Source organism: Cydia splendana, chromosome 7, assembly GCF_910591565.1.
Source record: "Cydia splendana chromosome 7, ilCydSple1.2, whole genome shotgun sequence".
Lineage (NCBI taxonomy): Eukaryota > Metazoa > Arthropoda > Insecta > Lepidoptera > Tortricidae > Cydia > Cydia splendana.
The window spans coordinates 4648357-4936714 of record NC_085966.1 but is presented as its reverse complement, the minus strand read 5'-3'; the positions used below and the strand labels follow the sequence as shown (position 1 = coordinate 4936714).

Below are 288358 nucleotides of genomic sequence, written 5' to 3'. Positions count from 1 at the left end.
CCAAGGCCTTCGATAAGGTTTGTCATGAACGCTTACTGTTGAAGCTTTGGCATATCGGTATACACGGCGACCTTCTCCGATGGATAAAATCTTACATAGAGAATCGTTCGCAGGCTGTGGCAGTGGGTGGATATACTTCTCAGTACAGGCCTATTACGTCTGGTGTTCCACAAGGGTCTCATTTGGGGCCTTTGTTGTTTGTCATATACATCAATGATATTTCTGCATGCATAAAAAATTCAAACTTACTGTTATATGCTGACGATGCAAAGATATTTAGAGTCATACGTAATGTGGACGACTGCAAAGCCTTACAAAAAGACTTGGATCTTTTTGAGACTTATTGTATTGATAATAAGTTGTCTATAAATCCAGACAAATGTTCCGTTATAAGTTTTAGCAGGAAAAGGAATAGTATTAATTTTGATTATAAACTTTGCGATAAAAAATTAGGTCGTGTTCACTAGATTCGAGATCTCGGTGTCATAATGGACTCTAAACTCACTTTTATACCTCACATTGATGACTTGTTAGGTAAAGCATTTAAGAAGTTAGGATTTATACTACGCGTAGGTAAACCATTTAAGAAACTTTTAACTTATAAGGTATTATTTAACAGTTATGTTCGTAGTCGTTTGGAATTTGCAAGTGCTGTGTGGAGCCCACTGTATAAAATACATAGTGATAGGATAGAGAGAGTTCAAAAAAAGTTTGCTAAGACAATAGAATACAGAATTAGAAATAAATACTCGGATTACGCCACCGCAATGAGAGTACATAATATAACATCCCTTAGTTATCGCCGAGAACGTACCGATATCTTAACCCTTTATAAAATTATTAATAATATTATTGATGCTCCGTTTTTATTACATTCACTTTCCTTCAGAGTCCCTCGACGTTGTGAACGTGCTTGCAGGAAAAAACCCCTCTTTTACATCCCCCGTAGTCGGACTGCTTACGCAAAAAATAGTTTAGTTAGAAGGGCGTGCAGGTTGTACAACGAAAAATTTCTGAGCCTTGATATTTTCTGTGAGAAACTTAATAGATTTAAAACACTATCTATGCAGTGTAATAACTAATAACCCAAATGTTTAAATTGGCGCTATAACGAAATAATCTCAGTATTAGATGTTACTGCTTTTTATAATTTCTTTATTAATAGTTAACAAATCCTGAGAATTCAGTTTGTAAACAATTAGTAACAATACCATAAGGTTGTTATAATACTCTTATATTTTTATTCTCATATTTTTATTTTTTCTTTTTTTTTGTGTTTTGTTTTTGCACGCACAAATAGCTCTGTTTTACTATGTAGAAACTACTTAATAAGCATGATGTTAAAATATTTTCATTAAGGAAACTGTAAGTCTAGTTTTAAGAAAAGTTCCAGTGTTATATATAACTATAAAAGACTGTTTGTTTCTTAAATAAATAAATAAATAAAAAAAAAAATATACCTTGACCACCCAAAGCACCGGAGCCCATTTAGATTTGCTTATCACGCTGTAATTATGCTCCATGATTACACCGGCGCGAGCTTGAGCAGCACTCGTATCTTGAGTTTAGCTGAAAAAGTATTAAGATTGTTTTCATCTATCCATTATCTATACCTACTAAATAAGTTTTTGGCAAAAATCTCTTTTTTGGTACTAGCTTTTATCGCTGACTGTACTTTTCTTACGACAGACAACTAATACTCATCGAGACAATTCTAAAAACCCCTAACACAATTAGGTTACGTTGTTTCATCACAGAGTTCCTATGGCCACCTCCTGTCTCCATGATCAGATCAGCTCGATGGTACCATAATATTGCATTGTCATCCGATTTATACATGCATGCAAAATTTCAGCTCAATCGGAAACCGGGAAGTGGATCAAATTTAACTTGCAAGATTTTATTACACACAGACAGACAGACGGACAGACAGACAGACAGACAACGGTCAGGTGAAACTAAATAAAAGCTTGTAATAGTTATTCTGTGGTACAGTGTTGAGTAAGGTACGGCTAAACCGGAAATAACTGAATCGAATTTGATGAAATCTGCTCGTACTCTGAGGCTATGGCTGTGGATAATGTCTCTGCCCGCATAGAGCTGGGTGCGCCTCATGCTGCCCTCCAGTCGCGATTATGTGTTCCTTTGTTTGGGATGAGGACTTTGACTTGGCGGCAGAGGTAGCAAGTTATTTAAAATCAATTCTGCTTACGCTCCCAATTCCAACTCCTACGATTACAATTAATATTAATTTCATTATTTCGTCGGAACTCATATTAAAGTAAAAAAATCAACAACGCACCATAAATCCAATAAAACAGAAATACAGAATGAATGAAAACTTTCCAACTTTACCTCCATAACAATAAAAAAAAATAACTACGCGTGTTTGAGTAGACCTTTTTACCGCTAACGTTTAGATGAAATATTTTATATGTTTTTATTTGTGTAGTTAAATTTATAATTTAAAATTATAGAATTTGGTTAATAATGTATTATTTATTATGTTCATGTTGATTTTACACAAATAAAACTGCAAATTATAGCAAACATTGTTTTTTTTTTATAGGCGTAGTGGCAGAGTGTCACTGTGTCATTACGAACCATAAAGTGGTAACAAACTATCGCACCGCACCAAGGTCATTGTGCGACGCACCCATAAGTAAGAGCGAGAAAGCGATATCTCTTTCTCGCTCTTACTTATCGGTGCGTCGCACAATGACCTTGGTGCGGTGCGATAGTGTGTTACGGCCAATAAAGCAAATACTGCCTCTATAGTTTTTTTTTATGGATGAATGCCACGATGCTGAGCGGCTACCGCGAAAACCGAAATTGTCAAATTACGGGGAACTTTCTCTTTTACTCCAATGAAGGCGTAATTAGAGTGACAGAGAAAAATCTCCGCAATTTGCGAACTTCAATTTTTGCAGTTATAGCCCTGTATCACAAATATTTGTGAAATGGAAATTAAAAAAAGCGGCCAAGTGCGAGTCGGACTCGCCCATGAAGGGTTCCGTAACAGCAAGTAACATAATAAAATTGCGGTTTACAATTTATCACGTAGTAATAAAAAACTACTTACTAGACCACATACATTTTACCACTTTGGAAGTGTCTCTCGCGCTAACTATTCAGTTTAGAACAAAATGATATTAGAAACCTCAATATCATTTTGAAGACCTATCCATAGATACCCCACACGTATGGGTTTGATGAGAAAACAATTTTTGAGTTTCAGTTCTAAGTATGGGGAACCCCCAAAATTTATTGTTTTTTTTCTATTTGTGTGTGAAAATCTTAATGCGGTTCACAGAATACATCTACTTACCAAGTTTCAACAGTATAGTTCTTATAGTTTCGGAAAAAGTGGCTGTGACATACGGACGGACAGACAGACAGACAGACATGACGAATCCATAACGGTTCCGTTTTTTGCCATTTGGCTACGGAACCCTAAAAAGAGGACTTTGCCGGCCTTATCCTAGCTGCACCTGAAGGCCTACCGCGAACCACGTTCGATGAGTTGCCTCTCTGTCGCATTTGTGAATTCGTACGTAAGTGTGACAGGGAGGCAACACGTCAAACGTGGTTCGCGGTAGGCCTCCTGAAACGCCATACTTCGCAGCCTCGCATAAGGAACATAACATCAATATTTCATTGCATGTTTGAGAAAAGAACTATTACGTGTGTACAAGGTATTTTTTGGCAATTTTCTTAAATAACTTCTATTATAAAATAAATACATTTAATATATGTACTTAAAATGCGCTCTTTCATTTGGTGTATATAAATATAGTTTGAAAAACTTTATTTTTTAACTTTCTCATTTACCGCCCAAAAGTGGCCCCCCAATGCCCCCATGTTTAAAATTCATTTCTTTACGTTACACGTCCGTCCGTCTTTGGGTCACTAATTTACATATGTGTACCAAATTTAAACTTAATTGGTCCAGTAATTTCCGAGAAAATAGTCTGTGACAGACGGACAGACAGACAGACGCACGAGTGGTCCTCTAAGTGTTTCGTTTTTTCCTTTTGAGGTACGGAACCCTAAAAACATCGTTATAAAGAGTTAGACTGGTTTTTCCTACATACGTATAACTAATTCTGAAAGATAATCTTATAGATTCATACCAGGTAAATGCAGTGAAGTGAGTGAAGGCATTGCTAATCTATTTAACGGGTGGTTACGGTTTTTGTCTGCATTCTTGAAATGTTTATCACAAATGATCCTCTTCTTATGGTACTCATAATCCGAAGACTATTCCAACTTGCCACCAACAAGTGTGACCCAAGATTTGAATTGTTCTGGATACTTGTCAGGATTTGGAAAGCGATGGGTTATTGTTCCTGAAAAAATAAATTCACTCTCCTTGTATTATGTTTGCCTGATACATGTAAGATAATGTTAAAATAAGTAGGTATGACACATATTTTTATACCATGGTTGGAGTATCTAGATATGGGATTTTAAACTATACATATGCATAGATATGAGAAGATTCTTATAGTTTTTTTTATAGTTAATTAATAATATTTAAATGATAAGTTTTAAGATGTAGATAGATAGATAAGATAAGATAATATTTATTCATTAAAACTTCTAATAAGTAATTCTTCATTTTTATTTGTATTAGGTATAGGTTAGATTCAGTAATTGCTATGCCCTTGTAGGGCTCATGTTTGAAACAACTAATTTGTTATTTAATACCTATATGTACAACATGAATGCAAATAAAGAACTTGAACTTGAATGTATTAGGTACCATAATTCGTGAAAATGAACTTACCAGTGTTTTTACAGCAGCACATAGTCTAAGCATTGTAGCAGATTTATCGATAGTGGCCTGCCTTATCAAAAGTTACTAGTACTTAGGTACTAGTACTTAGGTACGTACCTACCACAAAATAAATTTACTGTAAAATAGCGTCCATATCGGACAAAATAACACAGCACACAGCGAATGCTCAACGACAAGGCGGACCAACACAGAGGTACAACTCAACGCACTTTCGAGGTTTTCATAACAAGGCATGTGTTTTAATTCGGGCTATAATCTAATTTCTTTCAGAACCGTAATGAAGGAAATGGCTGAACCATCACTAAAATATTTCAAATTTACCCTCTTCCAGTGACAGCAAAAAAATTGCATGTCTTGGCGGATAATACTTTGAACGTGCACCCGTGTGGCGTTAAAAATAGAAATCAGATTTTTTGCTTGTTAATAGTATTGCTTAGAAAAAAATCCTATATGCATGACGTTTGTACCTAAAATTTAGTATTTAAGAGATTTTTGCAATGCCCTGACAGGGTATCATGTACCACCTACTTTACAAATAACACCTAAGTATTGTAATGTACCTGATTATGCAAATAAATGAAATGAAATGAAATGATATGCAAGTGTTGCCAGCATAAAAAAACAGCATAATTAAATCAATTTATAACAAAATTCTTATTTTTTTGCAAAATTTATAGAAAATTATAATAATTACAAATATGAATTCGTACTTATTTTAATTTAAATATTAATGCCACTAAAATTATATACATTTTATAGTGACATCTGGTGAAGTAGTTTGTGTAATCGGAAGTCAACTAATTTTGTCAGAAGCAAGATATAGAAGTCGCCTGCATCTTTCTGACGTTAACTACATTTGAAGTGTCCCCCCAAAGAGTAAAGTAAGTAATATAGGTAAAGAGAGCCCTCTTGAAGCATTTTATGGAAACTCATTTGAAAGCGCCATCTCTGATTCTCCTCCGAAACTAAGTATGTATGTGTGCGTGTACAACTACATATGCATCCATATGTGTACTTTCGTCCCACATAATATTAGGTCTACTTGGTCGGTTTACAAGTCCATTTTTTTTATTGGTTTCTTGTAACAAATAACTGTAATTGTTTACAAGAAGTCAAACAAAAAATGTACTTGTAAACCGCCCAAGTAGACCTAACATTGTATCCCTATGGGTCGAAGCGTATCCGCAAGGGCCCCCGAAAACAATAAGATAAGATAAGACGTAACATTATGTGGAAAACGTTAATGTTATCAATAATGGAATAGAAAAAAAACAGAATATTAAAGTAAATATGTTTATTACTTTCATTTTGTTGATAGCGTAAGTAATACAATAAGTGTAGGGAAAATAGTAACAGAGACAATAGAATAAGTGTACTCGTAAAGAAGCAAACTTGTTGTTTACCTCTCGTGCTTATATCGAGGTCAAAACATGCGAAATATTCCAAAATTACTAGTGTATAGAGAGATTTAAAAAGTGGAATCTTGAGCGTTGCAGAGTCACGAGAAGCCAGCAAACTTTGCTGCCTAGAGTAATACATGTTTTACACCACATTATCGCTAGGAAAGTACAATTTTTGGTAAATAATAGAAAAGAAAGCGTGTGGTGGAAAAGCATTCACACACAAGAAAATACATGTTAATAAGACAATTTACTACGAATACCTAATAGAGCCTAAAAATATGCGTTATACCAGTGCCAACTCAATTTATTTATTTATTTTTGTAATGTTTATGTTTGTTGTAATATGATTGTGCTGCACGTTTAGTTTCGTCTTCGTCATCATTATAATTTATTTTACCACATAATATGCGATTAACTGATCTGCACCAACTGTACAGTTGTATTTATTGTAGTGTTTGTGAAATACTGGGTCAGTTTATCTTTATGTATAAAACATTTAAAAGGATAATCAGTTCGCATTTTTGGAATGGAGCGAGTTATAATTGTTTAATAAAAGCGCTTTAAAGGCGGCTTCAAACGCCGTAGTATTAGGTGCGTTGTTTCTTACCCCATAGCTGCGAATGTTCCCGAAAAAGATTTCTAAGGGATCCTGATTTAAGTGTCGGGTTAATAAAATGTCAAAACCGAACTTTTCCGACAAAACTGTCCATATTCTTTCTACACCTTCTATAGTTTTAATAAAATTAATAACAGATGGGACGGTCTGTTCGAATTTTCGCATTTTATTCCCACTCATTTCTTGTTTTTTTTATAAATGTTACTGTCTTTAAAATTGTTTTACAGCCTTGCCATAGTTTATGATGTGGCGAATTCCGCTTCACGCATCCTATGTATTTTTTTCCGTTAGGAATGCTTATGGTATTTCCATTCAAGCTGTCGAATAGGTCGTCGAGCATCAAAGTAATCTCAATTAACTGACGACAATCCTGAGGCAGATCGCCACTGGCCGATAGGTGTTCAGCGGCTACATGCAGCTACGCTGTGGCTAAATAATTGGGTCGCTAATATGACTCGCATTTTTTGATTTTTTTTTGTCGATTAACATGCTCTTCGGTCAACTTGTCCACTAGCCGTAGTTCTCTATATGTTAGGTCGGAGGCATATAACATTTCATAATATTGCCACATCACTATTTTCTCTTGCCCGTTTGTGACGTAGCGCATGTCCTTGGAAAGTAAATTATTCCTGAGTCCCTTCATTAAATGGGGAGTGTCATAAATATGGATAATGTTTTTGCCATTTATTTTAAAGTGTTCATATGGTGACTCCTTCTGTACCTAGCTGTTTATTTTCTTTTTTTGTGTCATTTACTAGTTCCCTGATGGCTCCAACATTTACTTGGCTCTGATCACAAACAGTGTTCACGATTATGAGACCGGATTTTTGTGCGTGTTTGATAACATCCACAATATTTTTTTTTAAATTCCTTTTTCTGCAAACCTGTCGTAAAATAGTAGGCAATCGGTTGCTTAAAATTATGTTTCATTACTTTTACCATAAATACTAAGGCGTGGTCCGCAAACGCCTTGTCACGGTTGCAAGCAAAGACTTCCATTCTATCCTTTTGCGCATTATAAGAAACCTGCGGTTTTAAAGACATCTCGTCGAACATGAGGCTGCATAATCTGTCAGATAGGTTTTGCTTCGCAACAGTTTCCTTATTTTTTTTGAAAATTATAGGGTTTATCCCCGGTCTAAGTTTTATCTGGCCCAGATAAGCGCTTCATAGCTTTTGTAGATGGCAACGTAAAATATTTATGAAGTAATGCATAGCATTTCGGACTCTTTTTGTATACGGTTAATGATAGCACCTTTTCTTCAACAGTGAAGCGTCGTCCTTTTGGTGTTTTTTTCGCTTGCTGCTGCATCTGCATAAATAGTCGCGCTGGTTTTGTCATGTTATTTACAATATCCTGGAATGCAGGATTGGTTGTGAGGTCTTCGGCATTTGCCAGCCTCGCTGCAAATGACTTAGATTTTTTCTGTAACCTTAATATCTCCGTACGTAGCCGCTTGATTTTTGTACGCAGTGAGATTGATTCTTCTAAGCTGGTGCTAGATGATTTTGTTTTCAGCCCATCTGAAAAACAAAACTGAATGTGTGAATTTGGAAGCATGGTTAAAATAACAAACCGCACTGTTACAATAGAGACTATTACTGCCATGTTCTGCCGCCAAAGAGCAGCATTAATTTGTTTAGTAAACCATAGAGCAGTGGTTCCTAACCTTTTCAGTTCGGTCACCCCTATGACTAACTAGGGAACCTGATATTAGGTCAGCTTATTACCCCCGCAAAATAACAGGTTTACCCCCACGGGGGTAAATACCCCCAGGTTAGGAACCACTGCCATAGAGTAACTTATACATACTAGGCCTTAAACAGTTTTTTGACAAGTTTTCACTCTGACATTGATGCACCAAGATGGTTTGCTTACAGGTGGCCTACCGCGAAACGTGAAAATCGGGATTTCTTTATCTGCCTCTCCATCGATCGAATTAGCAAGAGTGATGAAGAGGCAAAAACCGAACTTTCGATTGTCGTGTTTCGCGGTAGGCCATGTGATTGACGTAGTTTGTTTACTGTATGTGCTAGTGGTGCCACCTACGCAGAGCTTTGCCTAATATTCCCTATTGTACTATTTATATGTTTATTGTATGTTTATTGTGTTTATTAAAAATCAGTTTAAGATTGAAGAGGTAATGAGGGTATGGTCTTGGGTCGTCCCATTCGTTTTTCATCAAGTTATTAAATTAGTCCAATTCTGCTTTCGTCACCCAATCTACATTCGTCACAATCGTCGGTGGCTTTCAATGTAGAATGAGTGACCAAAGCAGAATAGGGCTAATTTAAGAACTTGACGAAAAACGAATGGGACGACCCAAGACGATACCCTCATTACCTCTTCTATCTTAAACTGATTTTTATGAAATTTGGTACCAATAAAGATAGTTTTCTGAGTAGGTACCGAGACTACCGAGGAAGGACAAAGGATAGCTTTTATTTCAGATAAAAAAGGAAGCTCCGTGGAAGTATGTGTGGGTAATCTATGTATAATAAGCAGAACAAAAAAAGGGGAGATTAAATAGTTATTTTTTATTTCCCCAATATCGCAATAAGTATCTGGGGGCACGGCAGTGCCCCCGCCGAGTCGAGCAAAACAAAGACGCACGGCCGTACCATCCTTTTCCCGAAGCGATTTTGTGCTGGCTAAAGCTAGAACTCTGAATTTTCAGTGACATATAGGACTTAACATGCTTTACATATATTCTCAAAAACATTCAATTTGAACTTGTAGTTTAAGAATTATTGTACGTCAATGTTCTACTAATATCTACTATTGTCCCTCTTTTTTTGTATATTACTTTGGATATTTTTTGTGTGCATTACACGCTTCCAATACATTTTTCTAGGCATCATGACGAATGAGATATCACACGTATTTTTAGGAGTAGTATCTCTATTTTTCACTGTTTTCAAGATCTCGAACAGACTAAAAAGGTGAACAAAAAGTAAACTACTCATTTATCATGATAATGTTATGTATAAATGTAAATATACCTTGACCGCCCAAAGCACCGGAGCCCATTTAGATTTGCTTATCACGCTGTAATTATGCTCCATGATTACACCGGCGCGAGCTTGAGCAGCACTCGTATCTTGAGTTTAGCTGAAAAAGTATTAAGATTGTTTTCATCTATCCATTATCTATACCTACTAAATAAGTTTTTGGCAAAAATCTCTTTTTTGTTACAAGCTTTTATCGCTGACTGTACTTTTCTTACGACAGACAACTAATACTCATCGAGACAATTCTAAAAACCCCTAACACAGTTCCTACAGTTCCACAATTAGGTTACGTTGTTTCATCACAGAGTTCCTATGGCCACCTCCTGTCTCCATCATTAGATCAGCTCGATGGTACCATATATATTGCATTGTCATCCGATTTATACATGCATGCAAAATTTCAGCTCAATCGGAAACCGGGAAGTGGATCAAATTTAACTTGCAAGATTTTATTACACACAGACAGACAGACAGACAGACAGACAACGGTCAGGTGAAACTAAATAAAAGCTTGTAATAGTTATTCTGTGGTACAGTGTTGAGTAAGGTACGGCTAAACCGGAAATAACTGAATCGAATTTGATGAAATCTGCTCGTACTCTGAGGCTATGGCTGTGGATAATGTCTCTGCCCGCATAGAGCTGGGTGCGCCTCATGCTGCCCTCCAGTCGCTATTATGTGTTTGGGATGAGGTAGTCTGTCACTCATGAAACCATGACATTAAGTAAAATTTCTATGAGAATGAAATAGAAGGCAACTGCTAGAATACTCTCCTTCACATTCCATATTTTAATTGCTTAATTTTACAAAAAAAACATGTACCTTTACAAGCAATTAAACAAATTTTAGGTAAGTACGTATTATCATAGACAAATATAGTAAGACAAGAGTGCTCACTCCATACATCAGTTTTGGTACCAAAAATATTAGTATTTTCATAGTCGACATCTAGCATCGAGTAGCGGAATTATCAGTACTGCTACTTGACGATAGATGTAGCGGCGACCGTAAAGTCTAATGCTCAACAATTTTCAGCTAATATTATAAACTGATTAACCGGAACTCTATTTTCAACCCCTTCCGCTTCTAATATTAGTTGTAAATTGTTGTTCAATAAAAATTTCGTTGGTCGGCACTTGAGAGACATTTAGTATCGAGTAGCGGTACTGATAATTCCGCTACTCGATGCTAGATGCCGACTATGAAAATACTAATATTTTTGGTACCGAAACTGATGTATGGAGTGACCACTCTTTGTCTTACTATATTTCTCTATGGTATTATTTAAGCAAAAACCTACCTGCGGAATTGCTTTCTGTTGGTGTACTGACACTCTGAAACTGCAGAAAGAAGGCGGCTTGAGGCATTTCAAAAACATCTGAAAAAATCATTTTTTTATATAAATAACGTTAGAAAAAGAGAAACTGTGGCGATTAACAAAAAGACGGTGGTAGCCTGTTCGGTAAGGGAAATTATCGCTTACAAACAACAAATACAAACAAACAAACTTTCAACCCCTTTTTTCATCACCTTAGGGGATGAATTTCCCATAATGCCGAAATTAATTTTCTTGTATTTTAATAATATATCTTTTTACGAAGTTTGAAATTGCTAGCATAAAATAAAACTTGAACCCCATACAAACTTTCATCCCTTTTTAACCCCCTTAGGGGTTGAATTTCCAAAATCGCTTCTTATCTCTTGTACAGTTTATAAATCTAACCTGGTGTGCAAATTTCAAAAGTGGCTGTGACATACGGACGGACGGACGGACGGACGGACAGACGGACAGACGGACAGACGGACAGACGGACAGACGGACAGACGGACAGACGGACAGACGGACAGACGGACAGACGGACAGACGGACAGACGGACAGACGGACAGACGGACAGACAGACAGACAGGACGAACCTATAAGGGTTCCGTTTTTTGCCATTTGGATACGGAACCCTAAAAATATAATATAAAATATATAGATTACCCGTATTGGTTGGTAATGCAGCCTGCTGTGGTGCTTCATTAGAAACTTGTTGTAAGTTTGAGGTAGAGGCTTGTTCATTAATGTTTGGCTGAGTAGCATGCGAAATTTCCAAGTTGTCAACATGCCTTTGTTCTGTAAAAAGGTAGAGAGGTTGGCTGGTGCGTTAATGGACGGAATAGTTCATATGACAGAATTAGCTACGTTGACCTTATTTCTGTCAGCAGTACATTGCAAGTAATGGCTTCTTTTCTCTAAATATCCCTATAAAAATTATGCATACTATTAGTACTATGCCTTATGGGACGGTCGAAGAGATAGTTCAGATCCGGAAACCGCTATAGAAGACGGATAGGCCTGAGGCCGACAATCCCTTTTCACGCCGAGGTATGTATACTTAGTGCTTTTCTCAAACATGCAATGAAATAAATAAAATAAAAAATCCACGAAACCCAAGTTTTATTTATAGAAAAAACGAAAAGTAAACTACACCTAAAATATAACTAACACGTACCTATATCTTTATCACTGGTATGTTTTACACGAGTCGTGTATTTTAACTACCCGTATATTTTCATGTATCTTTGATTTGTTCGCCTTGTATCCGTCTGACTGTCGTTTTTGTCACATAAGTTTACATAGTCTTTCATGTTCATATCATGTTTCACATACATAGTTGCTTTATGCATGGAGTAAATAAGTATAATTTCGAGTGTTGACGATTTTGTAGTTACTTTCATTTCTTTAAAATATGCCACAAAACTTTCTAAGAAACTGTAAGCCACTTTCCTTAGTTTCTCAAATAATAAAATTGCCATAAGCAACCATATACATACTTCGTCTTTGACTTGGCGGCAGAGGTAGCAAGTTATGCTTACGCTCCCAATTCCAACTCCTACGATTACAATTAATATTAATTTCATTATTTCGTCGGAACTCATATTAAAGTAAAAAAATCAACAACGCACCATAAATCCAATAAAACAGAAATACAGAATGAATGAAAACTTTCCAACTTTGCCTCCATAACAATAAAAAAAAATAACTACGCGTGTTTGAGTAGACCTTCTTACCGCTAACGTTTAGATGAAATATTTTATATGTTTTTATTTGTGTAGTTAAATTTATAATTTAAAATTATAGAATTTGGTTAATAATGTATTATTTATTATGTTCATGTTGATTTTACACAAATAAAACTGCAAATTATAGCAAACATTGTTTTTTTTTTATAGGCGTAGTGGCAGAGTGTCACTGTGTCATTACGAACCATAAAGTGGTAACAGACTATCGCACCACACCAAGGTCATTGTGCGACGCACCGATAAGTAAGAGCGAGAAAGAGATATCGCTTTCTGTGTGTTACGGCCAATAAAGCAAATACTGCCTCTAGTTTTTTTTTTTATGGAAGAATGCCACGATGCTGAGCGGCTACCGCGAAAACCGAAATTGTCAAATTGCGGGGAACTTTCTCTTTTACTCCAATGAAGGCGTAATTAGAGTGACAGAGAAAAATCTCCGCAATTTGCGAACTTCAATTTTTGCGGTTATAGCTAGCCCTGTATGACAAATATTTGTGAAATAGAAATTAAAAAAAGCGGCCAAGTGCGAGTAGGACTCGCCCATGAAGGGTTCCGTAACAGCAAGTAACATAATAAAATTGCGGTTTACAATTTATCACGTAGTAATAAAAAACTACTTACTAGATCTCGTTCAAACCACATACATTTTACCACTTTGGAAGTGTCTCTCGCGCTAACTATTTAGTTTAGAACAAAATGATATTAGAAACCTCAATATCATTTTTGAAGACCTATCCATAGATACCCCACACGTATGGGTTTGATGAGAAAACAATTTTTGAGTTTCAGTTCTAAGTATGGGGAACCCCCAAAACTTAAATAATAATAATAACAATTGTTTTTTTTTCTATTTGTGTGTGAAAATCTTAATGCAGTTCACAGAATACATCTACTTACCAAGTTTCAACAGTATAGTTCTTATAGTTTCGGAAAAAAGTGACTGTGACATACGGACGGACAGACAGACAGACATGACGAATCCATAACGGTTCCGTTTTTTGCCATTTGGCTACGGAACCCTAAAAAAGAGGACTTTGCCGGCCTTAGCCTAGCTGCACCTGAAGGCCTACCGCGAACCACGTTCGATGAGTTGCCTCTCTGTCGCATTTGTGAATTCGTACGTAAGTGTGGCAACACGTCAAACGTGGTTCGCGGTAGGCCTCCTGAAACGTTATACTTCGTAGCCTCGCTTAGGGAACATAACATCAATATTTCATTGCATGTTTGAGAAAAGAACTATTACGTGTGTACAAGGTATTTTTTGGCAATTTTCTTAAATAACTTCTATTATAAAATAAATACATTCAATATATGTACTTAAAATGCTTAAAATTCATTTCTTTACGTTACACGTCCGTCCGTCTTTGGGTCACTAATTTACATATGTGTACCAAATTTCAACTTAATTGGTCCAGTAGTTTCCGAGAAAATAGTCTGTGACAGACGGACAGACAGACAGACGCACGAGTGATCCTATAAGTGTTTCGTTTTTTCCTTTTGAGGTACGGAACCCTAAAAACATCGTTATAAAGAGTTAGACTGGTTTTTCCTACATACGTATAACTAATTCTGAAAGATAATCTTATAGATTCATACCAGGTAAATGCAGTGAAGTGAGTGAAGGCATTGCTAATCTATTTAACGGGTGGTTACGGTTTTTGTCTGCATTCTTGAAATGTTTATCACAAATGATCCTCTTCTTATGGTACTCATAATCCGAAGACTATTCCAACTTGCCACCAACAAGTGTGACCCAAGATTTGAATTCTTCTGGATACTTGTCAGGATTTGGAAAGCGATGGGTTATTGTTCCTGAAAAAATAAATTCACTCTCTTTGTATTATGTTTGCCTGATACATGTAAGATAATGTTAAAATAAGTAGGTATGACACATATTTTTATACCATGTCTGGAGTATCTAGATATGGGATTTTAAACTATACATATGCATAGATATGAGGAGATTCTTATAGTTTATTTTATAGTTAATTAATAATATTTAAATGATAAGTTTTAAGATGTATTTATTCTAATAAGTAATTGTTCATTTTTATTTGTATTAGGTATACTTAGGTTAGATTCAGTAATTGCTATGCCCTTGTAGGGCTCATGTTTGAAACAACTCATTTGTTATTTAATACCTATGTACAACATGAATGCAAATAAAGAACTTGAACTTGTATGTATTAGGTACCATAATTCGTGAAAATGAACTTACCAGTGTTTTTACAGCAGCACATAGTCTAAGCATTGTAGCAGATTTATCGATAGTGGCCTGCCTTATCAAAAGTTACTAGTACTTAGGTACCTACCACAAAATAAATTTACTGTAAAATAGCGTCCATATCGCACAAAATAACACAGCACACAGCGAATGCGAACACAGAGGTACAACTCAACGCACTTTCGAGGTTTTCATAACAGGGCATGTGTTTTAATTCGGGCTATAATCTAATTTCTTTCAGAACCGTAATGAAGGAAATGGCTGAACCATCACTAAAATATTTCAAATTTACCCTCTTCCAGTGACAGCAAAAAAATTGCATGTCTTGGCGGATATGCAAGTGTTGCCAGCATAAAAAAACAGCATAATTAAATCAATTTATAACAAAATTCTTATTTTTTTTTTCAAAATTTATAGAAAATTATAATAATTACAAATATGAATTCGTACTTATTTTAATTTAAATATTAATGCCACTAAAATTATATACATTTTATAGTGACATCTGGTGAAGTAGTTTGTGTAATCGGAAGTCAACTAATTTTGTCAGAAGCAAGATATAGAAGTCGCCTGCATCTTTACTGACGTTAACTACATTTGAACTGTCCCCCCCCTGTGTCCCCCTCTGGTCATCACGGTCTGGGCTATAACCGCGAAAATCGAAGTTCGCAAATTGCGGGCATTTTTCTCTGTCACTCTAATTACTCCTTCATTGGAGTAAAAGAGAAAGATCCCCGCAATTTTCGAATTTCGGTTTTTGCGGTAGCCCCTCTGGTTACTTTTGAAAACTCGTATCTCACTCAAGTTTTACAGTTTATTTACTTCGTAATCAAAATGCTGTCATTACGGTTAAAGAGGTTTTATGTTTATTAATTAGGTCTTGTAGGGTGGCCAGGATTGTAGAGAATTAAATTTGCCCTCACCAAAAAGTTAAAAAATAGGAAAAAGTGTGGTGTGTGTTAGAGACTTGGGGCGGCGTCTACGTGACAGAGGGTGCGATCCCCGGTCAGGCTCCTACCTAGTCTAGGGTTGCCATAAGTGTGGGGACGCAGACCGGGACATTTAAAGAAAACCGGCCAAGTGCGAGTCAGACTCGCGTTCCAAGGATTCCGTACATTACACAATTTTTAACAATGTATTTTTTAAGTGATACGTGAGTGAAATATCTTTATAAAACCCGTAGGCGTCGGATAAAAACTTAGTAATTAAGTCCGACTCACACTTGACTGCACAATTCTAAGAGGTTTTCCTGTCATCTGTAGGTAAAGAATTATTTTGTGAATATATTTCAAAATTTTAGTCTAAAATAGGCAAAAAAATATCCATTCCCCCGGTAATTCTTTGCCTATTTTGTTGAAAAACTTCTAAACTGTTTATTCTAAAATTAAAAAAAAATACATTTGAAATTCTCACAATGAGCTCTTTCATTTAATATGTATACTTAGTTTGAAAAACTAAATTTTTTAATTTTCTCATTTATCCCCCAAAAGTGGCACCCATGTTTAAAATTCATTTGTTTACGTTACATGTCCGTCTTTGAGTCACAAACTTATATGGGTGTACCAAATTTCAACTTAATTGGTCCAGTAGTTTCGGAGAAAATAGGCTGTGACAGACGGACAGACAGACAGACAGACGCACGAGTATAAGGGTTCCGTTTTTTCCTTTTGAGGTATGGAACCCTAAAAAGCCAGTCGGGTTCTCTGTTAGTAGGCGCTTTTCGCTACAAAGCGGAAAATGCTACGTTACCGGCTACGAGCTTGGCGCGTAGCATGCGCTGGCGCTGAATGTGTTAAATCTGATAAGTATACAAAATATTGATAAAAATAGTATTTTTACGAAATCTCCATTAACTAAAGTATTAAAGCTTATTTACATTCGCGGCTCGTGGCTCGGCTCGCGGCTCGTTTCGTGTTCGCCTCGAGCTCGTAACCTCGTCGAGCTAGTGATCACACTCTCGCCTCGTGGCTCGTATCGTGTCTCAGCCACAGCTTGTAAGCTCGTCGAGCTAATCGAATTTAAACACAAACGGCACGGTATAAGGTTTGTAATAGAATTACAGCCGAACACGAATTTAAACAGCAAGCGCGCGTCCCGCGCGAGCCCATCGCGAGCCCTTTTGACTCGTGCCCAAAAAACCGCTCCTCCACGCGAGCCAAGCGAGCACGAGCCGAGCCGCGAGACGAGCCACGAGCCCACCGCTTACACTCGCGTCTCGTGTCTCGTGGCTCGGCTCGCGGCTCGGCTCGTAGCTCGCACGCGAATGTAAACCGCGGGTGTCTGTGCTCTGTCAACGCCGACACTCCGAGATCTGGAAATGTGTTGACACTGTTGACGTAAAAAGTGAACGAACAAGTGTCAGCGGTTACGTCGTTCTACTCGTATCCACGTACGATTAGCCTAGCTAGTTAGTCGTGTTTATTGTAGGTATATTATTATTTACCAAGTCCAGCTCCCTACTAAATAACTATGATTTTTAAACCGGGACAATTTGCTTATCGGCCGGGACACCGGGACACCATGCTTAAAACCGGGACATGTCCCGGCGTACCGGGACGTATGGCAACCCTAACCTAGTCCAACAGATATCGCTTGCCATCCAGCGCGGTAATGCCGCTAGCATCTTTGGCACTTTTGGGCTGGGTGGGGGTCGGGATGGGGCTGATCATTGATATAGAATAAGAACTGGATACCCAATCAGCCGCAAAAAATGGCCCCGCAAAAGTAACGTTAAAACAGATCACGCGTTACTTTTTCGTTTAGTCTTGTATGGACCGCTCAAATGTGAAGTTGTCAACAATGTCGTAAAATGGTCGTAAAAATATGCAAAAACAACAATGATAAAACGAGGAAAAAGCATGGAATGTATTTCTTTCAGTTAGTTCTTTGGATAGCATTACATAATTTATGTAATCTGGTGGTAATTTCATGATTTTGAATAAATTATTTTGTTAGTACCAAAGAAGGGATGTGAAGGAACAAAAATCTAATGAGTCGATGTGAGGCCAATACTTTTTTATTTTTATATGGAATTCGTAAGATATAATATTATGTTTAAATTCAAGATTTCCAAGAAAACCTATGCGACGTGCAGAGTGGACTGCTATTATAGCAAGAGATAGGGGTGATGCAGTTTTAAACAAGGCAAAACGGCACTTGTGTGTTCGGCGCATTTCCCTGTTACCGACATATACACGACCAATAAGGGCTTACATCGACTAACTGTAAATGTTAAACCTGTCTGAACACAGTGACAACCACAGGATTTTTTTGATAAAGACCATAACCAATCAGTACCAGTAGCGACCTGAATGTCCCCGTGCACTATATTGCAAAGAACGAAAGTGCGAAGAGTATTATGTAGATCTAAAATACACAGTTATTTAATAAGTTGAATTTATTTCAAGGAAAATATAATAAATTTATAAATTTATTTTATGATAACTTACACGGGTTGTTACCATGAATTAATTTTATTTGAACTCCCGATCAAATTAAATTTGTTTCATTTATTACTTCGGTTTTTCTGTACAGTAATACCTATTAAAATGTACCAAAGGGACTCCATTCGTTCATTATTCTCGTTTGACGTTGTTTGACGTAAATACAAAGGTGAAGTTACGTTTAGTGCCATCGGACTTAAAGTTTTAACAGTGTTGGTAATAATGTTTACAAATTTGACACTTAATGCTTACGACAGTAAGTTCTTTTCCGTACAAAACATTTATCTTGACTCAAAATTTACGTAAGCGTTTTTATCATCAATGCAAATTTGCAGCTAATGTCATTCTGATCCACATTTTGTTGACATTTTTGTTCCGCTCTGTGTGTCTATTTCTAATATTAAGTCAGTGGGGCTGATAGATTTTAGTAATGTGTTTAGATTTTAAGTTAGGTCATTTATTTTAGGATACTTATATATAGATTATTAAGTAGATTTTAAGATTGACTTATAGATTAAAATAATGAACTTTAATGACGTATAAAATGTAAATTTTATTGCAATCAATGTTATTCACAGACATACAGATTGCATACAGACAAACAACGGGACAGATGAAACAAAATAAAAGCTTGTAGAGTCAAACCAAGAAAAGTCTGTTTGATAGGTAGTTAAACGTCAACCTTCTATGAAATTATGACATAAATAAGTCAGACCAAGAATAGTCTGCAGCGGATTTGATAGCCCACGCAGTGAAAGTGTTATTTTAAACGTCAAACTTCTATGAAATTATGACGTATAAATGACACTTGCAATGCGTGGCCTATCAAATACGCTGCAGACTTTTTTTGGTCCGACTTTACCTTATACTGCGTGGGCTATCCTTAGAGGATATATTGTTAATTACTCCGAGGGGCTATCAAATCCGCTGCAGCTTTTCTTGGTTCGACTTTAAAAATAAAACAAACCAAAAAGCAATATATATAAAAATATTTGTAGATGACATTCTCCTTGCCGGATATCTTCATGCTGTCTAATAATATTCCTCTCCTTTCTCTATGAGTATATGAAAAAGAAACATGTCAATGATTGTCAACCATATTTGTCAACATACTTAAATCTCAGAGTAAAATGCTAAATTCATACAGTCATTACAAAATGTTTTTTATAACTTAATCTTATATAGGGCAAAAAAATGGTAAAAGCTCATACCTAAGTACAAAAAAAATTGTGCACTTTTGTAAGTGCATAGAATATTTTAATACCAGAAAACATCAGGAACACCAAAAATCACCATGCCTTACGAACCTGGTGGAGACTGCAATATTGGACCTGTAAAAGAAAAGACATGTGAGGGATGTTTCCCAAGTAAATCCAAAAGTCCAATCGTTGTTAAGATATGTAGACCATTAAATCAGAATGTTAACAGAATGGGCTTCGGCAATCGCTCTCCAGCAAGCCGAGGAGACTGCTGCAAATGGTGTGCGCACAAAGGGTATGCTAACCAAATGGTATTTAATCAAAATAAAATAGCTAACTTCGATTTAATTAATCGCATAAATGACGCAAGTGGAATGAGTCCAATGCTAACATATACGGCAACACCTCCTGGAGGACCGCCAGGTAAAAGGAAGTGTGATAATTGTATAAACATACTACGTGACAAAGAGCTCCAATTATTAAAGAAAGAACAAGAAATATTAAAAATTAAGACACATTTCACAAATCTTCCTAAGAGTGGCGGTCAAGAAGGACTAGGAACAAACTGTGAGCATTGCTTCAAAGCCCTTCGTGAGAAGGAATTCGAGTTATTTAAAAAAGAGCAAGAAATAGCAAATATGAAGATGGCTGTTGTTGCGAAGAGTCCTTTAAATACTCAGGCAAAAGTAGACAAGGCAAGATGTGCCAACTGTTTCAAGGCCCTGCGTCAGAAAGAATTAGAACTAATTAAAAAAGAACATGCATTAATGAAGAATATGACTCGCCCGAATATTAATGTGAAAAACTTGAACTTCTGCAGTTGCTGTAGAGATAAGAATAAATCATCAGTCAATAAAATGAAGAAACAAGAAGAATTAAGGAGAAAGAACCGTGACAATTGCTTTAAACAACTACGCATTAAAGAAATCCGTCTTTTAGCGAAAGAGAGAGAAATTGATAAGAAGATCCAGAAGTTTAGAGAGGAAAGTATTGCAAAAGCCAAGATGGATCTGGAAAAAACTCCGGATCCAAGACTTATAAAACCGACGACACAAGAGGTTTTAAGATGCTCGTGTAGCTGTACAGGTTTACCAGCACCCATTAAAGAAAAAGAGAAAAAACTGCCAGGTATTTGTAAATACTTATATCAAAAATTCCCTACTACCCCCAAAGGTGGGCGTGGTCAGACGATGCCGATCGCAACGGTGAAATCACAAGACACAAAACTTTCCGCAAAAGCACTCAAAAAACGCATGTGTTCACGTCCTTGTTGTTTTATAAAATTGGCATCCAATATGGCCACATGTTTCTTGGCCCCACCGAAAGCCAAGATGCCAAAAGAACTTCCAGAGAAATGCAGGTTTATGAAAATGCTACCTTGGTGTAGCCCAGGTCTACCTAAGACGGATATAAAATGTTGTATTGTGCCAACTAAGCTCGAACAACCGCCGCCAATCAAAGAACAAATAAGAATTGAAGAAAGGATTCAAAAGCAAAAGGCTATAGCGATCAAAGCTGCGAAGGCTGAAGCCAAGTCTGCTTCGCCGTACAGAGTTCATACGATCGGTCAGATAAGGCCAGGAAAGATTAGGCCTTCGCCCAAGGACAAGCTGAACGTTTTGGAGGCTGAAGTTCTCAGATCATATGGGCCTAAGGGCCTTCAAGCGTACAAGACTAAGATGGCTGAACTTAAGATTGACACTGAAGTAGCCCATGCTAAACTTCCTAAAAAACTTAAGAGTGACACTGAAGTAGCCCATGCTAAACTTCCTAAAAAACTTAATATTGACACTGAAGTAACCCATGCTAAACTTCCTAAAAAACTTAAGATTGACACTGAAGTAGCCCATGCTAAACTTTCTAAAAGAATACAGGGAAGGAGAGCCGAGCCAGGAGAATATATTGAGGAAGGCCGTGGTTTTAAACCAAAAGTTGCTTACAGCGAAACCGAAGGCCCAATAACATCCAAGACCATCGTTGATGAACGCCGTGAAGACCGAATGGGAGTAGCAAAACAATCAAAGGCAATCTTTGGTGATGACGGGTTTGTAAGGCCTCAAAAATATAAAACCATATTTGGAGATGTTAAGACCGCAGTATCAAGAAAATTAAAGACCAGGGTGGAAGACCAAACATATGAAGATGAAGTACCTAGAAAATACAAAAAATACGGTAAGGATAAGGTTGAATTGCTTAGAAAATACAGAAAATACGGTAAGGATAAGGTTGAATTGCTTAGAAAATACAGAAAAGGCAGGGATGATTACGAAAGTGCAATACCCAAACGATACAGAACAAAAGTGGACGATGAAGGGTACGAAGTGCCCAGAGGATACGGGAGTAGACACGGATCGGGAGATTACTACGATGAATTACCGAGAGAATATGGTTCCAGGGAGAAAATAAGAGGTCCTTGGTACCCTTCTGCCCCAGATTCATTTCCAAAGTATTTTAAGTGGTTTGGTCGCACATTAGTGTACTGTGCAGGGTGTTTCATTGGTATTCCGTGTATTTTGTTTTTATGCCTATGTTTCCTTTTGTCTTCTTGCAATGATTAGACTTGTTAAATTAAAGCACAATTACCATTAAATCCTCTTATCAATTTAAATCCATGTGAGGCACTAAAATGTTATATATAGTTGGTGAAACCAATTTGTCAGTCAGTAAGAACCAGGAAAACTATACTCATCCTTTCCTTTTAAGACAAACATAGTATGATTTTCTCTAGGATTGAAATGAGACAGTCCTTTTATTGACAAACTATAGTATGACGAGTACGATTGAAAATAATATTCCATTAACATTTCTTCTTCTCCGTCGAATTAGGGTGCGTATCATAATGAATACGAACTTTTGGTATAATTTCAGTTTACAAACGTTCAAAATGTATACTAATCTTATGTATAATGCACTAAACCTATATTTTCAATAAGTATAACATAAAAATAATATAACATACAATATACATATCGCTGTTTGGTATAACATACAAATAAACTAATTAATTACATTTAATATAACATTCATTAAGCATATAAATTAAAATAATGAATAACATCTCATATAAGTATCTGAACAAAACGCCAGTAAAATTATTTGGATAGCTCAGTATTTCATAGGTCATCGAAACTAATTACTGCCAGAAAAGTAGGTTAGGTTAGAACTGTGACTCCCCAGAAAAAAAAACTACTACCAGAAAAGTAGGTTAGGTTAGGTTAGAACTGTGACTCCCCAGAAAAAGAAACTGCTACCAGAAAAGTAGGTTAGGTTAGGTTAGAACTGTGACCCCTCAGAGAAATAAACTGCTACCAGAAAAATAGGTTTCTTTAGGTTAGAACTGTGACTCCCCAGAAAAAGAAACTGCTACCAGAAAAGTAGGTTAGGTTAGGTTAGAACTGTGACTCCCCAGAAAAAGAAACAGTTACCAGAAAAGTAGGTTAAATAAAAGGTTAAAACCCCCAGAAAAATAAAAGGTTAGGTTTATTACGTTGTATTTGTTTTGTAAATGATATTATTTCAACGTTATACCTTTTTATACTTATCATAAACGATATTATATGTGAAGTTCGTTATACATTATAAAATTATAGAATTCATTGTTATACTAGTAGGAGATCCCACATATAGTCGACCTTCACCAATCTGTCTGACGGATGAAATTATGAAAATATGAAAGAAAATATGTTCCAGAACATACAGTTAGTAGCATAACTGAGTCAATATCAGTACTTCAGTAAAATGTAAATAATATGATGACAAACAAATTTGCCTGAAAAAGCTATATGCAGAATATCTACTTCTTAAGTGCCGCTACAAAACTTTATTACAAATGATTTTCTTCCGTCTAATACATTTTTCTTAATTTCATACTGAAAACTCTAAAATTTGACCTAACTTATTTTTCGCATTACTTAATTTTTTTCTTAGGCGTACTCAATTCGGTATCTGATTTAAAGGCCATTATAATATGGCCATTTTTATGCCCATTGTAATAGTTATTAATCATTTCAATCAGGCTTATTTTTGTATTTTGTTACTGGCGATGTATAGTCTGGTGCAAAACTGAGTCAAGGCAAATAGCCTAACAAATTTGTAATTAGTTCAATTTTGGAGTGAACTTCATTCTGGGATAACTATAAAAATACGTTAGATATAATATTAATTATATACCACATTATAAAGAGCATGTAATGTACTATTTTAACTAATTACCTTACATGGACGTGTCAAAGAAAAATATAAATTTTAGGCAGATTTAAAAAAAGGAAGTTTAACAGTTTTTCCGTCAAAATATAGGATGAACGAAAAAATCAAGATTGTGAATGCAATTAATAGGAATCAGTTTCACATATGGATAGATTGCTGACACCGAGACAAACACATATCACCTAAAAGTTTTATATTTTTCTGTAGATTTATCAGACTAATCTTCATTTAACGACATTGGTGCAAGACTGATTCAGTACTAAATAGTATCTAATGGATAAAATTATTATTTTTATCTGCAATAACATAATGGTTCAGTCAGTTTATCAGTGTTGTAAACCATTAATAATAAAATAGTAACTGAATAACTAGCCTTTTCTGAAATAATGAAAGAAGCATGTCAAAGTGATGCACATTGACTCAGTTATGCTACTAACTGTAAATAAATAGGGTTCTTCAAAAAAACATTTTTTGATAAAGTGAATATTTTAGGAAATAATCGCCTCGAAAGAAACAAAATGTACGTGAGGATTTTTTTTTCGTGTCAACTCTATGATGTGGGATGTTGTTGGAAAGGTCTTTCAAAATAAATAGGAGTTTTAGAAGAACATTTTTTGATAAAGTAAATATTTTCGGAAATAATCGCTTTGTAAGAAACCAAATGTGTGTGACAATTTTTTTATCGTTTCAACCTTATAGTGTGGGGTGTCGTAGGATAAACCTTTCAAAATAAATAGGGGTCTTTAAACAACATTTCTTGATAAAGTGAATCATTTCGGAAATAATAGTTTAGAAAAAAAAAAAGGTTTTTCCTTCTAACTTTTGAACCAAAAAATGTCCAAAAAATATGGAAAAAATCATGAAAATTGTGCTTAAAAAATTAAATAAGTAGTATGTTTATGCCGGTTTTGGGCCAAAACTTTTCCGCCAGAGGGCGACAGTAGCGCCTGGCGATTTAGTTCGGGCAAAGATCCGCTAGATGGCGTTGCTTGTTAGTTCACACTACTCCCCGCTAGATGGCACCACTGTGTATGCGCAACGCTAGTTCGGGCAAAGATCCGCTAGATGGCGCTGCTTGTTAGTTCACACTAGATATGAGCGCCGCGCCGGCGCGCCGCCGCTGCCGAGAAAATTTTCGCGCCGCCGCCGCCGACTCTGCGCTATCGGCGTGGCATCGGCGTGACCTTGTTAGATACTACTACTTTCAGAATCAGATAATATATATTTTATCTAGTTTAGATCTTTAACGGCACCAGTCTGAATAGCTTATAGACATTCAAAGGGTATTTTAAGTCCATATAATTCAAAAACATTGATGGCAAATTCAAACATTTCTGTTTAGTAATCGTTCCGTGCTACTAGTGTTAGGGCAACGAAATTTACGCAATGAATAACGACAACGAACGGGCACCGAACTAATTTTGCCAGATGGCTAGCTCATCCGTCATTCACCGCGAATTTAATCATTGCAAGCATGGTTTAAAAGGTGTAAAAAGGGGTTAATTTCAGATATTAAGTGTTTTCACGCCCAAAGGTCCGGCCGTTGGCTTCGCACGGAAGGGCATCGGAAATGACTCATTTAAGCTTGGCCATTGTTCAAATTTCAAGCTTTGCTCTCTTGCAGCCCAATCTTTGGCCTCGCATCGCTCGCATAGAAGACGCGTCTATCGGAACCTCGTAAGTTTTCGGCCCTGTTTGGAATTTAACTTTCGCCCTCGCTTTTAAAATGCCTGGTCATTGGTTCTTCTCTGATTTTAGCTCCACTGCAGCACGGCCTTTGGCCTCGCACGAATGCACTTGCAGGAAAGCTCCAGGTCTTTAATACTATGGCCTCGGTCTTTATCGGCCTTCGGACTTGCATACACTGGACCAATAGTTCAATTCCAAGCTCTGCTCTCTTGCAGCTTGGCCTTCGGCCTCGCATAGAAGCGCGCTGTAATCGGCGCTCCGGGCATTCGGTCGTCAGCCAAGCTCATACTTGGCGTTCGATTCTAAGCTATATGCTTACCTGCAGCTCAGGTTCTGGCCTCGCATGGGAAGACGTCGGAATCTGGTCTTCGGTGTTAGGTGGAGCTCGGCCTTAGGCCTCACTTTTTGACATAAATCGGTTTGTTGGGTCGATATTGGCATTAGCCGAAGTGAGGAGAATTCAAGCTCCGTCATTAGACTTGAATTTTCCTCACTTCGGCTCTTTGGAATGTCAACTATACGTTTCCCTGATACAGTCAATCCGCTACTTTTTACTTAGCACAAAAGATAAGGGCTTCGTAAAGATCTTCCGGCCAGGGCCTCGCCAAGATTAAGACCGCCTCCGATGCTGCGAGATACCGTTTATGCTATATAATACTTTTTTCGTACCTTTATTCGATCAATTTTGCTTGTTAATGAAAAATGCACTTATTTTATAACTTTCTTACAGCAAATACATGTTTTTTCGGTAAAATTTTGGTTTGAATTCTTTTTTCATTAATCAAAAGTGTTTCAAGGCCACGCCGCCGATTCGCCGCCGCCGCCGACCGATTTTGACCGGCGCGCCGCCGCCGGCTAAATGTCTATCGGCGCTCATATCTAGTTCACACTACTCCCCGTTAGATGGCGCAACTGTGTATACGCAACGTTAGTTCCAAAAATCCCCGCTAGATGGCGCTGCTTGTTAGTTCACACTACTCCCCGCTAGATGGCGCCACTGTGAATGCGCAACGTTAGTTCCAAAAATCCCCGCTAGATGGCGCTGCTTGTTAGTTCACACTACTCCCCGCTAGATGGCGATAGTATGTATGCCCAACGTTGATTCCAAAAATCCCCGCCTGCCCCGCCAGAGGGCGACAGTATGTATGCGCAACGTTAGTTCACACTACTCCCCGCTAGATGGAGACAGTATGTATGCCCAACGTTAATTCCAAAAATCCCCACCTGCCCCGCCAGAGGGCGACAGTAGCGCCTGGTGATTTAGTTCGGGCAATGATCCGAGAGATGGCGTAACTTGTTAGTACCAAAAACGTCCGGAGAGGGCGCCACTTGTTAGTTTCGGGAAGATCCATTAGATGGCGCTACTTGTTAGTTCCCCAGTGATCCTGCTAGATGGCGCCACTTTGTATGTGAGTTAGTTGTTGATTCGCTTAAAGGTATAGATGTCGCTAGTGTGTCGCCTCGTCAGTGGCACCGCTAGTTAGTTCCTAATGATCCCCGCCAGAGGGCGACAGTATGTATGCGCAAGCGCCTGGCTATTTACTTCAAGCAAAGATCCGCCAGAGGGTGACAGTATGTATGCGCAAGGTAGTGACAATTTAGTTCCAAAAATCCCCGCTAGATGGCGCTGCTTGTTAGTTCACACTACTCCCCGCTAGATGGCGCTGCTTGTTGCAAAAAATAAAAAAATAAATGAGAACTTACAGCTCGCTATCGATAATACACCAATAAAAAAATCTACAGAAGAGAAATACCTAGGACTTGTTTTAGATAGTGGTCTAACATGGACACCCCATATAAGTAAGATAAAATCAAAACTTTCATCACTGCGCGGTTGCCTATATAATATAATGAAATGCCTTCCTAAACAAATTCGCCCTAACATATATAATTCGCTGGTTAAATCTCATTTGAACTACCTTATAGAAATATGGGGAAGTGCAAGTAAATCTGCTCTCAAACAATTGCAAATAACACAAAATAAACGAATAAAAACACTCTTTAACTATGATCGTCTGACTTCTAGTTCCAAAATCTATTCGGAAACTAAGATAATGAATATAAATCAGCTATACTATAATAATACATGCATACTAATAAGGAAAATAATAGATAAAAATATTCACTCTGAAATAACATTTAAAACTAAATCTGAACAAGGGAACAGGCCGTTACGTAATGCTAACGACCTCTGTATTAAATCAGCACGAACTAAAAGCGGTAAGAAAAATATAAATTTCGAAGGGGCACAATTCTATAACAAACTACCAAAATGTATAAAAGAATGCAAATGTTTTAATTTATACAAACGTAAATTGCATCAATACGTAATTTCTAATATCTAAGTCCGGCCCTGGGAGTTTGGGACTTGACAACGAACAATGTGCGATAAGCTCATGCATTCAACTGCATTTTTTAGAATTGTAAATTTAAACGCTTCGTTTATAAGGTTGAAATTAGAACACCATAGAATTTGCATAAGTGATTAGCAACAGTGGACTGGTAATTTAAGTATTTTATGTTAACTCAATCTTACGTTTTGCAGAATACCCACTTAAACTTGAGTTGTGTTTAAACTTGTGTATATTGTAATGATTGCTTAGTTAATAGCTATAGGTATGTATTTAATATTAGTTTTTTTTATAGATAAAATAGTGAGTACCTACCTACTCATGTAAACTGCTCTTTTGATGCTCTTGTAATTCAAGATAAATATACTTGTATTTTATGTAATTTTTCTCATTAAGCGAAATGTAAATTTCTTTGAGAAAAATAAAGTTCTTTAAACCTAAAAAGGTAAGTTTTTTCTTTTTTTTTTTCAATACCACGTCGGTGGCAAACAAGCAGACGACCCGCCTGATGGTAAGCAGTCACCGTAGCCTATGGACGCCTGCAATTTCGAGATGTTACATGCGCGTTGCCGATCGTTGAAACGTAGACCGTGACGTTCGAAAACAAAAAGTCGTATGTGACTGTAAACTTCCTATTATGACATGACTATTTGCCATTGACCGTAGAATTTGACAGATAGAGAGAGTTTGATGTATTAAACGTTACCGTATTTAGAGTTAATAAGGTCTACTGTCCTTAAAATTGTGTATGAAATTACAAGCAAATATCAGCCGTCATGAATTAAGTATTGTGACTTTAGTCCGATTATGAAGCTTATTTTAAAGACTGTGAACTCTAAGTATTAGAAATAAAGTAGATTTTACTAATGCTGTAATTCTGTAATGCAACATGGTAATGAAACCCGTGCGATGTTGGGGGTATACTCTTCAATATTTTCAAACAGAATGGTGAGAGCATAGACCTAGTATTTAATATAGACGTGCCGTTGCCGTGAGGGGACAAAACATACGCAAAGTGATGAAATTAAATACACGTTTTAAGATTCCTGACAACATACCAAGCATAACCTACCTAATTTGGTAGGGTTATTTGTTACCTACCATAAACCATACTAAATTCACAGTGGGGAATAAAAAAAATGTGAGAATGTGACAAGGACAAACAATAACGCTTTCTCTGCTGAAAGATACATAAGACTATCTCGTTTGGTAATTTCCCCTTCCCCCCCACCAGTTCCAATTATACTATCTTCTTCTTCCTCGCGTTATCCCGGCATTTCGCCACGGCTCATGAGAGCCTGGGGTCCGCTTGACAACTAATCCCATGATTTGACGTAGGCACTAGTTTTTACGAAAGCGACTGCCATCTGACCTTCCAACCCAGAGGGGAAACTAGGCCTTATTGGGATTAGTCCGGTTTCCTCACGATGTTTTCCTTCACCGAAAAGCGACTGGTAAATATCAAATGATATTTCGTACATAAGTTCCGAAAAACTCATTGGTACGAGCCGGGGTTCGAACCCGCGACCTCCGGATTGCAAGTCGCACGCTCTTACCGCTAGGCCACCAGCGCTTCCAATTATACTTACGTATCATAACCACAATACTGGCAACCTGCAACTGGCGCATACGCATTCTAAAATTAATTAAAAAATTTGAAAATAACAATGGAGTACGTCATTGAACTCCTTGTGAGGCTGTGGTTTAGTAACAAGGGGTTGCGGTACAATTATAGTTACACTCGGGATACCATGCGGAAGGGCTTCTGCTAGAGGTGCTTAAAAAACACAACATTAGATCATTGCATGCTCTCCGTGCCTCTTAAACTGAAAACTTTAATCTAGAAAGACGCGGGGATGTGGTTCGTGGAGGTGATTAACCCGAAAATCATAAAAAGAACGTATGTGTTTTTAGACTGTGAATAAGTATATGTCTGTTTATGTCTGAAATAAATAAAGTTTAACAGTGATTGACTATTTATTTATTTACCAATCATTTAGGTATTTTATAATGTCCCAATGCGAGTACATAAAGAAAACAATTGTTTTTTCAAAATTCGTTGTTAAGGGGCTCCCAGGTGCCAATGACCTTCAATCTGAATCCCTTAGTTTTCTAATGTATTTTGCAGCTTATCATAGAAATAGCAACGGCTTTAAGCAATATAGTATGCCATATTTACTTCAAAGTTATTCAGTCTTCGAGATTCATCAATTTTAGGCCAAAAAGCTGGTTTTCTGGTCATAATTTTTGTGTAAACTATTTTAAAATTAAAATCTCTGACCAGTTTTAAGAGACGTCAAAGACGAACCTAAATAAGTAGATTTTATACATGTACGAGTAAGGGATCATCCATTAATTACGTCACACGAATTTCTAGGTTTTTTTACCCCTCCCCCCCTCCTTGTCACACTTGGTCACATTTGGCAAACCCCTCCCCCCTGGTGTGACGTCACATTTCTTCAACGAAATCGGCAAATATTTATTTAATATTTCATTAAAATATTTTTGACAAAAGAAATATTAGTAATTTTATAACCCAAACTGATTAAGAAATAAAATTAAACGAATAAAAACGATTATCGTTTCAAAACCTTGTTATTTAAATGATAATTAGCGTATAAAATAATTTAAATACATTTTCGGTTACTGATGAAGTTAAAGTGACGTCACAAAGTTTCTGACTCCCCCCTCCCCCTTGTCACAACATGTCACATTTTCTTGACCCCCTCCCTCCCCCTAAACGTGTGATGTAATTAATGGATGACCCCTAAGATCCTTCACAGCAATCCAGTTACGAAAAAAGTGTTATTTTAGACAATGTTTAAAAAAATCATAAAAAAATAAGTATTCATTAGTTCCAAAATCCGGTAGACAAGAATGGAGATTAAAGATTGAAGAACCGATAGCCATTTGTCTTATAATTCTATCTGTAGTGTAAATGTAGGAGTAACGGCTCAAAACGTGTCAAATATCGATGAAAACCGCGGGGAGCCCCTTAAGATGAGGTTGTGTACTGGTAAAAGCTGATTACTGTGGACAATAGTATGTACTGTATGTAGAGGTAAGAGAGGGTCCGCTCTCGCTCATGCGCAGTGTGCGGTGCTAATATATAGTTCCTGCAAATACTGTTATAGCAATGTGGCGGCGTTACTATGCGTGTTTCGTCATCGTCGTAAAAAATATATCAAGTCTCGATTTCAAACAAAAACAAAACCTGACCTGTAATAGAAATATAACGTACGTGTGAAGCGTGTGATAACGTTAGGATTAGCTGCACTCACAGTACGGCAATGTGAAAACAAATCCGTTTAAAATTACAAGAAGGGATTTTATATCATCGCTAAGTATTATTTAATTAATCCATACTAATATTATAAAGCCGAAAGTGTGTCTGTCTGTATGTCAGTCTGTTACCTCTACACGCTTAAGCCGCTGAACCGATTTAGTTGAAATTCGGTATAGAGATAGTTTGAGTCCCGGGGGAAGGACATAGGACATAGGATAGTTTTATGTCGGAAATCATCCCTGAAGAGAGTCCAAAGGCGGGTGGAATTGAAAGAGTTAATGAATTACCTAATAATTGAAGTAAGTAATGCGCAAACTGAATGATTGCTATTAGCATTATCCAGGTGCTATACCTACTTCAGCTGCTGTCACTAATTCCACGCAGACGAAGTCGCGGGCAAAAGCTAGTATTTCAATATTTTCGCTAGGATTTTTTGATCGTTTAGTACAAAAATCAACTTTATTTAAATGTAATAAGGTTGACATCTATGTTGCGAAGTAGCAGAACTTCTGTGATTGTAGCTCAACTATGGGACGCTAGATGGGCTATCTTCAAAAATAAAAATCGTAGATGCAATTTCGACATAATTTCCTTTACTGTAAAGTTCAAATTATTGTAATGGGCGGCTTTCGAAATAAGAAAATATGACCAATCATCCTTTAGATAGCGTTGCGTTTGTAGTAGTGTGCATGTTGGCGACATAGGTTTCCAGGCCACAGAGAAGCATTATATATTTGTTGATGGCGAAGACTTCTGCCTGGAAGATTGTGGTCTGTATGCTCATGCTGATGCTACCTCTGAGCTTATTGCATTGCCTGGAACTCTTCAACGTACTTTCGGTCGTTGGTCCATTTGTCTTAGAGTTTGGTAAAATGACATTCGGTGTAGTACGTGTTCAGTGGGCATGTGGGTTATATTTGAGAAAACCCAGGTCTTGAGTTTGGTTAATGCTTGAGAGCGCCATGTGCATTTAGCCTGTTTTGTGTGCATATTATGTAGACGCACTGATGCTTGCTATCATTTGAATATTGTCTTTAGAGCTCTTTGCATTAGGTTGGATATCGTGTGGAGGTAGGGGCCTTTGATAAAGGCAAAAGGAAAAGAAGAAGTTTTGAGTAGAAACGATGTTAGACTAATAATGGACTGACGGAATTAGGCAGTTAATATTAGTATAGTCCTTTTTCCCTGCTTTTGCTATGAAGTTTACCTTGTCCCGAGTCCATTTATCTTGTACGATTCCCCACGTGAAACTTGCTCGGAATATAAGGGCCAGATACTATGTCCAGACCTAAAACCTGATTGTTTTGACGGCAAAATGCAGTTAGCCTCAAGGAACTCTGTTACTTGTAGGCAAACAGCTTTCTCTAGAACTTTTGACAAAAATGGCAAAATGCTAATAGGTCGGAGATCTTTAAATTCACATGGGTTACTTTTTTTGGGGATAGGTTTTATTAGAGCTACTTTCCAGGCATCAGGAAATACTCCGGAAAGGATAGACTGATTTATTAAAGCAGTAATTAGCCCTAATGTGCGTGGAAGTGTCAGAAGAATCATGTCACGCGAGATTTCATCTGTACCGAGAGCGTTCGATGAGATATTGGTGATGATTTTAGAGACCGTATTCTCATCAACTGTTTTAAAACTAAAAGTTGCAGAACCAAAACGATTATATTCAAAGTATGTAAGATCAGATAAAGTAACATTTGTCTTAGGAATATTTAGAAATTGATTGTTTATTAAATTAGGATCATCAAAAAAACAAGGTAGAGCATTCTTTACTATTGAAATCGGCAATACTGTGTTTTATATTTTTCCATAGTTTACGAGAGTTGTTCGAGATTTTGTCGATTTTTTCATTAAAATAAGCCTGCTTTTCTGTGAACATGGCTTGATTAACATTTTAAAGTTTTGTAGTACAATGTATGAGAGTCTAACCCTGTCTTGCGGCATTTAGCATGCGCTTCATCTCTAAGCTTCATCATTTCTTTGACAGTTGGTGTTATCCAAGGAAGAGTTTGATTTTTTAAAAGAGTTGATTTTACGGGAGCAAAGATATCAAAGATATAGATGATATAAGTGTTAAATAATGCCAGTGACTCATTAATATTATTACTTTGTAATCTTTCCCATACAATTTTTTCGACGTACGCATTAAATTCTTTAAGGCAAATATTTTTCAGGGGTCTATAACAAATCCACGAACGACATGGCTTACCCAACTAGCAAATCTATGTGCTATAAAAGTTGAGAGCACGTTTTTATTTTCGCTTTTTGGTGCTATAAAAGGTGTAAAAACAGTCGAATAAAAGTCCTGTAAGCGTTTACTCAACGCGAAAAGGCGCACTTATACAGACTAAAAGTGTTATAAAAATCGAGTAAGCGCTGTATAAGAAGAAAATCGATGCTGGAAGAGTTGAGTAAAAGTGGATAAAAGCGCTTCTAGTGTTTTAATAGCAACGATAGTGCTTTTATTCGACTATTTGTTCTATAAACATTAGCAATTTACTATTACTCAGTGAAAGTGTTCTATAAAAGCAGCCGCACTGCTTTTTCTCAGCAAAAATGTGTCGTAAAAGTAGCCGAATTGCTTTTACTCGGCATTTTAAATGTGTAAGAGTGCAGTGAATGCTTTTATTCAACTAATATGTGCTAAAAACGATCTCAGGTAAGCGATTATATTACAATTATTTTATTATGTTTGAGGCCTAATCGTCTTCACGTGTCTAATAAAACAAAATGGTACTTAAGTATTTTTTTACTGCTGTCTTCCATGACATTTATTTTTACCGTGATTGTGTACATAAGTTTTTACTGTCTGTAAGTACACGTAATACAGTAAAACCTAGCGCGAAAAATACTTTATTGATAAAACCAAAGGCACTGGTTCATATATATTCATGGGCCGTCTATTTTCTTAAATTTCAATAAAAAAATATTAATTAAAATAAGTAAAAATTTGCTTACACGATCTAGTTTCTCTTATATCTCATTAATTCGACTATAAGTCGAGTAACTGCGTTTACTGCTACACTTATAGCACATGATGTCGCCATGTTTATGGATTTATAGTCCGGTGGCCGACTGCATGAAACCCTACCTGATAAAAAAATAGAAAAATCCTACTCTGTAGGGGTAGCTGACTTTTAGCAGCTTCAACTGCTCTTGGACGGCCGTGGCTTAACTTGGCAAATTTTGCGCAAGTGGCAAAAAAGTGGTACAAATATTCATTAAAAAACAAAAGTGGTCAGCTACATCCTGTGTTGGCTGGTTCCTGTGTCCGACCGAATTTGTGGTACCAAGTGAGCTACAATTTACCTCATCGAAAAATAGAATGTCACTTGTATGGTAGGATAGCTGCCATTGACATTTTTTTTAATGCGGACGGACTGCAAAAGCTGCCAGGCTAAGGTGAGACCGACCAAGACATACGTCAACAAATTTAATGTAGGTATTACAATCAGTTTTTTTCATTCTATTTTTCGATGAGGTAAATTGTAGCTGTCACGTTGTACCACAAATTCGGTAGGACACAGGAACCTGCCAACACAGGATGTAGCTGACCACTTTTGTTTTGCTGTCCTCAATTCTATTATACGATGGGGTTTTTTTTTTGATGAATTTTTGTGCCACTATTTTGCCATTTGCGCAAAATTTGCCAAATTAAGCCGCGGCCGACTAAGAGCAGTTGATGCTACTAAAAGTCAGCTACCCCTACAGAGTAGGATTTTTCTATTTTTTTATCAGGTAGGGTTTCATGCAGTTGGCCACCGGACTATATTGAAACGACAACATGGCTGACTTGTGCTGTTAATGTAGTTCAAAACTCTTTAAAAGTACTCTAAGCTGAATACATTTTGAATAAAACCTGTAAATACACTTCAGCTCCTATAACAGCGGTTTGAACCCCATTACCCGAATTATGATATAAGCGCGCTGTTACAGCAGCATTGTTGCCAAATGGTTATTGGATTGCTTTTAATAAGCTTTTATAGCAACAGAGAAGAGAATTGAGTAACAGTTGTATTAAAGCGCCTTATTCAGACAATTAGCTATTCTATAGCTGTTATATGATTTTAATAGAACAATTATGCTGAATAAAAGTGATTTAGTAGCGCTAACTCAGCATTTATTAAAAGGTGGAATAAAAGTGCTAAAAGATAGTGCTATAAACGTTTATACGACATGATTATAGCACTAATTAGCGAAAATTGCTAAATAGTCGAGTTAACCGCTATTATACGATATATTGGTGTTTCAACAACCGTAACTCGGCTGTTATACGATTACAGGCTGAGTAAATCAATTCTTATACGACTATTTTGCTAGTTGGGTAGGTTTTTTGACATGCACATTGCATGAGATAAACGCGTGGTTACCGAGGTCAGGGATGTAGTCTACACAAACTTGAGAAAGTTTACTATTGCTGCAGATAAGGTCTATAAGCGTTTCTGAATGGTCAGTGAAATGGGTGGGTTGTGTTATACCGGGTGTGGCCTGTAACATGAGCAAATAATTAAAACATAGATTGTACTCCTCAAACGGTGACACTTTTGTTCAACAACTTTTAAAAATTATGAAGTATTTAGACTACCTATTTTTCATACAAAATAAATATTATCTTCAATGGACGTCATCGCCACGCCATATCATTGTGATTGACGTTGCTTGTCACGCCTTAAACATAACAAAATTCGCAATACATTGCGTCTTAGAATAAACTTTAAAATGTATTAAAAATCAAACCCCAAGTTATTTTTAAAAGTCGCTGAACAAATGTTGGTCAGTATGAGGAGTACAGCATACTGTTTAATTTTTTGCTCATATTACAGGCCACACCCGGTATATTGCTCTAAATTCATGCAATGTAGAAAATCTAGAAGCTTTTTAGTATTAGCAGGGGCGTATTTACCCTAGGGCCATCCGGGCCATGGCCCGGGGCGCCAACCTCCTGGGGCGGCATACGCCAACCCCCCCGTATGCCGCCCCTGGCGGATTGCATTTTGTTTTTCTTCCTTTACTTCTGGGGCGGCGAAACGTATTGGCCCGGGGCGCCAAATTTCAAAATACGCCCGTGAGTATTATAGGTTCATTTGAGGAGAGTATATTAATATTAAAATCGCCCATAAGGATTACATGATCGAAAGCAGAAAGCGAACCGATAGATTCAGTCAAGGCATCTAAAAAGGTTGAGCCAGGGCGGACGATATGCGGTACCAACGGCGTATTTAAGTCCATTAAGAGTTACTCTAAGCCACATTTGCTCAACTAGAGGTGCCTGCATTGCCCGTAAGGCCAGTCCTGAGATTTTATACGTCAATGGATTTGAGTAATTCTTTTTTTGTTTGGAAAAACTTACCTTCAAGGTGTTTCCGTATTATTTTTGGTTTTGGTCTGATGATGGAATCCATGAGGAATTGAGGGAACTCCTCAATTTTTAAAGGCACGTGTAAAGTGATTTCTGTGTTTTCTAAAGTAACTCGAGCATTTGCTTCCGAAAACCACCAATTTCATGTACTGCAACTGTAGCCTTACCATGAGTTTGATACTACCCCCGATCAGTAGCCTTACCACGAGTTTGACATTGACATATTCGCTAACGTCTTTCCCAAGTAGCATTGCAAGCTGTATATAAGCTGTATTAAAGTTTATTTGTATACTATAAGCTGTACAGTTAGGCTGTACAAAGGCTGTATAAGCGCTTATACAGCCCTTATAAGTAAAAAAAGGGCCCAAATTATACAGCCTTTGGCGTTATTAGAGCTGTAGAGGAGCTGTATAAGCAATACATAAGCTGCATAATAGCTGCATTACAGCTATATTTCGGTGTAACAGGAAACCTTAACACTACAGATAATCTCTTATAAGTACGATATAAGAATATAAGTTTTAAATGAGTTATAAGAAAGAATTACAAGAGAATAATAATCATTTAAGAAACTAAAGTGTCTTAATCTTGTTCATTCGTAATATAGTAATGGCGACAATAAAGTGTTATAGTGGATGGTAAAAGTAAAAGTAAATATTATACAGGACTTGAATGGAATTTTACATTATTGGTAAGTGCGGATTATTATTTATTGTGAACCTGTGTATCTTTTCTGGCAAAATATTTACGCGCCTGCAAAATAACAAAGAGAAACCATAAGGAAAATATCAAAAATCGGTAAAGTTACGGTTTGTTTTTAAGGTTAGAGTATCAAAAATATTTATAAATATTAATTCTAAGGCTAAACAATTTATTTTAGCTGGTAATCATAACACGGCGTTAGTCTGCTAAATATTTGCAAGTATTTCTTTAATTATATTTACAAATACGTTTTTTTTTATTGTAAAATGGCGACAATTTTTAAACAGCCTACAGGATAGTTGGAGAGCATTATAATCTTAGTAGCTGTGCTGTGTAATAAATGGAGTGTCTTTTACAGCTTTTGTAATTAAAACAGCTTTATAATAGAATATTTGTATTCGTTTGGCTGTATTTCGGTTCTCCGTACATAAGTTATAATTCTCTTTAGAGATCCGTATAACAAATAAAAAATCTGTACTGTAACTGTCATTCATTAAAAACATTCGTAAAAACTAAAAAACTAAAACTAGTGCCTACGTCAAATCATGGGATTAGTTGTCAAGCGGACCTCAGGCTCTCATGAGCCGTGGCGAAATGCCGGGATAACGCGAGGAAGAAGAAGACTGTAACTGTCATATATTCCTTTAGTTTTATAATACACTTATTTTCAGAAATCATTACACTACTATACTTATACGAGTGTAAAATTACGCCAAAAGATTGTTATAAGCGACTCGATCAGTAATACAGAAAAAAGCTGTACTATAGCTGCCATTTATTCATTTGGTTTTATAATACCCTTACACACAGAAGTTATACAACTACTATTCTTATAGGAGAGTAAGATTACGCCATAAGAAATAGCTTTAAAACGGGGTTGACAGATACATTTGTACAGCTACAAGTGCCAAGTGATACTACAATACAGCCTGTATACAGCTTTTACGATAAAATTAGCTTGTAGTGTTTCAGAACACTTAATGTTTTAAAACGGAGTTGACAGATACTTTTGTACAGCTAAAAGTGCCAAGTGTTACTACAATACAGCCTGTATACAGCTTTTACGATAAAATTAGCTTGTAGTCTCTCACAACACTTTTAGTTTTATAGTAGATTTTTTATATTCTGATAAAGCACCTCATGCTTCCGCAGAATCCTTTATAATGATTTTATACAGCTTGAGCTGTATAATGTCTGTAAAGTACCTTAAATACAGCTTAAATCTTTTCTGACACTCTTATACGTCCCTTAAATCACTCTAAGTTCTTAATTGGCTGCTATATTGATGTTGCCGACACTTCCATGCTACTTGGGTTGTAACTTACTTTTTATGCATCTCGCTCACACTAATGTTAGTACGAGCGAGATGCATAGAAAGTAAGTTACACACACGCTAGCGAATAGGTATATCAATGTCAAACTCGTGGTAAGCTGATGGTAAGGCTACTGATCGGGGGTTAGGGTTAGGAGTTAAGGGGTCAGGGATTAAGGGGTCGGGGAATGGCGGTTGAAGGGTTGCTGGTTCAGGGTCGAGGGGTTCCTGGATCAGGGGTTGATGCGCTGTGAGGTTGAGTAATCGGGGGGCTGAGGGATTGGGTCAGTGGCGGGGTGGAGGATGGATTTAGTTGACAGGAATTATAATTTCCCAGACGGACTCGAGAAAATTCCTGATTACATATTTACTAAAGTAATAGGTACACGAATTTAGTGTTAAACATGATCTTGTTTTTCATTCATGCGTCGTGCTCTTAACAATGCGTTAAAACTAAAAATGGAAAAATAAAAACTTTTTACAAAAAAAATAAAACCGACTACAAAAAGGATGAAATAAAATATTATCCTTTTTTAAGTCTATGCGTTACCAACTGATATGTTTCAAGTCGGTGCCAAGCCAAGTAGTAACAATACTAGTAAAAAATAATCAGCTTTTTGGCTTTAAATCCCATTAGAACTGTACTAATAACTATTATAAATGTGCAAGTAATTCTGTCTGTCTCTTAGTCGCCTTTTCATGGCTAAACAACTGAATCGCTTTAGGTGAATTTTGGCAAAAAGGTAAATTCCTTGAATTGTTTTATATTTTGAAATGTAGTCCTCTGGATAAGGACGGGAAATAACTCAGTCCCAATCCCACACTTGCGTGCTATAGACTGTTCGAGGATTAGTAATAAATGCTCTTTAAAAAATACAACGGCAAAAAATGCATTGGATTTACACTAATGTGCCGACAAACATGGTACGGACTGCGCCAAGAAGGTTTGATCGTGTGTTCTGAGGTGTGTTCTTAGTAGTCCAGTCGACGTCAATGATATGTTTACACTTTTGCACCTTACTCCTTTGTAATAAGGCGAAAAGTGTAAACATATTTTTAACGTTGACTGTACCTACAGAAAGTACGTTCATTGTCGTCGTGTAAGGCAATCCAACGTAGGTACATCCTTATCGAATCGCACCAAAATCATGGAATGCTTCAAAATTTAGCATGGCACCGACTTCAAACATATCAGTTGGTAACGCATAGACTTAAAAAAGGATAATATTTTATTTCATCCTTTTTTAAGTCAGTTTTTTTTTTTGTAAAATGTTTTTATTATCATCACCATACATTTTTGCATTTTCCATAAAATTATAAGATACTTAGGTTATAAGTAGGTAATTCTCTTTCTTACTGCTGTCACTACCGTCAGAAATGACAGAAGTGTCACAACATCATGAAACTTGATATTGTTTACGTTATTTTTATAATAAGGAACATTTTATTTAATACGTCATGTATATAGTTTTAAATGAAATAAACGGCATTCGCAATTGCATAACGCTTTATAATCATTTTGGTACATGAGACGTCTATATGAAGAAAAATCAACCTACGAAACATAACAGCGAACGGCATCGCGTCATAACCTTTGATAATGGCCATACGGAGTACAGAAGTCCATCTTTAATAGGATACCTTAGCTCCGTAAAGAAGTGGTTTAAAGGCTCTTCAGATCAGTCTTTGTTGAGGAAAGATGTAGCGACCACAGTCACGTTTTCGAAGGGAGTACAAAAGAGTAGATCTGGCAGCGCAATAGCACTGAAATCTTTCAGCAGTACGTATTGTTCATATTATCATTCTGTCATGGCACTCATGGCAATTAGTAGTTAGGTAGCGGAGGAGACGAGCGGAAATCATCCAAATCCAATCAGTTCTACTCTAATTCGTCCACATTGTAACACTAGCTGTGTTTGCGGGTTCGCTCACACGGGACTCCTTCATTTTGAGTCGTACCACCTTCCTTCTTCCACAGAGTGGTCAGTGGTTAAACCAATAGCCGTGGTCATACATACGAGTAGCTGTCAAATATCATTAATTTCCATTGTTGGTTTAGACCTATGTATGACTTTTAGACACCAAAATAAGAATAATTATGCATATATTATATTTTTAGGTAATATTTTAAGAAGATACACACGCAGCAAAACACTTAGTCTGGAGGATATAAAACGAATGTTCGGAAAAAATAATAGCTCTTTTGAAAGAGGTCTGTCTAGTAAAAAAAGAAGTTCTAGAACGAAAGTTAAGAACGAAGAACATTATAACAACTATGATAAAGACTTACAAGTCTTATACAGTTGTGATAGTCATAAGTTATCTCAAAAAGTACCTCAGCACATGGGTACATATGCTAACAAAAGCACCACCTCAAGCTTAGAATTTTCAGATAATAGGGGCCATGGAGTAAAAGAAGTAGATACATGGAATTGTGGTAGAAATGTCTGTAAACCACCCAATCGTGTACAGTTTCGTTGTGATTATCGCTCTAAGTATTGTAAAAGCAAAACAACCTGTCCGTATAATTTTGAGAGATCTCCACGTGAGAACAAATCCACTCAACATCGCGATGTGAAGATGTATGCTGATCGAGCTTGTTCGGTCGTATCTTCTTGCATATGCTGCCATTCTGCCCCTTGTGAAGGGAAACTGGCTCGTAAACCAGATCATTACACCCACACGCCCACAGAGAGCTGTCGATGTTATCCTCCTAGGCAACAGGCGGCAGGCAGGGAGGCAGGTCCGAAAACTTACTATCCCAATGCTCAGACGTATAACAAGAATAACTTATTTACACAGAAAATAAAAGCCAGTCAAACAACTGATTATATCAATGTTCAGTCATCTAATAAAGTTCATAGTTGTAGTTGCTCCAAGCAAAAGGAACGTAGCCCTGAAACTGATCACGACAATGCATACAACATAGATGTCGGTTTAACAACAGATTTCACCAATGATAATTCATCTAATAAAAAACGTTATTGTGCAGCTTGTCGCGCACATACAGAAAAACAAGCTGGTCTAAAACTTGAGTACGTTCCCACCCACAAATCTACTAGTCTAACAACTGATTATATCAATGCTCAGTCATCTAATAAAGTTTGTAGTTGTAGTTGCTCCAAGCAAAAGGAACGTAGCCCTAAAACTGATCACGACAATGCATACAACATAGATGTCGGTTTAACAACAGATTTTACCAATGATAATTCATCTAATAAAAAACGTTATTGTGCAGCTTGTCGCGCACATACAGAAAAACAAGCTGGTCTAAAACTTGAGTACGTTCCCACCCACAAGTCTACTAGTCTACTTACCTTAAATAGACCACACAAGCTACAACAAGCGGATCTAAACACTTACGCAATGGCTCAGACATTTAGTAACATATTTAGTCAACGTGATCCTCCCGGACAGAAAACAGATCTCATAGATTGCGCTAGCACTCAAACGTCCAATACAAACTATTTGTGTGGTGAGCCTTTCCGAAAGGATGTTGTCGATAAACAAACGTCATACAATAATATGTTTACATGTTGTTTCCCGATCCGGAATCAAGACGGTCCAAGTATTGAGTCCAACAACTCATACAACTTCATTCATAGATTGTGTACTACATGTCATTGTCTTCAACAAACGGATGATAGTCCAAGATGTCATAACGGCAAAACTCAGCGGAATATGAAGTGTGTGTGTAAAAAGAAAAAGAAATTAAAATGTTACTGTATATGTACAAAAAAGTGTGTATTCTACAAACTTTATTCTCTATTGTAATTTACTGTTTTATATTAACATTCATGGTTAATATGTTGCAGGTCAAGATCTCGAAAGAAGAACAAAAAATCACAAACCTATTTTTGTCAGTTACAACGAAGAAATTTCACCGTGCAAACTAGGATTTGTCGGCAGCCAACGGTACGGGTTCGAATCCTGCGGAGACCAGTTAAGAGACGTCGCCGTTGTTGCCGGACACAGACTCTTCCAGAGTATACAGAATGCTCTTGTCAGGTCAACCCTGGGTCACAAGCTCTGAGAGACACCGTAATGTGTACTTCGCCCATTATGAATCATTGTCAACCTCTGTTACAAGGAACCAGTAAAGTAAATGAAAATTCAAAACTAATGTCCCTAAGAGAATGTACTTGTCTACAAAAAATTATAAATAGACAGGACATTGTGCCCGACCAAAAAAAGCCATATCTACTTTACCATGACTGTGCACGGGGATGGCTGGTAAAACCCCTGCGCAAGCGAGAGTGCCCTGACGATGACGCAACAAAACAGAGTCTCACTGAAGAAGTCGAACTACTCCAAATAGACTTGACGGGGGTAAATAATGATAATAAACCAAGCTATTGTTCTCAATGTTCTAGAAATTTCCACAAATGTACTTGTTCCAAAGGGTTTTTAGGAAACGGTCAAAACACTTTACTCACAAATGAATTAGATATAAATTATTGTAGAAATCATGATGAATCATGCATAGATAGTCATGGGAATAATGTATCCAGACATGTGTCTGAAAAGTGCCTTGAAAGACACGTGCCTTCCTCCAGCTGTGATCATAAAAATAAATGTTGTAAAGGTAAATTGAAAAGAAATTTTCTGGCTTATTTTTGCTCTTCTAAACGTGAACGAAAGAGGAAAATGTGTTCACCTGGTGATAGAGGGTGCTCACGACAAGGAACATCGTGTTTACACTGTGAAACAAATTGCTCTCGCGTTGAGGAAGCCTGTTCGACTCAAAGTACCAAGTGTACACGTAGAGGCCCACAGTGTTCACGCAGAGGACCAGAGTGTCCAAGCAAAGAACCAGAATGTATACGCAGAGAGCCTGAATGTTTACGCAGGGAGCCTGAATGTTCACGTAGAGGACCACAGTGTCCAAGCAGAAAACCAGAATGTTTACGCAGAGAGCCTGAATGTTTACGCAGGGAGCCTGAATGTTCACGTAGAGGACCAGAGTGTCCAAGCAGAAAACCAAAATGTTCATGCAGAAGATCAAAGTGTACACGTAATGGATCAGAGTGTTTACGCAAAGAGCCTGAGTGTTTATGTAGAGGACCAGAGTGTCCAAGCAGAGAACCTGAGTGTTCACGCAGAGGACCAACATGTCCACGCAGAGTATCAGAGTGTTTACGAAAAGAGCCTAAGTGTTCACGTAGAGGACCAGAGTGTCCAAGCAGAAAACCTGAGTGTTCACGCAGAGGACCTACATGTCCTAAAGGATGTTCACCGCCCAAAAGATGTGGAATGTATGATTGCTATAGCTGCCAATATGGATGGTGTGATGCTGGAATAACTCAGTTTTCTTCTTGTAGTCGTAAAAGGTGTAAATCAAGGTGTCGGCGTCGTAGCCGAGGAACTACCTGTTGCCTATCACCTTTAAATTTCACAGATAATTGTGATTTGTCGTGCTTCGTGCCTAGTGCCTCGAGCACTCCGGATAATCACTGTAAAAATTTCTGCCGCGCTTGTGGACACTGTTGCAAGTGCTTTATGCTCTGCATAACCGCTGTTATTTGGGTCCCCGTCGTGATGTTAGTGTATTTATTGCAGGATGTAATCTACAATTTGTGTTTTTACGGTCCATAAACGTTTTTAATGTATAAAGAACATTAAGCACCTGGGCCTTTGCATATTCGTACTCGATTAAACTATAGTTATAAACATAATAAGGTATATTGCGTAAACCTCCTCTTCTTCTTTTCCCTGCCCTTATCCCACGTTATGTGGGGTCGGCACATGTTTTCCTCTTCCATTCTCCTCTGTCTTTCGTCACCTCAGCACTCACTCCTTTCTTTCTCATATCCTCTCTCACACAATCCATCTATCGTTTTTTGGGCCTACCATCCGCTCTCCGTCCATCAACATTCATCCGTAACATTCTTTTGCCTATTACTATTATAGTAGTGTACCCTATAAAGGACGTGGAACCGGTAATGGGACAAAAAACTACAAATCCTCTAAAATAAGTATCTAAAAGTAGTTTATAAACACTGGCTGTATATTATCATAAATAAGAGCCCTAGAGCTGTTTCAGTTTGAATTTTTATTAAATTTGGTTGTTTTTTAAGAAATTGGCGTCAACCTAAAAGTTGTCGTGGCACTGAAAAAAAAATACCTCTACTAATTCTTAACAAATTCGCTAAAAGAGGTGATTTAATTTATTAAATTTTAATTAATTAATACTTGATGAAAACTAAAATGTGTTTTGTTAATTGCATTTACCATGAGATAAGGTATACAACACACAATGTTGTGACTCCACAGATGTAAAAAAAATGTGGTATTTGGCCCAATCCCATTATAGGAGCTGTAAAACTGCATACCTCCTATGATGGGACAATTTACATAATGATGCTTGCCATGCCATAATTTCATGTTTAAACATGAAATAAAAAAATGTAGTTACGAAATATGTCAACCAGGAGGTATGCTCGGACTTCGGATAAATTAATATCGTTTTTCCAAACTTTCATTTAACTTGCCCTGTTAGTTAGTGTGGGTCAAATATTGGTAGCTGAATTTGAGCCACTTTCCGATTTCCGATAGAGTTGAAATTTTGTATTCGTAATTAACTATGCAAATCGGATGATAATGCAATATTATGATAACATGGACCTAATCTGATGATCTATTTCAATATTTTATACTGATAGAGCAATGTCCATTATAGGGGGGCCCATTAGTGGAGCTTTGGTGTCCATGACTGGAGAGAAAAAGCATAATTTTAATTTGTTAAGTATGTGGAAACTCATTGCCCTATCTTTGATACATAGTCCTGTAGCGCTGGCTATATTTTGAGCCCTAACTTAAAGTAATATTAAAGTCAATTATTTTTTCGCTTACGAATAGTGTTTTAAGATGTTAATCTTACATTTTGTTTTGTGTCACAGATATTATTTGCTTTTTAAGTAATTTAACAATTTGTGGTAATTATTTTAATTTTGAATTATTTTGAAGAAAAGAATATTCTAGAGTTAGTTAGTTAGTTAGTTAGTTTATTTATCTCAATATACAATTTTCATACAGGTAAAATATACATACATTTCAGCTTGTACTACTTGTCGTATGATGATCGTTTTTCAGAATAATAATAAGAATTAGAACCGAACATCAAAACATAAAATAAAATAAAATTAGTACATAACAAATCAAAAAGAATTCAAATCGAAATAAATTAAAAACGTCAAATGTCACAATAGTAAAAAATATAAAAATAAAACAATGTCAATAGAAAAATTAAATCAGTTTCAGTACTAGAAAGTACAAATCATAGAAAATGATGTCAATAAAAAATTAAAATTAATACTAAGTCTAAAAAAATATAACATAATAAAAACAATTATTAAATAGATCTAGTACTGTATAGTACGCATCAATGTCAAGTATCTAATATACATATAACTAACTATGTTCAATATTTATTTAATTATCTGTATATATTCTTTTACGGAGTAAAGTTCCTTTTCCAACAAAAGGCTCTTCAGTCTGCGTCTAAACGTTTCCTCATTAGTCTCCTTTTTCAAGTCGACAGGTAGGTGTTCATAGTATGTCGGCCCTATGACTCGTGCGTTTTTTGCTTGCAGTACTGTGCGACGCGGCACTGTCCGGAGTTTACCCGTACTACGTAGGCACTTACCTATCACTTCCACTCGCTTATACTGTCCTAGGTTTCTTCGTGTGTACATAATTACCTCGAAAAGATACTGAGAGTAGTGTGTCATTATTTGGTGTTCAGAAAACAAGGTTTTGCAGGACTGTCTCTGATTAAGACCGAGCATTGTCCGCAACGCCCGTTTTTGCATACGTAACACTCTCTCAGCATCAGTTGAGTTGCCCCACAGAATAACACCATAAGTCATAAGCGAGTGGAAATGGGAGAAGTATGCTTGCCTCAGCGCATCACGGGAAATCAACGGCTTTAGTTTACGTAGTGCGAACACTGCACTACCAAGCCTGTCGCACAACGAGTCCACATGGTGTTTCCAATTTAAAGTAGGGTCTAGCGTGAAACCTAGGAACCTACACTTGTCACTCATCGGTATTGGACACTGAATGTTCACGCCCGAGACGCACCTGCCAGAGAACAGCATTACGTTTGATTTGTTCATGTTGAGTATCAAACCGTTTGTCGAAAACCACGTTTGCAGCTGACCGCATATTATATTTATTTTTTGGTTTAATTCATCATACGTGCGTGCTTTAACTACTACTGTCGTATCGTCAGCAAACAAAGTGATTTCTCCTTCCTTTATGGTGGATGGTAGGTCGTTTATAAATGCAAGGAAAAGGGTGTTTCCTAATGCTGATCCCTGCGGAATCCCTACTGTCACGCTGCCTCTCCCCGACCGCATTCTTCTTCCACCGGTCATTACCTCTACCGTCTGGGTTCGGTCTTCTAGGAAAGATTTTAAAAGCTCATATCCCCTTCCCTGTAGTCCATAGCATGCCAACTTTTTCATTAAAAGATCGTGGTTGATCACATCGAAAGCTTTCGACAAGTCACAAAATATGCCGGCTACTTTGTACTTGTCGTCGATTGCCGATGATATGTTATCGATCATACGAAAGGCTGCTGTGGTGGTGGACATGCCTTTACGATAGGCGAACTGTCTGTCAGTCAGTAAGTCTGTTTCAAGGTGGTTTATTAAACACTGTGATATAATTGACTCGATAATTTTGGAGATACTGGGTACTATCGATATAGGTCTGTAGTTATCGACCGATGTTTTTTCGCCCTTGTTTTTGTATACGGGGCAAACTCTTGTGCATTTAAGCGTATCGGGATAAACACCGGTCGAAAACATTTCGTTTATCAAAGTTACCAGTATCTTCGAAAGTGTCGGCCAGATGGACATTATTATGTTGACGGATATGTCATATATGTCAAGAGTGTTTCGACATTTCATGAGGGACTTTAGGATACGGTCAAGATCGGCTGGGGTAACTCTAGGTAACTCGACTGTGGGCACATCTCTGGTCCGAAGGCATTCAGTTAGATATTGCATCGCTAGTGGCTCATGTATCCCAATATTTAATTTAGTGCTCACACTCAGGAAATGGGTGTTTAGGTATTCAGGTAGATCATTCTTGCTTACTGGTTTTGTGTTATTATTCAAAACGATATCTCTTCTACCCTGTGATGCCGATATTTCCTCCGAAATAATATTCCATATTTCTTTGGGTGGATTACGGCTTTCTCTCAGTCGTTTTTCCGTATAGTCTTGTCTGGCTAATAAAACTTTTCGTTTTATCAAGTCTGAGTAATATTGAATACTGGTTGATATACTACTGTCTTCAGGGTATTGTTGCCTAAAATGGGAAAGGTCATTAAAGTTTGCCATATAATTCAATATCTCGTCGGTCATCCATGGAACATTTTGCTTTTTCGTTAGTCGGAATTTTCTAATAGGGAAATGAATGTCAATATAATATGTCAAAATATGTATTAATTTACTAAATTTATTGTTACTGTCTAGGTTATTATTATATATAGAATTCCAATTGTAATTTTCAATGTCGCAATGAAATAAATAAATAGACTCATCGTTAATAAATCTCCGTTCAACAAAATGGTTTGAGTCGCGGTGCGAATGTTCTACTGATAACGTAAACAGCTGCGCGTTATGGTCGCTTATAGGTGTGTGCAGCGGTGTGGCGGTGACGTCACTGCCCCGAGGTACTATACCGCAGTCGATTGAAGTTGCACTCTCCGCACACACACGGGTCGGAAACTCGACTATGTTCGCGCAGCTGTAACTACCTAAAATGTCATTTAGTTTCTTTTTCAAATTGTTGTCGGTTATGAAGTCGACATTTAAATCGCCGACTATAATGAACCTTTTGTTTTCTGTAGTCACCTTACTCAGTAATAAGTCTAGTCTATTTAAAAATATATCAAATTCACCTTTACCGGTCCGATATGTTGCAATTATAATCAAATTTAAACTAATAATTTCAATCGATGTCAATTCAAAATGATATTGAACGGAACAACTCTGCAGGTCGTTGCGCTTTTTATAGCGAATACCGTCCCGTATGTACAATGCAACGCCGCCGTGTGCTATTCGCCCTCTACAGTATGCGTTTGCCATCTCATAGTTGCATAACCTAACTTTTTCGATTTCATTTGTTTTACACCATATTTCACTACAAGCGAGTACATCGGGCTTTTCAGAGTCCAATAAGATATTCAATAGGGCGGACTTGCCACAAATGGAGCGTACATTTTGGTGGATAACCTTAAAACAATGTGATTTTGTTATTGTGGCAGCGGGTCGCCGCTGCTCACTTTGAAGTTTTTTGACGGTTCCACGATATTGAATATCCTAACTGATACTCCGTCCGGCCAGTGTTTTCGACTACGCACTACTCCGACTTTGTTTGCCGGCACGTCAATTCTAAACGAAGAGTAATGTCCCTTCATCATTCAGCCTATATAGTCCCACTGCTGGGCACAGGCCTCCTCTCACTCGCAAGAGGGCTTGGGCTATGGTCCCCACGCTGGCCCAATGCGGAATGTCCCTTGGTGACCTTCAATTGTTCACACCTGTCAACTTGGATTCCCACGGTGGACTTTATGAATTTAGAGAAAACATGTAACTGTATCGCAGTTAGGATAGTTTTTTTAATGTGAAAACATAGTTTGTGTCAATTACGTCCATTGCAATCGGATACTATGCCATACTATTCAAAATGACTCAAAAAATAATTAAAGTAAAAAAAAAATGCTGACATCGCATTTAATCGTGTCAAAATGTACATTACATGTTTTTGTGTCTTATTAAGGCATAGCTTCATAAGATTTTTGATAATTTTGTTCTAACAGGCTATTACCATAACAAAAGAATATTAAAGTTACTAGAGTTCACATCTTATTAATTTAAAAGGCGGGATAAATAAGAAATATGAATTTGTGTCAGTTTCATCCATTGCATAAACAAATAATACAAAAATAATGCTTGCGTTCATACGACGCTAGCGGGGGGCTCTAAACGGGCAACGCGGGCCGTGCAGGGGGGCGGGCGCGGCCGGCGCGGCGCGACCTTGGCGTGGCGGCGGGTAAGGGCCTCTCTCTAAAAACCACACGTTGCGTACGCAGCGCATGTTTACTTCGCCTGTGCGCCAAATGAATATTACTTCTTGAACTTAATTTATATTAATGTTATTAATAATTTTATTTCTATATCTAATATCTAATCTAGTCTAACTTCAATATGTCTCAATTATATGGATTAATAAATTTTAATATAAACATGTATATTTTTTTTCCTTTTAAATAGCATAAACCAGTCTTTCCATACTTAACGTAAATTATGCACATTATTTTTTTAATGTATTTTTTTTTTTTGTTCTTAGCATTTTTTTATAATAGGTATTATTAATTTCACGTATTGAGGTTATTTAATGCCTGTTTATTCTGATGTTTTGAATACATTTACCTTAAATAATAATTACCAACACTTTTGATAGTTCAAGCTTCTTGGATAATAATTTACCTTTGGGTTCAATTGGCGTAAAGGACTTTTTGGCAAAAATGAGTTATATCCACTACCGTAGGCTCAAAGGGCTTAACTGACAAAACGCAGTTTTTCAGGAGAGCCAACAAACAGTTTTGTTTTGAGAAACGAAATCAGACCTTTTTTTTGCTTGAATTAACTGATGCCTGTATGCGGCTTATTCCTAACTTTTTGAGGTCTTTAAAACTGATTTCTTGAACTTATAATACAATGCTTATTTACGAAAATAGCATGTTTATCTTATTAGATAAGGGGTCATCCATTAATTACATCACACGTTTAGGGGGAGGGAGGGGGTCAAGAAAATGTGACATATTGTGACATGAGGGAGAGGGGAGACACAAACTTTGTGACGTCACTTTAACTTCATCAGTAACCGAAAATTTATTTAAATTATTTTTTTCGCTGTACATTTAAATAACGAGTTTCTAAAACGATAATCGTTTTTATTAGTTTAATTTTCTTTCCTAAGCAGTTTTGGGTTATAAAATTACTAATATTTATATCGTCAAAAATATTTTGATAAAATATTAATAATACTTAGTATTACTTAGGTACTTCCTTAATTCGATTTGGCGATTTCGTAGAAAAAATGTGACGTCACACTAGGGGGGAGGGGTTTGCCAAATGTGACCAAGTGTGACAAGGAGGGGGGGAGGGGTCAAAAAACCTAGAAATTCGTGTGACGTAATTAATGGATGACCCCTAAAGGGCGTAATGTACTAAAAATTAAACTGTTTTAGTACCATTTGGCGTAAATCCAACAATTTTGTTGCAATATTGACAACTTGCATTTAGGGAACACTATACTTCTAAGTACTATAATTGACACTTTTTTTCCGAAAAATTATAGAGATGTATTCACTGTTAAGTTTTCCCCATTTTTGTTATTTTGGATACTTAAACGTCGAAAAGGTCGTTTTCTTAGACACAAAAACAATGTTTTTTTTTTCATTTGTTTATATTATTTCATGGGCGAGGGGCCTCTCGCGCATGAGAGGAGGCCTGTGCTCAGCAGTGGGACGTATATGGGCCGAAATGATGATGATGATGATGATATTATTTCAACGGAATCACTGCTGTCCCACCATTTATGTATATTGATATACTTACAACAATTTGTAACTATATAGAAAGTATTACGCGTTATTTCTGTTTGTAATGTTAATTGGATTATAAATTTTACTTTTACATACTAAAATATTATTAGGTACAATAGTAGTTTTGAAATTTCGTATGTCTATTCAGTAAAACTTAATGAATATGATCGCATATTTATGACATTACATTAGAGTAGAAAAAGGCATACGGCCAGGCTTACGTACTTCTATGGATTTAAAAGCAAACGTTATACCTAGACAGTAACTTTCATAGGGTTAATCCTGTAAATTAGGGTTTAAACAAAAAAGTATTAATATTATAATCAATATTACCCAATAACCCAGTCACAAACAAAACTAATAGTATCAGCCATAATTATCATTTGAATATAGTCATGTTTAATCATTTTCCTAAAACTGATGAAAAAGTACCCACTAGTTCAGTTTAAATTATCAAAATTTAGTAACCCTATAAATAAAGCAATGAGCACATGAGCAGGTAATGCAAGTACCTACTCAATGAAAAAATTGACAAGGTCATCCCACTTAAACACAAAAAAGGAACAATTATAAACCCGAAATTATACATAGTATGGAGTCGTATCTCTTACATTGAATTATCTAACACTCGTATAAATATCCATTAGTTGTGGGCGTAACGTACATTTAGCACTCAAAAAGCTACTGCAAAGAGGCGTAACGTACAAAAAATTACCACATAATTTAATAAAATTTCCGATGCAAAAGGGCGTATCGCACACAAAGTTGGGAGTTACGCAGTTGAATTCGCAGATCCGGCCAAATGCGTTGGAAATTTGTGTTCAAGCATTGATTTTTCATAGGGCTTAACGGATATTTTTTTCAAGTTATCGAGATTTTAAATATATTATTCGATAGAGAAAAAAATACTGAGTATAACTGCATTTTCGCAATTTTGTCCCTTACGCCCTTTGACCCTACGGTAGTCGTTATATACAGTTTTGTTCAGAATTCCAAGCGCTTTCGTTCTGTATTTAGAAAATTTCGATATCTCTTAAAAAGTTGCCTTTACGACCCAATTTTTTCACTATGAGCTTGCAACAACAGCTTATCACAAGGGGCGTAAATGACCAGGTATAAATTAGAAATTCATAGATATTATCGTAAAGGTTACCGCTAAATATAAATATTGTTGTAAATGACTTACATGTCTTTTGACGTCCGACTACGGCAACGCAAAAGGAGGGTTATGATTTTGACTGGTATGTATGTGGATATGTATGTATGTTCATCTGTTCGCTCATAACTTCTAAAGTACTCATTATAATTTGATAAACTATATGTCATTCGAATCGTCTTAATCGTCCGCTGGTTATAGGGTATATGACGTCACAAAAAATGAACACTGCGCCCTCTAGAGGTCATAAAGTAACGAACCAAAAAAATAAAAATAAGTAATGATGACGTGTTGTATATCGTTTGAAAGAGCTCAATTAGCACATTTCAAATATATAAATATTGTTAGCTTTTGCTTTCAAAGCATTTACGCTAAAAGTTTTTTCGGCAGTTATCTTTGTTCATGGGCGTAAAGGTCTAGAATGCCTAATAAATAAATAGTTTTATGGGTCCTTTATTACTAAAATGTAATGTTTGCTCTTCAAATTAAAAACCTCAGCTCGGTGTTTTTCAACAACTATCATCGTTTTACTCGCAGTGGAATTTCTTATAGTATATTATACATATAATTTCTTATATTCTATAATATCGTTGTTTATCGACTAAGTGCCAGTTGCTCCAACCACATTTGACAGACTGATCAACATCAGCCGGCGCGCCCCGACGCTTTATTATGAAACTTTCCACACATAAAAATTTAGCGAACTCTTTAACGATACGAACAGTTTGGTGCAACCGACCCTAAGCCAATCTGTGTAGCGAATGTCCTATAAAATCATTCATTCATTCAATTGTTTCATAATCGTTCTAACAGAAAATATTTTTAAACGTTTGAAATTATAAATTATTGCAGCTAAAGGTAACGGGGTCTAAATAACACAGAAATTACTACTTAAATAGGAATTTTCAAACCGTATTTTAAAATAAGACCACTTGAAATAGTGAACCAATTATTACCTATTATAACATACTGTATAGAATTATAGACTTTTGTTAATTAAATAAACGTCCAAATGCTTGATAATAATACGCTCATTCTAATCATCGCTAGGCGATCTATTACTTCCCTTGTTATGATTAAAAGCTGTTATGTTATGATTGTTATAAGGCAGTGGGACATTTACTTTACCTTCATTCCCGAATATTAGGTACTTTTTGAGCATGTAATTATTTTGTATTATTTGTGTTTTCTTCTTTATTTAATTTAAGTCTTAAGTTAGGGTTTTACAATGTGAGTATAAAAGTACAATATAAAAACACTTACAAATCATTACAAAAAATATATAAACACATTATCAAAACCTAACCTAGGGTGCCGCTGGCAGCGGGGCAGGGCCCAAGCTGCCGGTAGTCAGGGCCGCAGAGTGAGGAACTGCCGTACTATACGCGCCGTGTCCAAAATTACTGCCTTCTGCATCTGACCCTAGATCCAACTTGACCCTTGACCCTTGGTCGAGACTCTTCGCTATGAGGCCATTCACCAACACGACTATAGGAACAATCATCGTAGAATCAACATCCCACACGGCGGTTATCTCATGAGCTAAGTCGAGGTACTTACTGGACATGTCCTTCTCGGCCTTCACGAGATTCTCATCATGGGGGATGGTGACGTCGACGAGCACGGTCCGGCGCTGCGATCGATCTATCAGCACGATTTCAGGCTTATTGGCTACAATAGTTCTGTCAGTGATGATAGATCGATCCCAATAGAGTGTGGTACAGCCATTTTCGAGAACTGGCGCAGCTGAGAACTTCGCGGTCCTCAAGGCCGTATGGCCAAGGCAAGCTGCTGGTGAATAATTCTGGCTACGAGATTATGTCTGTGCAAGTACTCGCCGTTAGCAAGATGAAAACAACCGGAAATAATATGCCTGTGTTTTCTTTATTATTACTATATTATAAAAAAAAAATGAATTATAGCTCTAATCGGGATATACCTGGCATAATCAACTACCGTTTGATACATTTTTAAGCTTCGTAACAGTAAATTATGCTGAGAAGAGTTAACATGTGTACCGTGACTGGTAACTAATACACCCCGAATGTGGTATAAAATAGTCTGATAACGTAACTTACGACCCCCTAATAAACAAGATTCACTAAATTATCAATAATTTCATGGACGTAAAGAGGCGAAAACAGGTTAAAGAGACTAACATTTTGAGGACTTTTCCAATACACATCAAAAACATTGCTCGATAAACAACAAAAATATATTATAAACATTTAAAAAAAAAAACAGTTTTTCGCGTCTCCTGAAAAGTAGCATTTTGTCCTTTACGCCAATTGAGCCAAAAGGTATTGTATAATCGTAATAATATATATTACTAAAATTAATAAAATCAGTCTTTGTATTGTGTATCAACAAGGTACATATTATAGTTGCACATGTAAGTGCAAATATTTTCATTGCATTCAATTCATGCTATGTTGTGGGGGGCGTGGCTAACGATAATCGCAAGACAACATTTTTTCTCATGATTATACCAACCCGGTGGAGGCCGTATCACCAAAATAATTAAAACAATTATTCTGCTCCTCAAACGAACATATATTTTTTTCAATAACTTTTTTTAATTTATGAAGTCTTGTACCTATTCAATGTACACCATCATCATTGTAATTGACGTTGCTTGCCACGCTTTATACATCACAAAATTAGCAATACATTGCATCTTAAAATAATCTTAAAAAGTGTACTAAATATCGAATATAAGTTATTTTTAAAAGTCGCTGATGTGACATTCTCATTCAAAAGGTAGGGACCACTTTGTCGTTTACCATAAAGACGAAATTTTATTGTATCTTTATACAAATAGCCTGTCAGAGAGTCCTTATGGCAAGGATAAAGTGCTACATTTTGATTGCGAACGTCACGAATGTTGGTCAGTATGAGGATCCTACATTTTATATTTTAATATACTTACAACATACTTACTCCCACACTATGAAAAGATTTAATGTAATTATGCCTCAGAATGAAATAAATACACTGTAATGGCTCCTCTACACGATGGGTCAACGCCGGCCACTCCAAGGGACGCATTTATGCGTTAGAGGGAGCAAGTGATATTGCTATCTCATTCTACCGCATGGTTGCGTCCCTTGGAGTGGCCGGCGTTGGCCCATCGTGTAAAGGGGCCATAATGTTCATCTAACAAGCACCTTACCCGCGTAGGTAGCCCTCCCCGCGTACGCCGTTCATGCAAAGTTTTATTTAGCCAAATAGTAAAAAACCGTTGTTGAAAATGACCCAAATTATGAATGTTGTCTTGATGTGGCATTATAATAATGTAGACGTAAACTTAATAACATGAATTTTTTTTTGTGGCAGATACATGATGTTTATAAGAAAAAAAAATATTAAAAATAAAAGCGGTGGATGAATTTGACACACATTTGATGGAATAACATATTATAATATCCTGTGAAGTACAACACTTCACTTACCGACTATAATTTTATTTTAGGCATTTTAGGGTCACTATTAGGTATTTATTAAATGTCGTCGGAAGTCACTTTGCTTTTACAGGGAAACAAAGAATTTCATCTCGAATATTTTTTTTACCAAATGCTGTTTAAAAAAAGAAATACCTAAATTTCTACCTAAGCAAATACCTAGGATGACACAAATTATTATTATTAGGTTTGGTATGTGGTCTGGAAACTATATGTAAAAAATAAGCAACATTAATAATCTTATAACTTCAAAAGTTATTGCTACCGGACTAACAACACACCTGAAACATGAAAGACGGGTAGGACATTCATCTTTTAACACGCTAAGCGGTAGATCATTTACATGTATTAAGGAAATATCACAAATACTCAAAATTTCCTCTTAAATGTCCCATGACTGGTGCTGTTACTGTATATGGCATTCATCCCTCCTCATTATATACATGCCCATACCACGCTAACTCCTCATCTTCTCCGTTACTGGTGCTACTTTCAAACTTCCTCTTATATTATACTCATTCTTAATCCGATCCTTTCTCGTCACTCCACACATCCATCTCAACATTGTCAACATATTGCGTAAACCATCAATTGTAATTAATTAAATAACGCCGGTCAAACAAATTAGTGAGTAGAAAAAGAGCGCGAAATTCTTATTTTCTATGGCACGGTGCCTTTCTACTGGCGGAAATGGCTTGACAGATGTATGTTTATTTCTATTATAACTTATTTACAAATAAAAATCGTATTCGATATACATATATAATATCATAGTCTGGTCTGGGGAGGGTCTGGGCTATCAAAATCGCTGCAGACTAATCTTGGTCTAATTATATTGTTTTTCCGGTGTTCATTTACTGACAAATTTTAATGCGGTCTGTCAGATACGTTATCCATAAGGATTGCCCATCTTTGTAATATTAATTAGGTACCTTAAAAAACCTATAAAAGAAGGAACAAGCGTAGTGTGACACGGCACTTTGCATGTATGATTCAGTTTAACGTTTTTAGGATTGTCTCGAATATAGTATAGTTTTGTTTTATGGCAAGGAAGTCATTGATGTAGCAACAAAACAAATGACAACCATTTGGCCAATTAGAAACTAATTAAATCTGATGGTGTTGCTACTTCAAATTAAATCCTAAATTGATGGAATAGTATTTATTAAATATTTAAATCAAAACTTAATTTTTAAATACAAAAAAGGTGGAAATATGTTTAGATAATTAAATATGATTTATTTCTACATGTTGGACTTACATACAAAAATTATTCCAAGAATTTCATTAGTTACTGTTATTTTGATTGTGTTATCCCAGGGACAGTTAGGTTGAGATCATTTCCTGGTTGGCTTTTGCCCTGGATGGGCATCTTTTAATTTAGAAAGTGAAGCTAAATACATCATGCTCTGGTAGCATCGATCCGAGTCTTGGTTAGGCAGCAGCCGCTGCATCCATGAGCTAGGAAGCTCATGCAGAAGTTATTTTGCCACAGACAGTAAGTAGAATATGATAATATATAATTGTCTTCAGGTTTGACTCCTTGTTGAATCTTTGTCCCTGCTTATTTGACCATTCGTTTTGTTTCCAGTCTGCTGGCGAAACAATGTGGTGGGATGGGATAGTTACAGCTGTGAGATGAATCCACTCTAGGAATTTCCAGCTGGTAAGAAACTCAGAATATAATAATGTCCCTTGAAAGGTTAAGATACCACATGTTTCTAGTTGTTAATGTTGAAATGTTTCTTTCAGCTGACTGGGTGTTATGTTACGTTATGTTATGTCACGCTACTGTTATTTCGGAGTATGGAAGTCCGTCCATATCCATCAAACTTCAAGTGCGTATGGTGAGCTGTTCGCCATGAGAATTTCGCTTTTTCTGCTGGGTGGAGGAGACGACACCTTCAAGCTGAGGCCTTAGGCTTTCTGTGGTGCTCCGCGGTGCAATATTGTTATGAGGTTGGTGTACGCTTTCCTTCCATCCTAGAAGCATTTTCCAAATTTAAAGTTAGAGAATTTATTAGATCGTATGTGATGGCAAATGATAAATTAGGTACTAACAAATTTAGATAGGTCTGCTTGTAAATCATTGTAGAACCATTTTTGGCACGACCCAGCTCTATCGTCTGACATTATAGAATAAGGTGCTTAATGCTAGCTTAATAAATGATTTACTTGTAGAACAACTTCCTCAGTGTGAGAATAGAAATAAATTATGTGTTACAAAACTAACATTTCATTTTGACATCCTTTAGAAACCCCTGAATAGTTGATGGAAATAAGTGTAAGCACCTGCTTGAGTTTTTGGTTAAGATTTAGATTGGTTAATTTAGTAACCTTAATTGTCCGTGAGTTTCCCCTGGGCAAAGCCCCAGCCGGGCTAGGAAAACCACCGTGACAGTAGGGTAAACACTACACTATAGCACAGATTATATAATAGTTCTTACGAACAGATACTTATCTCTCAAAGAAAACGCAAATACCTACCGTTTTGATACCTACACAAAAATACAATGGAGTGACCTTCAGCGCGCCGCTCCCCGCACCGCGCGCCCCGGCACAACGTTAGGGTTGCTGACGCTTAGAAATGATAAATAAATACCTACTTAAATAGCGGAGTGAATTTAAAGGAAAGCTAAATCTTAATTTATACCTAATATTCCGTTTATGCGTTAGTGTTTGCGAAATACTCATTTTTAAAGGTCTATGTCCCTGCAGTAACCGCAGTGTTTACGCCGTTTTATAAACCGCGCAATGATCCCAGCAAGTATGAGTTTTAAAACTTCGTGTAATTTAAAACCAGACAGAGATTAATGTTACACAATAAAGAAAAATCATAGAGAACCCATGAATACAGGTAATTAATTATAAGTTAACCAGAGCATAAAAGAGTAGGTACTTTCCGATGTAAAGTTAACTTACTGTCGTTAAAATAAACATTTACCAAAATAAAATAAAAATTTGCTACCTATTTCAAATATTCATATACATTTGTCGTAATAAACATTAAAAACATGTTTAATTAAGAGCCAACAGGAGTGGTCATTTCTCCATACAAACGTACTCCTCGTTTTCCTCCGTGGTTTTTGAAGCTAGAGCAATGATTTTTTCAACACAGATTAATATTGTCAATATCTGTGTCGGACCGTTTTGCTTTTTTTTATATTTTTGTTTTTTAAGGCGCTAGAGCCCTTCAAAAAATGGCCAAAATGGCCTAATTGACTATGCCGCAATGAGAAGCGTGGCATTCAAAACTGATATCAATTAGCCAAAAAAGCAAAACGGTCCGACACAGATAATTTCATAGTCATTTAAATTTCCAAATTTGGTTACGATTGGTTAAGTTTTGGAGGAGGAAACAGAGGAGTACGAAACCTCGATTTTTGAGATTTTTACGCAGGATTTTTCGCCTTGTCCTTGTCGCACTACTTTTAGGTGCCGCTTCCGTTAGCGAGACGGGTATATTTACCTAAAATATTTAAAACTCAGCTCCTGTTTCGTCTTAAAGAAATTCAATAGTAACTACGTAGCTTAATTGTAACTATCGTAAAAATTGACAGTGCGCCGCGCGGTGACGTGTGTGTGTGAGCGCGTGTGGCAACCAACTGGCTTGCTTTTCTACCGTGAACGGTAGCAGATTCGTAGGTATAAATCCGAGCTCGCGCGGATAGTTCCATAGGCCTGACTATAGTAATATCACAGATCTAAAGCCCCCTCCACACTCGTGCCAGTGGGGAGACACTCCTGACTTCGGGCAAACTCGGCTCCTTTCGGCTCAGCATTGCTCCGAGCAATTATTAGGGTTGGCACCACTTGACGTCCTTTTGCGTGCACGACCACCGATAAGATAATTACTTGAATTTTGACAACCCTAAATAGCCGAAAGGGACAGTGCCATGAATCTAGGATTAAACTGGATTGGGCATGAGTGGTGGGGATAACTGACAGAACGGGATAGTTTTACGTATGTTTTAGTAGGAGTAGCAGAGAAAGCGTTATTATTGTTTGTCCTTATCACAGTCTCACATATTTTTTGTTCCCCACCTTTTTTTTAGTATGGATAATGGTGGGCAACAAATAAATTCGACCAATTACAGTGTCGCATTTGCGTATGTTTTGTCCCTCACGGAGGCACGCGTATACCACTTCTATACGATCCTACCTTCTATGGACAGTGCCATACATAAGAAAGGGACAGCATGATTCGTCCCTGAATCGCTGTCAAACTTCGGTTTTGTAGGAAGTGTAGTAGTACGGTACGGTACTTAGTTACTTACCCCCTTATTCATGAACGTCTACTTGCGTCTACTAAAGTTGACTAGCCGATAATAATCGTTTGTCCCTTTCCGACGTATTGGCATGATGAAAAGGGACAAACGATTATTATCGGCTTGTCAAGTTGAATGTCAACTTTAGTAGACGTTTATGAATAAGGGTTAGTACTTACTTACCTTTCTGTACGGTAGTGCTAATAGGGGATATTACTGCAATGTTCTGCCGCCAGAGTGCAGCACTACCGACTCTAGTAATAGTCCTGTAGCGCTGGCTATATTTTGAGCCCTAACTTAAAGTAATATTAAAGTCAATTATTTTTTCGCTTACGAATAGTGTTTTAAGATGTTAATCTTACATTTTGTTTTGTGTCACAGATATTATTTGCTTTTTAAGTAATTTAACAATTTGTGGTAATTATTTTAATTTTGAATTATTTTGAAGAAAAGAATATTCTAGAGAAAACATGTAACTGTATCGCATTTAGGATAGTTTTTTTAATGTGAAAACATAGTTTGTGTCAATTACGTCCATTGCAATCGGATACTATGCCATACTATTCAAAATGAATAAAAAAATAATTAAAGTAAAAAAAAATGCTGACATCGCATTTAATCGTGTCAAAATGTACATTACATGTTTTTGTGTCTTATTAAGGCATAGCTTCATAAGATTTTTGATAATTTTGTTCTAATAGGCTATTACCATAACAAAAGAATATTAATGTTACTAGAGTTCACATCTTATTAATTTAAAAGGCGGGATAAATAAGAAATATGAATTTGTGTCAGTTTCATCCATTGCATAAACAAATAATACAAAAATAATGTTTGCGTTCATACGACGCTAGTGGGTGGCTCTAAACGGGCAACGCGGGCCGTGCAGGGGGGGCGGGCGCGGCGGGCGCGGAGCGACCTTGGCGTGGCGGCGGGTAAGGGCCTCTCTTTAAAAACCACACGTTGCGTACGCAGCGCATGTTTACTTCGCCTGTGCGCCAAATGAATATTACTTCTTGAACTTAGTTTATATTAATGTTATTAATATTTTTATTTCTATATCTAATATCTAATCAAGTCTAACTTCAATATGTCTTAATTATATGGACTAATAAATTTTAATATAAACATGTATAAATTTTTTTTTCCTTATAAATAGCATAAACCAGTCTTTCCATACTTAACGTAAATAATGCACATTATTTTTTTAATGTATTTTTTTTGTTCTTAGGATTTTTTTATAATAGGTATTATTAATTTCACGTATTGAAGTTATTTAATGCCTGTTTATTCTGATGTTTTGAATACATTTACTTTAAATAATAATTACCAACACTTTTGATAGTTCAAGCTTCTTGGATAATAATTTACCTTTGGGTTCAATTGGCGTAAAGGACGTTTTGGCGAAAATGAGTTATATCCACTACCGTAGGCTCAAAGGGCTTAACTGACAAAACGCAATTTTTCAGGAGAGCCTACAAACAGTTTGGTTTTGAGAAACTAAATCAGACCTTTTTTGTTTGCTTGAATTAACTGATGCCTGTATGCGGCTTATTCCTAACTTTTTGAGGTCTTTTAAACTGATTTCTTGAACTTGTATTATAATACAATGCTTATTTACGAAAATAGCATGTTTGTTTATCTTATTAGGAAAAGGGCGTAATGTACTAAAAATTAAACTGTTTTAGTACCATTTGGCGTAAATCCAACAATTTTGTTGCAATATTGACAACTTGCATTTAGGCAACACGAACACTATTCTTCTAAGTACTATAATTTACATTTTTTTCCGAAAAATTATAGAGATGTATTCACTGTTAAGTTTTCCCCATTTTTGTTATTTTGGATACTTAAACGTCGAAAAGGTCGTTTTCTTAGCCACAAAAACAATGTTTTTTTTTTCATTTGTTTATATTATTTCATGGGCGAGGGGCCTCTCGCGCATGAGAGGAGGCCTGTGCTCAGCAGTGGGATGTATATAGGCCGAAATGATGATGATGATGATGATATTATTTCAACATAATCACTGCTGTCCCACCATTTATGTATATTGATATACTTACAACAATCTGTAACAAATTAATTTTACTATAGAAAGTATTACGCGTTATTTCTGTTTGTAATGTTAATTGGATTATAAATTTTACTTTTACATACTAACATATTATTAGGTACAATAGTAGTTTTGAAATTTCGTATGTCTATTCAGTAAAACTTAATGAATATAATCGCATATTTATGACATTACATTAGAGTAGAAAAGGGCATACGGCCAGGCTTACGTACTTCTATGGATTTAAAAGCAAATGTTATATCTAGACAGTAACTTTCATAAGGTTAATCCTGTAAATTAGGGTTTAAACAAAAAAGTATTAATATTATAATCAATATTACCAATAACCCAGTCACAAACAAAACTAATAGTATTAGCCATAATTATCATTTGAATATAGTCATGTTTAATCATTTTCCTAAAACTGATGAAAAAGTACTAGTTCAGTTTAAATTATCAAAATTTAGTAACCCTATAAATAAAGCAATGAGCACATGAGCAGGTAATGCAAGTACCTACTTAATGAAAAAATTGACAAGGTCATCCCACTTAAACACAAAAAAAGGAACAATTATAAACCCGAAATTATACATAGTATGGAGCCGTATCTCTTACATTGAATTATCTAACACTCGTATAAATATCCATTAGTTGTGGGCGTAACGTACATTTAGCACTCAAAAAGCTACTGCAAAGAGGCGTAACGTACAAAAAATTACCACATATTTAATAAAATTTCCGATGCAAAAGGGCGTATCGCACACAAAGTTGGGAGTTACGCAGTTGAATTCGCAGATCCGGCCAAATGCGTTGGAAAATTGTGTTCAAGCATTGATTTTTCATAGGGCTTAACGGATATTTTTTTCAAGTTATCGAGATTTTAAATATATTATTCGATAGAGAAAAAAATACTGAGTATAACTGCATTTTCGCAATTTTGTCCCTTACGCCCTTTGAGCCTACGGTAGTCGTTATATACAGTTTTGTTCAGAATTCCAAGCGCTTTCGTTCTGTATTTTGAAAATTTCGATATCTCTTAAAAAGTTGCCTTTACGACCCAATTTTTGCACTATGAGCTTGCAACAACAGCTTATCACAAGGGGCGTAAATGACCAGGTATAAATTAGAAATTCATAGATATTATCGTAAAGGTTACCGCTAAATATAAATATTGTTGTAAATGACTTACATGTCTTTTGTCGTCCGACTACGGCAACGCAAAAGGAGGGTTATGATTTTGACCGGTATGTATGTGGGTATGTATGTATGTTCATCTGTTCGCTCATAACTTCTAAAGTACTCATTATAATTTGATAAACGATATGTCATTCGAATCGTCTTAATCGTCCGCTGGTTATAGGCTATATGACGTCACAAAAAATGAACACTGCGCCCTCTAGAGGTCATAAAGTCACGAACCAAAAAAATAAAAATAAGTAATGATGACGTGTTGTATATCGTTTGAAAGAGCTCAATTAGCACATTTCAAATATATAAATGTTGTTAGCTTTTGCTTTCAAAGCATTTACGCTAAAAGTTTTTTCGGCAGTTATCTTTGTTCATGGGCGTAAAGGTCTAGAATGCCTAATAAATAAATAGTTTTATGGGTCCTTTATTACTAAAATGTAATGTTTGCTCTTCAAATTAAAAACCTCAGCTCGGTGTTTTTCAACAACTATCATCGTTTTACTCGCAGTGGAATTTCTTATAGTATTATACATATAATTTCTTATATTCTATAATATCGTTGTTTATCGACTAAGTGCCAGTTGCACCAACCACATTTGATAGACTGATCAACATCAGCCGGCGCGCCCCGGCGCTTTATTATGAAACTTTCCATACATACAAATTTAGCGAACTCTAACGATACGAACAGTTTGGTGCAACCGACCCTAAGCCAATCTGTGTAGCGAATGTCCTATAAAATCATTCATTCATTCAATTGTTTCATAATCGTTCTAACAGAAAATATTTTTAAACGTTTGAATTTATAAATTATTGCAGCTAAAGGTAACGGGGTCTAAATAACACAGAAATTACTACTTAAATAGGAATTTTCAAACCGTATTTTAAAATAAGACCACTTGAAATAGTGAATCAATTATTACCTATTATAACATACTGTATAGAATTATAGTCTTTTGTTAATTAAGTAAACGTCCAAATGCTTGATAATAATACGCTCATTCTAATCATCGCTAGGCGATCTATTACTTCCCTTGTTATGATTAAAAGCTGTTATGTTATGATTGTTATAAGGCAGTGGGACATTTACTTTACCTTCATCCTTCCCGAACATTAGGTACTTTTTGAGCATGTAATTATTTTGTATTATTTGTGTTTTCTTCTTTATTTAATTTAGGTCTTAAGTTAGGGTTTTACAATGTGAGTATAAAAGTACAATATAAAAACACTTACAAATCATTACAAAAAATATATAAACACATTATCAAAACCTAACCTAGGGTGCCGCCGGCAGCGGGGCAGGGCCCAAGCTGCCGGTAGTCAGGGCCGCAGAGTGAGGAACTGACGTACTATACGCGCCGTGTCCAAAATTACTGCCTTCTGCATCTGACCCTTGATCCAACCACCCAGCGAGAGTCTCTCTAGGTGTTGGTCGAGACTCTTCGCTATGAGGCCATTCACCAACACGACTATAGGAACAATCATCGTAGAATCAACATCCCACACGGCGGTTATCTCATGAGCTAAGTCGAGGTACTTACTGGACATGTCCTTCTCGGCCTTCACGAGATTCTCATCATGGGGGATGGTGACGTCGACGAGCACGGCCCGGCGCTGCGATCGATCTATCAGCACGATTTCAGGCTTATTGGCTACAATAGTTTTGTCAGTGATGATAGATCGATCCCAATAGAGCGTGGTACGGCCATTTTCGAGAACTGGCGCAGCTGAGAACTTCACGGTCCACAAGGCCGTATGGCCAAGGCAAGCTGCTGGTGAATACTTCTGGCTACAAGATTATGTCTGTGCAAGTACTCGCCGTTAGCAAGATGAAAACAACCGGAAATAATATGCCTGTGTTTTCTTTATTATTGACGACCGGTCTGGCCTAGTGGGTAGTGACCCTGCCTATGAAGCCGATGGTCCCGGGTTCGAATCCCGGTAAGGGCATTTATTTGTGTGATGACACAGATATTTGTTCCTGAGTCATGGTTGTTTTTCTATGTATTTAAGTATTTATATATTATATATATCGTTGTCCGAGTACCCACAACACAAGCCTTCTTGAGCTTACCGTGGGGCTTAGTCAAATTGTGTAAAAAATGTCCCATAATATTTATTTATTTATTTACTATATTATCAAAAAAAAATGAATTATGCTCTAATCGGGATATACCTGGCATAATCAACTACCGTTTGATACATTTTTAAGCTTCGTAACAGTAAATTATGCTGAGAAGAGTTAACATGTGTACCGTGACTGGTAACAAATACACCCCGAATGTGGTATAAAATAGTCTGATAACGTAACTTACGACCCCCTAATAAACAAGATTCACAAAATTATCAATAATTTCATGGGCGTAAAGAGGCGAAAACAGGTTAAAGAGACTAACATTTTGAGTACTTTTCCAATACACATCAAAAACATTGCTCGATAAACAACAAAAATATATTATAAACATTTAAAAAAAAATCAGTTTTTCGCGTCTCCTGAAAAGTAGCATTTTGTCCTTTACGCCAATTGAACCAAAAGGTATCGTATAATCGTAATAATATATATTACTAAAATTAATAAAATCAGTCTTTGTATTGTGTATCAACAAGGTACATATTATAGTTGCACATGTAAGTGCAAATATTTTCATTGCATTCAATTCATGCTATGATGTGGGGGGCGTGGCTAACGATAATCGCAAGCCAACATTTTTTCTCATGATTATACCAACCCGGTGGAGGCCGTATCACCAAAATAATTAAAACAATTATTCTGCTCCTCAAACGAACATATATTTTTTTCAATAACTTTTTTTAATTTATGAAGTCTTGTACCTATTCAATGTACACCATCATCATTGTAATTGACGTTGCTTGCCACGCTTTATACATCACAAAATTAGCAATACATTGCATCTTAAAATAATCTTAAAAAGCGTAATAAATATCGAATATAAGTTATTTTTAAAAGTCGCTGATGTAACATTCTCATTCAAAAGGTAGGGACCACTTTGTCGTTTACCATAAAGACGAAGTTTTATTGTATCTTTATACAAATAGCCTGTCAGAGAGTTCTTATGGCAAGGATAAAGTGCTACATTTTGATTGCGAACGTCACGAATGTTGGTCAGTATGAGGAGCCTACATTTTATTTTTAAATATACTTACAACATACTTACTCCCACACTATGAAAAGATTTAATGTAATTATGCCTCCGAATGAAATAAATACACTGTAATGGCTCCTCTACACGATGGGCCAACGCCGGCCACTCCAAGGGACGCATTTATGCGTTAGAGGGAGCAAGTGATATTGCTATCTCATTCTACCGCATGGTTGCGTCCCTTGGAGTGGCCGGCGTTGGCCCATCGTGTAAAGGGGCCATAATGTTCATCTAACAAGCACCTTACCCGCGTAGGTAGCCTTCCCCGCGTACGCCGTTCATGCAAAGTTTTATTTAGCCAAATAGTAAAAAACCGTTGTTGAAAATGACCCAAATTATGAATGTTGTCTTGATGTGGCATTATAATAATGTAGACGTAAACTTAATAACATGATTTTTTTTTGTGGCAGATACATGATGTTTATAAGAAAAAAAATATTAAAAATAAAAGCGGTGTATGAATTTGACACACATTTGATGGAATAACATATTATAATATCCTGTGAAGTACAACACTTCACTTGCCGACTATAATTTTATTTTAGGCATTTTCGGGTCACTATTAGGTATTTATTAAATGTCATTATACCCGTGGATAATAATGACACAAAATGCGTGTGTACGTCGGAAGCCACTTTGCTTTTACAAGGAAACAAAGAATTTCATCTCGAATATTTTTTTTACCAAATGCTGTTTAAAAAAAGAAATACCTAAATTTCTACCTAAGCAAATGCCTAGGATGACACAAATTATTATTATTAGGTTTGGTATGTGGTCTGGAAACTATATGTAAAAAATAAGCAACATTAATAATCTTATAACTTCAAAAGTGATTGCTACCGGACTATAAATTCATAGACTAACTTAAGGTGCCCACTGGCCTGTCAGTTAGAACAAAATTTTGACAGTTCCGAACAACTGACAGGCCGATACCGTCCGGCGGACTGTTAATCAGTGGACCCTTTATACATACTGTGCCTTAAACTGTTAATTTGACAAGTTTTCACAGACAATAAAATATATGACATTGATGCATAAAGGCGGTTTGTTAACAAGGGCCTACCAGGAAACGCGAAAATCGAAATGTAGTTATCTGCCTCTTTATCGCTCGAATATGTGAGAGTGATAGAGAGGCAGAAACCGAACTTTCGATTGTCGTGTTTGGGGTTGTGCACAAATCACGCGAGGTGTTTTCGGCTACTTTTTGACCCCCCCTCCCCCCTGGTGATATTTGGTGAGGTTTTTGGCTACCCCCCTCCCCCCACACAACCTCACGTGTATTTTTTTGAAATATGTATTTTCATTCGGCCTAATTTTAAGAAAAATTTTAATGTATATAGAAAATCTTGTTTATTTTTCTATTTTCGTTAAATAGTCTCGCTATTTTGAAGTGCAGAGTGAAGATTTATGTTTAACAAAACCGAGAAAAAGTATCTATTCATGTGGTAGGTAGGTGTTTTTTTCATAGTTTCGTTCACTGTAGAAAAATACACGTGATGTTCCCTTATTAGGGTTGCCAGATGGTCGGGATTTAGCGGGATTCTCCCGATTTTTAGCACGTGTTCCCGATTCCCGACAAAGTGAAAATTGTCCCGAAAAACAGCTTCAAGTTATGAAACAATAATTTCAAGTTCCGAACTGTCGTCAAGCGAGCGAGCTGACGAAGTGGCAATAAGGTAAAATATCGTGGTTTTTAATACAATTACTTTAATTTGAATGTATTTTTTTTCCCGACCTAAGTCCCAAAATCCCGAAAGATTGATCTTGTTTCCCGATAATAGCGCCTTTCGATCTGGCAACCCTAATTCCTTATACCCCCCCTCCCCCAACGTGATCTATCGTGATTTTTTCGTGACCCCCCCACCCCCTATCGAACCTCGCGTGATTTGTGCACAAGCCCTTTCACGGTAGGCCACGTGATTGACGTTGTGACGCATGATGTGTCATTGATGTTTGTTTACTGTATGTGCTAGTTGTGCCACCTACGCAGAGCTTCGAGCAACACGGAAGGGAGGCGGCATTCGCACTATTTCCCCTCTGCCGAGGTACAAGATTAGCGCGTCAATCTAATCTAGCGCGGGTAATAAAACTAGTTGCACTTGGATTTTTCACTAGACCGAGTCCAGACGCGCGCGTGAACACTGCTGCACAAAAATGCCTGTTTGCTCGGTTTTTTGTTATAAAAAGACGTCGGGGACATCAAATTTACAAAAAGAAAGTGTTACATTTCACATGTAATATTTTTTTTTACATATCATACGTTTAATTACATTCAAACACAATTATTATATTTTAGTCTCATGTAATTGTTGGATTTATCGATTTTGCTCGCTCAGTACAAATTGCGGATCGGTCGAGCGACAAATCCGACTTCTCATCTCTCAGAATACAATAACATACTTCAACGAAAATGTGTTAGTGTGCGTGTTGTGACACTTCTCACTCGTCCGGACACAAAAAGAGATCGAGGTTTGCAAGATTTGCCTTTGACGTGTGTCATTTTCTATGTATTTGTGTCGTCATTACAGATTGGATTCTGTATGTAAGTGTGTGAGAAGTGCGACTGTGTGCACCTTTCCCCCCGCGAAAAATGGCAGAAAGATTTGTACGGTGAGATATCGCTTGGGCCCCTCCCTTCCGATGTGTCGGAAGCCGGTGTTGCTCGAAGACGCAGAGCGTTTAGTCCGGTAGCAATAACTTTTGAAGTTATAAGATTATTAATGTTGCTTATTTTTTACATATAGTTTCCAGACCACATACCAAACCTAATAATAATAATTTGTGTCATCCTAGGTATTTGCTTAGGTAGAAATTTAGGTATTTCTTTTTTTAAACAGCATTTGGTAAAAAAAATATTCGAGATGAAATTCTTTGTTTCCCTGTAAAAGCAAAGTGACTTCCGACGTACACACGCATTTTGTGTCATTATTATCCACGGGTATAATGACATTTAATAAATACCTAATAGTGACCCTAAAATGCCTAAAATAAAATTATAGTCGGTAAGTGAAGTGTTGTACTTCACAGGATATTATAATATGTTATTCCATCAAATGTGTGTCAAATTCATCCACCGCTTTTATTTTTAATATTTTTTTTTCTTATAAACATCATGTATCTGCCACAAAAAAAAATTCATGTTATTAAGTTTACGTCTACATTATTATAATGCCACATCAAGACAACATTCATAATTTGGGTCATTTTCAACAACGGTTTTTTACTATTTGGCTAAATAAAACTTTGCATGAACGGCGTACGCGGGGAGGGCTACCTACGCGGGTAAGGTGCTTGTTAGATGAACATTATGGCCCCTTTACACGATGGGCCAACGCCGGCCACTCCAAGGGACGCAACCATGCGGTAGAATGAGATAGCAATATCACTTGCTCCCTCTAACGCATAAATGCGTCCCTTGGAGTGGCCGGCGTTGACCCATCGTGTAGAGGAGCCATTACAGTGTATTTATTTCATTCTGAGGCATAATTACATCAAATCTTTTCATAGTGTGGGAGTAAGTATGTTGTAAGTATATTAAAATATAAAATGTAGGATCCTCATACTGACCAACATTCGTGACGTTCGCAATCAAAATGTAGCACTTTATCCTTGCCATAAGGACTCTCTGACAGGCTATTTGTATAAAGATACAATAAAATTTCGTCTTTATGGTAAACGACAAAGTGGTCCCTACCTTTTGAATGAGAATGTCACATCAGCGACTTTTAAAAATAACTTATATTCGATATTTAGTACACTTTTTAAGATTATTTTAAGATGCAATGTATTGCTAATTTTGTGATGTATAAAGCGTGGCAAGCAACGTCAATTACAATGATGATGGTGTACATTGAATAGGTACAAGACTTCATAAATTAAAAAAAGTTATTGAAAAAAATATATGTTCGTTTGAGGAGCAGAATAATTGTTTTAATTATTTTGGTGATACGGCCTCCACCGGGTTGGTATAATCATGAGAAAAAATGTTGGCTTGCGATTATCGTTAGCCACGCCCCCCACAACATAGCATGAATTGAATGCAATGAAAATATTTGCACTTACATGTGCAACTATAATATGTACCTTGTTGATACACAATACAAAGACTGATTTTATTAATTTTAGTAATATATATTATTACGATTATACAATACCTTTTGGCTCAATTGGCGTAAAGGACAAAATGCTACTTTTCAGGAGACGCGAAAAACTGTTTTTTTTTTTAAATGTTTATAATATATTTTTGTTGTTTATCGAGCAATGTTTTTGATGTGTATTGGAAAAGTCCTCAAAATGTTAGTCTCTTTAACCTGTTTTCGCCTCTTTACGTCCATGAAATTATTGATAATTTAGTGAATCTTGTTTATTAGGGGGTCGTAAGTTACGTTATCAGACTATTTTATACCACATTCGGGGTGTATTAGTTACCAGTCACGGTACACATGTTAACTCTTCTCAGCATAATTTACTGTTACGAAGCTTAAAAATGTATCAAACGGTAGTTGATTATGCCAGGTATATCCCGATTAGAGCTATAATTCATTTTTTTTTTTATAATATAGTAATAATAAAGAAAACACAGGCATATTATTTCCGGTTGTTTTCATCTTGCTAACGGCGAGTACTTGCACAGACATAATCTCGTAGCCAGAATTATTCACCAGCAGCTTGCCTTGGCCATACGGCCTTGAGGACCGCGAAGTTCTCAGCTGCGCCAGTTCTCGAAAATGGCTGTACCACACTCTATTGGGATCGATCTATCATCACTGACAGAACTATTGTAGCCAATAAGCCTGAAATCGTGCTGATAGATCGATCGCAGCGCCGGACCGTGCTCGTCGACGTCACCATCCCCCATGATGAGAATCTCGTGAAGGCCGAGAAGGACATGTCCAGTAAGTACCTCGACTTAGCTCATGAGATAACCGCCGTGTGGGATGTTGATTCTACGATGATTGTTCCTATAGTCGTGTTGGTGAATGGCCTCATAGCGAAGAGTCTCGACCAAGGGTCAAGGGTCAAGTTGGATCTAGGGTCAGATGCAGAAGGCAGTAATTTTGGACACGGCGCGTATAGTACGGCAGTTCCTCACTCTGCGGCCCTGACTACCGGCAGCTTGGGCCCTGCCCCGCTGCCAGCGGCACCCTAGGTTAGGTTTTGATAATGTGTTTATATATTTTTTGTAATGATTTGTAAGTGTTTTTATATTGTACTTTTATACTCACATTGTAAAACCCTAACTTAAGACTTAAATTAAATAAAGAAGAAAACACAAATAATACAAAATAATTACATGCTCAAAAAGTACCTAATATTCGGGAATGAAGGTAAAGTAAATGTCCCACTGCCTTATAGAGTCTGGCTACTGAAATATTACACAAATGTTTGGCGGGAAATTCAAAAAATCTTGGGCTGGTCACACTTTGTGTAGTAGGAATTATAGTTTTGATACTAGATTATATTTTTGATTTTCTGTGCACACGTAAGGTACCTAAGGATATAAGTTAAATATACGTTGACGTGCACTCAAAGTCAGCTCACATAATTTCTACCACTATGTAAAGTACAGTCAACGATAAACACATATGTTAACACTTTCTCACCATATGCCATTGTAACAAGGCGAAAAATGAAATGTAGTGTAAACAAGACCTAGCTCGATAATACCGTAATATTAATCCATCACCAAAAAAATACATACATAAATACTATGCCAAATATGCTAAATGCTAAGTATCAAAATATTTATAGAGCACCAACCTCCTAATATGTTTACATTTGTTTAGGAGTTGTAAACATTGCAGTTTTTCGTTATACAACGCTACACGTCGACTTCGCACATTGTCGTAATTATTTACGAGCTTAAATAATAGTTTGTGAACTTCACTCAGTTTAGACATTATTAATATTATTTAAAATAAACCCCTTATAAACCGCAAACAATTTGAATGAATGACATAAATTGACAACTGACTTTTAGCTTTTTTAAAAATCATAGACAATTGGTGATGCAACAACGAAATATCTGTCAACAATTTTTGGCTAGCCAGACTCTAACAATCATAACATAACAGCTTTTAATCATAACAAGGGAAGTAATAGATCGCCTAGCGATGATTAGAATGAGCGTATTATTATCAAGCATTTGGACGTTTATTTAATTAACAAAAGTCTATAATTCTATACAGTATGTTATAATAGGTAATAATTGGTTCACTATTTCAAGTGGTCTTATTTTAAAATACGGTTTGAAAATTCCTATTTAAGTAGTAATTTCTGTGTTATTTAGACCCCGTTACCTTTAGCTGCAATAATTTATAATTTCAAACGTTTAAAAATATTTTCTGTTAGAACGATTATGAAACAATTGAATGAATGAATGATTTTATAGGACATTCGCTACACAGATTGGCTTAGGGTCGGTTGCACCAAACTGTTCGTATCGTTAAAGAGTTCGCTAAATTTTTATGTATGGAAAGTTTCATAATAAAGCGTCGGGGCGCGCCGGCTGATGTTGATCAGTCTGTCAAATGTGGTTGGAGCAACTGGCACTTAGTCGATAAACAACGATATTATAGAATATAAGAAATTATATGTATAATATACTATAAGAAATTCCACTGCGAGTAAAACGATGATAGTTGTTGAAAAACACCGAGCTGAGGTTTTTAATTTGAAGAGCAAACATTACATTTTAGTAATAAAGGACCCATAAAACTATTTATTTATTAGGCATTCTAGACCTTTACGCCCATGAACAAAGATAACTGCCGAAAAAACTTTTAGCGTAAATGCTTTGAAAGCAAAAGCTAACAATATTTATATATTTGAAATGTGCTAATTGAGCTCTTTCAAACGATATACAACACGTCATCATTACTTATTTTTATTTTTTTGGTTCGTTACTTTATGACCTCTAGAGGGCGCAGTGTTCATTTTTTGTGACGTCATATACCCTATAACCAGCGGACGATTAAGACGATTCGAATGACATATCGTTTATCAAATTATAATGAGTACTTTAGAAGTTATGAGCGAACAGATGAACATACATACATATCCACATACATACCAGTCAAAATCATAACCCTCCTTTTGCGTTGCCGTAGTCGGACGTCAAAAGACATGTAAGTCATTTACAACAATATTTATATTTAGCGGTAACCTTTACGATAATATCTATGAATTTCTAATTTATACCTGGTCATTTACGCCCCTTGTGATAAGCTGTTGTTGCAAGCTCATAGTGAAAAAATTGGGTCGTAAAGGCAACTTTTTAAGAGATATCGAAATTTTCTAAATACAGAACGAAAGCGCTTGGAATTCTGAACAAAACTGTATATAACGACTACCGTAGGGTCAAAGGGCGTAAGGGACAAAATTGCGAAAATGCAGTTATACTCAGTATTTTTTTCTCTATCGAATAATATATTTAAAAACTCGATAACTTGAAAAAAATATCCGTTAAGCCCTATGAAAAATCAATGCTTGAACACAAATTTCCAACGCATTTGGCCGGATCTGCGAATTCAACTGCGTAACTCCCAACTTTGTGTGCGATACGCCCTTTTGCATCGGAAATTTTATTAAATTATGTGGTAATTTTTTGTACGTTACGCCTCTTTGCAGTAGCTTTTTGAGTGCTAAATGTACGTTACGCCCACAACTAATGGATATTTATACGAGTGTTAGATAATTCAATGTAAGAGATACGACTCCATACTATGTATAATTTCGGGTTTATAATTGTTCCTTTTTTGTGTTTAAGTGGGATGACCTTGTCAATTTTTTCATTAAGTAGGTACTTGCATTACCTGCTCATGTGCTCATTGCTTTATTTATAGGGTTACTAAATTTTGATAATTTAAACTGAACTAGTGGGTACTTTTTCATCAGTTTTAGGAAAATGATTAAACATGACTATATTCAAATGATAATTATGGCTGATACTATTAGTTTTGTTTGTGACTGGGTTATTGGGTAATATTGATTATAATATTAATACTTTTTTGTTTAAACCCTAATTTACAGGATTAACCCTATGAAAGTTACTGTCTAGGTATAACGTTTGCTTTTAAATCCATAGAAGTACGTAAGCCTGGCCGTATGCCTTTTTCTACTCTAATGTAATGTCATAAATATGCGATCATATTCATTAAGTTTTACTGAATAGACATACGAAATTTCAAAACTACTATTGTACCTAATAATATTTTAGTATGTAAAAGTAAAATTTATAATCCAATTAACATTACAAACAGAAATAACGCGTAATACTTTCTATATAGTTACAAATTGTTGTAAGTATATCAATATACATAAATGGTGGGACAGCAGTGATTCCGTTGAAATAATATCATCATCATCATCATCATTTCGGCCCATATACGTCCCACTGCTGAGCACAGGCCTCCTCTCATGCGCGAGAGGCCCCTCGCCCATGAAATAATATAAACAAATGAAAAAAAAAACATTGTTTTTGTGTCTAAGAAAACGACCTTTTCGACGTTTAAGTATCCAAAATAACAAAAATGGGGAAAACTTAACAGTGAATACATCTCTATAATTTTTCGGAAAAAAAGTGTCAATTATAGTACTTAGAAGTATAGTGTTCCCTAAATGCAAGTTGTCAATATTGCAACAAAATTGTTGGATTTACGCCAAATGGTACTAAAACAGTTTAATTTTTAGTACATTACGCCCTTTAGGGGTCATCCATTAATTACGTCACACGAATTTCTAGGTTTTTTGACCCCTCCCCCCCTCCTTGTCACACTTGGTCACATTTGGCAAACCCCTCCCCCCTAGTGTGACGTCACATTTTTTCTACGAAATCGCCAAATCGAATTAAGGAAGTACCTAAGTAATACTAAGTATTATTAATATTTTATCAAAATATTTTTGACGATATAAATATTAGTAATTTTATAACCCAAAACTGCTTAGGAAAGAAAATTAAACTAATAAAAACGATTATCGTTTTAGAAACTCGTTATTTAAATGTACAGCGAAAAAAATAATTTAAATAAATTTTCGGTTACTGATGAAGTTAAAGTGACGTCACAAAGTTTGTGTCTCCCCCCTCCCTCATGTCACAATATGTCACATTTTCTTGACCCCCTCCCTCCCCCTAAACGTGTGATGTAATTAATGGATGACCCCTTATCTAATAAGATAAACATGCTATTTTCGTAAATAAGCATTGTATTATAAGTTCAAGAAATCAGTTTTAAAGACCTCAAAAAGTTAGGAATAAGCCGCATACAGGCATCAGTTAATTCAAGCAAAAAAAAGGTCTGATTTCGTTTCTCAAAACAAAACTGTTTGTTGGCTCTCCTGAAAAACTGCGTTTTGTCAGTTAAGCCCTTTGAGCCTACGGTAGTGGATATAACTCATTTTCGCCAAAAAGTCCTTTACGCCAATTGAACCCAAAGGTAAATTATTATCCAAGAAGCTTGAACTATCAAAAGTGTTGGTAATTATTATTTAAGGTAAATGTATTCAAAACATCAGAATAAACAGGCATTAAATAACCTCAATACGTGAAATTAATAATACCTATTATAAAAAAATGCTAAGAACAAAAAAAAAATACATTAAAAAAATAATGTGCATAATTTACGTTAAGTATGGAAAGACTGGTTTATGCTATTTAAAAGGAAAAAAAATATACATGTTTATATTAAAATTTATTAATCCATATAATTGAGACATATTGAAGTTAGACTAGATTAGATATTAGATATAGAAATAAAATTATTAATAACATTAATATAAATTAAGTTCAAGAAGTAATATTCATTTGGCGCACAGGCGAAGTAAACATGCGCTGCGTACGCAACGTGTGGTTTTTAGAGAGAGGCCCTTACCCGCCGCCACGCCAAGGTCGCGCCGCGCCGGCCGCGCCCGCCCCCCTGCACGGCCCGCGTTGCCCGTTTAGAGCCCCCCGCTAGCGTCGTATGAACGCAAGCATTATTTTTGTATTATTTGTTTATGCAATGGATGAAACTGACACAAATTCATATTTCTTATTTATCCCGCCTTTTAAATTAATAAGATGTGAACTCTAGTAACTTTAATATTCTTTTGTTATGGTAATAGCCTGTTAGAACAAAATTATCAAAAATCTTATGAAGCTATGCCTTAATAAGACACAAAAACATGTAATGTACATTTTGACACGATTAAATGCGATGTCAGCAATTTTTTTTTACTTTAATTATTTTTTGAGTCATTTTTAATAGTATGGCATAGTATCCGATTGCAATGGACGTAATTGACACAAACTATGTTTTCACATTAAAAAAACTATCCTAACTGCGATACAGTTACATGTTTTCTCTAGAATATTCTTTTCTTCAAAATAATTCAAAATTAAAATAATTACCACAAATTGTTAAATTACTTAAAAAGCAAATAATATCTGTGACACAAAACAAAATGTAAGATTAACATCTTAAAACACTATTCGTAAGCGAAAAAATAATTGACTTTAATATTACTTTAAGTTAGGGCTCAAAATATAGCCAGCGCTACAGGACTAGTTGCCTAATATTCCCTATTATTTAATCTTTGATCGTCCGCGATTCGCGCACGTGTATGAAGCGGGCTTGTAATGTGGTTCAGTAAAGACAGCACAGCACGTACTAAAATCCCGCTATATACAATCCCATCAAAACATTACCTGTAAAAAGGTGCAAGTCTCGCAACGCTTTTACTACAAAAAAGTTTTGCGATGTAATGTGAAACCAAGTCGGTTATTTTAATCAGTGCCAGGGGGTGTTAAAACCGTATCAATAAGATATCTTAAATTTGTAATACGTATAATGACTTGGCCATCGCACGGCTGCATAATAACAAAAGGACTGCAAAAGGATCATCGTCACCTATTAAAAATAATTCTAATTGAACACAACGCTAGCGCTAATTGCAGTTTGAGCATTTACACATATTTACGAGTAAAGCATTATGTGCGATTGCCAAGTCATTATATGTATTACAAATTAAACATATCTTATTGATACGGTTTAACCCCCTGGCACTGATTAAATAACCGACTTGGTTTCACATTACATCTCAAAACTTTTTTGTAGTAAAAGCGTTGCGAGACTTGCACCTTTTTACATGTAATGTTTTTGATGGGATCTCATCTCTTTTTGTAGGCAGTCCTTCTTTTCGGGTACTCATACCCATACTATGTATACACATATCATAACTACATTCATACTCACATCGTACATCGTAGTGTACCTTTACTTTATCTACTATCTGTAGGTACTGCAACAGTAACTTTGTAATATCATATATTTATATGGGATTACAAACTTACTTATGCAGTTCTTAGATCTTTAAAACGTGACTGATATTGCAATATTTTTAGGTTTTCCCTTTATCTTCTTCTTCTTCTTCCTCGCGTTATCCCGGCATTTTTGCCACGGCTCATGGGAGCCTGGGGTCCGCTTGACAACTAATCCCATGATTTGACGTAGGCACTAGTTTTTACGAAAGCGACTGCCATCTGACCTTCCAACCCAGAGGGGAAACTAGGCCTTATTGGGAATTAGTCCGGTTTCCTCACGATGTTTTCCTTCACCGAAAAGCGACTGGCAAATATCAAATGATATTTCGTACATAAGTTCCGAAAAACTCATTGGTACGAGCCGGGGTTTGAACCCGCGACCTCCGGATTGAAAGTCGCACGCTCTTACCGCTAGGCCACCAGCGCTTCCCTTTATGTGGCCAGTAAACCCTAACTCTGTACCAAATTTCAGCTCTCTGAGTTTATGGGAAGTACTAGTTCTATTCTGATGATCATGAGCAAGGCCTATTGACTTCCTTGAAACGATGTGACCCTTCAAAATTGTACATGTGTTGTCCGTTCCCAGACGAGATTGCCAGTAATTAACATCAAAATATTTTACTACAGCAACATTGCTAGAACTGGCTTTGTCTATAGATACGATTTCTAGGAACAAATCAAATTATTTTATCAAATATATTTTGATTTGTATTTTATGAAGTAGTCATATGTAAATTATTATTTATTTTTTGATATATGTATATTATTATCTATTATATTTCAGTTTGTCTTTGTCTATGTTCATAAAATCTACGAAGGGTAGACGTGCCTCTACCCTCCTTGATAAAATAAAAAAAAATCTTTGTCAATTGGCCTCTTTGATGACAGCGTTTTACACAAAAATAAAACGCTAATTAAATAACTTACCATATTCGAAACCTAAGAATAATATTGAGAGTGGCAACACCGTTTGTAGGTCGCATTGTCCTTTTCTAGCATATACGTCTCTCTCTCTCACACACTCCCACCACAGCAGTTTTGCTTTTGACAGTTACACAAGGCAAATTTTAAAGTCATTGTCTCAAAATTATACATATTTACACCAGGCAGGATTAAAAGTTTAGGTTTCGAATATGGTAAGTTATTTAATTAGCGTTTTATTTTTGTGTAAAACGCTGTCATTAAACAACTGTACCGATATTCGAAACCTAAGAATAATATTGAGACGTGTTTGTTATCGCCTGGTGGTGGGAAGACGCCAAGCCAATGTGATTACTGATTATACATGTACTTATTATGTATATGTAATATTATTATATTACGAGTGTTTAATTAATTATGTAGTACACCCTTTATTTTAACACCTGTGAGGAGAGAGGTATTTATTATAGTAAAGCATACAATTTGATATACCATTATATTATGATACTAACTTTACATTTCATATACGTACTTAATGTACTTATAAATGTTCAAAGAGAAAAAGTGAGTCACCACAATGGTGCTATACTTAATTATATGTATGTGAAAACTAGGTAAAAGAAGATGAGATAAGTCAGTCTACTCTTCAAGGAGCATACAACATCTGTGATAAGGAGTGATGTAAGTAATTCAAGTATGAAAAGAATAAATTCATAAAGTACTCGAGTAGTTTTTTATTTATAACTCCCAATTATTAACAAATTTGATAATAATTATCTAGTAAAGTAAGCAGTTGCAGGAATATAACAAGGACAAGACCTTTCTTATTTCCAGAATCCCTCGGGATTGAGTAGACGAATATTTAAAATATTCGTTATAATTCACTATCACTACCCACAAAGTTAATATTGGGTACCTACTTACTAAAATGTCATAGGGAATTACTAAATTCCTTTAATGACCGTGAGTCAGTGTGAGCTATATACTTGGTTATAGCTATAAAATGCATTTAATCCTTTGTACGCTTTACTAACGCGAACGCGAGCTAATGTACCTAAACAAACCTTACTTAAAATTGTGAAGGTTACTTTGAGAGCTTAAGCCATAACATAACACTATGTTGGCACGACTAGTAATGATAATGACGCTTTTTGGTGCTCTTGGCATTCAAATGGTTAATATAGAAATGCCACAGAACCTTATCAATGATATTTGTATAGGTGCAGGCTCATTCTGCTTATATTCATGTTTAGCTATCATCAAGTGACCTTAATTGTACTCATTAATTTCTATATATGCAGTAAGAGTAGTTTACCTTATCTGGTGCCTACTAGTAGACATAAGCTTGATTGGTTCTGTTCTGAACGCTTAAGTGGCTTAATTTATGTAAACCATTCATAGACATTGCATAGTTCTGAATATTCAGTTTCCTCTTTCCAGTGTGTAAATTATTAAGAATAAGGTACTTAATTCGAAACCTTAGGTTAGCATGTGTTTTAACCAAAATGCAGATTTGTGTGTTTATTTAGTGATTTTACATTATTTGCAATAACTGTGCGGAACCATGGGGTCCCCGACCTTTTGCCGGGCACCCGTGGGCCCAAAGCCAACAGCGCAGAGGCCCTTTAAGAGGGACCTATTTCATCCAATGCTAGAGTCAACACTTTGTCGAATTTATTTGATATTTATGTATACTTATCCTCCTTATGAACTAAGGATAACTGTAACTTTTTGATATCAAATATATGCAGAATTGTCAATTATTTTATATTCTGAAATTATAATATTACTGGATTTGGGCCAGTGTGCTTTTGTAAACTATATCTCTGGCCTACGATATAGGCTAGTCTATTAACATCCCGCCTCCTGGAAGGCAGTATACAGACTTCTTAGATATATATTCACGGTAGCGCTAAGTGTGTGGACCTAGTTTTCCGACACTTGACTGCATGAGATTATTGTGAACATTTTTTCAGGTCTCGAGCAAGAAGGGTACCTAGATAGGTTGAGGTCCTTAACTTGTGGATTTGGTAGGAGCAAGACACAGACGGGGTGTAAATTAATTAATCCACCATGTTTCAAGAGATTTTTGTTCATTGATGCCTTCAGGTTACACTGTACAGACAGACTAACACTTTGGCAGAGTTTTGCTAACATATAATAAATGAATGCATTTGTTTGGGTGTACATGTTCCACATCAAAGACATATTTATATATTTCAATCTATTTTTGAAAAGTTCGCGTTTCAAAATAGCTTCGCCTTTTCGCAAGGCGTGCTCCTGTTTCCCTATTTTATTGTGCAAAGCGAACAGTATCACAATGTTATAATTATGTATAAATTGAGAACTAGAGGGTCATGCCCTAGACGTGACCGCCCAGAAGTTGTGCTAGAACCGTTCGTGCAATGTTTTTAAAAACCTTTTTGTAGTGGGTACATTCCACGGTCTTAAATTTGTTAAACGTGTAGTATCAAACTATGACAAGTCATGATAAGTGAATTAAGTGATAACAGTATCTAGTCCGTGCATAGAAGCACTTGCCCTTGAGGTTAGGGCATGGGTAGTTTAAAATAAACTTAATCCGTGCATAGGAGCACTTATGATACAGGTGGTTTAAAACTTCCTGGGTCACAATACAGACACAAGGTGTAAAATACATAATTGATAAACGCCCGTCAGGCCAGTTTTGTATATTTTATTTCAAACATGCTTGTGCAGCACCGCCAGCTCATGATAAATTTCCTATACCATGGCAGTCAGGGATATAATAGTTAAATAGGTAGGTAACCTTGGTCATGTCGTGTACATAGGTAGGTACTCGTAAACATGTTAACTGAAAGTCTAGTGCTCTCGAGGCAAATATAATTTATGCAACTGTGAGCTGCTCTTACATTGAGATCATATGTATTTATTTCTAGTCTGCCTTAGCAGGCCTAGACTTCAAAGGTTTTTTAGATATTCATAGGGCCGTTAATCGGACCCTTTGTACACCTTGAGCAGGCTGTTTGTTTCACACCATGAGTAATATAATTTGAATTATATTGTAAACATAGCTTATTTCAGAATGGAACCGTAAGCACTGTCGTGAGCTTACATAGTCTGATTAAATTAGAGTCCACAGATTGTCTGGACCTTGGTGGATTGACCACTCCTGATTCTAATTATCAATATTCTGCCTGGGCTTATAATCGAAATTAGGAGACTAAATCGCTTAGTATTCTCTATGCCGCCCAAGTTATGAGGCTAAGCGTCTCCAGACCACAATTTTATATTAGGGTGCAAAGATTTTTTCATCTTTAAAATAAAAATGAGTCGAGATAGGCCTGGAATCTTAGGTTATTTTATACCTTATAATTTTAGAAATGTAATGTAAAGGGAAAGCAGTTTTCACTTTTACCACAGTTAATTAGCCCAATTTTGGGTTTAGCCAATAGGGTGTTTGGGACCCTTTTAGAATAGTTTGGTAAACAAAAATGAAAACTAATAAAATAACAAAGCCTTGCCTATTTCGACTGATTTTGTTAGAACCCTTTTTACTTTCTCTAAAAGGAGATATTTACAAATTCATTTTTGTAATATTTTTCTGATTGTGGATTACTTGCTCGCATGTGTTATTACCATATCATTTATATTTCTGTGAATATGTCTGACATGCCTTGCGCAGGCTTACATAGGTTATAATATCATCATCAATAACTTGACGTCAGTTTGTGAATGAATCAAATATTCTTTGGCACACCTTACGCAGGTGGAGACATGGCTGCCTTGCGCAGCCTTAGATAGATACATAATATATTGGTTTCATCACAAATAACTTGACGTTAGTTTGTGAACGAATAAAAAATTTTCTTAGGCACACCTTACGCAGGTGGAACCATAACAGACGTAGGTTTAAGAATATCATTCAAATCGAATACCCTGAGTTTATGGGTAATATTCCCTTAGTTGCGGGTTCCTTGCTCGACAAGGTGAAAGGCTTTATGCAGGCTTTCACAGGCACTTTTAGAAAGTGTAATTCACGGTGACGCGCAGATTTGCCAAAACTAAACTTTAACTCTTCAGTTAACTAATATAATTTGACAATATGAACCAAACCATGCGTCTTCGTCAATGAATCAATATAAAGATTCCCGTATCGTTAATGCCAAGTGTACTATTTATGTAAGTAGGTAGGTAGGCTTAAGAATTGACCCTCTTGTATGTAGTTACGTATAGAATTAATAATCAAGTTATTCAAATCCAAAATAACACAAGCACATATAGCAACTACATGCAAGAGTTCTTTTCCTTAACCTTTTAAGCTGTAAGTACCTGCTATGTTATTTATTTAAGTAGGTACCTACATTTTAACCTACCTACATTGTAGCCTTTTTTTTTTTTTTTTCAAAATTAAATATCTAGTTGGAGCGATATAAGTTGGTAGATCAAGAGTGAAATACTTCAAGATTTCGCATGTCATTCTTGCGCAGAGCCATGCTAATCTCTCTCTATGTCTAGTCAGATTTAAGTTTATGTACTGCCGAAGTACTCACTTTCCACAAAAATAAATGCAATGTTTGCGATGTAGGTTTGTTCGTTACCTTGTGTCCCTCAGAGCGGAAATAGAAGCCCCGCGAAGGCGGGGCTTCGTCGACTCCTAAGCGGGTACACTTATTTATCAGCAATTTAATTATCAAAAAATAATTTTGCAATATTATATTAACCCGGAACGGGATAAAAAGACAAATTGCTGATAGATACTTGGGCAGATAAAACCTACACGTCTATAAACTTCTACCTTAATACATAGGTTCTACTTAACACGTATTAACTATCCGATCCTTTCGTAATCGAAAACACAAATCACTTGAAAACTGAAGGGTATGCCTCCACAAATCACCATTTAAGTATTATAATTTCAACCGTTATTTTATTATACACACACAAAGATTTAAACTAACAAGACTCGGAAGAGACTTAATGTAGGTATAAAATTAAATTATAATGGTGACACGTGCACGCTTTACCAGCTCGATGTGTTTTCTAACATATGTGTTTTAGTATTTTCATTGCCATAGCGACGGTGCGCGCAGGCAGCCTTTGAAAACACTTGCACTATTCCGGATCGTTTTTATTTGCTAGATAGTATATCGGACAACTAAATTTAAATATTTATTTCGAACGGCAAAAGCCGTTAGAAACTGTTTTTCAATATAGCCAGCTAAACTGGGGTACAAATTCAAAAACTCACCAGCAGTTTAGCTTCACGACCTTCCAGATGGAAAAACAGCAAGCCAATGACTTTAAAATTTGCCTTGTGTAACTGTCAAAAGCAAAACTGCTGTGGTGGGAGTGTGTGAGAGAGAGAGACGTATATGCTAGAAAAGGACAATGCGACCTACAAACGGTGTTGCCACTCTCAATATTATTCTTAGGTTTCGAATATCGGTACAGTTGTTTAATAGGCCTTGATTTGGGTCTGGCCGGTAAGAACATAGACAAGATAAAAGTCTGTAATGTCAATACTGTCATTTAAGTCATTTAATGCAAAAATATCAATTTTCATATACAACGATTTATTCACTTGAAATATATTTATTTATCTATTAATTTTAAAAATAAAAACTATTCATATGTACGAGCAACATATCTAAATGCGTCTTCGCACAGACTTAGTTAAATTTAAACCGTTGTCTCTCTTCCTTCCTTGCTGTATGTATCCGGCAATGGCGACTTTATCAACAATTCTTATCCGGATTATGGAAAGCCCTAATGTGTGTGTGGAAACCGTTGTAGTAAATCAGAAACAGCGATAATTTCAAGGTAAGATATATATTAATCTTTAAATAAAAATGAGCGTGCTAATTACCAAATTCAAATATAATAATTTAATCTTACTATCCCCGTAAGTCCCGCGGACGCTATATCGCGTCCGAAATTATAATCAAAATTCAACATAGATGTAAAACCCCGCATTGTTTAAGCTGGTAACCCTAGGAATTAGCGACGTTAGTAATTAGGAAGATAGATTATATTGTTTAATTTTTTGACTATTTTGTTTTAGAAAGTGAATCAGCAGATGGCTTGAGCGTGAGATAATAATATAATCCTGGGCCGTCATATGATTTCTTGGAAAAAGCTCAGAAGGGCACGTATCTGCCGCATATCCAAACTAGTTTCCCGGTGACCAAGAACGCTGCGCGGAGCTGTAAAGCAGAAAATGTCCGATAACCGGATAGATGTAATAACAACTTGTAACCATTTGCCATATCAGTGTATGTATTCATATGTATTATGAAAATATTTATATCTTAATAATACGTAACTTTTTGTTACCTTTTATATTTCACGAATTTCTGAATATAATATCATTAATTCAGTAATAATTATCTTTTAACGTATTTTTTTACTTATTTGTGAAATGCTAATTTAAGAGCCCAACAACGTGCACACTAGCGCCACTGCTAAATAATCGTGATTATTTAAATTTAACGACATGTATTTAAAAAAGGGGCCGCTACGGACTGTATTGTGTATTTAGGTACCTTTTGAATACATCAAACTAGATTTTATGTTGCTGGATTCGTCGATCTATGAGCTCAAAACAAAAACGGCCGTTTTAACTTTGGACGGGTAGATTGACGAATCCAATAACATAAAAACTAGTTTAATGTATTCAGCAGTGGCGCTAGTGTGCACGTTGATGGGCTCTTAAAAACCTGATCCCAACAAAAAAGAAAAAAATACAAAAAGAAATTCCCTCTCTGGGATTCGAACCCAGGACCATTAGCTTCCTGAACTGGATTACTGCCAATGCCAATACCCGCTAGGCTAAACGGGTTGTCAATTCTAATTACAATGGTATCCTACCAGAGCGCTAGTAGTATAAACGAACTTTTGAAAGGGACATTTTTTTGTATGGAGTTATCGTTCTTCTCCTAGTGAGTATTATATTCTTTGATCATGAGTGAGTAAGTGTCATAAATGCGAAACTTTGCTTTGCCTACAGACTTGAAATTTTGGATTTTAAGTATGTGATTATAGCTTACTGGATGACCAAAATTTCTGCGTTCTGGTTTCTGTGGGCGCAGCACGGTTCCATTTTTATCGTCTATCACTATGCGCGTCCCTTTCGCACTTACTTACTTGTTAGAACGTGACAGGCATGGTGACAAGGGATAAAAACGCGACCGCGCTAAGCCGCCTGGTCTTATCCAGAGGTTCTCAAATAGGGGCCTGAAAATGCGGCGAAATGGTTCCAGTAAAGGACTCCACGAGTGTGGAGCGGGCTTGTATAATATTATATATTCTTTGCGCGAATATTATTATTATTATTAAAATTATATACTCTTTGGCACCACACTTGCACAGCACATAGAAAATATTCCATATGCAAATTCTTAAATATGTTTTTTTAATTTACAGCACTCGGGGCTGATATCAGAACGCACTGCCATCTGTGACTTCTGACAGTAACATGAATGACTGTGACATAAGTGACATTGACAGTGACAGTACGGAATGAAAACTTTAAGCAATATTACTAGCGCAAATCGGAATTTCCACCGATTATTCTCAGTTTTCCCTTACTCAAATATAATCTGTAATTGATAAGCTTTTCTACTAATAGCTTGGAGTGCTGTCATTAGACACAATGCAGTCACAGGACAAGCGTCCTAGACAGGTGGACTTGGCCTCTTTAGATCCCTCGGCGCGAGTCAAACAACTAGCTAACTATGGAGCCATGGTTGAGGTGGACCCTAACGTGCCTCCGAGGAGGTGAGTTCGAAATTATACTGTCGTGACGAGTAGGTGACCGGTAAAAATAGTCCTTGAGTTGCATCATGTTGTGAGTCATACTCTGTTGATGTTTATAACTAGTTTAATGTGATGTGCCGTATCAATTATCATCCTTCATTCAAACTTACTTCATTTAATCGTAGTTGTGTATCTTAATTTATATAATAATTAAATGACCCATATAAGGTCAATGTGGCTAATTCCGTCATAGGGCCTATTCCGTCCACCGGTTTTCTTGAACAACAAACAACATTGATAATTTCGTCGACAAAGCAGCGATTGCTTTTAGTTTCAGTAATCAAAAGCAAATGGTTCTTTTTCCTATGATTGAAAATCAAAGATATATATGCTCATGGACATAATTTTCAACTAGAATTGCCTTCTCATCTCTTTACCTGAATGTCAATGTCACAGGGACCTAATCGTATTAATCATATATCATTGTATGGAAATCACTACCTTAATTTACATTAGAGAGTAAACTTGAGGTTTGCTATGCTAGCCGATGCGGATTGGGACCTAATACATTTTAAAAATATTCTTCAAATGTATCAGTTGAGCACTTTTAGAAAAAGTGTACCATTTACTTTTTCACAACCAGTAAGAATAACCTTGGACATTTTTTTTTTGTTTTAATCAATAGTCCTAATGATTCTGATTAAAATAACACTCTTTTCTGAAAAAATGTTGGGATGTACATATTATAAATTCAATATACGCAATATAATCCATTTTCATAGTTTTATTTCATGAGTAACTATCGCGGTAACCGATGACAATATTGTTAAAATTCTAGTTACATCTTATTACTGGACTACGGCAAAGCGATATAAAATATGTATTTAATTAGTCAATTATTATTTTTTCATTTTAGATACTACCGATCAGGCTTGGAAATGGTCCGTATGGCAAATGTATACCTAGCAGAAGGCAGCCTCGAGAACGCATACATCTTGTACATGAAGTTCATGACGCTATTCCTTGAAAAGATGAGGAAGCACCCGGAGTATGCATCGGTGCCGGCGCAGGTGAAGAGTGTGAATCAGGCCAAGCTGAAGGAGGTGATGCCTAAAGCTGAGAAATTGAAGCAGAAACTGTTGGAGCAGTTTGCTAAAGAGCATAAACTGTATCAGGAGAATGAGGTTTGTCTTTACATTTAACTTTATCTTTACCAAATACTTTAAAAGAAATTCAAACCATTACACAACTACATATAAATTAACTTTTAATAAGGCATGGATTTTAGTAACCTTGCTTGTTTAGCCAAAACCTACAATATTTTATATTTATTTTGGTTTGTTTATAAGGAAGATCTTTGCATACCAAATATGCTACTATAACGTCTATAACATAAACTTTTCCCAACAAGATTTATTGGAGAAATATAATTTTCAGTGAAACAAATATGTATTCAAAAATATTTAAATTAATGGCACAGTATGATTTTAGACTGATAATTGTTTTAGGTATTAGGTGGTAATACTTAAAACAATTATCAGTCTAAAATCATACATATAAAGATAGAGTTTCTGTTGTGCTCGTGTCATATGAGGGAGTTAAAAGGCTGGCCCAGCAAAAAGAATAGTGGCTTGGAAAATTACTCCACCGACAAGAGCATAGCTCTTAAATATTGATGATGATGATGATGAATTGTTTTAGGTAAAGAGACGTTTAGCAGAGGAACAGAGGAGAAAGCAAGAACAAGATGATGCCAAGTTAGCGGAGAGACTGCAGGCCGATGAGGATGGACGGGATCACCCACATTTGAGGGATGCTGTATGTATCATTTTTAATTTTAGCTATTCTAATTGTGAAATACACAATGTGTGTGTGTGTGTGTATTTAGACGGATTATATGGCGTATAACGATATTTAAATTCAATTGAATTTATACATTTCAGGTATCCATCTGTTGTGATTGGATAATATATGTCAATGGCCACTGTATCCCTGACGGATGATTGTTGCAACGCTGTGTCAAGAGTGGTTGAGATGATACTTATTAAAATATGTCATATATCACTGTTAACTCTCGCGTTTTGTACACATATTTAAGTACACAAACGGGTCTACCGCGATATAATTTCAGTGTTTAAACCTTAAATTCCGACGTTTCAGCTGAGTAGCACCAGCTGTGGTCACGGAAAGACACCACCTTGTAGAGTAGCAGACGGACCTTGTAGAGTGGTAGCCAAGATATAATAAAAGAAAGAGTGGTCCATAAAGTTTAGATGGTCGAATGATTTGTAATTAAATATATGTCATATCATATCTGTTTTCCCAGGACAAATGGGCATTGTCCCCATCCGCGCCGCCTGTGGACGGGGTTCTTTATCCAGATGACTTCGCAGCCACGCCGCCGCGCGCGCCGCCGCACCACTACGAACCCGTGCCACCACTGATCCCGCCTTCGCATCAGTAAGTATTATCCATTTTGATATACTTACAACAGTCAGTATTCTTATCCATATTCTTCTTTCCGTGTCGAGGTTCCTTTTTTATACGATGGATGCCCAGTAGGCAGCGGTAGGCAGCTGGCTGTCGTGTCCCTCAGATCCAGCTCCGAGCAGTGATGCGGGCATGCGGGGCACGCCAGTAGATGTGCCATGGTTTGCGTTGCTGTGTCGCAGGTACACTGAGTCGAGGGGCTACGGAGCAATCCCCGTTTATCCATATTGATATAGACCAGCCAATATTCTTATCCATTTCGATATAAACCTGACAGATCTGAACCTTCCTCCTCCTTCCTTCATCCTCCTCCTTCCTTCACATCCTTCCTTTTCCTCTTCCTTCCTTTCCTTTATCCATATGAATATAGATCAGCAAATACTATTTATCCATATCATATAATCCAGTCGACAATTGGTGTATCTAAGTATGAAAATATTTGTGTTATGGTTATATCGGACACTACTCCCCGTGATTAACATCATAATATTTACCTTTGCAGAGACAGCACCACAACAGGTCTCGTGCCAGGCCTGTGGGGCCTACGCGCCGTGGTGGTGCCCGCGGGCCTGATGGCGCAATTCCTCCGGCTTGCCCAGCCCAACACTCGCAAAGACGTCGAGACCTGTGGCATTTTGGCTGGCAAACTGGTTAGTCTACATTTGCAGAGACAGCACCACAACAGGTGGTGCCAGGTCTGTGGAGCCTGCGCGCCGTGTGGCCAAAGGCCCAAAGCATCTGAAAGAGACGCACTTCCACGCGAGGCCAACGGCCAAGCTGCGAGAGTTAAGTGCTCAAACAGAACAATAGTACAAGTAACTAAATGCGAACGCCGAGCTCTGCGCAGGGCCAAAAGCCGTCCGACAGTTGAGCGGTTCCCGCAATCTTAATTGTTCTATGTTTTAGCCTTCGGCCTCGCGTGGAGGCGCGCCGCGTTTTTTAATATTTTCAACATGCCTAATGCATCATTTCAATGAATACCTACAGGAACGTGATCAGTTGAAGATCACGCACGTGATCATCCCGCAGCAGACCGGCACCGCGGACTCGTGCAGCACCAACAACGAGGAAGACATCTTCCTGTACCAGGACCAGAACAACCTTATCACGCTGGGCTGGATACATGTAAGAACTATGTAGCTACGCTAAGTGCTAAGACACAGCTACTACTGACAGCCTGCTGCCGTAATAGGGTAATTCGCCAATAACAGGCCACCGGCCACAAACTGGCCACCCTGAACAAAAAATGAATTATATTCGCCTATAAACAGAATTCATTTTAGTATAAGTTCAATAACTGGCCAGCCTTCAATAACTAGCCTCCTTATACTAAAATGAATTGTGTTTATAGGTGAATAGAATTCATTTTTAGTTTAGGGTGGCCAGTTACTGGCGAATTACCCTACTTACTTGCATATTTTGCAAATAATGTTTCCACCCTTGCAATATAACAAACCACGACCAATAATACAAAACTAGTATAAAGCAGGGATCGCAACCGGTTTTTTGCAAAAACTTGGAAATATATTTCGAATTATATTATACTCCATTATGTAGGACTTACTTGTGTCTATCAGCAACGACTTCGTATTATTAGATTGCCCAATTAAAAATTAAAAACCGACCAAGTGCGAGTCGGACTCGCAAACGAAGGGTTCCGTACCATTATCTATAAAAACGGTCACCCATCCAAGTACTGATCCCGCCCGACGTTGCTTAACTTCGGTCAAAAATCACGTTTGTTGTATGGGAGCCCCACTTAAATCTTTATTTTATTCTGTTTTTAGTATTTGTTGTTATAGCGGCAACAGAAATACATCATCTGTGAAAATTTCAGCTGTCTAGCTATCACAGATCACGAGATACAGCCTGGTGACAGACGGACGGACAGCGGAGTCTTAGTAATAGGGTCCCGTTTTTACCCTTTGGGTACGGAACCCTAATAACAAAGAACGATAAAATACCGGTTTCGTTCCCATACAAAAAATACCGGTATCTGATCCCTGGTTTAGTGTTTCGCCTCCACGAGGTGATCATGATAGGTTGTTCTTAATTTTGTAATGTTACAGACGCACCCGACGCAGACGGCGTTCCTGTCGTCCGTGGATCTACACACGCAGTGCTCCTACCAGCTCATGATGCCAGAGGCCATCGCCATCGTGTGTGCGCCCAAATACAACGAGTAAGCATTCACACACACTCACTCTCACATCTCTCTTATCTATCACGCTCACATTCACGCAGTTACTTATGTAACAGATTGTTATGATCGGGGGAAAACTCGTAAAGCGGTTGAGGGAGATGTGTGTATAATGACGTGTATGTCAGCTGCCGCTCCGTGGGTGGGTTGAAGAACGATTTAATTATTGCTTCCTTTGGTAGCATGGATTCTACTGAACAACTTTTATAGGGATTATGTAATCATCTAAGCTCTGATTTATCATTTTTGGCCTAAAATCTGAACCATTGCATTATTTGTAGGACTGGATTCTTCGCGCTAACTCCGGACCACGGTATGCAGTACATCACCAACTGCCGCCAGGTCGGCTTTCATCCGCACGCCGAAGACCCGCCGCTCTTTTATGTGAGTTATACTATTCTAATTAGCCTCTGCTTGCGACTTCGTCTTATTTTTTGTGCGTATTGTTATAAAATATGGAAGAGTAATAAATTAATACCGTGCACGGCGGGAAGAAGTTGATAACTCGAGATATTTTATTGAAGAAATTTGAACTTATAATAAAATTACATAAAGTTCAAATCTCTTAAATTTTTTCTCGCCCCTTATCAACTTCTTCCCGCCGTGTACGTTATAATTCTATTAATAATGGGTAGGATAACTGGATACAAGTTCGCTGCAAGTCTCTCTCTTTCTAACAAATTTGGTTAGAGTGGGACCAAGCTAACTCTGCACAAACTTTACACCGACAAAATGAAACTGTAAACACACTTTAACAACGAAACTTCTTTGACAGTTGCTTCCTTTTAAGACATAGCTACAAATGACTTGTTTTTCAGACGGTCGACCACATTCGCATCGACCAGTCGGCGTCCGTCGAAATGGTGGATCTCCGGAGATGAACGCACTGACACTTAGCTTTATGTACCTATAGGTATATGCCTGAACGCGAAACTATCCCGTCATCGATCTAAGGCCGTAGCCAACATGACAAACTTTTGTCAATAAACGCTAATTGAAAAGTAAAAATCTGATGGCTCAGTTTCATGGCTGACCAATGGGTCAGTTCGATTGGTAGGGCCCGCGTGCGGGTACGGGAGAATTCCAAAATGCATGCCATAGGGCCCGCATTCGGGGGACTGTTTTCATTGGTCGATAGGCCCCGCATGCGGGGTGCGGGAGATTTATAAAACGCATGCCATTATGAGTTTCACTAGTCGCTATACCGCCTGCGGGGTGTCACCCGCTTGCTGTATATCGACCGAATTATCGACTTATGGGTTTCACTAGTCGCTAATACCGCCTGCGGGGTGTCCCCGCACGCTTTATATCGGCCGAGTTATCGACCAATGAAACTGAGCTTTGAAAGTATGCCAAGATGACATATGCGACGAAAAGTCCCATCATAATTTCCAAACGTTATTAAAGTTTCGTTTGGCGTTTTCTATAAAAGATTGTCATTTGGCTAGGCTTGTTTTATTTTATCTCAAATTATCGAAAAAGACCGACGGTCGTAAAAATTTCGTTGATAGGCTGTATTTTTATAAGTTTATTTATGGGATGAGGTTTGCAAATGGGAGTAGATAACTAGGTACCTACAGCAATGTTGATAAAGACTATTAGTAATGGGAGCCGTTTTAACCTGTCCTCTCCCACGGGCTCAAATATGGGTCAAAAAGGATAGGCCAATACATACATTATTAAAGCAACTTTCATTTAAGTCAATGCTCGTGGGACAGGACAGGTTAAGCTGGGAGCCCTATGTTTTAAGAGACGACTCAGTTTTTTTAGACAGATCGTCACTACTTTGAAAAATACTCAAAGTTGAAAGGCAGTAACTCTGTATGCATCCTATACATACTCGTAGATACTTACCATTTTTTTCTTATGATTGGCCAAACCAGATACGAGTTTTTTTTTTTCAAAGTAGTGTCGATATTTAAAGCGTCAGTTATTTTAAAGTCTTCTGTTGGTACTAGAGTTCTTTGTATATAAATCTTAAATTTAAAATAAAACAAGATAGGTAGTCCTTCAAAATTAACCACGTTTCAAAAAGACAAAAAAAAAGATTAGTATGACGTATAGCTAAAACCTATTGAGCAAATAGTAACCTTTAACTGAGTCGAATTCTTGAAATTTAGACTCGTTACAAGAGTTTTCATCAACATTGAAGTACAGTCGCCATCAGATATATCGGAGCGGCCGATGTGCTCAAAAATTTCTGAACACGCGCTCTAACGCCTTGACAATAGAGGCGTGTTCAGATATTTGTGAGCGTCTTGGCCTCTCCGATATATCTGACGGCGACTGTACTTATAGTTGTTATAATGAATAAATCTAAAACCTTACGTTTGAAACCACGCGAGCTTCCTTTTGCACATTAGTTAAGGTGCCATATTAGAAGTGTCCATAGGTTTTGACGTATATTTCGTATATTTCTTACTTGCAACGCAGTACTGATTTGATTTATTAACCCTTTTCCAGGCATAGTACGATTTATCGACCACATACGCGCTAATAGAATTTCAACCTTAGTAATTCGATTTAAGGTTCAAATTAGATTGGACTTCTTTCCGAAAATGTGACTTGTCTTCAAATTAATCATCAAAGCTGGATTCATTTAAATATATTTGGATTTTTTGGAAAAATCTTGTAGATTGGTGGGGCCTGGCAAAGGGTTAATTAGGTACAATTAAAAATGTGTTTTTCGTCTTACTAAATAACTTTCGCTATGGGAATAAATAACTCAATTTCGCGAAATAAATGTTGGCTATCATAACAACATCAAAATTAATGAGCCGTATTGTATGAGGTATTGTTCTAATTAATTTGAGCATGAGTTGCTGACACGGCAAAGGGCTTTGTTGTGACTAATTATTATCATCAACTATAATTCGTTTTTTTTTTGCATTAAAAAAAAGTTAACAATCTTGACGTGTCTTTTTATTGAAAAACTCTTTTGAAAAATATGTCACGGTAAATATGTAACAATTATGAATCATATACGATTATTTAAATTTTTTTGCTTTCATAAGTAATAATAAAGATAATTACTGATTATTAAAAAACTTTTTTCAATTAAAAGACACCTCAAGATCGTGAAGTCTTTTTCTAATGCTAAAGAAAAACGAACTATAGAACTTTATATTATGGAAGACCATTATTTTTTTGTGCAATTACAAAACAAAACAGACAAAACTATATGTATTTAATTAAACTTACTATATGTATTTAATTAAACTTAAAATATCTAAGGAATTAGTCAGTATTTTATTTATTAATGTAACCAGAAGTTTAGCCTGAAGACTGAAGCTTAAAGTAGAATTGAGATAGTGAGATGCATTTGTGAGGATTTTCGCTGTATAATACCTATTATAACATAATATCTATAATTATTTATAAATATTCGCAAAACACCATGCTATTTAATGTTGGAGGCTAGTTCTAAAAATGTGTGGGTTTTCAAAAGGGTTGAATTCTTTATGTATTTATGAAAATAGACCTTATTATGATATTGAAAAGGTCAGATTTTGAAGTGAATTAGGTACTAAAAAGTAAGTCGCAGTATCTTTAAAATTATTTGAGAAACCAAGTTTGCGGTTAATTAGATAATAAAGTTGATTTCGGATTATTTTATTAAAAGTTTATCTCAAATAATGAAAATTCTACTCGTTATTCTAATAAGTAATAAATGTTGCATTTTCTGTTATAAATCGCACTGAGTGTTAACTGTTGTTATTTAATTATTAATTTCTCACTATATTGCTTTATGCTACATAGCATTATTATATGTAAATATTTAATTATTGAGGTTATGTAAGAGTGATACATTTAAAGAGTGCAATTGTTAAGGTCCGGTCACATTTACCAAGTAAACGAGGAAAATACACTTAACCTTTTGAACGCCAAGAACACCTAAAGGTGTCGTTACTAGTTGTGCCCACAGCGCCAAGGACAACTAGGTGTTATGGCGGACGCTGTCAAAGTAACCTTCACACTTTCGAGTAGGGTTTACATTAGCTCGCTTGCGTCCGGGACCTTGGCGTTTGTGTGACGTTTGTGTTTATGACATGAAGCGTTCAAAGGGTTAAACCCTACCGTTAGGCCAAGCGCGCACCACGATTTTAATTTTTGCGACACGATTTTAGAATCGCGCTGTAATTTATCGCAGAAAATTCACTGCGCGCACTGCGATGAAAAGTCGACGATTTGTTCATTCTCGACATGGATTTCGTACCAGTCGCTTGTCGTGAAACAATATGCAATCGCTGTATGACTTTGAGTATTTATACCACAAAGGTGATCTCCTTCTATTTCTATAATTAAACGGTCAACATCTAGCGTCTCATCTTGTGATTCCATTGGAGAAGCAGGTTCCGATATGTTGACGCTTGGAGAGCGAAATGCCGACTGAGGTCCGGGGTGCGATTTTATTATCGCAGTGCGCGTGGGGCCATACAACTCCGTATGCTGCAATTCACTTTGCGACAATCGCGTCGCGAGCAGTCGCGGAAAAATGTGACAAAACACAATTTTAAAATCGCTGCGATTTTTTTGTCGCACATGCGCGCACTGCCATATAAACACATACGTTACATTTCTGCGACTAAATTATCGCGCGACAAAAAGTCGTGGTGCGTGCTTGGCCTTAAAGATCTACTGTTTAACCGAGGCTGTTGGTAAGAAGATACTATGGTCAGCTATGGACTGTTAGGGCCTGTCTGCATCAAGCGGATATGTTTTGTGTTAGAAAAAGTGTACCCAGATGTTTATTTCCAATCCGTTACCATTTGTCATAGACTTTGTATGACGGTAACGGAATGGAAAGAACGAAAAAGGTATGGAAATTTTGGGACACTTTTTGTCATATTACGATCGAAAGAGCTCATGAACAATGAGTAGAAATAACATTAAAATCACAAATTTAAGGAAAAGTGTAATCCCATCAAAAACATTAGGTACATGTAAAAAGATGCAAGTCTCGCAACGCAATTGTTCTACTACAAAAAAGTTTTGAGATGTTATGTGAAACCAAGTCGGTTATTTTAGTCAGTGCTGTGGTGTTAAAACCGTATCAATTAGATATCTTTAATATAATACGTATAATGACTTGGCCATCGCACGCCTGCATAATGACATACGGATCATCGTCAACTATTAAAAATAATTCTAATTGAACATAAATCGCTAGCGCTAATCACATGCACATTGAGCATATTACATATTTACGATTACGGTACGAGTAAAGCATTATGTGCGATGGCCAAGTCATTATATGTATTAAAAATTAAAGATATCTTATTGATACGGTTTTAACACCACATCACTGACTAAAATAACCGACTTGGTTTCACATAACATCTCAAAACTTTTTTGTAGTAGAATAATTGCGTTGCGAGACTTGCACCTTTTTACATGTAATGTTTTTGATGGGATCTCATCTCTTTTTGTAGGTAGTCCTTCTTTTCAGGTACTATTTCTTATACGTCAGCTACCACTTTTCTCAAAGCTCATACTCATACCAATCCCACATTATACTCGTAATCATACCTATATATAATACTCATGGCCACACTAAACTATACTTGTACTCATATAATACTCATGCCCAAGTACCCATCCCACAACTCCCACACCCACTGACTTAATATTAGAAATAGACACACAGAGCGGAACAAAAACGTCAACAAAATGTGGGTCAGAATGACATTAGCGGAAAATTTGCATTGATGATAAAAACGCTTACGTAAATTTTGAGTCAAGATAAATATTTTGTACGGAAAAGAACTTACTGTCGTAAGCATTAAGTGTCAAATTTGTAAACATTCGTACCAACACTGTTAAAACTTTTAAGTCCGATGGCACTAAACGTAACGTCACCATTGTATTTACGTCAAACAACGTCAAACGAGAATAATGAACGAATAGAGTCCCTTTGGTACATTTTAATAGGTATTACTGTACAGAAAAATCAAAGTAATAAATGAAACAAATTTAATTTGATCGGGAGTTCAAATAAAATTAATTCATGGTAACAACCCTTGTAAGTTATCATAAAACAAATTTATTTTTAATAAGTAAGCATTCGTCTTTAAATACTATTTTCCTTGAAATAAATTCAACTTATTAAATAACTGTGTATTTTAGATCTACATAATACTCTTTGCGCTTTAGTTCTTTGCAATATAGTGCACGGGGACATTTAGGTCGCTACTGGTACTGATTGGTTATGGTCTTTATCAAAAAATCCTGTGGTTGTCACCGTGTTCAGACAGGTTTAGCATTTACAGTTAGTCGATGACCTTATTGGTCGTGTATATGTCGGAAACAAGGAAATGGGCTGAACACACAAGTGCCGTTTTGCCTTTGTTTAAAACTGCATCACCCCTATCTCTTGCTATAATAGCAGTCCACTCTGCACGTCGCATAGGTTTTCTTGGAAATCTTGAATTTAAACATAATATTATATGTTACAAATTCCATATAAAAATAAAAAAGTATTAACCTCACATCGACTCATTAGATTTTTGTTCCTTCACATCCCTTCTTTGGTACTAACAAAATAATTTATTCAAAACCATGAAATTACCACCAGATTACATAAATTATGTAATGCTATCCAAAGCACTAACCGAAAGAAATACATTCCATGCTTTTTCCTTGTTTTATCATTGTTATTTTTGCATATTTTTACGACATTGTTGACAACTTCACATTTGAGCGGTCCATACAAGACTAAACGAAAAAGTAACGCGTGATCTGTTTTAACGTTACTTTTGCGGGGCCATTTTTTGCGGCTGATTGGGTATCCAGTTCTTATTCTATATCAATGCCCACACCATACCCGCACTCATACCGATGCCATATTCATATCCTTACCATACTCATACTATACACATATAATAACTATACATATCTTAATACTCACGTCGTACATCACAGACCTTTACTTGACCTACTATTTGTAGGAAGTGCAACAGTAACTTTGTAATGGCATATATTTATATGCGACAACAAACTTACTTATGCAGTTCTTAAATCTTTAAAACGTGACTGATATTGCAATATTTTTAGGTTTTCTATGGCTTGATACGCTGAAAACTACCTATGTTTAAAATTTGAAGCTTGTGGGGTTAGAATTATGATGATCGGTGAGTGAGCGAGTGAGTGTGTCAGTGTCGAAATTAAGGAACTTTGACGTACAATAATTCTTCAAGTTCAAATTGAATGTTTTTGAGATTATATGTAAAGCATGTTAAGCCCTATGTGTCACTGAAACTTCAGGGTTCTAGCTTTAGCCAGCACAAAATTACAGGACGTCGAAAATCGCCTGAATCGCTTCGAGAAAAGGATGGTACGGCCGTGCCTCTTTGTTTTGCTCGACTTGGCGGGGGCACTGCCGTGCCCCCAGATTAGTGTCCAACTTTAAATCCAACTAAGGGCGAGGTGTCTAAAGTAATCAACACATCTTTGTTGTTATTTTAATAAGAGTGTGTGTAGATCTTTTTGGACACGTAGCCCTATTAGTTATAAAAATTTAGAGTACCTACTTGGTAAATGTGACCAAATAATTAGTTATATAATAATTGAATGTGATTCACAATTCGTATGGACCAATGTGAATAAAACTGCTATCAAATAAGCTTACTCTTGTTATTATAAACCCTTTAGAGCTAAACCACAGAATACATAATAGTACTACCGTACAGAAAGGACACTTCCTACAAAACCGAAGTTTGACAGCGGTTCAGGGTCGAATCATGCTGTCCCTTTCTACTGTATCAAATGTATGGCACTATCCCTTTCGGCTATTTAGGGTTGTCAAAATTCAAGTGATTATCTTATCTGTAGTCGTGCACGCAAAAGGACGTCAAGTGGTGCCAACCCTAATAATTGCTCGGAGCAATGGTGAACCGAACGGAGCCGAGTTTACCCGAAGTCAGGAGTGTCTCCCCACTAACTAAACCAATTAGAAATTCGTACCAATTCTTATAAAGAGCGTACAAACAGCAGCACACTTAACCGTCCATCCGTGGACCTCATTACAAAAGGCATAAGGGGCTGTCCATAAATTACGTCATCTATTTTTGGCGATTTTTGACCCCCCCCCCCCCCTAAAATCATCCAAAAATCATGCTTCGAATGACCCCATTCCTCCTACGTCATGCTACCATCATCCGATGTCCAGACCCCCCTCCCCCTAATTTGAAATGACGTAATTTATGAATAGCCCCTAAGGTCCACCGATGGACAGTTAACAGTGTGGGCGATGGTACTCCCATCTCAAATGCCGGCAACGCACTTACAATCCTTCTGGTGTTGCGGGTGTCCATTGGCGACGGTAATCGCTTACAATAGAGAGATACGTTTGCTTGCTTGCCTCCTATATCATAAAAAAATCACATGTCAAACTAGCACACCAGCACACCACCGACTACCTACCTACAGATGTGTAAGTTACAGAAACTTTCCAAAAAGTTCTCGGATATTTCAAGAAAATTTCACAGGCAACAAAGAAATTCGTTTCGTATTGGAAATCGGAAATTTCGTTTATCATACAAAAATATGAGAAGTTTCCGAAATTTTCCATGAAGAATCCTTGTGAAACTTTCCGACTGCTCATCAGAGGGCCTATCGCGAACACCGACGTTTCTCTTTTGCTCCATTTAAGGCGTAATTAGAGTGACAGAGAAAGATGCCCACAATTTGCGAACTTCACACACTATAGTTGTTTTTTTTAGCATTAAAAAAAGACTACGCGATGTTGACGTGTCTTTTAATTGAAAAACGCTTTTTAAAAAAACCATTAACGATTACTTATGAAAGCAAAAGAATGTAAATAATCGTATATGATTCATAATTGTCACATATTTGCCGTGACTTATTTTTCAAAAGTGTTTTCAATAAAAAGACACATCAAGATTGTTTACTTTTTTTCTAATGCTAAAAAAACAAACTGTACAACACATAATAGGGCATACTATAGAAAGATATGTTCTATAAATTGCAAACTTAACAGATTATTAAAAAACAAGCAAATTCCAATTGAACATTTATTTTCATAACTATGCATTTATAATACAAGCAATTATTTAGCGCTCAGCGAACAACGATGCATTCAATTAATCTACGCAGCCGCACATAATTATAACATTTTGCGTAAAAGTACCTACAAATAAACGCAAATGACAAGAAAGTTATAAGTACATAGAGGCCAATTTGTAAACGTACATTTAGTTGTCAATGTCTGGGAGACCGAGCTTTGCTCGGAAAACGTATAAAAACTCAAAAATGCGCGTTATCCCAGAGATAAGACCTAGCTAGCCTTTCGCCCCCGAAAACCCACATATTACATACATGCATCCTCCTAAGGCCCCAAGTCCTACCTATAGAACTTATTCAGTTCCATGAAATTTAAATCATATTCAATTTGAAACAGAGTCACACTTGTTTTGTTTCGATCAATTTTCAAACAAAACCAAAATCAACTCTATTCCCTTCACTAAAGGTTCAAATTTCAGTGGCAAATTCTGGATTTTTCATTTGTATGGCTTTTTTCGTAAGATCCAAGCCAACGTTTGCGCTTTTCAATTTGGAACTTTCTTTTATTTCTATAAGAGTTCATAACTAGAATTTAATTTGTACTTTTACAAGTACGCGGGGACTTTCGCGGATGAGTAAAGTAGTGCACAATATGGATGCTGAAAATTCAGAGAGATAGCTGAAATGAAACACATACATATATGCAACGTATCGAACCGTGAAAGCCAATTCGAGCGTACACTGACATCAGAATGATATCGCTTAGTTATCGTGCGTCTCGCTCGTGTCAATACATGCATGGACAAGTGCGAGCGAAATGCACTATAACCGAATTACATTATTTAGATGTCCTTTTAATGTCAATGTATGTTCGAATTGGCCTGTTGGCCTACCGGTTTTCTACAGCGCCAGCTACTTCAGCGGTCATTTGCGCAATGTTTGTCACTACTTTAAGAGTTTTTGTATTTCGTTATGAATGGATACTTAATATTAAACAAGAACATTTCAAATTACAAGATTTAGGTACTTACTTATGGGCTAACCAAAAGTCGACGACAATACTTTGATATACATAATTAATACATAGAGATAATTAATAAATCATAATCTTCCTCGAGTATTCCTCTCTTTTTGCCACGGCTCATGGGAATCTACCGCCTCGGGTCCGCTTGGCAACCTATCCCAAGAGATAATTAATAAAATATTGCTTGAATTCTAAATATTGCCGTATTTGCCAAGTACCATTGATATTTGTATCGATATGTTTTTATATTGCTTTCAAGATATAAAACATGCAGAAACATTATAATATAAGTATTGTATATGCAACTATACATAGGACACGTAAATACATGGACTCATTTAGTTTTAAGTGCAAAAAAAACATTGGAAAAATTATAGGACACAAGGACACTTCGGGGGACAACTTAAAAACAGTGTCCACCACTAATTATATTTCATATCACTAAACCGATTAGGAATAAAAATTACAGTATAACAACGATTATCATTGTAAAAACGTAGTTATTTATCTATCAGTGAATGCACATTTTCGCGACCCCCTCTTCAGCCCCCTCCCCCTAAACCTGTGACTTTTAATGGATGACCTCTAAATAAGTATAGGTTTTAACTATGAGTACCTAATACGCGCAAGCAAGTTGTCAAAGCGTATGAAAAATTTTTTAACACGAGCATTATTTTAACGATACCTATGTTGCTATATTAAATAATATTAATATTAATGCTAACTTATACTAAAAGCGTTTTATACAGACTACATGATCAGTAAGGCACTCGGTGCATAGCTTATTATAACCTATAGGCTTTCATTAGGTAATGTACTATTTTAGCACGACAAATTTTAAGCATATTGACCCAAAAGATCTAGTTTTTCAAACAAAAATAGACCATATTTATAAAATCTAGGATTGTGTCATTAATAAAACAGATTGGGTCTTATAAGATTATATTAAATTTAATTGTATAGGTAATAACGATAGCATTTACGTCACTTAATAGTATGAATATTAAATAAAACATACAAAAATACTGCAATAATAGAGGTAGCATTTAATAATGCTACCTATACATAACAATGAAATTAAATACTTTTTGTTATATTTATTTACAGATACTGCTGAAGGTTTTAGATACAAATCTAATGAACTGTTTTAATAAAAAAAGTATATATAGCATTTTTTAAATTTACTGCTTTTTTCTACTGACGGAAATGGCTTGACTGACTATATGTTGTACGTAAGGCGTCAGTAAAGGCACTGTATATAATTGAGGCAGTAAGTTACGTCCTATCTCTCCTTGTATTGCTTGAATTAAATATTTGTATTATTTACTTTATGTACTAAATCGGCATTTATCTGTATAGGCACTTTGTGTTCAACCAGTGGTCAGCATTTTTTACACTGTCACCATGGTTACGGATCAATTAATCGGAAGTACGTTGAAAAAAAAGGAAATTAACTGAACAATTTGAAAATATTGCTAATATAATTGCTTTTCGAAGAAAATCTTAACCTATCTAATTATATTATTATAAGTTAAAATTATAAGTTTCACAAATATCTTAATTATTTTAAATATTTAAATTTTTAGATATACAGTGCGTAAGTTTTATCTTGGTGATATTAATATTGATTTCTTAAATATGAAATACTTTATACAAAGGGCTTCAAAAATAACACATGGTCACAAACTAACACCATACTAATATCAGTAATATCGGAATCATACAAATATATAATCTAGCTGTATTACTAAAACTCATAAAAAGGAAAACTAAGACACGTAAAATACAGCAAAATACTGTATCAAATGTATCAAATATTTTGCACTACTTTACGCGTACATGTTACAACCTTAATATGGCCACTCATTCGTTTTCCCTCTCCCTTTCCAAAAAAATAATTAATATGAAATATAATTTAATGAAAAATCTATGAAAAAAAGATGGCCACCAATATTTGTACAGTACACTTCGTAATCTTGGGGCACGGTAGTGCTTCCGCCAAGACAAATGCTTATTCGGTTTCCGCCATTACCAATTTTATGGTGAAAGGATCGAGAATCATGTTTGCTAGCAAAACTATTAGAACAAATTTTACTACCATAATTTATTTTATAGTTCATTTTTTATAGCATTAGAAAGAATTTCGCAGAAGTAATCATCAGGGGTTTTGTATAGGTACGGAATATCTAATAAATATTTTTTTAGGATTGTATATACCATTAACTACGTTATTTGCTGAATAAAAATTTATTAATAAATATTCTCGAACAGCATGCTAACTTTACTTCTTGCACTGTAAAATCGGTTTCAAGCCTCATACTTCTGATTTCTAATCTTAAAGACAGATGCTTATAAAATTATACTAACAACACAAACAACCCCCCCTATGACAAGAGAAAGCCCGGGCTTTCTTATCGCAGCGCTGGTTTTACACTTGGTCTGTTTAGAGGGCAGGGGGTAGGGGACGGTCTTGTTCATCATCCAGTAGTAGACGTCGGTGAGGCCCTGCGCCTTCAGCTCGGGACCGACCACGTCGCGGATCCGCTTGTTGTAGTTGTTCAACCAGGTTAGCTGGACAAATGGACACATTGCTTAAAAACCAAAATTTATTAAAAAGAACTTTTAATTTTTGAGGTTCATCTTTAAATGTTAGCTCCATTTAAGAGTAATCTTCATGAATGGAGAAAAGTGCTTAAAGGATGACTCGTCACTAGACCGGGCCGTTCCCGGGCAGAGGCGTCCGACATGTCATTTTCTATGACGGCTGATCGGTGATCGACCCTGGCCCTGTCTAGCGTGAGTCAACCTTAATGTAGAGTTAGTGCTGAGATACTGGACTTTTTTTTCGGTGGTCTCACGGCATTTGCATATCGCACCGTTCAGTAAAATAAATATTCAAAGATAATATTTTTTTCATAGAATCATATGAAACAGCCTTGTACTAACCTCATACTCTGTGAGCATGGACATCTCGATAAGGTTCCGCTCGAACGGCACCAAAGTAGCCTCAGTGAAGTACAAGTATTCGTTGGACTTGGCTCCCACTTCCAGTATGTTCCCCAGACAGATCCCGAACTTGCCCGGCTCGTACCATGCGGGCTCTGGAAACATTCAATACAAGGTTTATTTATTTAAACTATTGCCCAAATTGACAGAAACGGCTCACTTAGGAGGGAAATATACTCGTACTGGAAGTTGGCACGTGATCGTCCATACAAAAGGAGAAAACGTTTTTCCACTTTTAAATATTTTCCATTCTCCATGATTTTTTTAGTAAGTTACACAATGAAAACAGAAAAACTAGGTTTATAGGTTTTCCTTTTTTAAAAATTTGCAGTACATTTTTTTTTTCATAAAAAGCAATACTTATAAACGTGGGATATAATTATGCTGAAGCGATCGACATCAAAATCAAAGTGATATGTTAAGATTTAGTTAGTGGAAAAAGTTTTCTCCCGAAATGGAAATTGTATGAAAAAAGTTACTTTTGTCAGTAGCTACACTTCCCTCTTAAGGCATTCATTTAGGTAAGTATCTAAGAATTAAATAAATAACTGTAGTGGACGTACACAGTTGAAGATTAGTATGTAATCAGCGGGCTCAGCACGGTTCCATTTTTATCGACTATCACTATGCGCGTCCCTTTCGCACTTACATACTTGTTAGAACGTGACAGGCATGGTGACAAGGGATAAAAACGCGACCGTGCTAAGCCGCCAGGTCACGTTGCAGTTTTGACAGCCGCTCTGCATATTTCACGCAAAATAGGCATTGTGCCTTGGCTTAGCTGTCGATTTGCTGAAAATGCCCAGGATAAGTAACTAACTAAGTATATACTAACCGACAGTGATAAAGTATCCTTCCGCCAATGTGTACAGGTTCTTGTCTTGTCTATAGTCGATGACCACGGGGTCTGTAATAAAACAAAATTAACAATATTAAATGTTAAAAATAGTATAATAATATAAGTTCAAAAACTTTAACCCGACTATCGAAATATCGCGCTAAAAAATGTATGAAAGAAAAAATAAAATATTCTCATCTGAAATAAAATTGTCATGCAGATGACTTCTTATAATTAACGCCCCGTTCCGGGGTTCGCTCTACTTTTTTACCCCACTTGGGCGCCTGGCATTGGAGCGCACGCAGCGGGCCTCGTACGTCGGTCTTCGCCCGACATTTTTGTTAAGTGGGCACCCGGAATTAGAGCGCGCGTAACCCGCCCTGTACGTCGGTCATCGCCCGATTTTTCGACATGAGAACGTCCCACTTCATTAAAGCATCAAACTAGCTCAGCCTACCTTCTTTTCGATGATTGGCTGCACCAACGCCGTAGCCCGTGGGCCGCAGGTAGTCCTGCCTTGCGGCCCACAGCGGCGCGCGCGCGACGGGGTCGGCGTGCGCGGCCGGCAGCGCCGACGGCGGCTGCAGGGTTGATAGAGCCGCGAGCGACCGGAGAACTGTTGTATAGGCGCGCCGCTCGCTGAGGTTGGGGTGGCCGTAGTGGAGCGTGCGGGTCACTAAGGTTGTGCCCTCTGGAAATAAAACAAAGTCTTAAGAGTTATAATTTGGGCAGTGGACTATTGTGAACGTTGGACTTGGTGTTGGCGTAGGTACAACATCAAAAGCCGGGACAAAAAAACAATTTTAAAGTACAGTCGCCTGCAACACAACGAAGGCTGCAAAACTATCTGACACGATCTTATTTGTAGAGCCATAAGACCGTGTCAAATATTTTTGCGGCCTTCGAAGAGTAACAATTATTGCAGGTGACTGTACCTATTTTAATATAATAATAGAGACAGTTAATAATAGTGTTGTTACCTATGTACTGTCCGCCGGACTGTATCACAAGCGTAGTATTGCTGAACACCTGTCTGTTCGACTGCAACGTGGCGCGGTAGTCAGGGTCGGCGCCGCTCGCGCCGAACGCCACGCGCGTCCGCATCGCCGGCCCCACGTAGTTGGCCTGCGTGGCACGAGTTACGTCCACTTTCATGGCTACGGAGATCTCGGACTGGCCCTTTACCTTTAAAAATAAAGGATAGTTGAGCATAAATGACCCAAGCCAGTGCAGTAAGAAGTAAGCAAAACGTGACACCCTGGTGTCACCTCTATTGCTCGTGAGGTAGGTAAGTTCAAAGACGCCATGAACTGGGAGTGTAACCAGCACTCGAACGTCTATGATATCTTGAGAAATTGACATTTTGTGAAGTGGAACTGGTAATAAAGATCACATTGGAAAGGACAGAATACTGTTTTGTAAAGCCGCTTCTGTATTTTGTAAAATTTTGAGCATACTTGCATACCATAAAGGCAAGAGAATGATGTCGAATTATGTGAAACCGTACCATTCCCTGCAGATAACTGATCAGCGTGCACATCGCAACAGCATCTCTCAAATGCGCCTTCCTCATACACTTCACTTCGGCGTTCGTCTTCTGTGCCTTCAGGTATATAATTGGCGACAGCACGTAGAAGCCACGCGCCCGCGGCACGCTCTGGGCTATGGCGGCCGAGGCGCCTTTCTGGAACGTTCCTCCGGAGGGAATGAGGACCTTGGCGTCTGTGATGCGGCGGAGGTCCGTGTAGATCATGGAGTAGTCTTTTATGCTGAAAATACATTATGCTTCAGTTCGTTACATAATAGTTAATATCTGGGAAACCGAGTTTTGCTCGGAAAACGTATAAAAACTCAAAAATGCGCGTTTCCCCACAGATAAGACCTAGCTAGATCGATTTTTCGCCCCCGAAAACCCCCATATAGCAAATTTCATCGGAATCGTTAGAGCCGTTTCCGAGATCCCCGAAATATATATCCATATAAATAAATAAATATATAAGAATTGCTCGTTTAAAGGTACAAGGGGGCATGCAAAGTTGTTGTTTAACTTGTCGTGTTAATATTTAATATTGATACCCAAGCAAGCAAAAGCTTCCAAGTGAAAATTTTATTTTTATTTTTCAGTGAAGCACGAGTTTATAAGCTTACAGACAAATAAGAAGTCTTGGCTGTGAAATTGGACTTTACAACAAAATCGCTTAATCACAAATCACAACGCAGAAGTTGCACAAAACTTCGGTTAAAAACATTCACATAATTAACATTCATTTCAGTAAATACTTAGCAGACACGGTGCGGTGCAGTTTTTGGCACATGAAGGACATGAAACATTTAGCGTATAAATATATTGGATTACGACGACGATTATTATTATCATCGACACGTTTTTCGAGCTCAACCATGGAACATACATTGTGCAATGTACATCAGCCGCTCCATTATAATATTGGACGGTATAACATTGAGATAACATATATATTCCATCGAATTTAGCCGGCCACAGATATAAAGCACGTTATAGTGTTACGAACTTCGTATGGCAGCCGTTTCTTACACACTCGTTCACTGTCCAATATGAATCCCAGGCGTACGTCCTGAGTAATGGTAAGAAGAGGTTAATTTAATACTTTTCGGGATCAAATTTTCGCATCACAATTTCAATTGAAATTATTGAGTAAATCGGATCTTATTGGTAGAGACCAGTAATCAAATCCGTTACATTTCAACGTCAACCCAGGAAAGGAAACCGGAGGCATCGCATCAACATTTCAGCTTCTTAAGAGTTTTAAGTTATTAACAGACATCGTAAATTTTATAGCATTTTCGGCGCAGCGGAGCGGAGTGGTGTTAACGGAATTGGTAAAAGCAATTTCAACCCTAATGGTTAATTAGCGTTAAGGTGGTTCGACTAGGTTACTCAAAGCTTATACCTCGCTAGATGGCGCCACTTTCGCAAACGTTAATATTAACCTTAATTTACCATTTCAGTTGGAATTATCTATACCAATTCCGTTAACACCACTCCGCTGCACCAAAAATGCTATAAAATTTACGATGTCTCTCTCAATGATTGCTAAATAAATAATATTGCTGACACCGACTTCTCTGCCTTAAGTTTGACTCACGCTAGTCCGGGCCGGGCCGGAGCTTCCGATGCTTCGTTCTTCTATGGAAAGCACCACGTGATCACCGATCAGCCGTCATAGAAAATGACATGTCGGACGCCTCGGCCCGGTCTAGCATGAGTCATCCTTTAAGAAAAACCAGAATAAATAAACTTACTGTCTTGGGTGAGACTTGAACTCACGGCCTCTGGCCCTGGCTCTGGTATCCAAAGGCCGTGACGTGAGTTTAAGTATCACCCAAGACAGTAATTTTTCCACTTTTAAATTTATTCTAAGCTTAATAGTATCGTTCGCAGACGTGTCTGCTTGTTAAAAATTAAAACCAGAATATACAACAAGAGTCCAACAAATAACAGGTGAAGAGACAAACCTGGTACAGTTGTTGTTATGAACCGGGCAGTTGTAGACCGCCAGCGCCTCGCGCACCGGCATGGACAGTTTGCCCTGCGGCACGTACACCTTCAGGTCCCTGGCGATGGAGAAAAAAAAAAGAATTAAAAAAAAATCTTTATTTTCAGGCAACTATTGCCTTCGAAACCCCTCGTTCAATTATGCCTCGATTAAAAACGTTAAGTACTAGAGTTAGATCAACAAAAGTCTGCAGAGATTTTGATAGCCCACGCAGTGCAAGTGTTATTTTGAACGTCAAACTTCTATGAAATTATATGACGTATAAATAACACTTGCACTGTGTGGGCTATCAAAATCGCTGCAGACTTTTCTTGGTCTAACTTCTAGCAAAGAGAATTTGGTATTATAGCAAGGTAAATTCTCTTTGGTTTAGCAACAAAAATAACCGGGCCCTTGGCATTGGCACAATGTGTCAATGTCGATGGAGTAGGTAGATGTCAATGCCATTTGCAGTGACACAAGCTACTTTTACTAGCCAAGTTGCGCTCTTGAGACTAATTATTTTCAATCCCGATACATCAAACATATCGCGGACGAACATTGTTACTGCCAAGAGTGCCAAAGTCGTTGCAAAGTTAGTAGTGAACGTACCTCGTGCTGACAACGACGAAGGCCTTCAGCAGTGGTGCGTAGGGCAAGTCTCTTCCACGTACGTTCAACAGCCAAGCTACCTCGTCGAGAGCGGTCACCACCATCGCGTCGGCTCCGAGCACGCGGAGCTCGTTGCGCACGAACGATACTTTATCTCGCCAACTGAGGCCTGAAGAAAAAAAAGGTAAGTTAAACAAACAAGCTGGGCTGGCAGGACTAGCCCACCCCCTATCACGCAAAGTAGGCGCAAGACGTGGAGTTGCGGAAAATCGCCCGAACTACAATACAATACAAGTTAACAAACAATTTTATGACATGGTATTAGATTCCGACCACGGTAAACCGCTCACAAAGTTTTACATGAAGTTGGCACTGCCAAAAGTCGATGCAAACTTTTAGCGTGTTCGGAGTCTAGGTAATTGGTATAAACCTTCTGGAAAATTTCACAGGAAAAGAAAGAAGGAAAGTTTTCATTTAGGTAATGGAAAGTTTCGTTTTCCATTCATAAATGTGAGAAGCTTTCGGTTTTTGCCTCCAACCCCCGCCCACCTGGGGGAACATACACCTGCCGCGTGTGTGGACGAGGGATCCTCTCCCGCATAGGGCTATACAGCCACGAACGCAAGTATCGTTACCAGGATGCTGCTTAAAACATCTGACACAGATGAAAAGGCCTATATTATTATTAATATAGTAAACCTGTGCAATCGCTCTGATGCAAGCTAGCCACGATCCTCGAAGGCTCAGGCCTCCGTCGCTCCGGCTCCGTTTCCTCGTTCCACAGCTGGTCTAGCAACGTCGGCACGTGGACCAGAGATATGCCGCTTGGTTGCAAGCCCGTGGCTAAAGCTGACCACTCGGTTATGGAGACGAGGCGCGCGTCGGCGCCGACGCGACCGGTGTGGCCGATGCGGGTCTGTAAAGTAAGATTGGTGTAAATTTCCAGTAGATAGGTTGACCAGAAAAGTGGCCACGAGTGAGATATTGTACAAGAAGGCTGGATTCGTTCTGAGGCCCGTGAGGTTTAATTCTCACCAGTGTGAATTTTAGGTATTTTGTGGTGAGTTCCACTTGAAAAATCAAGCACTTTATCCATACAAATACTTTGGCCGAAGTGTGTCAAGTTCCAGCGGTTCCGCGGCCGGCTCTGACGCGTGAGTCGCGTTACCCATCGCAGACATAATGTGCTCAAATTTCAAGTCATATTTTATAATATACACGGTGTCCTTTTCAAATTTCAAGTCATATTTTATAATATACACGGTGTCCTTTTCAGTATAAAACAAGGTCCAATAGAGGACCTTAAGAGCGACGGATTTAACCCCCAAGTATGTATGTTCAGCCAATATTAATAAATAGTTTCGGAACGTTTGAATGAAACCATTATTACCAGTTTTATTTTATGCTATATAGCACTTAGTTGCCTGATAATATAGTGTGATTTCACAGCCCTTATCAACTGACTATTTAGCACATGACATTAGGGAAAGTAAAACAATAAAGTCTGACATGGGGTGGCCATGGCTCGAGCGCAACCGTGACCCATTTAAATTGGCAATCAAGATTTAGCGCGACCCTTTTCCGGATACTAAACGATGGGGTTAAACGTCACCCATCATAACAATTTAGTGCAGTAGAGATAGTCGCGCTTTTATCGGGTTTAACAAAGTTGTGAGTGTGAGACTGGCGCCTGACATGATAGACAATAAAACGTGCAGGCCCAGTACAATTTAATATATTTTATGATCCATGGTCTTCGGGAAGAGACTCACCGCAATCCACTCAGCGATACTAGGCTGGCCGGAGTCATCAGCATCTATGACCAGCCACGAGCAGGACAGCGAAGCTCTTGCTCTTCCCACATCACCACTTGACACCCAGACTGCCGCCTCGCCTTGTGCAAGGACTACGGCCGTGCCTGCTCCGTCCCATCCGCTGATGTATTGAAGGCGTCGCTCGTCCGCTGGCGGTTCCTCGCTCTGTAGAACATTAGAGAGTAGGGTAATTCGCTAGTAACTGGCCACCCCAAACCAAAAATGTAGTAACTGGCCGCCCTAAACTAAAAATGAATTCTATTCACCTATAAACAGAATTAATTTTAGTATAAGGTTTCAATAACTGGCCAGCTTTCAATAACTGGCCACCTTATACTAAAATGAATTCTATTTATATATGAACAAAGACGGAATCACTTCAGAGCTTCTGAGAGCGGGTGGAACACCGGTACTTAAAGTCCTCCAGAAGCTCTTTAATTCCGTCTTGTCCGAGGGCATAACGCCTGAAACATGGAATAGAGGCGAGGTGGTGCTGTTCTTCAAAAAAGGTGATAACAACCTATTGAAGAACTACAGACCCATCACGCTTCTGAGCCATGTCTATAAGCTGTTTTCAAGGGTCATCACGAACCGTCTCGAACACAGACTTGATGACTTCCAGCCTCCCGAACAAGCCGGTTTCCGAAAAGGCTATAGTACCATAGACCACATCCATACGCTGCGGCAAGTTATACAGAAGACCGAAGAGTATAACTTGCCATTATGCTTAGCGTTTGTGGACTATGAGAAAGCCTTCGATTCGGTGGAAACATGGGCGGTGCTTGAGTCTCTTCAGCGATGCCATATTGACTATCGGTACATCGAAGTGTTGAAGTGTTTGTATAGTAACGCCACCATGTCGGTCCGAGTACAGGAGCAGAGCACGAGGGCGATTCCATTACGAAGAGGCGTAAGGCAGGGAGACGTTATCTCTCCGAAACTGTTTACTGCCGTAATGGAAGACGCCTTCAAGCTCCTGGAATGGGAAGGACTTGGCATCAACATCAACGGCGAATACATCACTCACCTTCGGTTTGCCGACGATATTGTAGTCATGGCAAAGTCGATGGAGGAACTCAGCATGATGCTCGATGACCTCAACCGAGTTTCACAACGGGTGGGCTTGAAAATGAACATGGACAAGACGAAACTTATGTCAAATGCCAATGTTGTGCCCATCCCAGTCTCTGTTGGGAACTCGGTACTCGAAGTTGTTGACTCGTACATCTACCTAGGACAAGTAGTCCAATTAGGTAGGTCCAACTTCGAGAAAGAGGTCAACCGCCGAATCCAACTCGGTTGGGCAGCGTTCGGGAAACTACGTAATGTCTTTTCGTCCGACATACCTCAGTGCCTCAAGACGAAAGTCTTTAATCAATGTGTGTTACCAGTGATGACTTACGGCTCCGAAACGTGGTCTTTCACTATCGGCCTCATCTCAAAACTTAAAGTCGCTCAACGAGCTATGGAGAGGGCTATGCTCGGAGTTTCTCTACGTGATCGAATCAGAAATGAGGAGATCCGTAGACGAACTAAAGTCACCGACATAGCCCACCGGATTAGCAAGCTGAAGTGGCAATGGGCAGGCCACATTGCACGCAGAGAAGATGGCCGATGGGGTCGAAAAGTGCTCGAGTGGAGACCACGGACTAGCAAGCGCAGCGTAGGACGTCCACCCACAAGATGGACAGACGATCTTGTTAAGGTCGCCGGAAGACGCTGGATGCGGGTCGCTTCCAACCGGCACGTATGGAGGTCCAAGGGGGAGGCCTATGTTCAGCAGTGGACGTCTCATGGCTGAGATGATGATGAATAGAATTCATTTTTGGTTTGGGGTGGCCAGTTACTGGCGAATTACCCTATGAAACTGACTTCAAACTTGGGGCTTTTATGCCGCCGTTAGATTAACTTGGAATTGATGGAATAGTGAGCATGGAATCAGAATTAGAGAAAAAAAATAGGCAGAAGAAAAAAATGTTCCCGAGGGTTCCGTACGTTTTGGTATCAGACAGACGGACAGTAGAGTCTTAGTAATAGGGTCCCGTTTTTACCCTTTGGGTACGGAACCCTAAAAATTAAAAACAACACGTACCAAATGCTCATCGCTGTAGAATACCAGGAACGCATCAAAGAAGTTGCTCATTTGAGTATACATTGTATCCCTCATGGCTCTCCTCAACCGCTGCAGCGGGCTCGTGCTGACGTCATCAGGGCACGTGATGGAGGGTTGCTGGCTCTCGGTAGGGGCGGGGGGTAGGGTGGGTAGCGTTGGCGCGAGGGTCGTGGTCGTCACGTTGGGGGTACGGAGCGCGCCGTGACATGCTGGAAAATAAATAAATATCAAAAACCGGCCAAGTGCGAGTCTAACTCGCGCACGAAGGTTTCCTTACCATTACGCAAAAAACGGCAAAAAATCACGTTTGGTGTATTAAATGCCCCAATTAAATATTTATTATATTCTGTTTTTAGTATTTGTTGTTATAGCGGCAACATTAGATAGATTATATTATAGTAAAAATACACAATTATAGCGTAAGACCAAGAAACGTCTGCAGGTGCAAGTGTTATTTATACGTCATAATCGTTGCAGACTTGTTGACATAAATAGCGAATGAGCGTATCAAAAGCTCTCTCAGTTCATGCAGCGTTCGAACGCGGCCTGAGCCTGTGTTTATTATTGCTTTTTCCCGTCGTCCTTTTTTTACTAACCGCCTTCGGCCCTATTTGTAAACACCAAGCGTTTACACAAACAATATGACAATACATGGGGGTCTCGCTTCGAATACGCGACATTGCCGTCCCCCTCATTAATTCTATAAAAGCCCCTCAAGAAGGAGAAAGCGGCTAGCGACAGCGGCGTTCCTGGCGCGGGAATCTACCAGGGCAACATAAAATAAGCGGAGCGCGTCAAGACGAAAGCTCCTCTAAAGCTCGCGCGAGCGACAAGGATAACAACGGGCGCGACTTTCCCTCTCGTTCTCGCGCTGGGTGATCCTTTTTTTTGCTCCCCTTGCGTTAGGGGCGTAGCCGCGTCAATCTGCGGATAATTTCAAAACACATTGGGCTTTCTTCTGAGTTTTAGTCAATGTATACTTGTATAGGTAGCTACAGATGATATCCTTGCCATAACAAAATAAAATAAAATTTTATTACAATCATAAATATTCCTTCACCAATCAAATGCAATGGGATGAAAGTTCATTGCCCGATGAGGTACCCAAGGGATGTGAATTCTATTGGAATGACGTCAACAAGTAGCAGGACTTCAGAGGCTGTAAGGAGTCCTTTCTTCCTTACATCGTAAGTTTAGTAAGGGGCAATCCTCCCACGCGCCTTGAAACCATCGAGGTGACGTCGGCACACACTAAGGCAACATAAAATAAAAGATACCATTTTGGAATTTTAACAAAGGATATTTTCTCACATGCCATTGTCGCATTTATTTGTCAATATCATTATGTAAAGACCCACGTATATGACATAAAAATGCATACATAAATGATAAATAAAGTAACATGTAACTTTATATTAAAAACACCCTATAATAAACAAAAATAAATATTTAAAAAATAAAACAAAAGAAATCTGTGGGGCCCTCAGATCCGACGGTATTCCCAAAGGGACGAAATATCCTGCGAGTTACCAAGGCATCATATTAATATAAGAGGCTGTTAGTCCTGCCTCAAGGATACTCAAGGATACGGCCAACGACCGCCGACCGCCCCTTCGACATTGCAATACACGCACAATACAATAAAAACACAAAGGCCGTATGTGCATTTCAAATTGGTGCGGAGATAGGACGTTACGAAAGTTACAATGCAATGCACGCGCAATACAATAAAAATACAAAAGCCGTATATCGATATGTAACTGGTGAGGAGATAGGACGTTTTGAAAGTGAGTCATGAGAGTGAGACGGAGAATGTAGCAAATACGCGAGAGAGATAAATTATGTGACAGCGACCGCTGATAACACACAAGTGCATAATGCAAGTATATTTGCATTTATACGCTTGCAGCTGCCTTATTCATTACTTATTTTTTATTATATCAATTATGTATCTACATAAAATACATTATACAGGACGGGTTTAATTTTTGCACAACACGCATACATATTGAATATAGTACCTAGTCCTAATGATGCTAAGTAAGATATAAATATTAACAAAACTACAAACCATTTCTTTTATTTATTCTATTTTACACGATCGTGCTCTACCACCGAACTCTACCAAGTATTCTCTACATCGTGTTTTTATTGAATTCCGTTAACTTCGGGGTATAGTTAAGTACGTTTATAAGAACTAAATGGCATAGTTAATTTAAAAAAAAAAAAATTTGTTTTCTTTTTTGTTTAAAAAGTAATTAAATGTAGCATATAGCGTTGTTGTAACACGGGCATTACATTTAACTCAACCAAACAATTGAAATCTGTGACATATCAATGTCATTTCGTACATCAATCGACCGAGATTGTACTTAAGTTTAGTAGCAAATGTATGAACTCATTCTAAACACTAATCAATATGTAAGCCGGCCCTAAGGCAAGTGTACACGCTTGTAGAGGCCTTATAGGAAAAAAATAAATTATGGATTATCTCCGAAATGGACTTAATTAGAACATCGGTGTCTTTGAGAAAGTTACTTGATTTAAGCTCAGGAATGCACCCTTGAAATTAACGGAAATCAAAAAAAACACGGTGTATAGTCTACCTACATATATACTCTATCTATACCTACGAATGATTATGAAGAAGAAATAGATAGGAAGGGTATGTTTCCTATTTAGAACCATTCAAAATAAATAATACCTACCAATTATATATATTATGTATATATATGTAAAAAAATTAGAGTAAAAGAAACTAGATAATGTAAATTATGCACTTAACTCCTCGCTTATGTACCTATGTTCTAGCTCTTCACCGTTGCATCCTTAATTATACGAAAATCTTCCTCATCCTCACACATTCTCACGAGCTTACACGCGCGTTACATTTCTCAAGGGGTCGTCCAGAAATCATGGGATCATATTTTTGCCTCCTACTAGGCCTACTATGGCGGATGATTGAAAATTTGAAACTATACGTAATATCTTCTCTGACCCCCCCTCCCCCATCGTGATCATTCGTGATATTTTTCTTACCCCCTAAACGATCACATGATTTCTGGACGATCCCCTACAACTACATTTAGTTTTTTCGAGCTTACACGCCTACTAAATCGCTAGTCTGAAACCATCCTAAAGAGGCCCACTGATTAACAGTCCGCCCGACGGTATCGGCCTGCCAGTTGCTCGGAACTGTCAAAATTTTGTTCTAACTGACAAGCCGATACCGTCCGGCGCACTGTTAATCAGTGGGCCCCTTTAGGATTAGACGCTCTACATTGTGACATTAGTAAGGTACAGTAAGCTACAAAAGTGCACGGACATTATGAATTTAATTCATTCATAAAGTGGTCATGCACATCACAGGGGTCATGAAATGATCCCTTAACCTCCAAAGGCCCATCAAACAAGATAAGTTAGCAGAGGAATTCATAATTCATAATAATTATATTCTAAGGTGCAGAGGGACAATTTCGACTGCGGGATAATTTCAACTAATCGAAATATCTTCCATGTTTTACATTATTAACTAGAGTGCTATATATGGCCAGATAGCGAAAAAGATGTGTTGTGGTTGTGTGTGTTTGTGTTGTTGTAGCTGGGGAGCCGATGCCGCGATGATGCTAAATGTGTAGTTACTCGAGCGTCGTACAAATTGATTAAAATCGAAATATTAGATGATAAGAAGAAAAAAAAGTCATATAAAGTTTTTTTTCCAGCGTGCAGGAAAGTGAACATTTTTTTTTTTAATTTCGGGAGGTTGGTGGTACAAATAATTATCAGATTTAGTCATAGCACAATTATAGCGTTAATTTGGACTAATATGACCAAATCCATAATCTGCTTAACAATTTGTTGAACCCCCCACTAACCAATGGCTCAACATAGACGGCTAAAAGGGGTAAAGGTAGACTACACGGGGTAGCAAGATATCACACATATTTAATCTGGCGCGCTCGAGTAACTACAAAAATCCCCTCTTGGGCTCCCCTACTATTGTGTGTGACTCTAGTTAATAGGTAATGTAAAACATGGAAGATACTTATTTCGATTAGTTGAAACTATCCCGCAGTCCAAATTGCCCCCTGCACCTTACTATAAATAAATGAATAATTAATATTTATACATTAATCTATAAATATTTACTATTGTAACCAATAGAATAGTGTAAGAAATAATAATGTCAAAATTAGTCAAATACTTTTGTTGAAATCGAACAAAACAAAGCAAATGCAACTTAGTTAATTGCAAAGAGACGCGGAGATTTTAGTCCTTAGGGTAAAGGTTTAGAGGGAAACATTATACATATTTCGACATGGTAAGTTTTTGTAGGTAAGTACCTACTGTAGGCATAAGTAGGTACTTAGATACCTACTTTTCTTCCTAATGAAAGTATTTATAGTACCTAACACTAGTGTTTTGTACAAATAACCACCACTAATAGTACATTACTACAGAGGCCGGGACGAAAGGGGTTGCCGGCCGAAGACATATAGACATATAGGATAGGTCTGAGCGCGGGCAACCCCATTTCCCGCCGAGGTATGTATAGTGCTTTTCTCAAACATGCAATGAAATAAATAAAATAAAAAAATCCACGAAACCAAAGTTTTATTTATAGAAAAAACTAAAAGTAAAGTACATCCAAAATATAACCAACACGTACCTATATCATTATCACGCGTATGTTTTACACGAGTCGTGTATTTTTACTACCCGTATATTTTCATGTATCTTTGATTTTTTCGCCTTGTATCCGTCTGACTGTCGTTTTCGTCACATAAGTTTACATAGTCTTTCATGTTGATATCATGTTTCACATACATCGTTGCTTTATGCACGGAGTAAATAAGTATAATTTCCACAGTGTTGACGAATTTGTAGTTACATCCATTTAAAATATGCCACAAAACTGTTTCTAATAAACTGTAAGCCATTTTTCTTAGTTTCTCAAATAATAAAATTGCCATAAGCAACTATATTACTTCGTCTTTGACTTGGCGGCAGAGGCAGCAAGATATTAAAATCAATTCTGCTTACGCTGCCAATTCCAACGCCTACGATTACAATTAATATTAATTTCATTATTTCGTCGGAACTCATATTAAAGTCAAAAAATCAACAACGCACCATACCTAAATCAAATAAAACAGAATGAATATTTTTCAACTTTACCTCCATAACAATTTAAAAAATATAACTACGCGTGTTTGAGTAGACCTTTTTACCGCTAACGTTTAGATGAAATATTTTAAATGTTTTTATTTGTGTAGTTAAATTTATAATTTAAAATTATAGAATGTATTATTTATTAAGTTCATGTTGATTTTATACAAATAAAACTGCAAATTATAGCAAACATTGGTTTTTGTTTTTTTTTATAGGCGTAGTGGCAGAGTGTCATTACGAACATAAAGCAAATACTGCCTCAATTTTTTTTTAATGGATGAATGCCACGATGCTGTGTCACAAATATCTGTGAAATGAAAATTAAAAAAGAGGACTTTGCCGGCCTAGGCCTGCAAGATGTGTATGAAATTCCATTAACGACCTTTTGTCCTAGCCGCACCTGAAACGTCATACTTCGCAGCCTATTATAAGGAACATAACATCAATATTTCATTGCATGTTTGAGAAAAAACTATAAAAGCTGCGGGCCGGCGAAAGTCGAAGCTTTTCGTCGAGCTTACGATCCAAAATGGCGGCGTTACACGAATAGGTACGATCGTACTTTCGTTTTGTAACTTTCCCGACTTTGCCACCAGGATCACATGACCTACAGGAACCCGCATTACAAGATCCCTTAGCTTTACAAAGGGATGAACAGTAGAACAACAAAGTTAATAAAACCTTTTGTATCTTCGGCCTTAATATATTTTCAATAAAGATTATAATTAGCGTAAGAACATCAATGCGTAAACTAAGCTACACTGTATTCCCTTTATCTAAAATTGAGTTGTAACATATCGACGTCCCTTTCAGTCTCACGCGTTTTAGATTGTTGCAACAAAACATTGGAGTCTCTTTCACGCACTTTTACATCATTAGTAAGATAAACTTAACTTTTTACTACAAAACTGTACCTATGCGATTTTTACACTTAACTTGTAGGTTAAAATTGATTCTTAATTAGTATTTTTTTAACAGATCCTTTAAATATCTTATTATTCGGATTACCTAGGATCCTAGATTTTTACAACCTCAAATGAAATAACACAAAGTCACAAAGACTAAAATCAACCAAAACGATGGGTAAATAAAAAAAAGTGCGTGTGCGTGTGAACAATGGTTTGCCCCCTTTTTCTACCAGGACATTATGAGCCGTGCGGAGGTTTCGGGGACAAACAATGCGGGGGTTACATTGTAGGCGGGACGGGAAGTCACGGGATGCGTCACTAAAAATAAAGACCGGCCAAGTGCGAGTCGGACTCGCGTTCCAAGTCCCAGGGGTTCCGTACATTACTCAATATTTAACAATGTATTTTTTATGTGGAACGTGAATGAAATGTCTTTAAAAAACTCGTAGGGGTCGGATCAAAAACTAAGTAATTAAGTCCGACTCACGCTTGACTGCACATTTTTAATAGGTTTTCCTGTCGTCTATAGGTAAAGAACTATTTTGTGTATTTTTTCCAAAATTTTAGACCTAGTAGTTTCGGAGATAAAGGTGGGGGAATGGTCAGACAGACAGACAGACAGACGCACGAGTGATCTTATGAGGGTTCCGTTTTTCCCTTTTGAGGTATGGAACCCTAAAAATGTAGAAGTATTGTATACCTTTAAAGATATGTAATTTAATTTGGCGGGAGCTTTCACGTTTCTTTACGATGTGTAGAGGTTGACCAAACTAACTCTGCATGGCATTTGCAATGTGTGGCAATGTCATCATTAATATCAAATTTCTATGAAAATATGACATTTATAATGACACTGTCACACTTTGTTTGAAGTAGATGCAAAGTTAGCTTAGATGGACTCTATTTATCAAGGTAATGTGTTTGGGGTTTTACAGGTAGATAAGTATATATAGAAGTATTATAGTTTTATATTTTTTCTTGCTATTTAGAAGGAAACGTAGGTACGGTCAGCCAAGAAAGTGGTCTACCACTTTTCGACTCTATCATCTGATTGATAGAGTCGAAAAGTGGTAGACCACTTTCTTGGCTGACTGTACCCAACTTTCCGGCTTCTATTTGATTTATTTTTATACACGGTACCTATAGCTAAAAAATAAATGCATTCCCGTTGCCAGGGAGGTTTTGGGATTATACTGAGCAACTTTTACTATGGGACCAACCCCGAAATCGCGAAAAAAATTTACCCTCGCATAGAAAATGGACCAGCCAAAACGGGAATACAGTTAATTTTTAGCCACCCTGTATATGTTATAAAGTAGGTAGTCTTAGCTGCCCAAACCCTATTGGGAGAAATTGCCCTCCAAAGTACTGAAAAGTGACCAAATTATGCGCCATGAACAGACGCCTAGCGCCTAACATAAAAAATCGGCAACGCAAAAATCAAAACGGTCAGACACAGATAATTTCTTTCTCATTCCGTTCCCAAAATTACCGGCCGAAACCGTACTCGGCCAAACCATGATATTTGCGATTGCGAAACCGAAACTTCGGTCAGACAAAGTTTTTGGGCCAAAACCAAACCTTGGGCCGAATCAACAATATGAACATAATTTACAGTAGGTACATATGGTCCTATTTTCCCGCACTAGTGCGTAAAATAGCACTTTTCGTGCGTATGTCAAAAGTTTAAAGGGCCATATGTACTGTAAACGTTGTATGATACACGTGCGAATAGGTAATTCGCAACTCGTGTCGATTTAAAACACTCCCTTCGGTCGTGTTTTAATTTATCGCCAATCGTTTCGAATTTCCTCTTTTCCGCACTTGTATCGTAGATAACTATTTTATGCCGAAACCTAAACCCAAACCTATTTATTTACAGATGTAGTGCATAGTTATTTTTCATTTCTCATGCTCTGATAGAGGGTCATTGTTGTTCTAAAAGGTGTGCAGAAAATGATACGTTTCTGCACTAGAGCATTTTACGTTCCAAGTACGACTATATTAATTTTATTACGATAAGCAATTGAAATTTGGGTTTAAATGGATTTGTTATACAATTTCCATTCTGATATTTATCTCCCCATCCCCATTCCATAAATAACGAATACTTTTGCCTAAATTGTTAATTGAAAGTACCCCCAAGATTTACTATAAAAATGTCTACTTTCTCATGTTTAAAAAACACATGCATTTTACTTTCCTCGTATTCGAAATGAAAAGTAGAGTTTTTAACTCGGGTGAAAGGCATCATTTCAGCCAGTGTTGGCCGAAAGTTAATGCAAATTGAAAATGCTGGCCATTAACCATTATAAATTGAATCGTAAACTGTAATCGTCCGTTACGGTTTAAGGTTCAATTTACAATGGTTAATGGCCAACATTTTCAATTCGCATTAACTTTCGGCCAACACTGATTTCAGCCTCGGACTATTGGCGCTCGAACGCACTGTGTATTTTCACGGAAACGTACGAACGTGAACGTATCTTGCTATTTAAGTTAGTCTCAGTTCAAAAAGTACTAATGAAGTACGAGTAGCACGACAAATACGAACGTTTTCGAGAAAATACGAAGGAAAACAATTATGCACTACATCTGTACTTTTATGCAACATAAAAAAAAAGTTTTAGAGTCTGTGCGGAAAGAGTAGAGTCGGGGAATGTATGGGGCCCAAAAAAAGTCCACGACTCTTCTCTTTCTGAACAGACTCTAACACGTTTTGTGCCTTAAACCAAACTTCATGCGATGCTTTAAGCTCCCGCAGAAGGTGTTGCGTCATGTGACGTCAATTGTCACCAGGACTCCATCGCACTGAGGCGTTATTCGCGAGGGTAAAATCTCGTCATAGGTTACGCTACGGCATACATAAAGTGTACCTATGTGCTTTGTGTCCCGAATACTAACGAGTGCTAGTTCATCAACATCATAGTATAGAAGGTAAACCAATCTTGACGTGTCTTTTTACTGAAAAATACTTTTGAAAAATAAGTCACGGCAAATATGTAACTGTTATGAATCATACGATTATTTACATTCTTTTGCTTTCATAAGTAAATAGTTACTGACTTTTAAAAATCGTTTGTAATTAAAAGACACGGTAGGATCGCGTGCTTTTTTTCTAATGCTAAAAAAACGAATTATAATGGAATGTCATATTTATGGTATGAAATAATAAGGTGCAATTTTAGTTGTACTACAACAAAACTATTTGATCCTGTTGTTGTAATATTGGGAAGTTTTTTCACCTAAGCAGCTCGAAAAAGGGTACTTTGCTACTAAAAAACAATGAGCAAAATCGCATTTTGCTCACTGACTGAGACAAAATATCCGCAATTCGGATCGTATCCTACAAAGTTTCTTTTTACAAAAAGAAGTTGATGATTGCAGTATTAATTGATGTTCGTTAACTTCGTTATTTCCATATTATTTTACTGAAATTTAATAAATTTGTTTTTGTGTTTGATTGCGGTACTTAAACTGAATTCTTAGAATATATTAAGAAAACATAAGTGAATAAGTGATGAAGAAGGAATAAATTTTGAGGCAGCCTCTGTCACGTAGACATACACGACCATAATATCCGTGCAGGTTGTCTAATATGTTCTCACTGGTGAGGAGAAAAGATGTGTGTACTACACGAGATTAAAGTTATTTACATCTCGTGCGCTTTTGAGTACGCTCAAGATTCTAAATTAGATTATAGAATCTTTCGCTTCCACGGGACTCAAAATAAGCACTCGAAGAAATGTCAAACTTTGCTCTCTTGTTGTACAAAAAACTATTTACACCCTGTTGATAGGGATTTATCTGTATGAAGCAAACGCTAGTTTTATTTAACTCCTTAATGGGACGCAACAGAAGACTAAAACTGAGCCCATAACCTGTACCTACACGACATTTTTTTCCGTAGATTGATGTTGAAGACAAGCTACATACATATTTTTAATTAATAATCAACTCAAATGGGGGTAATTAGGAAAGTGCAAGTACCTAGTAAGACACGAAAAGCGGTTACACATTTAGGATCCTAAATTAAGTACCTAAGATGTGTAAAGCGCTTAGAAACCACCTAAAACAATATGCACTGCAGACTTTGATAGGGAGTATTACTGCAATGTTCTGCCGCCAGAGTGCAGCACTACGTTGTTTCTCTCTATCGATCGAATAGGCAAGAGTGATAGAGAGGCAGAAACCGAACTTTTGATATTCGTGTAGGTAGGCCCTCTGCTCTGATAGCGCTTGTGACGCCCTCTACGCAGAGTTTTGCGTAATATTCCCTATTTGCACCACAACTACACTTTGCGTCTGTATGGATGTCTTCACATTGGATGCGTATCCTTACACCACTCCGGTGTAGGACATCACTTTATTTATACACATACAGTCATACATGCAACAACCTGTCTCTTTCACACACCTAAGCAGCGTGCACCGTAGCAGTGTGAAGCGTATGAGGTTAATGCGACTATGCTTGTGTTATAATAACAGCAAAATCCTTAACTGACGATAGACCTTATTATCATTGTACTAAGGTATACCAACTCTCTGTTTAACTGTGTGGGTACGTAGAACCCACGTAACCCGTTCAAAGCATCCGGTCTCCACGTACCAGGAGCACCTAACTTGCAGAAGGTGGACGAACGGCGAACTAAGTAATAGGTGGCTAGTCGCCGTGAGAAGATATCTATACGCACACTTGCATCGTTGCAAGTGTGTGTTTACGTTTATACTGATATAGATATAACTAAACTACTAGTAAGAGTAGTTTTACCTGTGTAACTCATGTGTAACTACACAATAGTAAATTACATAAATCAATAAAAATATGACAAATTTACATAACAGCAGAACACAAAGGTTTTGACGAACGTCATGGCGTTAGCCGCGAGAACTGAAGACCGGTCCGGATCGGGTCTCAGACTATTTTAGACGGTCTGGTAATTTTTTCATTGAGTTATTTCAGTTTAAAGCAAAGTTTTTCTCAAGAATTCCCCATTTTGAAAATACATACATAGAAAGAAAAGAGGTACAGTCAAAGAATTTAATTTTCGACACATTTCGTACCTTGTCACAAGTCACAAGTGACAATCAATATGAAATGAAAGTCGCGAGAGTTGTAACTGTGACAAAATTGTACAAAATTGGTCGGAAATTAAATTCTTTGACTGTACGAGTCAATTAAACGTCAAATGTAAAAACAATATCTATACAATACATGATTTGCCTTATTACAATGGAATAAGATACCAAATTGTATGACATCGACCGCATTGTAATTTAGGTCAACTGTAAATTGGTCGAAGGTAACGGTTACAATTTCCCAATCACACCTACCAAAGACCATTTTACCATGATCTACTAAATCATAGAAACTGTACAAACAGCAACACTCCTGACTGTACATCGTTGGACCTTATTACAAAAGGCATAAGGTCCACCGATGTACAGTTAACAGTGTGGCCGATGGTAAAGTTTTTCTGCGACGCTGCACGAAGGGCTCGGAATAGAGAGTTCCTTTTATGTTGTGTGTGTAAATAACTGCATTGCCTCGCGGTGCTGCGGCCCTGGTGCAGCGGGCGGCGTTGACGCATGTCACTGCGTCATGGCCGTGTGCCGCCTGTGTAAATATGTAAACAGATAAACATTAATTTACTACACAACTACACTAGGCTTAGCTGGTGTGTGCAGGCAGACATGTTGTCATTATGTCATTAATTACACTTTATGTGTAGATGTAGTGTAGGTATAATTTTAGATTTAGAAACACATGGATACACATATTACACATACACCTGACACATGCGTCGCGTACACATAAGCCACGTGTCAGAAAAGGGTTGCACATGTGGGCTACGGGTACCAGAGCCGCATGGGGGTCGCGGAGGTCGAATGTCACATATGCTTCGAGTGTGTGATCCCCTTGCGTAGGTCAGGGGTGCGTGCGCGCTGCGCGTGTGCGTGTGTATGTGTGCGTGTGTACGAAATGGTTGAGACGGATTTTTTATGGGTTAAGTCGTAGCGATTTGCTATGATACTCTTTTATGTCTGTTTTCCAACCCTTTAAGGGTTAAATTTTTAAAAGGCGCAAATTTTTAAATTTTTTTGTGTTAAATTGTGGCTATTGTGTTAAATTTTCATGCATATTAGTCAAAGTCAAAAGTCAAAGTCAAAAATACTTTATTCATGTAGGCCTAGTAACAAGCACTTATGAACGTTTTACATAATAATAATTATATTGACTCGACGATCATTGTTCCGATAATCGTATCAGCGAACGCTCTCATAGCGAAGAGTCTCGACCAACACCTAGAGAGACTCTCGCTGGGTGGTTGGATCAAGGGTCAGATGCAGAAGGCGGTAATTTTGGACACGGCGCGTATAGTACGTCGGTTCCTCACTCTGCGGCCCTGACCACCGGCAACTTGGGCCCTGCCCCGCTGCCGGCGGCACCCTAGGTTAGGTTTTTTATAATGTGTTTATATGTGTTTTTTATTGTTTTGTAAGTGTTTTTATATTTTACTTTTATATTCATATTATAAATAACCTAACTTAAGACAAAAAATAAATAAAGATTATATTATCGTAAGCTAATTATCAGAGCAATTTATTGAAGTTAATATTATTCCATAGTAATATTTGTTTATTATACAGATCAAATTGAATACTAAGAATTTCACAAAAAGATCGTCAAACATAAAAAATTGTATAAAAAATACTAGTCTAGAATGTTTCTAGAATAAAATCTAAATGTCAATAACAAATGTCACTAAAACATAACAAAGAAGTACATACATTGAATTATCCATTTCGAGTCACAATTAATCCCACGTTGTTTTATCACTCATGTGATGGTCTTGTGTGGTTGTGGTATAATAAGCTTTAGAAATAAGTTTACGCTTTACGTAATTCTTAAATTTATATATTGATAATTCAGTACCATATTACTGGAAGTTTATTATAAAATCTTACACAATTACCCATGAATGATTTTTTAATTTTATGGAGCCGTGTGAAGGGCACTGCGAGCTTATGTTTATTTCTAGTATTAATATTATGAATGTCACAGTTTTTCCTAAAATTAACAATATTTTTATGTACATACAGAATATTCTCATAAATACATATATTGACAGTGCACTGTCTCGAGTCGAGTCTCTATGGTTCAATTAATATATTGCTCGAATAGCCCGCCTCTGCAGAACAAAAATGGTATTTATCTCTGAAGCACCACCCCACAGTAAAATACCATATGACATAATGCTATGGAAGTAACTAAAATATACTAATCGAGCTGTTTTCACATCAGTTAACTGACGGATTTTGCTCAATGCAAAAGCTGCAGAACTCAGTCTATTCGAAAGAGTAGCAATATCGGGACCCCACTGAAGTTTAGAATCTAAAGTTATACCAAGAAAAACTGTACTATCAACTAATTCAAATTCCTCATCCCTCACAATGGCACTTGTTTGCACATGCCTTACGTTACTACTAGTGACAAACTGAATACATTTAGTATTTTTCTCATTTAACAATAAATTATTAACATTGAACCAATTTACTGCCTTTGAAATAGCATCGTTTACATCATTGTAAGCTTGTTGCTGTCGTTTGACTTTGACAATAAGTGAGGTGTCGTCTGCAAACAATACTATATCATGGTGGGTCTTTACAAGGAATGGCAAGTCATTTATTATGCATATTCACATAAACAAATAAATATTAATATTGTCAAGTCCGCTAACAATAGCATCTCGTGGTTAGAAGATTTTGCTTCAATTTTGGACCAACTGTGATTGATGATCGATCGATACCTATCTAATGAGCTGAATATGAAAATATTATTTTTTCATCGCCCATTCAAAAATGGGCTTTTTTCCCTGCTAGGAGAGATCAAAGTGGCAATTTTCTGTTCTAGACTTCTAGGACACGACGATTTTATTTCTTTTTTGCATACAATTTTTTTAGCTTAAATAATACTTTGGAACATAATCATTTCCTCATAGGTGATGTGAAAAGCAGTTATGTGTCACATGGTTGCAAAATTATTTCCACTTTGGGCGTTAACACTTGAATCCGTCGCTACGGTTGGGATTCAGTTGTAGAAAACCCTTCGCTTCGTTCAGGATTCAATATACGCCCTCGCCGTAAATACACATGTCATTTTGCTCCCTTGTGACACAATCTAATTTCCGTAACTCTATCCAATTACGTAGGTCGTAGAGTATATTAAACGCTTAAAATCCGTATTACATACAAAAGAGAAAACGTCTTTCCACTTCTAAATATTTTCCGTTCTCCATAATTTTTTAGTATGTTGAATGAAAAACTAGGTTTATAGGTTTTCCATTTTTCAAAATTTGCAATACAAAAAAAATTGGCCTCATATCAAGAAAAAAATTTCATACTATCTACTCATCATCATCATCTCAGCCATAAGACGTCCACTGCTGAACATAGGCCTCCCCCTTGGACCTCCATACGTGCCGGTTGGAAGCGACCCGCATCCAGCGTCTTCCGGCGACCTTAACAAGATCGTCTGTCCATCTTGTGGGTGGACGTCCTACGCTGCGCTTGCTAGTCCGTGGTCTCCACTCGAGCACTTTTCGACCCCATCGGCCATCTTCTCTGCGTGCAATGTGGTCTGCCCATTGCCACTTCAGCTTGCTAATCCGGTGGGCTATGTCGGTGACTTTAGTTCGTCTACGGATCTCCTCATTTCTGATTCGATCACGTAGAGAAACTCCGAGCATAGCCCTCTCCATAGCTCGTTGAGCGACTTTGAGTTTTGAGATGAGGCCGATAGTGAAAGACCACGTTTCGGAACCGTAAGTCATCACTGGTAACACACATTGATTAAAGACTTTCGTCTTGAGGCACTGAGGTATGTCGGACGAAAAGACATTACGTAGTTTCCCGAACGCTGCCCAACCGAGTTGGATTCGGCGGTTGACCTCTTTCTCGAAGTTGGACCTACCTAATTGGACTACTTGTCCTAGGTAGATGTACGAGTCAACAACTTCGAGTACCGAGTTCCCAACAGAGACTGGGATGGGCACAACATTGGTATTTGACATAAGTTTCGTCTTGTCCATGTTCATTTTCAAGCCCACCCGTTGTGAAACTCGGTTGAGGTCATCGAGCAGCATGCTGAGTTCCTCCATCGACTTTGCCATGACTACGATATCGTCGGCAAACCGAAGGTGAGTGATGTATTCGCCGTTGATGTTGATGCCAAGTCCTTCCCATTCCAGGAGCTTGAAGGCGTCTTCCATTACGGCAGTAAACAGTTTCGGAGAGATAACGTCTCCCTGCCTTACGCCTCTTCGCAATGGAATCGCCCTCGTGCTCTGCTCCTGTACTCGGACCGACATGGTGGCGTTACTATACAAACACTTGAACACTTCGATGTACCGATAGTCAATATGGCATCGCTGAAGAGACTCAAGCACCGCCCATGTTTCCACCGAATCGAAGGCTTTCTCATAGTCCACAAACGCTAAGCATAATGGCAAGTTATACTCTTCGGTCTTCTGTATAACTTGCCGCAGCGTATGGATGTGGTCTATGGTACTATAGCCTTTTCGGAAACCGGCTTGTTCGGGAGGCTGGAAGTCATCAAGTCTGTGTTCGAGACGGTTCGTGATGACCCTTGAAAACAGCTTATAGACATGGCTCAGAAGCGTGATGGGTCTGTAGTTCTTCAATAGGTTGTTATCACCTTTTTTGAAGAACAGCACCACCTCGCCTCTATTCCATGTTTCAGGCGTTATGCCCTCGGACAAGACGGAATTAAAGAGCTTCTGGAGGACTTTAAGTACCGGTGTTCCACCCGCTCTCAGAAGCTCTGAAGTGATTCCGTCTTTGCCCGGCGCCTTGTTGTTCTTAAGCTGCTTCAGGGCCATCCTAATCTCGTACAGACTGATGTCCGGGATATCTTCGGTATAATGTCGGGACAGCTTGGCTCTTGGATCTCCTACCAAGCTGTCAACGGGCTTTGCGATCGAAGTGTATAACTGTCCATAGAACCTCTCGATCTCACCTAAAACCTCCGCTTTGCTCGACGCTATGCTGCCATCTTCCCGTTTCAGCTTTGTCAGCTGGCTTTGCCCAATAGACTTGTCCTTTGCGAACACTTTGGAGCCTTGGTTTCGCTCAATAGTCTCTTTAATACGGTTAGTATTAAAGAGACGTAGATCATGTCGCAAGGACTTAGATATACGTCTATTGAGCTGTCTATATGACTCCGCGTCATCGGGAGACTGCAACTGTAGCGAGCGTCGTTCAGCCATGAGGTTTAAGGTTTGCTCGGTCAATTTCTGAGGTCTATCTTTACGGCGGGGTCTAAAAAACTTAGACCCTACTGTGTGGACAGTTTCCACTAGCCCGTCGTTGATTTCGTCCACTGAAGCCAAGTTCTCTAGGCAAGCAAAGCGGTTAGAGAGCTCGAGTTGAAAGCTTTCGGGGTTTTGAACATGGGCTCGAGTAGGTCGGAGCGTAGACTTCATCAGGCTGGACCTTTCAAGTTTAATATTGATATTTAGTGTGCCTCTTACGATTCGGTGATCACTACCGGTCTTTACCCTGTTCATCACAGAGACATCACTGAATATCCGTTTCTTGTCGGTCATGATGAAGTCTATCTCGTTTCTCGTGGAACCGTCAGGACTCATCCAGGTCCATTTCCTGTGAGGCGGCTTCTGGAAGAAAGAGTTCATCATGAAGAGTTCCTCTCTCTCCAGAAAGTCGGCCAGCCTCTGACCCCTAGGGTTCCGTTGCCCATACCCAAATTGCCCCACTCTCAACTCATCCCCGCTTCTCTTGCCCAACTTTGCGTTGAAGTCCCCCATAACAACAGTAAAGTAGGTTTTAGAAGTATGTATGGCCCTACTTACGTCCTCATACATAGCTTCTACTTCATCATCGGAGTGTGACGAGGTCGGTGCGTATACCTGAATGACCTTCAGCGAATATCTTTTGGATATTCTGAGTATTAGGTATACCACCCTGCTCGACACACTGTCGATGGTTATTATGTTGTTTACGAGGGACTTGTGAACGAGAAACCCGACACCACCTTGGGACTGTTGGTCGCCTTCCCGGTGGTAGAGCAAGTTACCAGACTTCAGGGTTGTCGTGTCCTCCCCCTCTCTACGGACTTCGCATAACCCTACAATGTCCCAGTGTAACCTGCTCAGTTCCTCTTCCAGCTCGCAGATCTTTTCGTCAGTCCTCATAGTGCGTATGTTGTGCGGGTAGCCGGATCTTTGCCGGAGATTCTTAGCACCCCTGACCCCGCTAATGCCCTGACCGCTACCATAGCCAGAACACCGGGGGTCGCCGGAACCTCGGGGCCGTGGTTTTATTGTGCTCATCATGATGGGGGGTGAATGCCATAATCGCCACGCTTGGCAGGCGGGTTGGCGATCGCAGTCGAGTACACCGAATTTGAGGGACGCTGCTGCCCGTCCACCGGTGGTCTTGGACGTAGTTTAATGACATACCCGGGTCCTATCTACTACTAGTGAACAAACCAGTCAACTTTAAGTGAACTCGTAAACCTTGTAGCAACGTGATAAGGTACAATATGCATCATCTCTGACATGCAAACACATTTTGCAAGGCCCTCTGTAAAGTGTCGGAATCAGGAAATTCCGACACTTTACATTAGAAATCCTATTTACGTGGGCATAAGTCCATATATATGGGACTTTCTCTTTCTACTAATTGCACCGCCTGCTATCTTTCTCTTGCACTGCGCGAAGAAAGCAATAGCTTTCATTGAGGCATTCCATTGAGCCTCTTTGGTTTCATGGGCGCCTGGTATGCGAGATTCAAGTGAGGCCATCTTTGTTGGGCTTTTGTTTTTTTTATGCGCCATTTTCCAAGATGGTGGCTCTGTGGATTACGTGAGGCAAAGGTGCTTTTGATTGCATTTGACACAAACTCGCTACGCTTGTGAATCTAAAATAGAAACTAGAGCGGCAAAGGAATCAAAAGCACGAGATGTAAATAACTTTGATCTCTTGTAGTACATACAAATTTTCAGCTCAGCAGAGAGAACATATTAGAGGGAAAAATACAACCTCTGAAATATGTACTCCTTCTTCATTGTTACCTATTCTAACAATATTTAATTAAGTATCGCAATAAAACACAAAAACAAAATAAAAGAAATTTCCGTATTGTATAATATGGAAATTACGAACATGAATTGATATTTGACAGTTCAATCGTAACTTATTTGGAAAAAAATAAAACTTTGTAAGATAGGTTCCGATTGCGGATACTACGTGATACTACTAGAGATATATAATTTTATAGTAGGTAGAGATCATTAAAAGTAGTATCATTTAAGTAAACTACATTATTTTAAATTTCTAATAAAATACGTAATAATATTGTGTTTTTATCAAATTTTAAATTATTTTTTTTCTTTAATGCGAATAACTCGTAGGTGTTTTAGGAACGATGCGTTCTGACACTTCTGACTTTTTTCGGGGATCCTTTAACCTTTGAACTTTTTTTTCTCTTTCACATGAATTTAATTTAATTTCACTCAGTGAGCAAAGTGCGATTTTGCTCACTGTTTTTAATCAGCAAAGTACCCTTGCTTGTTCGAGCTGCTGGGGTGAAATAGTTGATTGTGTCACAAGATAACAAAATGACATATTACGGCGAGGGGGTACATTGAATCCTAAATGAAGCGAAGGATTCTATAATAGAATCCCGAGAGTAGCGACAGATTCTAAAAATTAAAATAGAATCTGAACGTAGTGAGGGATTCAAGTGTTAACGCTCAAGGTGGAAATAATTTTGCTAAAATAAATGCTTTTCATATTACATAATTATGCGGGAATTATTATTTATCAAAATATAAAAAAAATATTTTTTTTTAATGTTATGGCCTAGAACAGAAAATTGCCATTTTGATCCCTTCTACCAGGGAAGAAAGCCCTTTTCCGAATAGGTGATGTGAAAAATTACTTAGGTATATGTACATACATATACTACCTTGGAACTAGTTGGAACATAAACAAACCTTTATAATTAAAGGTACCTATAGGTATCAAAATTGTATTACTTTTTTCATAACATAACTTATAATAGTTATTTGTACAACAAGAGATCAAAGTTTGATATTTCTTCGAGTGCTTAATTCTCTCTACGCTCGTGAATCTATTATAGAATCTTTCGCTTGCACGGGACTCAAAAGCGCACGAGATGTAAATAACTTTGATCTCGTGTAGTACACAAAAGTTTTCACCTGAGCAGTGAGAACATACCTATTAGACAACTTGAAAACTGTAATCCTTCTTCATCACTTAATACCTATTCACTTATTTTCTTAAGATATACAAATAATTAAGTTTAATTACCGCAATCGAACACAAAAACAAAACGTAATAATAAATTTCAGTAAAATAATATGGAAATAACGAACATCAACTGACACTTCAATCGACAACTTTTTTTTGTAAAAAAAAACTTTTAAGATACGGTCCGAATTGCGGATACCATTGACCGGGGTGACTTTCAAATGCAGGGGCGACTTTAAAATTCTAGTTTTTAAGCCATAATATATATTTATGCGAGATTTTTTACAGTAGGTGAATATGAATATATAGTAATCTAACTAGTTACAGGAACATTTTCAGTTAATAATGAATAATGGTAATTCTATGGCAGTTTTAAATCTATCAAAGTAACCCCAAATTTTCCAAAGTCACCCCGGTCTACGGTACGTACTATTTGTCAACTATAGTAGAAATTCTTAAAAATGTAATAATTAATTTTGCGTGATAATCTGTGTATTTTTTGAGTTCATTATTTTAATTGTACAATAAATACCTAAAATATAGTGTTTTTATAAGTTTTTATCAAATCTTAAACTTTATTTTTATTAATTAATTATTAAGAATTCATACTCGTACCTACGTGGTTTGGAACGATGCGTTCTGAAGTTTTTCGGGGGTCTATTATAAACCGTCAATATACCGTTGAATGTCGTTTGAGAACTTTTTTTGCCTGTTTCTTTTTGCTAACAGTGTGAAAGGGACAGAGATAATAGAACCCCAGTATTTCGAACTTGTATTAGACCTCGCATGTTGAAATGACATTTGACTATAAAGGTCACTTGAATGTAATTTTTCACCTCAGCAGCTCGAACAAGGGTACTTTGCTTCTTAAAAACAGTGATCAAAATGCGATTTTGCTCACTGAGTCATTTTGTCTCACTCAGTGAGCAAAATGCGATTTTGCTCACTGATTGTGTCTCACTCAGTGAGCATAATGCGATTTTGCTCACTGAGTGAGACAAAATGACATTCAAGTGACCTTTATAGTCAAATGTCATTTCAACATGCGGGGTCTAATACAAGTTCGATATACTTGGGTTCTATTATCTCTGTCCCTCTAGGTATGTTCTCACTGCTTAGGGTGAAAATTTTTGTGTAGTACACGAGATCAAAGTTATTTACATCTCGTGCGCTTTTGAATCCCTTACTACGCTCAATCTATTATAGAATCTTTCGCTTGCACGGGACTCAATATAAGCACTCGAAGAAATATCAAACTTTGATCTCTTGTTGTACAAATAACTATTGTCTCACTCAGTGAGCAAAATCGCATTTTTAAGAAGCAAAGTACCCTTGTTCAAGCTGCTGAGGTGAAAACTATATTACTTAAGAAAACTAAGGAATCCAGGGACTGACTAGTATTAGGTAAGAGTTTTCTGCAAGGAACGATTTCAACTTTTTTGCATATTATGTACTTATCGTGCCCCTTGCCTCTGCCTTTTATATGTATTCGGGATGTGATTATAATATTGAACTGCTGCATAAAGAGAGCTTTTCCGGGTAGTTCAAGCTTATATTTTAGTAGCTATTTTGTGTCTGAACAAATGAATCTTGCATACATACCTACATGCCTTACATATTTAAAAATATCTACCCGACCACTCATCATAACAGCCGTATGAGCCATGTAGGGTGAGTAATTGAGTATATTCGCCGCGCCCAAAAGGGCTCCGGCGCCTACTGCGGCGCGTCGCTGCATTGCACTCTCATCGTGTCTCCTACCAACGTGCGTAGGCATTTTTACAAAAAAAACTCAACAGTCTTCGAAGTGCCTCGAAAACGCCCTTTCTTTGGAAGTATTCTTCGAACCCATGCATCCCTGGTACCCAAAGTCATTGGGAGTGACATGCCCATTATTTCTTGCTCAAACTAAGCCCTACGAATTCATTTACACCTTCATCAAGGTGCCCGAGTACATCCGAGCCCTTCCTCATTTACATTTATAATTACTGTTAATTAGTTGTATTATAAACAAAGGGCCTAAGAAATCTATAAGAATAGGAATACGTATCTTCATTATATACTCGGCAAAGATTTTACCAAAATGGCAAGTTCTCCATAACGACAACTCGACAACGACCTTATCATTTGATAACACAATAAAATGTTGTTTTGTCAAAATAATATTATTGACGAGCCCTTAAATTATTTATAATATAACACAGTTTACTAGGAGAGCAAAGCGCGTGAGGAGATAAAAAGGGCAGTGTAAGGGCCTGTCCAAATTCAAGGTTTGGTTACGCACAGGGCGTGGTTTCTTTGGCCAATGAGCGCGGAGTTACGCAAGATACGCACCGTCGGGCCCTTTACTCGGAACGAGGTCGCTTTCGTAATTCCGTGGAACGTAGGTAGCTACGTGTAGGTACTAGGTATTCAATTAATATACTCGTAAATAAAATAAAAATATTATTCTGGAAAAACTTAAAACTAGACACGCGGCAGTGAGTCAAGCCAAGTTCAAAAGAAGAGAACTGGCGACGCAGCAGCCGTGTGTTAACGAACCATTTGGAGCCACTTTTGACCTTAACATAACTCAAAATCTACTATGTAAGTACCTATATAAACATATGAAATTTGGTTTACTTATAACCCTTAAGGTTAACTACTTATAACCCGAAAGTTCGTGAATATAATATAGCTCATCGGTTTTTAAGATACCAACATCTAAAAATCTGGATTTTTCTCACTGACTGACTGACTGACCTTCTGACCTAACATCAAAAACCTAACCCACTTCCGGATGACCTAACAAGTTGAAATTTGGCATCCAACTAGAGCTAGGCAATTGTGCGGTTACGAACATAAGATAAAGAAACAGTGATTTATTTAAAAATAGATGTATGAATACAGTTTTTCTTGTTACTAAAATCGATCGTATGTCTTTTAGTTTCAGATTTTCCCATACTGACCGATCTAAATGGGCCACCCTGTATTTATGTATAATATACCACAGCGAGCGTTAACCAATTCCTATAAACGTCGTTCTATAAATCCTTAGCTACCTTTAGACTTTACGAATTCAGGTAAAAATAATAATATTTAAAGTAACCATTAAGGTACCTATATACCAGCAGTTATCAAGTAGGTACGAGTACAGTAGGCACTCGGTATCCCAAAGCTCGCCAATCCGGCACGCCCATTAATCCGGCACATAGGGACTTGGAAGACCCGGTCTATATAATCCGGTAGAAGAGCCAACCGCAAAATTTCGAACCGACTTGATACCGCGATGAAATGCACAATGGTTTCCCATAAAAGTGATGCTAAGTCCGAATTTGATAGTTTGCCACAGCGGAACTAGCTTCCGGTGTGAAAAATGGAGTTGATTCAACCCATCTGATACCGAAATTAGCGAATAATAGAACTATATTTCGGTATCAGATGGGTGAAATCAGACCTTTTTTACACCGGAAGTGGCCTTCTTTTTAGAACTTTCGCTGAAGCGTCACTTTTATGGGAAACCATTGTGCATTAATTTCATCGCGGTATCAAGTCGGCTCGAAATTTTGCGGTCGGCTCTGCTACCGTATTGCATCTCCGCGCATGACTGCGTAATATACTCCGCTGCTGCTTCTTGATTTTCACGGCCTCGGTCTCTAAACCTTTTACAAGTAAAATAAAGAAAGCTCGAACAAGGATAGTTTGCGACTTAAAAACAGTGAGCAAAATCGCATTTTGCTCACTGAGTGAGACAAAATGACATTCAAGTCACCTTCATATTCATATGTCATTTCCGCATACAAATTCGAAACACTGGGATTCTATTCTCTCTGTTCCTTTCACGTCGTTAGCAAAAAGAAAGAGACAAAAAATGTTCAAACGACATTCGATGGTATATAAATATGATAGACCCTCGAAAAAAGTATGAATTCTTAATAATTAATTAATGAAAATAAACTTTTAAAATTTGATAAATAACACTATATTTTATGTTTTGATTGTACAATTAAAATAATGAAATTAAAAAAAATACACATATTATCAGTATCACGCAAAATAAATAATTTTACTTTAAACAATCTCTACTATGGTTGACAAATAGTACCGCATCTTACAAAGTTTTTATTTTCAAAAATAAAGTTGTCGATTGAAGTGTCAATTGATGTTCGTTATTTCCATATTATTTTACTTACTGCAATTTATCTCATTTGTTTTTGCGTTTGATTGCGGTATTTAAACTTATTTTTTAGAATATCTTGAAAACATGAGTGAATAAGGATTACCTACATTTTTCAGGTTAAGGTTGTCTAATATGTTCTCACTTCTAAGGTGAAAATTTGTATGTACAACACGAGATCAAAGTTATTTTACATCTCGTGCGCTTTTGAGTCCCTTCCTACGCTCAAGGTTCTAAATTAGATTCACTCGCTGCGCTATTAATTATAGAATCATTCGCTTGCACGGGAGTCACGGGACTCAAAATAAGCACTCGAAGAAATATCAAACTTTGATCTCTTGTTGTACAAATAACTATTACCTTCAAAACGAAGAATTATTGATTACTGTGTAATGTTACATATCGTTTATCATTTTCTTATCAAGAACCTCTCTTGTTGGCTGTTAAACGAACCACCGCCTATCGAGGGCGGTCGGTACGGTAGGTATTTTCAGCCCATTCCGTTCGACCTCCTCCGCTCCGTGCGGCCCTGGTAGCATTGTGTGCGGTGTTGCTGCGGATCCGCCTCCCGGCAACTGGCGCCACCGCCGCTCCCGTCCGGTGCAAACCCAATTCCCCATTTCCCATTTCCCCACTTTCCCCGTAACAACCACTATTTAAAACTTTAAACGCCTTTCCCGTTGCCACAGAAGCCGAAACATTTTTTTACCTGTAAATTTTCCGGGAAACCCGGATGTGAAAAGCTCAAAACCGGAAATGCTTTCAGCCGGTGCCAGGAAAACAGGAACGTTAAATGGTGTACGAATTTTCCTGAGTAAAATCAATATCCGGTCCGGAAAAGCCCTACCCGCGTACGGTGTAAATGCTGTAGATATCGGATAGATATGTAGGAAGATATAGGTAACCGTTTATTTAAATGTATAATCATCGAATCAAAATTACCTTGTATTGATTAAAGAATGAAAGAAATATTAATTGAAATAATAAACTTAAGAAATTTTGATCGACAGATTTTCATCTAGGCGGAATTTAGTACTAATCAAATTAATAAGCAATAACAGAAGGCCCTTAAGGGTGTACCCAAGTACGATTGTCGATAAATCTCCAATTCGGTACAGCATCGAAGCTATCGGAAATGTATCGGCGATTGCCGATAATGTCGAACCGTTCGGAAAGCACCAAGGCTACATGAGTTCGTAGGAGGCAAGTTGACCAGAAATCGATATCCCACCAATACGTTCGAAGTTATAGGGCATGGTATATCGGACAGGTGAACGGGATTTTGAAGGGATGCAACGAGGGGGCGTGCTGCGGTAACGCGCCTGCGCTGTAGCTTGGTGGTTATGGTATGATCGTGAAGTGATTTCTTGAATGCAAAAAATCATCTGAGTACACCTACCAACTACCGACTCTGTGCTTATGTGCTTTTAATTCATCGTTATTTTGTATTATTAAGTCGTTGGTGTCTATTTTTGTCTTTGAGGTTTCGAACTGTTACTCGTAGCGTAGGGATTCTGATGTATGTATTTCTAAATTTTACAAAAGCAATTCTCTTTCAAAACAATCAAAGTACCTGCTGTGCGCTTAATGCATAAAGTGTTTTTATTTCCTTACCTTGTTGTTCTGAATAAAAATAAATGTGGGGAACCAAAGTGACAAACGACCCCACTTCCGACGATGGTAATGATATGCGTAATTAGATTGGAGAAGTATCAGGAGATCATATTCGAGAGAAGACAGCGCGCTGGGAACGAAGTCAAGGAAGGGCCATGTGGCCTGTGGGGGATCGCGATTATCGCGAAGCACAAAATATGCGCCACGGACTGCGCACGAATTCCCTTCCTGAAAGCTTACAATCTGCTTGTACCAGGAGCACATGGGTTGGTCAGGGGTGTCGCATAGTTGTGGAGCGTTCCTCCCCAGTCCGGGGCTCCGGGGTAGGCGGAGAGATTGCCGCGCGTGGGTGTCGTTATGGAAACGGCGTTGCCCATTTACTAGCGCATGATAAGTTCGAGAAGGTCGAAGGAAGAAAGTTCCTATATTGTGTTCCCTCCTCTCCTGGATTTGGTTTTGCAGTCAATGAGGATAGAGAGATCGTGGGTATTTGAAAATATCTCAACTCTTGCCAAGTAGGTAGGTACATATAAATTTTGTCACATCACAAATACATCTTATCTTATCTTATTGTTTTCGGGGGCCCTTGCGGATACACTTCGACCCATAGGGATCTTTTGTGCAGTTACCCCCTAGAAGAGATCCGTCAACTACTCAAGAGCTTTTCCCACCATATCCATGTGTCGGATGATGGAGCTCATGGGTAGCGTTTTAAAGTCCTTTGGTTCCAGGTATCCTGCTCCAAAGTCCTTCATTCTTTGTCTAGCGAGGGCGTGACATTCACACATTAAGTGTCTTACTGTCTCTTCCTCTTCGCCACACATACGACAATCGGTGTTGTCAGAGTGTCCCATCTTGGCCAGAAATCCTTTGACCCCGTAATGGCCAGTAAACACCCCCGTTATGATTTGGAGTTGTCTTTTGCTAAGTTTCCAAAGCTTTTTGCTCCAGCCGGAGTCTATTCCTTGCATAAAGAGCTTTGCATGCTTTAGACCCGTCAGACTATCCCATTCTTCCTGGTTTTTGGTCTTGGTATGGTCTTTAATAGCCGTTGTGATGGTTCCCTGTGAGAGCCCCACGAATGGTTCCGGACCTATAAGGTTACTTACAGATCCGGCTCTGGCGAGTTTATCTGCATTTTCATTGCCTATGAATCCCTCGTGCCCTGGGATCCATACCAGTTGCACCCTGTTTTGCCTTCCAAGCTGGTTCAGGGCTTGGACGCCATTATATACCAGTCTAGAGTCCACTCTGGGAGCTTCGAGCGCTTTGAGAACGGCCTGACTGTCGCTGAGTATATAGATATTCTTCCCTTGGGTTCGCCTAACTATATTCTCATGCACACAGGCAATTATAGCGAATGTCTCGGCTTGGAAGACAGTGGCGTAATTGCCCATGCTTATACTACTACTAAAGTCATTTGCATAAATGCCTGCCCCCGTACCAGATTCTGTCTTAGACCCATCTGTGTACCATATGATGTCGTTTTCATCAGAGATTGGTGCTTCAAGACCTTCGGTCCACTCAGCCCTTGTTGGAATTTTAATCACAAATACAAATACAAATGCATTTATTTCATTACTTTTTACATCTGTTCTTAGGTATAATATAAGGGTTAGGTACCTAGGTGATTAGTCCATCTTAGGCATAAAGAGTAAGTAGGTAAGTATTTATCTAAACATTGTGCAACAAATTGTCACCAATCCGAAAAAGGGCTTTTTCTTCACTGCTAGGACTGCTAGGAGGGATCAAAGTGGCACTTTTCTTCCCTGCTAGGAGGGATCAAAGTAACACTTTTCTGTTCTAGGACACTATATTATTAAATTTTTTTGCACATTCTTTTTTTAGCTTTAATCACCTCATAGGTGATGTAAAAAGCAGTATGTGTCACATGGTAGCAAAATTATTTCTATCTTGGGCGTTTCAACACAATTGAATCCCTCACTACGCTCAGGATTCTATTTTAGAATCCTTCGCTTCGTTTAGGATTCAATGTACGCCCTCGTCGTAAATATATCATTTTGCTCCCTTGTGACACAATCTACGATTGATTTCACATAACGCAAAACGTTTCGATATTTCCCGAAATGAAATAGATAAACTTTTTGCTAGAAACAGTGTATGTATGTTTACTTCATATCTACATTATGAAATATGATAGGCACCGTATATATTTCCGTAATAGAGTCTGTGCGGAAACAGAAGAGTCGTGAAATGTGTCGGAGCCCATACATTCTACGACTCTTCTCTTTCCGCACAGACCCTAAAATCTAAATTCTAAACAAAAGAGTGGAGAGAACTGGTCCAAAAGCAATGCAAAATGCGTTCAGTTTATATTATAACTACATTTTATCACAGCTTTTTTCTTTTAATTAAGGACAGCAACAGTAGTTGCCCTCCGACTTCCGACCCGCCAGTTGCCCTCCATTATCTGATACCTCCTAGGTACTGATACATTTCATTCCATGGAACTGATACATTTTGTCGGATTAAGGCAAGGATCTCTTGGCCTTTACCACAAATGGGCTTCATTCAATAGTTATTTGCTTTACAAGGGGGCATAATTGTTGTTTAACCGCTCGTGCTAATATTGATACCCGAGCAAGCGAAAGATTCCAAAATTGAACCACGAGCGTAGCGAGTTTCAAAGCACGAAGGTTAAACAAAATTTGCCCCCGAGTGAAACACAAAATTGTTCACCACACTAACCCGAAGAAAATATTAACTGTAAGATATCAAACGAAATCAAACCAAATCAAATCCAAATGAATGTTAGAAATAGGTATTTATCATTCAAAATCATCATTTAAAAGTAAATTGTACCAGCAAACATAAGAAAACAACTCAAAATTGGAATTTGATTACTTTGCCTCACATGTGAATAAAACGTAACTTTGCTATCAGTTTTTGAACAATCAAGAGAGCCTGTTTGTTTGTGTATCGTTGCCAAGTGGCCATCCCGTCGGCCCGAGGCGCGCGGCCGCGGCACCAGGCGCACATAATCACCGACAGATGCACCGAGTGCATTCACTTTACACCGCAGTGCAATGACTGCACGCTCGCTCGGCGGTCGTTGCTTTTGATAACTTTCACAAGCTCTTATTGTTGCGGTTTGTGGTAGTTAGGAAATAGAGGAGTTAAGTTGGGGGAATAGAGTTCAGTTTTAAATGAGATTGTTCTTTGAGAAAGAAATTTTTGAATTAGGTACTCAGTTACTATTTTGTACTCTACATTCTACAATATTACGGATAACTTTCACAAGCTCTCGTAGCGTTGTTTGCTAGTTAGAAAATTGTAGATTTAAATTTTAAAGCATGGGAATAGAGTTCAGTTTGCAGTGTGATAGTTCATTGAGAAAGAAAAGATAACTTTCACAAGCTCTCATAGCGGTCTGTGTCGGTTAAGAAAATTTAAGATTTAAAATAAGGGCATAGAGTTCAATTTGCAATGAGATTATTCTTTGAACCAGGAGCTTGGAAATCCCGGAAATATTCTGCAATTATTTTGTCTTTTGGATACCTCACCGCTGGTCTTCCGTGGAAAGCTGGACCCCCACTCAAAAGTGCGCGACAAAGATATACAAATAAAAAGTTATCAATTTTCAATTTATTATATTATTATGTATCATACTAAACCTGTAACGTACAGTGCGACATAAAATAGTAGAAATTAAATGAGGGCGCCACTTTCTACGTAACTGTCACATTTTTTTACGTAAAATGCTTAAACTTGGAAATAATTTAGTATGGAAATTTTTAGTTCCATTTTATTTAATTTCTACTATTTTATATCGCACTATAACGTTGTCGCCGCCGGCTAGCCGCACCAAATAGGAAGAGACTATAATACATGACTATAATACAGACAGAGAGACTAGCTAAATCTGACAGGTGAGTTAAAAGACAGATAGCCTAGGTGAACCTGACAGGCGGTTAAATTAAGGTTGTCTACAGAAACGCAGTGGGTGCGGTCTGAGGCCGCACCTCACTACTAAACTGTGGTATTTTACTTACAACTCAATCGTAGACATCAGCCTAAATGGTAACTCAACAAAGGCTTAGGCAGGTATTAGTGTTTTTTTTTCTATCGACTCCACCTTTTAAGGTTTTGGTTGGAGTCTGCCTTTGCAAATAGTCTAGACTTTTTTTAAATATTTTCATGGCATTTGCTCTAAATTTAAACCATGCAAACATTCAATACAAAAACGTTTTGCGTTATACTTGCCCCCTCTCAAAAGTTTTACCGTTTTGTAGAGACTGTAAAGAGTATTAGCTAGAGTTAGACCAAGAAAAGTCTGCAGAGATTTTGACAGCTCACGCAGTGCTAGTGTTATTTATACGTCATAGCAGGCTTTTCTTGGTTTAACTTTAACTATAGTACACTAGTTAATTTTCCTAAGGGCCCCCAGAGGCTCAAGGGCCCGCTAAAGATCCTTCGTCCTTACCCACCTCCTGGTCATTCATGCCGCCCTAATGACTAAGGAGCACCCGCGTCCCGTTTTCTCACGCTCGCACCTACGATCCCGGGACTCTTTCATCCCTTTTTAATCCCTTTTTCGTTTCGCTCGCACGCGGCCCTTGTGGTTACTGGTTATTCCCATTTACTAGAAACCAGTTTAAGGATGAGCTTAAGGTGTAACGGAAATAGGAAGAATCAGAGATCTGATTATGAAGGTTTATGAGCTTCCTCATACCGTACGTATGAGAACGAAGTCTAGGACGAAATGAATCTTTCTTTCGTGAGCTAACTGAGCTAAGACAGGGACGGTTTATTTTATCTGTCCTTGTCTAATATGATGCTTGTCACTTGTAACACTGGAAGACACCGTTTTTGGTGGCTGAACATAGTCTAATAAAACATGGTCTTCTCTTCCCAGAGTGACACAAGCCTACGTCACAATAACATTGCCACTTTATATAGCGCTATCGCATATTATCATATAGCGCTGTCGCATGATGTATAGTTGAATCATCGAGAGCGTGGAATTGCATATGTAGTAGTATTGTTTGTTTACAGGCATTCTATATTTGAATTTTCTATTTTCTTGTACTATCAGCATACAACCACTACAAATGCAATTCCATCTTCTCGATAATTCAACTATAGGCTTGTGTCAGTCACGTGACCACGAAAAGACGGGAAGAGAGTACCAGGCGAAGTATATTATTATACCATGGTGGCTGAATAGACCGATGTGAGACTGACATGGTCTACCCTACCACAGGCCTGACAGGAGAGATTTGCGGAAAACGGTACTGCGTGCGTAGCCAACGTGCAATCGTTAATGCTCCGTAGCGTATCGTAGTCATCTCTCTCTGTCACTCTTCGCCACTAGTGCGACAGTGACAGTTGCGTTTCGTTCGCTACGGATGAACGTTGGCTACGCACCCTGAAACGTCTTGTCGTCGTTTTTGCCTCTGGTCGGCGAGTGATGCTTATAAATAGAGTTGTTCTTAAGTGGGTGTGTTTAACCTAAGTATATTTACTTAAGTACTTCATCGAAAGAACTCTTTATGATATGATCTTAGTTATGATTATACTCTGTATCTTTAGGTATTTAAATAAAAGTAAACAAAATCTACCCTCAAATGGCTCCTTAAGCCAGTTGAGGATAGATGAAAACATTACATGATCAAATAATGTAGGTTAAAGTCAGGTTATTCGTCAGTGACTGATCCAGGCGGTTTTGTATTTGGTTGGTTAACTAATAAATGTTATAATTATAACTACCCGAAATTTTACAAATTGTTTGTTTATTTTTATTTAAATACCTAAAGATACAGACTATAGGAATAGAAATTTATTAAAAATAAAGTAATAAGCAAAACAATGCAATTTATAATTCGGTCATCCTAAAAGTGACTATAATAATAGCTTATCGCATGTTTTGGCCAACAAATTTCGTTTATCGCTCGGACCAAACAGCGTGCCGCCATGATATCCGATTTAGTTTTGTGTATTTACATTTACATATAAATGTGTACGTTCCGTCCTTCCGTTGTCATTATAGTCATAAAAACAAATTGATAAAATACATAATTTTAAATAGCACACGTCTACAGACTGTATTTTTAGGTATTTAAATAAAAGTAAACAAATAATTTGTAAATTTTCGGGTAGTTATAACAATTAGTGGTTAACCAACCAAATACAAAACGACGGACGGGCGGATACGATTCAACGGAGCCACGCCGTTTTGTCGCCTAAATAGTGTTTAGTTTTTTTAAGTTTATAAAAATGCATATATATGTTACTCGTAGTCTGTAAGGTATTTGCTTGTAAAATTAGTTGTAAATTGTTGTTCAATACAATTTACGTGATTCGCGACACTAGAGAATTCTAGTATCAAGTAGCGGTACTGATAATTCCGCTACTCGATGCTAGAAGTCGACTGCGAAAATAATAGTCGTTTTAGTACCAAAAATGATGTATGTAGTGAGCACTCTATTCTTACTATATTCCTCTATGATCAAACTAACTGCGAACTTTACGGCTACCACCAGTTTTGACATTGACAGATTAACTCGCGTCTACGTAAATTACTTTCTATACATCTCGCTTGCACTAATATGCGAGTACGAGCGAGATGCATAGAAAGTAAGTTACTTAAACGTGAGTGAATATGTCAATGTTAAAACTGGTGGTAGTGCTTCTAAACTGTCAATGTTTAACAATCGTGTTGAAGTAGACACATACTCGTATAACCAAAAACGTGACATTGCCAAATCAGTATTAAAACAGAACACCGCTGCGACCCTCAGGGTATTTATAGCAACCCTTCACTCCCTTCAGCTATAAAGACAACGGGCATCATTTATCACCCCCCTCCACCTGACCCCATTACCTTTGCCTGACTGACCGCTTGACATCATCACTCTTGCTTTCCAAATCTGTTCTATCATTTTGAGGTTTTTAATATAGACATTATTGCAAAGAGAAGCTTTATAGAAAGTAGGAAGTTAGGTATAGTAGTTTATGTGACTGCTAATTGAAAGGCATTAAAATACGAAACTCGCTTTCAGCTCGTTTCATAAAAAACAACACGTGTGTTTTAATGCCTAATTATGTACAGTTACATACACTACTTTATCTACATACATAAGTAGGTATTGAAACAGAAGGGGAAACATGTTAGGGCACCTGATACGTCACGATACATACATACATAAAGTCTATAATTGAAGGCAGAATACAAAAACAGAGAGGCAGAGGAAGACCGAGACGTGCATATATTGACCAGTACGGTTACCATCAGTTTGTCACTGACATAAACGCCGTCGAGAACGTAATTTACTTTCTATACATCTCGCTCGCACTCGCATATTAGTGCAAACGGGATGTATAGAAAGTAAATTACGTTCTCGACGGCGTTTATGTCAGTGACAAACTGATGGTAACCGTACAGGCCAAAGAGAAAATTAACGTAGTGACGAATCAGGAGCTCAAAATCAGTGGTAGAGAGAAGAACGGAATGGCGATTACTCCACCGACAAGAGCTAGGCTCTTAAGAATAATGATGATGATGATGATGATGAAGTAGGTATTATACTTATTATAAGCTCTCATTGATTTGTTCAGGTACCGCAACGATACGACCGCCATTGCGGCACTTGAATACACTACCTATAACACTTTAAACTCTCGCGTTTTGTACACATTAAAGGTAAAAACAATGAAAATATATCGCGGTAGACCCGTTTGTGTAATTAAAAACAGTGTATTTGCCGCAGTCAAAAGTGTGAACTGGTCAAAAGAACTTTTAACCGACAAAAACAGGCAAAACTGCTTTTGACTGAGCATGTTGGTCAAAAGTAGTTTTACCTGAAAATCATTGGTTAATAGTAATTGTGACTGTTACTATCAGTCAAAAGTACTCCCAGAAATAGGTAGGTTAGGGTTTTTTTTTTGCTACGCCCAAAAAACGAAACTGTTCCCAGAGATAGGTAGGTTAGGGTTATTTTTTTTTGCTACGCCCTAAAAACGAAACTGCTGCCAGAAATAGGTATGATTTTCAGGTAAAACTACTTTTGAACACCATGCTCAGTCAAAAGCAGTTTTGCCTGTTTTTGTCAGTTAAAAGTTCTTTTGACCAGTTCACACATTTGACTGCAACATATTCACTGTTTGCATTTAAAATTTCATTATAAAATAAAACGTCAAAATGAGGTCAAATCAAATTCCTTTGATTTTCAGAGATGTTCGAAATTTGAATGTCATTATTAAATCGATATCGATGTTATTGTTACTCAATAATAACATTTTCACAGATAAGAAATTAGTTCTAACAAAACAGTTTGTCTTTATGCTGGCCATAATTTGCGGTTATTGAATGCGTATAGGGTTTATGATATGTGTGTAGATAAATGCAGTAGGTAATTATTGTATTCCCTATGTGTATTTGGGCGTTTTCTAAAATAGGAAATATTGAAAACCTGATGCTGTCTAATCAAGACATTCTTGGGCTCATTCTATTCAGAACCGACAGCATTCTCCATCCTACTATTAAATAAAAGACGATGTACCAAAATATCCATTCCATTACGTCACGTTTTAGTGTGAATTTTTTTCACTTGTATGTGCGTAACGTGACGTGCGAGGGTTAAAACCTAGTGGAAATTACAATTTGCATACAAATTTTTGGGACATTTTAGGGTTCCGTACCCAAAGGGTTAAAACGGGACCCTATTACTAAGACCACTGTCCGTCCTTCTGTCCGTCTGTATGTCACCAGGCTGTATCTCATGAACCGTGATAGCTAGACAATTGAAATTTTCACAGATAATGTATTTCTATACTGCCGCTATACCTACAAATACTACAAACAAAATAAAATAAATATTTAAGTGGGGCTCCCATACAATAAACGTGATTTTTTTGACGTTTTTTGCGTAATGGTACGGAACCCTTAGTGCGCGAGTCCGACTCGCACTTGGCCGTATGTTTTAATTATCAGGATTGAAATATATAATGCTATGCTAGTGATTCTGAGTTAAAATAACCCAAAAACACCAGGATCTGTGAGAATCAGGATTTCAATATTTATTTTAGAAAACGCCCATTTGAAGAATTGCGTTGCGTGTGTGTAATCGTAGTAATCGTGCAGAAAAATGACAAGGGTTGCACCAATGCAGGTCAGTAGGCCGTCTTCCAGGGCGCGGCTATAGCGCCTCGGCGGCTATGCTGCCCTGGTGGGTGTTTCTTTTTATGGGCTACGGATAAATGTCAGGGGAGCGCCGGGCGCCGCGGGCGCGCCGCGTTATGACTGCCTTTATGATGTGCGGTGTGTGATTTTGCAGAGTGTGCAAAGTTCGGCCTTGGAGCAGGGGCATTTTGGGATTCAGTATATCACTAGATATTATAAAACAAAGTCCCCCGGTGTCTGTCTGTATGTACGCGATAAACTTAAAAACTACTGGATGGATTTTCATGCGGTTTTCACCTAGGTATCAATATAGTGAAAAAACGGTCACCCATCCAAGTACTGACCCCGCCCGACGTTGCTTAACTTCGGTCAAAAATCACGTTTGTTGTATGGGAGCCCCACTTAAATATTTATTTTATTCTGTTTTTAGTATTTGTTGTTATAGCGGCAACAGAAATACATAATTTGTGAAAATTTCAACTGTCTAGCTATCACGGTTCGTGAGATACAGCCTGGTGACAGAGGGACGGACGGACGGACGGCCGCTGTCCGTCTTAGTAATAGGGTCCCGTTTTACCCTTTGGGTACGGAACCCTAAAAACGCACAACCATAATATCTCTACAGTTCGCGTTCAAATTTTAGTTGCTCTACATAATACAGGGTGGCTAAAAAATAAGTGCATTCCCGTTGTCAGGGAGGTTTTGGGATTATACTGAGCAACATTTACTATGGAACCAACCTCTAAATCGCGAAAACAAATTTGTCTGTTTCACACATTTTGGCTGGTCTATTTTCTATGGGAGGGTATTTTTTTTATTCGCGATTTAGGGGTTGGTCCCATAGTAAAAGTTGCTCAGTATTATCCCAAAACCTCCCTGGCAACGGGAATGCACTTATTTTTTTGCCAGCCTGTATATACATTCACAGTGTTTTTATAGAGCTCCGTTAACATAGGCGTATGTCTAAGTACATGAACTAAACTAAACTAAACTAAATGGTAGTAGCCACGTCAAATTAAGCCGAATATGGGCAATCAGCGGAAATAATTCGTTAATAGTACATTTATTTTCATTTATAATGCTGCATAGCGTTGTTGTTTATACAGGTTTCCTCAACCTAATAATTTTAACAGCGTATTCCTGATCATATTTAGAGACTAAAAATTAACAATCACTAAATATCACTATCGATGTAATATCGATAGTGATATTTAGTATTATGGCTGTGTAACTTTTAGCGCCACTTGCACCATCCCAGTAACCCGGGGTTAACCGGTTTAACAGTTAACAAAGTGTCAAATTGTACTGGTAACCATGGTAACTCCAGGTTTAACCTGTTAACCCCGGGTTATAGTAAATGGTGCAAGTGGCCCTAAGAAGGTTATTTTTTTACTTTTTTTGTTATATTTTCGTCAAAACAAGTAAATATACCTAAAGGAAAAGTCTATTTTAACTCACAATTTAACTAATGAAGTTTGAATTGAATGAAGTAAATAAATTCAACTCATCTCAAATATATTCCGTCTATTTATGCAAAAACTTCGAAATAACCATATTTTTCGAATTATTTTATACTTATACTCGAAATGTAGTAGGACTCAGATGTGTATTTAGGTAACGACTTCGTATTATTAGATTGTCCAATTAGAAATGAAATAATTGACAAAGAATGAAAAATACCGTTTTCGTTCCCATACAAAAAATAGAAATACCGATCCGATCCCTGCGGCTTCGAATTTGCACTACCATGACTACATAGTCTACAATTCTACATGATGAATGAATCTCGTTTTCTCTCACTCTTATCTGTGTTTCTCTCTCGTACGTAGGCATGTACGAGAGATAACAAATAACAATGTAACAATTGTATCAAGGACCTTGAATCCGAACACGCCTAAGAAAGAATCCTTACATTCCTTAGCCACCTCCTGGTTATCCCTGTTTCCCTAATGACCAAGGAACCGCGGCGTCCCGTTTTTCTCACGCTCAGCCCGGGATGCCTTCGCTGTCCCTTTCTTATCCCTGGGTCGATCGTGTCACACTCGTTGGGTGTATGGTGAGAACCTTCAACGGCTTAGTCGACATTTTAACCGGTTCAATTATATATAGTTTACCTGCTGTTAAAATGTCAATGCAACACTGATCAGAGGGATCGAATTATTAGTTACGGACGATAATTTTGCGTAATAACGTCATAAGAAAACGTGGCCGTAACGTTACCATGGAGATCTGTCCACAACGTTACCATGGAGAATTGGAGATCTGTCCACAACGTGACACTTTTTCGTGCATGCTACCGGTGTTCATCGATTTATAAGACGTTATCACGTCAAAAGTAGGTAAGTAAAACATGGTAAAACGTGGTTATTTATCGCAATAAATTACACAAATTAGAATATCTTTCGAAGTTTCATATGAGAAGCTTGACACTTCTTTTTTAGAAACGGCATAATTATGTGAAATTTGAGTAACAATTACTAACACAACATAAAAAATAGATAATCTTCCTACAAAACTGCGTAATCATCTAATCTAATACTATAAAGTACCTAGGTAATGTAACTTTACTTTTCATTTCATCCATTTCACCTAGGGTTGCCAGATCGAAAGGCGCTATTATCGGGAAACAATATAAATTTTTCGGGATTTCGGGACTTAAGTCGGGAAAAAAAATTAGAGATGCCACGATGCCATGATTCGGCAACTATTCGGTATTCGGCCTATTCGGACACTTTGCCCAATATTCGGTATTCGGCCGAATGTTGCCTACTATTCGGCCGAATACCGAATATCTGTTGCATCTACCTAAACAGAAAAATTACAAAAAAAAATACCAAAAACTAGGTATATTTAATATTTAAAATGTATTCTTGGAAAGTAGTTAAATACGAAGGCACGTTTTTGAGCATTTATCGATTACAAGATATTTTATTTTTATCATGGGTAAACGTAGTGCTTTATTTGATGGCGAACAGTTTGCATAATAATTGTGACTCAAAATGTTCGCATGTCATGCCGAATATTCGGTATTCGGCCAAATTCACTATTCGGGGCATCTCTAAAAAAATACATTCAAATTAAAGTAATTGTATTAAAAACAACGATATTTTACATTATTGGCACTACGTCAGCTCGCTCGCTCGACGACAGTTCGGAACATGAAATTATTGTTTTATAACGTGAAGCTGTTTTTCGGGACAGTTTACACTTTGTCGGGAATCGGGAACACCTGCTAAAAATCGGGAGAATCCCGCCAAATCCCGACCATCTGGCAACCCTAATTTCACCGCAAGCGAATTACCGATAGCTTGATCCACGCGATAAAATGAGTCAAATGAGTGTCATTTTTTAACAGCACGCGATTGAAAAAGACGGACACTGTCTTTATCATGCTGTCACGCAGACAAATATGTACTACCATTATAGGATTCGATCTTTGATTAGATCTCAATTTCAGGGGCATTCCTCAAAAAGGTCTGCTTTGTCGGCGACGCGTATGGCAGTTACCATATAACTGAAGAAATCTGTCAGGTACTATTTATATACCACCATTGAATTTAAAACTAAGTTATTAAACTTATTAAACGATATCATGCCAAATATCACCTTCTTAGCTATAGCCGAAGTGGTAAATGAATAGCGTCACGTACCCGTCACTTTTCTGGAATGCCCCTTCAATTAATGAGACAGTTTTCCAGAAAATTGTATTGATCTACGCATAGGTACCTATAATAAATAGTTTAACGTCGGATTTATTTAAAACCAGCCTGTATACAGATCGACATACCTTAAAAACACTATATAACTATAGTGTTTTTTCAGGTCTAGTTTTGTAGGCGTTATACTTAAAAACCATTCTGTATTGTGATCGATACGTTTTCCTTTCATTATGTAGACCTGTTCGGTGCAAATGAGCCATCGGAAGTGACCCAAAAGCGCGCGTCCGACCCCGCTCAGCTTTTATATTTCGTTTTAATACTCGTTTACATCACTGAAAGCCTAGTAAAAGCTTCAAATAGGGGTTAAGTTATATTTGATAGGTACTTAGGTTTTTAGGGTTCCGTATCCAAAGGTTAAAACGGGACCCTATTACTAAGACTCCGTTGTCCGTCCGTCCGTCCGTCCGTCCGTCCGTCTGTCACCAGACTGTATCTCATGAGCCGTGATAGCTAGACAGTTGAAATTTTCACAGATGATGTATTTGTGTTGCCGCTATAACAACAAATACTAAAAAGTACGGAACCCTCGGTGGGCGAGTCCGACTCGCACTTGTCCGGTTTTTTTTAATAGATGCTAAAATTATGAAAAAAAATCGTGTGCATCTATGACGCTGGGTCCATTGGAACTACCTAATCGAAGTAGACGTGTCTCGAATTTAATAGCTCATGTAAATGGCGCTATACGAAGCGCTGGCGGCGTAGCGGTAAGAGTGTGCGACTTTCATTCCGGAGGTCGCGGGTTCAAACCCCGGCTCGTACCAATGAGTTTTTCGGAACTTAATATGTACGAAATATCATTTGATATTTGCCAGTCGCTTTTCGGTGAAAGAAAACATCGTGAGGAAACCGGACTAATCCCAATAAGACCTGGTTTCCCCTCTGGGTTGGAAGGTCAGATGGCAGTCGCTTTCGTAAAAGCTAGTGCCTGCGTCAAATCATGGGATTAGTTGTCAAGCGAACCCTAGGCTCCCATGAGCCGTGGAAAAATGCCGGGATAATGCGAGGAAGAAGAAGATGTAAATGTAACGGTGCGTGTAACGAAGCGTTACACTATCGACCTTCATACTATTTCTGGCACCATACAAATTCTAAATTCCCTTTTGAAATTCAAATCCTATTCCAAATTCCATTCAATGATTTTTATTTTCAGTTCGATCACATACTCTGATCGATAAACATCATTTAATCTAACAGACTGTACTTCCCAAGTTTCTAAACACGACCGTTTAAGTGTGATTTTTATTAGTAAACGTAATAATTCATAAGTGCGTGCAGTTCAGTATAGTGCTCGTTTTGTGGCCCTGCACACCTTCCAGATATATATCTACATCATCACCAAGGCACATATTGTAAGTTATTTGATTTCTAACCTTCTGAATTACGAAAGTGTTTTTATACATACCTATCTGTTAACACATAACCTGTATTGTTACAGGTGCCTTTTTATTTAAATAATAAATACCCCTCATCGCTCTGGATCCTGCCTTTTCATTCCCATCATCCCCGTGAGGCTCCTCTACCTGCCCCCTCACAGTAAATGGCGCTATACATACAGTACAGCACGATGTATTATGAGTTGTTGTGGCGTTTGACATAGACATTTTATGCAGCGCCATCTTCTTCAGCTGTCAAACTTGGAGGAACAATCAAACTGATGATCCGTGTCACTAAATCATGATCCGTGCTTCGACAACCGATACTCGACCCACGCACGGAATAAACATATCTCGCGTTCGTAAAGGTGCATCTGTTAAGGGGCCCAGCACTGATGATTACCAGTTCGCCGGACGATATCAGCCTTTCAGTTAAACGCAAAATTTGATAGCTCCGAATTTGTAAGCAAAAACCGCACGGTATAACACATTGACTCCGGCTCTCCGTGCGAAGGTGCGACACGGCCGATACGCTGGACGATTCGTGCTTTCGGATGGAGATGCGGTGCTCGCCGCAGGTTAGGTAAGTACCAACCACTACACCAACTTACCTATGCCATACGGAGCTCCATAGTACCGTACGGATTTTTGTTTATAAACGCGATTCGTCACGCATCGCAGCATCGGACGAAGATGCGGAGAAAACCGCACCATCGTAGGTACCGTCGTCGTCGCCGCACGCAAATTCGTCGCTTCGCACTTCGTAACGACATATATGCGACGGCACTGTGATAAGCGCCTTAATCTTTTGCCGGCATTCTTCATATCCGAGTCGTTAGAATTGTCTCCCTCAACTCCCATCGTTGCGATATGGCGTTGGCAGAAAAGTGCCTCCACGTCGCGATATCGCACACTCGCTTATACAAAATTTATAGAAAATATAAACGGGTGAGTTAGAGGTTTCTGATATTTGAAGTGCCATCCAGAGTTGAGGAGTTAATTTGTTACGGGGCCATATAGCCAAGTGAATAATTGTTAACCGCCGATCGAAATGTCACATAAACTTAGCCGCGCATACAGTTTCAAGTAATTTCAGCAAATTTTGATTATATGGGAGCGGCTTTGGCTGCGGGTTCGTATGACTTAAGTTTCATTTCAATGGTCCTTTTCTATAAACCATTGTCGCTTGCTTGACTCGTAGGATGACCGGAGGATCAAGGTACAATTAATTCCTAAATACGCAAGAGTGGTCATGACCCTCGCTCCGGGTCTTTCCTTTGCAAAGGTTGTCCATCGCGGTTCAACGTGCCAACGCGGCGAGCGTGATGGGCTCCTTTGCATCTAGAGGGGCGCGGGGTGAAATTTGCGAATAGTTTTTGTGTTTGTTAGTTTTTCTTAGTTTAGGATAAGATCTGTGCATTTTTTGTAATTAGTTTTTAAGGTTTTCAAATTGTAACCTGTTTGTTGTCCATTATTAAATAAATATAAATACACAAGAACATTTAAAGGTTTTAAAACCACTTACCTGCCAGGCAGATGGTGAACAAAAGCTGTATCTTCCAGAGATGCATCTCGCGTTGACCGGCACGTTAAACTGAATCACTCGGTCATCGTTATCCAAATTATACCTAAAGTTACCGAAGTCACTATCGTTATGAGTTAGCGGGATAAACAAGTGGATTTGATTCTGGTGGGAATGGTGTGAAGCCCGGAGGTGGTGGTTTGAAAGTGAGCGCGGATGGCGTTTCAGCAGGGACGCTTCAGTCCCAACGTTAGGGTTGTCCAAAATGTCCACGGGGATATTTGAGTCGCTTAACTTTAAACTCGTGTAAATCCATCTGTCAGATTATGCGATTTCGGTATTAAGAAAAGGATAGGGTAGATATTTGCTGAGGGTCGAATGGATTTACCCGAGTTTGAAGTTAGGCGACACATTTATCCATTTAAAAGAGTGGTTGGTAACAGGCGTAAAGTGTAAGAAAAAAACGTCTGATAGCTGAAGTATGTACATAGATTGCGCTGTATGGCTTAATAATGGTTTGCCTTAACTCAACCTTTAACAGAGTTACCTACCTTATAAGGACAGAATAGTTAGATATGGTAAATTAGTTTGGAACAAAAGTTTTTATGAAAACTAATGTGACGGTAAAGAAAATTATAATTTATGATCATTATTAACAATGTTTAGGACAAATTAATGTTATAGCTACAATTATTACACTATGGCAAGTAACTGTTATGATAATCGATAAGTATATATTAGGTTAAATGCCCATTAGGACAAAACGGTTAGGGCAAGTGATTTTAAAACAAAAGTCGTTAGGAATGTAGAGGGAGACCCTTTCGTAACTCAACGGAAAATTTCATAGGTATTTTTTTTTTAACCCAAATTGGGATTTCGCATTTTATTCCGCCCAGAATGCGGAGCTCTTCAAACCAGTCGAATTTTATCCAAACTTGACGAAAAAAAATAGATAACGAAATAAAAATCGGCTCTTTTATACAAGAAATAATTGTGGGTAGTGGTCAACCCTGGCAGTCCCAACCCCACCACCCTTTGGCAGTGGTGCGCGAAATGGGGACAGGGCGCGTCCCGGCCCGTAAAGAAAATTGTCTTCACTCCGCTGATTGGAACGATGTTTGCTTGCCTGGGAATTACTACACGGGATTTATCTACCAGGGCCATGGTTACCGGCTCTACCCATTTGTGCCAATTTTTACATTATTAATTAAATTAATTAATTCCCCTGCTATTATTAGTAACGCGTTCACGAATAACGCCGTTAGAGTTAGACTAAGAAAAGTCTGCTGCGATTTTGATAACCCACACAGTGCAAGTGTTATTTTAAACGTCAAATTTCTATTAAAATTATAACAATTGCACTGCGTGGGCTATCAAAATCGCTGCAGACTTTTCTTGGTCTAAATCTAGTATTTTGGGGATCATAAAAACCAGGTGTGGACCAAGTCCTAATAGTTTTATTATTGATCTGAGGCAAATCCGGCTACGCCTCGGCTAGTCTGTGGCCATGAGTAAGTCCATTCATAATAATAATTAAAAAAAACCTACTTTTAGTTACCTATCTTCCCAGTTATTGATCATCCTCACTACTCCACGACAAATCAGTATACGACTACCAACATTTTTAAACCCACTTCAACACAAATTAATAAAGTCATTCCATAATGTCATATCTATCCGCCACCGAGCCAAGGCCTCGCCCTAATTGGATGGCAGCAAATGTTAGCCCGAGACAATCGCCGCGGCATTTGGCTGGTTATGGCCTTCGTTACCTTTCCTCCCCTTTATAGGCCGAACTACCCCAGAGGAAAAGGGAGGCTTGGAAGTCGATTATCTTGGGCACTTACGACGTTTCGTGCTTACGTTGGAAAATAACGGACAGATTGATGAAGTAGACAGATAATATAGCGGAAAGCGTTTTGGCATTCGGTGTTTGACGATGTATGAATCGAAAACGGCAAATGTGTCCATAGATATTTATCTACTGTGCTGTTAGCACTGAATTCATAAGACAGTGGCCTTAAGAGGGTTTTTTATTATTATAGTGTTAAACCAAGAAAAGTACACGCAGAAAAGAAGAATATTAGCACACGCAGTGCAAGTGTTATTATAGACGTCAAACTTCTATAAAATTATGACGTATAAATAACACTTGCACTGCGTGTGCTATCAAAATCGCAGCAGACTTTTCTTGGTCTAACTCTACCCAGTTTTTTTAAGATTAGCAAGTTTTGTAACCTCAATTAAAGTAGTGAAATTAACTTTTTCTTCCGAAATGCTAGGGTACCTATCCTATGATATCTAATATTGCGGTATAAGTAATTCTATGTAAACGACACTATAATCCAGAGCATAGTTAGGTACTCAGATTTAATTTTGAAGGAACAAGGTTACCTCTATCAGTATGCGGTTTACATTTCATAGAATCATGTAAACCCTACTTTATTAAGCTAAATATTCTCACGCTTCCCTGTCTTTATATATATGAAGTCGTATTATATGTTAAGTATAACCCTCACCAATTCTCCTATTTCAATAGTTGTCGCCAACAACATAGAATACAATCTAGATCATGTAAAACAGCGTTACTAGCAAAAAGCTTTTTTGGAATGGCACCAAAAATTTATAATAAGCTACCAACACAGATTTTAAAAATTAACGATTTAAATAAATTTAAAAAAAGCCTGTATGATTTCCTGATAACTAAAGCATACTATTCTATTCAAGATTATTTGTCAGACTCAGGAAACTTTATTACCTTTTAATTTGTATCTGTTTTATATGTTTTAAGATTTAGTTTATAACTGCATGCTACATGTGCTCTGTAGCTATTTGTGTGCCATGTGGCGAAACATAGTGTTACTATATTATACATGTAAGACCTACTGTTGTACTCATACCTATGTTTAACAAATAAATAATTTGGAATTTGGAATTCTACTTTTGAGGTTATAAAATTTCTAATAAAAAAAAGGATCCAATGGTATGCTTTACGTTAACCCTTCATGCTTTCAAGTACCTGCGGTTATACCTCCCTATTTGTTATTTGGTGATGTTGGCGTGTGCGTAACATTAGGAAAACATGACCACCAGACCCAGAGAAAACCAGAGCCTATGCCCCTAGACCTAGATACATACAGGGTTGTCTGGAAGCGATCGCTCTTTAGCGGTAAGACCGCCTGTTGTCTGCCTCTGTCTTTAATCGATTGTTTTTCTTTAAGCTGTATCTTTTACTGAGGTGTGCCAATCTATATATCTATCTGCAGTTGGGGTGGGATTAATGAATAGGTATTAAATTGACCAATGGAACTGGCATTTAGTATCTAAAACATGAAAACAGTTTTGGTATGACAACTAGTAATCTAAAGCCGATTCCGCACGAGTGTAAAGCGGGCTTAAAGAGTAACTGAGTATTATTAACCCACGCACTGTTTGGGTTTCCAGAGTTTCACTTGGTAACTGAATGATAAGTTTTATCATTTCGGCATTACGTAACCAGATATTTTATAATAAGTTATTTAACCGAGGAACGATAATAAAACGATATAATTTGTAAACATGTTTTTTATTAATAACCGAAAATGTACAATATTATTTTAAACACTACAACTTCATACATAAATTACACGATAACAGGCAGTATATTCATCCCGTATAGAACAGCCGAGTGTTGAATTTTGCATTGCATTATTTGCCTCACATTATCGTCGTACCGAAGGGCTGAATTAGTCGGCACGCAAACTCGCATGCGATTTTAGTTACATTGCGGACTGTTGGTTACGTCCAACTCAACCAAATTACGTCCAAATCAAAAACCGCAATGTAATGAAACTAGCATGCGATTTTAGTTACATTGCGGACTGTTGGTTACGTCCAATTCAACCAAATTAGGTACGTCCAAATCAAAAACCGCAATGTAATGAAACTCGCTTGCGAGTTCTCGCATCGTCTAAATGAGCCCTAAGTATTGAATATCCTGGAATGCCCCTACACCAAACGAGTAGGTACTGTACGCCTATTGTAAATTTCATTCAATAGCGTGCCGTAACGGACGCGTTTGCGTTTAACATATTGTATGGGATTTTGAGTTTCTAAAACGTCCCGCTTGGCGCGCTGTTGAAAATCCCATACAAAAATAGGCATTAACGCAAACCCTCATCACGCTATCGAATGAAATGTACAGTCAACTGTAAAAATATGGGTGTAGACAACTTACTCAAAAATATGTCCCATAGTTCTTAATTCACTGACGAGTTATGGGACATATTTTTGAGATGATTTGTACACCTATATTTTTACAGTTCACTGACTGGGGTTCTAGTCTCTCACCGAGCGCTGGCAATGTCTAAACTCATCAACTAGAAAATGATCGTGACACTCGGTCCCCAAACAAGCATGCTAATTCGGGCGCGACGAATAATGCAAATACAAAATTTGTACATAATAAAAGCGGTTACAGACGGACCTGATCCGAGAACAAGGAAATAAGAACGGAAATCGGATAATGTTTAGGTGAACTTCCAAACCTTTATATTTATTAGATTAATGTCATTGGGCTGGTAATAAGTACTATATCCTAAGGCCCAGCATGGGCCCAGCCATACAAGGAAAATATACAAAATTTGTCAGTGAAATTTGAATCTACAGTGTAAGAAACAGAGTTGATATTGTTTTGTTTGAAAATTTATCGGAACAAAACAATTGCAACGCAGTTCCAATTGAAAATGATTTAAATTTCATCTATTTTAATAAGTCCTATAGGTAGGACCGTGAGCCTTAGGAGGCTATGACTATTTCGCATCAGACATTTTCGGATAAGCCCTATTATGTTATAAGACAAGTATAATTATTATGTAGTTAAGTTAAGATATTAAAAGAAAATATTACACTTTTGATGTTCCAAGTTAATCTACGGTTACCGCTTTCCGCCAGAGGGGGCCGTATATATGTATATTGGAGTGGCCAAGGTGTTCAAAAATATGTGAACAAGCACTTTAACGCCATGACAATAGAGGCGTGTTCCGATATTTGTGAGCGCCTTGGCCGCTCCGATATATCTGATAGCGACTGTACCTACAGGGTTTGCTTCTACATATAAAGAAAGGAACAGTAACACGGAAACTAGCAGAAAATATATAGAACATGTTAAATTAAATAAATAAACAAAATATACACTCATTCACACACATTCGTTTTAAGTTATAAAATACCAACAGTATACCTAAACACCAAACGTGCTAACCTAAGATTCCGTCTATGACTATTATATACATATTGTACACATATTACCTAGTTGTCTGTATCTCTGTGAGTACATACCTTACAAACTTATATCAAATATTTTATATAATTAATTTGCATTAAGTATTATTATAGCATTTAAACATTTAGAGAAAGAAAATGCACTAATAAAGTAACTAAATTAACAATGATAGACAAACATGGGACATGCTATGTTAACAGGTGCAGAAAAATATATTTAAAACATATAACTTTCCTTATAACTCAATATTTGTTGGACAGTAAAAATATTTTAAGATCATAAACAGTATTTTGACTTAAGCGAAACTCCCGCACTAATAATATTAGTTTTACGTACAAAGGTATTAACTAAACACCAAATTTAATGTTTTATACGAAAAATCTTGAGACAATGCAGATTGATTCGACAAAGCTAGTGTGCAACTACAAAATGTTTTTGTGTGTGTACATCAGAATGCTTATCTGTAGGTAAAAGTTGGTCAAAACTTTAGTCGTAAAATTATCACTTAATCGTTTAGTTAGGTCATTTTATCCACACCAGCTTTGATAAACCTACCTGTAAGATATTACATCAAATAAAGGATATTACATCAAATAAAGGCCGATAAAATAAAATTATGTTGCTACTTTAAAACATAATGAACCAGGGATTGGATACCGGTATTTTTTGTATGGGAACGAAAACGGTATTTTTTCGTTCTTTTTTAATTATTTCTTTTCTAATTGGGCAATCTAATAATATGAAGTGGTTACCTAAATACACAACTGAGTCCTACAGTTCGAGTTTAAAAGAATTCGAAAAATATGGTTATTTCGAAGTTTTTGCAAAAAACCGGTTCCGATCCCTGTAATGAACTCCTTTTCTTGTTTTAAAGACTGCTCAGATAATAGTATTATATTGAAATAATAAGTAAATAGCAAAACATATGTATAATGAATTGGAAATAATGTTAACAACTATATATAGTCACCGAGTTGTCGATAGACCTGGACGCAACGGCTCGGGTCCAACCAAGCCTCATTTAGGCCGAAGGGTCCTACATTTTATATTAATTCATCTACTAATATATTAATTAAATGTAATTCACAGATATGTTTGGTATATAATATCGAATTATTATGAAAAAATAAACAATCTCAAAGTTCTTAAGCACGAGATCTGGCATATTCATAAATATAATAAGTAAAAACAACTTAAATAAATAAATCAAGCCCTAACGTTACGTTTAAATATCAGTAAAATTGATTTTCATAGTTTAGTTTTATTCTACTATAATATTAAGAGTGATCATTATTACATATTACATTATATATTACATTTTAATTGTTATATAATATAATATCTGCATTCAAAAATCACAAATGTAAGTGTTTGTGCTTCGAGTTGTAAATAATGCCCGGTAAAAGCCAAGTCACGACAAAAATATTATTTATAAACAAACGTGTGCTAACTAGTAGCACAAACAATAAAGTTATGTTCATTATTAAAGTTTATTACCTTAAGAGGGTCAATAGTAGACATAATATCGAATCTCTTTACAGTAATAGAAGATTTTCGATAATACACATCACTTTCTGTATTCGTGCCCCTAGTTAGCACATGTAAGTATGTTTAATTTTTCATAAACAGTTTAATTTAATAAAATCATCCATTCAATTTTTACTTGCTTAAAACCAAACTTTAAAAAACAATAATTAACACCTTCACTGCGGCAATTAGTTTAGCTCGTAATTAACCATACATTGCATGGGGTCTTGCGATCCCCTGCCGCAGTGAAGGTAACGTATTGTAGGTATCTAATTTCCAAGATGATTGTATCAAGTTAAAATACTGGTAAGTAATATTTTTATCGTGTTATTGGCCGTATATAGTCACTACTGAGCATTCGACGAGCTCTTGGGAGGGGTATTCAATTCAGCTATTATAAATAACTCAACTTTGAATAATGGAATCGGAAAAGCACTACATTTGATTCTAATTGACTTGAGCAACACTGCCAATGTATAAAAAATACAGAATGTTCTTTAACTGAGATACTTACAGTAGGAAAAATCCTAAAGTATGGACGATACAGGAAGAGTCTTAGGAAAGAGTATTTTTTTGTGTAAACAAATTTTTAGTTTTTCCCTACACTGTCCAAGTAAAAAACACTCTGTATATCGATAGTATAGTTCTATCAGAGATTTAACTCAAAGTTAACTATTATTTTAACCCAAAAGTTAGTCACCTTCAAAATGTAGCTAGAGTCGGGCCAAGTTAACTCTAGATGGTAATTGGAAATGACAGAGTGGCGATGTCATCTTTAATGTCAAATTTCCATGAAAATATGACATTTATAACACTCTCTCACTCTCTTATTTCCATAACGGTGCATAGTTAGCTTAGACGGACTCTAATGTAATTTGAAAAGCGACTTACACTGATAGTCATGGTCATACACTTTCCACCTCATGTTAACCTTCTTGATACTTTTCCTAATCACGAGCTTCAAGTATCAAATATTATTATTCATGTATAGAAAATTGTAGCTAATGTCTTAGTATAATTTTCTAAACTACATTTTATAAGGTATAGATCTATAGATGCAAATACAAAATCATTGCTAGTATGAAAGAGTGAATAAGTATACCTATTAACATGAAGTAAGTTTGATTGTAATTTGTATTGGTTTAAGTAGTGTATAATATTTTTATATTATTTTGTGGGAAGGAAAAATGACCACTAGGTAGGTAAACGTGCACGTAAAACATTGGAGCCGTGCACGCACTCGTCACGCAAGCTATGTGCCGTCTCTCATAAAGATCTGAATTTTACAACGCGCACGTGCACGTCTACCCAGACGCGTCCGGTGTGCACAGGCCTTAAACTATAAGTTTTGCTTTGGGCCATTTTTATATTGGGCTTTTTATTATAATTTAGATCTTAATGCATCACGAATAAGGTCCACAATAAAACACTGAATTCGGACCTGCTTGCTTTAAAAAAGTTTACTTCCTCAAGTGTAATTGTAATACCTATTTGAAATTCATAAGAAAGATTTAATTATAATAATAAATTTGTACATTATCTTTAAACATAGGTACGGGAAGAAAACGTACCCACGATTATTTAGAAAACAATGACAGTAGGTATGATCACATTGATCAATGCATAAATCGTCGGGTGACAAGCAAAACTCACTAAGTACTATCAAAAAATTAAAGTAACAATGCACTTTATTACACTTGTAATACGGTTTATTGTCCAATAATTTCAAAGATGTTAGTTAGTGACTTTTGCTTGTCACCCGACGAAATGGTTATTTCGATTTATGATAGAGGAAATGAAACTAAATTAATGGCCAATAATACTCACTATAACTGGCCATGGTTGTTGAAAAGTAATAAAATAAGCTACGAGTCATTTTCTCACAATTCAGACGATAAGATTCATGAACATCACTTAGCTAAATCATTGATAAATAAAATAGCGAAGCGGGCAAGGCGGACACGGTGGCTCAGCTCGAACAGTGGCTCAGTCGCCCAAATATCCCTCTCGTGATGAAATAGGGGGTGTTACTGCAATGTTCTGCCGCCAGAGTGCAGCACTAGCTCCTCTAGTAAACCATAGAGTAACTTATACATACTGTGCCTTATACTGTTTTTTGACAAGTTTTCACAGACAATAAAATATGACATTGATGCATCAAGGCGGTTTGTTAACAAAATCGACATTTAGTTATCTGCCTCTTTGTCGCTCGAATATGCTAGAGTGATAGAGAGGTTTAGATAACGAAATTTCGATTTTCTTGTTTCGCGGTAGACCCCCAGATTGTGACGGATAGTGGAAGTGGCGCCTCCTACGCGGAGTTTCGCATAATATTCCCTATTAGGTCGAGTGAGCCACAGTACTCGGTTTTTTTTCTACCGAGCCACTATTCCCGTCTTGACCCTACAGAATCGGACCGAGATAATTCTGCTAGAACTTTACAAGTGTCACGATAAACGTCAATATTTTATGAAAATATATCGTTTAAAGTGGCAGATTCACACTTTATGAAAGTCGGTGTAGTTAGTTTAGATGGATTACGGCCCGGCCACGACATTGCGCGACTGGCGACGGCGGCGGCGGCAAGCATAAGTTGGAGCGAGACACAGCGATCGGACCTTTCGTTCCCACTTATTCTTGCCGCCGTCGCCGGTCGCGCATTGTCGTGGCCGGGCCGTTATAGTTATAACCAAAACATAAACTGCTATCTAGAAGAAATAAATATTGAGAAGAAAAAATATAAAATGAAAGAAGTTTAAACTATAATAAACTGACACTTATCATTACATAACGTCCCAGCATTAATAATGACAAATTAAACAGTTTTTTTAGACCAGGGATCTCCAAACCACGACTTGCGGGTCAGATTTGGCTCGCGAACTTAATTTGGCCTCTCGAAAGAAGGCGAGAGAACCGAAGACCTGGCTGTGACCATAAACCTTGGAGACCCTCGAATTTAAGGGGCCCACAGATTACCAGTCCGCCGGACGATATCAGCCTGTCAGTTAAACGCAAAAGGTGACAGTTCCGAACAACTGACAGGCTGATATCGTCCGGCGAACTGATAATATGTGGGCCCCTTTAGACCATTCGCAATCTTAAAAAGTTCTGCTATAAGTCAACTAATCGTGCTTTCATGTCTTGTACCATCGCACACACTGTTAACTGTACATTGCTGGTACTTACGAGTACCTATGCCTTTTGTAATAACGTCCATCGATGTACAGTTAGGGGCTATTCATAAATTACGTCATTTCAAATTAGGGTGGGGGTGTCTGTGGACATCGGATGATGGTAGCATGACGAAGGAGGAAACGGGGTCATTCGAAGCATGACTTTTGGATGATTTTAGGGGGGGGGGGGGTCAAAAATCGTCAAAAATCGATGACGTAATTTATGGACAGCCCCTTAGGAGTGTTGCTGTTTGTACCCTTGTATTAGCCATCATTTCAGCTCAGTTCAATTCTGAAGATCTTTTTAAACGGGTCATATTTTGATGGCAACATATGACTCATAATGTACATACATGTGCTGTAGCATAAAGTCCCCAAACCAAACACCTTTTATTATATAACAATACCGTGTACTGAAGATTTCTGACTAACTATATTTGAACATCCACTGCTGGACATAGGCCTCTCCCAAAGAGTGCCACAATGACCGGTCTTGCGCCACCCGCATTCAGCGGACTCCCGCGACCTTACTAGTCCACCTTGTGGGGGGTCTACCCACGCTGCGCCTTCCGGTACGTGGTTGCTACTATTAAGCGTGGTAGCTACTATTAAACGGTCCCAGCGAGAGGATAGTCGAACGGAGTGTGTCCTTTTCTAACAATATGCCAGGGTAAAGTGCAACACTCCGTGTAAGTCCTCTCTCACCCAGCGCGTTTTTTCGCAAAAGTACACGGCCTTGCTATATAATAAAAGGTATTTGAAAGTCCCATATTGCCATTAAAATGTCACTCGTTTATCTCAGAACAAAATCCCAGTTATTGAGATTTTTCAACCGTAGACTAGCCAACCTAATAGGTATGGTAGTTTAGAGTTGGTTGTCTATGCTGGCGTCGGCGGGGTGCGCGGGGCGGTACAGCGGGTTCTTGTTCCGGACGGGTAGCGGGTGCGCCTCCGTGTTGAACACCCACTCCTCCAGCGGCACGAGCGAGTCGTCCGCGAACAGCAGGTATAGGTACTGGAATGATAATACATATATTGAGTGAAATGTTTAGTAATAAGTTTTTATAATACTTCAAACTCTCGCGTTATGTACACATATTTAATTACACAAACGGGTACCGCGAAAACAATGAAATTATATCGCGGTAGACCCGTTTGTGTAATTAATAAGTTTTTGGCAAAAAATCATTGTTGCTGGCTATACTTATGTAAGCTTCTTTCCACAGACAACTACTCATCGAGACAATTGTAAAAAACCCAAACACAATTAGGTTGCGTTGTTTTATCTCAGAGTTGCTACGGCCACCTCCTGCCTCCATCATCAGATCAGTTGATCTGGAGTTCCATGGTACCATAATATTGCATTGTCACCCGACTTACACACGTATGCAAATTTTTAGCTTCATCGGAAACCGGGAAGTGGGTCAAATTTAAGTTGCAAGATTTGACCCACGGTCAGCGTCGTATAGACCATCCAAAGTATTCAAATAGTTCGGTACGCCATACAAATAATATGGTGTACCGAACTATTTGAATACTTTGGATGCTAGTGCTACCTACTATATGACGCTGTCTGTACAAACTACACAGTTAGGTACATTAAATGCAAGTTAAGTAAAAACTTGTAAAATCACAGAAAGAATAATAGACAGAGTTGGAGTCGTTAACACAAAACTGTAATTCAATAACACATCGTTTTCCTCGTGTTTACGCGCAACGCTCACTCATTTACAACTCGAACTTCGAAGGCGGAGAATAGCTCAGTTTTGATAGATGTGTGAGTACGACATCGGTTAGAGTCGGACCAAGAATAGTCTGCAGCGGATTTGATAGCACACGCAGTGCAAGTGTCATTTATACGTCATAATTTCATAAAAGTTTGACGTTTATAATAACACGAGCACTGCGTGGGCTATCAAATCCGCTGCAGACTTTTCATGGACTAACTGTAGTCATGAAGTCACACTTACGGCTCGGCCACAACATTGAGCGACTTGCGACGGCGGCAGCGATAATCATAGGTTGCGAGACAAAGCGATCGGACCTTATGTTCCCACCTATGGTTGTCGCTGCCGCCGTCGCCAGTCGCGTGATGTTGTGGCCGAGCCGTTAGCTTGTAGCGTTCGCTCGGGAGTGTATTTTACGTTTTGTATACTTTCTCTTAAAAATAAAGTACATTAAGTAGGTACCTTGAGCGTCTCGGCGAGGAAGAAGCTCTGTTGCACGTCGTCGCCCTGCGGCTTGCTGTGGTACACGTTCACCAGACCCGTGTACCCGCCCTCCACGCGGCAGTGCTTCTCCAACGCCTATGGAAATTAACAAAAACAATGAATGAAAGTATCCTCCTAAGGCCCAGCCATACAAATGAAAAATCCAAAATTTGCCACTGAAATTTGAACCTATAACGCAGGGAATAGAGTTGAGTTTGTTTTGTTTGAAAATTGAACGAAACAAAACAATTCCAACACTATTCCTATTTTAATTTTTAATATGTATTAATATTATAATATATTTTAATATGGTTTAAATTTCATCGAAATGATTAAGTACTATAGGTTCCTACCTATAGTTCCTTTCCTTCCTTCCTTGCCCTTAGGAAATTCCTTGGGCCTTAGGAGGGTATAGTCGAGTGTGAAAATATGGATGGACAACATCATACTCAAAAATATGTCAAACAGTTCTTTATGTCAGCGAATTAAGAACTATGGGACATATTTTTGGGTAAGTTATATGCACCCATATTTTTATTCTTGACTTGTAATGAACTGTTTTTAGGCATCTACTATTTGAATATGAGAATTAGGTCACAATGCGACAGGACCCTGCAATGTGTTAGAGAGCGTAGAGTTAGACCAAGAAAAGTCTGCAGCCATTTTGATGGCCCACGCAGTGCAACTGTTATTTTAAACGTCAAAGTTCTATGAAATTATGACATGACATGTAAATAACACTTGCACTGCGTGGGCCATCAAAATCGCTGCTGACTTTTCTTGGTCTAACTCTACGTGAACTGTAGGGGGCAGCATCTGCTTATTGACATGAAGTGTCAATCTCAAGTTTAATCCTTCAGGAAGGCCGTTGAAATTTGTGATTTAGAAAGAGAAACAATTTAATAGGTTTGCTAAGTAAAAATAACAGGGTAAGAGACATATAGATCAAGTCATGATATGAAAAGCGCTGGTGCGCTTGCGACTTTCGATCCGGAGGTCGCGGGTTCGAACCCCGGCTTGTACCAATGAGTTTTTCGAAATTTATGTACGAAATATCATTTGATATTTACCAGTCGCTTTTCGGTGTAGGAAAACATCGTGAGCAAACCGGACTAGTGAGCAATCCCAACTAGGCCTAGTTTCCCCTCTGGGTTAGAAGGCCAGATGGCAGTCGCTTTCGTAAAAACTACTGACTACGCTAGGGTGGTTCAAGTTTGTATGAAAAAAATTCAAACTCTAGATAGAAGAAGCGACACCCCCTTATTTTGTTACACTTATCATGTTGATAAAATACGCCAAGTTTTGTAACTTTATCTCAACTGCAAGGGGGTGCTCAACCACTTTGAAAATTTTCAACGTTGTATGAAATCCAAAGCGGATTAGTTGCCAAGCGGACCCCAGGCTCTCATGAGCCGTGGCAAAATGCCGGAACAACGCGAGGAAGATGAGATCAAGTCAGTACATGATAAATCGTTTACCTGCACAGCCTCCCAACCCCAATCCCGGTATTTCTGGTCTTTGGTGAGGCGCCACATGATGAAGTAGCTCTCGAAGGTCTCCGGTCGTAGTAGGTATACTTTCTCGTTGCTCTTTTGCGCTCTAGCTTCAACTGCACCTGAAAATCTGAATACAAGAATTGGTGTTATGATTTTCTTCTGTTTGGTTTGGAAAAGTCTAAAGATTACGAAGTCACAGATGTGCATAATTATTTTCCATCGTATTTTCACGGAAACGTTATGAAATAGCAAGACACGTTCGTAGTGTCTTGCTATTTCAGTCAGTCTCGGTACAAAAAGTACCGAGGTTGATTGAATTAGCATGATAAATACGAACGTTTCCGAGAAAATACGAAGGAAAACAATTATGCACTACATCTGTAAGAACCTAATTTAATTGGTGTTAATAAGTGTGTTTTTTATCTGATTAGAGATTAGAGAGAGATACCAACAATAATGCTTTTACGATTTAAAAGTGAGGAATGTAATGCAAGTAGCATTCAATCTTGTCTTCTAATTTATTTGTGGTAAAATGGCAAGAGACCGTTTGTTGCGGCAGTTATTTGAGGGAATCATACCTAAGGGTGCATGGGATTCCACCTGTCCAATATTCTTTGTCCAATGTGTCTTGCGTCTCACGTTTTGCTTAGTGAGAGAGTGAGATGCACAGACATTGGACCAATATATTGGACAGATAGAATACCTACCCTTAGGCCCACTTGCACCATCCCACTAACCCGGGGTTAAGCGGTTAAACCGTTAACCTAGTGTCAAAGCTTGGTAACAATGGCAACTCCAGGTTTAACCGGTTAACCCCGGGTTAGTGGAATGGTGTAAACAAAAAACAAAGCAAACGAATTGAAAACAGTTCCCCGCATGCGGGCCTTTGGTATGCGTTATGGAAATCTACCGTACCCCGCATGCGGGGCCTATTAACTAATGAAACTGAGCCTTGACTCTTAAAAAGAGGAACACTTTTTGAACAGTACCTGAAGGCCTCCGGGCCTAATTTGGTCTCGGAGCGCGCGTAGCTCTCGTGGCAGGTGTGTGTCAGCTTCTTGGCCACGTCCATGTACCGTTCTGATAACGTGTTTTCCAATGTCGTGGAAGCCAGTCCGAACATGCCACCTGGAACATAAATTAGTCTTATTAATCACCAATTATGATAAAATAACGGTAACTAAAAAAGTCGGCTCGATGTTTTGGCAGGTATAAAACTTTGCTAGTGAATACAACGGTAAGATCAACTTCACTGAGCCAAATTACTTTCTTTTACACTCACAATGCCAATCCAATGCGCAAAATATGACCAATCTTTTTCTACAATATCACTCGTAACATCTTGTCTAAGGCTGCCGTCATAACATCACCCTTGCTTCTTTCTTGGCTTGTTTAATCAAAAATCCTTGTCTACAAACCTGCAAAGCACGGCAAATGACAAATGGTCCATGTTCTCCTATATTCTTCGACAAACCAGACCTGCATCTTGTCCAGTGCCGCCGCTGGCATGGCTCCGTCGAACATCACGCATACTTGCTTCTATCCGGGCTTGTAAATCCAAAAATTATTTCTGTTTACAAACCTGCAAAGTCTCCTCCAAATCATCCAATATCCTTCTCTATCATCTCAGTCAGATCTTACGACAGATCTTGTCCAATACTGCGGGTAAATCTTCGTCGAACACCATACTTGCTAACGATTTCCTTGAGTAGTCTAACCATAAATGCTTTCTTTAGTGTACTAACCTGCAAAAGCACGACGAATGGTCCATTTTCTCCTTCAATATCCTTCCATACTTCACGACAGCCAGATATGACAGACCAGACGGTGAAACCCTTACCATCTTGTCCAAGGCTGCTGACATGGCTTTGTTTAACATGCTTGTTTTTGTCTTGAAATATCAAACATTTTTGAATCTACAAACCTGCAAAGCACGACAAGTGATCCATCTTCTCTTCCAATATTCTTCCATACTTCATCTCAGCGAGATACGAGAGCCCAGAAGGTGACACCCGCAGCATCTTGTCCAAGGCAGCTGGCATAGCTTCGTCGAACATGGCGCGGGCCTGCTCGTCCGTCTGTCCAGACATCAGCCACGCCTTCAGGAGGTACTCGTAGAAGGAGTCGCCGAGCGCTCCCAGGGACATGTGCCCTGGAAATGAAGAAGAATTCATTAAATCCTATTAATACTACAAGTTACATAAATAATGCCCGAATTTTTTAACTATGCCTTGAACTTTTTCTTATTTTTCCCTCACCTCTTTAGAACTTCCCTGACTTTCCCTGACATTCCATAACCATCATTAACTTATCTGAGTTTTTCCTGACTTTCACTGATTTTTATTCCATTTGGACGATTGTTATTCCATGCAAATTGTAGGAGCTATGCCGAATATAATGTTCCACCAAAATCAAAGTCTCCACTGTCTGTCTCTGTATCCTCCTTCAGATGAAAGACAACGGTGTTGTGAGGAGACAATAAGTAGAGCGTTCAACTGGTAACGTCATTCTCAAATATTTGCATGTCCCTGTGACCTGTGTCATTAAAATGTTTCATTTGTATTTGTATAAGCAAATAATTGACTGCTTACTGATTACGTCCAGCTGGTTGTCCTAGTTACCGTTGGAGCGATTAAGCCCTCAAAGATCTGACATCCAAATCACCCAATGCGCAATAAAGTGGTGCAAACTAAGGAAAAGTGTTCCCTTTACGTTCGTTTTTAGGGTTCCGTAGCCAAATGGCAAAAAACGGAACCCTTATGGATTCGTCATGTCTGTCAGTCCGTCCGTATGTCACAGCCATTTTTTTCCGAAACTATAAGAACTATACTATACTATACTATACTATACTGTTGAAACTTAGTAAGTAGATGTATTCTGTGAACCGCATTAAGATTTTCACACAAAAATAGAAAAAAAAACAATAAATTTTGGGGGTTCCCCATACTTAGAACTTTTTTTTCATCTAAGCCATACGTGTGGGGTATCTATGGATAGGTCTTCAAAAATGATATTGAGGTTTCGAATATATATTTTTTTCTAAACTGAATAGTTTGCGCGAGAGCCACTTCCAAAGTGGTAAAATGTGCCCCCCCCCCCCCCCTGTAACTTCTAAAATAAGAGAATGATAAAACTAAAAAAAATATATGATGTACATTACCATGCAAACTGCCACCGAAAATTGGTTTGATCGAGATCTAGTAAGTAGTTTTTTTTAATACGTCATTTTAACCGCAATTTTATTATGTTACTTGCTGCTACGGAACCCTTCATGGGCGAGTCCGACTCGCACTTGGCCGCTTATTTATGTTCAGCAGTGGCTCTTAGTTAGACCCTACACTTGCGTCTTGCGAGCGTCGGCGTCTAGTCAACTCTATGGCTGATGCTCGACGCAACGTTGGCGCAACTGCGCAGTGACGCCATTTTCTATAGCGCTGACTAGACGTCGACGCTCAAAAGACGCTAGTGTATAGTCTCTTTTGGATGATAGAAGTGGAACTCACTCTGGCCCCACTGTCCGGTGCGAGGGTTGATGAAATTAGGATACAGGCCACTCGGCTTCTCGATGTTGTTTAGCGCGTCCCGGATGCGCTCCACCTTTTTTCTGTACACTGAAAGTAAAAACATATCATTTTAGTTTTGAGTGAGTTATTTCCACCGAGCAATGTACATACTGCCATTTTTGAGGAAGGGAGAAGTCATTAAAGTATGGGTTGAGTTAACCTTAATTTAGAAGTATACAGGGTGATTCAGGAGACGTGAGCAGGACTAACACTGCGCATATCGTTAATCATAAGCAACTGTTTCTTTTCAGTATTAGTGAGGTTAACGTTAATTTTCTAGTCGTGTTGAAAAAAAAAGTTATTAATTTTTTTACGACATGCATGGTCACCCTAAAATTAGAATACTAAACTACCGATATTCTGTTTCAAATTGAATGTCATTACTGTCATCACGGTCTGGTTACTTTTGAAAACTCGTATCTCACTCAAGTTTGTCCGTTTATTTTCTTCGTAATCAAAATGCCATTACGGTTAAAGAGGTTTTATGTTTATTAATTAGGTCCTGTAGGGTGACCATGATTGTTGAGAATTAAATTTGCCCTCAGCAAAAAGTTAAAAAATTGGAAAAAGTGTGGTTGTTTCTCCTAAATACGACGGTGATCGATCAATTAGCAGTTACTGAGTGTGCAGGAGTAGTCCTGCTCACGTCTCATGAATCATCCTGTATAATTCAACATAAACATAGAGGGTATTTTTTAAATACCTATGAATACATACTACACTTATGTGGGGTTACACAATACAGAAATCATTGGACTGTTAGAACCTATCGATATTTTCAACTAGGTAAGTACCTAGTTAGGTAATAATCATAAATAATACTAACTATTTATGCATTTGTGCCACCTGACGAAGCCTGCGTTACATTATTACGTATTGTAAATAAAATGGGTTATTTTAAGATTTTATTACTGTTTTATGTTAAACGTTTCAAATAGCCTCAGCCCCACTTACGATATTAATTATTAGAACAATAAAACTCATTATTCTTGGAATAATATAAATATAATTAACGTTTCATCATCATCATCATCACCATTTATTATCGTTTATATATAATAATTAATGTTAATGCAAACAAGGAAAATGGGTAATATTATATGTAAAGTAACTATTCCAAATTATCACTAATATCAGTCAAAATATTCCTCTTTGATAAATTGTTCGTTGTAAATCTTCTGGCTAAGAGGTGAATGGGTCAGCTATTAAAGATAACCTATACGTATTCATTATTTAGGTATAATTTGTCTACTTAGACATCGGTCCAGATTCGGAGAACAGCGACGGCGAGATTCACCTAAAATTACGACCTGTTTTCGAAATTTTATTTTACCCGACTGTATCAGGAGGGTAATGTTTTCGAGCGTATGTATGTATGTCCATTTCTTTGGCACGCTCTACATTCAAAACGGCTGGACGGTTTTTGACATGAGGTGTCGTTGAATTCGTCAGAATTGTGGTAGCGACATAGGCTATATAAATTTGGAAAATGGAATCTATAACGAAAATGACTTTAGCTGACCTTTAACCATTCGTTTACTTAAATATGTACACATAGCACCGCTTACCATCTTTCCCCGTGACGTCGCTCAAATACTTGAATTCAAGATCGAGGGTGCCGATCTCTGACAGAATACTGTTGGGTCCCGCCCAGTGGTACTGCCGGCTCGCCTGAAATGTATGCAATCAATTTTATAATATTACATTAGTACGAGCTGAAAGGGTCTTGATAACATGCGTTTCATCGGTCACGTAATATATAAGTAGCTTCGCATGATGGGTTAGTTCGTAAATTAAATAGATTGCCTAATGATTATGATCATGATCACGATTATGATGATGAATTTATTTTTCAACATTATTTAAACCTCTCCTAAACGCCTGTAAAACACTTCACAACATAATTATATGAACTTTCTGTCAAAAACAAGTCATGTTTAATGACTAATAGGGGATGGATCCTTTTCGCTAACCTACGTTCAAATAACATGTTTTTTTTGCTATGAGGTAGGCCAAGGCCTATAGCGCCTAGGCCGATTCATGGCATTTTCGGGTCGATTTTCTATTGAGGAAACTTCATGTAGATTCGTGTAACTATTTGTAGATATTCGTGTAGTTTAGATAGTTTATAACTTTAAATAGATATTCCACTATTACCTACATGTTCACACATAAATCAGGTTAATAGGCATAGGCCATAATACAGTGAGTGAATACTTCATAGCATGGCCATAACAATTTTTGTATAAAAACGAGACACTTGCCAGTTTGTCGATAACTTGTTACTTAAGGCGACAGATTTAGTAAATGTTTAACGATTAACGATGTAAAGATGCAAAGTAATGGCGTGCCGGGTCGTTACCCGGTTCAAGCAGTTGGCGTAATGGCGTTTACAATTTATTGTTGGTAGAAATACTTATGTAAAGCTCTCTTGTGTGTAGTATGCGGGTAAACATTGCACATTCGAAATGTATTTCCAGTGGTAACGCGTTGCGACCTTATCAATTACATTTTTGAAGTTTTAATCCTAATCATGGTCGTGTAAGATAAAACATACATATTTGGCAATGTCCGCTAGTGATTGATGAGTTATTGCAAACTGTGTACCTACACAAAAATATATGTTAGGGAGGCTTTAAATCATTGGATTGACAATAGGTAATCTTTATTGCACGGCTCAATCAGAGACAATAACATGATAACTTGATAACAAACAGTCTTACCGTTAAAAAGCTATATTTTAAAGACAACTTTTAGGTAGCGAAATTTTATACATGTTATAGTACTTATGTTACTTTTTACAAATGGAATATGACAAACCTTGCAGAAAATACACACAAAATAAAACAATGTACAATACAAATAATAATGCATGCGTCAAAAATGACCTGATTCATCAGTGGGTGAGTTGCGGCTAAAAATAGTGGCCCCATTTACCTTTGACACTGGAACTAGCGACAGGCCTTTCAAAAGGCGCTTACTTAATGACTTTTTAAAGTAGATTGCATGGTGGTAAACATTTAAAACATGCCTACTTATGATGTTACTTCGTCAGTCGTACATCCAGCCGTAATATTGCATGGCCAATATAATATATAAATAATTCATTCATTAGTAGCCCTCAATCTAATGATTCTAATGTGATAAAATGAGAACATATTAAGAATTTTAATAGTTTTATGATAAAGCTCATTAGTTTTCTTATTTATCAACTTCATTAGTTGCGAGTCGAGTTATATCATATCATAATGAAAAAGTCTTCAGTTCATTGCTGAATATTTATAAGTTTCCATCAATTTATTTCATTAAGGGTGGAATCACATCTATCAGCATCGAGCCGCATTTTATATATGAGAAATCGCTCGTTAGTATGAAGATGCGTACGCATCGAAAAGCTGAAAGCATGCGTACGCATCTTCATACTAACGAGCAATTTCTCATAAATAAAATGCGGCTCGATGCTGATAGATGTGATTCCATCCTTAGACTGTGTTTTGTCTGCAAGAACAGATAATATAGGAAACGACTTGATGGATTGATTAAGTACTTATCTTTTTACGCCTAATGGCTTACACGATTGTATCAAAGGAAGCCCTCTAATGAACTTGAACTTATTATAATAATGTAGACTAGGGATGTTGCGGATATTCGCATCCGCATCCGCGGAACATCCGCATCTGCATCTGCATCCGCATGAAATCGATGCGGAGCATCCGCATAATGCGGATGTCGACCAAGTCGGTAACAGGAACGTATTAGCGGCGGCGCCGGCGGCGTAAGTGCTAGGTAATTTCGTCATTATATATAACGAAATCGCCTAGATCCCGAAAAGTCGGCCAAGTTACTGTTTATTAAATAAAACGCACCTATATTCTTGCTCAAATACTAAACGTTTCGTTTTTTTTTAAATAAAAATTGCTAAAAATGAAATATTTGACGTTTTTTAAGTACCAAATCGTGACATCCGCATCCGCATAAGCGGATGTGAGACTTTAAATATCCGCATCCGCATCCGCGGATGTCAAAAAATCTGCATCCGCAACATCCCTAATGTAGACTAGTTTAACTAGAAATCCAATACATTTATTATTTTTATTATTATTTGGAGTCAATGGAAAAATATACGCTTCATGTATACAAGCAACGCAATATGCCTTTTCTCACATGGGAAGCAAGTTGTAGGAGTAAAATAATAATATCTAGAAACCACTGAACCTAGTGGAAGCAATGTAACCACCAGGCTGGTGGGGGTCTCGAAAGCTGGCAACAACGCGTCTGCCGCTTTCACTACTTTGTCTTTCAAAATATTGTCGTCAGTCAACGCGCAGAAGATGCAGAAGCTCACTTTAGTGGAGGGGTTGATGAGAGCAGAGGGCAGGCCGGTGGGGGTCTCAAAATCTGGCAACAGCACTTGTCAACTCCACTTTGTCTGTCTTTTGAAGACGCTGTCGCCAGCCAATGCGTTGCAGGATAACATGGACTTACCTTAGTGGAGGGATTGATACGAACAGTCCGGTAGTGATATTGACAGCGCATCTGCGATCTCTACGGCCTTGTTCCGACGCCTATCAACTTATAGTAGAATAGACAAAAACTAACCTTCGTGGCGGGATTGATGAGAGCATACGGCAGGCCGGTAGGGGTCTCGAAAGCTGGCAACAGCGCGTCGGCGACCTCTACAGCTTTATCCTTGAAGAGGCTGTCGCCAGTTAATGAGTAGCAGGACAACAGCCCGCCGACGAAGCGGATGTTCGTCTCGAACACCGACAGATCGGAATCCTGGTGAACAAAATATTGTTTTAATATGAGTTTCTACAGCTAAAGTTAGAGTTTAACAGGCATCACACTAGCGTCTTTCAGCGTCTGCGTCTAGTCAGCGCTATGAAAAATGAGAGCAGAGTAGAGCAGCAGCCATAGACAAAACTAGTCATAGTCAACGCTAGACGCCCACGCTCGGACGGGAGACGCTAGTGTGGGGTGGCCTTAAATCTTGCAATTCCTTTGACTGATTTTCGGAGGAATGTTCAATAGGGTTCAATGAAATAATTAAATGAATCATTATAATGAAATGCAAGTTGGAAGGCTGTATAAAATTACGACGTAATTAAGTTGGCCAATATAATCTTTATACTTAAATAAACAAAAAGCCATCGCGTTTAGGATCGTTAGAATTTATGACAGCAAAAATAAATTACCGTCGAGTTTTTGTTAACCAACTTCGCATAAAATTTAATGAGGTCGGCACTACAGCGCCAATGACGGCAAAGTATTTGTTTAATGTAAAGGTACCATTCGCATTTAGACTGCGCCAACATCACTGCTGCAGTATTACGGCGTGACATTCCTACTGGAAATCTCAAAAATTCAGGTAGCAACATTGATATTAAAGCATTTTCACTTAGTTGAACACCTTTAACGGCCGGTTCGCAATCGTTACAAAACTGATGGTCAATGTCAAATCCCATACATTTTGTCAGGAATGTAACGGTTAGACGTTACTGAAACACGACTTAAGTCGCGCTTTAAAGTACAAGTTAAATAAAAATGCCCATTAACATTTGTGCCAACAATGCTGTGGGCAGTAAATTTTGCGCTGCAGCAGTAATGCTATCGGCTGCAGTACTGCAGGAAACGTCAAATTTAATACTGGTGCAGTCTGAATCCAAACTGTATCTAATATACTGACCATAAGAAAAAACTTATCGTGCATGTGTAGTAGTTTCGTATATGTTAATGCCTACACGCTTTCAAGCATTTGCAACAAGTGGGTGTATGAGGCACGGCTTATGTCACGTCACAGATATATGACGGCGCTCAAAAATTTATCTTTGTCATATCCGATAAACAACAGAAACAATAAAAGCTGCAACTTGGCTAACACGGCCATTTTCTAGACAATAAAGTTACTTGAGATTTTTGAACTGAACCTCACTAAGTTGTTGTTTACGGAATAAAAGTAGTACCTATACCTACATTAGAATGAATTGTAACTATGTAATATTCTCTGCATTGCAGCATTGCACACTTACACACTCGGTAATGATTGGTTAACGAAGTCTTGACTGTCAATTTTATTATCTATTTCGGTCCTTGACGATGAAATTAAGGACCCAGGCAAGTAACATTTAGCGGGCATAGGTCAAATCGGTGACAGTAAATAAAAAATAAAAAATATATATATATTATAGGGACATTCCTACACAAATTGACTAAGTCCCACGGTAAGCTCAAGAAAGCTTGTGTTGTGGGTACTCAGACAACGATATATATAATATATAAATACTTAAATACATAGAAAACAACCATGACTCAGGAACAAATATCTGTATCATCATATAAATAAATGCCCTTACCAGGATTCGAACCCGGGACCATCGGCTTCATAGGCAGAATTTACTGGGATCAAACTTCGAAGTTTTGTCCATTTTAATGGACATTCCGAAGTCCATTGAATAACCTCATATGCTGCTAATGCTCAGTCTATCGTGAAGGACACGTCAGCATTGTTTGCCGGTTAGTGATGATTGATGGCTATGGATGAATGCGAGTTAATTATGCACTGGACCGTTGTGTCCTAAGCTATTCCTAATTTTCCCACGTACTACAGTTTCTCAAAGCTTCGTGATTTGCATTTAACTTTTTACTTCCGAGTAAAATGTTTCTTGATTTATATTTCACTCACTATTTGCCATTTACCATAACGAAACATTTAATGATATTCCGCGTCCACTTTAGCTCATGATAAGTATAGGCTTGAAATAAAAGATAACATGTGTGTTAACAGCTTGAAGGATGAGTATTCAAGACAAGGAAAGTACATAGACTAGCCTCACATGTATAAGCATTCAAATCTACATAATAAAGAAACAATCAACCAAGGGATTCCCTGAGGCCGTTGAAAATGGGGCCCATTTTCTTAATAAATTTTACTTCCTCTTGTGTTCTCGACTTCACACGCCTGCACAGTCCAATAAGAGAGAAAAATAATGCGACACGAGACTCATGTAGTACGGAGGGACAGCGTGATTATCTGTGAAACATCGATTTTGTAATGCAGTGATACGTGTAGGTACTACGTATTTATTTACTGCAACAAAAGTAAAACTGTGGAACCTAGTTGTGGTCTTATGCAAGAATTCAGGAGTCGACAAACTTTTGAGAAAAAGAGCCAATTGCAGTAAAGCACCAGTTTAAGGAAGCTTAAAGAGCCGCAAGTTTAGTTTTCAGTGGTGTAAGAAGTATTAGGAACTTTCAAGGGTTAATTTTATGGGTGACGCAAAGAGCCGCATGCGGCTCACGAGCTGCGGTTTGCCGACCCCTGTGTAAGGTGATATTAGTACTTGGCCACTTCCCAGTTAGTCACTCCGAAATTCAACGAGATGAAATTCCACTGCGCCCTCTATTTGCTACACAATCCTTCATCTACAAGTAACAACATAGTAATCTACGTATCGTCTCCATATTCAGGTTTCCTTGCATAACATTTGCACTATCGACGTGTAATCTCCACTCGAAGCGTGTACACTTAGGAGCAATTAAAAGGCACTTGGTTTGGTTGTCGCGATCGCGCGATACGCGCTGACGGCTGATTACATGGTTCATTAAACAGTCGTTAGCCAGTTATCGTCGTTCCGGTAAACTGCAGTTTTCTGTTACCTTTAAAACCATTAGTAGATAAAAGGATGAGCTGAATGCAGGATTTTTGAAAGGATTTGTACTTGACGATCATTATTTTATCAAGCGCCACTTGCGCCATCCCACTAAGCCGGGGTTAAGCGGTTAAACCGTTAACCTAGTGTCAGATTGTACTGGTAACCATGGTAACTCCAGGTTTACCCAGTTAACGGGTGGTGCATGGTGCTTAATTCATTTTGTCTCGGTCTCGAATCGGTTCAAATGTCAATGAAAAAGGAATGACGGGACTTGGTAAAAATCTGTCCCAAAATTTTAGCATGGTGCCGACAATATAAGTCGACATACAAACATGTTTAATGTTGTTATGTTGTGACTAGGCAGTTCAATAAATAGTCGTAAGGTGTGCGATTATTTTGTGATGGAAACACAAGTTACCGGCGATTAAGAGTGAGCTTTGGTTAACTGTAGGGTCTGTAGGGGAAGTTAGTTGCAACTTACAACAATGACTAAGTTTTAGATTTTCGGCAAAAGGAAAATACCGTGATAGACCGGGAGATAGTGACACATTTTACTGGGTCATTTGTACCAGTATGGCGGTTCGTCAGGGGTCTAAGCATGTAATGAAGGAAAGAAAATGCTATGACCATAGCGCTGGTACCGGCGGCCCAATCGCGTGGGCGTTAGTCGAACGTGTCGGATAAAATACGAGTGTCGAACGATTTGTACCACAAAAATCCTCGTATTATTCGATAGTCCATAAAAAAGAAGTAGGCGGTAGCGTAATGCCATACTTCTCCGGTGTGACTTACAGCCCGCCATACTGAGGCGAACACGTTAATTAAAAAAAAACAATTCAACCATTTGTACCAAGCTAATTTTTGCACAGGTGATCATCGTCGAGCAGCCATTCATGGACATCACCATGCCATACTTTTCGGATGGTTCCAAATGCCCGCCATACCGCCGCAAGGAAGTTAATTTTTTTTTTTGCTAAACGATTTGTACCAGTATTGCATTTAAATTTTTGGAGAGTATTTGATAAAATGTGACCGTTATTATAATTGCCATACTTATAGTAGGGGGAAAAAGTGCTGCCATACTTGAAAAACTTATTTAATCGACACGTTTCAAAAATACGACTATACAATACGTAAAATAATTTTTTACAGCATGGCATCATCATATTCTGTTTGATTGGATACAATTATACCTAAAAATAAATTATTCCGGATTATAACTACGGGGCGGACGACTGTGAGACTTAAGCCAAGACTTAAAAAATAAAAAAAAAATTGACGATTTGTACCAGTATGGCATTTGGATTTTTGGAAATTATATGATGCAATGTGATCATTATTATATTTGCCATACTTCTAATAGGGGGAGAAAGGGGCACCATACTTGAAATAAAAAAAAAATATTGTACACATTTGCCACCTCCTACAGGTATGGCATTATGAGATTTCCATTTATGATCACACAGAAAGTCTTGAAAAAAAATTACAAGGTGGTACAAATCGTTTAGCAATAAAAAAAAAATTAACTCCTTTGCGGCGGTATGGCGGCCATTTGGAACCATCCGAAAAGTATGGCATGGCGATGTCCATGAATGGCTGCTCGACGATGATCACCTGTGCAAAAATTAGCTTGGTACAAATGGTTGAATTGTTTTTTTTTTTAATTAACGTGTTCGCCTCAGTATGGCGGGCTGTAAGTCACACCGGAGAAGTATGGCATTACGCTACCGCCTACTTCTTTTTTATGGACTATCGAATAATACGAGGATTTTTGTGGTACAAATCGTTCGACACTCGTATTTTATCCGACACGTTCGACTAACGCCCACGCGATTGGGCCGCCGGTACCAGCGCTATGGTCATAGCATTTTCTTTCCTTCATTACATGCTTAGACCCCTGACGAACCGCCATACTGGTACAAATGACCCAGTAAAATGTGTCACTATCTCCCGGTCTATGAGGCTTTCCTCAATGACACGGCAAAACTCGCACGCTATTCAAATTATTTCTGTCAATCAATCCGCCAATCAGGCATAGATACATTTTACATTTTTTCAAGTCATTGGCTCAGCGACCGAAAAAGGTAGAACATCTTAAAAAGAAGAACATAGATTTCTATCGAATAATGAAAGTATGTGGAAATCTAATTAGATTTTCCGAAACATCAACAAATGGCGCTAATGAGAACAGTGGCGATCGCTCTTAATTTGTATCGAGTCTCTATGGACTTTCTATTCAAAGTTACTAAGTCAGTTGCAAAATATACTCGTATCGTAAACTTCCGCGCAACTCTCATCGAACTTCGTTAGCAAGGCGCAACCAACCTCTAGAAAGGGACTACATTTACTAGACTGATGACCTAATATGTCTTTTACTGCGAAACTACACCAACAGTTTGCAGGAAAGGCTAATATGGACTAATTACGGATTAACTATTCTATTATTCCAAAGTCCAATGTTGGTGTTTCTTTACCCACGTAAGGCTTATTTTGAGGACCAAGTTACCTACCGAAAAGTTTTTGGTGACAACTTTTTCAAACCAGCAACTTTTGTTTGTATCGATACTTTTGAACTGGGGTAGCCTGGAGACAGTGGAGACGCAAATAAACCGTCCGCGCAACAAGTGCAACTCATCCCGCCTCACATTAACATCATTTAATTAGCGGTCCAAACTGACGTAGAATTATGTAGTTCAATTAAGGCCAACGAAGCCGCGCAACAAACAGATGTTCTGCAAGCGGGAACTTTTAACTAGTTCACCGCTGGAACAAAAGTGGAACAATGTGATAATTGTTTTCATTCCGGTGTCGGCTGGGATGCTGCCAGGCTGTGTATCTATTAATGTTGGGGCGGATTGCTCGCGAGTTTTTAATTGAGAGAGCGTGGATTGACGAGCTCGGGATAGCTTGGCTCATGTTTGGTTAGTTAGTATTCGTTTTAACATCGGACCTTGTTATACATTCGAAGCGTTTGTGAAAGGCATGAATCAATTCGGTTGCTAGATTTTTGATAACCTTATGAAGATCCCTTGGAAGGATTTTATTTTTCGTGTCAGATTTTACCTTCCGTAAAACCTCCCAACTATAGTCCAATTGGCAACCAGTTCAAAAGGAAATCAAGTATCAATAGGTACCAATGTTCCTTTTGGTTTACTCCGAATTATTTCTTCCATTTATAAACATACCTCGCCTTAGAACTACAAAAAATACAGTAAAAGTCACACCTGAACGAAAAAATTACAGTTTATTTTGGACCATAATTGGGAGCTTTGGACTATAGTTGGGAGGTTTTACGGTTTCTAATTTAATTTATCTTGTTGTAAAAGGGAGAACTTGGAAATTGACCAGTATTCTTGCCCCTCACGTTTTTTTTTAGAAAGAAGGGTTTCGTGATCGTTTCCTGATCCGTGTTCTGTGAAGTTAGTAATTAGAAAGGTACTCACGACACCTCCAATATGTAGATGTTCCGCAACTAACTCGCGTCCCTCCCGGAACTCGTCTCTCAGCCCCATGAGGTACAGCGTGTTGAGTCCGTCGACGATGGTGGCGCCTAGCTCGCCGTTACTAAACACGCTGGAGAGGTGCGCGCGTTTGGAGATCGGCTTCAGCTCATTCTTGCCCCAAGTGAAAGTTTTGTAGTTACGAAGAATAGAAAGGTAAACTCACGACATCTCCAATATGTAGATGTTCCGCAACCCACTCGCGGCCCTCCCGGAACTCGTCTCTCAGCCCCATGAGGTACAGCGTGTCGAGTCCGTCGACGATGGTGGCGCCTAGCTCGCCGTTCCCAAACACGCTGGAGAGGTGCGCGCGTTTTGAGATCGGCTTCAGCTCGTTTTTGCCCCACGCGTAGAGCTTGTAGTTGTTCCACGCGTGTCGCATCATCTGAGGACAAAGAGGAATCTTTAATATAAGGATAAATGCAAAGAAAAAATATTTCGACACAAGCATCCACATTTTTTTTAGGTACAAGATTTTGTTGCAGATTTCCTTTGACTTAAGTTGTAATCAAGAAAGCGAACCCAAACACGATGAGGTGCCGATGTTTTGTTACAGAGTAAGTGTATATTGGTAAGCGCCTTCGAGTTCCATCATCATAACAAGTCCATGTCATAATAACAATGCATTGCCATCCGGTTTATGTATAAATACTTGCTGAATATTCAGTTGGAACGGAATGTGGTAAAATTTTATATACGAGATTTTATTAGGTATAGACAGACATCGGGGCAAATAAAACTAAAAATAAAAACAGAAGATAATTGGAACAGGCCGTCACTGTCTAATTTGTCAACAATTCCCTCGCCCCAATGCAAAAATCTTCTCGAATCTTATCCTTACAACTCGAGTTTCGACTTTTAAATGTCAAAACAGCTTAAAATTGTGGCGTATCATATTAAAACAAAATGTTACATCAAAAACTTTAACAATAAAAACTTTAAGACAAGAATCTTTTAAGAGGGCGATTAGCCGTCGTCTCTCGGATATAAACAAATATTTTCATAAGGCCAATGGCACATTTCACATCTCAAAGGCCGGAACGGGCGCTTCTTTTAAAAAGCCTCGCAAAGCCTCGTCGAGCAAGTTTTAATCTTGGCGGCTGCTCGCCGACGGAACTAATGAAAGGATATCGGACTTTCGTCGGGCCATTAATTATTATTAGGTCTCTGGAACTTTGCAAGAAAGTCGCCAATGACTTGGAAAAACTGGAGACTTTACCAATTACAGTTTAAAACGTCTGAGAGGTGGGAATTCATTGGGTGAGCGAGGTAGTTGGAATGTGAAATACTTGCGTTGGATGTAACGTCAATGAGCAGCGAAGCAATTAGTTTAACAAGGTTTGATTATGATGTTTAGATACGCCAATTAGAATTTAGCCTAGCATGACTGCATATTATGGTTACGTTTCGATTTCACAAAAATGTCATCAGTAGGTATATATACTCGTTGATAGAATGTATTAAAAACGGCAAATGAGATGTCCCATTCATATTTACGCAATGTGCATGGTTTACAAATATGTTTATACACATGCAATAATGTCAATAATATACGTATTATATACCTAGTGAAGTTTTATAGCAAGCGTTTAAGTAAGCGCGGGTGGCGATAGGCGATATATTTACATATATTCATAATCGCACTGTTGACATTGGGTGTATTGGAAAAGCCCATAATTGATAACATGACGCATGCACCGTCCTGCAGATTTGGCAGTGTACAGAACATAGCTATTGATTGATAATCATGAAGACAAAATGATTTTTATCACCTCTACAACGTATTGCCGCCTTGGTGAAGGATCCGTAATGTTGTCAAGTCCATTCCGAGCTAACAAATTTGTTGTTAGTGGATCTTCGCTGGGGAAGCGAGCGGCGCGGGCGGCGCGTCCTGCAGGGTGCACTATTGGGCCCGTCGGGGTTCCAAGGTTGGACACTCGTATTAGTAAAATCATAGCACAGATAAATGTGAGACCCGCGATTGCCAAACGACATGGTAGACGCATCTTTGACGATTATGTACACTAAACTGTATAATCCGATTTAGTGGAACGTCAACGTCAATACTGTATGACCAAATTGGATTCGTCTAATTTTATTAAATTGACACAGATTAATTAAAACAAACGGCCACTGATTTTGGCACAAATTAAATAACACGTTCTTAATACCAAGAACTTTATTTTTTTCCGAGTTATAACGCGTATTTTCCCGTTCTGACTAATTTAATGTCAACTTATTGGTAACTGAATCGTAATTAACTATCGATGCGTACGCGTCGCTCCGCGAATAGCGTTGGCGTGATACTAACGTGCGATATGGGAAAATGCTTATTGTTATCAATTGCCACGCGGAGATAACAACTTAATAACGTACACTTTGCGTAAGCCGCGTACATACTGTCATTACTATGGATAGATTCGCAATTAGCATAATTTGTATGTACGTGATAATGAGGGACAATGTTTTCATTCAGTAGTATATTCATGTAGATAATATTTGACGAAAATAGTTTTGTGTTCAGAGGATAGTGAATGGAAATATGAATTCTTGTGGTCGTAATAGTTCGTTCCCGGAACTTATTGTAAGATGGTCTTGTGACCATGCAAATTAAAAACCCTATTAATTGCTTTTTGACATGTATCAGCCTACACATCGAGTTCGGAAAATACTATACGCCTATTTTCTTTACGTTTATTTAGGTAAACCCTATAAAATTATTTCTGGAGCCATTATTCGAAGGCTCGAGTCTTTTTGAGTTGAGCTTAAACAAAACAATAAAATACTCGAGGCTCGGAAGTTTCAAGCGCTGATCTTCGTAAAAACGAGACAAGAAATTTAAACTCAAAAGACTCGAGTTCCTACCAACCTTATTGGTAACTTCGCAGCCCTAAGGATATGGCTACTGGGCATAAACCAACAGTAGGAAGTCCGCACAGTCTCCAACGCAGATAACACCAAATCAGTAAATCAAGATGTCGCCTGCGATATGTAAGCGCATTATCGCATTATCTACGACTCAACAACGCCGTCTGTCCGCGTACAGTCGCCATCAGATATATCGGAGCGGCCAAGGTGTTCACAATATCTGAACACGCGCTCTAACGCCCTGACAATAGAGGCGTGTTCCGATATTTGTGAGCACCTTGGCCGCTCCGATATATCTGATGGCGACTGTACTAGACTAACATGTAACATATTAATTGAGTGGGCAACTTTACTGTGTATTGTATAGTTTTCGGATTCCGCGATAGTTATGTCCTGGTTACTAATAAGTAATAACAACTTATTCCGATATATTCTTATTTTATTGCATGGCGAAACGGGAAAGACGAGTCTCATTTATTATTGACACAGAAAAAACAATAAACAATCACTGATTACCGACAATTCCAACCATTATATTCTTAAATATATTAAACAGTATAACTTACATAATAAGAATACATACAAGAACGATACGGCAACCAATTCAGATTCAAACATACACATTTCGCGAGTAGGCTTCAAGTGCAATTTTAATTCAAGTGCTATTTTATAATCAATCAATCAATCACTTTATTTGCAATAAAACATACTTAAATGCATGCAAATACAATTATATGGTGCACAATAAATTCAACAAAAAGTATAATGAAACAATCACAACAATAGTAATTACAGATTAATAGAATGTCAAAGAGTATAATAATATATGTGTCAGAGTCAGAATTACACGTAAGTACAGTATCGATGTCAACTAAGTATTCTTATTTTATTACAAATCATACATTTTAATCTAAAGCATTTGCAAAATATTCTTTAATAGAATAATAAGGTTTATTTATAAAGTAGTCTTTTAATTTAATTTCAAATGTCTTTTGATCCTTACATGATTTTATGTTAAATATGGGAGCCTGGGGTCCGCTTGACAACTAATCCCTAGAATTGGCGTAGGCACTAGTTTTTACGAAAGCGTCTGCCATCTGACCTTCCAACCCAGAGGGTAAACTAGGCCTTATTGGGATTAGTCCGGTTTCCTCACGATGTTTTCCTTCACCGAAAAACGACTGGTAGAGAATAGAATAGATAATAGACAGCGTTTATTCGTGACAAAAAATAAAAGAAAACAACAAGTAACACAACAACATAATGGTCACGAAATGATCATGGTCGCATCAAATGATAAATCGTACATAAGTTCCGAAAAACTCATTGGTACTTGGTACGAGCCGGGGTTTGAACCCGCGACCTCCGGATTGAAAGTCGCACGCTCTTACCGCTAGGCCACCAGCGCTTAGCAGTGATAAAAATCAGTTGCCATAATGGTGAACATTGATGAAAAATCTAATAACACAATATATACTCAAAAACCATTATCCTCCCTTATATGCCGCAAAAAACATTCATGAACTTACAGTACCTAATAATACAAACCCGAACACTGAAGTAATTTTATTACATACAATAACGCTAAAAACAGACGACCCGATATGGTTCAGTTATACCTATGTATATTACATAAAACACAATACCTTCTGTCTGGATTCAACCAAGTTTGTGGCGGGGGTAAAAGACCTCGCAATGTAGACATTCACCGCTAGGGATAACATTTGGATTTATCTGTAGTTTTCAGACTAGAATAATCATGAAATTCAAATAGGAGTTCGTTGGTTTCAAACCTTGTAAGAATTAAACCTTATAAAAGTTTTCTTTTCAGTCACATTAGATTAGACAATTATACGAAATTGCAGAAAGCAAAGGTTTAGATAGTCATCATTTTCAGAAGCTCGCGGCATTGTGACAACGATAAATCATGACGATTGTTTTAAATGACTCGGCTTCTTTGGTCATATCATGCGGTCTAAGAAGCACGACCTAGAAAGGCAGATTATCTTGGGCCAAATAGAGGGCAAGCGAGCGCGAGGAAAAGCACCCACGAGATGGTCTGATGTTGTGAAGAGGGTGGTTGGCCCATATGGAGTGGTTGGCCCATATGGAGTGCGTGACCCATATGGACTATGATCGCAGACTGTGGAGACGTAGCATACATGGTCGCGATCCTCAGCAATAAGGGACCGAGGAAGAAGATTGTTTTAAATAAATTTAACCAAGAGGATTGGAGGCCAAGACTCATTTTGGGTCACCGCGCCAACCAAGTAAGTAAGTAAGTAAGTCAATAAACTCGTAAATACTCTCAAACCATGTTTGGACTGCAGTATGAGTAAGCTTAGCACGAGTATAGTATGCGAGATATAAGTACTACCAGTCTTTTGCTAGCTGTGTCAATTTGAAAGAGACTGGTAGTCTAACTAACATAAGCGAGATATTGTCGCGACGCACTTGTGCTAAGTCTACAGTTCTGGTTAGAGAAATAGGATAGGTAGGTATACCAACAATCTGAATCTGAACAATCCTACATATTTTATCTTAATATTTTATACGCTGATAATAGTATGGACGCCGCTTAAGAACGATTCTAGGTCCTTCACACATTTTATCTATCATAAGCTAATATTTTGGGTTCAAGAACGGTCATTCAGATATTTCGCAAGAAAAAGGATAACCTTTAACCTAAATTCTAATTAATGTCTGTCGCAAGCATTATATTATTTGGTACATTATGTATATGAAATTAAATGAAGACTTAGTCTTCTAGGAGAGTTTGCACATTGCACAATGTCATGTATGGAAAATTATGTATGTCGGATCTTGTTTTTAAATCGATTGAACATTTCGCATCTTCTGCATGATATTTTACTACTCACAGCTCGCGAATAATAAAAAATCCCGACGAGTGTGATTAAACTGAAAAAAATGCCATTTAGTTCTAGGTACTAATATGATAGTATGATATGATAGTAGAACTATCGTCACTAGTCAACTCTATAAGTTCGGCCTGCTATGCACTAAGAAGCCTTAGAGAAGAGGTAAATACGGCTCAACTAATAATGGTATACCGCGCGTTGGTTGAATCTAAAATTAGGTACAGCGTAAAATTCTGGGGTAATAGCTACCTTTACAACATTCAGTCTGCCTTTGTGGCCCAGAAGAGAGCGATCAGAACAATAGCCAGAATACCACAGATGACATCATGTAAACCTTATTTTAATAAGTTTGAAGTTCTCACAGTACCTAGTCTCTATATTCTTGTGATTCTTAGCGACCTTATAAAGTACCTTAACTGTATTGAAACGCTGGAAGAAAGACGAAAGCGCTTGGAAACTAGAAGGAAGGACTTACCACAAACAATAACCACTAAACTGCAAGTGGTTAAACACTCTTCAGCTTATCAGGCAGTTAATCTATTCAATAGATTGCCATCCGATTTGAAGTCAGTCACTAAATTGAATTTGTTTAAAAATTGTCTCAAAACTTATTTGTTGAAGAAGGGCTTCTATTCTGTGGATGAGTTTTTGTCAGCTCAGAGTACAACATAGTATTATTAAGTAGTATTATTTTTTTTTTCTTTCTGACATAATAGTTATTAATTAATTTGGGCCAATTGACATATACTTTATTATTATTATTAATTATATTTTATTATAAGCCAATTATTGTTCAATTTGTTATTATGTTAGATAATTTGTAATACTTTAATTTCTAATTGTTATTTATAAATTGTAATTGTGATATAAGGTAAAATTCAAACGCAATGTATATTGTTTTATGAATAAATGACTATGACTATGACTATGACTATGATGTGATGGGACATTTCCGGTTGATCCACACATTAAAATTAGAAGCGATACCTATTAAAATTAAAACGCAAATAAGGTGCAGGAAACTTTCAACAAATCGAAATATCTTCCATGTGTTACCTTATTAACTAGAGTGCGACAACCAGATAGCCAAAAAAATGTTTTTGTTTTTCGCAATCTTGACATATATTATGGCACTCTAATTAATAATGTAAAACATTGAAGATATTTCGATTAAGTAGTTGAATTTCCCCGCAGTCAAAATCGCTCCCCGCAACCGCATCTTAATGTTTTTCTATATTTTGACATGACTGTATTTTTCCTATCATTTACGTCCCGCTGTTTTTTGTCGACTTTTCTCGGTTCGGTTTTATTATTTCACGTATAAGCTCTGGCACCAAGAAATCACACTGAAAGGAGTTGGGAGCCCAATCTCGGCAACGGCAATTAAGGTCCGTCGGCGCTACGACTACGGGGTCTACGGGGCTATGGGCCGTCCGTAAATTCAGTTGCAGATTTACTGCCACTTGCCAAGGACTTGTTACGGTTGTTTTCAAGTGCCATGTGTGTTGTCTTCATTTTCTCGAGTGACTACATATGGGATTTCTACAAAAAGGAGTGTGAAGGTTTCTAAAGACATGTGATACTGCTGAATTAACTATCAGGCGCGGCGAATCATGCTTGTGATTAAAAATGACTGTCCGACGTGATAAAAAAAACGTTAATAAGGCTCTTTTTTAACAGCGCAACTATTATCAAATTGCATATGGAAAATTTATGAAGATAAAGATGTCATATTATGTTTACACCTGATCATAATCACCTAAAATGGCATTTTTCCCGTTACCTACGCCAAACCCCTTGAAATGACCACTCCAAACCGTTTTCCCGCAAATGGCGTATCTATATCGTTAGTTCATGTTTGTTGAATATTCCTTCAGTTTTTAGGGTTCCGTACCCAAAGGGTAAAACGGGACCCTATTACTAAGACTTCGCTGTCCGTCCGTCCGTCCGTCCGTCCGTCTGTCACCAGGCTGTATCTCACGAACCGTGATAGCTAGACAGTTGAAATTTTCACAGATGATGTATTTCTGTTGCCGCTATAACAACAAATACTAAAAACAGAATAAAATAAAGATTTAAATGGGGCTCCCATACAACAAACGTGATTTTTGACCAAAGTTAAGCAACGTCGGGAGTGGTCAGTATTTGGATGGGTGACCGTTTTTTTTTTTGCTTTTTTTTTGTTTTTTTTTTGCATTATGGTACGGAACCCTTCGTGCGCGAGTCCGACTCGCACTTGCCCGGTTTTTTTTAATTAACATGTAGTTCAAAATCCGACGCGAGTGTATACGGCTGCTGTTAGCACAGTTTCCCCGCGAAACAAACTCGACAAAGCGAGTGTTATAGATGTATGCCGCCGTGTTAAGTCAAAACGCCGTATGTCTAAACGAATTCTAACAACATAAGGCATTTCGGCTTAGGAGCACAGTTAGGGCGATTAATAACGGTCATCTGCAGATTCCACTTATCACGATATGGCCACTGCGGTGTCTGCGATGCAAGGTAACTGTCACATACATGAAACATTACTAGAAGAACTGCCGGAACCTTTTGTTTTGATTTGTTTTATGCTAGACGAGTCCTTTTTCGACGAGCGAAGCGAGTAAGAGATTTTCTTCTTCGCCTAGCCTTTTCCCATATCATTTGGCATCGACTCTCCTCGTCATTATCTGTTCTGGGTCGTCGAGCTTGGGCTTTCTTAAGGTCTTTGTTCGAAGCGAGAAAGATATATCAATATGAAAATCATAAGGAAAATATACAGTTGTATAGTTAGAACTTTTAAGGCTACCATTCCATCAGGCGGATAAGAGGAGTATGCGGAAATCCAGCAATAGCATTGGTTGCTATCTAGAGGAGCGGAGAAGTTAGAGATGTGGATTACTACCAATGCTATAAGTTGATGGCCCGCACGTGTCATCTCCGTATCAGTGGAAAGGCATCCTAAAAGTCGGCGATGTGAAGAGCAGTAAACAGCGGGCCTGTGATGACCGCTGATATCTACATGATAAAGCAAATGCCACTTTTTAACATCAAGCGATTGAACGAGAAAGACCCTGTCAATCATCACGCTGTCACGTCCATAACGGCAACCATCCTACAAACAGCAACACTCTTAACTGTCCATCGGTGGACCTCATATGCCTTTTATATTAAGGTTTACTTGTCAGTTAACAGTGTGGTCGATGGCACAGGACAGTTTATCACAGTGTAAGACTTTCACAAATAAATTGCTACAATCACGGCTACAATCAAGTTCCACCAAATGTACGGTTAAGACTGTCTTAGCGAGCGCAGCGCTAAATTAGCAAGGATATGTGGACGGCCGTGCGGGTCGTAACAGTAAATTGGGCACGGATTTACGCCAGCACCTAGTTTAGTTGGGCGGGGAAAATGTAGGATTTAATTACCTACAGTTGGAGATTGGGGCATTTCGAGTAACTAATAGTTTAGCCTACCACATGCTCCTTAGTGCGCTCTGTTGAAATTTATACAAAAAACAAAGACTTATATCGACCGGGATATGAACTGTGATTACCTTTTGCATTGTTTTCGAGCTCTTGATATTTCGACGCAGTTACATGCATCTTGTTCGAAAACAATACAAAAGGTAATCACGGTTCATATCCCGGTCGATATAAGTCTAGTGAAACTAACCGTGAATCATTCAAAACTGTTAAAAAACAAAGATACAAAACTTCATCTTCTTCTTTATACTTATTTAAGAGCTTGTACTCTTGTCGGTGGAGCCATCTCCAACTCGTCCGGTCCTCTGCCAACTCCTTAACCTTCTGGTATGACACGACTTGAACCGTTTATTTTATTTGGGTGCATACCGAAATCAATAGTGAGAATACGACACTGGACGATGAAGGAAAGATGCTGGTTAGTACCAAGTTCCTGTATGTCCTACCAAATAAAAAAAAACAACGGGTTGCACTCCGAGAGTGCCTGCAGAAGTGAAAACGCAACGACATTGTAACTCAAAATATTAATAACAGTGCCATCAAGTGCAAAATGTCTGCAGCACTATGTATAATTGAGGTTAACGCCATCTAGCGTTATTTCGTCGTATTACTTGAAGCCCCTAAGTACATCACTGTGAGTACTACAGTTATATTAATACCAGTTTGAGGGAAACTCACTAGATGGCATTTAAATCAAAAAAGAAAAACACAATGACATTGTCCGTCACACGTGACGTCACGCAAGCGCCCTAAGCCGCCTAAACGAAACAGCAGGCTCAGGCATACCTTTTCGCCGCGCGGTAGAAAGAGAGGGTAACGTCTTACGCTGTCTCGAGTTTAACATTTTTTCCCCACCTTAAAAAAGTGCACATGCAGCGCCGCTTAAGAAGTTTTCACTTCAAAAACGAATCATCAAAATGACGTGGGGACTCAGAGGACGGACGGACGTAGTAAGGAAAATATAAGCGGCGGAGGCCGGTTTGTGGGAGTGGCCGGGTGCAACGAAGTGCTGAAGGCGTAAGTCGCGTTTCACACCTCGGGAAAAAGGTTACATGATAAATTCGGGGCGCTATTTATTCTCATAGCGAGCATGCAAACCTATTACCTATAGAGCAAACCAGTATAATATAAGGAAAATTATGAGTGGTAACATACTTCTTTAATACTTGAATCCTTCACGACACAACATTACAGTTAGAATAATTTTTCAGGATCCTCCGCTTCGTTCAGGATTTAATATAGGGCAGGTACTTACTGTATGTATTTATTATGTTTTTTTTTTTGCATTAGGGTAGTAGGACAATGTAGATAAGACCGTCTATAAGAGAAGAACGTCTAGAAGCTCTGTCGTCGCTTTTTACTCTATTCCTTTGTACACATACTCCACTTACAGAAGGTCGGCAGAGCAGGAGTATAGCTCTTCCTTTCTGACTGTGTCTAAGCGACGTACATATAAAAACTCTTGCCGTGTGACGGTCTTCCCAGTAATACATTTTATATGCTAATGACCTTACCTACTGTATGCCGAAAATATTTTGGTGACTGGTTTGCAAATGCACGAGTACCCACTCTCGCCCGTGCTCGCTACGCTAAGCAAACCCAGTCACAAAACAAGGAAACTTCCTGAATCCCACGCCCGCGGGGCGATTCGCGATCGTTTATCAATTCCCGGCGACAGGGATATCGAATTAGGGCAGGTACTTTGTACGGGTTTGTTACGAGTTTTTTACGGGCTCCTTGTACGGAACGCAGCCGGTGTCGTCGGTAAATCAATCGAATAACCCCCAGTGTTTGATGCACTTTTATTACAATATCCAAGTGTTATTAGCTACGCAAAAAAGTAGCTTAAACAGTGGATCAATGAAGAAAACAACTTACTATCGACGATGTTAGGTACTACTACTACGTAGTTAGCGCTGACTTCTGGCAAAATGATAAATACCTACTGGACATTTCTTTATGTCAAGTGTCAAAGTGATAAATAAACTGACAAACTTCTGCTAAGTGATCATCACCGACATTTTCATCATCGTTGTCCCGGCTTTTTGCCATAGCTCATTTCTTGGCACGGGCACTAGTTATTATGAAAGCGACTACCATCTTACCTTCCAACTCAGAGGAATCTACACTGAGAGAAAAATCATCACCAGGAATTAATAAACAGTTCTGTACTGGGGGAAAAAATGAAGTTTTAGTAGTAATCATGGAAGTTTCACTATTTCTGTAAAATTTATTTATTTCTACAAACAGCTCAGTAATAATAAATCTAATTTCAGCAAACAGACTTTAGTAAATGGAGCATTTAACAAAGTTCAGTATTTGTTACAATCCATTTTTATTACTACTAAAATTCTCCGATTTTTACTAGTAAAGTTTGTGGTTTTTGGAAAGAAGCATCTGTGATTTCAAGTTATGATTTTAGTAAATGTCTCACTTACATAGTTTTGTAATATCTAAAAAACGAGTTCGCGGGAATAACATTACCCCATTTAAAATAACAATTCAGTTGTTACTATAGCGACATTACAAAGTTTACTGGTATTTAGTAGATAGACTTGTTGTGTTTATGTTCATTGTTGTACCAATCACTAAACGAGTTTTGTAATACCAACACAGCGAAACGAATGTTAGTGATTTTAGTAAAATTTACTACTTGCTACGTTCATTTGGTTAGAGTTAGTATTGTGTCGGATGTCGGGCGGGCGTGTCTCGTGTCTTCTTTGTTTAAAACATACTTAAGTTAAATAATAAATTTAGGATATATTGTGGGCCATGGACATATTAACCCGCGACCTACTGTGTAGTTGGTGTCTACAGGAATATATTGTTCTGCAACTTCGAGCTAGCTGTTGTTATTCTAGTGATAATGACATCATAGGTAAATCTAAACTGTTTGCAATTCCAACCTCCCTAGCACAGGTGCGCCGCGAGAGCATGTTGCGCGCGTAATAAATACTAGTCTCTTTCTGACTGTATGAATAAGAAAGGAATGGGTAGAATATCTCGACAGGCTTTTATAGTGCCTCTTTAGTACAGAGATATACTACCAAACGCTTTTTTATTCATACAGACAGAAATAGAGACGGGTAGCTACCACGCGCGCGACATGCTCTCGCGGCGCCCGTTTGCTAGGGGCGGAGGAATTGCAAACAGTTTAGTTTTTGCCTGTGACGTCATTATCTCTAGGATAACAACAGCTAGCTTGGAATCGCAGTACAGTTTAGTAAAACCTATGACGTCATCGTCTCCGATATTGCTAAAGCACGCTTAGAATTACAAAACGGTTAGTTTTCACCCATGACGTCATCACCTCCGATATTGCTAAAGCACCTCTCGGAATAACAAAACCAAATTTCTGAAATTACTCTAGCATACTTCAAATTACAAATATAGAAGTTGTATTTCCTACTAAATGGAAATTGCAAAAGTCAATTTGTTCCTATTAGTTGACTCTCCTTGTCCCCGGATTAAGTTTTATTTTTGTAATTCTAAGTGTGTTTTTGTTAGTTTTTTTTCTCAGTGTATTGAATTAGTCCGGTTTCCTCGCGATGATGGTTTCCTTCACATTTCTGTGCCCTCTTAGGGGAAAATGTCTTCTATAAATTTCAAGATTTATGAAACGTCACACTCAGACCGACACTAGACATAACTCCAAGAGCGTTATCAGTGGTGGATAAACAATGTGCCGATCGCGCGTGGTCGTTGCGAGGGCGGGGAGGCAGATTCCAAAAGCTTACAGACATGCAATAAAAGCGGCAAGAGAGAATAACACTTCACGAGACGGCGATAAGTCAGCTGGCGCCAGCAGCTGTGCAGTAGTAAATCTGTAGTACTTGTGGGCGCCGTGGGCGGGAAACCGGTTACGATTTAATTATTACGACCGAGATTAGGTACTAGCGCCACCTAGCTTTGGATACAATACGCTTTGAAGAATCACTCTGCAATAAACGAGGTAAGAGAGTAATAACAGTAGGTACAAGTTGGCGATAAGTCAGCTGGGATGTACGGATGGCCACGCCAGCAGCTCTACAGTATAAATCTGCAGCACACGGGCGCCGTATTAGGCGGGATACCGGCCAACATTTAATTACCACGGGCGAGATTAGGTACCAGCGCCGCCTATAGCTTCGGATACAATACGCTTTGAAGAAGCACTCTGCAATAAACGCGGTAAGAGAGTAATAACAGTACAAGTCGGCTATAAGTCAGCTGGGATGTGCGGATGGCCACGCCAGCAGCTCTACAGTATATAAATCTGCAGCACACGGGCGCTGTAGGCGGGATACGGGCCAGAATTTAATTATCACGGCCGAGATTAGGTACCAGCGCCGCCTAGCTTCGAATACAATACGCTTTCAAGAAGCACTTGCAATAAACGCGGTAAGAGAGTAATAACAGTACAAGTCGGCGATAAGTCAGCTGGGATGTGCGGATGGCCATGCCAGCAGCCCTACAGTATAAATCTGCAGCACTCGGGCGCCGTAGGCGGGAACCCGGCCAGCATTTAATTACCACGGCCGAGATTAGGTACGAACGCCGCCTAGCTTCGGATACAATACGCTTTGAAGAAGTACTATGCAATAAACCCGGTAAGAGAGTAATAACAGTACCTACAAGTCGGCGATAAGTTAGCTGGGATGTGCGGATGGCCACGCCATCAGCTCTACAATATAAATTCACAGCACTCGGGCGCCGTAGGCGGGAAACTGGCCAACATTTAATTACCACGGCCGAGATTAGGTACCAGCGCCGCCTAGCTTCGGATACAATATACGCTTTGAAGAAACGGCTCTGTTACACCAAGATTTAGTGCTTGTAAAGATTTCATGGAACTGCGATGCCGGTGTAATGTTCAGTGAGGATAGCCAACTCTACTGTAATGTTAGTGTGAATAAACTTCCATTCATTCCGACCTTGTTTTTGCCTTTTAATACTTTGATATAGGTAATTCTAGGTAGTATATGAACTAACGCCAGTTATCAATAAAATTACTCCTAGCTTGCTGAAGTTGCTTTCGTAGAGGGTTTAGAATTTTATCATAATAGGATTAATAGGCAATTAACTGTTCATTCGCAAACCATATTGCAATGAGTTAAAGTTTTGTAATAGTTATTGAAGTGTCTTGCCCTTAGTAATAATAGTTTAAATAGTTGTCTTTCTTTATTGATTGATGACTAATGCTATGCAAAATTATGATGCCACTATCGCTGCAACTCTAACACAAGTATGATGAGTGTCAAAATGTGTTTGATATTGTTACTTTTCGCATAGGTATCTTATTTCTTATACCTTTAAACGAGCAATTCTTGTATATTTATATATATATATATATATATATATATATATATATATATATATGTCGGGGCGTGACTCCAGAAGGACGTATTGCAGCGTGACAGTTCATAGTTTAGACGCCTGTATACAATTGATTAGCAATGTTTGGCTACTAGCAATGTTTGCTGTTTGGAAGTTGTAACGTAGAGAGTAACGCCATCTATTGGCGTGTTGTTGAACTAAGATGACAGGTAGAAGGCTTTGGAACGTCAAGAGGTTTCTCTTGGGTGAACGTAGGCACGAGTTGGCATTTTTGTCGTTATTTTGGTAGACTGGTCAAGCAGGTTGACCAACTTAACGTTGAGGCGGGAGGACTGGAGCAGCGAGGCTCCGCCGCTGTGTTTCTTCTTGATCGGACCGCGCTAGAGATCGGACGTACTCGTTAGCCAACCTCGTGCCTAACTCGCCACGTTCCTGAAGGCTTATACCTGAAGGATTATTCTGAAAGCTTATAGAATCCAACGTTCTTTATCCATTTAGCTAAGTGTTTTATTCAAAGTGTTATTTTGATTTCTTATGTTTCATTAGAAGCTTACTTTTGTGAAATAAAGAAAGGATGTGTTGTTTAGAAAGGCTGTGTGTCATTTTACAACAAATCAGTTTGCATCCGAATAGAAATTAGTTCTTTTTATCATTTAGTACTGAGATATAGTAGGCGCTAGTATGGTTAACGAGTCCGAATGCTTATTTCACGCACTGGTAGCATACTAATTTAGCTGTGAAGTAATACATTGAGGTACTATGCCCACCGCCGTCGCCCGTGCCTCCGTCATATATATATATATTTCGGGGATCTCGGAAACGGCTCTAACGATTTCGATGAAATTTGCTATATGGGGGTTTTCGGGGGCGAAAAATCGATCTAGCTAGGTCTTATCTCTGGGAAAACGCGCATTTTTTAGTTTTTATATGTTTTCCGAGCTAAGCTCGGTCTCCCAGATATTATCACCTAAAGGTAGGTACTACCTGTAGGCACATATACTGCTCCTTTTGTACTACCTACTAGTTAAAAGGTAGGCAAGTAAATAGCGCTTTAAGTGACTAAGTGAGACCGCTTGTAGTAAATCTATTTATTACACTTGGATTTAACCGGCCCGTAACCGTATTACCTCAGAAGGCGGTAAACCGACTATTTCATTATCCCGACCAAGATTACTCTGTTCTGTACAGCCTCCATCGTACATCTACGGTAAGGGGGCTGTTACACCGCTGGCGATTAGGGAGAGGCGATGTTAGTTCTGTCTTTGTTAGCTCTTAGTAAACTTGTTGGGTGTGTAAATAGACAGTGATTAAAGAAGAATAATGCATGATGAATGTGTATGTACTGTATGTCTTATAATCATATTAATATAACACACGGCCGCTGCGTCGCCAGTTCTTTTTTCTTTTGAACTTGGCTTGACACGTTGCTGCGTGTCTAGATTATTGTCAAAGAAAATGTGAAGTTGTCAGAAAAACTACAAGTATTACGTACCTATATAAATATATATCTATATTATTTACTGATACAGGGACAGATGACTGCCCGGGGCGCCGCGGGCACCGCTTGATTGCTTTGATCTCAACGCTGTAAGTGAATTTCTTTTATTCATGCCACTTTATTATTGAATCATTTCGGTTGTCGTAAAGCAAACTTAAATACCCGAAGAAAAAACTCGACGATATTTTATTGGAGGGAGTTTGTTACGAACCACTTAGCGATATTTTTCCTTTTAAATGAGTTAAAAAGATTTTTGGTTACACGCGCGTACAATGAAGTATTTCGATATTGCTTTGTTGGTCAATTTCGATGCTATTATTTTTGAATCAAGATTTTTTTTATACCAGTAGAGAGTACCTTGCCGAACATTACCCAGATGAAAAAAAAACAAAATGTATTTATTTCGGACAATACAAATACCTAAATTAAATTGAAATACAAATGATTTTCTAACCTCTACCAAAACGCTGTGTCGCTAATTCTTCAGTATAATAATCAGAGAAAGGGTGTTAGGTATGTTATGAATAAAGTAGACAAAGAGTTGTTTGGCAGAGAATCGCTGTTTGTTTCACCAGCCGTATATAGCCAATATCTCGGGGCGAGAAAGACTACCCGTCCTTCTTTAATTAACATAGGTAGATACTGGCTCGCCAATTATGTGCTATCTATAGGGTTGCCATACGTTACATACATTTCATACGTATATCGGGTGGAACAGAACGAAGGACTTTTACGTAAACTGGGAATTGTTCAGACTAAGTACTTTATTTTTCACTTATTAATCACGTTAATATTTCTAACCGTTTTTGAGATACAGTTTGTTAAACATTAGTGCGAAAATCTGTATGTTTCAACCCTAGCAAGTAGATCGTATGAATGACATGACATGTGTCAATTGAAAATGTAAATAACTAGGGTTGTCACTGATATAAAAATATTTCATTTTAGTGATTTTGTTTTACTATTAAATCCAGCTTTACGATTATAATAACTCGATTGTAGATCACTTAGATAACACTATCCTTTCAGCTCAGTCTCTAGAAATGTTCCATCCTGTAAACGGGACTGTTACCGTATTTAAGTATCACGTCCCGTATTTTTACTGGTCCCGAGTTTGGAGACCCCTGCTCTAGAATACCACTGTCCCTTATCAGTTCCGACTAATTATGGCAACCCTGGCTATATAGGCCTACAGGCCCCGTAGACAACATGCCAATCGTTAACGCTCCGTAGCGAACGAAACGCAACTGTCACTGTCACTCTAATATGGAAGGAGTGATAGAGAGACACAAAACGATTCAATGGCGAAGCGCAAGCGATTGTCACCTTGGCTAGGCCGCCAGGCGATATGCAGCATGGTAGGCAATGTTGAGCAAGAAAACGTTAATCAATCTTCAGTCCAAATGGCTATTGATCTCAGAAAAATTGACAAAAAGACTGCGAACGTAATTTATAAGTCGACAACAAAAATGAAAGCACTAGGCGAAGGTGCGGCTGTCAACGTCAGTCGAAATGATATTGATAAATTGTCCGGTGGCCTCTATCGAATTAGATATTTTTCCCGATTCCGGGCCGCGCCAAAAATGATTTGCATTATAATGTGAATTGTAGATGTATAAAGTAGAGCTAATATCAGGTGAACTATTCGGTTTGGGCTCGCGAAGTGAAAAAAGTTCACCTAGTAAATAAATATTAGGGGACAATTTTACACAAATCCACCTAGTCCCACAGTAAGCTCAATAAGGCTTGTGTTGTGGGTACCAGACGGCGATATATATAATAGATAAGTATAGATAACTATATAGAAAACATCCATAACTTAGGGAGAAATATCTGTGATAAATACACAAATAAATACCCGTACCATGATTCGAACCCGGGACCACCTGCTTTGTAGGCAGGGTTACTACTTACTATCGACTAAGCTTGGAGGCCGTTCGCGATATTAGCTCAACCAGATAAAATGGCGTAGTAACGATCTGACATGTGACGACCCCGTTGCCAAATGAATTCACCAGTGCAATCAGTCAACGGAGGGCAGCTTGCGCCCAGTTGGGAAGTAGCGAATCCATGTAGAGATTTGATCTCGTGGGCGCCCTGAAATACTTACTGGCTACCATTATCTTCTTATTAGTCAAGCAACGAGTGCACAAGGTTCAACGTACCTGAAAAATGAAAAAAAAAAGTATTATATAAAAGGTTTCTTTTATATAGTGAAAACATTACTTTTGGCAACAATAGGCAGACATAAATGAAATGATTGATCACGTTCTAAAATCGTACAGTATATTATACAAAAACGATGATGAAAAGTCACTACGCCAGCCGCAAATATTGTTAACGAGAATTTCGGTCTCTGATTATACCCGCACAAAATGTATAAATTCGAATGGAGTTTTAAGCCCGGGCTACACATTTGCATTAATTAATTGCTTCTGCCTCGTCACCTTTTTTAATATTTCTGTTTTAGCTGTGATTTATTTAACGTCACGGCCCGTGATCCGGGGTTCGTATACTAAAAAAGAAAGCTTATTGTCTAACTGCGTCTTTGTCTCACAGATAATGCAAGAGTGATATAGATACCTATAGGTAGACTTACTTCGACTTTCGATTTTGCCGTAGCCGCCCAGGACGCATTGGCATGTAACATGAGTTCTTTTGAACTTACGAAACGTCTAATTTTATTTATAGTTAAGTCTAACTAGTAGTTCGCCCCGAACTGAGAACTCGCAGTTAACCAAAAATTATTATAGAGCGATTGACTTTGTTGCACCTACTTAGGTATCGTATAGTGCGTCATAAAATAGTAGAAAATAAATGAGAGCACCACTTTCTACGTAACTGTCACATTTTTGACGTAAAATGCCTACACATGGCAACAATTTAGTATGGACATTTTTGAGTTCCATTTTATTCAATTTCTACTATTTCATGTCGCACTATTAGGCTGCAATGGATCAAAAACCGCCTGGATTTATTGCAAGGTATATGGAGCCCTTGACTGATAGATTTAAGCAAAGAGGAGAATTTATAATATATAGGACAAAGAGAGCCCTCTCGTTGAACTTTGCATCCATTTTGAAGTGCCATCTGTAATTCTTAACCAGAAATATCAACGTCAATATCAGGGGGGGAGAGGCATAAATAGCGTCTAAGTATGATGCGAACGTAAAAAACTTTGACTTTGAAGAAAGGCTTTAGGATACTTATTAATACACGAAAACAGATTAGATACATTTAACTTGACTGTTGATGTAAAATAAATTACCTATCATACACGGCTGGAATAACACACTATTGACCACGAAACACAATTACACGCAGCAGGTTGTGAATCTACCCGCCATAATTTTTCTAAATTTTTTGGTAATAAAGTTCTCAGCAACTGTGATGGCGTATGAAAACTTTGTCTCTTTTAACATTGTAAAACTGAAAGTATTTTTATTTATCTGAATTATGTCGTAGTACAAACAATAAATGGGGTGTTTTAATAACAAAACTTCCGTGAGTGACCCGTATTAATATATTTAATAAATGGGGTGTTATAATATTTTGAGTTTTATTTGACAAAGTTGTTTTTTGTGACAATCGCCTCCATGGCAACGATGTCCATAAATAATCTGTTCTAACAGATGTTTTTTTGTTTGATCCATGCCTTAGATACAAGACTTTTAAGACGTTCTGACGAATTAAGTGAAGCCATATTTAAAAAAAGTTTAGCGTTAAGTAATATAGATGTCGCTATTTTTTCGAATAAATTGCTTTATATACTACTGTCCCTCCCCTGGATTTTAGTCATCATAGAAATCATAATAGAGATTAAAATAAACTGTATCTGTGCTAAGCCGAAATATTTCCTCTCAAATGTCAAATACCTATATTATGTTTATATTATTTTATTTTTATCTTGCTAATTATTTCAAAAAGGTAAATTTAAAAACGATATTATAAAAGTGCAAACCGAGCACTTTCATTTGATACTAAATTCGACCATGTTTTTTGCAAATAAAATGACCAGAATAGCTAGGCCTCTCACAAACAGCTTTTTGGCCTTCTAAGCTCTTCTACCTCAATAATCCCTTAATCGAGCCTGCTCATAATTTAATCACTAAAATATAATGCCCTCAACTACACGTTTACCTAATTTCATTTAAATTAGAACAAATTTACTTAAGTTCTTGAGTATCAAACTATCTTCTGACAGTTCAGCTTAAAACATCGAAATGCCGGGACGTGCCGCTAGCCAGCCCCGTGATCCAAGTCGAATGTAAGAACTTCGCTTCGCTTCGCTCGCTCGTTCGATTAACAATACCAGAAAGTGTAAAATATATTTTGATCAGATTTTGTTGACAATACCCCGTAATGTGTAGATTTTGTTTCCTTGCTCGTTCCACCGCATGTATAAATGTAAAATTGTTTCATAAGATGCTCCTCCACACCGCACCGTTCGCTGTCGATATTAGGGCACTTAAATATTCCTTAAAATAAATATACATTTAATTTTAATCTTAATAACCTTAAGGCTTAGGGTATACCTCAGTTCCGGTAACAACTAGTGTGGTGGCATATCGTTGGCGTTCTGAATATCTTCCCGCGAATGCGCAGTAGAATGAAATCCTTGCCGAAGCTTTCTCGAGGGACTACAGTAGCTCCATATTGTAAGAACAGCAACGTGCATGTGACACCCCAAAAAGTGCCAAGTCACAAGTTTAGTGCTGTTACTAGCTGTCAAAATACAATATGGGACCTTTCTACGTTATTGGATATCGCTTACAAGGGCCGTGTTTGTCCGCCCGGGCTAAAGGTTCCATCCCCGTGAAAAGGAAGTCACAAAGAGGCACTTGCGAGTTCACTCTGCAAAGGAGATCGACAAAAACTGTCATCCGGTGAGTAAATAGCGGCAGTCCATTAGAGCTGGGGCTAGTGATGCGACGTTACGGGAAATTACACTTTCACAGACATGGGAATTTCCACTCGAAGAAATATTTATTAATTTTCCACAGATGCACGCTACACATTTCGAAGATTTTCTTAATAAACAAAAACCTAGGTGCTTGTGTGTTTTATCGAAAAATCTTTTCAAAAGGTTATCTACAGACGTCAATCTTTACGTGAATTCTGTAATCATGGTTGTCTCGGAAAGAGACGATAAACTGAATTGGCTGATAAAGCAGCCCATAAGCTATCAGAAGCCCCATGGTACCCATTTATTACATTCCGGCAGTAGTTTTGGAGATATTACCAATTTCAGTAGGATTTTTCGGAATTTTCTCTTATGTCCGTGTTACAAAAAGCATTCAAGCGTTCTTATATTCTTAACGGTATCTTACATACTTAATTTGAAAGCTTGTAAGCTACAAAAGTATAGAAAAAAGTGCCAGGTTTCTCAAACGTTTTTTTCCAGTAATCCTCTTTTTATCGTTTTTTTTCTGCACCCTATTTAAGTATACTCGCAAATATTCCCGAGACAATAAATAAAGTAATATTCCCTAGATAGATAATATTCGCGCAGCCCACCACTAGCTGAGCGGGTCGAGGGTAACGTGTTCTGAACAAATCGAATCAGTGGAGGGCGCGGCCCATTATGCAGATTTTTCATTAGTGGGAAACTCAAACAGCGCCCGCGACTTGGCTTGGCGGCGCTCTTCAAAAGATTACCACTTTCCTATGCGAATACTGAATATTATAATAGCTGTCAGCATAACCGATTGAGAATTACTTTAAACCGATTTAAAGCATTGCCATTCAGTATAGATAAACTGCATAAAGATTAGCACCAAAGTATAATTCAGACGCTGCACCACGGTCAGACATATGATGGTACGCACAAATACCTATGAGAAATAGTCATGCTAAGTACGTGCCTTGTTTTTTTTAACGTAACATTTTTCTGCTGTTTAATAATGTCCTAAACGGGCAAACGGGTTGCACCAACACCTGAAGTGATGACCACGACCACTCTGTCAAGAGTGATACCGACGAAGAAGAGAAACGGGCAAATAGCTTCCGCATAATCAAAACACCCATCTCAATCCGAAGGAAAAACCGTCAAAAAAAAGAAAAAAAGTCTGACTGAATCGTCGTTTTTGCATTATCGATGCGTCCCCTCTCTCGTTTTTTCGCTCTTTATCTTCGTAAATTTTAATTTTACGGATTGCTAGTTCGCATTTCGTATCGTCAACGTCACTGTAATCAAGATTAACGTCTACTGTCCTGGCAGTGTTCTGAATGCTTACCGGTCGGAGTCGGAGGCGAGGCGAACGTTGTAAAAAATGCCCAGTTGGTGATATCATCAACGGTGATAAAGAGAAAAGCGATAGATTATTTTCTGTGTGCGCCGCAGCATTCCATTGTCTATTTTGAAATTTTATTGACTAACTAAAGGTTCCAAATACAAAAACAAAACAACTGCTGGTTGGTTTGATGGTTGGGTCTCAGGAGGATAGGACACAATCTTAAGGTCAAATAGTAGTAGTAGTAAACTCTTTATTGTACAAAAAGACATTAAAAATAACATAAAATTAGTAAGAAGTACAAAGGCAAACTAAGTAAAGTAGTAATAGGTTAGTAGTTCTTTTTAGTACATACTGTGGATCCTCGAACGCTCATATTTTTGCCACGTCTAGCGTGATTATTTTCTACGAATTCGCAAATAACCAACACTGGGTCTATATACCTTATATTCGACTAGTCTCGAAAGCTCATATTTTTGCCACGTCTAGCGTGATTATTTTCTACGAATTCGCAAATAACCAACACTGGGTCTATATACCTTATATTCGACTATACGGTGCCCAGTAAGCTGTTGCAATGACATCCCTTGCGTAGCTGTCTGTGTCGTGCGAGCGCTCGCCTCAATCGATCAATGACAGAGCGTCAATTTGACACCGCAGACGCGTGCAGACTATGTATTCCAGTCCCTTTGCGGGTCTTCGACTCCAGCGAGCCAGATTTCGAGGACTCAAGAGATCTAATGCGAATATCATTCTCATTTTAGAGAGATACATCACCTCAAGTAAAGTGTCTTAATACTTCAGGTAGGCAAAATTAGAGAGCAGACTAGATCGCCTCGCCTCCTCCCTTTTCTTTTTAAAGGGTAGATAGGGGTTGATCGGTCGGTTAAATTTGAAGCTGATCTATAAGATCGAACAATCGTGCTGCCATTACAGCTCTCACTGTGAGTTAAATGGCCAGTTCTCCCGAGGATAGAGTTTGTTTGCGGTAGGTGGCAACCATCTGGACACCGTTTTAAAAAGTACAGGTTACCATTTTAGTTGGAAACAGGCTATTACAATGTCTGATCAATGATGAGTTTCCTTTTCGCCAGTGTTGCATTGCAGGTAGGAAGTCACAACTAATTGTCTCTTTGGACTTTAAAGGGTCCTGTTATAAAAAAAACACTGGTTTAGCTCAAGCGAGTCTCTAAGCGATGGTAATAGAAGCCCAGGGTCTTCTCCAGGATCACCTGAATTTCAAATCGAAATGGATCGGCTTTTAATTCACTTAATGGACGACCTTTTTGGAAAGTATTTTTGTATGATTAAACCCCTTTTTATTCAGGCCCCGGTATTTAGGGACAATAGCATTGATTTTCAATGTAAATAAATGGAGGCTTTTGTTTTTTTCGGATGGAGGGGAATGGTTCACTTAACGCCAACTCATTTGATCAGACTGGGAGATGTATTAAGTGACTAAGTGTTTTTGAATTTATACTTTGAATTTGCTAATTTACTTGCACAGACGAGGAATTGGTTTTCTGTGCCACGACGGACATTATCACAGTGGCAATTGATAAAAATGAAAGCAGCTTGGGATACCAATCCATTACATTATTATTGTCACTGAGATAAGGCACGAAGTGGCAAAGAAGTCAAATTCCTTGACCGTACAAGCAACATTCCTGACAAGTAAACTTTCGCGGTATACGCAAGGCAAAATTTTAAAGAAAAAGTATTTGAATATAATATTTCGTCACATGGTACTCTGAACCAATTATTTTTCAATATTACACGAAGTAGTTAATATTACCCGACATTTACAAGCACACGTGCCCTAATACTGTATTCATAATCACATGAATATTCAATAAATCAGACGAATAGGTCGAAGGGGCGTGGTAACAGTGGGAATGAATAAAGAAATAGGTCACTAAGCTAGTACAAATACACAGATTAAACTGACATCAGGCGTCAAATTATAACACCCCTATTTGCCTGACGAAGGGTGTACGTGTATACATACAGGGTATATTCAAATGGAGTAGTGGGGAAACATCTTAAAGTTTAAGAGATTCGGAAATTTCTTCTTAAGATTCACGAGGTCTGCAGCTGCAGGAACGATGCTTTCCGAAGCACCGTAAAAGGCGAAAATAAAGTTTTATCCTTGTTTTGCTAACAAAAATTGAATTTCAATCTGAGAAGTGATCATCTGAGTGCTCATTAAAATTTTGTTACACGTACAGCTCATATATTTAGTAGGCATGGAATAAAATCAAGCAGTCATTGTAAAAACAAACCACTTCAGGCATATTAATTTAATAGCTGATCGATTTGGAAATATTGAATGATACCTCCATATACCCGCCAACCAAAATGACGACAGAGATCCTATTACCATCTCTGTCACTCTTGCTAAATGTGAATGAGAAGATTCAGAAGTTTTACGACGGTCGTTTGATTTGCGGATAGTATACCGTCCCTGTGGCTTCAAAATTGCGCATCTCTCATTGTACTATTGCGGTGATGCAACTATCAGCCTTTGTATCGATTACCGCATATTTGTCACAGGGGCATTGTGCCGGGTCATCGGCGCGTGGACTTTGTTGGTCGTGTGGTTGCATGTCGCCAATGAATTGGCCATTCAGCTCGACAAAGGTACAAACACTGTTAACTGACAATTCTTCAACCTTATTACAAAGAGGTAAGGTCCACCGCTGATCAGTTAAGAGTGTTGTTCGTATCTACAGAAGGCCTGTCGCATGGAGTTTTATGGCTCAGTCACGCACCCATTTACTATGTTCAATGCATGAAAAGTGATACAGTTGCCAATCGCAATTCTAAAGGAACTTGAATTCTGTATTGTTTATAACAAAATGAATTGTAACAAGCCCGAAAACTCAGGTGACAACGTATGTAAGAAGAATGTATGCATGCCTGCCACTATCCAAGTGTAAAATACTCCAATATTGTTAGAATTTATAGTCAGAATTGTCAGAAATTTTAACCACACTAGATCACGATTGGGCTCTTTAATGATGCCATCGAGAAAACGCGAAAACAAAAAGGAGAGCCCTAAATCACGACTAACTTGTTTGAAACAAGACTGTTAAGTGCTTAATTGTCGGACGAGTTCGTGATCAGAATCTGTACAACTTTCATCATTTTAGCTAACCCAACATTATACTGTGGGGCCGATGTTGGAGTTATTGAAGTTTTAGGAAAAAGGTATTCAGTGGTAACCGATTAATACGTAGTATCAAGATTTTTTTAAACTCTACCTATGTAACTTAATATCAGGTTTTTTTTTATCTCTACCTAAGTACCTATGTAACTTAGTAATATAATGTACCTATGTCTAATTTAAGATCCTAAGTGCATACATGTTTATGATACTAACTATGTATTAATAGTATAAGTGTCTTGGCATAAGTAGCTGTAAACTTATACTTAAGTGTGTTTCTTTGAATAAAGAATTACGAATTTGGTTAAATTAATTCGAAATAATGCAAGTAGACTCAGTTGCATTATTTCGAATTCTCACACAATTAGGTAGACGTAATATTTAGATCATGAGAACGCTTAATGAATATTATGAAAAGACTATGGAGCTTGGATGCATTTAAATCGGTGCAGTGTAATATGTAATATAAAGAACCGATTATATTGGAAGGTAAATAAACCATACTATAGTTAATATCCCTTGGAGCAATGGAGGGCTCGCGGTATCCCGGATTCCGCAGTAACGCAACGTTGCTACTCGTATATTTGTTCACATTCAGTTTGTCTATTCACAAAAACACCTCTGTCGGATACATTTTTATTTTGTTTCTAATAAATTATGTAATTTCGTAAGGTTTGAGTTTTACAAGTCCAAAATTGAAAATATCTTTGCGACTACAATCACCTTTAACCTCTTGTCTGTGTATTATAAAGATCCTAACCGAATTTTTAGTCATCTAATCTTTTTGCATTTTTTTTCAAGAACAAATTTTCTGCTTCTGTATACAGTACAATACAACAGCTGTTTTTGACCACCACACCCAGACTATAGCTGATAGGTAAATGGGTAGCCTTGGAATGGTCAGTTTGCAGCTCAGGGTTAGCGATCAACTAGCGTCTCGTGCTATTAATTAACATTAAATAAAACGTTGTCAAAACTCAATATACCGCTGACAAAGATTCCTATAAGAGAACATTATTAGTTGAATGTGACCATGTAAAGCTCGTCTCTACTTAATAATACTACTCGTCCGCTACTTTGTTTGCTTGTTGCACTGAATCATGGTAATGTAGGTACCTCATATTGTGAATACCAGCTCTGGACAGCGCAGTCGGAAGGTCGTGCTGCGCGCGGATCGAGCCTCACTTCCGACATGATACTGCCATCATAAAGTACCTACTCAATTTTTCTGCTTGTTGTTTTTGCACTGCATCACGGTAATGTAGGTACCTCATAATATTTTCGGGGGCGAGGCATAAGCGTTGTGAATACCTGGCCTGGACAGCGCAGTCGGAAGTTCGTGCTGTGTGCGGATCGAGCCTCGCTTGCGCTTCCGACATAATACTGCCATCATTATCAGTACTCACTTTTTCTGCCTGTTGCTTTTGCACTGCATCACTGTGACGTAGGTACCTCATAATATTTTCGTGGGCGAGGCATATGCGTTGTGAATACCAGCCCTGGACAGCGCAGCCGGAAGTTCGTGCTGCGCGCGGATCGAGCCTCGCTTCCGACATGATACTGCCGTCATAATCAGTACTCACTTTGTGTGCCTGTTGTTCTTGCACTGCATCACGGTAATGTATAAGTACAGGTAAGGTAAGGTACCTTTGTCTTGGATAAGGAGGCGATAAAAGATAACTATATTCTATCTTAACTGGCACAGTCAGTAGGATATACAGATTAAATACTATTACGAGTACGATTTTTATACATTTAATTAGTATGTAGTTTTAGGGTAATGCCAACTGCCAACATTTTTATATATCAAGATTGTCAGGTAGACCCAATAACATCAGTTACAGTGCAGTAAACTAATTTTACGGTTTAAACTCACGTGTTTTTAGTCACTCGCGCGACATGTTTCAGAGAGCGTAGGTCTCCTTTCTCAAGCACTAACAGTGCGAGCAGCATTCACGACGGCCGCGCTTCGCGTACATGACTTTAAACCGTAAAATTAGTTTAATGTTAGTATGTCTCACGACAGTTTAAATTCGATTAGTTACAGTGCACTTGTTTTTGCTAAACTCTCTAGTCTAGTATATACCTTAGATATAGATTATGAGTACCCAAAACCATCAAATAAATCAGTTCAAAATACCTCGATGTCACAAAAAAAAGTAAACTAACGCTGTGTTTTCTAAACCCCGATGTAGTAAATTAAAAACGCCCCACGTTCGAAACACGACGTCATTATTTGCACTGCTCTCTCAATGTCATATTTGACTTTGTAATTTTTAAAACCACCCTTATTTTCTGTGAAGCAAAGTATACATTCCTTTGCCGTGGTGAGATAAGAGGTAGAGAAACTAAGCAGTAAATTTCAGCGGCACCTGCAGAGCACGTAAATTGCACAGCGCAGCGGCTGCCGAGCTTGTACTGAGTAATCGGCCTTAAGGGTCATTTACACGGCACGAGTTTCCCGCCTTAAAATAATATATCATCACATCCTACCTCGCTTTTTATTGTAAAATTTTATCTATCCTGTAAATAAAATTGGATGCGAAAATCGTATTCAGTACATGCCATACGAATAAACTTTTGTGTGAATACAAATTCGCGTGGCGATTGTCACTTGCGATATTGTCTTCCATTTTCGCGCAAATGCGTACATACCGTGTGTGACTTTACGAACACCGGTCAGGTATTCCCCTACCGCAGCTTAGAAAAGAGCTAAACTAGTATAAATCTAACCTCAAGAGATCATTTAATTGGCGTCTCCCCTGGAGTTTATTTTATTTCTGTTCCAACCCATAATAGGAACTCGGCCTTATTGAAATAATTAAGACCCGTTCTCAATCAATTCAAGCAAATATTCGGCTAAAAAAACCTGCTGAAGGTGCAGTGAATTCAGATCCTTCTCCGAACACAGCTTGCTGCGCACTGAGCGGACGGCTGTGCGTGCCCGTGATCGCGGATATCATTGTTATTGAATTGTTGTTTTTAACATTTGAAATAAACCGTTAAGTTCAATCAAAACTAACATCTCGCATTTTTAGAAGCAATTTTGCTTTTGTGCCAAAATAGTTACATATTTTTAATGTCGCGTTTTAGACCTATGTTCGTGATTTTTTTCTGACAAGCGCAAGTTGTTTAATCAGGTTGCTAGTAAACAGAACGCGCATTTATCCTGGTTAGTCAAAGCGTTCAACTCCACTGCACTCGACTTGGTAAAATATTGGAACACGTCTGCAATAAAAGCTGCTTACAAATATTTGCACAGAAAAATGTCTTCGATGAAATACTGGAGCAAACCAACATGTATTTTAGAGGATTTTAAATGGCAAGGGAGGTTGGGGATGTGGCAATTTAAGTCGGCCTAGTCATAAGATTTATTGCTGTCGTGTCGGTGTGGTATAAAATGTAGTTGCAGCTGGTTAATTATTTTAAAAACGACCATTTAGAAATGTGAATGTGATTCATTTATTTATTAACAACAGTCGTAATAAAACGTACTAAGTACCTACACAAACTTACAGGTAAAAAAATTGGCCCAGATCGCCGTCAACGGGCAAGATGCCCAAAAGGCTGGCCGTATTTCTTCGCTGAATGGCGCGAGTGGCCAGCCCAGGCCAGCCCTCGGGTCACAAGAAAATATCTACCTGTACCGTACTTGCAATTTAAGCGAGATGGACAACCAAGTGAAACTCTAATATTATTTTTGACTTAGGACGTCTATTAGTTAAATTGTCTGTCTTCATCATTTTTATAATGTAGCCACATGGCTGGACCTACCTCTCATTGTAAAAGAGAATTTGAGTTGAACGATTGGAGTTAGTCTTATGCGGATTGAGAGCTTCGCACATACCTTTTCTTTGTGGAAAAAGTATGAAGAAAGCTGTAAATGATAAGAAATACATTGGAATAGGTCGGGATTCCAATCCCTGATCTCCGGTCTGGAAGCCTGCTCAGCTAGCAGTGATTCAATAGTCCGTCCACGTAGCTATGTAAACATTTCAACAAAAACTTTAAGCATTTACACAGCAGGTCGAAATGGAGAATTTTAAAATGGCCGCGCTGAAAGTTTTACTCACAACCAGTCTGAAAAGGCGTGAAATAAGAAACAAAAGCCGCTCGGCTTCCCATTCCAATCACTTACAAAACAAGTGCGAGTCGATTGTATAACGGAAACGGAACTCCTCAATTGTAAGCAAGTCCAGCGCTGACCCAATCGAAAAATTACACCGTTCCCTTTGCCAAATGTCCCTTCGATAGCATGTCCTCTTCTTTCTGCGTGCCTCTTCCCATTTGATTTGGGGTTGACCCTATGCATATGTTCCGCCATCTGGCTCTGTCAAGTAGGTTGCTGGTATTTTTAGCGACTATTTCTCTAGGTTTCTCCACCAGGTGGCTTTTGGGAGTCCTGATGATTATTTGCCTATGTCAATTTCAACAGCAATTTTTACTGAGTGATAATTTTCTATACGCATTACAAGTCCATGCCATCGGAACTGGCTTTCATGGAATTTGTCTGGGATATGCGCGAGTTTAAAACTGCCTCTAATATATTCATTTTTAATTCCATCTAGCTTGGTGACGCCGCCTGCCCATCTGAGTATTTTCATCTCAGTGGCATGTCTGTCGCAAAATGAAACAAACAAAAGGGACAAGGACATTTTGCGAGTATGTTAACCTAGCCACGGTCTCGAAGTTTCACTGGTCGGGAGTTAACTTTAACCCACACTCGCGCGGGACTAAGAACACAGCACAGGCAGCCAAGTAGTAGAATCGGAGGCGGTTTATCTGTAGTGTAAACTTTCATTCGGGGCGCTAAGCCGAGGATTTAAGACTTAGGCTAGGAGACGCGCATGGAACCGCCCTAGACGGAGACGGAACCAACGGGTGCTTTAGAAGGCGGACATGACGTATAAATTATCCTAATATTAGAAATGTGAAAAGTTGGACAAATATTTGGTTTGTTTGAAATACAAAATTCAAAAATTATTTGTCTAGTTAGAATACGTAAGTATATGATACTTTTCTCATTAGGGATCGAAATAATATAGAGTGAGTACAGAAGTACCTATGTATGTACTAACAGAGAGGGGGAATAGTGATTAGTCTTCAATCGCGATTTCGTTTTTCATATTTATATCCATAAAAAAAAAGGATTCCGACTAATTAATTTCCATGAAAACATACATTTTGACAAGTGTAAGGAAACGCATTGATGCAAAAGAAACGTGAAAAATCTACTGCAAAGACATACACGTGTGTGTTAGAAATAGAATTTACACATAATTAATTAAGTAAGTTCAATGGAAATGGTTTCCAAACAATTGTATCGGAAAGAGGAATTTCAGTGGAAGTAACTCAAACGTGAACCGGATTAGAAAGGACGAGTTATCTAAATCCGAACAGTTCTGATAATTTTGTATAACTTTAGCAATTTTAGAACACTCAGGCGGCAATCGGCCATCATATTGAATTATTAGTATGTACTTTGAATTTGAGAAAAGGTCAAACGAACGAGATTAATGAAGTTATACTCGGATATTAAATCAGTAGAAACATTTCATCCTAATTATATTAGAGTTTAAGTAAAACGCCTGTGACATATGGACGAATAAACGAACATGACAATTAAGTCCAAGTTATATTATCGAGCGAAAGTCAATAAATCGGGTTTCGAATTCGATTACTAATTAAGTTACTAGAGAAAGGCCTCAAGATTGCTAATTAATTTTTGACAAGCTAATTGTGATCTAAAAAAGCGCTGCGACTTTTCAAAAAATGGCTGGCCGAACCTACTGCATTTAAAACAGTCACTTCCTGCAGCCTACACCGAAAGGCTTCCAGCCGATAATTATGCGCCTCATCGACTCCCATTAACGGACGCCGGGATCAAAAGTCGCAAGTTTAACATTCTCCAAGCTTTAGTACTTAAACCGTCGTCTCTAATGAATAAGGCAGTTGGAAGTTAGTCGATTCAGTGCACGGCTGCGGGATGCACTGGGAGTTACCACCCTACACCTCACTGAACAAGTGAACAATTGATTTTCTCACTAGCTGCCGCAAATAAAATCTGTGTTTTGACTCTGCATAACATTATCACGTGCCAAGATTTTTACTTCCACTCCGTTACCATTTTTTATAGACTTGTATGTCGGTAACGCAATGGAAGGAACGAAAAATATTTGGAAAAAGTGTGGGATAAGTGGCGTACATTATATAAGAGAGGCCAATGCTTAGCAGTGGGCGAATGTAGGCTAAAATGATGATGATGATGATAAGGAGTTAAATACAAGTACATAATTATTATAATAGCGGCTATTTGCGGTGACCGCGAGTCTTCGTATAGGACCGCTGCATAATATTATCTAGAATCTAGTGGAGGTATTCCCTCCTAACTGCACAGTTCGATTCTTTCGTGCAAATTTCCTGGCCGCCACCCGCGTTTTGATACAATTCCGAATATCACGATTGGAATGTCAAAACGTTTTGCTACACGCCTTGCAAATTTGAAAGTCGTTTTTACGAGACGGGAGCGCGCTTGATTTGTGTTCAAAGAAATCTGAGGGCATAAATACAATAACGTTTGTAGGAGACGCATGTAAACTGTAGGCTGCCGCTCGCCATGTCATAAACCATCGTTCAAACAATCTCGATTGGCGAGGTTAAAAACTGCACTAACCTTTCAATATAATCCAGATTTCCAGTTTAAAAAACCTCGACTAAACCGGACATTTAATAGAAAGACTGAGCGGACAAAACCGTTTGAAATTCCCCGCACGGGCAAACCGAATGACGACTAAGTAATGGCAACTCGATTGAGCCGAGTGGACGTAACTAGAGGACAGTCGGAAGGACATGGAAAAGGCGGAGTGCCGAGAAAATCATCTTTTGTTAGTTTTGTTACCCACGAGGGGATTTAGACGAGCCTACGAGTATCCGCGTTCACTCATGGATTTATGTTCTTTTATTTATGCCCTGCGCAGAATTTTGTAGCGATATTTGCCCGTTTTTGGGGTTCCGTAGCCAAAATGGCGATGAAGATGGCTCGAGAAAAACATGTTTTCTTAGTTTTGTTACCGACGCGGAGATTTAGACGAGCCTACAAATATCCGAATTCACTCATGGATTTATGTCATTTTATTTATGCCCTGCGCAGAATTTTGAAACAGTATATGGCCGTTTTTGGGGTCCCGTAGCCGAGATGGCGCTGAGTATGGCTCGAAAAAATCATATTTCACCACGATGCGTTAAGCCGACCACTGACTAACAGTCCGCCGAACGATATCGGCCGGTCAGTTGTTCGGAACTGTAAATTTTTTGTTTTAACTGACAGGCCAATATCGTCCGGCGGCCTGTTAGTCAGTGGTCGGCTTTATAGATTGTTTTACTTATGCCCCGCACAAAATTTTGGAGCGTTTTAGCGAAATGGCGGGAACGTTTCAGATGAGTGGTTATAACGAGAGGACTATCGGGAGTACACGGGACAATGGACGGGCTTCAACAATCCGGGGAGAATAGCTAGTAAAAATGATCGTTTTTAGTTTCGTTACCATGTGAGGTTTTAGGTGAGTCTATACCCACCACGATACTTATTGATGTTTTTTTATTTATGCCCTGTGCAGAATTTTAAGACGAATTGGGGATTTTGAATAAGTTTAAGTATGAGTGAATTGCAATAAAATTGTATATAGTTAAGCACCTGTAATTAGTCTATTGATTCCATTGTGTTACCACAGTTAAGCCATTTATGTTAGATGCATGAAAGCTCAGCATGAAAGTGTGTTAGCGTATGCTATAGACTTATATGTGTACGAATTAAGTACAATACAATTTACATTACAGTTACATACAGTTAATTTTCGTAACACAAATGAATCAATTAAGTTAAGACAGCTTCTTAACTGCGCTTAATTACGTAAAAACTTTTTGCAATTCACTCGTTTTTTTTTTTCATTTTCAAAAGACATTAGGTGAAGTTAGGGAACGGGTCGCGAAGTCAGGTTAATTTAATTGGTTTCTTAAGAGCGCCTGTGGTTTCTTAAGAGCAATTTCGATTAAACCAATATTTGTCGGTTGGCCAACAACTGATTTTTAATACTAAAAATATATAATATGTAAATAAGATTTCAGCTGACAAAGTAATAAGTTTTAAGCGAGTTTCAAACTTATTAATAATAAGTTTTACCATACCTCCCATATAACTTATTATTATTAAGTAGGTAGGTAAGGAAATGGAGTAGGCACTCTAAGCTTACATATTTATCGATGGCCATGTAAAACTTTTATTCCATCAGCCATCTGCATATGCCGAGGTGCCTACATATAGATGCATCTAAATATAAACATATGAGATACGAGTATGTAGTGCAAAGCTCTGTTCACTGAACTGAGTATGTGAAACAATAGAGTTAAATGCGAACTGAAACCCGGGGTGTTATGCGGGCCTTTATAAAACTTGTGAGGTTTTGGCAACACCACAGTGGCTGGTTCACATATGCCAAAAGCCGCTGCCATACAATTGAAGTTACGCTCTCATTTTTGAACGACTTTCTGAAATATCACGAAATATGACATGTCTGGGAGTAGTTCTCCTTGCAAGAAATCGTAAATGAAGATATTATAGTAAGTAGAAGTTTACGAGTGAATTGCAAAAAAATTGTACATATCTAATTCATTGACCTGTAATTAGTTTAAAGTTAATTGATTCCATTATGTTACGACAATTAAGCCATTTATATTTAAGTTATTAATATGCATGAAAGCGTGTAATCGTATGCTATAGTAGACTTATAATGTGCATGAATTAAGTAAAATAAATACAATACAATACAATTTACATGGTTAATTTTCGTAACACAAATGAATCAATTAAGTTAGACTAATCACAGGTTCTTAACTGCGCTTAGTTACGTTCATTTTATTTGCAATTCACTCTTACATACAAAACCAACGCTCGGTCAATTAGTATTAGTTTTCCGATTTAAAGAAATTCATATTTCGGATGTAGGTATATTATTTTGTGCACGGTTTTTCAACAGTATGCTTAAGAAAAATACTTCCAACAACTTGTATTTTATTCTTTTGAAATCGCGTGGGAATAAATAGAGATAGCGAGCGAGGTGGGTTCTCAAAAGGCAATGTTACTTCAAAGTCGGATCCGGTGGCTTATAAGTTATAACAGGCCAATTCGAACGTGCACCTGACATCGAATTGATATCTGAATGATTTGCGTTCATTTCGTTCTGATAAATTGTCCGTACTTGTATTATTGCGAGCGAGAATGACAGCCAAGGGTCACCCCACATATATCGACGCGCAATCGGCAAAAGCTGATAGGAAAAAGCTTTATGTCTGCGCAATGAGAGCGAAAAAGTCGTCGTTCGGCTCGCCTCGCATCGGCCGACGCCTGCCGACGCGTCGACGGATTTTCGCTCTTATTGCGCGGACATAAAGCTTTTTCCTATCGGCTTTTGACAATTGCGCGACGACATATCTCGGGAGACCCCTGTGATTCCAATACATTCAGATATCGGTTTGATATTCAGATGTACGTTCGAATTGGCCTGCAAGTTAATGCGCTCCGTAGCCATGAGAAGAAAATACTGATTTACTTCATGTTACTTTCCATCACACTTTTTAAGGTAGTTCCACGTTGGCTAAGGGCCTGTATACACATTGATTATGGTTTAGTGCGACATTTTCTACTTGCGTTTTGGTAACAAATGTATAAACTTCCACTAAACACTAATCAATGTGTAAACAAGGCCTAATAGGGAGTGATGGCTTATATTTCTCCTATGGGCGTAGGTAATTGAATTAAGTTTTAAGTCATGCCTGATGTCAATAGGTACGAAACAAGGACCTAAGTCGAATATTTTTTGCTAATGTACATATAGGTACTGAAAAATGGTTTTTACTGTGAAAAAAATTCACTTCGCTATAACTGTATATTATATAAATTAAAAAAAAAACCAACGAAATGAAACGGATGAACCAAGTTTGAAAAAACATTTTTAAGAACCAGCTCTAGAAAACATGCTTTAAAAAACCGCATCCATATTGGTTTATCCGATAGAGAGTTACGGTGTCACAGACATAAACTTATAAGTTATAGCCGTTATAGGTAACAACCCCTCCTTTTGCTTCGGGGGTTAATAACAGATCGCTGATTAACAAAGTTCCAGTTCCCCACAAACGGAACCCTAACAATTGACGGGAACCATAATCAAGGACGACACGATTGGCGATCGTGTGGCCCATAAGAAACTAATTGCTTGTACAGAACGCGTCAAAGGGTCCGGCGGCCGAGAACGTGGGCCAACACACATAATGGCCGGTAGATATTTAGATAGGTGTATAACACACAAGGTTTTTAAACCGAGATTCTTCAGAGTCCTGTACCCCTGGCATTGTATGGCGTACAGGCACATTAAATGCCAGGATCGGTGTTGGGAGTTTTGTGGACATTCTAATGCAGAGGTTTGGAACCTTTTTGCGGAGATTCTCCCGTTGTAAATAAATGCCTCACTAATTATTTTCGAGGTAAAATCTTATACCTTTAAACGAGCAATTCTTGTATATATATAGGTATTTATTTATATATTTGGGGGATCTCGGAAACGGCTCTAACGATTTCAATGAAATTTGCTATATGGGGATTTTCGGGGCCGAAAATCGATCTAGCTAGGTCTTATCTCTGGGAAAATGCGCACAGCTCGGTCTCCCAGATATTAACTATAATGTTAGAGACACAAATAGTAATATACTACTGGTGATAGTGGTGTGAATACGGATACATAAGTAATACAACCACTATCACTACATAGCGTCATGCAACAATCAGACATACCTAATCCCTAAAGAAACCCTTTTGTATCAATGCTCAATACGAAAACTTTTCTAAGTTCGCGTATTGCTAAAAGCTCATTTTATCGCAGCATCAAGATAGAATTATTGTAATACGTAAAGGATGCTTTATGATGTTGGTAGCGATGAATGCACTCTAGGACCGTGTGAATCCCAAGGGCTTATTCAACATTGTAAAATGTAATACCAATATAACACCAATATGCTAATCTCTCTCGCACACATATGTACCTAAACAAGCGAGAAAACTGATGCGAAAGCATCTAACTCATAGACAGAGTTACGAGTAGACTGTTACGATGACGTTTCAAATAAAATTTTGAGGCCCGGTGAAGGACATAGAAAACTTTTTATCTCGGAAATCATCCCTTATGTTGGTGAAAAGAGGGATTGAATATTATGGAAGTGGTTTATAAAAATACTAAATTTACGCAGATGAAGACGCGGATACTAATATTTTTAAATGGGAAAATAACTCTGTCTGTCGGTTACCTCTTCACGCTTAAACTGCTGAACCGATTTAGATGTAATTTGATATGGATATTGAGGCCCGGGGAAAGGCATAGGAGAGTTTTTATCAATAATCATAATCATTCCACGCAGACAATATCGCAGGGAGAAGTTTGTTTTTAACCCCCGACGCAACAAGCCAAATCCAGCAGTTTGTAGAGTGTCAGCTTTTTTCCAAAACATTGCATGGCATCACACACACACACACACACACACACACACACACACACACACACACACACACACACACACACACACACACACACACACACACACACACACACACACACACACGCGCACACACACACACACACACGTTGCGGGGTAATGCAGCGCAACCATAATGTGATTTGTAGTGTTAAGTATGAAAATATATTTTTATAATATGTATTTAAGATATTTATGTATGGGCATCTAGCCTGAAATAAAGATTTTTTTTTCGCGCACTGGTTTTTTTGATTTCAAATATAATAGTTTTGCTATAAAATTGCAAGTGTCTGAATAAGTGCCTATCCTATCGGTTCAATGCAAGCGTGACTCGGCCTGCGATCATACCTCCCGATTAATGCAATGACATAAATTCCCTAGTATTTATTACATCGATAGAGAAAGGGAATCTAGCGATCCTAACTTTATTTATGTAACTACAAAAATATTGTTCTGGTAAGTTATGTTCTATAAGACTAAATGTACTCGGTTCTATTGAAAATGCCCATAGGTCCTACTCCCATTTCCCTTATAAACTTAAAACCGGATTTAATTGATTTGCAAGACCGAAGTGATCCCATAAGAGTTCCGTGAACAAAGTTTTGTACGGAACACTAAAAATACAATGTAGTAATATTGTACTCAAAGGTATCTTCCAGCATAAGAAAATATGAACAACACAAAGCAATGAAGTGACTGTACTTTTCCATGTGATTACACAAACAATATTCAGCGAATGATAAAATCTATAGAAACTTGTAAATTTTCCATAAAAGATTCATATTTTGTATGAAATAAGCAAAAACATATTCTTTTAACGAAGACTAGGGTTTAATTTTGACTTCAATTGTTGCACAGAACAACGTAGTTGCACGTGAATAGAACACCTGTTTCAACACCGAGAATTGTACTCAGTTGTGCAGTTAAATAAATAAGCGAGCACAAAGCGAATAAAAGAGAAATATCACAATAATAAGTAAGAAAAGAATCGCAAACTGCAACGGAGTAAACAAAGCTTATTAGTTGAATGCAGAATAGAGCGTTTGAGGGCACTCGACTCTGATTGGTGCTGAATGGGTAATGTCCGTGCCAAATGCTAACTTAGCCAATCGTGTGCCGTTTGCGGCCCGCCATTAGCAGAGTCTTCAAAATAATCGTTAAACTCGATCGGGATTTTAACTTCGATACAGTTAAGGAAATTAAACGTAGATCACCGAAGGAGCAAAGTTTTGTAGATAATTGTAGTGATATGCAATTTATGCCATACGCTGAAAAGTGGTCGTGGAAACGTAGAAAAGATAGAAGTGGAGGCGGAGAGCACTGTAGTTATATAAATTGTCTGTCGTAAAAGGACCCAGAGCTAAAGTATGGAAAATGTGGTTTCAGTTAAATATCCTGAGATTTTGATATGTTATAGATTTCAGAGTCCTGAACAAAAGTCTCTAGGGGTGCTACCACTGTTTCCGAGTCCCTTTCAGAGTTTCGACTGATTTTGTATTAGGTAACAAAATATTAGTACTTTAACAAGATTCAATTCCCAACTATTTATTTAAACAATTGACATTAGATTAAACCTATATTGCGATAAGCTGGCCATATAAAATGACTGCAATGTTAACTTCAAACGTATATTCAACTTTAAAGTACTTACTAATACTTTGTTGTCTAGTACAAAATCAGTCGAAACTCTGAAAGGGACTCGGAAACAGAAGTAGCACCCCTAGAGACTTTTGATCAGAAATCTGAAATCTATAACATCATGATATTTAACTGAAACCACATTTTCCATTATTTAGGTCCGGGGTCCTTTATTTGTGGAATGTCTAAATTATTTTTGATAGGTACCATCGCCCACGCTGTTAACTGTACATCGGTGGACCTTATGCCTTTTGTAATAAGATCCACCGATGTACAGTTAGGAGTGTTGCTGTTTGTACGCATGCTTTTATTGTCGACTATCCCTTTACAAGTACATCATAACTTCAAAACTCGAGAAGTTACGGCTCCTTCCGACGTGCATCATCAGATCAGCAGGATCAGCTTAATAGCGTAGGTATTATTGCATTGTTATCGAATTCGCGAAAGTATATCGAACGATAGAAATATACGGTGAAGCAACAAAAACAAGTAAAAGTAAATGTTGATGATGATGAAACATAAAAGTTCTCTAAGACATAATCGTGAATACAGTGAAATGCCGTACCTGATAAAATATTTAGCTTCGGGCTGTAGTTATTCAAAATACGCAGTCTAGACATCATTATTTATGACCATCTGCGTCTTTATACTGACCTTCTGAACCTATGAAGGTTAGTATAAAGGTAACGTACTTAAACGTATTTGTTTGTCAGCTAATGTAGCCTAAACTATGAAAATTTGTTTAATAAGAATACAAAATGTGCATTGTATTCACAAACTAAGTCAAAGTTATTATAATATAACAATCAAAAGCTACAGGTACAAACAGCAGCACTCCTAACTGTACATCGGTGGACCTTATCCCTTTTGTAATAAGGTCCACCGATGTACAACAGTGTGGGCAAAGGTATTAGAAAAATAACGAAATAAGAAACCAATTCCTGAAAATATGGATGCTTTGCCATTGCCAAATTAAGGAACAAAATACAATTTTAAATTAAAACATGAACCGCTTTCAAATAAAAAAGTATCCAAATCAGTTCACCCGTTTAAGAGCTACGGTACCACATACAGACACACACACATAACAAAAAAGCTTTACTTTACTCCGGATCAATGCAGAAAATTTGAAAAACAACACAAACACAAAAACCGTTAGAAGTAAGTCTTTCTTTAAGGTCAGGAAAACACACACACCAGCACACAACACAACAACACACGAACCCGATTAAATTAACAGTCCACTCGCCGTCTACTGTTACAAAGACCAACAATCAATAGCCAATCTATTCTAGAGTCAAAGGTGGTCGGAATGCATTCGGAACGGGAAAAAGACATCTCATTCGGGATCCAATTTACGTCAGTGGGGGGAGACTCGCGAGACTCGGCGCAAACAATTCATTTCAATTTCAATTGCATTGCACGTCGGTTTCGCGGTTCATTCGCATTGATTGCAATCTGATAAGAGTAGTTTATAGAACTTGGAATTAAATGAAACATCTCTATTTGAAGGCAATAATTGGTCCAAAGGTAACACCTTAAAACTAGGTATCATATAACATTAAAAAAAAACCAGTACGCAGTGTCGGGGAGCCTGCCGCAGAACCACCGGAAATTGACACCGTTCGGCCTCTCCTCCTCGGTGGAGGTAATTACGAGTAGTGAGCTTTCGTAAATCTTGAAAACTAGTAAACTATCGTAAACTTCATCAACATTGCCTTTTATGCCAAACATTGCCCGACTTGAAAAAGCAGGGATTCTACCAAGCGGCTGTCGATATCCAACTCCTAATAATGGTCTCCCTTCTGGGGATGGGCAGCTGATAGGTACCTATAGGTAACTTAATTTCTAAGTTGATACGAACTTCTGACAATTTGTTTCTAAATATTGACAAGGAGAAAATAGAAAAAGTTTCGAGGTTATAAACGTAATTAAAGTATGCAATAAAATAATGTGCAAATTTATGTTTAGGTAAATTGCGTGCAGAATTATTAAATACTAGATTTTGATAATAACATAATAACGGTCGCCCCTTCTGCAATAATTTTACGGTACTTGTTAGGTCCATGTGATGCATTTCAAAGATTTTTCTTGATGTTACAGACAAAAGTTGAACGTCAGTGGCGAGACCGCATTCCCGCGGGTACTCTCAAACAATTCATTTCAATTCAAGTGCATGTCTGGTTTCTCGTTCCGTGGTCGCCATTTTTAGTGGCCATTTCACATTTCGCAATGATATGGGTTGTTTGGGATGCTGACGATCAAATTATTATGGACTAGAGACCGTAGCCAAGATGGGAATCGTTTATCGACATACGCCAATCCAAAAGGTAAAACAATTTCGGGATGACAGATGCGACGAAAAACACGCCATCATTTCACATTCCTTTGACGTTTCCTATAAAAGTTTGTGTGTGATTCTGTACTCAATCAAAAAGAAGAGCTGGTAGGTACAAAAAAAGTTCATTCATTAATATTACTTTCAGAGAATATGGTTTTTGATATCACATTTATAGACGGGTCTATCGCGAATTTATTATATTACCTTTATTTTACCGACGTTTCGACACGGGTTTCACTGGTCGTGGTCGCGGCTAACTAATGTCCCAGCATAATGTCAAAACCATAGACTAGGAATCCTCTAGACGGAGTTTAGAGCAATTATTTCATGAAACCGATGCTGCCAAAAATACGGGGGTGCGGGGGACGAGGTGAGCGAGGTCCCGTGCCGTGATTGGTCCGTTCAAAGACACGGACGTCACACAAAGACACTTTCGACTCGAAAATGGAGTAAAACTACCGTATGCGTGGCAGAGGGGGTAGAGCTACTATGCTCAGTCTGGAGGATGTCTTGTCTGTGGTCACAACAGACAACGCAAAGGCTTTAAATATTATATGGTTTTTTTATCAGCAAATGGTCGAAAGCTTTTGTAAATGCAATAAAAAGGAAACTGGACATCATCGAATACCTAAAGGAATTCATACCTTTATAAACGACGATTTTCTCTCACAGACAGGATAATATCTTCTAAAACAAGCATCTCAAATAAAGTACAACTAGCGAATTAGCGAACTATCCTAAAGAATTAGTTAGGATAGTTCGCTAATTCTATATATGTGTCGAAGTCTAGTCAAAGGACCCACTTTTTCGCTTACCATAAGGACGAGATTTGCTCCTCCCAAGCGACAAAGGGGGAGTTTTTGCTTTGGAACGACACATATAGGAACTTAATAACTAAGTATGTATAAATCAAAATTGACTCCAGCTGGCACCCAGTCTTCCTTAATATTCAAGGGCAGACGCGTATTTTTCCGATTACAAGGGCGGATCAGGTTGCTATTAATATTCTAATCTCGCGTTCGCACAAAATCTCGGCGGTGGCGTAATAATGATTATGGATTAACCGCTAGATTATCGACCAGGCTGGTTATGGCCTCTTTTATCATGTAATACTTAAATAAAACATTCAATTTAATATTAAATAATGATATGAAACAACATACACTCCTTGCGATTATCACACTATACCAATCATCATCTCAGGCGGTAGTAGGGCATCCAATGTCCGACGATTCTCAATACCGGTATTAAATATTCATCATCATCATCATCTTATCGGGTATTTATCGCCCACTGCCGAGCATAGGCCTTTCTTCTAGTACGCCACTTGTCCCGGTCCTGAGCTAATCTGATCCAGAAGTGACCCGCAATTTTCCGGATGTCGTCCACCCAACGAGCCAACGGACGCCAGGCGCTTCTTTCATCAGAAAGCGCCGGCCACCATTCTGTCAACGTTTTAGTAATTAACCGGTAGAGTTAAGTAAACTTTAGTGCCACATATGTATTTGTATAGAGTTGACTAGACGCCGACGCTCGGGAGACGCTAGTGTGGGGTGGCCCTAACGATAGGGCCCCTAACCATTATAGGCTTTCGTAGCGGTACTCTTAGAACTCGAATCCCATCGGTTGGCCAAACATTTCTTCCTACGTATCAAAAACATTTTTTTTTTTTGCTTGGATTAGTGAAAATTTTCACATACCGCCACTGATAGGCATGTAGTGTGTTTTGTTGTGACTTACTGCAATTATAAGGTGGACGATTCATCTCTCGAACGTACCTGTAAAGAAGACAGGAGATTTATTAAGATGATACGATATGACAAGTCGTAAAAAAACTTATTGGCAAAAAAAAACTCACTTAGAAGTGAAAACCAAGTTGAAATTAAGTCATCAAAGTTTTTCTACCGCGAAGATTATGGGGGGCATTAAATTTGAGCATTAGAGCTCACGGATGGGAATATACAAAGGTGTCTAATTTTCTTAATTTCCAAGTTTGGAGCCAACTTCTGGCAATCTGTTTCTAAATATTGACACGGAGATAATAGAAAAAGTTTTGAGGTTAGAAACGTAGTAACTAAAGTATGCAATAAAATATGAAGTACCTAAGTTTATGTGCAGATTTATGTTTAAATTGCGTGCAGAATTATTAAATACTAGTTGTTGCCCCCGATGTTGATCGAGTCGAACTCGTTACGTACCTAAACGAGGAGTGTACAATTTATCGATTACCAGTTTTCGCTGTATGGGCTTATTTACGAGATAATACTTTATGTTTAAATACATTACGTCCAGGTTATAAATGAAGCGGGTGATAATTTGACAAATTAGAATTAAAGAAGATGATAGGTATGGTATTTTTCACTACACCAGTTGGTAAAGGCTCTTGATTGTTCAAAAACCGGGCAAGTGCGAGTCGGACTCGCGCACGAAGGGTTCCGTGCCATAATGCAAAAAAAAAACAAAAAAAAAGCAAAAAAAAAAAACGGTCACCCATCCAAATACTGACCACTCCCGACGTTGCTTAACTTTGGTCAAAAATCACGTTTGTTGTATGGGAGCACCATTTAAATCTTTATTTTATTCTGTTTTTAGTATTTGTTGTTATAGCGGCAACAGAAATACATCATCTGTGAAAATTTCAACTGTCTAGCTATCACGGTTCGTGAGATACAGCCTGGTGACAGACGGACGGACGGACGGACGGACGGACAGCGAAGTCTTAGTAATAGGGTCCCGTTTTACCCTTTGGGTACGGAACCCTAAAAAACGGATGAGAAAGTTGCATTTAATCCACATGTGGGGCAATGTAATTTGATCTGATGCAAATTGAGTTGTTTCCAAGTTGGCTGGTAGAATTGACTTTTAAATGATGATTTTAAATTTATGATTATAATGATGAATTTGCACGCTTGCATGCAAGCTAGGTACAAGATCTGTAACACCATATATTGTAACATCCCCATACTGTATCAATGCAAATAAATAATTTCTGATTTCTGATTAGAATTAAAAATGTTTTATAAAGTTCATTTAGATTTAATCTTCCAGCTCTCTCTCTCTCTCTTCCTAGCTATCTATCCCACATGGTGGTGGGGTCAGCTTTCCTGCTTATTCTTATACACTTCGCCCTGTCCACGACATCGTCCTCGGATAACTTGCACTCACTCATGTCCTTTAGCACTACATCCTTCCATCTTGTTCTGGGTCTGCCCCTCGATCTTCGACCTGGGATGGAAAGTTGTAGTGCCAAATTGCCTACGTAGTCAGAAGGCCTTCTTTTTCCGTGACCAGCCTGCTCTTTTTTAGTCTTAGGGGTCATCCATTAATTACATCACACGTTTAGGGGGAGGGAGGGGGTCAAGAAAATGTGACATATTGTGACATGGGGGAGGGGGGAGACACAAACTTTGTGACGTCACTTTAAATTAATCAGTAACCGAAAATTTATTTAAATTATTTTATTCGCTGTACATTTAAATAACAAGTTTTTAAAACGATAATCGTTTTTATTCGTATAATTTTCTTTCCTAAGCAGTTTTGGGTTATAAAATTACTAATATTTATTTCGTCAAAAATATTTTGATAAAATATTAATAATACTTAGGTACTTACTTAATTCGATTTGGCGATTTCGTAGAAAAAATGTAACGTCACACTAGGGGGGAGGGGTTTGCCAAATGTGACCAAATGTGACAAGGAGGGGGGAGGGGTCAAAAAACCTAGAAATTCGTGTGACGTAATTAATGGATGACCCCTTACAGCTAAACACACAAAACCGCAGATTAGACAAAAACGTGTAAACACAAAATGGAGGGAAACACAGCGTTCTGTAATGTCTACGGAGCGATAAAATATAAATTGCGATAGATTTTTCGTACGCGCTCAGGATAAATAAATTGTTGTTTATTCGTGGTTCGGGGCGCAGGTGAACCTGAAGGTTTCGTTTTACGATATTCTATACTCTGTATCTTTTGGTATTTAAATAAAAGTAAACAAACAATTTGTACATTTTCGGGTAGATATAACATTTATTGATTAACCAACCAAATACAAAACCGCCTGGATCAGTCACTGAACGACCTGACTTTAACCTACATTATTTGATCATGTAATGTTTTCATCTACCCTCAACTGGCGTAAGGAGCCATTAGAGGGTAGATTTTTTTTACTTTTATTCAAATACCTAAACAGTATACAGAGTATGAGTTTGAGGATCACTGACAACGAACTCAGTTTTGATAGGTTGAAGCTTAAAAAATTAAAAAAGTGGTCTCGTGGTGGCGTGGGTTGGGTGGCGCGCATTACTTATTTATGATCTAGCAGCTGGCACTATAATATTTACTATAGTTATTATTTTCTAATATTTCGATTTTATAACCTAATTTAATAGTGGCAATAATTTTACTCTGCTGCATTTGCATTGAAACAAGCCTGTGAATATGAAAATCGTATCGCTAATAGTAATAAAACGTTAGCTCAGTGCCGCGATCTCATCGGCATTTCTCTTACTTGCACATTCGACTGCCGTATTACTACGTAGGGCTATCAGGTGAGAATTTGTAATGTCCTGAAATAATTTCAAATTTCTACTAAAAAACTAACATTACGGGTTACATTCCGGTTGTGAACGAACAAGATGGTGTGAAGCACGATGCATGCGGCAGGAAACGGGCGATGTCCCATTGCAAGTCCTTATGCTTATCAATAAACAGCCTAAAGTTGAACATTTCCAGACATTTCAGTTTTGTTATTGCATTCCCGATCGAAAATTCCTCCCATACCAGAAAAACTGACGTCTGGCAACCCTAGATGTGTCTGGCCCTAAGATATTCAGCGAACGTCAAAGTCCCAAGGGAGTGATTACGTGCTTGCATGCCCGCGGGCCCACGTTTATATCCACACTTCTATATGTATACGTCTTAGAACTTATGGGCAAAGAATAAGATTCACGTCATGGCCGTGTCGCTATAACTAGCTAGCCCATGATTTTGACGCAACTCAAGTTGAGACTCTTAAAGGAAATTATGAAAACCTGAAAACCCAATTGATTACGTGACATGACACAATACAGCATATTTAGACGAACAGCTGAAACTCATTTAACGACACTTCACACGCCATCCTTTTGGTGTTTTATGCAGAACATGGCATATGACATAAATTATACAAACATGCTTACATACACACTCCAAAATAATCCTTCCTTCAATGGGCATAGTGCCATGAGCATTTACTCTACCGCTTAGAATATGCGTTTTGTGGTTAAGGAAATTTAACATTTCACTTAAATAGAGAAAATACAAGATAAAAAATAAAATATGAGTAAGCATGCAGGAGTTTTTGGACTTTTTGGCATATGTCTTTAGAGAGAAACGTCATTTATTGTGACCGTATGTCAAGTGCGAACTGTTATATAGTTAGTGGACATTATATACTTTAGTGCTGTATGGCTGTAAATAGATCGCTTCACCCCAGTTTGACTCAGTTTCAGCACTCGAGGCTCAACAAAAAGCTGATGCAGCGAAAAACTATACTCGTGGAGACAAAGCCTCAGCAGTACATCAAGGGAGCTGACAACGACACGCTCTAATAGAAAATTTTCATATTCATAAGGACGTGAAAAATTTGCATATAAAACGAGCAACTTCGCCTCCGAGCCATGAAGCCGGATCAAACACCCTGGTTTTAAAAGTCTTTGGATTGAACAAGGAGTTATAACAGTTCCACTTTACGCAATGATTCTTGAAAAAAAATCCCCTTTGAGGTATTTAGCGCTCTCAGAGTTCCAAGCTAAAGTTGCTCTAAAGTTTTCTTTTTATTTTCTTGGCCAGTGTTAGTGAAAAGGCTTTCAAAAATCTCGGCGACATCGATCGTGAGAATAGAGGGTTTTTGCTGGAGTTAGTTGTTAATGTGGCATTCTTGCATTAAGCGGGGTTATTAAATCGGGCCTAATTCATGCATAAGAATTTGACGTTTCGTGGCGGTATTGGAATGTAGGTAGTTCCAATTAGCTGGCCAGGGAAAGGTGTAAAATGTTGTACAAGCCATAGGAAATAAAAAAAGAAAGCCTCACATAAATATATGCTTGTACAAGAAAGATCGCACATAAATATTTATATGTTTTATGCTTGACTACGGCATCAGTAATCACTTTGTCGCTAAAATCTCTATCAATTTTACCTTCACCTTCCCAAATAGAACAATGAAAAGTATTGGTAGGTTTTGAGTCATAACATAGCAGTAGTTAAGAAAAATGCGGTAATACGATTAAAAAGCATTTCATTTTAACTTCTAACTAAAGCATTACGAGCTACCAGCAGCAAAGGTGTATTGAAAAATTTGTGTGCTGTCATAAACAAAAACCAAAATCGCAAACACGTTCCAAAACAACTAGTTTAAAGCGAACTTTAAATTTTAATTCAAACCAGCTGGCATAACACCCGAAGTGGTGCGAAGTGCTCACAGATGCTGGATATAGCATTCCGATTGCAACGAGCACAGCCGGCAGAAGAGATACCAGTCTAAGACCATCTTATGTTTTAAGCAACGCAACGCAACATTCTTATATTAGACTCACAAGAATACTAAGGAAGAGACAAGACAACAATGCGTCTCACCCAGCCAGGAACATACCTGCTCAGGGCCAGCCGGTCAACCACACGCTCTGATGGGATGGGGGAAGGATAATTATAATCAGCCGGCTATGGTAGGAGGGGTAGGTTATGTCGTCGAAGCAGAGCGTTGGTGATATGCTATATGCTACGTTGATATATCACAAAGGTTTGTCACAATTTAGTTGCAATGGGATGGGGGCGGAGGCAGCAAGTGAGAAGCCACAAGGTAATCCGAAGATGTGTTTAAGATAGCAGGGAACCGTCGAATAAGGGCAGAGCGCCACCGGGAATTGTAAAGTTTCTCGGAGAGGCCTATGCTCGGCGGTGGACGTCTTCCGGCTGGTATGATGATGGGTTTTAAGGACACATTACACTGGCAGGCCCATGACCACGATTCGCCAGCGCGCGCAGGCACTAGGAATACACGCCCTGGAACCAACAGTCCTACGGGCACACTGCCAAAGGCACTAGCTACGTTGTTTTTTACTCGACCTGCAGACTAATGCTCTAATTTACCTAGTATTCCGCCTTTTTTGGTGAATAATTTACTTCCTTTGTCCTTGTTTTATGCACTTACAGCTTAATGTTGTAGATACTAGAGATCTTTTGTAAATATAGTTGAGTTTGTTTTAGACTAAGGTTTTATAGTGTATATAAGGTAAAGTATCCCATTCTGTATGTTGTTTGTTAGCTTTATCACTATTATGAGATTGCATCAGACAGATAATTTCGTTTGAACTTTGATTATTGTAACTTACATTATAAAAGCAAATGGATCTTCTAGACTAATCTTATTTTTGTTATTAAGTCTTTTTACCTAACTAGCATTTTACTCGATTTCTATACTAAACTCTAAGAAAAGCGATTGTTAATAACAAGGAAAATTAGCACAATAAGAGTTTAACACGAAAAACAATTTAAACTTTGAACACACGTATGAAAGGCGAAGTTTAGCAATAAAAACCGGAAAGAGGCGGCCATAGCTCTTACCGAGTTGGGAGTTGGCAAGTAAGTCAAATTGTAGGCAGAGTTGGATGGTCAATAAAGAGGCTGCCCCTTGCACTAAAGATATGAATAGCACCCCAGCCGGGAAATTAATATTACTGGGATAATACATGTAGTTACGCTCAGTGTTGGTAAATTCTTGAGTCTGGATTCGTACCCCCTTATTTACGTGCCTGATTTAGTTTTATCCCTTTCTTACAAATACATAATTCAAAATGACATAAACACAAACGATTATTAACTAATTAAGGCTTATAGCGCGTTTATGAATAAAGGGGTTACTCTTTAGGAGTCGATTGACTCTTTAGGACTCAATGAGTTTTTTGACTAGTTAACAAGTCGACACTTATAAAAAGCCAGACATTGGCAATTTTTTAAAATTTCTTGCTTTTCGATTTCAATTTTCTTGTTTATCTTAGCTTTATTTATCCCCCAAAAATCAAGGAAGAGATTTCTGAGAGAATCCATAAGAACCCTAAGCATAGAAAGAGACCTATTCCAGCAAAATACCGGAACGATTGAATTCTTGGCAAACACCCGCCAGCGAATGCCGCCGACATGTGATCCTTCCCCACACTACATTAAACACATTCATATCCTACGATGTGGCTTAAGTTATACTTAACCTTGTCTGTGTATGATAAGGACCCTGACCGAATTTTTAGTCATCTTTTTGCATTTTTTCAGCTCTATGCTATTCAAGTATACAGCATAATCGAGGTTAGAACTCGCGGTTTTGGACAACCGCACGCAAATAAAAGATTAAATCATAATAAATAATTAGTGCTAGGAAAAAGGTTGGCGAGCTTTACAAATTTTCCGGCTTACAATTTTTTTAAACTACATTAAACAAACCTCAACCCAGTCAGGAGTTTATTATTCGTAGCTTGATTTGTGCTATTTATTCCATTAGTATCCTGGCTTTAGAAATGGAGACCTATTTCAACAGAGCTCCGGAAAGATTGAATTCTTGGCAAACACCCGCCGGCTACTACCGTCGACATGATCCCTCCCCACACAACATCAAACACATTCATATACGGTGTGGCTAAGTTGAACTTACATATTAATAAATAAGTAGCACTTGGAAAAAGGGCGGGCCTTTTGGTGATCCGCACATTAAACAAATCTGACCCCGATAGTTATTTTCTGTAACTTGATTTTTAATTCTAGAAGTCGACAAGGAGATTTATTTTGGTAAAAACTCCATTCTTATTGCTGGTTCGGACCTAGACTTGAATCCCGGTCTGGTCAGTTTAATAAATCCGTAGAAGCAAACTTAAGTCGTATGAAAACTATCAAACTATGCATAAGGTTCAATCACACAAATCATCCTCTAATTATGAAGATCTTTTTTTGGATTTTGGGCCTTATTTGGATTCAGTCCTAATGTATACCCTCGTTATTTTAGAATCACAGACTAAACAGTAGGCTACAATATCTTAATATACAATTACACTTTATACTAAATGGCCAAAACGGCGCTTGGCTGCTGGGGCTATTCATAAATTACGTCATTTCAAATTAGGGGGGGGGGGGTCTGGACATCGGATGACGGTAGCATGAAGTAGGAGGAAATGGGGTCATTTGATGCATGATTTTTGGATGATTATAGGGGGGGGGGTCCAAAATCGTCAAAAATCGATGACGTAATTTATGGACAGCCCCTAATGTCATAGAGAAAAAAATACATAGAGTGCTCACTCCATACATCATTTTTAGTACCAAAACGACTATTATTTTCGTAGTCGACATCTAAATAGCATCGAGTAGCGGAATTATCAGTACTGCTACTTGATAATAGCTATAGATGTTTCAACGAACAAAAAGTCTAATGCTGAAATTTTTTTTAGCTAATATTATAACTGGAACTCTATTTTCAACTCCTGCTTTTAATATTAGTTGTAAATTGTTGTTCAATACAATTTTCGTGAGTCGCGACACTAGAAAATTCTAGTATCAAGTAGCGGTACTGATAATTCCGCTACTCGATGCTAGATGTCGACTGCGAAAATAATAGTCGTGTTGGCACCAAAACTGATGTATGGAGTGAGCACTCTATTCTTACTATATTTCTCTATGCTAATGCTAAGCGTGAGAATGCTTCGTTAGGCGTAAGTACTGTTTTATTCATGGTTTAAAATGGTTGAGATGCTTGATAATGACGTTATTTCAGTGTCAAGTACGCGCTTTAGACGTTTAGTTTGTAAATGAGGTTAATGGCGAGTATTTACGAATAATATTCATAAAATAAAGGGCCATTCAGAGAGTCAAAACGTTTGATTTGATAGTAACTCTAACGACTTAAGAGTTAAACCAAGAGAAGTCTGCAACGATTTTTACAGCACACGCGGTGCAAGTGTTATATTAAACGTCAAACTTCTATAAAATTACGACGTATAAATGACACTTGCACTGCGTGTTCTATCAAAACGGACATCTCTTGGTCTAACTCTAGTGTCGATAAGTTATCTGTCGTAATACAAATTGTGTTTTTGAACTAGAGAGGTTGACGGCGCTGGCAATGGCGGAGAGTCTATAGAACCCGATTCCTATTGGCTTGTCTATTTAGGATAACTTATGTTTCAACACTTGACGAGAAGAAGGCGAAAATAGCTGCGGATTGCCTTCTACCTCTAATAGTTAACGCTCCGCCTCAGCGTATTTCTTTAAATCTCTGCAAAAACAGCGAACGTCCATAGGTTACGTCGTCCTTAAGTCACACGCTTCGCCATCCTAGTAAAAAAAACTTGTTTTCCGGATATGCTTGTCAATCAAAACCATGCTTATGCAGTTTTTTCCCCTAACGCCGTCAGTTATTATAAGTATAAGGGCAACGTTTATGTCGCCGGACAGGCGAAGGCGCGTGATGGATGCCGCCTGAGTGCCCGATACGTCATCGGCGAGATGCCGCGCGGACGAAGGATGCCGGCCCGGGTTTTTGCAGACATTTCATTGTACATCACTCAGCCGATACGAGTAGATAAATCTTCACATGCTTAACAATACATTTGGCTGCACGCGCGCGAAATAACAACGCCCTTTTTCCTGATACATATTTTAGTCTAACCAAGAAAATGTCCGAATTTTGTCCGATAGGGCTTTCTAAAGAAACAGAAACTAGAGACGTCAATGTATTAGACACACGAACAGATTTACCCGTCACATATGCCTGATAGGCGTGCCTAGCGGGCAAAACTGTCAATGCAGAGAACTGCCTTGCAAAGGCTGATCAACTGATTGTTTCTCGCCATGAAATGACAGTTTCGCCCCTAGGCTCGACTTTCAATCAGAACTGACGGGTAAGTAATCTTTGCGTGGATGTGTGTGTTCTGTCAAACCAACGATTCTTGAGTAGAAATTCGACTTATATAGAAGGGGCTTGCTTTAGGCAGTAGAGAGCGCTTCACTTTAAATACGTCACTAGCATCTTCGTATTTATCCAATTTGTCCCGAACACGACACACTCTGATCCCACGTCGTCGGCTCCTTTGACATCAAACCTAATGAAATACTGCACCTTACATAAAACATTAAGTACCTCCCGTCGTCTTTCCTTTCACATTTATCTTTATCGAATAAGTCTGCATTTCTAATTTGCCTTTTATCTCGTCGTTAACATTATGTTTTTAGCGGAAAGCCCTCACAGAGCTCGGTGTGGATTGAATAAACGCGGTCAATTTGCGGTCTTAGCATTGTTAAATCATATGTAGGGTTCCGTGACAATAAGATAGTAGGTACCAGGCTGAGATGAGACCATTTCGTGGCACGTACTTTTCTACATTTCCTTATAAAAGATTAAAGATATCATAAAAGATTATCCGATTTTATTATATTCATATTATTTTTGCAGAATTTCGCATCACTCACATTATATTACGTCAAGGAACGTCCAGTAACATTATTCTTTCCATAAACATTATATGAGACTATAAAATTGCTCATGTTCTTGTAATTGTGGTAAAAAGTAAAAAGGTAAAATGTTTGACAAAAAAAAAATAACATGAAAATATTTTGCAAACACGCCAAATGGGAGCAAAAACTTTTGTAAGGAGAGTGGGCTGAAACGTTCCACATTAATCATGTTGCATGTTGTTCGATTGTCGTCGGTGGTCGGCAGATGACACGCTCTCCTCGCATACACAGTAGCGTGTGAGAGTTGTGTTGGTGGCCACTTTAAAAAGATCTGTGATAACTACACATCGGTAACTCGTGGCATTTATGTGGCACTTAAAAGATTAGTGATGAGCACACATCGGTAACTCGTGGCATTTAGGTAGCAGGCACAGACTAGTGATGTGACAATGTTCTTCCTATACGAGTCGAGAAAAAGAAACCACTAAAAAAAGGAAATTAATTAAACTAATCTTTTCAGTGCTACCTAAATGCCACGAGTTACCGATGTGTAGTGATAACTAATACGTTATATGAGAGCGCTTATACTAGTTCTCTTTAGCCTTCTTACTTGGCAAGCTTTAGGAATAAAGCTGCTGGACCACGTACTCTCTTTTTGCCGTCGTACCTTCGTCCGTCCGACGTGTCCCTCTTTTGCAGCCCATTATACGACATTACAAAACATAATTCAATAATTAGAGCTTCATTTCGCCTTATCGAAACATTATTGGAATACATGAAAGCCATCACTAATCGTAGACTTTTTACTACCTAATTGCATCTTTGCTTGCCCTGCTTGAGGGCAAGATATTTTATGATCTTATTGTGCAATTAAATACTAATCGGGGCTGTGATCATCGCACCTATGATGGTCTATCTATAACATTCCAAAGCAATAATTTTGATTATACGCCTATAATTTCCGACTGAGCGAAAATTCCATCCACTACCCAACGATTTTCATGGGATGACATTCCGAGATAGTCAAGACTCTTGACATACCCGTTGTATTTTGACCTTATTCACCCACGCCGCTCGTGCGATGTAAACCAATAACTATATATGTATTACGACTAACCGTATTCAATTCCAGCATTTGTTACAGTGAGAATGACATAGTACCCTCGAGTACTGCGGCTGATCGGTCTCAACTTCAAAACACTGATTGATTGTGTAAAGTTAAACCGCAGGCGGGTTTCCGGGTAGCTAAAGCTTATAACGACTTCGTAGGTTGAAAAGCCGCATGTGTTATTCAAGTTCTCGTATATATGGCCTTTTGCTTTAGTGGGGAAGATAAAAGCACAGATCGCCCGGGGAATTCGGTAAATTGGATTTTACATTGTTTCTGTCACGGCGACACTCGTAACGGTTTTTATTCGACTAGTTTCCATTCACCTAGCGCGCGGTTTCCCTCCGCCGTAAAACTGACGAGCGGACGGAATGGGATAGCACTTCTAAAAGTCTTATTGGTTTTGCTCCTGAACGTTGGCATTAATAGCTTTTCTAACGAATCAAAGCATTTGCTTTTTCAAAAAGCGTCTGAACTATTTTCTGTAACGATTATGAAGTTTAAGTCGAAACATTTGCGGTATACGAGTGTGGTGACGTTTTGCGTTCTTTGGGGAATATAGGCTGTCATCAGTGAATGTCCTCGAATTTCGAATAGCATGATATTTCCTACTTCTATATAAGGAGGATAACGGATATAAGGTAGATTCAGTTATAAAATGAGACTTGATGCGACACGACAGATTTTCGCTGCCAGAGATAGGTATTAATCAATGAGAAAATACACCCCCAGGCGAATTTAAATTCAGGTACATTAAACTGCATGCATGGTTTCTAGCTACAAAATGATCAATCAAATGACGCCTATTACCGCAGAGTGCATTTGTGCGTTCTAGATACTCTGATTATGGAATGCGTGGTTGCAAACCCGTATGGACAGTGATACTATTAACCAATCCGTATGACACAAATAACCAATATATCCCAATTTCAAATCCGGTCATATGTGGCGTTCCATGCTTAAAGGGTTCTTATGCTCCATGTGCATAAGGACCCTTTTCTGATGGAAAGCCTCATATGACTTGTAAACGTATTCAATTGTCGGTTAGTATCAAAAATGTGGAATTATCAAAAGTTTCGTGTGGCTTGTGGAATCAGAACATTCTTTGCCATTATTTATATTTTTTTTAAACAAGAAGATTCCATCTGTCGCATAATTGGACGCAAATTTGGAGGATGGATCCTTTTCACTAAATTATGTCCAATTAAGAAACTATATTTTAGTATTTTTTCGACGATAGCTCACGAATCCCAACTAAACCTCTAAAAAAACAACAATTATTGCACAAAGATCCGGTTGCACCAATCCCAATCGACTGACCGAGTAACTTAGTTCAGTGGAAAACTATGTAACTTCCTATTACAACAAAACTTTATTGAGCGTAATTACGATATTTACAAGCGGTTTTACGCAACCCGCCCTTAGTCAGCGCGTAAAATACGGACATTTTGAAACTGTGTACAGATTTTTTTTTATTCAACTGTAAGGTGCAGGGGAAAAATTTCGACTGCGCTGCGGGGAAATTTCAACTGATCGATATATCTTCCATGTTTTATTATTAACTAGAGTGCCATATATATCTAGATAGCGAAAAATATATGTTGTGTGTGACTCTAGTTAATAATGTAAAACATGGAAGATATTTCGATTACCTACCTTGAAAATTCCCCTCTGCACCTGATTGAATTTCCAGCAGAGGTTTTTAATGAACTATTACTGTTTGGGCTTTTTAAAAAAAGGAGTGTACAGCTTTTTAAATGGTTAGCAACGCGCATGTTGCGGGCGTCCCTAGCTACAGTAATCGCTTATAATCACGCGGGTCGCATGCTTGTTTGTTACCGACGTGGTATAAAATAACTATGTATTTATATAAACGTTTACCTACCCCTTGTCCTTCCAATGTATAGGTATATAATACCTACATAAATGTATGATAAGATAATAATAATAATTATTTATTATTTTATTTGATACACTAGCAGCTCTTAGAGCTGATGCGTGTATATCGAAGCACTTGTATTTTATTTTGCACTTTTTAAAGTTCTAAAATGTGTATCCAGTCTATTTTTGAAAGTGTTGACCGACGGTGCACTAACAACAGTTTCTGGTAAAGAGTTCCACGCATTTACCACACGATTCGGCAAGAAGTGTTTTCTAGGGTTACTAGCACACGGAGGTTAGGTTAATTGAGAAGGATACTGATGGAAATTAAAGTCATATTTTGCATTGTTTCGTTTTTTTATGCTCTACATCACAACCGAGGTTTTAACCCACGATTTTCGACCACCACCCTTACCCATACCTATACCTACCCAGTAGGAATTATCACAACTCGTAACAGATAACGGAAACAAGTGCTTGTGAAATCCTCTCCACTCCAGCGCGACGGGGCTTAGCGTTTGATTGATTGGACCACATGAGCCTATCTCGACACCAACATAGATATTCCCTTTGTTGTCAGGATCGTAAATTTAGGCCTGTTATTCTGATTTTCAGGCGATCGTTGGCCTCACGTCGACCAGTATAGCGGCAGTTAGGCTCTAAGCACACACACATTTATGTGTATCAATATCAAGCCGTGCGCACATTAGAGTCATTAGACACTAACTATTATTTCCGTACTACGGGGTGTCAGCCCTGTGTAGGGTTTGCAATAAGAAAAAATGGAATATCCTGTCAAAATTCCGGACATCACCCTGAAAATCCTGACATTTCCTGGACGATCTCCAATGTCAACGTCCACGGCAACGACGATTTATCGTCAAGATAAAACAGGGGATATAAATTTATGTGATTGTATGTGTTCGGTTTTACATATACTATCGTGGAATTCGTGGACCATGTCGATCGTGATTTACCGTTACCATTTCTACGATATAATATAAAAGCGCCCATTAAATCCCACTAGTCCCCTAACTCGCCACTAGGGCTTCCAATACCGGGATCCCGGGATCCCGAAATACCGGGATCCCGTCTATTTAAACGCATTTTTTAATACCGGTATTTTTTAATGCAATACCGGGATCCCGGTATTTACAATAACAAGGAAAATGTGCCGATTATACCATTTAATATCCATTAAAATGATTAAATTGGCTGAATCAAGAAGACGTCTACACGTCAGATGCATTTAACTGGCATCATGGCCTCATTTAATTGAAACAAGATCTGGCCATATGCGTTAGAAAATATTTGGTGATGAATTCTGATGTTCAGGATATGATATTAATATAATTAGTTCTTAAAATTGTATCAAAAAGTAGAAAGAAATGAGCAAGGAATTGTAGTATAGCAAACGAATTTTTAGCGGCAAATTTGAATATACATAGTTGGCTGGTTTCTTAGGTTGAACTAAACATGTGACTGGTGAAGTCAACAAGGCGGATAAAATGATTGCCAACCTGGAGGGTGAAATGATAATTATTGCAGATGGCGATTATTGTTTAATATCCTAAGCTAAGGACATGCATATCTGGTGTTACAGTGAGCCTTTTTTTAATTAAACTCAAAATTTTAAGCGATTCATAGTCAATACCGGGATCCCGGGATCCCGGTATTGATGAAGACAGTTTCGGTATTAATACCGGTATTGTAAGAAGTCCGGTATTTGGAAGCCCTACTCGCCACCATACGCTGTAGCTACAGCATAACCTTCCCTTTCCTCTGTCCAACTCCAGAAATTTAGCTAGCTTCTAGAAGTTAGTTCAGGTTTCTAAAAACTCCCAAAGTCCTCACGCAATCCTGACAAAGGACCATAAATCCTGACATGTCAGGGAAAATCCTGACGTATGGAAATTCTAGCCCTTTGCTTTGGCTATTGGAATGAAGACCAACTATGGCGTCCCGTTTCACGCCCCCGCGGGTACTGGAGACCAATGGCGGAAACTACGATAATGCCGATGTCTCAAATTGCAGACACTGACAAGACTAACTGCTTTGGATGCAGTTAGTTATGCCTTTGTTTCGTTTTGGGCTTTGTACACAATGATTTATTCATGGTATAATGGTCATGGGGACCACGCAATAGTAGTGATAGCATTCAACCAGTGTAGCCTTTATGAAATATACTCAATTCATTCTGAAAATTCGGTGAAGTTGATACGTTTTAGAGTTGCTTTTAAAATTTCTGCTTAAAATCTAATGTCTCTTAAAACTTTGCAAACTTATCGATGGAACATGATGTTGAAAGTATCGCCGGCTTTCATAAGCATTGTGACTTGTGACATCACATAACAGTAATTTAGATCAATTATTGGTAATATTTTAACATTATTAGGTGCTATAACACTAAATATAACCAGTCGCGGGTCAGTAATCGAATCATGTTCCACTATCACGATCGCAAAAATTTACACAAATTACTTAAATTTTAAACCAACCGAAAATTAGCGGGTACCACCCAAAATAACAGATGTTGTAGAGAAAACCAAGAGCTGGCGGTATCTTTATTACGATCTAGTTTATATAATAGCGGTGGGCGAAATTAATTCATCGCACGAAGGCATCCTCGGGATATCGACAGATAGCGTACACAACCTCGTACTTACAAAGATAGTAACATTGGTGAAGCAACCTTGATACGTGCTAAATAGAATGTAGATTTCAATGTACGCTGACGGCTGATACGATGTTGATAGTGTATGCGGTGGCTATCCCCCGCGATAAGAGCGTGTATTACCAACGCTTACAGAGCACAGGAAAATCAAACGCTTTACCAAGCCAGTCTAACCCTGACCTCTAAGATCGTAGTAATAAGACAGGCGCATTTACACTGGTCTTACGAGCTTTTAACTCGCTTTTGTCTGATGAGCGAATCGAATAACGCTAAAGTTCCCAGCCCGGGGCCGAACATGAAAACTATCGTAACGAGATCGGGATTTCTCGGAACGTTACGCTGAATCGTCTCGGACGAAACCTCCATGTGCGTTGAAAACGCTTATCGCGATTTTCGCGGCGTTTCCATAGGGTGGGTATTCGGTAAAGGTGCGTGCCGTATCATTTCAGAGCTCTTTATGAACTGTGTGATACGTGACTTGCTTACAGGATTTGGACAGATAAGCTTTAATAAGCTTGATGTTATTAAGTACCTGAGGTGCGATGGGATGAGAACCCTACAAAATGAATGAGTGTTATTTAATTGTGATGTGGTGGGAAAATGTAGAAACCATCTTCATTTTCTTCTACGCTTAAATTACGTTTAGTTATAGTTTGGGTACAAAGGTAGGTTCCAATATAAAATCATAAAAGCTGGTAACAAAATAAAGAGATAATGTGTGTCATGTAAAATATAAAAAGGAAAGTAGTAAATAAGTAAGGTAAGTCCTTATTTTCTTTTAACCCTAAAGCTTATTTCGTAAGCACCTCTTCGCAAATAAAAATTGGAAAACCTTCGTAAAAACAGGAAAATTTTAAACATTTCTGCAAATAGCTACTTTATTAATTTAAAGCGAACTCGCGAACTTCAAAGGTGAATAAGTATTTGTGGGAAAAAAACGAAGAAGAAACATCCAGCGAATGAATTAGTAATAACATTACTACAAAGTGGATGGCACAGAGACTGAATGACTTTTACAAAAACACGGGAACATTAAATATTGCTGAATTTACATGAGCTTAAGTATTTATTTGTTTATCGTTACTGTACGTAAGTACCTTACGTCGCCGTAATAGGGTGTAAAGGAAACTGTATGGAAATGTAAACAAATTGTACAGATGTAGTGCATAACTGTTTTCCATCGTAGTTTCTCGGAAACGTTCGTAGGTAATTGTCATGCTACTTCAGTCAATCTCAGTACTTTTTGTACCGCGACGGATTGAAATAGCAAGACACGTTCGTACGTTTCCGTGAAAATACGATGGAAAATAATTATGCATCTACATTTTACATCTGTAATACCTATTGCGGCAATGAAGTCGTCACTCAATGCAGTTCTAGTGAAGTTTTCACAAGCCAGGAAGAAATTACATATAGATATGTAAATATCAGAAAACATTGACAATTGATATGGAAAAAAAATTGTCACTATCAGAAGGTCAATTGATGTCAATTTGATTTGGATTTGGTTGATGTCAATGTTTGATAGATACTCGCCACTTGTAACAATGCGGGTTTGCACTAAAGCGGTTTAGCACAAAGCACTAAGCTCGTGTAAAGCTAACTTAATTTCACATTTTAGACACAAACGTTTGTATTCAGGTAAACATAGGCCCCGTGCCAACAATAAAGTGGTAAATTAGATTGAGCCATAGCCAGGTTTATTTAAATGTAAATGAAGTAGATAGGATCGGTGAAGAAGCTATAGTACGGGCGGTGGCAGAGTTACGGGTCTTAAACGTCGATTAAAGAGGTTAGGTTGGGACACAGACCACTCAGCTTTAGATGGAACAAATAACTCGTGCTACTCATCATCCCTACTAATATTAGAAATGTGAAAGTAACTCTGTCTGTCTGTCTGTTACCTCTTCACGCTTAAATCGATGAAACAATTTAGATTCGATTTTTTATGAAGATTTTGTATAGTTTGATGCCCGGGGAAGGACTTTTTATTAATCATCATCATCGTGGCGAGTACAATAAGCTAGTAAACTATATTTTTACACCCTATACATGTACTTAAACGACATAATTTGCTGCTCAATCTCTTTACTTTAACAAAATCTAATGTATAAGAGCTATACCCAAGTTATGAGGGTTCAAAAAAACTACGAAGCGCTTCGAGAAAATGTAGGTAGTGCCCTTGCGCTTCGCTTTGCTCGTCTTGGCGTCTCGATCTACGTCTGGAACCAATTAGTTATCGTTGCTAATAAATTACTTCTTGCTTTAGTAACTTGGATGCAGTTGGTCCAATTAATGCAATTGATTCTCATGAAAAATCAAGTCATCAAGCAAATAATCAAGCTTATTGAACTTCTAAAGACGCGCTATATTGTATAGTGTATACTGAACGTTTGCTATACCTTCCTAATGTCAGTGATTCATATTCCGTGTTTACTGTTTGCACGGAAACGTCGCAATAGTCGGGGATGTTTGCACTCGGCGCACAGACTGGCGCAAACAACTGCGAGGCCGGGGGCTAATATTACTGCAAGAGCGGAAAGGAGTTGTGTTAGTAGGGGTTGTTACGGATTTATGACCTTCTTTAAGTGGTATTCAGTCGCCCAGACCATGGACTGCCTTCTGTAGATACCGCATTATGAAATATTTTGTAAAGCTTGGGTGGTTAGTAGCGCTGTCACTTGTCAATAGGTACTTGATGAGAATCAGTGTAGAATGAAGATTCTCAACTGCGAGGCCGGGAGCTAATATTACTTGCAAGAGCGGAAAGGAGTTGTGTTAGTAGGGGTTGTTACGGATTTATGACCTTTCTTAGTTTAGTCGCCCATAGGCCCAGACTATGAATTGCCTTCGTAGATACCGCATTATGAAATTGTGAGCCTTTTGCGACGATTGATGCTTAATAACAATTTGCTGTTGCCATCTTTGAACTGTTTTTCCAGATACTAAAATGACAGATCGCAGATTGGGTAATCGAATTTATCTAATTTAAGCATGTCGTTTTAAAATAAGAACGTAACTTCGATTGTATGGGAGCGGATTTTTGGCGGCGTGATTGTGTGACTCTTAATAGTCCAAATTGTGTTACGGCTAGTCATAAACTAGCTGTGTTGTGTCAACTGTCCACGATGGTGGTTTAAAGAGTTTAACAAACCCCGATATCAAATCGGAATTCCTAAAATGTACACGCGAATACAACCGGTTTGTTTCTTGTTTCGGGAAAAAGTTCCGAATTACGCTGTTGCCGTGCGCCGTATACTAATTGATGTTCGCTGTGCAATTAATTAACGTTAATTTTGATACGAGATCGAATTTGAGCGCCTTGTACAATAAATGCGTTTAAAACTAGAGTCAGACCGAGAAAAGTGTGCAGCGTTTTTGATAGCCCACGCAGTGCAAGTGTCATTTTAAACGTCAAACTTCTATGAAATTATGACGTGTAAATAACACTTGCACTGCGTGGGCTATCAAAATCGCTGCATGCTTTTCTTGGTCTAACTCTAGTGGCTCTGTGAGCTATAGACCTCGCAAAAACCCCCTGGCTCCGCCATTTTGAAAAAAAAATCCAAACACTGGATCGAAATAGTACATTGTGCAATATGGGGCGTAAGTTGAATATTGCAAACGAGATTAAGTTAAATCGCGACGGCTTGCCGGAGCGATTTATAGACTCGAGTTTGCAATATTATTACGCCCCGAGTTACACACAATGTTTTTCATCACACTTGCGATACAAAAATTAAGTATAAAGACAAAAAACTGTTAATTATGGCACTAGAAACTTCATAACTCCCTAGGGAGAACGCTTTTTCTATAACTCCCGCTAAACCTGCGTGCAATTCCACATTTACTGAGCGAGTGTGATGAAAATATATATTTAATCAAATAATCATAGAATCTAGCCACCGAATTTCACGACAATCAGTTAAGAATTGCGACCTGTAGAGGAGAACATCCGGACATACGAAAGCAAAATGCTGAGTTAAAACGGAGACTTTCGCTAACGCTTCGGTCAATAAATAAATGCGCTTAAAATTAAAGTATCAGAACACAGAATAGCAAGATGCTGAGTGTAATACTCGACGAGTCTCAGCGTACAAACATGCTCAAATCCATCTTACAAATAATGTACGAACGCACAAGTGGAGACACAGCAATTCCTAAATTGCTCGAAGAGCGAATTTGTATCTGCGCCGCTGCATTACTCCTATGCAGTGGTAGTGAGTAGCAACCGCTCCCATAATTAAGACATGCGCTAAGCAGACCAGAAAAAAACTGTATTAAACATGTACTTATACAGGCCTACACAATATACACGTCGATCGGAACGTAAAAAGAGCATACCTGGGCCGCCCAGCAGGAAGATGTCCTATCGGACGCCCCAGATAGCGCTGGTGCGACATGGTGGAGGCGGATCTGCGCGAACTTCGAGTCAACAATTGGCGAGAGGTCGCACAGGACCGAGAAAAGTGGCGCTGTCTTGTGTCAGAGGCCGAGTCTCATTTTGGGTCGCTGAGCCAACGGAGTAAGTAAGTCCACAAAATACACACACAAAACAAACGGTGACAGTGGAATCATGTTTATTTATTTGTGTAGTCATGTCCAGTGTAGGTTAGTAAGGTTAGGTCGAGTATGTCGGTACAATTAATAATATTCAAACAAAAATAAAGGTGCAACCACACTATAAGTAGTTAACTTTTGTGGAGCAACACTGGGCAACTTACCTAAAACACGTAGATACTTCCTGTTGCACAACGTTGCCCCATAAAAGTTAAATGGCGGTGTAAATGCACCTCAAGACGTGCAAATGTAAAAAACTGCTACACCCTCACCTTCCAAACATTAAAAATGCATTGCGGAAATAAATTAAACATCGGTTTATTGAAAAGAAACGATAACTGAATTATATGTGAATAAATTTTAAGATACGAAGTAACGGGGGCTAATATACACCGTGCGGCGGCGCCCACCCTGACAGGACAATTGTCGATTTATGCGCACGGGATCCGCAGACCCCGATTTATGACCTGACCGCCGGGCCGGTTAGGCCTCCCAAATCCAGACCAATCCCTTAAGAATCTTATACCGGGTGGCCTTCTTAAACGTCTATTCTATTATTAAAACGAATGACTACTTAGACTATCTTAAGTTGTAAGAAACAAAAACAATATTTTACTTTTGTATAAAACACCAACAAATCGGCACAATTACAATTAATCTCAAGCTGTAGGTAGTCTTATTGACAGTGCCATTGGTATTTGAATTTGCCAAATGGCGATAGCGTGACCATTTAGAGACGAAAATGGGGACTACGTTTTTACGGAGAAACGGTCGTCCCCTTTCTTCTTGGATCACCATATGGTCAGTCTTGAGGAATCATCGGATATTATGCCACAGAATTGAATTGTATTCTTACGTTTTTTTAATCGAAATTAATAAGTAAACGAGTTTTTCAGCAATCAAAGTAAAAGTTAAGTAGTAAAAAGTTTGACATTTCAGGATACTTAAATTATACTGTTAAAATCACTGGTGTTAGAAAATTATATGATTACCTACGTAGCTTGATAATTTAGACATACACCGTCTGAATTTTTGGTCCTGTTACCAGCCCACCCTGTATTTTGTTGCTTAGCAATGTCTGCGAATTTATGGCCTCACGCTTTCAAGTCGGTAGCTTTACGACAAAAAACAATGGGAAAAAACACCTGAAGAAGCCGCTCTAAAAAAAGCCTTAAAAAATGGCGTACCACTCGTACTTTTAGAATCAAAGTTACAAAATGTGCAAAGGGCGGTGGAAAGGAAAAACTGCGCAATTAAATGCTTTAAGCAATATAAGTCAGAATCATTTTATATTTCGCTGCCTTTGTGCCAACATCTTCAGAAGTTCACACTTTCAAACTCGGTGGCTTTACGACAAAAACAAAGAAGGTCCCGATAGAACAATAGCGTGAGTACTAATAGAATCAAAAGTTACAAAGCGAACCACAGCCCAGTGGAAAGGAAAAACTCCGCAATTAAGAGCCACGTCCCGTGATCAATTTGCGTTTCAGCGTTCACTTGACGTATTACCCGCTAAGCCCTCGATTATTTACGCAAATTCACACATTCAACTCAGTGGTTTTACGACAAAAACAACGAAAATACCTAAAACCCGTTCGAAGGGCTAAATAGAATCAAAAGTTACAAAGCGAGCGGCTACAGCTCAGTTGGAAGGAAAAACTCCACAATTAAGAGCCACGTCCCGTGATCAATTTGCGTTTCAGCGTTCACTTATTACCCACGGCTCTAAGCCCTCGATTATTTATGTAAATTCACACTCAACTCAGTAGCTTTACGACAAAAACAAATAAAATACCTTAAGGGCCCGATAGGGTAAGTGCTAAATAATAGAATCAAAAGTTACAAAGAGAACCACAGCCCAGTGGAAAGGAAAAACTCCGCAATTAAGAGCCACGTCCCGTGATCAATTTGCGTTTCAGCGTTCACTTGACGTATTACCCGCGCTCTAAGCCCTCGATTATTTATGTGGCCCCCGACCCTCGTGTCACTCCGTAAAGAGGAGTAATCGCTTGCGGCTGCTGGCTGAGTGAATTTTTCCATTCGGAAAATGGACGAAGGAATTAGGTAACGCAGCGTTTCATATTTCAAGTGGAGCCTGCTTTGTCTGAGATTCAGCGGTGGTTCGGGTTGTTTTTTATGCTGCTCGTAAAAAGCGTATCAAAATACTGCCGCGGGCGGATCGAGTGCCGCAATTATAGGAGCAAAGGGAATAATTTGGGAGGTAGAACAATTGTGTAATCGCAGATACCTCGGTACATCGCGTACATACCTGAAACAAAGAAAACATTTCAATTAGTTTAAAGAATACGATACCGGATTGGTTTATTTGTTTTAAGCCATTTAACTAATTGACATTACGAGAATATATTTGCACCGAGATTTCGAATCTTGTCGGGATCTTGGTTTTTAAAATAGTAACCTGATATTACGAAGACGTAACTACTGGAGCCCAAATAAGATTTGCAAACTATTTAGAATTTTCTCAATGTTTCAAAGATTAGTTTCTAGGAAACAAGACATCTAGCTCACAGAAAGACCATATGACCATAGGGCTTTGGAATTGCAATAATAACTGTCATCCATACTAATGGCTCATTAGCATGACAAGACAGTTACAGGACAGGCGACAGTCTTATAATGGACTTTCCCTCTAGCGTTATTAATGTAAGAGCAATGAGTTTCGAGTTTCGACAAATAATTATAGTCAGAAGATTTTTAAATAATAGTCGGGTTACTCACACTACCTATATCAGATGCCGATTGTACAAGAAAAAGGCAAATACTTCTTCAAGTATTTTCGTCGTACTTTCGAATCCAAGTTAAAACGACTCGGTGCGAGTTTCTTCGGCAAACTCTTTGAAGAATTATCAATATGTGTGTAATATAATATACGAACTATCCGGGAAAATCTTTCCAAAAATATTCCAAAGAAATAACACGACATGGAGCACTCGACACATCTGAAGTATTATGGACTCCTTTCGAGTTCTCAATATGTTATTATAACTTACATTTCCGATCCGTGTAAGAAGTTTGCTTGGATTTCGTTTGTGACCCTTACGATAATGGTCCTTGAAAGAGTCCCGACGGAGTGATTTTGATATGACTGACCAACTCTGAGAGGTGGGTATGTAGGTCATACTGATCAAGTAAATATTACAATAGGGCCAAGCCCGAAAATGAGAAAACTGCCGTGTCATGCATTTTGGCGAACCGGGTGCCGATGTTTTTCCCCCGTCGCGTCAGAATATTGTCTCAGACATAATCAAATTAACCTGTATGCGTACCTAAGGGTGGTATTCCATCTGTCCAATATCTTGGTCTAATGGCGTTGCGTCTCACTCTCTCATTAAGCAAACTCTGAGACAAAATACACATTATATAGACAAAGAAAGTGGACAGGTGGAATACCACCCTAACCTAAAACATGAGTTTACGCACGTGGAACTTTCTGTTCCCAATGTTCCCATGTAGATATAAAGAACCTCTTACCGACTAGTTTTTACAAAGAAAATATTTTCGATTATACCTATTTTAAAATATTTTATTATGAAATAGAATACCAACCATATCGTATAAATTTTAAAACCGCGACTGTTTACGGCGAAACGTAACGAGCTTAGTCGATAAAGCAAGCCAAGTAATTAAAAACGCAATAACAATTCGACTTCAAGATAACGATATAAAAGGTATACTATATGCTTCTAAACGGCATTTTTTCGTACATGTAATAAAAAACAGTCAAAGATTCGCCAAGTAAAGTGCAAGTTATCTTGTATCGAAAATATTAAAAGCGTTGAGCTCGCTCGGGCGTATCGGCTAAAGAGGAGGACAAACGAGCTAGATAAGACTCCGCCCAAAGTGCTAAGCACCCGGCCAGTGAGGTTCACAAGCGTCACCAAGCGCCGAGCGTTGATTTTATAAGAGGAAATGTTCATAATAAAGTTCAAGACATTTGTGAAGACAATCAACACTGTTAATAGCATCTCGATCTACAGATTGCGCTTTGAAATGCAAGTAATGGAACCACGAAAAATAACACAAAACACGAGAAGACGTAACCCTAATGGTAAACTAGATGGTACCGAGAATAACCGCGTAAACGTGAAGGAACCCGACCAGGGAGCGAAATATCAACAGGGAAGTTTGGCAATTTCGCAATTTTTGCCCGCCTGTTTGTAAGTTTCGCTCAGAGAATCTTAGTAGGTACTAAAAAGTGATTACTTGGCAGGGGTATACGACAAACGTACTAATCATGCCGACATACGAAGTAATTTTTTGAAGTTCCCCATTAAACTTGCTAGCATGAGTCAAGCTCTCGCGAACGCTCGGATAGCTGCAGCAACAGGGCCAGGACTAAAACATTACCGCATGAGGGAAATCGCTTTGCACGCTTGTGAACGCGGAAACTGAGATATCCTGCTTTAGGGTTATGAAGTCAGTAAGAAGCTTTATAATTTTGCCATATTAGTTCATCTATCCGTGGCATTGCTCAAGATACTGTTAGTACTAGAAATTAGTAATTTGAAATGGAAGTATGAATATGTATGGCGTGATTAATCACGCCGACAAAATGATACTTAGAATGATGAATGATGTAGCTACATATTTTAAAGTAGGTACCTACCTCCCCTATACGAACTCTGCTCTCCCCTGCGGTGCTATGCCCTTAATTGAATGTCTTCTATCCTTCTGCACAAAGAAAACCCTTTAATAAGTATCAAAGCGCCCAAAAATAATTTTGCATTTCGTGCAAATCATCCCCGGAAACAAATAACCCAACTCACCCCCACAAATGAGATACGAAATAAAAAATTAAACCTGAAGTTGTTTACTCTAAGCCCTTTCTACAGGCCCAATCAAATTACAACGTAAAATTCGCCCAATTTAACCTTCATTGATGGCTAGGTAACTTTGATATTAAATTTAGGAGTTTATGTACGTGTTGGTGGTCATTTTATTTTTTTAAACCCTGAAATACTTTTTAATCCTTACTAATATTATAAATGAGATAGTCACTCTGTTTGTTGTTGCCTCTTCACGCTTAAACCGCTGGACCTATTTAGACGAAATTTGGATAGTTTGAGTTAAGACCCGGGAAAGGACATGGGAAAGTTTTTATTAATCATCAACATTCTACGCAGACGAAGTCCGGGCAGAAGCTATTTTATTATATTATACGAGTATTAGTATGAACTTTCTACTGATTTGTTTTAGACGTAAGCATAACAATGGCTCTGTGAGCTGTGTCTGACATGTAGGGAACATCCGGACACGAAAGCATTTTTGCCAGTCGCAGGCCATTCAAATTCGAATATTCAGTGATTGGTATCTATACCACAGACAGAAATAGAATGTGGGTAGGGTTTGGTTAACTTTTCTGTGAGTTAAATAAATTCACCTGCATTCAGACTCGCAACTTTTTCTTCGCAGCCAATTTAGAACATCTTTATTAGCAGACGCAGCTGCATATGTCAACTAACGCGTAAATCCACATATATATAACAATCATCATAATTTACACCGATCGGACCAAGTATTAAAGTTGCTAGTTATCCATTTTAATTAGTTAGCATTGTACTCGGACGCAGTTCCAATCGCCAAAGCGAGTTTGCCTTCAAAAATGTAGGTACCTACGTAAACATTTTACGAAAGAATCTGACTCGCGAAATGGACATAAAAGAGACGTTTTGTGAATAGCAAGACATTTTGCGAGTGGAACATAATATAATCTCGAGGAACTTGATTTGATATTACTCGCAGTCGCAGCTCGCGACTGACGAGCGGAAGGCAGGGTATGAATACCGGGATTCCGGAATTCGAAAATACAGAGCAAGAGTGCAAGTTTATGGGCGCAAAATGAAAAGTAACTAACCCCGAGGTCAGATCAAGTTAGTCTGGCTAGCCCGAAAACTATCCCCCGAAATTGTGCAACCAATCAGAGCTAAGGGAAAGGTGGCAAAAGTCTTCCCTTTTTCAGCGAATAGCGCGAAATTCTAAGACCTTTCTTATAGCCTCGATCACCATAGCCCAAGAACTACCTTCAAAAAAATACAGGACAAGAGTGCATGTTTTTGAGTTTGAGCGAAATATGCAACGCCGATCCCGTCGATCTAACTCCGATGTCTAACGTAGGGTTGCCATAAGTGTGGGGACTCAGACCGGGACATTTAAAGAAAACCGGCCAAGTGCGAGTCGGACTCGCGTCGCGTTTAAAGGGTTACACAATTTGTAACAATGTATTTTGTCATGTGAAACGTGAGTGAAATGTCTATAATTAAGTCCGACTCACGCTTGACTGCACATTTCTAATAGGTTTTCCTATAGATAGGTTAAGAACTATTTTGTTTTTTTTTTTCAAAATTTTAGCACAGTAGTTTCGGAGGTAAATTTTCCATGTGTTTAAATTATTATTCATTGACCAGTCAAGCTACCATGTAGATTCAGGGGATTCAGGGTCAACCAGCAAAAAACGCGAGCGAAGCGAGCGCGAATTTTTTTTGACAAAATTGTGAAAGCGTGTTAAAAAGGCCGGGCCGGGCCTAAAAATCCGAAGTTCCCCAGTGAGGCTAGCTTTCATGCGAGGTCGAAGCCGCGCTTCAGGATAAGCTCAGCTAGAGCATAGACGCCAACGCCAACCAATGTCCATTGTATTAAAAAGCGAAACCGTAGGCCGAGCTTGGCGCAGCGAGGTCAAAGGCTAAGCTGAAGAAGACGAGATTTGGAAGACAAACCAAAAATTTAGGTAAAATGTGAGGCTGACGGTCGAGCTCAGAAATCTCCACATTACTTAATAAGCCCGAAGCGTACTTAAAACCAGCGCGGTGAGCTTTCATGCGAGGCAAAAGGCCAAGCTTCTCAAATCAAATTTTTATATTTGTTAAAAATTAAGCGACACTGAAGGTCGAGCTGTAAGAAAGCAGCGCTAGTGTTACTCAACAATAATATGTGTCATATGTACAAGAGTTACTCGGAGGGCCGAAGTTCCATTGATGAGGTTTTAGGCCCTAGGGAGCCTGAAATTCGAGCTCTACATTACAGACTTTAAAAGCTATAAAATAACATAATTTACATAATCATCTAATTATTGTGTGTCTGAGAAACTGATATTGGACATTAGGTAAAAGTAGGTACCATAAAACATTTTTTTTTAATTTTGGCCATATGAAAAGTAGAAATGTAGGTATATTATTATTTACCAAGTCCAGCCCCCTACTAAATAACTATGATTTTTAAACCGGGACAATTTTCTTATCGGCCGGGACGCCGGGACACCGTGCTTCAAACCGGGACATGTCCCGGCGTACCGGGACGTATGGCAACCCTAGTCTAACGCCTATTTCACCAACTTGGCAATTGACGCCTGAGACTGACAATTTCCTGTACATTTCTGGCTATCAACTTAACGACAGTACATAACATCAATTTTTACTTGCTGAACCAGCAATGTAGGGTGAATTGTTAATGTCAGACAATTGTCGACATCGTGAAACAGGGGCCAGGTTACCCTTGTTATTGGTGACTATCGCCCGAAATTGTCTGAGGGATGTGACGAATGTAGATACTTTTCATCAGTGCTCACCAAGCCGCTCTTCAAGCGCGCTTTCGCGCTTGAAATCAGAATGTAGACCCAGGGAAAGGTGCAAATCTTCCCAGTTACAGAGAATAGCAAGCTGTCTAATAAATTGGCTTGTCATAAACATCGCTTTGCAAAGCTTTCGTAATTCTCGAGCGCCTCGGGCGTCGCTTAACGAAATCTCTGTAATTGAGTTAAATTAAGGAAGTGAAGTAAACGAATACAAACAATGAATCGTTATTTCCTTCGTATTTTATAAGGTGTCTGTTTGATATTTTTATCTTATAATAGTTATTATTATAGTTAATGACGAGATATTTACAATTTATATATGTTTATGTTTCCTATATTTTGGCACTGTTGCAAGCATCACCAATCACCATTCAAGGAGTGGAAATGTAGCTAGTTTTCTATAGAAAAAACTCAAAATTCGATCAATCACGTAAAAAACAAAACACATACATGTACAATTGTACATATACTTATATAGCATACACATCTCTCATATAATTCTGCTGAATGTTGTAGAATAATTTCTCATTGAAACCTAAATTTTCTCACACCACAACCAAAATGTTAAACTACTACTTTTTGACGCTTCTGTGGAATAAGTTCACGATATAAACATACCGGTGATAAGAAAGTCCACACAAAATTAGCAAAACTTTAGACTTGTTAAGAGGGGGCTATTTACTAGGTAAAGCTAGTAAATTTGAACAAAACAAAAGATATTGCCATTGAATTGATTAAAACATGTAAATATTCAATATAAAAACTACAATTTTGCGTTTAAGCCCACTCGTAAAATGCACATGCTTAAATGACGATCCGCGTAATCGTTTAAAATAACATTTATTTCATTATCAGTCAGTAATACCGGCGCATCCCGAGCAAGTTGCTTCCCTTAAGATAACATCGAACCTTATTGAATAACAAGTTTTCTTGTCAACCCATCGCCGTTTTCTTATCTTACGTCACCGGTACCTCGATACTCAAACCTGCCTAAACACCGTGGGCCCGAATAGCTGGAAAAACTTCTGTAAACTTGAACAACTTTTATGCATAGACGAACGAACTCTACGAAAAATCCCTAGTTTACGAATATTTAGTAGCACGACTGACAAGGCGCAGTTTATAAGAAAAGGAATTGCTGTCCAGGAAACATTTAATTTAACCTTTTCACCGAATTTCAGCACTCGTTACTATCATTGGTACCAACTACCAGCTAGCAAATATGTATGCCTATACTTTTATAGAAAGCAAAGTGGCTACTAAAAGCTTTATTCGCACTATGGCTACAGCAAGTACTCAAGCCACAAGGAAGTACCAAATTAAAGCGTTTCCGAAAATAAATGGAAAATATCGAACACAATGAACTCCATAATGCCATCAGAATAACATGATTAAAGCCTGTCTGGTTATCAGGCCTACGATGTACAGGTACACACACGTATAGTGTACCATCGTCCGCACTGTTAACTGTACATCGGTGCCTTATGCCTATTGTAATAACGCCCACCGATGCACAGTTAGGAGTGTTGCTATCTGTATACGTTTATTGGTGAAAACCTACAACGTCACGTCAATAAAATTAAGTTACCTACTCGGCGGACTCTTTTGGCACCGCAGTTCACCATGCTAAGGTAGAGAAAGCCTATGAACGTTTTCGCTTCAAAGCTTATAAGACGTTTTAGTTTTGTTGCAGTTGTACAATTTTCTCGGAGCATCTAGGGACACTATAAATATTAATGATGCATGCTCGAGTCAATCTTTGTTTAGTTTGTTATAACACGGGTACAAAATTATAGTTTTAAGTGTCAAGTCTAGTAATGGATTAGCTAATGACTAGATCGACTAGTTAAGTTTACCCTGGCTCTTAAAGCCATGCACCAGTCGTATCTCTTCAACTTATCAATATATCCATTCGTCTTACTACAATCATGGCATACAGGTTGCGGTTCACATATATGTAATTCATATACTTAATAATATATCCATTCGTCTTACTACAATCATGGCATACAGGTTGCGGTTCACATATATGTAATTCATATTACTTAATAATCTTCACCTACAGGAGTTACAGGAACAACCCCAAAAACGTGATAATAATATGGCCAACCCATAGAAACTTGACATTTGATCAGATGAGATACTATGAAACCGAATTTTTGTCGCCTACTATAGTGAAAATGTTTTGTATGACAACCTTACGAGATAGTGAGAAAATCTCTTTTTCACTTCTTATGCTCAAAAAGTGCACCTTTATGTCGTGCGTAGACGACATAAAATCGCATTTTATGCTCTAGAGCATAAAAGTAAATTTTTCTTCTAAGACTAAGGTAATCGGTCTCAACAGCCAAACAGTTAAAACATATTGCACAATTTTACTGAGCAATAAAATTGTGTAGATGACAAAACTTGTTATATTATTTTATTTTTGCTACAATTTATTAGAAATCCGTATTTTCTGTCATTAAATTTAGTAAATCACATAAAATAGGAGTCGATTATCGTTCAAAAATGCTCCGAAATGCTTGACTTGGCAGAAAACCAAGCGTCTGAAACTCTGATCACATGTTGAAAAAAAAAAAAAGTTAGTTGGCGAAAATTGGTTATGTATTATGTTCTTTCGCTTTACGACAATTTCGTGGTGTAGATTGCCGTGAAAAATATAATTTATTTTCCTCGCAATCGAAGTGAAAAGCAGAGTGTACAACAAGGGCATAAATGTCCATTTTTACCCTCGTCTACTATTTTGATCTTCGCTTCGCTCAGACCAAAAAATTGCCTCGGGTAGAAATGGGTCACTTTATGCCCTTGTTGTACAATCTACTATTGTTTGAATGCGGTGTTTTTTGGAACATATAATTTCTTATAATCTCGAAGGATATTAATAAATCACGAAGGCGCGCTCCGTGACTTGTCTGACATAAAATACTATTCATCACTCACGACTGCATTTTCGCAAGAAGTCACATTCACGAAAGCGTGACGTAGAAACATATATGTGACGGTAACCTAATCAGGGGGTGGCGTTACAATCAATAACGGAACATCGGCGAACGTTAGCCACATCCAGTATTTGAGGATGACATTTGTCAAATCAAACTGCATGAAAATGTAGTCTCAAGGAACTTACATACCAACTGGACATTCCGTCTAGTAGCCTGAATTCTGCAGTTTTCTGGTCTCCTTCTGCAGTGTGATTCTATTGAAAGTAGGTAGGTATACTAGGTATAACGATGTATGTATTGAAAGCTGAAGCTCCAAACCTGGATTTATCAAAATCTTTTATCCCTGTCTGTTGCAGGCACAGTTTCTCACAACTTTGTAACAGCGAGAATTTTTTGACACGGAAATCTCTGGGTTTGAGAATCTGGTATAAAAATCTGTGCAAATCGGTATCGGTATATGACACGAGAAAAACCGTCCTTCAGGAGTTTTACCAGGTAACCCTACTTTCACCCTCTTAGTCCGCGTCCTAGATTTATTACACATTAGCCCGACATCAAAAGACGCGATCAGCAAGGGTAATGCCCCAGTATCTGTATGACAGATGGGATTCGCCTCCTGGCCACGTGTTCAAATTCGCAAATCCAGTTTTCGACCCAACCAGCGTGATGTGACCTCGAGATACTTAGAAATGTGTTATCGGAGACCGCTTTTATACTGAGACACCTGAGGATTTAACCTTTCGTATGCTGCTGTCAGAAATTGCCATTTACCTACATAGCGATCATGATACATTTAGAGGAATATAGAGGTACACTGCCTAAAATAAAAAGCATACTAAGGTTAAACATGCTCAAGTTTGACAAGCGTTTGGAATGACGCCCCATGCTCTTAAAATTCCTATCGCTTAAGCAAGCATATCTTAACACAAGAACCAATATAAACAAGTCCTCTCAACTGTTACTAGCTATGAGTAAGTATGCGTAGATCATATTTGGGGCGTTATCTATGAAAAGGGACCTTATTGTCGATGGCGCTTACGCCGCACGGCGTCGCGCGGCATTGTATTTATATCGGAGCATCGTTAATAATGGCGTAAGCGCCATCGACAATAAGGTCCCTTTTCATAGATAACGTCACATTTATAAATAAGAACCCTAGCCTAAGGACATTCGTATGCTTACTTTGTACTCGTGGATAAATCGTTTTCAAATTCGTTACCCGGGAATTTGGCTGAACCTTTTATTACTTTTCCTTTGAACATCGCTGTGACAGTTATGTTATTTCTTTTGCAAATTGATTCTTCAGACATTATTAAGTATTCATTAGTTTCGAACGGGTCTCTATTGGTTCCCATAATTTTTTTGTTCCGATTTATTCAGTCCATAACGTTTTCCATCATAATTTTTATTAGTCATATTGTCAATAGTCATAAATTTTAACAATATAAATTCCAGTTCCGATTTTTGCAGGTCAATTATTATTGTTAGTCATAAAATTTGTTACTCATAATATTCAAAGTCCAGAAGGTATACCATTACATAATGTTGAAGGCAATATACTTGCTTACAATAATCGTTGTAAGGTCTTTTATCGCAGGTTATAATGATAAGTAGGGGCTCTATTGCATTCCCTAAATTTTAAGTTCCGATTTTTTTAGACCATAACGTTTTCGATCATAATTTTTATTAGTCATATTGTCAATAGTTATAAAATTTAATAAAACAAATTGCATGCTTGTCTACTTACCTGGGGATTCTTTTTTATTTGGCTTACTAATTTCCCCTCCATTTCTTATTTTTCATGTAGTTTATTAAGCCATTTCGTCCCGCCAACGAGTCGACGGAGCCCCGCTTCGCGGGGCTCCTATTTCCGCTCTGAGGGACACAAGGTAACTAACGAACCTACCTGAGGAAACAGATTTTTTATTGTTTGGTTTACTGATTTCCCGCCATTTCTTATTTTTCATGTAGCTTATTAAGCCATTTCGTCCCGCCAATGAGTCGACGGAGCCCTGCTTCGCGGGGCTCCTATTTCCGCTTTGAGGGACACAAGGTAACTAACGAACCTACTTGAAGAAACAGATTTCATTTTTCTTTATATGAAGGATGTCATTAAAAATGGCCCTTTGTTTGACATAATTATTGAAAGTCATAATGTTTAATATTATAGCTCCTAAATATTAGAATATTAGAGGATATCATTTTCTGACTATCGAAATTCGAAACAGTAAGTTTATGGAAAACAAAGAGATGACATTAAAACGATATGATTAACGACCATTAGTCCGATAAAATATATGCCTTAAAATATTTCTGAATAATTATTGATATACCTTTGAATGTTATACACATCAATTTTATAACTTTTGTGATTATAGCGTTTAATATTATAGATGTTTAACATTAGAACTATGAAACGTTATACTTAACAAAAATTATGACTATTGATGTTTATGTCCATAAATTATATGGATATCAATTTCTGACTATCGAAATTCGAAACAATAAGTTTATGGGAAACAAAGGGATCCCGTTTCGAACGCCTTCAGACAACTACGGCAAAATGACTAAATCGATTAAGGCAAATTCTTTGGTCTTTTCGCGTTTCTTTGATATCTAAATGTGTATTATTAGCACATAAGAATGTCCCACTGCTGGGCTAAGGCCTCCCCTCTTTCCCGCCATTTGGTCCTGTCCAATGCACATCACTTCCGACACTCTTCACAATATGTGTCTAGGTCGTCCCGCCATCTCCTTTTTGGTCTTCCTCTGCCTGACCCTGTGGGATCCAGTCCGTGGCTTGTTTCGTTTCGACTTAATTAGAGTCTGAAAAACTCAATCTAGTCTTAAAGCACAAAACTCAAAGGACTCGAGTTTTAACCAACATACACTAGATTCGACTGAAGGAATAGCAGCACCGGATGGAAACTTTATTTCGTTCATTTATTTCGGACCCGAGCCCTTATCCGGTGTAAGTTTACCGCCATTTCCGTCGGTATCAAAGGGTCCGAGTCAGTGCGGTTGCGGTCAGCGACTATATTTCCATCGCTTGTAAAACGTTCGCTTCCAACCAATCTTCCGGGATACAAAACCCGTAACATACCGAAATTAAGAGTAATGTGTCATTCCTTAGGGGTGGGATTATAATTAGTGACCTTCCGCTATCAAAAGTCTGTTTGTTAGTAAATATTCTGTGGTAAAACGGCAGGAATGTCAGGATTGTTGCGGCTGTTATAAAAGTCGTGTCATTCGCTTTCAGATAAAGGCTCAATTTCTAATGTGAGCAGTCGCAAGCTGAGCGCTCCCAAACAATATTAGCACTGTTTCTAGTGTTTCCACTAACACCATCGGGTCATAACTACGGTAACCGGGGCGGGTAACGTGATATTATGTCTGTGACTATTTGAAGTTCGAGTCAGGATTTCAATTCAACCTACAACCTTATATTTGAAAATCGCACGGTACGCTTAAGTTAGGGTCCTTTATACGTTATACGAAACCGTCTATCGCCGTTTAAGCGTTCGCTAGTATGAATAGTTTCAGAGCTTACTCCTGACAGTGATCAGTTCGCTAATTGTGGTTGGGCCCACTGGCCCTTAAACTATTAATTGAAGGCGAACGTTCGCTTGCGGTCAAAGCAATGGGAGCAGCATCCCTGCCAGTCACAACTTACAGAGCATTGCCTCATTGCACCAGTTTTGTATCCTTTCCGTTGATACAATTTTAACGGATATTAAGGTCAAATTACAATAGACACCAGCTGAAGAACTTTGAATGGCAGCAGGGGAAACCAAAATTCTCAAATGGCGGGAAACTTTCTCTTTTACTCCAATAAAGGCGTAATTAGAGTGACAGAGAAAGATGCCTGCAATACGAACTTCGATTTTCGCGGTTATAGCCCTGGGACGGAAGGCGGTTGTTACGGGATACCCCGTTGGACATTAACAATCACCGTTTAATTTTCAATGAGTATTAACGGGCCGGCTAAACGGTGGCATTCAATTATGCACGGAGTCGTATATCGACACAATTGAACATTCCTCAACCGTATTGCAACGAGATAAAGCTTAGCCAGGTTCAGTTATGTGTGTTGCTGTTAGTACTGTACAGGTATTACACTTGCTTACTCCGTTGGCTCAGTGACCCAAAATGAGACTTGGCCTCCGACACAAGACATTTTTCGGTCCTGCGCTACTTCTCGTCAATTGTTAACACCATAATGTAGATTTTTTCAAGCTTTTATCGCTAACCGTATTTTCCTTTTAACAGGCAACAGGAACTCATCGAGACAATTATAAAAAGCCCAAACACAATTAGGTTGCGTTGTTTTATCAACAGTGTTCCTATGGCCACCTCCTGTTTCCATCATTGGATCAGCTCGATGGTACATCCAATTTACATATGTATAATTAATATGTTATAATATAACTTTCAGCTTCATCGTAAACCGGGAAGTGGGTCAAAATTAACTTGCAAAATTTGACCCGTTATTAGAGTACTTTTATTAACAAAAGTATCATACTATGTAATTTAGAATGCCACTAGAGTGTCATAGACACAAGCTGAGAACTATTTTTAAGTTGGCCCGTTATGTTTGTGTGTCTGTCTGTGGTACCGATGCTCTTAAACGGGTGAACCGATTTGGATGCGGTTTTTATTTGATGCCAGGTTCTCTAGCGGTGTTTCTTAGTTTCTTAGACATGTTTCATCCGTTCAATTGCGCGGGGCTTTTAAATATTATTTTTTGAATGACAGAATGTACGTAATACACCTGTTATTAGTATGGACATAAACAAATTACCGTTAAATTTTCAATGAGTAGTAGGGGCCCGCGGCCCGGCTAAACGGCGGCGCGAGCGCGTTAAATTATGCACGGAGTCAAGGATGAACGATGAATCTTTAATACTACTTCAGTCCTAATTGCGGTAAATGCTTTAAGACGGTAATGGTGCATTATCACTTGATACTAAAGTAATAATTTAAGGACCCGCCTGATCATATCTCTTTCGCACGCGCGTAATTATATAGCTGTCCCGCTCATGATGCCGGCGATCAATGCCACTTTGCGAGCGGGACTGTAGCGGTGTCACACCGCTGTACTGGCCCCATTCATGCTCCATTCTTATTGCCCGTAAGGCCAGTCCTTAGATATATGCAATGATCTTAGCATAGCCTAATTTCCTCCCTAGGCTGGTAAATAAGGTAGTAGTCGCATTAATAAATGCTAGTTCCAACGCCAAATACTGTAATTTGGTAGTCGTGCAGACTTCAGATTCCTATAAATGTACATTTTGCGTACCCTCTAAATTTTTTATCTAACAGCCAAAACAACAAAGAAATTACTGTCATAAAATGTTTACCTAATTTGCATAAATTAGAAAAATTTGGAATCATAATCAAATTGCTTAATTAACATAGATTTTCGAATATCAATTGTACATTAAATTGCAATCCAGTTGAATAGGCGTGTGTAGATAATTTCTCGCTTTCGTGCGTGTATCGAGTGATATTTCAAGTAATCATCTCAATTACGAATTGTATACGGTGCTTGGGTTAGCGTAGGTACCGTTTCAGTTACGGGAAGTCCGTAATCATATTTATTACGAATAAGAAAAAAATGATCGAAATATTTTTAGGGTTCCGTAAAAAGGGTAAAAATGGGACCCTATTACTAAGACTCCGCTGTCCGTCTGTCTGTCACCAGGCTGTATCTCATGAACCGTGATAGCTAGGCAGTTGAAATGTTCACAGATGATGTATTTCTGGTGCCGCTATAACAACAAATACTAAAAACAGAATGTAATAAATATTTAAGTGGGGCTCCCATACAACAAACATGATTTTTTTGCCGTTTTTTGCGTAGGTGGTACGGAACGGAACCCTTCGTTCGCGAATCCGACTCGCACTTGGCCGGTTTTTCTATTATTTTATTCGATAAATACACAAAAAAGAGGCAACTATGATTGAATGTATTATAATGTGTTGTGTTATGATTGTGAGTTAATCTGTAAGTCCATATATTTTGAATGCCTAATAGACTCTACCGATTTTTAGGTGTTGTTAGACAAGACAAGGCAGGACGTGGGTTGACTGTCGTATTTGATGTTGTGCCTTAACTCTTAACTTAATGTAAGTTTGAGCACAAAAAAACTAGAATTAAGAATAAAAAATACACTAAGTAAATACGACGATACAATATTAAATCATTGTATACGTTGTACTTTGAAAAATACTCGTATCTTGTTCTGCCAAAGAAAAATGTGATATCTATGTATAGGATGCCTTGAGTTACTGCCTTTCAACTGTGACTAGCAGTGTGAAAACGAGATTTTTTCAAAGTATGTATTGACGATATGTTCCACCGACGGCGAATAGCGTAGAGCTTTTTTCTTTTCGAACTACTGTTTACGAGTACGTTTAGAAAAGTTACATAAATATATATCTTATTCACACGGGATCCCCACGTAACGTTTCCTGCGCGAGAAAATAGTCGATAGTGTCGAAAGCCATTCGCTTTCTCGATGCCAGTTAGACTGGTGTCAAAAGCTACTCCTCGCCGTACATATTATCATTGGTTTAGAAAAAAACAGTCGAGGAAATGAAATTAATTGAAACTGCATTGCAAATTCACGCTAATCACGATAATTTATGGCCCAATAAAGGTAATTTATGTGACTACGAATTTTACGATTCCGTTTTGTTTTGGTAAATGAATGCCAATAATGTTCATGGTTCATTGAATGATTACATAAGCTGTGGTAGCCAATTGATCTACGCGTGCAACTCCAAGCCAGGGATCTGGGGTTCGAAGCCCGTATCTTAGGGCCAAAGACTTTAATTGTTGAGTTATTTAGAGTTTACCATGCCTATAAGATTTTAGGGAATGAGCTGTTTAGAAATGTACGTAAATAGTGTCTGACTAATCAAAAACATCTCTGGAAACAATAACGGATCAGTTGGAAACAAATCAAGACATCCGAAATGCAAAAAATTATCACACAAAAGCAAATGAGTACATTTGTACCGAAAACAAGACGTGAACTTAAACTTTTGACCGGTACTGTAGGTACATGTAATACAATACATACTTACCTATCTTTTTTAGACAAAATAAAGTACAATGAACCTAAGTACATTAACATATTCTTAGCATAGGTATGTCTGATGTGTCACACATGGCTAGACGCAAATGAGTAATGTCGTTCGCTGGATGTCGAAATTATCATTTTTACGAGGAAATAACTCCATGCTCCATAGTGAGCTCGTCCGGACATTAAGGCCAATAAAAGAGTTCCGGCGCTCTGCTAATTACACTACGCATTAGGAGACAAGGACTAGTGTTGGTAGGAACTCGAGTCCTTTGAGTCTGAATTTGAAGAACTCAGCTCGTTTTTACGAGACTCTGCGCTTAAAAAAAACGTCTAAGTATTTTAAGTCCCGAGTAGAGTCCTATGTCGAGTCTTTTTTAAGAGCACCTCAAAAGGACTCGAGCCTCCGAAAGGGGCCCACAGGTTACCAGTTCGCCGGACGATCAGAGCCTGTCAGTTGTTTGGAACTGTCACCTTTTGATGCGTTTAACTGACAGGCCGATATCGTCCGGTGGACTAGTAATCAGTGGGCGTCTTAAAGACTGCGTGGAAAATGTTATAGGTTTTTCCTAAATAACAGTATAGAAATTAGGCGTTATTGTATGATTTGTGTACCTAATCCACAAATTATACATAAGTCAATGCATTTCGAAATTGTTTGTAAATGAAATCGAAAGTTCTCTGAAAAGGACTCAAGTCTCTACATAAGACTCGGGTGTCTATCAAGTTGAAAATAACTCGAGTTTAAACTTAATTATAAGAGTCTGAAAAACTGAGTCGAGTCCTGAAACAGAGGACTCAAAGGACTCGAGTCCTATCCAACACTAACAAGGACTGAGCTGCCAAAGTAATAATGTGCAAGTTCTAGGATGGTAGAACATGGGCGAAATCTATATTCAAATTTAGAACGTTTAAGTTTTGAACCGTGAAGACTTGACAACATCACACACAACATTCCATTTACTTGTCTTAAATTTTTAGACCTTTAATGACACGTTTTTTTAATGTAGCTGGTAGCTTTTATTTCTACCAACTTCTTCAATTCCCGGATATCTATCAGAGATTTTATTTGCTGCGAGACTTTGTTGTTTTTTAATACTAGTTTGTTTAGATTATTTATTTTACTAATTTTATGAATTATATTACTGTTATTTGTTATGTTGGCTGAGTTACTAATGTTTATGTTGAGTTGCTGTATTATGTTGTTATTATGATGATTGTAATCGTTAATTTGTTTCCTGTTATGTTTAGATACATGTTCCGATTGTGACATTTTTGACTTACTTTGCAGAAACTGTATATAATCCATCTCTCTCGAAAATACGTACCTGTGAAAGACACATAAGATTAATACAAATATTATACGGAAGATAATAAATAATAACGCTGGCTCTCGAAATGTCCAATTGAACAGTTTTTAAAGAGAATAAATTTATTTGCGTTTGGCTGTCACTTCAACTGAACACTGGGCTTTATGCAAAAAGGCAAATACATAATACCTAGTAAGCTCTAATTTAATGTAAATCAATAAATAATACCTACTACGTATTTCCAGCAACATGACTCAATAAATGAAATTTAATCTCGGTCTTTCCCGGGTGTGCAAATTGGAGTAATAATCAGATTGGGCTCGCGTGCAGCGAGACACTGACACACATCGATTTGTATACAACGTGGCTAAAAAATAACTGCATTCCCGTTGCCAGGGAAGTTATGAGATTATACTGAGGAACTTTTACTATGGGACCAACCCCGAAATCGCGAAAAAAATGTACCCTCCCGTAGAAAATGGACCAGCCAAAATGTATGAAACAGCCAATTTTTTTTTCGCGATTTCGGAGTCGGTCCCATAGTAAAAGTTGCTCAATATAATCCCAAAACCTCCCTGGCAACGGGAATGCAGTTATTTGTTAGCCACCCTGTATATCAAGATGTACATAAATATATCGGCCACTAACCAACGCCAGCGACGGGAGATAGGAGGTACCATTACTTTTGACCGTCTTTTTGCCTTTTTTCCGAAACAGAGTCATTAGCACTATTGAGAGTATTGAGCTTCGAGAAGGATTTTGAACTCACGACATTCCAAGTTTTGCCCCAAATTAAGAGTTAGGAAGTTTGCTGCTATACGTATCTATTTCTATTCTATTTAATACTTTTAAACGAGCAATTCTTGTTTATTATTTCGGGGATCTCGGAAACGGCTCTAACGATGTCGATGAAATTTGCCATAGGTTTGCTATAGGGAGTTTTCGTGGGTGATAAATCGTTCTAGCTAGGTCTTATCTCTGAGAAAACGCACATTCTTGAGTTTTTATGTTTTCCGAGCTTTTCTCCTAGATATTAATAGATAATGCTCAAAGCATTTGAGCGTTTATAAGTTTAATTATAACTTACATCTAGTACCTTGTCGAAAAGGGAAATATGTTCAGAATTATATGAAATTGACTAAATAATAATTGTTATGATTTATTGGTATCACAACGTTTGATCAAATACATTTGTTGAAAATTATATATGGTGTCTGTTCAGTATCCAAATCCAAATTTAACTTTTCCACTTTTAACAATTAACAGCCCTATTGACTATCGATTCATGAATGCGGTATACAAAAAAACCGGGCAAGTGCGAGTCGGACTCGCGCACGAAGGGTTCCGTACCATAATGCAAAAAAAAAAAACGGAAAAAAATGCAAAAAGAAAACGGTCACCCATCCAAGTACTGACCACGCCCGACGTTGCTTAACTTTGGTCAAAAATCACGTTTGCTGTATGGGAGCCCCACTTAAATCTTTATTTTATTCTGTTTTTAGTTTTTGTTGTTATAGCGGCAACAGAAATACATCATCTGTGAAAATTTCAACTGTCTAGCTATCACGGTTCGTGAGATACAGCCTGGTGACAGACGGACGGACGGACGGACGGACGGACGGACAGCGAAGTCTTAGTAATAGGGTCCCGTTTTACCCTTTGGGTACGGAACCCTAAAAACTTGCTAAAAATAGTCCAGGTCAATGAACTCCGTCCACTTTTGTATAAAATAAATATGTCGATACATTTAATGCTTTTATACCTCCGAACCGAAACGCCGTCCGAAAATATTGTTGACACTAGTTTTAATAAATCAATTTACTATTGGAACGTTATACTGAAATATTTTATACGCTGTTGGTTTCATTGAAAAAATACACGTATCAGATGGATTAATACAGCGTGATATGCACAATTGCACGTACAATATTACATAATCTTATTTAGCTCCACTGCGTATACGTAATTCAATTTTGTTACTTAAATATGTACCTCTTCCTGGTACCTATCTGATTCAGGGGAAATTTGGAGTAATACCTTAATTCCCATGACAATGCAATAATATGCTAATATGGAGATTATGGAGTTGATCTGATGATGCAGTCGGAAGGCAGAAAACTGACTTCCCCGATGGAATTTAATTAAACACAAACACATCGAGTAAGGCTCATTCCAAATGTCAAAAAAAGTACTTGATAGACGTGCCAATAAGAAGTACAGTCAGCAATAAAAGTCCTAATTTCAATTTCATAAAATTGTGAGTATTACAGCGAAGGATTTATGACGATACATAGCTGCGGAAAATGTCAATAACAATTACTATTTCCTGCAGTAATGTTGTTGCAAATAGAAAATAACCCAAACTTACGGCCACTATTAAATTAAATAACGATTGTCTATAATAGTACGCCCCCATAAATAAATGCTCTTCAGCCCACACACGTAGGCTTAACGTTATTATTTGCATTGTACCGGAGGTTAACTGCTGGCGTGGCTAACAAGATTACTGCCACTTACGATTACGTTCCATACCTCACTGCGCTGATACCTGTAAACCTTGTTAATTTCACTTTACGGAAACTATATCTTTAAATCTACCTCGGACAGCCAATACCGCTTGGGAGTCTTGGGACATTATATTGACAAAGGAAAATTATGGGATAGAGGAAATTAAAAAAATACCGCCCTCGCTAAAAACCAAAGAGATCAACCAATGCATACTACCCATGAGTTTAAGGCCAGCGCAAACCGGCGGAGCGCAGCGCAGATCACCGAGGAGGATTTACGCCGCGCAACGCACACCGGCGAGGTAAAATCCCCCGCGATACCGCGAGCGCCCGCCAGCCCGGCGCTGGCGGCCGGCGCACCAGGGAGCACGGCTTACCGCCGCGATATCCTCTAACGTGCTCCTCGATGCCGCGGAGTAACAATCCTCCGTGATGCTCCGAGGTCGGGCTCGAAGCATTTAAATTTATACCTGAAGGTAATTGAAATAGGGAAGAAAATACATTGATAATTTCAAAGTGATCTGCGCTGCGCTCCGCCGGTTTGCGCAGGCCTTTACGTTTACGAAACGTGGACACTCACGGTTTAATGTAGATGAGTTGCTACACTTGCTACTCTGAAATGGGCCTAAACTAGACACGTATATTGCCAAGATGATGGTAGGTAGGTGGAGCAATATTTTAGCATGAAGGCTTCTTTCAAGATACCGGATCACAGGGGAATCAGAAGGATAGTAGGCTCTGGAGGAGAGATAGTAAATCGAACCACTTGGAAGAGAATTGGAGAGATGTATGTATGCCCCAACAGTGCACACGATGAAGAAGAAGACTTATATTTCACTTTTTACCATTTATGAGGATAGTGATGATGTTTTTCGATCAGACGCAATGGAATGTCATCTCTCAGAATGGCCAGTACATCTAACATAATCATCACATACCTACTCAAAAAATTTAACAATTATCCACGATATAATGACGATATACTCGTAAGCGCCTTCAGCACCAATTAATCTTTCCTGAGAACTAACACATGTACAGGGTGGCCAAAATATAAGTGCATTCCCGTTGCCAGGGAGGTTTTGGGATTATACTGAGCAACTTTTACTATGGGACCAACCCCGAAATCGCGAAAAAAAAATTGGCTGGTTCATACATTTTGGTTTGGCTGGTCCATTTTCTATGATAGGGTAATTTTTTTTATCGCGATTTCGGGGGGGGGGGGAAGGTTGCTCAGTATAATCCCAAAACTTCCCTGGCAACGGGAATGTACTTATTTTTTGGCCACCTGTAGTTCGGAACTGCATTGTTGTGACCTTCGTGCATGGCTGACGTGATACTCAGATTTTATCGTACATATATAAATATAATTATTGTAGTCAATTTAGTCTCAGAGTGACCTTTAAATCTGGAAAAAACAGAATTATTGCCAATTATGGAAATAGCCTTTGATTGTAGGTAAACATCAGGCAGTGAATCTAAAATATTTTAGATTCCTTTCCTTTTTACCTTGAAGTGCTAATGCCGGTGGAAATCGAGTTCTATAGACCGCCCGTTACTGATGCGCACAGTCACTAGCAGGAAAAACAGGTTTTACACAAAAAAAGGTATGACACGCAAACCCGCATAATGCGTGTCATAGGAGAAATTTAATTTCAATACTATTTCGTACCTTGTTACAGTGACAATAGTATGAGATCCCAAGCGACTTTCATATTGATTGTCACTGTGACAAGGTACCTACGAAATGGTACTGAAAATAAATTCTTTGAGTAGCCGAAATCTAACAAAGCACGATATAGGTCAGCGATAAGAGTAACCAAGACTCCAGGGACATCTTGACGAATGATGCTTCATTCAAGTGATAAGGTGGTCTTATTATTTACATGGTAGGTACTTCACAAAGTTGGTTCCCGTTATTCGTGGGCCCGGGGTTAACTAATTGGCCCAGTTTTGTGCGAATCCTTCACTCCGCCGATGTCAACAGAGTTGTTTGTGTTGTCGCAAACTTATGGCGGAGATTCCCGTACGTAACCTACATTCTTAAATAAATAACTCCTTTTGCCCAATAGGGAGTATTACTGCAATGTTCTGCCGCCAGAGTGCAGCACTAATTTGTTTAGTAAACCATAGAGTAACTTATACATACTTAGGCCTTAAACAGTTTTTTCACCAGTTTTCACTATGACATTGATGCACCACGGCGGTTTGTTTACAGGTGGCCTACCGCGAAACTCGAAATTTCTTTATTCGTTCGATTGTCGAGTTTCTCGGTAGGCCATGTGATTGACGTAGTGACGCATGATGTGTCTGCTGTCTGATGTGTCATTGATGATGTCAATGAGGTTTCTTTACTGTATGTGCTAGTGGGGCCACCTACGCAGAGCTTTGCCTATAATATTCCCTATTGACGATAACGGAAGGGTTTGGTATAGTTTAATGTAGATATGGAAGAGAATAATCTCACACCTGAGGATGCCGATGACCGGGCAAAGTGGAGAAGATTGGGCAGGAAAGCGGACCCTGTCGCTAGGCCGGGAAAACGCTAGGTTGAAGAAGAAAATAAATTGGCCTAGTTTTGTACTAATGCTTCACTCACTGATGTCAATAGACTTGTTCGTGCTTCACTGACTGATGTCAATAGACTTGTTCGTGCTGTCGCTATAATTTATGTCAGGGAATCCCGGACGTAACCTAAACTTTTACGACGATGACGCATTTTCTATCCGACTGCACGACGCGATGAATGGGTAATGTGTTTATCAGTCTTTGTGTATATCTATGTTCCTTTGCGGCACACTAGCGATCAAACGCGTAGGCTAATTTATGTGTGTATATCTATGTAGTGAACCTGACTTAAAAAAGAATACAGGTTTATCATCGTTTCCAAAAAGTTTAAGATTTTAACAAACTTTTATTTAGGTTCCCCTGACAGCTGTATTCTATCTGTAATCTAATGAGTAAAATTGACCCATTTACCGGTGGTGTATGATTGAGATGATCTAAAAATATTGTATTAAAAATACTTTAACCCAGATGCAATCCAGAACCAAGCTCTTCATAAAGCGATTAGCATGTACATGATTCACGTGTATAGATATTAATTGAACACTTACAGATTACAGTCTCACCCTCACCTGAATAATTGACAATGTCCAATAATTTACTAAATTCGTATTTGTAAGCTGTACACAACATGCAAGAGGGGTTTTACTTAAGTTTTTAGTGTTCCGTACAAAACTTTGTTCACGGAACACTTATGGGATCACTGCGGTCTTGCAAATCAGTTATTTAGCTATAGCCAATGCGAATACTTGCTACAAATGATCGTGCAAACATTTCCACATGCAGCAGCGTAATGGGCCGACGATCTTGCCGATAACTACACATCGTAAAATTACAAGCCTGCACGATTGTAACTACTAGAAATAACTAGCAGACGGCCTAGCCAAGCTGACAATCGCTTGCGCTTCGCCATTGAATCGCAAGCGATCGTCACCTTGGCTAGGCCGCCTGCGTAGAAACGAATGCGCAAACTTATTAATAGTATAGCTTAAATGTAGTTCACACGTGCAGAAGATCGACTATCTAAATAAAAATACTATTAAAATATTTGCGGGTTAGACTATTCTTGAATGTCAAAGTCGAATGTTGAGACGATCGTGCCACGAACGAGTAGGTATCACTCTATTTCGGCGAAACAATAATTTAAGCATACTTGTACTATATAACATTGACGTATTTGGTAATTTACTATATATCTTGTTTTATATAATTTTTATCTATTGCATGATTATTGATTAGTTTTAGCAACGACACGCATTTTGACTTGCTAGATATTTTATTTTGTTACTTGGCCAAATAAAGGAACTTGAACTTGAAAACTTAAGCAACTGAGTGTCCAAGCCGAACTCAACCTTAGTAGGTTCTACTTTTAGAATTTGGATTGATGATCGTTGGCTCCAGTCACTGTCCAAATCTAACTCTAGTCAGGTGTCGGAAACCAGGTGTTAAAAGCGGACAGAAAAATGCTCATTTGTCAGTTAAGAAAACAGCTAGACTCTTACCTAGCTGTTATTAAAGAAAGCGAACTTTCTGTACTTATTATTAGTACTATCTCTCTGTCTAGGACATCGGCGTCGTAATGCAGTAACCGATACCACCATGTTATTCATATTAGTGAAACTGTCGCCGTCACGCAACGGTGGCGCTCCACTTTCTACGGAAAGTACAATGCAACACAAACAAAGGGATGTCTTCGAGGACGTTTGAAGTCAAGAGGGCCTACCGCTAATACCAAAGTTCGCAATTGCGGGCATTCTCTTTAAGACGTAATTAGAGTGGCAGATAATGATGCCCGCAATTTGCGAATTTCAGTGTTCGCGGTAGGCCCTGAAGTGGTGTAAACGAAGTGGGATTTATTTGGGATCTTTGTACTGAGTATAAATGTTGCCTTGAATGTTTCTTAGCCTAACAATGTTAGCAAGATGGTATAGCATTATAAGGAGAGGCTATTAAGCACACATCACATAATTATAGTCGGCGCAACGGCGCGCGGTAGGTTAAGGCTCCATTCATAATTGTCAAATATAAATTCTTACGTTACTCCGTCTATAGTGTTTAAACATTAACTATTAACAACTGTTTTATAAAGACAACATTAAGTTGGTATTTATATAAATACTAACGCAACAGAATTAGTCCCTGGTGGACCTAATATAGGCTTCTGAACTGCCAGTTAACTGCGGACGATGGTAGGTATATCATTAGTGTATGTAGGTATGTATATCGCATTAGTTTTTTTATAGTCAACAACAGCAAACGCGGTAGAAGATAATGCTGACTATAAATCATACTTTTACTTTCTCGGCCAGTCAATCGTGTGAGATGTTTGTGCTGCGTATTAGCAAAAACAAGTTATAGGTGGTGGACCTTATTCCGTTGCCATAGGGTACACGAATGGTCATGCTACTGTATCAATTATGGCACGTACTTACAGCACAGCAGGTGTGTATGTCCGGTAGCTATTTAATCATGATTGTACCTATGGATGATATAATAGAGGTATTCAAAGTAGTAGTAGTAGGGAGTAGTAGGTTAGCGTGGTACGGGCATATTATGAGGAGGGATGAATGCTATACATATAGGAAAAATAATGTTAGGGATGAATGTGGATGGGCGGAGAGCGGATGGTAGACCTAAAACACGATGGATGGATTGTGTCAAAGAGGATATGAGAAAGAAAGGAGTCAGTGCTAAGGTGACGAAAGACAAAGAAGAATGGAAGAGAAAACATATTGTGCCGACCCCAAATAACGTGGGATAAGGGCAGGGAGAAGAAGAGAATAGAGGTATTTAAAATACATTTTTTTTTCAATTAATTTCATTTGCCCTCTGCAAATAATTCAGACTCACAGCTTTATCCATATCCTGCTTTGTTTGTTTTTCTCGACTTGGCGTGATCCGATTGATTAAGTTTATGCAATCGTGATACGGTAGCTCTACAAAATTAGATAGAGTAACATGAGGTTTGCAGGCGTGTATAAATTTAGAGATGCACCGGATATCCGGTTACTATCCGGTATCCGGCCTATCCGGCCGTTATTTTAGAATCTGGCCGGATACCGGATAGTGACCTACTATCCGGCCGGATACCGGAAAGTAAAATTAACACATTTTGGGGTAAAAAATGGAATCTAAAAAACAGTCACGGTCATAGTGCTAACGACACAGTAGATAGAAATGACTACGTAACCAATGACACACAATACACTTAGTGATTGCAATCCGGATTATTCGAAGTTCAAAAATCCGGATTTCGGAGCGTTTGAAAATCCGTTTTAAAATTCGGATTTTGAAAAGAAAAAACCGGTTTTTCGGATTTTTTCCCACCAGTACTAATTTGCTCAAAATTAATGCTAATGTGAAATAAAAAGCGGTGCACATGAAGCGGTAACGCGGGAGAGCTATTGCCAGCCGGGCATTGCGCGTCGCGCACTCGCTCGCACCTGTATGCTTGCCCCGCGTCCGCTTTTTTTATTGGCGTAGCAGCCCAAGTAACAAAATTTGGTACTATAAAAGTCCTGAGAACGTTTTGGAGCCTGCTAATTAGTGTTCATGATTAGCACTATAATGGTGTTGTAAACGTTTACAAAACCCCAGATAGGCCCTAGTTTTATCACTGATTTATTCTATAAACATTACATAAAGGCTCTCGCGGTGATAAATCAGCTCTATGGTTGAAATGTAAAAGTGACGAGAAACGCTCTTTAGTACTAAAATAGTGCTGTCTGCAACGTTTATGTCGCAATTTGGAATTATAAAAGTAACCAATGAAACATGTTTATAGTGCTATTTTGCACCGTAAACGATTCCAGTGATCTTTTTTATCATACTTGCGTCGTGGGTGCCTAAAATATTAAATAAGTTCATTCGCCATTGTTTCTTAAAGTGACATTTGTATTTAGGTAATAAAAAGGATGTACTAAAAAGCATTTGTGGACCGTTACTATGCCGGTACATTGTACATGCGAAAATAATTGTATCGATAGAATCATCACTGACTGCCCGATACACAGATAGAATGCTGATTTCAAATTTGACAATGCGCTCTCATAATTTTCATGTTTTAATTAAATTAAAATTAATAAAATAAGGACTTGTCCCAACTGTGGCTGCTATAGTAGTTAGTACACATAGGCTCCAGCCGTGCCGCTAATGTGCTATTATGGCAGAAAACAGCAGCCATTTTTTAAGTTACGATTTAAGTTATTTAGCAACGTACCAGGTAACTTTTATGGTACTATATAGCACTATAGAAAAACTTACATGACTTTTAGAGAACTCTTCTAGCCTTATAGCGATGTTAAGAGAGCTTTTAAAAAGCTAAAACGTTACGTAATGGTCGTGCAAAGTCCTTTTATAGTGCAGATTGATCCTCTAATAATGATTACGATACTGCTACAATACTAGTACTATAAAAGTTAATTTGACGCATTATTAGTGCAAAATAGGTACATAAAAGCATCAGTAAAGTCGTCTATAGTATTAAATAGTACCATAATCGCTTTTTGCATATCTATTACAGTGCAGCACTTTAAAGATTCTTTTGTATGATCCTATAAGCGTTCTAAGAGCTAAATTATAGTACTTAAAAGGTCTTTAATCTTATAGAAACAAAACGCTTTGTGAAAAACCTTTATAGTACAAGCAGTCACAATGGTTACCATTATAGACCTACTATATCACTGTTTGGTGATAAAATGCCTTAGTTATAGAACCTTTTGTTACTTGGGAGTGTACGTATGTATTTTGTTTTTATTGTTTTTTAAAGATTTTGTTATTGGCGTAGCAGTGTACGCATTCTGTTTTTTTTTATTTTTAATAAAAACTACTTCATTTGATTGTTTGTTTCACTTTGCCTTTATGCCACATATTCCTTTCTTAAAATCCGGATTGAATCCGAACTTCGGATTTCGGTCAAACCAAAATCCGAAAATCCGGATTTGAAAAATGTTCACGGATTTGCAATCGCTAAATACACTCATTTGTTTACACAAAAATACGCGCGCGCACTTGTATCTATAAACGAACTTACTACGTAATGACATGATAAAACTCGTTACGATCCTAGAAATGTGTCCGCGCGAACGTTCACTACGAAACGTCGAAAGCTGCACGACGCGCACCTGCAAAACTCAAAATATAGGTATAATTCCGCCGGCCGAATATCCGGCGGCCGGTAACCGGCCAAACAACTATCCGTTGCATCTCTAGTATAAATGAGATTTCTTTTATTTTTAATGCAAGACATAAGATTGAGTAATATGAGGTTTGCGGGCATGTATAAATGAGATTTCTTCATACTATAGGAATAGGATATCCAGATGGTCAATTAAGAATTATGCTTTTGTACCTACTTATAATTGTAGATGTAGATACCACTGTATTGGCCTTCATCTACACAAAACAGTACACCCCACATAGTGTAATAAGCGTACATCTTTGGAAATATGTAGTTTACAAGCTATTAGTAGTTGAGGAAACTACGTAACACCAACATTAGAAAATTACTTACTTTCAACAGACAAAAGACCATAGTTCACGAAAACTCTGTATGACGATGCTAATCGTTCTAAATCTTCTAAAACAACGGCCCTAATCTTTTCGACCATTACGCAAGTCATCCACACAGAGAAAAGTGAAATCTGGGCCATTCCCTTTAACGGTGTTGCCAACTTTGCGTATTAAGATGCCAGACGGGACGCGAAAAAGTTGCCAGTTAGACACAAAAGTTGTCAAATCTGGCACCAAAGTTGCTAACTTAGCAATACTGACATTTACAGGCAATAGAACGACTATATAGGGACATTAGGGATCCCCTGTCGTTAAGATCGTAATGAATATATGTGTAGCCGAAACTAAGTTTAACAAGAAAGTATTGGCTCCGGAAAGTGTCAATAGCTGTTAACTTTGCGATAGTTCTCAACCAAAGACAAGTAAATAGTCAAGACTGTTAATCTTTAACCTCTCGTGTGCCGTGTTTTTTTTTTATATTTTCCTCGTACGCGGATCGGCGCTCCGGCATACGAGGGCTTAAACAAAGTCATATTTGCCGGTTAGTACTGTAACATAGCTTAGTGAACAATCTGAGAGAGTTACAATTACAATAAATTCATTATTTTTATTACAGATTGATCAAAGATTGGTCACCTGAAGATTATAATACTTTTTACATAGCTCGGGTACGGTGACAGCTGTAATTTCCATACATTTTTTAACCTTAAAACGTAAAATTATAGTGACGAGTGTGACGTCAGGGCAAAATAAATCTTATTCAATTCAGTGGCATCTTATATCACTTTTGTTTTGAAGAATGCTTTAGTTCATATTATCTATTCTCTACTCTAGCATATAGTAGCAAATTCCATTCTCTAACCAAATTAGTAGTAGGATGAGGCATGAGGCAAACCGTGCAATTAAATGGTGAACTCAGAATAGTCTGAATATGTATGTATGTAATTGCTACACCGTTCATGTGACGTCATCTACTAAAATGGCGCCCTACGTCTCCAATACCAGTCTTCAACATCACACGTCTCCGCCAACTTTTTGCGGTAAATGTATATCGGGTCAACACGAACCACATAAACAGAACGTCATAAGCGACGGGGACCAACCGGCGCATACGACGTTACGTTACGAAGAGAGGTACCGTTACTCGTACTTACTAATAGTAATGCCGTAAGCGTGCCTCGATAAACCGAAGTGGGTCGTAGCGGTATGGTTACTAACCTTGCCTAATGGGAACTTGATATCTTGTTTTGTTTTTATATTGGTTTGATTGATTGTTTTTGAAAAACGGTGTCTTTGTTGAATTAGGCTAGGGCAGTGGTGGGCAAAGTACGGCCCGCGGGCCAGGACCGGCCCGCGAAAGGATTGATCTGGCCCGCCGCCGGGCATTTAAAAAAATGTATAATATGGCCAGCAATATAATAAAAATACATTTTTGCTGTACATACATCTGACCCTTCTCTGAAATTCCTTCAAGTTTTGGCCCCTCATGAAGAAAGTTTGCCCACCACTGGGTTAGGGGGTCTCCAAACAACGGCGAGCGGAAAGGACGTGGGAGGGCCTGGGTTTTAGAAGCTGTAATTAAAAAAGTAAAAACCAAGTTATGCCTATGAAGCCGATGGTCCCGGGTTCGAATCCTGGTAAGGGCATTTATTTGTATGATGATACAGATATTTGTTCCTGAGTCATGGTTGTTTTCTCTATATATTTAAGTATTTATATATTATATATATCGTTGTCTGAGTACCCACAACACAAGCCTTCTTGAGCTTACCGTGGGGCTTAGTCAATTTGTGTAAGAATGTCCCTATAATATTTATTATTTATTTATTTATTTATAAATTAATTAATGTTATGGGACAATCTTAAGGGGCCCACAGATTACCAGTTCGCCGGACTATATCACTATCAACCTGTCAGTTAAACGCAAAAGGTGACAGTTCCGAGCAACTGGCAGGCTGATATCGTCCGGCGAACTGGTAATCTGTGGGCCCCTTTACACAACTACCTAGCCCCACCAACATCAAAAAGGCTTGTGGTGTGAAGTGTGAGGCTAGATGACGAATTGATGATATTCGCTTCGCAACGGCCTAATTGACAAAAGATTTACTAAAATTCAATGCATTTTTCATTCAATTATCGAATTTAATCCAGCTCAGGAAATGGGTTCACCAACACCAGGCTAAGATTGACAGTTCTTTTATACGCTTCGCTGGTTTTTGCTTTTCTTTTGAATGTCAGGTGCGCTTTGTTGATTCTAAAAGTGTAGCGACAAAGCGCACCCACGTATGGAATTGAAGCGGCTCCGAGTTTACAACCCCCGATTTAAGTTGTCAATCGGAGTTCCGTAATGTTTTTAAAGTGCGAATACACCTATAATAAGCTTTGATTTTCCAGTTTGTCCGATCGATCTGTCATTCAAAAAAATCAATAAAATAATTAAACTTGATAAATCTTGACAAACGTAAAAATTAAAAGGTATCTCACAATGATCGTCACATTGAAAACTAGAAACAATAAAGATAACAAATAATAATCCAGAAAAAAACAACGGGTTGCACTCCGGGAGTGCCGGCAGAAGTGAAAACTCAATGACATTGTAACAGTTTTTCGATCAGGTCACGTGTCCGTCTTACGAAGCGTCTTACGTCTTACGCTCTCGCGAGTTTATAATTTTTTCCCCATCACAAAAAGTGCACAGCGCCGCTAAAGAACTACTGAAGTCTATAGCCAGTCCATATCGTCACTACTTTGATTAAATCTCGTGTGTCACACTGCTACTCAAAGTTGAAAGGCAGTAACTCTGTATGCATCCCATACATAGATACCACATTTTTCTTTTGATTTACAGAAAATACCGCGTTTTCAAAGTAATGCCGATATATTCGTTTACTGATCAAAATGGAATTAATGGCTTTCTCAATTAAACGTTCCTCAATTCATGTGCAGATATCTTGAATAGAAATGTTCTATACCTATACTCTGCATCTTTAGGTACTTATTTAAATAAAAGTACCTAAACAATATCTATACAAATAGCTCCTTAAGCCAGTTGAGGGTAAATGAAACCATTACATGATCAAATAATGTACCTAGGTTAAAGTCAGGCCGTTCAGTGACAGATCCAGGAGGTTTTGTATTTGGTTGGTTAACCAATAACTGTTATAAGTACCCGAAAATGTACAATTTATTTGTTTACTTTTATTTAAATACCTAAAGATACAGAGTATACACACGATATATTGGGTCCTTACCTATGAAATTGGCGTTTTTGTTCATAGATATAAGTCTGATCCTAGTTTTTTTTTTTTTTACAAAAGTACATACACAATTACAATACAACTACAATATGATTTCGCCAAACTGCTTGACAGCAATTAATTGTTATTTTTTATTGTTAAGTGTTCAGAATTAAGCCTTGAAAATAGGTCTTTTCATGTGCTGTCGGTTCGAGTATTAAAATTACTTATATTTTTCTAATGGTACCAATTTTCAAGAAATGGAGATATTGAAAACATACCTTAAAGGTGTCAAAAATTACTGGAAAAATTTTGTTTGGTTTGAATTAGCCATCAAAAAAATATCCGCAAAATTAATTGTATGGAAATTCGTGTTTCGTTGAAATTCTCCGAACAAAACGCCAATTTCATAGGTAATGACCTAATAGTACAACTAGTGTATTTCCGTCGAACAAAGCAAAAGCACGAAATGTAGTCGGCCATGTTTGTGGACAGGCTTTGTCGAATGTTTACACATAACACAAGCAGGAATAATACGTGACTGATTGGGTGCTGTTTGGTTAAGGACGGGTGACGGCTTAATCCTTACTTATTCTTTTTTGTATGCGTTGATAGAAATACCGCGAGCGACAGCTCATTTCACAGTTTACCTGTGCAAGGAAGGAATATTCTGAATGGACCACGCCAAATAACCCGACTTTAGGAAAGCGTATTGACATCATCATCATAATTTAAGAGCATGGCTCTTGTCGGTGGAGTATACCGAGTATGCGCCAGTTTTCGCGGTCCTCGACCAGGTTCGGTCCCTATAAGACTCGACATTTGCTTTTAGTTGTTGTGTATAGCTTGCTCGTGGTTTTCCTCTTCCTCTTCTCGCTTAGATCTTGCCTTCTAATATGGTTTTAAAGGTGTCGTGTCTTATCAAGTGACATATCATTTTGCCTCGTCTATTCTCCATTCTTCTCCACAAGTCCACAACCACATCTTAAAAGCCTCTAATCGTTTGCTATGAAACATGTATGAAAAACAAGTTGCGGGGAGTATAAAAAGGCGTGTTACGCGAGAAATCTTTTATAAAAAGTGATCATATTAAAACGAAACAGGAGCTGAGTTTTAAATACTTTAGGTAAATATACCCGTCTCGCTAACGGAAGCGGCACCTAAAAGTAGTGCGATAAGGACAAGGCGAAAAATCCTGCGTAAAAATCTCAAAAATCGAGGTTTCGTACTCCTCTGTTTCCTCCTCCAAAACTTAACCAATCGTAACCAAATTTGGAAATCTAAATGATTATGAAATTATCTGTGTCGGACCGTTTTGCTTTTTTGGCTAATTGATATCAGTTTTGAATGCCACGCCTCTCATTGCGGCATAGTCAATTAGGCCATTTTGGCCATTTTTGAAGGGCTCTAGCGCCTTAAAAAACAAAAATATCAAAAAAAGCAAAACGGTCCGACACAGATATTGACAATATTAATCTGTGTTGAAAAAATTATTGCTCTAGCTTCAAAAACCACGGAGGAAAACGAGGAGTACGTTTGTATGGAGAAATGACCACTCCCGTTGGCTCTTAAGCGGGTACTAGTATTGTATTCCGTGAACGTTGCGTTTTCAATCTACGAAAGTAGAACATCGGTCTCAGACAGCAGACATCGGAATCCAATTCCCACTGCCGTTGACATCTGTATCGGTTACACTTTTGCATAAAGTTACATTCGAATTGACATACATACGTGTTAAAGTAGGTTTGCAATATATTGAGTCAGATATATTTCACTTTGCCGAAATTTACGGTCAGGTGTCATAAACCTTTTGATCTCCTTAACCGATGAGATAATACATGTAATTTTGATAGGTATTTTTAATTTTTTAGCTTTAGTTATCTTAATTGTAGTTCATTTTAGTTTTATATTCATTTTATAACACTTATTATAATTATAATAAATGAGTTCTTTACTACTGTAATTGCTATACATATTATTTCATTGGTTTTTCATGATCTTTCAGACAATAATTTAAATACAAACGTCGGAAGCTTCAGACTACCAAGACGTAAAAAAAAATATTCTTCCGATGACACAAACATTGGTCCTAACCGGGATTTGAACCCAGGGTCACTACTAAATAGGTTAAATCCTTTCTCGTTTTATAGCCTTCACAATTAAGGTCCCGTTCAATCCGATTGCCATTTGATTAGAGAATTGATTCAAGAATCAATTCAGGTACCTATAATTCTTGAAATAAATAGAATAAGCACTTAAGTCTTCATCTTCAGGGATTGAAACTCAAAAGGCGAGGAGCCCGTAAATTCGATAAAAGTCAACGGCACAACGAGTTGAATGAACTTTAAAAAACAAAAGATCGATGCCAAGAATCGTCTTATAGGTGGGCACTTACCTACCTAAATATTTACAAGAGTTTTCTGATGTAAATCAACGGTGCTTGACTGCCTATAAACAAAGCACTTGATAATCGAAACATTCGAAACTGCTAAGTGTTTGAGTTTTGTAAGTGTCGAAAGTTTCTCGTAACGTCGAGGTTTCAAAGTTTCAGCAATAAACGAGGCGGTTTTCATCTTAATCACGCTCTATTTACTGAAATTCACTGCGGAATAATGGCAAAAATTACTTCCCTATAAAATCATCTTTATGCATTTCAAGAGGCGACGAGGCTCTAATCATTTTTAGGGTTTCGTAACCAAACGGTAAAAACGGGACCCTATTACTAAAACTCCGCTGTCCGTCTGTCTGTCACCAGGCTGCATCTTATGAACCGTGATAGCTAGGCAGTTGAAATTTTCACAGATGATATATTTCTGTTGCCGCTATAACAACAAATACTAAAAACATAATATAATACATATTTAAGTCTGGCTCCCATAGAACAAACGTGATTTTTTTGCCGTTTATTTGTGTAATGGTACGGAATCCTTCGTGCGTGAGTCCGACTCGCACTTGGCCGGTTTTATCGAATTCATCAGTTTATTATATACCAAAATGTTTTAGAAAATTGAACCGAGCCGCAGTTTGCCGACCCCTGGCGTGATAGGAATTTCTCAAGTCAGCTGTACAATTTACGTCAAGACTCAAAATTGACTTTGTTCCGCACATGTGGGTCAAAGCGATTCTGCGTGATATGCATGCGTGCATGCTTGTTACGCATAAAGTTACTTGAGTTGAGCATTACTTGAGGAAAGCCTTAACTTCGTGTACGTTCTTTATACGAAGTACAGTCTCCATCAGATATATCGGAGCGGCCGATGTGCTCAAAAATATCTGAACACGCGCTCTAACGCCTTGACAATAAAGGCGTGTTCAGATATTTGTGAGCGCCTTGGCCGCTCCGATATATCAGATGGCGACTGTACACTGGCGGCCAAAATTAAATATGTATCTAATTTGTTACAACTTACATAATGTCGCCCGTCGCGGGGTCGACGGCCGACGAATTACCGCCAAGACGCGAGAAAAGCCTCGACTCGTACCTATTTCTTTATACGGAATACATTGGCGGGCAAAATTAACTAAAGGTTATTGCGTGATATGAATGTTTGTTACATTACGCCCGGGGTTGTCGGCCGAGCAATTAGCGGCAACCGCGAGAAAAGTAGAGGCTTGACTTTGTTTACTTATTTACTTACTTCTTTACACTGAGTCTGAGTACACTGGCGGGCAATTAGTGTGTCCAAACTATTTGTCTTGCCATTGCGTGATAAACTTTATTTGGCAGCTACAACGTAGATCAAAGGGTCAAATAAGGGGTATTACTGCAATGTTCTGCCGCCAGAGTACAGCACTAAGCTAGCTAATAAACCATAGAGTAACTTATACAAACGGTGCCTTAAACTGTTTTATGACAAGTTTTACAATGACATTGATGCATCAAGGCGGTTTGTTAACAAGGGCCTGCCGGGAAACGCTAAAATCGAAATTTAGTTATCTGCCTCTTTATCGCTCGAATAAGCAAGAGTGATAGAGAGGTTAGATAACGAAATTTCGATTTTCTTGTTTCGCGGTAGACCCCCAGATTGTGATGGATAGTGGTAGTGGCGCCCCCTACGCAGAGTTTTGCGTAATATTCCCTATTGGGGACTTGGGTAACTGTTCACGATAGAGTAAGCGGAAATACCTAATGGTAGTATTTTTGCACGCAAGTGTACCCATCCCGCGTAGCTCATACCTCCGCCTATAAAGAGTTTACGACTGTCTCACATGTGATGTGACCCACCTGTTTGCCAAGACGGTGCGTGACAAGCCCCGTAGTCCCCATAAAACTTCATATTGGGCCGTTAGGCGGTCTACATTGTGCAGACGGGACGCCGCTATACACGGTGGCTAAAAAATAACTGCATTCCCGCTGCCAGGGAGGTTTTGGGATTATACTGAGCAACTTTTACTATGGGACCAACCCCGAAATCGCGAATAAAATATTTACACCCTACCATACAAAATGGACCAACCAAAATGTATGAAACAGCCAAATTCTTTTTTCGCGATTTCCGGGTTGGTCCCATAGTAAAAGTTGCTCAGTATAATAAATAAATAATTTTTCAATTTCCTACGGGGCACCCCCTTATTTTGTTACACTTATTATGCTGATAAAATACACCAAGTTTCGTAACTTTATCTCAACTACAAGGGGGTGCTCAACCACTTTGAAATTTTGTATGTTGTATGAAACCCAAAAAAAAGTGTTTATTATTCAGAATTTTATTTAAGTATATGTTTTCACCCTATTTGCACATATCACTTATAAGTTTTAAAGTAGAAAAACATTTTTATTTCTATTTTTCATAATTTTTCAAAAGTAAGATTTTTTGGATTTCACCTTATAAAATCATAAAAAAAAATAGAAATAAAAGTGTTTATTTACTTAATAACTTTTAAATCACACTTTCTAATAATGTCAAAACTACTACTTACATAAAAATCTAAAAAATAATAATTTATTTTTTTTGGATTTCATACAATTCCCCCAGGAATTAAAGGTAAAAACAATGAAATTATATCGCGGTAGACCCGTTTGTGCAATTAAATATGTGTACAAAACGCGAGAGTTTAAAGTGTTAGATTTCATACAACTTTGAAAAATTTCAAAGTGTTTGAGCACCCCCTTGTAGTTGAGATAAGATTACAAAACTTGGCGTATTTTGTCAACATAACAAGTGTAACAAACTGAGGGGGTGCCGCTTCTTCTAGCTAGAGTTGAATTTTTCCCATACAAACGTGAACCAACCTAGTATACGTGTATAGCTCTGTCTCGCTCACACACCGGAGCGGCATGCGGATCCTCATCAGTGTGATAACCGCGTTGTCCGTTGCCATTTGACGGACGCAGACGAATCGCTAATGACGGCAGCGAGTTTTTGTAGCGATGTAGCTACATGGCTTGGTATATTCGTGTTCTAAATTGTTTAAGAGTTTATATACCTACCCAATATTTTATTTACTGTTAGGCGACGCTGCGTGACGGGCACAAAACCTACACTTAGGTAGGCATATACTTTTTTAATACTGTCTCTTTACCGTCTGGCGTCTAGTAATATTTTTTTAGGATCACTTACATATCCCAAAGTTTTTATCTGCGTCTGTCTGGTCTTAAAAATGTACGTATGTCACAGACGCTTAGGGTTGCCAACTTTTTTTTGGTGGAATATTGTATTTTCCGGAATAAGGCATCAAAAATATAGTACACTTAAAAAAAATATAGTACTTTTAGATAAAATACTAAACATGAGTGTAATATACGTTTAATCGGAAATATAGTATTTTAGCGTACTATATATTTTTCCAAAACTATATAGTACAGAGAGCCAAAATATAGTACAATATTATATAATATAGTACGGTTGGCAACCCTACAGACCTTACCTTAGGTATATTAAATTTGATAAGGCAGACACTTGACATTAAGCATTTATAATCATGTTGACCTTCATAATTGCAGCAAAAAACAATAAAAATAGTGTGTGTTAAAATGCATGAGAACTAAGATTATTTCAAGGATAATTCGAAAAGTGTATACATGTTTATGATACTGACTATGTATACAACCCACTTATTCATAAACACGCTACAAACCTCAATTAGCTAATAATCGTTTGTCCTTATCTGACATTTTGTCTTATGCATTTGTAAGAAAGGGATAAAACATTATTTAACTAAATCCGGCCCGTAAAGTTTTATGAATATGGGGGTAAGTGTCTTGGCATAGGTCGCTGTTAACTTATACTTGTGTTTGAATAAAGAATAAATAAAAACATGTCAATGCAGTACAAAATAACAACAAAATTATAACTTAAGACTATAATAGCTAGGACTAAGGATAGGGTATTAGTATTACTAAAATATAATTTTGCGTGAATGAGGTAAAATGATGCAAAATAAATAGAAAACTGATGGTCATGGCCGTAGCGTCAAACACGTTTTAGATGAAACAACACACACACACACACACAGCTAATTCTGCTAACTTTTTCCTTAAAGCTTAAGTATATTGATGAAGTGACTCAAGTGACTGTCGGTCCAATTCCAACAATGCTTATAAGACTTCACAGCGATACGAGGGTCGGGTTCGAATTGGGCCGTGTGCCAATATGAACTTTAGTGGGATTTGGATAGGTATTACATTATACCAATTAGGCGAGTGTAATGTGAAAAATATGCTCATAGGTACTATCACAGGACAACCCACTATTGTATATCGTCAGGTGACAAGCAAAACTCACTAATTACCACCACAAGTTCATAGCCATAGTGAACCATATTAGTACTTACATAAGGTTGATTTTTGTTTAATTATTTTTTAGTAATTAGTGAGTTTTGCTTGTCACCTGACAATATTGATCTTAAAACTTTGTATTCATTCATGGATGTTCAAATAAAAATCCAGACCTAACATATCAACAACTCCAATTAAAAATTAAGTAGGTATGTACCTGTATAAAATCAATTATTTGATTCAGTTTGTTGCTGTTATATTAAGAAATTTAATTGCTGTTTTTTAAACTGTAAAATATCATCCTTCAATGTAACATTTGACTACGAAAGGCCTATTGCAAAATTATTAGAACACCAAAAACTAAGCCCTGTGAGATAATTGTATCCCCAAGTATTTACCAATATACAACACAATAGAAAACCAGCATGGTCCGCAGCAGCTTGAAACAATAGCCAAGTAACAACTATACTATTAATAGCTTGGGAATAGGCAGGTAAGTTTATGTAGGTAATGGTAAATAATAGGCCTTATTAACACTTGTGGCATTATAACTTCATTGATAACATTATACAGCAACTATTAATATCTTAGACCTGTTAGATGGTTATATATGTTATAATCTGATACATTTGGATCATAAAATAGGTAATATAAATAACAAAATAAAACTACACGACTTACCTAGTGGTTCAGCCAATAATATAATTCCAATAAAAATATTAGTCCTTATAGATGAAAAACTAAATTATTGTATTTGTTTTTCATTCATATGGAAAGGGATAAATACTTACACCCAGCTTTAAATGGTTAGAGCCATTTGTTATATTTAATGTTTCATTGACACTTTCAGTGCCGGGCGCCCCGTTTCCAGTACAAAATGAACACATATACATGTTCTTGGCAGTGAATGTGTTAAAACAGCTTCAATGAAGTTGATAATAAATTCACAGTCATATTTCTTATATAAACTGTATTTTATTATGGATTCCATTGATTTTGCGTTTTTGAGAGAATTGATAATACTCCAAAAATTCAATTATTTCACAATTCATAAAAATTATTACTTATTTTTTGATGATTAAAATTATAACAGAGCGCACAAACTTGCTATTGTAATTATTTAATATGGTTTGATAAAGCTACGCTAAGCTAAGGATACACTCAAATTTTATCAACCTAATAAGCTGGTATAATTTTTCAATTACAAAAAACCATTTTCAAGTAATAATCTAAATTAAATTAAAATGTGACTACAGTTGTTCAATCGAGTACGACTTTTAACATAACATCTGTCTCATTTACATAATATATTTATCTTGCTTATTCAATATTTGCATTCTGGGGCCCATTTCTCTAATGGTATTAGTCTAATATTATTAGTGTGTTGCCATGGTAACCCATACGACTTGACAGGGGCCTATTTCTCGCACGATATTAGACTAATAATATTAGTGTGTTGCCATGGTAACCCATACGATTTGACAGTTCGTGGACTAATAATATTAGTCTAATACCGTTCAAGAAATGGGCCCCTGTTCGTGGACTAATAATATTAGTCTAATACCGTTCGAGAAATGGGCCCCTGTTTGAATATTATAAATGACTAATGAGGATAATTAATTTGTGTATTTGCCTTTTTTTTTTCTTTTTCGTCCATCAGGACAGGCTAAAGCTCTAAGCCATACTGCCTAGTCATAAGTGGATTTTTTGTCTTTTCAGTAAGTTCAATCCGGTAAACGTCTTCAGTAAATACTATTCATATTAAGTCAATTCCGATATTCTTCAGTAGTCTTCATTTTCAAAATACTTTAAGTAAAAGCATCTCTTCCAGTTATTTGGTCATATCCATTATACATGTTGTTCGTAGTTGAGTTTTGAGGATCTTGTAAGGCGATAGCTGGACGTTACAAGGGCCTGCGTGAGCTACCCATCGTTGACGCCAGAATGGTGGTTAAACGCGTTTTATGATCAATTTTTCATTATCTGCACACTTCCACATTAATTTACTGCATAATACGCTCAATCAATATTACACTTTGAACAACATTAATGAGCAAAAACAAAGAAATGAATCACAAAGCGATACAACCAATATGGCGGTCAATGAATAACCTCTTGTGTATTTGCACAAAATTACCGCTAAGCAAATTGAATTTGTTGGCTTAAAGGACTTGCATGCAGGCCATAATTGATTAAAAAAAAAATGAATTTGTAAATGACTTACCTCTTTAACAACTCCTAGTTTATGCTTGATGTCCGGATCAGCATTTGAACTCAGCGCCACAACTGCATACTGGTTCTCAGAGCCTTCCAATTTAGGCTCAGACGGGGACACATTTTTGCTGGCAGCATTATTTCCTGCAGCGGGCTCCTCAAGAGCATCCACAGGCCTCTTACTTGTGCCTTTAGATGAGGAGGCCGATGGCACAGCCTCAAACTGAGGCCTCTCCAGCACTTTCATGCCCATATCCTCCTCTATCTTAGCACGTAGACGGTTCCTGTCCTCAGCCACGTGAGGATCCTCCCCGTCCGACTCCCCGTGGTGAGCAGCCGCAGGAAAGTCTCCCAACTCATTCTGCGCCAGCGGAGGCGGCATCAGCAGCTCCGGCCCCGCTTTCTGAATACGTTTGTACACATTATACACACTATCGTTAACACTCGTGGAACTTTTGAATTCCGGCAAATAGAACAGCGCTCCTAGCCACACGATTCCGAATGTCAAAAGTACAGAAACAATCAAATATTTCTCCCGAAGGCGGAACGACCGCCGAGATATGGACGGCACTGGAACTCCGTTAACAAAGCGCTGGTACGATGGTAATATGCCCGTCATATTTACGTAAACAAATGCCCTAAGGTTCTACGGTAAATAGTTCGTGGATGACAGGTCATGCAGGCGACCCGTCACTAGCGGTCGCCATTAAACATCTGCCAAGCTGCCAACAGAGTTGAAGGAACACAGCGCGCTTTTCCAACAACGGAATACCGTACACAGTGTTTGACAGTGTTCTCGTCGTTGTAAAGTGGACCGGATCGCCAGAAAAGGCACACAATAGAACACAGTGTCATCAAAACCGGTTTGGTAGAAAGTGTTATACAGATAAGTTATATTTTAGTGGGATACCATAGCAACTGCTTTAATTTCTACCATATACGTGTATAACGTAAACACGTAAAGTGCACGTAAAGTGTAGTTAGATCAAGCTAAGTTGGCAGCGATTTTGATAGCACAGACTGTGCAGGTGTTATTATAAACTTCAAACTTGTGGCGTTTAAAACAACACTTGTACAGTCTGTATTATCAAAATAACTGTCAACTTAGCTTGGTCTAACTCTAGTTTCCTAGTAACTAACCCAAATTATTTGTAACTTGTAAGCCAACTGTCATTACAACTACGCGCACATGGAATTGTGGCACGACGCACGACGTTGCCAGCGACAGAGGAGACGCCACATCACGTCGCGTCGAGGTCACCAATGTAGTGTACAAAGTAGAGAGAGCGCAATAAAGAGTACTCTCTGTCTCTCCAGGCGGGTGTAACGGCTCGGCCACATCGAGCGACTTGCGATGGCGGGAGCGATAACCATAGGTTGGAGCGAAAGGTCCGATCGCTGTGTCACGCTCCAACCTATGGTTATCGCTCCCGCCGTCGCAAGTCGCTCAATGTCGTGGCCGAGCCGTTATACATGAAGATCGAAGTCCACTGACAGTTGGTTAGAAGTTATATTTATAGT

At 38.1% G+C, this 288358-nt stretch overlaps 3 protein-coding genes and 1 non-coding gene across 5 annotated transcripts; 1 reads left to right on the top strand and 3 right to left on the bottom strand.

The window, feature by feature from the left end:
* Window positions 1–83229: 83229 nt before the first annotated feature.
* Window positions 83230–83333, bottom strand: LOC134792562 (U6 spliceosomal RNA). The gene has a single exon (XR_010144458.1). It is a non-coding gene; the product is annotated as a U6 spliceosomal RNA (small nuclear RNA).
* Window positions 83334–86299: 2966 nt separating this feature from the next.
* LOC134792459 (STAM-binding protein-like A) lies at window positions 86300–92850 on the top strand. Its single transcript, XM_063763744.1, has 9 exons — window positions 86300–86563; window positions 87459–87726; window positions 88244–88360; window positions 88869–89002; window positions 89535–89682; window positions 90020–90157; window positions 91102–91214; window positions 91514–91616; window positions 92051–92850. Exons 1-9 carry the CDS (start codon window positions 86439–86441, stop codon window positions 92111–92113), a joined length of 1209 nt encoding a protein of 402 aa, XP_063619814.1. The 5' UTR covers window positions 86300–86438; the 3' UTR covers window positions 92114–92850.
* Window positions 92851–103626: 10776 nt separating this feature from the next.
* LOC134792292 (xaa-Pro aminopeptidase 1) lies at window positions 103627–154296 on the bottom strand. Its single transcript, XM_063763563.1, has 12 exons — window positions 154101–154296; window positions 113155–113384; window positions 111021–111227; window positions 109948–110164; window positions 109249–109417; window positions 108617–108715; window positions 106629–106890; window positions 106102–106306; window positions 105579–105812; window positions 105119–105190; window positions 104224–104378; window positions 103627–103848 (listed from the first exon to the last, which is right to left on the bottom strand). The coding sequence occupies exons 1-12, from the start codon at window positions 154144–154146 to the stop codon at window positions 103627–103629; spliced, it is 2118 nt and encodes a 705-aa protein (XP_063619633.1). The 5' UTR covers window positions 154147–154296.
* Window positions 154297–164816: 10520 nt separating this feature from the next.
* On the bottom strand, window positions 164817–287592 carry LOC134791992 (mannosyl-oligosaccharide alpha-1,2-mannosidase IA-like). Of its 2 annotated transcripts, none has more exons than XM_063763103.1 (10): window positions 184254–184493; window positions 182648–182866; window positions 175929–176108; window positions 172898–173000; window positions 171270–171377; window positions 169691–169918; window positions 168756–168894; window positions 167749–167893; window positions 166250–166366; window positions 164817–165075 (listed from the first exon to the last, which is right to left on the bottom strand). In XM_063763103.1, the coding sequence occupies exons 1-10, from the start codon at window positions 184485–184487 to the stop codon at window positions 164926–164928; spliced, it is 1623 nt and encodes a 540-aa protein (XP_063619173.1). In that variant the 5' UTR covers window positions 184488–184493; the 3' UTR covers window positions 164817–164925. The 2 variants fall into 2 exon arrangements, with proteins under 2 accessions (XP_063619173.1, XP_063619172.1); XM_063763102.1 differs by lacking the exon at window positions 184254–184493 and adding an exon at window positions 286848–287592 and having other exon boundaries at window positions 164819–165075.
* Window positions 287593–288358: the final 766 nt, after the last annotated feature.

Coding starts and splice junctions, on each gene's coding strand:
- LOC134792459 (XM_063763744.1), top strand. CDS start 86,439: ATGCAGTCACAGGACAAGCGTCCTAGACAGGTGGACTTGGCCTCTTTA. Junction 86,564..87,458: donor CCTAACGTGCCTCCGAGGAG/GTGAGTTCGAAA, acceptor TTTTCATTTTAG/ATACTACCGATCAGGCTTGG. Junction 91,617..92,050: donor AAGACCCGCCGCTCTTTTAT/GTGAGTTATACT, acceptor CTTGTTTTTCAG/ACGGTCGACCACATTCGCAT.
- LOC134792292 (XM_063763563.1), bottom strand. CDS start 154,146: ATGCATCTCTGGAAGATACAGCTTTTGTTCACCATCTGCCTGGCAG. Junction 106,891..108,616: donor CATAACAACAACTGTACCAG/GTTTGTCTCTTC, acceptor ATGTATTTTCAG/CATAAAAGACTACTCCATGA. Junction 105,813..106,101: donor GTCCGGCGGACAGTACATAG/GTAACAACACTA, acceptor TTTTATTTCCAG/AGGGCACAACCTTAGTGACC.
- LOC134791992 (XM_063763102.1), bottom strand. CDS start 287,456: ATGACGGGCATATTACCATCGTACCAGCGCTTTGTTAACGGAGTTCCA. Junction 182,867..286,847: donor AACTAGGAGTTGTTAAAGAG/GTAAGTCATTTA, acceptor CTTTGTCCTCAG/ATGATGCGACACGCGTGGAA. Junction 171,378..172,897: donor CGACGTCACGGGGAAAGATG/GTAAGCGGTGCT, acceptor TTTTACTTTCAG/TGTACAGAAAAAAGGTGGAG.